Source organism: Budorcas taxicolor, chromosome 9, assembly GCF_023091745.1.
Source record: "Budorcas taxicolor isolate Tak-1 chromosome 9, Takin1.1, whole genome shotgun sequence".
NCBI classification, from domain to species: domain Eukaryota; kingdom Metazoa; phylum Chordata; class Mammalia; order Artiodactyla; family Bovidae; genus Budorcas; species Budorcas taxicolor.
Window position 1 is genome coordinate 32,736,044 of NC_068918.1, and position 288,358 is coordinate 33,024,401.

Sequence of the window (288,358 nt, forward strand, 5' to 3'; positions counted from 1 at the left end):
TATAGAGCAGGGAAAATGTCAGGAAACCTGCTTGTACTCAAACAATACTGAAAGCCTGGTTCTCTTTTAGAGGTGGGATTGTTGGAGATTTTAATTTTTCCTTTTATAATGATCATTAATAAATACTTAATTTTATTGAGTGCTTACTATATGCCAGCCTTTGTTATAAGCTTTTGGCATACAACATTTGCAAGATTTCAAGTGAGTTACAGGTTTTTAGGAAGCTATCTTCCCAAAACAAAACAAATATACAAATATGGATACCCCGCTTGCTGTGAGATTAGATTAAGTTTCTGATTTATTTAGCTAAGGAAACAGGAACATCTCAAAAGCTAGGCTCTCTCATTGAGAAGAAGCACTTAGAGCCAGCTTGGGGGGTGCTTTCCCTGGCCCCTGGTGCTCCTAGGGTGGTGCAGCTGCTGGTGACACTGCCTGTGTCAAACCAGATCCACGAAACTCACTTTTTACTCTATTACTGCCTTTTTGTGTTTGAAGTTTACATTCGCATTCTGGAAGAATTTTTACAAACTATCCATGCACTTCCCTTGAAGGCCCGTTTCACTGTAATATCTAGTTTTGTAGATACAACCATTCTCTGATGTGAGTTTTACATTTTATAGATGAGGAAACAGATTAAGCAACCTAACTCAAGTAGTGAATACTGAGAGTCAGGAAGCGAAGTCTTACTCCTCATCCTCAAGCACTAATCTGTTTTCCTATAGCTTTTTGTTTTTGTTCTTGAGCACACATTACTTGCATATTGGAAAATGACTTAAAATCAATGTGAAAAATTTTTATGACATATAAAGTGTTAAAACAATTCAGTACAAGGAAAGATCAGAATGGGTTGGGTCATAAAGACAGCTTAGTGGAGCAAATAAATTTTAATGTAATAATTAACTTTTCTTCTCAGCATATCTGTTTGTTTACACAAGTACACACTGCTTCTATCCCCAACATGCCCAAACCAAACCTCTCATGACTGGCTGTAACTAATGCTCTGTTGTTCTTTCCTACACACTAAGTTTTGGCCTCATTTTTGTTTCTTTTTTGTGGCTGCCCCCTCCTTTTTTCCTTTTGCTGTCTGTCAGTGCATGTAAGAATATAAAACTGTGACTTTTGTCGAAGCTCCTTCTCACTATACTGTTGGGCATTATAAATAAAACCCCTTCAGCTTGGCAGTTTCCATGTGGTGATACTATCATAATATAAAGACTGAGCTGGCTAAAAGGAGTTGTAAAAATTACATTAATTATGTTTAAAAACTCATTAAAGGAAATAGAACTAAGATCTTAAATATTATCTGATGATCTAACCTTACAGCATAAACTAGAGCTGATATTCAGTCAGTATGCGCTGGTACAGCAGTACTTGTCAACACTAAAGTATTTTCATACTAGTTGGTAAATAGTAAACAAATTCCAGAAAGCAATAAAGCTAATAATATATAGTCAGGATGAGTGTTTGTCTTAGAAAACCACACATGCCCCTTAGATTCATAGTCTGGTCACTAAAACATGGAGCTAGGAGTTTTGCTCAGGTGTTCTGTTATTTATTTCAGATGTTGAAGGTGCAAAAGCCCTTAGGTAGGAAGGAGAGACCAGGCAGGTGAACTGAGGTGAACCTAATCTGTAAACCCACAAAAGAAGTGCCCAGTTGTGCCAAGGGGACAAGCCAGGTCCAGGCTTTTGTGTGACTAGCGAGGCTGCCGTAAGCCAGCGACAGACTCTCAGGGTATACTCTCTCAGGTGGGCCTGAGCAGTCTCTTTGTCTAACAGCTGAATTAGTTCTCTATTGCTTCATAACAAATTTGGTGGCTTTAAAACAATACACTTATTATCTCATGATTTCTTTGGGTCAGTAATCTGGCTGCAGTTTAGCAGGGACCTTTGCTTCAGGGTCTCCCATGAAAATGCAGCTAATATGTCAACCAGGGCTATGGTCTCATTTGGAGGCTCAAATGAGAAAGACTGTTTTCAAGTTCACATGCTATGGGAAGGATTCAGTTCCTTGAGATTGAGAACCTCAGTTCCTTGCTGGTAATTGACTGGCAGCTCTCTCTGTTCCTTGCCATGTGGGGGTCTCCACTTGCTTCTTCAGAGAGAGCACCTGAGAAAAGCCAGAGACAAGGTACCAGCGAATGAATGCCAGCGTGACAGAAGTCAGTCTTTTGTAACCAAATCTTGGGAGAGACATGCCATCACTTCTACCTTAATCTGTTCATTAGAAGCAAAACACAAGTTCAGCCCATACTCAAGGGGAGCATATTAGAGTGAATGCCAGGAGATAGGGCACAGATCCTTGGGAGTCATTTTAAAGTAACCTACCACAACAACTTATCTCCTAAACTAGGTGCTGGGGAGAAGTGACCTCCCTGCCTACTATGAAGAGAGTTATGATTTAGGTTATATGTCCAGGAGTGTAATTAATGCCTAGAAGAGAGTGTAGTCCAGCAAGTGATAGTGTGAGGCCAGGTTCTGCCCCCCTCCTCAGACTGGTTGCAAGGCTCTGCCCCTCTCCTCAGCCTTGCAACCAGTCTCCAGATAAAGGAGCCTCACCCCAGGGCCCACCAAGGTTCAGTTGGAGAGGCCCGCCCACCTCTCTCTGGCAGCTTCTTGGTCTTTTTTCCTCCATCTTCCCCATGACTCTTCTGACCCTGTTATTCCTGTGTGATCCTAGGAAATTCCCTGATTCCCACTCTTTGTCCTAAATATAAAAACAGCATTTGTCCAAAAGGTAGAAAGTGGCAGGCAGCTTTCTTTTCATCTGTTAATGACTATCTAATAAGTTATGAATCAAATCTCAGCTGTCTCTATGATTTGAGGGGAAAGGGAATTAAAAATAAAGCCAAAAACACTAACGTTGTCGTCCAGTCACTCAGTCATTCCGACTCTTAGCGACCCCATGGACTGCAGCATGCTAGGCTTCCCTGTCCTTCACTGTCTCCTAATTTGCTCAGACTCATGAACATTATTGTGTTGATGATACCATTAACCATCTCATTCTCTGTTGCCTCCTTCTCTTCTTGCCCTCAATCTTTCCCACCATCAAGATCTTTCCCAATGAGTCGGCTGTTTGCATCAGGTAGCCAAAGTATTGGAGCTTCAGCATCAGTCTTTCCAATGAATATTCAGGGTTGATTACCTTTAGGATTGATTGTTTTGATCTTGCAGTCCACGGGACCCTCAGGAGTTTTCTCCAGCTCCACAGTTTGAAAGCATCAATTCTTCAGCACTCACCCAAAATGGCAACCCACTCCAGTATTCTTGCCTGGATAATTCCATGGGCAGAGCCTGGTGGGCTGCAGTCCATGGGGTTGCAAAGAGCTGGACACGACTGAGTGACTAACACACCAGCCTTCTTTATGGTCCAGCTTTCACATCTGTACATGACTACTGGGAAAACCATAGATTTGAGTATGCTGCTGCTGCTGCTAAGTTGCTTCAGTCATGTCCGACTCTATGCGACCCCATAGACCGCAGCCCACCAGGCTCCCCCATCCCTGGGATTCTCCAGGCAAGAACACTGGAGTGGATTGCCAGTTCCTTCTCCAATGCATGAGAGTGAAAAGTGAAAGTGAAGTAGCTCAGTCATGTCTGACTCTTAGCGACCCCATGGACTGCAGCCCACCAGGCTCCTGCATCCATGGGATTTTCCAGGCAAGAGTACTGGAGTGGGGTGCCATTGCCTTCTCCAGATTTGAGTATACAGGACCTTTGTCAGCAAAGTGATGGCTCTGCTTTTTAATATGCTGTCTAGGTTTGTCATAACTATTCTTCCAAGGAGCAAGCATCTTTTAATTTCAGGGCTGCAGTTACCATCCACGGTGGTTTTGGAGCCCAAGAAAAAAAAATCTGTCCATTTTTTTCCCCATCTGTTTGCCATGAAGTGATGGAACCGGATGCCATGATCTTAGTTTTTTGAATGTTGAGTTTTATGCTAGCTTTTTCACTCACCACTTTCACCTTTCACCCTCATCAAGAGGCTGTTTAGTTCCTCTTCGTTTTCTGCCATTAGAGTGATATCATCTGCATAGCTGGGGTCATTGATATTTCTCCTGGCAATCTTGATTCCAGCTTGGGATTTATCCACCCTGGCTTTTTAAATGATGTACCCTGTATATAAGTTGAATAAGCAGGGTGACAATATACAGCCTTGATGAACTTCTTTCTCAGTTTTGAATCAGTATGTTTTTGCATGTCTGGTTCTGACTGTTGCTTCTTAACCTGCATACAGGCTTCTCAGAAAACTTTTATGAGCATTCTCAAATTGAATAATAATAATATTGTTATTGAATATTATTTAATTGAATAACAAATAATTATTTAATTTAATAATAAACATTATGGCAAACCTAAATTTTTATTCAAATATCCCAAATCCAAATTGGTATGCTTCACTATCAATTTTGTAGTTTCTGAGAGAGAAAAGATGAAATAATTTCTTTTTTCATTTTATAAGCCCTAGTTCTTATAGATTTTGGCTATTGTAAAACCAAACGAAAATGATTACATAACTGAAAGCAACTTTTAAAAATTGTACTCCACTGAATACAATGTTAAGTTGAGGCTAGGTTTTTTTTTTTTAATTGTAGAGAAATCTTTTAAGCTTAAAAAGATTATTTATAATTTTTCTCATATTTAATTTTTAATATTTTGGCCAAATATTGGTGAAATTTAAAATATTTTCCATGTATATTTTAAATCAAGGATCAGTTCAGTTCAGTCGCTCAGTCGCATCCGACTCTTTGCGACCCCATGAATCGCAGCACGCCAGGCCTTCCTGTCTATCACCAACTCCCGGAGTTCACTCAGACTCACGTCCATTGAGTCGGTGATGCCATCCAGCCATCTCACCCTCTGTCATCCCCTTCTCTTCCTGCCCCCAATCCCTCCCAGCATCAGGGTCTTTTCCAATGAGTCAACTCTTTGCATGAGGTGGCCAAAATATTGGAGTTTCAGCTTCAGCATCATTCCTTCCAAAGAAATCCCAGGACCGATCTTTAGAATGGACTGGTTGGATCTCCTTGCAGTCCAAGGGACTCTCAAGAGTCTTCTCCTACACCACAGTTCAAAAGCATCAATTCTTCAGCGCTCAGCCTTCTTCACAGTCCAACTCTCACATCCATACATGACCACTGGAAAAACCATAGCCTTGACTAGATGGACCTTTGTTGGCAAAGTAATGTCTCTGCTTTTGAATATGCTATCTAGGTTGGTCATAACGTTCCTTCCAAGGAGTAAGTGTCTTTTAATTTCATGGCTGCAATCACCATCTGCAGTGATTTTGGAGCCCCCAAAATAAAGTCTGACACTGTTTCCACTGTTTCCCCATCTATTTCCCATGAAGTGATGGGACCAGATGCCATGATCTTAGTTTTCTGAATGTTGAACTTTACGCCAACTTTTTTACTCTCCTCTTTCACTTTTCATCAAGAGGCTCTTTAGTTCCTCTTCACTTTCTGCCATAAGGGTGGTGTCATCTGCATATCCGAGGTTATTGATATTTCTCCCAGCAATCTTGATTCCAGCTTGTGCTTCTTCCAGCCCAGTGTTTCTCATGATGTACTCTGTATATAAGTCAAATAAGCGGGGTGACAATATATACCCTTGATGTACTCCTTTCCCTATTTGGAACCAGTCTGTTGTTCCATGTCCAGTTCTAACTGTTGCTTCCTGATCTGCATATAGGTTTCTTAAGAGGCAGGTCAGGTGGTCTGGTATTCCCATCTCTTTCAGAATTTTCCACAGTTTATTGTGATCCACACAGTCAAAGGCTTTGGCATAGTCAATAAAGCAGAAATAGATGTTTTTCTGGAACTCTCTTGCTTTTTCCATGATCCAGCTGATGTTGGCAATTTGATCTCTGGTTATATGTAAAATCTCCAAATGCTAACAATAGTTACCTCTAGGCTGTGGTTCATACTCTTTTACATTTTTCCAAAATGTTTATGATGGATACTTCTGTTTCCTCTCATAAGACCAATGAACACATGCCATTGAAAGGAAAATAAGCTCAATGCGCCACTCATAGCAGGATGACCTTTATGGTATGTAGAACTTGAGCATACTCTCTGAAGTGTTTCTTCAGATATTGTGTATACTAAGTTTTACAGCTCTAATTCTTTAATTTTCTATAGAAATACCTTTCTTTTAACGACCTTGGCTGTTGATAAAGCAGATTTTCTTAATTAATTTTGCATTTATAGGGTTTTTTGACTTCACACTGAAAATTTACTCTGAATTTTCAGCTTGTTGTAGCTTTTATGAACACTAGATGGCACTGTCACTCAACTGAAATCCAGCTTATCGATCATATTTTGGTGCTGTGAGCCTTAGAAGAGTTGGAGGTGCAACTGAAGAATGCTTGTTTCCCTTTTGTTTTTAGAGGGAGGGAGTTTGGGGATAAGGCGGAAATTTTCAGGTTTTTTCAAGTAATTTTAAGTAGCTGAGCCTAAATGGTTCAGTTTTTTTTTTTTTAATCTATCCAGAAATCACCACGTTGATAATAGTAGTATCAGTCCTTCATTCCACAAATATGTATTGAGCACCTGCTGTTTTTAGCACTATTCTAAGCACTATGTACATCAATGCAAAAGAGATTAAAAAATCTCTACCCTCATATAGTGTACATTCAGTGCTTGGACTTCTTCATGTGCCATTCCAAGTACTGTACTTAGAATGTACCTCACCCATTTAATAAGGGGAAGCTTAGGCTCAAAGAGGTTATCTAACTTGCCCCTGTTCACCTGGTTAGTAGTATACATGGCAAAGCTAAAATTCGCATTCAAGCATTTGTCTCTGAAGTTTATTCATCACAACACTATTCTGACTCCAAAACCAAAGAATATTTTATGATTGATTCTGTTGAATGTAAGTAATATAAATTTACCTGTTTGTTTATACTTGTCCTCTGCCCATGGAATTCTCTCGGCAGGAATACAGGTGTGGGTAGTCGTTCCATTCTCCAGGGGATCTTCCCAACTCAGGGATCAAATCCAGGTTTCCTGAATTGCAGGCGGTTTCTTTACCATCTGAGCCACCAGGGAAGCCCATATTGGTCCCTAAGTAAGTAAGTAAGTGTTAGTCGCTCAGTCGTGCCCGACTGTTTGTGACCCAATGGACTGCAATTCACCAGGCTTCTCTGTCCATGAGATTTTCCAGGTAATGATACTAGAGTGGGTTGCCATTTTCTTCTCCGGATCTTCCCAACCCAGGGATCGAACCCAGGTCTCCTGCACTGCAAGCAGATTCTTTACCGACTGAGCTACAAGGGAAGCCCCCCCTGTATTTGTCCCTGCTGCTGCTAAGTTGTTTCAGTCGTGTCCGACTCTGTGCGACCCCATAAACGGCAGCCCTGTATCTATCCAATTCAAATACTATTGCCATTTTTATTGAAAAAACATGGGCTAAATAAAATGCCTATTTTTTAATGATTCTGTGGCCAAATATCAAAGTATTAATTCTTTCAAGATAATAGCAATCAAGTCACAAACACAGCTGGCCTTGTTGAAGCATATATTTAAGCATCTTTATAGCTCTATTTACTTTAAACTGTATTGCCATATAATAATTTGGGTATGTTGTATTAATGACAGCTTAATCAGATTGTGATTCAGTTATTGTATAATGAAACATGGGGCATCAGGTGACGAAAGTTACAACTTCACTATTTGGTTTTACATTTTAGTAGTACTGTGTTTATAAAGAAAATAGAGTAAGGCCAACAGTACGCTATGAAAGTTTCATGATTTGGGGGAGGAGTGGGAAAATTTACCTTCCTCTAATAAAAAGAAAGTTTTATGTAACTTAGGATAATTTATAATTATACTTGTATTTCTGAAGGACCAGAGTTGTATTTAACAACATACTTATTGTAAGCCACTAAGTGTAGAGGGAAAGTTAGCCACCACAGAATAAAAATATTGATGACTAATTCATATACAGATAATTGATAGTAAACCTTGTCTTCAGGGAATTGGAAATAATTAGTTCTTAACAGCTACCGAGGTGCCTTTTGCTTTTTTGCTGCAAAACTGTATTAGATTACAAAACTGTTATTTTTTATTTGATTGGGCTTCATGGGTGGCTCAACAGTAAGGAATCTGCCTGAAGTGTGGGAGAATTGTGTTCAATCCCTGGGTAAGGAAGATCCCCTGGAGAAGGAATTGGCACCCCACTCCAGAATTCTTACCTGGGAAATCCCACAGACAGAGGAGCCTGGTGGGCTACAGTACATGGGTTGCTAAAGAGTTGGACACAACCGAATGACTAACGATAACATGTTTTTGATTGCTAATAATTAGAGTTCACTATCTTTTAATTAAATGAAATAATTAGTAAAAGAGAATCACTGTTGTTCACCAGGGAATAGGTAGAAGTTTTTGGACAAGAGATTGATTTTGGCAGATGCTACAGTTTACGGATTCTTAAATTGGGAATTTTGGCTTTTCTAGGGGCCTCTGTGCCCTATAGATTGAATGCAAAGCTGCGTACACTGATGAGCTGTATTTCTTGGGAGAGAGCTCAAGTTTTATCAGATGTTCAAAGAGGTTATAACCCTAAAAGATTTAAGAACTACTTCAAAAACTAAGTGACCCACTGCATATTAAACTTGCTTTTCTTAAACTTTAGAGATAAGTTCAAGTGATTGACGTGGGAGTTTTAAACCAACAAAGGGAAAATTTTGCTGATTCAATGTTAGCTTATCCCTCTTGGTCTGCTGATCCTCTTGTGGTATATCTGGTGATATTGGTACTTGAGTTACTTATGTTTGTCATAAACTGGGGCAGGCCCACACCTGGCAGTTTAGACATTAAAAGTTCAAGTCTTGCTTCAAGACTGTTAAGACCCAGCGAGCCCAGCTGAGCACAGCAGTGCTGCCAGCCACTGAAATTTGGGGGTTGTGGTTTTCCTCAGCAAAAGTTCATTAATACCGAAGTTGGAAATAGTCATACTGGCAGGGTCCATATCCTGGTTCTTCTAGCTGTTTAATTGTGGACAAGTTACTCAACATCTCAAGGTTTCAGTTTTATTACCAGCAAAATAAGACATTAGCACCTCCTATCAGTGAGATAATAGCACCTTTATCTCTAAGGTACTCAGCATAGTGCCTACTTTAGTACTTAGTATGGCAAAAACATTAAATCTATCCTTGTATATCACTCAGTTGTCTAAAATAGTGAGTCTTCTTACCTGCTAGCTCCTTATGTTGATTTATTTTTCTTTTTAGCCCCAAACACTACCTGACATTGCTTACTTGTCGATTCTATCTGCCCTACTAGGTTGTAAGCTCCTTGAAGATGGAGACTTTTTCTTGTTCATTTCTGGGTTCCTTAGGATAGTGCCAGCAAATACAAACAGATGTCCAATATTTGATGAATGAATAACAGCTACTATTACTAACTGGCAATGTCTGGTCTACTCTCCCATCTGCCTGTATCAACTGCAGCTTCAAAATGAGGTAGGTAGACCAGGAAGACAGAGAAGGCAATGGCACCCCACTCCAGTACTCTTGCCTGGAAAATCCCATGGACGGAGGAGCCTGGTAGGCTGCAGCCCATGGGGTCGCTAAGAGTCAGACACGACTGAGCGACTTCACTTTCACTTTTCACTTTCATGCATTGGAGAAGGAAATGGCAACCCACTCCAGTGTTCTCTCCTGGAGAATCCCAGGGACGAGGGAGCCTGGTGGGCTGCCATCTATGGGGTCGCACAGAGTCGGACACGACTGAAGTGACTTAGCAGCAGCAGCAGACCAGGAGGAATGTCTCTTTCCCTAACTGGGATAGCTGAAATTATAACTTCAAAAGAAATGGTAATCTCTTTAGGTACTCTACTGCAGCCTATAGACCAGTAGCATCTGTGTCATCTAGGAAGTTAGAAATGCAGAATCTCAGGCCTCACCCTAGTCCTTCTGAATCAGATTTGAATCCCCAAGTGACTGTAATGGACATTATAGTCTAAGAAGCACCATGTTGACCATTTTAAGGATTTTGGATTTTATCTGAAAAATAATAGAGAACCTACTACATTTTAGGTTGGAGTGGAGATTACATTTTCAGATTTGTTATTTAAAATGATCACTCTTGTGTCAAAAACAGTGGTTGTCTTTGGAAACGGAAAGCTTTTGACTGGGGACAGAGTTGGGACTGATGCTTTTTTCAGTATAGTGTTTCCCAGATTCACTCTGATAAACGGCCAGCATGTAGCCTGCCTACCCTGTCCTCCTATCCCAACCCCACTCTTTTGACTTATACCACGAAGGCTAGACACCTGCCCTCATATCAGGACTCTATGCACACCACACATATAGCTACCACTTGCCCACTTCCTGGGCCTAGAGGTGTCCTGATGGGCCCTGTGTTCAGCCAAAAGGAGGACAAGCCATAAAGCCTTGGAAGAGGGCTTAGCCCATTTGGGCAGAGAGTCCCAGGATTCAAGTACTTGGAGCATGGTCTGGACGAATATGTCCTTGACTCTGTGTGTGAGTGTAAGTGTAGTCACTCTGTGGTGTCCGATTCTTTGCGACCCTGTGGACTGGAGCCCACCAGGCTCCTCTTTCCATGGGATTCTCCAGGCAAGAATACTGGAGTGGGTTGCTATTTCCTTCTCCAGGGGATCTTCCCAACCCAGGATCAAACCCGGGTCTCCCACATCACAGGCAGATGCTTTACCCTCTGAGCCACCAGGGGAGTATTCTTTACCTACTGGAGGGGTGCACCTGAAGGAGGCCTGTAATTAGCCCTCTAAACTGCAGGGGCACCACTGTTTAGGTCTAAAAGATGTAATGCCTTTTTGTACCTTCTATTTTCAATGTATTTTTTAATGTGAATATATTACCTACATTAAAAAGTAAGATAGAATATTAAATCATAATAAAATCACATGGGCTTCTGTGTGGGAATGGATAAGAGAGGTACAGCAATGGAAGCACAAAAACCAGTTAAAAAGCTATTGCGGTGTTTCAGTAATAACTGATGTAATGTTTTGGACTAGTGGGCTTCTCTGATAGCTCAGTTGGTAAAGAATCCACCTGCAATGCAGGAGACCCCAGTTTGATTCCTGGGTTGGGAGGATATGCTGGAGAAGGGATAGGCTACCCACTCCAGTATTCTTGGGCTTCCCTTGTGGCTCAGCTGGTAAAGAATCCGCCTGCAATGCGGGAGACCTGGGTTCAATCCAGGGATTGGGAGGATCCCCTGGAGAAGGGAAAGGCTACCCACTCCAGTATTCTGGCCTAGAGAATTCCATGGACTATACCCATGAGTTCGCAGAGTCAGACATGACTGAATGACTTTCACTTGAATTCACAGAATAGTAATGAAGATGCAGTTTCAACTACTTTTTCATTTGAGTATTTCACTGCTATGTTGCTTAGATTGCATAAACTCAGTATTATTTTTTCTTCAACAGTATGTGGGACTTAAACATTTGACCCTTGATTATTTGTGTTTTTACTCTGCCCTCAGGTTTTATTATGGTTCATTAGAATTCTAGACTAAAATCATTTTCACAGAACTGTGGAGATGTTCCATCATTTTCTAGCACCTAGTGTTTATAGTGGAGAAGGCAATGGCACCCCACTCCAGTACTCTTGCCTGGAAAATCCCATGGATGGAGGAGCCTGGTAGGCTGCAGTCCATGGGGTCGCTACGAGTCAGACACGACTGAGTGACTTCACGTTCACTTTTCGTTTTCACGCATTGGAGAAGGAAATGGCAACCCACTCCAGTGTTCTTGCCTGGAGAATCCCAGGGATGGGGGAGCCTGGTGGGCTGCCGTCTCTGGGGTTGCACAGAGTTGGACACGACTGAAGCAACTTAGCAGCAGCAGCAGCAGCAGTGTTTATAATAAGAAATCTTACATCAGTCTGAGTCTTATTCTTTTTTAATGAAACCTGTTTTTGTTTGTTTTATTTTACCTTTCTCTGGGAATGTTTTCTTTTTCTCCAACTTAAAAAAAAAAACTCTTGAACAGATCAATGAATAATATAGTAAATACCAAGTATCCTTAATTCATAAATTAACATTTTGCCACAGTGCCTTTCTCTAAGTTTTTTTCTCTCCTTTTGCTGAACTTATTGAAAGTTACAAGCACTTCTCCTCTTAAATACTTTATCCTATATTTTCTAAGGACAAGGATGTTCAGAGAACTTAAGATTTTTTTTTCATCCTTAGATTTTTGAAATATTGTTAGTATATGTTAGAGTGTGTGTGTGTGTCTCTGCTGCTGCTGCTAAGTTGCTTCAGTCATGTCCGACTCTGTGCGACCCCGTAGATGGCCGCCCACGAGGCTCCCCTGTCCCTGGGATTCTCCAGGCAAAAACACTGGAGTGGGTTGCCATTTCCTTCTCCAATGCATGAAAGTGAAAAGTGAAAATGAAGTCGCTCAATCGTGTCTGACTCTTCGCGACCCCATGGACTGCAGCCTACCAGGTTCCTCCATCCATGGGATTTTCCAGATAAGAGTACTGGAGTGGGGTGCCATTGCCTTCTCTGGTCTCTCTCTCTACCTATCTTTTATTACTAATCATTGCAAGGGCTTCCCTTGTGGCTCAGCTGGTAAAGAATCTGCCTGCATTGTGGGAGACCTGGAGTCAATCCCTGGGTTGGGAAGATCCCCTGGAGAAGGGAAAGGCTACCCACTCAAGTATTCTGGCCTGGAGAATTCCATGGACTGTAACAGTCCATGGAGTCGCAAAGAGTCAGACATGACTGAGTGATGTTCACTTTCACTTTCTCCTACTTGGTTTTATATATACCCTCAAGCAAATCTCTCACATGTTCGAGTGTGTGTGTGTGTCTCTCTCTACATATCTTTTATTATTAATCTATTGCACTCCATGTCTTTCAATATAAAGATTTGAATCTCAAACTATTCTTTTTCTTCATTATCTCTGTTATATCTGTCCTTTTGGACCTACTGCTAGGTAGCTATTAGAACTCCATCTTAATGTCATCCAAATTATAAATTTGCTCTTCAGCCTGGTTCTGTTCTTCAGTGCTTCTGCTGATGTGTTTATTTAGTGGTGGTGGTTTAGTCCCTAAGTCGTGTCCGACTCTTGCAACCCCATGGACTATAGCCTGCCAAACTCTTCTGTCAATGGGATTCTCCAGGCAAGAATACTGGAGTGGGTTGCCATTTCCTTCTCCAGGGGATCTTCAGAATCCAGGAATCAAACCCAGGTCTCCTTCATTGCAGGCAGGTTCTTTACCAACTGAGCTACAAGGGAAGCCCTGTTTATATGGTAGTAATGTTTTTAATTTTCAAGAACTCTTTTTTATTCTCTGATTGTTCCTTTCTCAGAACAGCCAATTCTTGTATTATGAATATTTCATTCTCTGTAATCTCTCTAAGGATACCAATATAATTTTTAATTAGTTTCTTTTCCTCCTTGCTGAATCAGCCAGGATTCTGGCAGGAAATGATGGCACACTCAGATGGGGTGTCTGAAGAGAATTTAATGAAGGTGTGGACAGAGTTAAGGGAAACCAACAAGATGATAATAGTTCTTTTGAACTATCTATGAACCTAAAGGGACAAGGTCTGGGAGAAGTTACTGGAACTCCATGAAATTTACAGCTATAGGAGAAGTCTGCCCGCTTAACAGGAATTGTGGCCTTCAGTAGAGGAATATATTCATTGCTAGCCCTCAGCCTGGCAGAGAGTGAGTGGAAGAATAAATACCCTGACCTTCTTCCTCCTGACTTTTAATTTGTTAGTGCCTCTCACTGGAAGAATGAAATTGTAAGCCAAATGGCAAGGGAACCCCAATGATACAGTCCATAGGTCAGAGAGATGATTTGGAGAGGCAAATAGAGAATATATGACATGCCTATATTGTATCAGTTTCACGGTGTTTAGGAAGACATCTTGATGGGTGGATTGGGCTGTGAAGAGAGTAGCACTTTGGGCCGATGTGGTGTGGTAGAAGATCAGTCAGTCAGTTCACTCAGTCATGTCCGACTCTTTGCGACCCCATGGACTGCAGCATGCCAGGCTTCCCTGTCCATCACCAACTCCCAGAGCTTACTCAAACTCATGTCCATCTAGTCGGTGATGCCATCCAACCATCTCATCCCCTGTCGTCCCCTTCTCCTCCTGCCTTTAATCTTTCCCAGCATCAGTCCTTTCCAGTGAGTCAACTCTTCATATCAGGTGGCCAAAGTATCGGAGCTTCAGCTTCAGTCCTTCCAATGAATATTCAGGACTGATTTCCTTTAGGATTGACTGGTTTGATCTCCTTGAAGTCCAAAGGACTCTTCAGGAGTCTTCTCCAGCACCACAGTTCGAAAGTATCAGTTCTTTATAGTCCAAGTCGCACATCCATACATGACTACTGGAAAAACCATAGCTTTGACTAAATGGACCTGTGTTGGTAAAGTAATGTCTCTGCTTTTTAATATGCTATCTAGGTTGGTCATAGCTTTTCTTCCAAGGAGTAAGCATCTTTTAATGGTAGAAGATAGAAGGTAGCAGCAAGAATAAATTGTTTGGGTGTATAGTCAAGGTGAGAGCAGTTGGGAGCATTATTATTATTATTATTTTTTAAAGATTTGAGGATTCAGAAACAAGGGAAGAGAGAGGGAGGATAAGACTGGAATATAGCTATTGGAATGAGACTGCCAGGGAGATGGATCCCTTTGAAGTGTTTACATTCATTCTTATTTGCATTGGAGAACAATCATATTTAGCATTTAGTTTTAGGAGAGCTTCTCGATCCTTACAAGACTTTTACACTCAGTGACTATCTGTTAGTGATGCTTTGGAGATTGATGGTGGGGTGGGCACTGTGCAGGGTGAGTGCCATGAGAGCTCGAGGAAGTGTGTTACTGTGTGGAGGAGCCCACAGTAAAGGTGACACAATCCCTTTGTGCCCAGATAAATTGGATCTCTGTGGATGAGAAGTGGAAGTTACATAGTTTGAGATTCAAGTTTTTGTTGAATAATAAGGGCTGCAAGACAGTGGGACATCCAGAATGCAGGCTCTCGTGGCCATATGATCTTTCAGTCATCAGAAAAGCAGCTAGATTAAATGGTATTAGGATGAAGATTTAAAAGAATATATGTTAAGTAAATCTATCTAAGGGAACAATTGCTTTTCTTAGTATTGCACCAGAATAACTGTGTCCAAGGAGGTGAGATGATAATAGCTTTTGTCCTCCCTCTCCACCCCCTCACCGCCAGATCTGTTGGTTTTGCATTCCGGTATCTCTTTACTACTTCATATGTGATTTATGTTTGCTGTATTGCAAGTCTTCATTGATGCTTGACCCAAAGAAGTCACTTTTTCTCTGCATGGACTCTCAAACTTTTAACACTGTTTCACTGTTGTAGTGTGTTTCCTGTGAAAGCAGTCACTGTTTCTTCTTTTATCCTTTAAGATAGTTGATTTATATCTCTATTGGATATTCAAGGAGTTTAAGAACTTTCACCATTTTAGATGTCTTCTTGGACCCCTTGCAACCTCTACTCCCCTTTTGGTAGTTTTTAATACTTGTTCCTTAGACTTATGTTAACTTTAGAGTTACATTGTTGTTGTTCAGTCACTAAGTTGTTTCTCTGACTCTTTGCGACCCCATGAATTGCAGCACACTAGGCTTCCGTGTCATTCAGTATTTTCCCTGAGTTTGCTCAAACTTGTGTCTATTTAGTCAATGACTCCATCCAACCATCTCATCCTCTTTCGTTCCCGTCTCCTCTTGCCTTCAATCTTTCCCAGCATCGGTCTTTTCCAGTGAGTCAACTCTTCATATCAGGTGGCCAAAGCAGTGGAGCTTCAGCTTCAGCATCAGTCCTTCCAATGAATATTTAGGGTTGATTCCCTCTAGGATTGACTGGTTTGATCTCCTTGCAGTCCAAGTGACTCTCAAGGGTCTTCCCCATCACCACAGTTTGAAAGCATCAATTCTTCAGTGCTCAGCCTTCTTCACAGTCCAACTCTCACATCCATACATGACCACAGGAAAAACCATAGCCTTGACTAGACAGACCTTTGTTGGCAAAGTAATGTCTCTGCTTTTTAATATGCTATTTAGGTTTGTCATAGCTATTCTTCCAAGGAGCAAGCATCTTTTAATTTCATGGCTGCAGTCACCATGTTGATTGGAGCCCAAGAAAATGAAATGTGCCACAGTTTCCACTTTTTATCCATCTACTTGCCATGAAGTGATAGGACCAGATGTCATGATCTTAGTTTTTTGAATGTTGAGTTTTAAGCCAGCTTTTTCACTCTCCTCTTTCACCTTCATGAAGACACTCCTTAGTTCTTCTTCAGAGTTATATGATATTCTTAATTTTATATTGTTATGTTTTGGTCTGCTTTTTATTGATTCTGGTGGTTTGGTGGTTCTATGATAGATTTTCTAAGAGGGAACATTTATTATTCCATCATCTTCCTAGAAATCCCACTGGCTTTTTAAAAAAATTTTATTTTAATTGGAAGATAATTACTTTACAATATTCTGATGGTTTTTGCCATATATCAAAATGAACTGGCCATAGTCATACATGTGTCCCCTCCCTCCTGAACCTCCCTCCTCACCCCATCCCTCCAGATTTTCACAGAGCACCAGCTTTGAGTTCCCTGCATCATACATCAAATTTTCATTGGCTTTTTTTTCCCCTAAAATTAAATAACTATTTGATAATTTTCTTGGGTTTCTAGTCTGCTGCTGGGTTATTTAAGCACTTTGCATCTTTTTTTTTTTTTTTCTCCATTAGTGGTTCTTTCAGAGTCCCCTCCAAGATAAATTCATTTTCTTTACATCATATCACACATTCCTGAAAACAGAAGACTATCTAATTGACCTCTTTGGCTTCATTTTTTATTAAACTTAAAGGCCATCAGATAATCTCAGTGCTGTGATACATGTCCAGATCTTAGTTACCAAATTGGTTTAATTTTCCTAAGGGAAATAGAATAGACCCACATATGAATAATACCTATTTTCTTTTTCATCCTATCCCAGAGGGTTTCACATGACTTTCTTATCCTCACTACAGCGAAGAAAGAGAAGTAGTAACCTCTACCCCTCCCAAAAACAAGAACAAAATGACAACAACAAAAAAAAACTATATTAACTAATCTGTGCTTCCTAAACAGGCTTATGCTTGCTTTTCCCTTTATTAGGAAGCTACGGCAAAGGATCTAGGGAGAAAGAGATATGAACAGAAATTGTAGGTTTGTGTCTTTTTATTAATTTACATATATACTAACCTAAAAATCAAGATGATATCTAACAAAGTATTACCTGTGAATATGAATATTAGAATTAATTTGCATGCAAAAGAAGAATTTCTAGAGTATTATCTCAGTTTCATAATTTTACCTTCCACTCTGAATATATTTGTAATTCTTTTATCTGTTTGGAAAATATCTCATTCAGAATTTGAGGGGCAATCTCATTCTTCACTACCCTAGACTCTTTACCTTATATTAGAGTAAAAAGAGTTCTTACAAGAAACCTTCAGTGTTTTGGTTTTAGACTATAATTATAGGTAGTATTTTGTATTATGATAGAAAAAAGGTATTACTATGTTTTAAAGAAAATAAATTATATTTTTGTTTTGTTATTAATATTTTTATTTCTTTAATAAATGGACAGTATTTTGTGATACTGAGAAAATTACTATCACTCTGTCCACACATGTCTGAAAGACAAATGTGTGATTCAAAGCCTTTCTACACCTGAATACACATGTACTTTATTTTTTGGCTTGTAAGCCTTGTCCTTGTTAAGCCCAGTAATCTTGTTTTTACTTTTTTTCAATCCTCTAGTCATCTCATATTACCTTTGAAGCTACTTTAGAAAGAACAACTCTGCTTCACAATTTCCTCCCCTTGTCTCCATAATCATAGAGAAGGGATGTGTGAGAGGGTCAATTAAATGATTTTAAAAACTTTATAACACCATACACAAAAATAAACTCAAAATGGATTAAGGATCTAAACGTAAGACCAGAAACTATAAAACTCCTAGAGGAGAACATAGGCAAAACACTCTCCGACATACATCACAGCACGATCCTCTATGACCCACCTCCCAGAATACTGGAAATAAAAGCAAAAATAAACAAATGGGATCTAATTAAAATTAAAAGCTTCTGCACAACAAAGGAAACTATAAGCAAGGTGAAAAGACCGCCTTCAGAATGGGAGAAAATAATAGCAAATGAAGCAACTGACAAACAACTAATCTCAAAAATATACAAGCAACTCCTGCAGCTCAATTCCAGAAAAATAAACAACCCAATCAAAAAATGGGCCAAAGAACTAAACAGACAGTTCTCCAAAGAAGACATACGGATGGCTAACAAACACATGAAAAGATGCTCAACATCACTCACTATCAGAGAAATGCAAATCAAAACCACAATGAGGTACCATTTCACGCCAGTCAGAATGGCTGCGATCCAAAAGTCTACAAGCAATAAATGCTGGAGAGGGTGTGGAGAAAAGGGAACCCTCTTACACTGTTGGTGGAAATGCAAACTAGTACAGCCACTATGGAGAACAGTGGGAAGATTCCTTAAAAAACTGGAACTAGAACTGCCTTATGACCCAGCAATCCTACTGCTGGGCATACACACCGAGGAAACTAGAATTGAAAGAGACACATGTACCCCAATGTGCATTGCAGCACTGTTTATAATAACCAGGACATGGTAGCAACCTAGATGTCCATCAGCAGATGAATGGATAAGAAAGCTGTGGTACATATACACAATGGAATATTACTCAGCCATTAAAAAGAATACATTTGAATCAATTCTAATGAGGTGGATGAAACTGGAGCCTACTATACAGAGTGAAGTAAGCCAGAAAGAAAAACACCAATACAGTATACTGACACATATATATGGAATTTAGACAGATGGTAATTATAACCCTGTATGCAAGACAGCAAAAGAGAGACAGATATATAAAACAGTCTTTTAGACTCTGTGGGAGAGGGAGAGGGTAGGATGATTTGGGAGAATGGCATTGAAACATGTATACTATCATGTGAGAAACGAATCGCCAGTCTAGGTTTGATGCAGGATACAGGATGCTTGGGGCTGGTGCACTGGGATGACCCAGAGAGATGATATGGGGAGGGAGGTGGGAGGGGGGTTCAGGATTGGGAACTCATGTACACCCGTGGCGGATTCATGTCTATGTATGGCAAAACCAATACAGTATTGTAAAGTAAAATAAAGTAAAAAAAATTTTTTTAATTAAAAAAAGTATAAAAATAAAATAAAAACTTAAGTGAGTTTGTATTTTAGTTATTTACAGCACAGTAGATTACTGTTTTTAAATTGAATAATAAAAAGAAACAAGTCTATGAAGATTGAATGAGTAAGTGGAAATAGGAAAAGAAGTTACTAAATACCAACATTCTTATAAAGCTGAGAGACGCAGTATAATAATAACAGTATCAGGGGAAAACAATATTTTTATAAACCTGTAAGAACACTGATAATATTGGATTGGCCAGAAAGTTCTTCAGATTTTCCCATAAGATGGTACAAAAACCCTGAATGAAGTTTTTGGGCAACCCAATAATGATTCTCAAATATGCCTATATAGTTAAAGAATATAAAAGTTTATGAAAATTAAGGTAATTTATGTGAAAATTAGAGATAATAGAGAAAGAACATTTTAAAGGGTTAATTATTAACTGGGGGGACTAAACACAAGCTGAAATCAAGATTGCCAGTAGAAATATCAATAACCTCAGATATGCAGATGACACCACCCTTATGGCAGAAAGTGAAGAGGAACTAAAAAGCCTGTTGATGAAAGTGAAAGAGGAGAGTGAAAAAGTTGGCTTCAAGCTCAACATTCAGAAAATGAAGATCATGGCATCCGGTCCCATCACTTCATGGGAAATAGATGGGGAAACAGTGGAAACAGTGTCAGACTTTATTTTCTGGGGCTCCAAAATCACTGCAGATGGTGATTGCAGCCATGAAATTAAAAGACGCTTACTCCTTGGAAGGAAACTTATGACCAACCTAGCTAGTATATTCAAAAGCAGAGACGTTACTTTGCCAACTAAGGTCCATCTAGTCAAGGCTATGGTTTTTCCAGTGGTCATGTATGGATGTGAGAGTTGGACTGTGAAGAAGGCTGAGCGCTGAAGAATTGATGCTTTTGAACTGTGGTGTTGGAGAAGACTCTTGAGAGTCCCTTGGACTACAAGGAAATCCAACCAGTCCATTCTGAAGGAGATCAGCCCTGGGATTGCTTTGGAAGGAATGATGCTAAAGCTGAAACTCCAATACTTTGGCCACCTCATGCGAAGAGTTGACTCATTGGAAAAGACTCTGATGCTGGGAGGGATTGAGGGCAGGAGGAGAAGGGGACGACAGAGGATGAGATGGCTGGATGGCGTCACTGACTCGATGGACGTGAGTCTGAGTGAACTCCGGGAGTTGGTGATGGACAGGGAGGCCTGGCGTGCTGTGATTCATGGGGTCGCAAAAGAGTCAGACATGACTGAGCGACTGAACTGAACTGAAAAGGGAGAGATATTGAAATAAGTATAAAATATTAAGTTTGGCAGCTCAGGAAGTTGGTTCAATAAGAGAAATTGTTGGGATACATATTAGGGTAAACTACCCAAGTTAATTCATATGTCTTATTCAAATAACACAGTTTCATATGTGAAAGGTAACCTATATGTCACAGTTAATGAAAAAACTAAGAGCATACAGTTCTGTTATTGGTAACTATTTTTATACTGTCACAGCATACTTGGTAATCTGAAGGTTTAAAGATGATAGATGGGTGTATAAAGTATAAAAGAGAGGCCAGTTTGTTGTTTTGCCTCTGTTACAGAAGTAGAGAACAATGTGTTACTAGTTTATGAACACACAGATTTTGCCAACATTATATTATCAGTGATGCATATTTGTTTCATTCGATATACTCTCTATGGTTTTCTTTTTTCCTTTGCTTTCTTTTCCTTTCCTTCTCCTTTTCTTTCTCTCTCTCCCTCTGCCTCCCTCCCTCCTTTCCTCCTTTCCTCTCTCTCTCTCTCTCTCTCTCTCTAATATTTGATATTCTCTAAGCTTGTTAAAAAACTAGCTGGTTATGATCCATGTTTTGATTTGGTGATTGATGATGGCTTGTGGCTTTCAGATCTTGCCTTTTGTTCTCAAGTACTACATACTGTCCTTAAATCACTTTCCATTTTGTTATCGATTAGTACGTCATGGGGCAGAGTATTATCTGTATAGCTGAATCCATGATGCTTTGGGGTCAAGTATACTACCTCCAAGTATAGCCTTATATAGGGCCTTTGAGTCGTGATACTATCCAAGCATCTCATCCTCTGTCACCCCCTTTCCTCCTGCCCTCAGTCTTTCCCAGCATCAGGGTCTTTTTCAGTGAGTCGGCTCTTCACATCAATCAGGTGGCCAAAGTAGTGAGCTTCAGTATCAGTCCTTCTAATGAATATTCAGGGTTGATATCCTTTAGGATTGACTGGTTTGATCTCCTTGCAGTCCAAGGAGTCTCATGAGTCTTCTTCAGCACCACAATTCAAAAGCATCAGTTCTTTGGTGCTCAAACTTTTTTATGGTCCAGCTCTCATATCCATACGTGACTACTGAAAAAACCGTAACTTTGACTATAGGGACCTTTGTCGGCAAAGTGATATCTGCTTTTTAATATGCTGTCTAGGTTTGTCATAGCTTTCCTTCCAAGAAGCAAGCATCTTTTAACTTCATGGCTGCAATCACCATCTGTGGTGATTTTGAAACCCAAGAAAATAAAGACTGTCATTGTTTCCATTGTTTCCCCGTCTATTTACCATGAATTGATGAGACTGGATGCCATGATCTTAGTTTTTTGAATGTTGAGTTTTAAGGTAGCTTTTTCACTCTCTACTTTCACCCTCATCAGGAGGCTCTTTGCTTTCTGCCATTAGGATGGTATCATCTGCACATTTGAGGTTGTTGATATTTCTGCTAGTGATCTTCATTCCAGCTTGTGATTATCCAGCCTGACATATCAAATGATGTACTCTGCATATAAGTTAAATAAGCAGGGTGACAATATACAGCCTTAAAGTACTCCTTTCTCAATTTTGAACCAGTCCGTTGTTTCATGTCTGGTTCTAACTGTTGCTTCTTGACCTGGATACAGGTTTCCTGAGAGACAGGTAATGTTGTCTGGTATTCCCATCTCTTTAAGAATTTTCCACAGTTTGTTGTGATCCACACAGTCAGAGGCTTTAGCCAGTGAAGCATAAGTAGATGTTTTTCTGGAATTCTCCTGCTTTCTGTGTCCAATGAATGTTGGCAGTTTGATCTCTGGTTCCTCTCCCTTTTCTAGATCCATCACTCATTAGGCACATAGTAAAAGTTAAATAAATATTTGTTAGATTAATTAATTAATTTGGAAGAGAAAGACAAAGTCAAGTTTACTACGTAGCCCAAAATATTTAGGGAAAATCAATTCTGATATATCCATTTAATTTTTAAAATAATTAATACATTTATGTTTATAATTGAAAGTGTCCAAAATTTTAGAATTTTTATGTTATAAATAAAAAGTTCTAAGACTTTAAATTTATTGGAAAAAACAATTTTTTGTTCAAGACTGTTTCTTATATAACATGCCTTTCAATTATTTGGGTTTAATCTGTGCCTTTAGATGTGGCTCACAAGTCTCTGTGTAACTAGTTGGCTCATTGTCCTTTTTTCCTAAGGGAACTTAAAAAAAAAAATTATTGTTGCTTTGATTTCATATTCATATTTTAAAATCAGTTACACATCTGAGTTGTGAATAATATGTATAAAATATTTCAGAATTGATTGTATTTCAAAGAAAATGTTAACTTTCTATTATTGTTATAGCAGTTTTAATCACATTAAATCAAGGCTCATGCACATTTAGTGAATCAACCATTTAAATTTATTTGATTTGAAGTAGTCTATCCTCATGGAAAAACTGGGAGGGGAAGTTAGTATATACTTTCCCTTTTGAGACATTGAAAGTGTCTGGCATAAATTTAATGCAGAGGGAAGGAAAAGCATGTGATTATTTTTTATTATCTTGGTCACATGTCTTGGAGGAAAAATTGTTACCTTCCAGTAACAAATTTTCTGAGGTTTACTAAATTTCTCCATGACACAGTTAGTACTGATCTCATTTAGTCATAATTTAAATAAGATAGTTTAAAGTATTCTATGTAGTTAAAGTAGGATGGAGCATCCAACAGATACTGTACTAATTATAGTCATTAATGGCCTACTTTTTCTGACCTAAAAAGGTAAGGAGGGAATTATCTTCGTTTCAGGGATTTTCCCTCTGAAAGATACCAGTTCACTGTTATTGTTCTTTATTTTCACATGACGCTTATCTAAAATCCTTCTAAAACTCCACAGTACTGAACTAATCCATGGCATCTTCTCCCATAGAAAAAGACAGCAGGTCAGACCTCTCTCACTTCAATTAGAAATTGTGAGGTTTGGGGAGTTTCCTGGCTGTCCAGTTGTTAGGACTTCACACTTTCACTGCCAAGGGTCAGGGTTCGATCCCTAGTTGGGGAACTAAGAAATTGTGAAGTTTTATAAACAGGCTCTTTATTAAAAGAATGTAGATGTAGACTGGATCTACGAATCAGCACTCCACACATAAAGTGTTAGTATGAACATGCTATTACAACTTTCCTTATAATACTTCCCTAAAAAGTCTCCTTTTAACTGTTGTAGAATCTATTCCAGGAATAAAAAAAACTCAAAAAATTACACTTTGTTAATGTTTTATTTTTACTCCTTATTATAAATGTGCTTGTGTGTTGTTGTTGTTCTCTTTTATTAATGTGCAATGCTTAACCAAAACCTACGTGGGTGCTTTTAGGCTCAGAACTAAAGGGGTGATTTGTACAAAACCAAAGGAGGTCAAAGAGTATCATGGTAAAGCAAAGGGGAAGTCCCCAAGCTTACTCATATTGTCTTGCCTCTGTTGGAGTTCACTTTCATTGTTATGGTCTAGATCTGTCTTCCTGTGAATGGAAGAAAAATCAAATTGAAGAAAAATCTCAAAACATTATCTTAAGTAACTTTTTAGAATAATATGTTATTAGTTATTGGCAGGACTGGTGGGGGCAGCATAGGTGGGAATGAAAATTAGAACTGAGTTTAACCCTAAATTTTACAGATCAAAAGCAGTAGTATGCATAAATAGATAGCTTCTCTAAGTATAATACAGGAGTGCTGTGTGGGTCTGTGTGGAATGGGAATTATTAATAGTATTTCAATTTTTGCCAGCCTGTTCTACTTTTTCATGTGTTGTAGAAGTGACCATGTTTTAGGATGAAGGAATCAATCCATTTCATATTAGTGCTGAACATATGCAATTGAATGAACATTCTAGGCAAACCTACTGATCATTGGAATAGCAACTATCACATGTCTGTGAAACACTTGTGCCTGCTTTACTTCACTAATCTACTATTAGAATCTAGGAAGGTACTTAAGCTAGCTTCAACCATCCTAGAATGGTTTTTACATCTTAGAGTGAAAAATGAAATTTTCTTAAAATTAAATTTTAAATTTAATTAAAATGAAATTTTTAAAATGAAATTTTAAGAAAATTGGGAAACTAAATTAGGTGTTTCCTCAAATGTAGTATGCTAGTATCTTGGATCATATTTTCTCTCACAGTAGAAGATTTCTTTTCTGGCTAAATTTCCTTTCTTGGGTTCTTCCCCTGCTTTACCTTTTTTAAAGGCAAGAGACCTGTGAAAGCTAAACCTTGTAGAGCTCAGAGTTGTTGAACGTACTTTCTCCCATCCAAGTACTAACCAGGCCTGACCCTGCTTAGCTTCCAAGATCAGACGAGATCGGGCACGTTCAGGGTGGTTGGCCGTAGACGAACTTACTTTCTGTCCTTATATTTGCCAAGAACTACTGACAACTTAAAAGCTATCATATGAGTGAATACCAGTTGTCTGGTTTTTGATTTTTGGACAAGCGTGAATCAGGATTTCCTGTAATTTTTCTTCCTCTTCTGGGGCTGTGTTGCCTCTATCTCTGAGCAGTTTTACACTTGGAAAGAAAAAGCAAGGTCACTGGATCTAAATTACTTTTACTTCTGTGCCAGATGAAACTTTCCTTCTGTTATGTGTTACAGTTTGGGTATCTTTTGGCATCTAGAGAGAGACTTACATTTGGAAAGGGGAGTGTGGGGGTGTTTAGGAGAGGAGTTTGTTTGTTTTAGCTTAATCCTCACTTTTTCTGTACTTCATTCAGGATAGACAGCCAGTCCCTGCTCTTTGGCTGACACATATGATAAAGCAGAGCATCCTGAGAGAAACCAGTGTTCCTATGGATTATAGCATCCAGCAGTATAGAATCCATTCCTGAATTCTCTGTTTTGAGGTGTAGCTGAATGGATTTTTAAAAAGGATCCATCAAAGGAAAGATTTATTTGAATATTAGGCATACTACTTAAAGAACTGTAATTACTGCCTAAGTGAAGGGGGTAATTCTAACTGTTGCCTTCAGATACCAGGAGTATCTGCTGTTCAGTGTGGATATTTTTTCTGGATCAGGGATTGAACAGCTGGGTTCCAAAAGATAAGAGAAGTATGAACTTAGGAGCAGAGGCATAACTTTGAATAAAAGGAACCTCTCTGAAAATTATAATTAGGTTTGGGGCAGTGTTGAGTGTGTTGCTTAGGAATGTGTTTGGCTGTAGATAACAGAAAACTTTACCATGTGGCTTAAACAGATGGAGGTCTTCCTCTGTAAGAAATCTTAATTGAAGTAGTTCAGAGCTGATGATCATGCTTAACTATATTAATGATGACTCTATACCATCCACAGAATGAGGGTCTCATCCTCAAGGTCACCAAATAGCTATTATATTTTCAGGCATCACTGTGTTTTTTAATCTATTGTCCACATTACAAATTACCCCAAAGCATATCTTAAAACAACAAACATTTATTATCTCATACAGTTTCTGAGCGTTGAGAATTGAGAGTGGTTTCTCTGGGAGGTTCTGGCTCAGGGTCTCTCATGAGGTTGCAGTCCAGATAACAGCTGGGACTATCATCCAGTTAAGGTTTGGCTGAGCTGGGGATCTGCTTCCAAGCAAACTCACATGACTTTTGGCTGGCGACTTCAACTCCTTACCACGTAGACCTCTCCATAGGGCTGCTCATGACTTGGCAGTGGTCTGTGCTTAGTCGCTCAGTCATGTCTGACTCTTTGCGATCCTATGGACTGTAGCCCGCCAGGCTCCTCTGTCCACGGGGATTCTCCAGGCAAGAGTACTGGGGTGGGGTGCCATGCCCTCCTCCAGGGGATCTTCCCAACCCAGGAACTGAACCCAGGTCTCCCTCATTGCAGGCAGATTCCTTACTGTCTGAGCCACCAGGGGTAGTGGAGTGGAAGCCTATCCCTTTTCCAGGGGCTATTCCCAACCCAGGAATTGAACTGGGGTCTCCTGCATTGCAGGTGGATTCTTTACCAACTGAACTACCAAAGAAGCTCTGGTAGTGGGCTGCTGCTGCTGTTGCTGCTGCTAAGTCACCTCAGTTGTGTCTGACTCTGTGCGACTCCATAGACGGCAGCCCACCAGGCTCCCCCATCCCTGGGATTCTCCAGGCAAGAACACTGGAGTGGGTTGCCATTTTCTTCTCCAATGCATGAAAGTGAAAAGTGAAAGTGAAGTCGCTTAGTCGTGTCTGCTATCCCAAGGCAAATGATCCAAAAGGGAAGGGGAGCAGTCTTTTTATAACCTCAACTTGGAAGTGAGATATCATCACTTCTGCCTTATTCTCTTGGTCACATGCCCTGATACAGTATGGGAGGGAACTACACAAAGGTGTGAATAAATAGAAACAGGAATTACCTAAGCTGCCTGTTACACATCACAAATATGTTCCTGTCAATAAAAAGTAAAGGAAAGAAGCAATGCTAACAGACATCTGTTTGTGTCTCACTGGCCAGAAATGTGTAACAGGTCCTCTAAAGGGAGGCTGAGAAATCAAGTGTTTAGCTCTTGGAGCCTCTGTTGTAGAGACAGCGAGGGGAGAAGTGGGTGAGAATTGGAATTTGGGCTGGCCTGATGTCCATTGTCTGCCACTACCAGGAGATTTGAAGACTATAATTATTTTTATTTGTCTGTATTGCCCATTCTAAGATTTAACAGTTTTCCAGGAGGAGATTTAATTAATGAAAGTGTGAATAAGTGGCACCCTGAAAAACTTTTTAATTGAGGTATATTTGACATGCTATGCTACTGCTGCTGCTAAGTCGCTTCAGTCATATCCAACTCTGTGCAACCCCATAGACGGCAGCCCACCAGGCTCCCCTGTCCCTGGGATTCTCCAGGCAAGAACACTGGAGTGGGCTGCCATTGTCTTCTCCGTGACATGCTATAGTAGTTTCAAATATACAGTGTTACGATTCAGAATTTGCATATATTACAAAATTATCACCACAGTATATTTAGTTAACATTCATCACCATACAAAGTTATAGAATTAAAAATTTTTCTTTTTAATGTAGTGATTCCTTTAATTTTACAGAAATAAAGCTCTTAGTGGTGGCTTGCTACCAGAAAATATCAGACATTTACTTAATTATGAATCATAATGAAGTTTATTATGAAGAAATTTTAGGTTATTTTCTCCTCTATTGTTTTTTATTTGTTTGAACAAAATGTTCTGACATTAAAAGTTCTGAAATTTGAAATTATTCCTGCTGTCTGTATTTTCAGACCTAAAGAGACAAATGCTTCCCTGCAACAAACATTCATTGAGGGCTTATTGTATAGCATATATAATTAGATTAGTAACATAAAATTTTTGGAAAATTTGAAGCAATCTCTGCCAGGCACTGTTTCACTTGGTGATCTTTTCCTTTTTATTGATTACTGAATTGAGGGGAGCCATTTTGTTGATTGGAATAACCATGTTTGTATTTCATATATTCTTTCAGTGATTAATACCAATTAAACACCTGAAAAATGCCCTACAACTTGAAAACGTGAGAGTAGAATCTGAACTTAACCTGGGGACCCAAGAAGGACTGGAGAGGAAGGTGGAGGAAGCTGGATGCCAAGTAAATTAAAGGGAGGTTAGGAACAGAGTTATCCTATGCTGTTTTACCCAGAGACCTATTTTCTCTCTTCAGAAAATAGGCTGTAAAAGACACTGTAAAAATCTAATGGATGAATCAAATCTTCATTGTAAAATTTATGGTAAAAGAATTTATTTCAATGAGAGTCATTTCAGGAAATTGAAAAAGTTGGGTAAAATGTAACTATCAGTTCAGTTGCTCGGTTGTATCCGACTCTTTGCCATGGACTGTAGCACTCCAGGCTTCCCTGTCCATCACCATCTCCCGGACCTTGCTCAGACTTGTGTCCATCGAGTTGGTGATGCCTTCCAACCATCTCATCCAAATGTAACTATACTATATAGATAATTCTTCATAGTCTTCAGTTGCTTTAGAAAGTATACTCTAGATGAAATTGATTATCATCATAATTAATAAAAGTTCAGTAGAGTCAAAACATTCTGAACTTATGGGATCCAAAGAACTATGTAAATGAATATAGCAACTAATCTACATGTTAATGGAGATTACAAAAGATTTATTATCCAAGGGTCAAATTCATTGAAAGTAACATAGTTTCTATATGATATACAATCTTGTTATATTAAGATTGTTGGCATATAGGGAGGGTATTTTAAAACTTATCTGGGAAATACCTTTTACTATTAACTTTCCCTTTACCCTACTTCCCACAACCTGATGAATAGCCCAGGTTTTTCCAGCCTATTCTTTTTTTTTTTTTTTTTTTAGTGTTTTGAATGCTGAGTTTTATTTTATTTTATTTTTTTAATAATCATATATTTTATTTATTTATTTTTTTAATTTTAAAATCTTTAATTCTTACATGCATTCCCAAACATGAACCCCCCTCCCACCTCCCTCCCCATAACATCTCTCTGGGTCATCCCCGTGCACCAGCCCCAAGCATGCTGTATCCTGCGTCAGACATAGACTGGCGATTTGATTCTTACATGATAGTATACATGTTAGAATGCCATTCTCCCAAATCATCCCACCCTCTCCCTCTCCCTCTGAGTCCAAAAGTCCGTTATACACATCTGTGTCTTTTTTGCTGTCTTGCATACAGGGTCGTCATTGCCATCTTTCTAAATTCCATATATATGTGTTAGTATACTGTATTGGTGTTTTTCTTTCTGGCTTACTTCACTCTGTATAATCAGCTCCAGTTTCATCCATCTCATCAGAACTGATTCAAATGAATTCTTTTTAATGGCTGAGTAATACTCCATTGTGTATATGTACCACAGCTTTCTTATCCATTCATCTGCTGATGGACATCTAGGTTGTTTCCATGTCCTGGCTATTATAAACAGTGCTGCGATGAACATTGGGGTACATGTGTCTCTTTCAATTCTGGTTTCCTCGGTGTGTATGCCCAGCAGTGGGATTGCTGGGTCATAAGGTAGTTCTATTTGCAGTTTTTTAAGGAATCTCCACACTGTTTTCCATAGTGGTTGTACTAGTTTGCATTCCCACCAACAGTGTAGGAGGGTTCCCTTTTCTCCACACCCTCTCCAGCATTTATTGCTTGCAGATTTTTGGATCGCAGCCATTCTGACTGGTGTGAAGTGGTACCTCATTGTGGTTTTGATTTGCATTTCTCTAATAATGAGTGATGTTGAGCATCTTTTCATGTGTTAGCCATCCGTGTGTCTTCTTTGGAGAAATGTCTATTTAGTTCTTTGGCCCATTTTTTGATTGGGTCGTTTATTGCTCGGAAAACTGGTTAACCACTTGTAAAAGAATGAAACTAGATCACTTTCTAACACCGCACACAAAAATAAACTCAAAATGGATTAAAGATCTAAGTGTAAGACCAGAAACTATAAAACTCCTAGAGGAGAACATAGGCAAAACACTCTCAGACATAAATCACAGCAGGATCCTCTATGATCCACCTCCCAGAATTCTGGAAATAAAAGCAAAAATAAACAAATGGGATCCAATTAAAATTAAAAGCTTCTGCACAACAAAGGAAAATATAAGCAAGGTGAAAAGACAGCCTTCTGAATGGGAGAAAATAATAGCAAATGAAGCAACTGACAAACAACTAATCTCAAAAATATACAAGCAACTTATGCAGCTCATTTCCAGCCTATTCTTAATGGTATGTTTCCATTTTCACAATTTGGATACCATCATTTCTTGACTCTATTAAGTCTGAAATCTGTGTTAACTTTTCCCTGCTTCTAGCTCAGACTTAGGGCCTCCATATGCCTCGGTATTAAATATCAGCTGACTGATCCTCATCCATTACAACCTAGACCGGAGCCATTTTCTAGTAGTATCTCTTTATAAAATCCTTTTCTCTAGTTGTACATCAGATGCAGAAGGAAAAAAACCAAACCTCTTTTAAATTTTTCCATATTTTAGTTTATTTTTAAAGGTATTTAAAAGACTACTTTTGTTCCTAAAGTATTCAGACTTATTGACACAGATATGATAGGTACCAGAAAATATTTTTACAACTGAGCATATCTTTGTCCTTCTACTCCTTCTTTCATTAGTCCAGCCTTTGTGAATTTTCCACCCTTAAGTTTTTAAGTTTCAAATAAAAGAAATAAAAATGTCTTGTGCGTTTTTAGGATTAAAGCCAGTATTCTTAATGTGGCCCATGAGGGCTTTCACTGCTTGGGTCCTGCCTGTTCTTCCATCAGGGGCTCATTAGTTGTGGCACATGGGCCCAGATGCTCCACAGCATGTGGAATCTTCCCAGACCAGGGATCAAACCTGTGTCCCCTGCACTGGCAAGTGGGTTCCTATCCACTGCACCAGCAGGAAAGTCCCTGCCTATATAAAGTAAATCATTTGACTTCTCCCTGAGACTCAATTTCTTTATCTGTAAAATGGGGGGAAATAATTGACTCATAAGGTATTATGATTATTAAATGAGAAAATGAGAATAAGCCATGTAATGTACTCAATTTAGGGCCTAACATTGAATAAAGTACTCAGTAAATGTAGATAAAAGTATTCCCAACTCACCTTCAACTCCCAGTTCCTGATACATACACACATATTACCAAACAGTCTAGGCCAACTCTTTTGCTATTATGTAGAGACAAGTTATATACGTCTTATTCCTAACACTTAAAGTTCACCAGCACTGTGTTTTTAAATTCATTTGTTGATTGGTTACTTTATAAGCTCAATGGGAGCAGTACCTCTAGTTTTGCTTACTATATCCTTATATTACTGTTGTTCAGTCACAGAGTCGTGTCACACTCTTTGCGACCCCACAGACTGTAGCACACCAGACTTCCCAGTCCTTCACTTTCCCAGAGTGTGCTCAAACCCATATCCATTGAGTCAGTGATGCCATCCAACCATCTCATCTTCTATGGTTCCCTTCTTCTCCTGCCTTCTGTCTTTTCTCAGCATCAGGGTCTTTTCCAATGATTCAGCTCTTCACATCAAGTGGCCAAAGTATTGGAGCTTCCACATTAGTCCTTCCAGTTAATTTCATGGTTAATTTCCTTTAGGATTGACTGGCTTGATCTTCTTGCCATCCAAGGGACTCTCAAGAGTCTTCTCCAACACCACAGTTCAAAAGCATCAATTCTTTGGTGACCAGCCTTTTTTTATGGTCCAACTATCACATCCATACATGACTACAGGAAAAACTGTAGCTTTGACTAGATAGACCTTTGTTGGCAAAATAATGTCTCTGCTTTTTAATACACTGTCTGGGTTTGTCATAGCCTTTCTTCCAAGGAGCAAGCATCTTTTCATTTCATGGCTGCAGTCACCATCTGCAATGATTTTGGAGCCCAAGAAAATGAAGTCTGTCCCTGTTTCCATTTTTTCCCCATCTATTTGCCATGAAGCGATGGGACCAGATGCCATGAGCCTAGTTTTTTGAATGTTGATTGTTAAGACAGCTCTTTCACTCTCGTCTTTTACTTTGATCAAGTTTCTCTTCACTTTCTGTCATTAATATGGTATCATATGCATATCTGAGGTTGTTGATATTTCTCCCAGCAATCTTGATTCCAGCTTGTGCTTCATCCAGCCTGGCATTTTGCATGAAGTACTCTGCATATAAGTTAAATAAGCAGGATGACAATATACAGCCTTGACGTACTCCTTTCCCAATTTGGAACCAGTTTGTTTTTTCACATCCAGTTCTACCTGTTGCTTCTTGACCTGCATACAGGTTTCTCAGGAGGCAGGTAAGGTGATCTGGTATTCCCATCTCTGAGAATTTTCCACAGTTTGTTTTGAACCACACAGTCAAAGGCTATAGTGTAGTCAATAAAGCAGAAGTAGATGTTTTTCTGGAATTCTCTTGCTTTTTCTGTGATCCAACAGATGTTGGCAATTTGATCTCTGGTTCCTCTGCCTTTTCTGAATCCAGCTTGTTCATGTAGAATTTCTTGGTTCACATCCTGTTGAAGCCTAGCTTGAAGGATTTTGAGCATTACTTTGCTAGCATGTGAAATGAGTGAAAATGTTCTTTGGCTTTGCCCTTCTTTGGGATTGGAATGAAGAAAACTGACCTTTTCCAGTCCTGTGGCCACTGCTGAGTTTTCCAAATTTGCTGGCATACTGAGTGCAGACTTTAACAGCATCATCTTTTAGGATTTGAAATAGCTCAGCTGGAATTCCATCACTTCCACTAGCTTTGTTTGTAGTGGTGCTTTCTAAGGCCCACTTGACTGCACACTCCAGGTCGTCTGGCTCTAGGTGAGTGATATCACCATTGTGGTTATCTGGGTCATTAAGCCCTTTTTTGTACAGTTTCCTTGTATTCTTGCCACCTCGTTTAGGTTCATACTGTTTCTGTCCTTTGTTATGCCCATCTTTGAATGAAATGTTCCCTTGGTATCTCTAGTTTTCTTGAAGAGATCTCTAGTCTTTCCCATTCTATTGTTTTCCTCTGTTTCTTTGCATCGTTACTTAAAAAGGCTTTCTTATCTCTCCTTGCTGTTCCTTGGAACTCTGCATTCAGATGGGTATATCTTTCCTTTTCTACTTTGCCTTTCACTTCTCTTTTCTCAGCTATTTGTAAGGCCTCCTCAGACAACCATTTGGCCTTTTTGCATTTCTTTTTCTTGGGGATGGTTGTGATTACCACCTCCTATACAATGTTACAAACCTCCGTGCATAGTTCTTCAGGCACTCTGTCTATCAGATCTAATCTGTTGAGTCTGTTTGTCACTTGCACTGTATAATCATAAGGGATTTGATTTAGGTCATACCAACCTAGATAGCATATGCAAAAGCAGAGACATTACTTTGCCGACAAAGGTCCGTCTAGTCAAGTCTATGGTTTTTCCAGTAGTCATATGGATGTGAGAGTTGGACTGTGAAGAAAGCTGAGCGCCAAAGAATTGATGCTTTTGAACTGTGGTGTTGGAGAAGACTCTTGAGAGTCCCTTGGACTGCAAGGAGATCAGTCCTGGGTGTTATTTGGAAGGAATGATGCTAAAGCTGAAGCTCCAGTATTTTGGCCACCTCGTGCAAAGAGTTGACTCATTGGAAAAGACTCCGATGCTGGGAGGGATTGGGGGCAGGAGAAGAAGGGGACGACCGAGGATGAGATGGCTGGATGGCATCACTGACTCAATGGACGTAAATCTGAGTGAACTCCAGGAGTCGGTGATGGACAGGGAGGCCTGGCGTGCTGCGATTCATGGGGTTGCAAAGAGTCAGACACGACTGAGCGACTGAACTGAACTGAATGGTCTAGTGGTTTTCCCTACATTCTTCAATTTAAGTCTGAATTTTGCAGTAAGGACCTCATGATCTGAGCCAGTCAGCTCCCAGTCTTGTTTTTGCTGACTGTATAGAGCTTCTCCATCCTTAGCTACAAAGAATATAATCAATCTGATTAAGCCAGTAATAAATATTTGTTGAGTGGATGAACAAATGAAAGAATGAGAGATATATCTTGTGTCCTCTCAAAACAGCATACTAGATGGTAGTGTTTCCTGTAGGATAATCTTGCTTTTAAGCCCATAAATCACAAAGTCAACACCAATGACTAGAGAATAATCTAGTACCAGTACCTTACATAAAACTTACTTGTCACTAAAAAAATGTTTTCAGTTCTTTTTGAATATAATATTTTAAGAATATTAAAGAAGACCCTTGTTTTCATCATTAAAAAAGGCTTACAAAAATGTAAATGTACAATGAAGGCTAGATCAGTTCAGTTCAGTCATTCAGTCGTGTCCGACTTTCTGCAACTCCATGGACTGCATCATGCCAGGCCTCCCTGTCCATCACCAACTCCCAGAGTTTACTCGGATTCATGTCCATTGAGTTGGTGATGCCATCCAACCATCTCATCCTCTGCTGTCCCCTTCTCCTCCTGCCTTCAGTCTTTCCCAGCATCAGGGTCTTTTCAAATGAGTCAGTTCTTCACATCAGGTAGCCCAAGTATTAGAGTTTCAGCTTTAGCATCATTCCTTCCAAAGCAATCCCAGGGCTGATCTCCTTCAGAATGGACTGGTTGGATCTCCTTGCAGTCCGAGGGACTCTCAAAAGTCTTCTCCAACACCACAGTTCAAAAGCATCCACTCTTCGGTGTTCAGCGTTCTTTATAGTCCAACTTTCTCATCCATACATGACTACTGGAAAAATCATAGCTTTGACTAATCAGACCTTTGTTGGTTAAGTAATGTCTCTGCTTTTTAACATACTATCTAGGTTGGTCATAACTTTTCTTCCAGGGAGCAAGCGTCTTTTAATTTCATGGCTGCAGTCACCATCTGCAGTGATTTTGGAGCCAAAAATAAAGTTTGTCACTGTTACCACTGTTTCCTCATCTATTTGCCATGAAGTGATGGGACCAGATGCCATGATCTTAGTTTTCTGAATGTTGAGTTTTAAGCCAACTTTTTTCACTCTCCTCTTTCACTTTCATCAATCAAGAGGCTCTTTAGTTCTCCTTTGCTTTCTGCCATAAGGGTGGTGTCATCTGCATATCTAGGTTATTGATATTTCTCTCATCAATCTTGATTCCAGCTTGTGCTTCATCCAGCCCAATGTTTCTCATGATGTACTCTGCATATAAGTTAAATAAGCAGGGTAACAATATTACAGCCTTGACGTACTCCTTTCCCTATTGGGAACCAGTCTGTTGTTCCATGTCCAGTTCTAACTGTTGCTTCCTGACCTGCATGCAGATTTCTCAAGAGGAAGGCTAGATAGATTAGTTTAAATGATGTTTGCTCTCAACTCTAAAAATATGCATAGGAAGAAGGGCTGAGAGTAAATATATCAGTATGTTAGCAGCAGCTTTGTTTGAGTGGTAAAATTGTGATCATATATGTTTTAATAACATATGTTTATACATACAGCTAACTTTCTGTAGTTTCTTACAGCAAAAGTATTAGTTTTACATTAACAAGAGTTATCTTTAAATCTTTCTTAAATATTTCTGAAATGTGTAGAGGATTACTTTTCATTTAATTGTTTATCCAACAAGTATTTTTTGAGTTAGGTGCAAAGTACCAAGCACTGTTCAAGTGGATGAGCTTATAATAGAATAAGTAAAAATCTTTGTCTTTGTGGAATTTCCATTCTGATACATTGCAGCTATCTGTGTGGCTTTGGTTTGAAACTTATTTTTCACATCTTTCCTAAAAACTTGTGATATCACATTAGTGATTTATCATTTTCATCCTGTATTCAGCTACAGAAAAAAAAAAAAAAAAACCATAACTGCAATTCCTAAACTTTTTGCAATTCTTTAACCCTTCTAATGTTTTTCATACTTTGGAATGCTATCTTTGACTTAATAATAGTCCTGTGTAAAGTTGATAAGAAGGACCCAATTTAAACATTCCTTAAAAGGTTACCTTTTCTCTCTCAAAGAATCCATTCAGTTATTAGCATACACTGTTGCAGTTTACCTGACTTCTTTAATGTTAAAAATAGTCAGCTGATTTGTTATATCATCACTAAAGTAGCACTGAAGTAGTCCCATTATAGTCTGACTCAGTTCAAATGTTCAGTAAATAAAAAACTATTAAATCTAATTTTCTTTGAAACTTCTTGAAACCCTGTTACTACGTAAAACCAACTTTAAATAAAGCTACTGATCCAAAAGAATTTTAAACTGTTAAACTAATCTCTGAAATGAATTCCTCTGTTTTTTAACAGGAACTAGTTTGTAAATCAGCTATTTAGGACTCACCTTATATTTCTGTGTATAAGAGGTATTAATACTTGGTGATTAGTTCTAAGGATCAGCTCACACAAAGTGTTAGCCCATTGTTACTTGAAGAGTTATGATAATTGAACAATTTTTACCATAACAAACTACCACTTCCATTATTCCTGTGGAAATGGATGTTTTGAGGAGCACATCTCCCCTACCTAGGCAATAGAAGCTGTGCTTTTGCTTCTTCCGTTTCCTTTCTAGACTGGGATATAGAGACATGAAAGAGGGTTTGGAAAAGAAGGGAGTCCAGTGGTGAGTGATTATTTGTTGACACTAGTATTTTGTTAATTCCACATGCTTATTAAAAGAAGATAGCTCTCTTGGAAAGTTGCTTTTCCTGTGGTCAAACTGGAAGACAGAGCATTTACCCTTAGGCCTAGAAACCTTGGTTAAGGGTTGTGTATGTCTGCTGTTGGTGATTTGGGAGATGGGAGGGAACTACTACTGTTGCAGGAAGGGAGACCCCTTCTAGGGCCCGAGAGCAGGCAGGCTTTTGTCCAATACTTGGAAATGAATTGTCTGAGGAGACACGTGCTGACAAAGCAAGAGACTGGATTGGAAAGCGGTGCCTAGGCAGAGAGCAGGAGGGTAAGGGAACCCAGGAGGACTGCTCTGCCATGTGGCTTGCAGTCTTGAGTTTTATGGTGATGGGGTTAGTTTCCAGGTTGCCTCTGGCCAGTCATTCTGGCTCAGGGTCCTTCCTTGTGGTGCATGCATTGCCTAGCCAAGATGGATGACAGCAAGAAGGATTCTGGGAAGTGGTAGAACACATGGCACCTCCTTTTGACCTTTCTCAAACTCCTCTGGTTGGTGGTGGCTCATTAGTTCCTTGTTCCTTATCTCCTGTCTTAAAATAGCTCATGCAAATAGTTACTATTCATGCCTGGCCAGGGTAGGCAGTTTCAGTCAGTGTTTCACCTAACTCTACTGCTTGCCCACTTGTTTAGACCGGGTATTTGAAAATTGGAAACTGCTTTGGTATTTGTCTGCCTCCCTTAGGAAGTGAATCTCATCAATCTTTTAGATCATTGCAACTAACTTGATTCCTCTTGCAATTTAAACTCTGCTTTTTAGTATTTAAAAGCATGCCATACTGTCTCTATTCTTTAGCAAGATGGTAAATCTATGACTCCTTATAATTGAAATGATTTTTTTTTTAATCCATTTATCTTTTCTAGGCTGGGGATGTATTCGCTGCTACCTAAGGTACTGTTGCAGACAGACACCACCTCAGCTAATAGCACAGTTGATCAGTCTTTGGGGAGACCAGTTATCACTCTTATTTGGACACATTTAGATTTGAAGTTTCTCCTTTCCGCTGGCTGTCTCTAACATGTGACTAGAAAAAGACTGTGACATGCCACAAAACCTATTGAAAATTGAAAAAGTAGTTAAGTCAGATGCCTGATAACCAATTTGACTTTGTCACTGAACTGGCCAATATTTTTACTTCACATATAGAGAGGCTTAATGGAAATGCACACATGGAGAACAGACTTGTGGACACAGTATGGGAAGGAGAGGGTGGGCCAAATTGAGAGAGTAGCGTGGAAACGTGTACATTGCCATATGTAAAACAGATAGCCAGTGGGAATTTTCTGTGTGACACAGAGAGCTCAACCCAGTGTTCTCTGACAGCCTAGAGGGGTGGCAGGGGGTGGGAGATGGAAGGGAGGTTTAAGGAGGAGGGGCCATATGTACACCTGTGGCAGGTTCATATTGATGTGTGGCAGAAACCAGCACAGTATTGTAAAGCAGTTATCCTCCAATAAAAAAATTTTTTAATCAGTTTTTCCTATACTTACCTTTCTTGCTATTGTTGTATTTTACAACACTGTTTTATTTATGAATCATCATTTCAAAATTTCATTTAAAGCTGTTGCCTAGGTTTCAAACCAAAGTCAGACATGTAGTTTTATTTATATATGTACTCTTCTCTGGATATTTATGTTTTTTTAATAATTTTATTCTGGAGTATAGTTGATTAACAGTATTGTTAGTTACAAGTGTACAGCAGAGTGATTCAGTTATATGTATATATGTATCTATTTTTTTCAAATCCTTTTCCATTTAGGTTATTATAGAATATTGTTCCTGGTGCTATACAGTAGGTCCTTGTTGTCTATTTTAAATATGGTAGTGTGTACAAGTTAATCTCAACTTCTCAATCTACCCTTCACCCCTCATCCTTCCCCCTAGTAACCATAAGTTTATTCTCTAAGTCTATGAGTCTGTTTCTGTTTTATAAATAAGTCCATTGGTATTGTTTTCTTTTTTAGATTTCACATATAAGGAATATCATATGATATTTGTCTTTCTTCACTTAGTGTGATAATCTCCAGGTCCATCCAGGTTGCTTCAAATGGTGTTATTTCATTCATTTTAATGGCTGAGTAATATTCCATTGTATATATATATACCAAATTTCTTTATTCATTCGTCAGTGGACATTTAGGTTGCTTCTATGTCTTGTCTATTGTAACCAGTGGTGAAATCAACATTGGAGTGCATGAATCCGTTTGAAATATGTTTTTCTCTGGATATATGCCCAGGAGTGGGATTGCTGGATCATGTGGGAGCTCTATTTTATATTTTAGTTTCTTAAGAAACTTCCATACTGTTCTTCAAAGTGACTACCTACTTACATTCCCCCCAACACTGTAGAAGGGTTTCCTTTTCACTACACCCTGATGATGGCCATTCTGACTGGTGTGAGGTGATACCTCATTGTAGTTTTGATTTGCATTTCTCAAATAGTTAGCAGTATTGAGCATCTTTTCATGTTCCTCTTGACCATCTGTATGTCTTCTTTGGAGAAATGTCTATTTAGATTTTCTTCCCTTTATTTTAGTTTTTGCTGCTGAGTCACATGAACTATTTGTAAATTTTGGCAATTAATCGTTTGTCAATTGCATCATTTGCAAATATTTTCTCCCATTCTGTGGGTTGTCTTTTCATTTTGTTTATGACTTCCTTTGTTGTACAAAAACCCTTAAGATTAATTTAGTCCTATTTATTTATTTTAGTCTTTATTTCCATTACCCTAGGAGATGGATTGAAAAGGATATTGCTGCAATTTTATGTCAAAGAGTGTTCTGCCTATGTTTTCTTAGTTTTATAGTGTCCAGTCTTATATTTAGGTCTTTAATCTATTTTGAGTGGGTTTTTTTTGTATGATGTTAAAAAATGTTCCAATTTCATTATTTTACAGGTAACTGTCCAGTTCTCTCAGCACCATTATTGAAGAGAGTGTTCCCTCCATTGTATGGTCTTGCCTCCTTTGTCATAGATTAATTGACATAGGTGTGTGGGTTTATTTCTGGGCGTTCTATCCTGTTCCATTATCTATGTGTCTGTTTTTGAGCCAATACCATACTGTATTGATGATTGTAGCTTTGTAGCATAGTCTGAAGTTGGGGAGCCTGATTCCTCTAGCTCCGTTTTTCTTTCTCACGATTACTTGGCCATTCAGGATTTTTGTGTCTCCGTATAAATTTTAAGATTGTTTGTTCTAGTTCTGTGAAAAATGCCACTGATAATTTGATAGGCATTGCATCTAATCTGTAGATTGCCTTGGGTAGTATTGTTGTTTTGACAATATTGATTCTTCCATTCCAAGAATATGGCATATCTTTCCATCTGTTTGTATCATCTTTGATTTCTTTCATTAGCATCTTATAGTTTTCAGAGTACCACTCTTAGGTTTCCCTAGGTAGGTTTATTTCTAGGTATTTTATTCTTTTTGATGTGATGGTACATGGGGTTGTCTCTTTAATTTCTATTTCTGATCTTTTGTTTTTAGTATATAGAAATGTAACATTTCTAGATATTAATTTTGTATCCTGCAGCTTTATCAGATTCATTTATGAGCTCTAGTAGTTTTCTGGTACATCTTTAGGATTTTCTATGTATAGTATTGTATCATTTGCAAACAATGACAGTTTTATATCTTCTTTTCCAACTTAGATTCTGTTTCTTTTTCTTCTGTTTGCCATGGTTAGGACTTCCAAAGGTGTACTGAATAAAAGTGGTGAAAGTGGACATCCTTGTCTTGTTCCTGACTTTAAGAAAATGCTTTCAGCTTTTGATCATTGAGTTTGATATTAGCTATAGGTTTGTGATATATACTCACTACAGTATTCTGGCCTGGAGAATTCCATGGACTAGTCCATGGGATCACGAAGCGTTGGACATGACTAAGTGACTTTCACTTTCACATTCACTTTGTCATGTATGCACTTTATTATGTTGAAGTATGTTCCCTCTATACCCACTTTCTAGAGAGTTTTTATCATAAATGTGTGTTGAATTTTGTTGAAAGCTTTTTTTTTGCATCTAATGAAATAATAATATGATTTGTATTCTTAATATGGTTGATGTGCTGTGTCACACTGATTGATTGATAGATACTGAAAAATCCTTGCATTCCCAGAATAAAATCCCACTTGATCATGGTATATGATCCTTTTAATGTATTGTTGGATTCAGATTGCTAGTATTTTGTTGAGGATTTTTATGTCTGTGTTCATCAGTGAAATTGGCCTGTAATTTTCTTTTATTGTGGTATCTTTATCTGATTTTGGCATCAGGGTGTTGGTGGCCTCATAGAATGAATTTTGGAGTGTTACTTCCTCTGCAATTGTTTGGAATGATTTCCAAAGGATAGGTTGGTTGACTCTTCTTTAAATGTTTTATAGAATTTGCTATGAAGCCATCTGGTCCTGGACTTTTGTTGGGAGTTTTAAAATCACAGTGTCAATTACATTACTTCTGATTGTTCTGTTCATATTTTCTATTTCTTCATAGTTCTCAGAAGATTATATATTTCTAACGATTTGTCCATTTCTTCCAGGTTGTCCATTTTACTGGCATATAGTTGCTTGTAGTAGTCTCTTATTATCCTCTGCATTTCTGTGGTGTCTGTTGTAACTTCTTTTTTAATTTCTAATTTTATTGATTTGAGCCTACGGTCTTTTTCTCTTGATGAGTCTGTCTAAAGGTTTATGAATTTTTTAAATCTTTTAAAATAACCAGCTTTTAGTTTCATTGATCTTTTCTGTTGGTTTTGTTTGTTTCTATTTCATTTATTTCTGCTCTGATCTTTATTATTTCTTTCCTCCTACAAACTTTGGATTTTGTTTATTCTTTTTTCTAACACTGCTTTAGGTGTGAGGTTAGGTTGTTTATTTGCGCTTTTTATTGTTTCCTAAGGTAAGATTTTATTAGTATAAACTTCCCAATTAGAACTGCTTTTGCTGTGTCCCAGTGTTTTGGATCATTGTGCTTGTGTTTCATTTGTCTCTAGGTGTTTTTGATTTCCTCTTTGATTTCTTCAGTGATCCATTGGTTGTTTACTAGCATATTGTTTAGCCTCCACATGTTTGTGTTTTTTTTACAGTGTTTTTCTTGTAGTTGATTTCTAATCTCATGGTGTTAATGGTCAGAAAAGATGCTTGATATGATTTCTGTTTTCTTTAATGACTGGGGCTTGCTTTGTGGCCCAGTATGTGATCTGTTTTAAAAAATGGACATGTGCGCTTGAAAAGCATGTGCATTTGCTGCTCTATAAATATAAGTTAAGTCTATCTTGTATAATGTGTCATTTAAAGCCTGTGTTAACTGATGTTCTTTCTGGATGATCTGTCCTTCGATGTAAGTGGGGTGTTAAAGTCCTGCACTATTATTATGCTACTGTCAATTTCTCCTTTTATGGCTCTTAGTATTTGCCTTCTATATTGAGGTATTATATGTTGGGTGCGTATATATTTACAACTTACAATTCTCATCTCTTCTTGGATTGATCCCTTGATCACTGTGTAGTGTCCTTCTTTGTCTCTTGAAACAGTCTTTATTTTAAAGTCTATTTTGTCTGATGTAAGTATTGCTACCCCAGCTTTCTTTTAATTTCCATTTGCATGGAATATCTTTTTCCATCCCCTCACTTTCAGTGTGTATGTGTCCCTAGATCTGAAGTGGATCCCTTGTAGATAGCATATATATAAGTATTGTTTTTGTATCTATTCAGCCGGTCTCTGTCTTTTGGTTGGAGCATCTAATCCATTTACATTTAAGGTAATTATTGATATGTGTCTTCCTATTGCCATTCTGTTAATTATTTTGGATTTGCTCCTGTAGGTCCTTTTTCTTCCTCTTTTGTTCTCTTCTCTTGGGATTTGAAAACTAACTTTAGTGTTGTGTGTGATTTCCTGTGTGTGTGTCTGTCTGTCTGTCTGTCTGTCTGGTTCCTGCCCAATGATGCCTGCCCACTGGTAAGTTGACTTGGATCTTGTCAGCTGGGATCTTGTTGGATCTTGTCAACTGCTAGGCAGGACAGTGCTCAGGAAGACTTTAAGCAGCCTGTCTGCTGTTGCATATAGCTGTGTTTCTGCCCAGTTGGTGGTTTGGCCTGAGGCATCCTAGCACAGGAGGCTGCAGGCTGTTGAGTGAGGCTAGGTCCTAGGGAGAAAAATGGCACCTTCAGGAAGGCTTATGCCAATGAATATTCTCCAGAACTGCCGCTGCCAGTCTCTTTGTCTCTGCAGTCAGCCACAGCTGCCCCCTGCCTCTGTAGGAAACCCTCCAACACTGGCAGATAGGTCTGGCCCAGTCTCTTATGTTGTTCGGTTACTAAGTCATGTACAACTCCTTGTGACCCCATGGACTGCAGCATGACAGGCTTCCCTGTCCTTCACCATCTCCTGGAGTTTGCTCAAATTCATGTCCATGGAGTCAGTGATACCATCCAACCATCTATCTCATCCTCTGTGGCCCCCTTCTCCTCCTGCCCTCAGTCTTTCCCAGCATCAGGGTCTTTTCTTATGAGGTCACTGCTTTTTCCCCTGGGTCCTAGTGTGCATGAGACCTTGTGTGCACCCAGTAGAGTTTCTGTTCCCCGCCCCCATCCTGTGGAATTCTTGTGATCAAACCTTGGTTTCACTCGTAGGAGAACTTCTATGGTATAATTATTTTCTAGTTTATATGTTGCTCACCCAGTGCATATTGGATTTGATTTTATCATGATGGCACAGCTCCTACAGTTACATTGTGGTTTCTTCTTTGTCTTTGGCTATAAGGCATCTTTTTTGGTAGGTTCCAACATTTTTTTGTCAATGGTTATTCAGCAGTTAGTTGTCATTTTGGTGTTTTCGTAAGGCATGAGCTCATATCCTTCTACTCTGCCATCCTGAGACTTTCTCCCCTTTATGCTTGATTAGATATTAATTACTATGATGGAGTTTTCTTCTTGAAAAAATAAATTAAAAGTTCTTATGTAAGTTAACTTCCTTTCAGTTCTATATTATTAAAATATGTGTTAATATATATAATTGACTTCAAACACTATATATTAAATATTAGTGTATAGCATGTTAATATAAATAATAAATATCCACTCTCCTCTGTTTCCTGCTCTGATGTGCCAAGATGTTTTCCACGTTTTACAGAAGTTTTGGCTATCATTCACTTATTCATTCAACCATTCATACATTCTACAGATGTTCGTTGAAAAGCAACTCCGAGAAGTATGCTAAGCAAAAGGAAGAGAAATATTGTGTCCTAGCTCCTGTCCTCAAGAGACTAGCTATTTAGTGGAGGAGATAAAATAGTAAACAGTTAAAATGTTTTAAAGTACTCACCCCCTCACTTTTTATAGTTCTCAGCTTCACAAATTGGAGTAATATTGTAGCCTAGGATATGTGGCTATATGTCTGTGGAGTAAATATATGACAAGTTATAACTTGAATCTATTGCCTTGCCCTTATTACATGTAAATTTTGAATTTTGTGACCAGTGATGTTGGTTTTATTTTGTGTTTATAGACTTTGCCATTAATAATTAATGCACCTCTTACAGAATACTTCTATTTGTATGTCAACAAATGCAAATTTTTCTCTTGTTTAGCCTACAACCCTTTTGGTACACTTAGCAGTTGATTTCCATTGATGGTTCTCTTTCTTAGTGTTTTAAGTTGGAACCTAGTTTGCCTCATGAACATTTAAATTATTATTTTAAGTTTCTCCCAGATGAAGTATTCTCATCTAACATATGCTTGGAATTGTGCCACTTCCAGTCATATGCCAGCTATACCATCCTCTCCAGTATGATATTTCTGTTGCACCTTGTAGTGAAATCTGCATATCTTCTTTCCCACCTAGAATAAATGCACTGTATCTCCCTGGAATTTAAAGTGGGATGGCATTTACAGGGGGAACTAGTCTGAACAAGAGATAGGTAATTTAATTGTTAAGTAATTTTAAACATTATTTTAGGTTAAAAATAAGAATGGCTATATTAGGGACTAAGACACAAAGTTTGACATAAGTAATTATCCTGCTTTGGGCCAACTATTCCTGGGTTGGTCACTGCTTTATCCCCTATGGAAAGAGTTCTTGCCCCTAAAAGATTAGAAATGCCTCTGTGGAAAATTTTGAGAGGCTCTTCCTATCTGATCTTATAAACTTTTTGGTGTTAAAAGGAAAGGCTAGAGAAGGTAGCTGCCTTTTCAAAGCCTTATTTCTTTGATAGTTGCTACATTTTAACAGCTGTCCTATAGACGTAGTTCCACTGCTTTGTTGACTAAATCCAGTGGAGCAGTACTGATGGTGCAGATCTCAAGCTGAATAGGCAAGGTAAGCAGAGGAATGTCTGTGGTAAACTCCTACACTACCTATGAGCAGGGCCAGTTAGGGGCAGCTAAAGGTTTATTTAAAACAAAAGATGTGGGGAGGCTGTTTATAATGGACATTCTTCTTATCATGGTCTCAGTGAATTCTGAGAACAGAAGTATTCCATCAGATTTTTTAAAACCTTGTAACTATAACATTTTTTACTTATGTTCCACATTGGATGAATTATTGACTGTTGAGGCACTGGTTTTTCTTTTAGAGCAAAGGATGGGATACACTTTCTTCAATCCATACAGATTCAAAATCAAATTCTCATTTTCATTTAGGGTTTTTCTACATCATGCCTCACATGCATTTATTTATTTAAGAGACATTATTATTTACTCTGTGTACTGGAAAACAAATAAGGCAAAGGCTTCACTCTCAGGGAACTCACAGACAGGTGGTAGAAATGGACAGGTAAAAAGCAGTTGCAATACATAGTGGCAAGTGGTCTGAAGGAAGGTAAACTCATCCAGGAAGATGACTAAAAGGGGCAAGATCTCTGGTGGTACTGTGGTATGAACATGTGCTCGACTCCAGAAGTATATGGGTAGTAGAGGAGGCTTTGGATGATTGAAAATGAGGGGACTCAGATAAAGAATGGTCATAGAAAGGCTCTATGGAAGAGTACAGCCTCACCTAAAGCCTGACTGAGGAGTACCTGGTTGAAAAGGTGGGAGATAGGGTGCTCTCATCAGAGAGACAAGCATGTGCAAAAGCACAGAGTCGTGAGAGTTAGCATGATTCAGAAGGGAACTGTATTCCATGGGAGGAATCTGGATCTCATTCTAAAAGTTAAGGGGGAACCTGTGAAGGACTGTAACATCATCAGATGTGCAATTTAGAAAGACTTTTCCAGGATGGAGAATAGGCTAGAAGGTGGCACAAACAATGAGACAGAAGGCTGTTGCCATAACAAAAGAGAGACTGGAAGCAGAAGAAGGCAGCCATGGAGTAGTGAGAAGAGGAAAACCCTGAAATAGCTGACAGATATTCATTGGGAAATATGGGCAGGCCAGTCTGCAAACAGTAGCTGAAATTGGGAGGAATTTTGCTTATTCCCAAAGTAGATGAGTGCAATAGATTCACTGTAAGAAGAACTGAAGAGACTGGAACAGCTTTTATGAACTCTTAAAACCAACCTTTCCATGACTTCTTTCTAAGACAGGGTCCCCTATTGAAAAACAGTTGCTAGGAGTGGGATAACAATTAAGCAGAATAGGGACAACAGAGATGAAAGGAAAAGAAAGTCTATGAGAGAGGAGAATGGAGCCTCAATTGCAGAATGCAAGTTGTCACACTACTCAGAAACAACAGAAAATTCCATGTAGTTGGAAAATCTGTTCTGACTCTATCTCATTCAAGCTTATTTCACATAAAAATGAGCAACATATAAAGTTATAAATGAGAATAAGGAGTTGAATATTATCTACAATGAAGCATACTTGAAAGATTAGTCAAATACTGTAACCTACTATTTAAAACAAAAGATGTTAGGAAAACAATAAATGAAAGAACAACAAAAAATCAGAAATAGAAAAACTCAGAAATGAGGTAAATATAACTCTGCAAAAAGAAGAAGAAAGAAAAATCATTTGAAGTAATGCATTAAACTGGAAAGAACATAAATCCAAATAAATTATACCATAAGAGAAATAGGTTAAAAATGAGGACACTTTAAAAATATAAAAGATATGAAAAAAATTTTTAAGGATTTTTGAAAAGTGACAGATATTAAGAGTAGACAGGAGAGCCAACATACAGATAATAGCCACTAGAAAAAAAATCAGAGAAAGGGAAAAAAGTGAGTACTAAAAAGTACAATTCAAGAATATAGTCTTGAAATTAAAAAGAATCTACATATTGAAAGAATATATTGCATGCCTAACAATATTAACCCAGAATGACCATTACCAAGACATAGTCATACTGACTTATAAGGGAAAAGTTACATTATCATCAGACTTTTCAATAGCAATATCAAAAGAAAATAGAGCAGCATATTTAATATAGTCTAGGAAAGAAAATGTGAGCCAAGGATTTTATAACTTTCAAGCATAAACAACAAACATTTTCAGTATTTCTGAGCTGGAATTTCCCTGGTGGTCTAGTGGTTAAGAATCCACTTTGCAATGCAGGGGACATGGATTTGATCCCTGGTTGGGGAACTAACATCCCTCATGCTGTAGGACAACTAAGCCTGCGTACCGCAACTACTGAGCCCACAGGCTCTGGAGTCCACATGATGCAAGGAAAGATCTTGCATGATGCAGTGAAGATCCTGCATGCTGCAGCTAAGACCTGTCACAGCCAAATAAATAAATATGTAAGGGGAAAAAAGCTCAGAGAATCTATTTCCTGTGGTCACTTCCTATAGAATCTACTTAAGAATGAGCTTCAGATTATTAAAATGACCAGAGAGACATCAGCGAGATGTGCCTATTGCTACTAGGGTGTCATTCATTGCTTTTAGGCCCTCTTGGCAGACAGAGCAAGGAAATATATATGTGTGTAACATACCTGTGTATGTGTGTGTTAGTCATTCAGTCCTGTCCAACTCTTTGTGACCTCATAGACTATAGCCCACCAGGCTCCTCTGTCCTTGGAATTCTCCAGGCAAGGATACGGGAGTGGGTAGCCATTCCCTTCTTCAGGGAATCTTCTGACCCAGGGATAGAACCCAGGTCTCCTGCACTGCAGACAGATTCTTTACTGTCTGAGCCACCAGGAAAGCCCTATGTATATACATCTATAAATACTTCCGTATATGACCCTCTGTATCTGTATTAAGCTAAACATGAGTTTGTAGTGATATTTCTAACTCTAATCAGTTACCACATGGACCATTCTAGATTTCTCTCCTTATCTGTAATGTCCCTCCTCCAACAGTGGGACATCTGGCTCATACCAGTCACAATTCATTTACTTATTCAATTGTAGTATATATGTATAGCAGTATAGAATTATTGACCCAGATTATGTGGAAAACTTTAGCAATGACAGTACAGTGCTTACATACAATTCCTTTTGCTTTAGTCTTATAGACTCTACTTGTTTTCAAAGTTACTTAGGTCAGCACATTTTTTCCTGTTATTTAAAAAATAATTTCTCAATGCTGTATTGGTAGATTTTGTTATGAAATTTTTAAATAGTTCAGGAATTATGACATGGTTTAAGGGAGAAGAAATCCCAGTATTCTTAGTTAAACAATCAATTCTGAAATTAACAGTGCTACATTATTAAAGTATTTTATGTTATTCACATATTAATTATGGGTCCTATTGTTTTCCCATGACATGAGGAATTTTGTGATTGAACCTTTATTTCTTATTTTCTGAAAACGTCTACTACATCTTCATTGGCCTCAAAATCCCTCTTTTGGATCATTAGTTACTTGTTAGTGGCACAGGTACTTTTACGGGTAAATGCTGGGGTGTCCTTGGAGGGAAGAAATTGTAAAATGTTTGAGATTTTTATGTTTCAAATTAAAATGAACATTCTGCAAACTAAGGATATGTTATTTAAAAAAAATTTATACTAGTTTGCCATTTAGGTGGTTTAACATTTCATTTATTTATTTGTTTTAAATTAATTTTTTATTAAACATTTAAAAAAGTGTTTATTTATTTATGTGCCTGCATTGGGTCTCAGCTACAGCACCTGGGTGTCTCTCTACTTGTGGTGCGTGGGCTCCAGAGCTCACAGGCTCAGTAGTTGTGGTAATGGCTTTAGTTGCCCTGTGACTTATGGGAGCTTAGCTCTCTGATCAGGGATTGAACCCTTATCCCCTGCACTGGAAGGCAGACTCTCAACCACTGGACCACCAGGAAAGTCCCCACTTTTTTTAAAGTTTATTTTTAAGAAGCTAAAATAAAATCAAGGAAGTGATACCAAGGACTTCTGTTTTAATTTAATCATCGTAGCAAAACACCTAATGTAATTTGCTGGAGTTGCCTTAAGAGTCCTTGGACAAATGTTTACATGAAGAATAAAGTAGCACTACTAAAGTGATAAATTTGTAATAATTCCTCACATTTAACAACTAAGTTGACAGGGAAATCAGAAGTCTGAACATTAAATTCAACCCTTTCATCCTTTCTGAAAACCCATCACAAAAATCCTTCAGTTTAATACCTTTGTGTCTAATTAAAGAAGTTCATTTAAGTACAGTGAAAAAAAGGATATCAAATAAGAGACCGGCCAAATTATTTCTTTTGTGGAAGGGAGAGTTACTTTTGTTGCTGAAATAATTTTCATTAGTGCTGTAACTAAAGACTGGCAATTCAAATAATAATCTCTAATCCCATAACTGGGGTTTTCATGCTAAAGATAACACCTGGTATCAATTGGTCATGTGTTTCCAGTAGTTGTTTTCCCAATCATGGTTCCTAAGTGAGCTCAGTCATATGTGGTACATATGCATTTGTGAAATCCCAGTCACAGCCATGGTGCAGTGTGTGGCCACAAAATAATCCCTCTCAGTGTGTTTTCTCCTCTCACCCATCCCTGTTTCCTTTGGATTTATTTATTTATTTATTCGTGGCTGTGCTGAGTCTTCGTTGATGTGTGTGGGCTTTCTCTAGTTGCAGTGAATGGGGGGCTACTCTCCAGCTGCAGAGTTTGGGCTTCTTGTGGTGCCTTGTCTTGTTGTGGAGCACTGGGTCTAGGGCGCACAAGCTTCAGTAGTTGCCTAAAGCACAGGCTCAGTAGTTGTGGCACACAGGCTTAATTGCTTCACAGCATATGGAATTTTCCCAGACCAGGGATGGTAACCAAGTTCCCTGCATTGGCAGGCAAACTCTTGAATATTGGACCACCAGGGAAGTCCCTGTTTCCTTTTTAGACTTGAAGCCATAATAATCCACTTGACTAGTATATCTTCTACACGAACAATAGTTTAATTAGGAAAAAAGAGGACTATCAACAAGCTTCTTGAAGAACTGAATCTGTAGCCAAAAGAACTCTTAATAGAAACTTAGTTTGTAAATTCATGAAAATACTTGTTCCCATTTCTGTCAACTTCATTTTGCTCTCTGGGTCAACCAGTTTAGAATCTGTACATGTAAACTGTCTTTATCTAGTTTGGTAACAGGATTTTTACTACTAATGATAGGACTATGACCCCTCCACTTCAGACACATTAGCAGTGGTTAGCTCTCAGCAAGAAGCCAGCACTTGCTGGCAGTACTCAATAGAGAAGCCACAAGACAACACTGTGACTTGATATAAAGTTCGATTTTTTAAACTGGACCTCATCTTGAACTGAAAACAGTAAAATATAAAGATGATGATGTGTGTGTCCTTAGTTGCTCAGTCTTGTCTGACTCTTTGTGACCCCATGGACTGTAGCCCACTAGACTCTTCTGTCCGTGGGGATTCTCCAAGCAAGAATACTGGAGTAGGTTGCCATGCCCTCCTCCAGGGGATCTTCCCAACCCAGGGATCGAACCCAGGTCTCCCACATTGCAGGCAGATTCTTTACCATCTGAGCCACCAGGGAAGCCCCAGTATAAAGATGATACTTTCACACTAATAGTTACTGTGTGCAAAAATTCTCAGTAATCTATCATGTTTGAGAATATTGGATATTATGGTTAATAAGCTCTTGCGACTTACAAGCTTTATGCAGCATATGTGTATCTATATTCTAAACAGATTTGTGAAGTAGGCAAAATTTACCTTTGACTGTGGATCTACCACAGAGTAGATCCTCTGACTACTACTCCTAAGGAGTAGATCCACCCTCCATGAGATCTTTCCTTGGTCACAAAGAATCTGTTCTTTTCTCTGTTGCCCTAATAGGCCATCAAAACCTGGTCTTAAGGAAAGAACTGACTCTTAAAATAGAATTACATCACTCATACATTAAACTTATGTAAATGTAACTATTCTTACTCATCAAAAGAGTTTTCAATGTGAGGCAGAATGTATTTTAATATAAATATCATAGGCAATTCTGCTTAACATTATACTCAGTGAGCATATGCTCCTGAGTGAGTGTTAAATAAAAAGTGGAAATCTGCTATGTTCTTTCTTGGTCTGAGTTCCTGCTCACTTCTTATAGAATGAGCACCTGATCATTCTGAGGGTGTTTCAAGTGTTAAAGACATATCTTTTACACGAGGCTTTTTTTATACAAGGCTCCTAAACACAAACCAATGACTCCAGCAGGTGTTGAACCAAATAAACAGTCATCAGCTCTAATGCTGAGGGACACACTGCCTGTTTTGGACTTAGTAAGAAGTGGTTTAATCTGTCTTCAGTCCGGTACCTTCTAAAGAGATTTTCAATGATAATTTTATCTACATGATTTTCATCTTACATGTCTGTGTAAGGTTTGCGTCCATTATATGGTTTGAGTTTTTTCTTTTGTATAAGTTTTATATTTGCATTTTAATAGAAATTAATAGAACTGATCTGCTTATAGAATTATTAAATCTCAACTAAATATGTAAAAGAAAGATAACTAGATATCATTTTACTGTTTTCATCTTGAGGGAAAATTTGGGTGACACATTTTTATGTGGTTGGGGTTTTTGTTTTGTTTTGTTTTTGGTAATAGCACTTCTAAAATTACACCAAGTAAGCACTCATTTACTCTATAAAATCCAAAGACCAACCCTGATTTTTCACACAGGTACACAATTTTTCCCAAAACTATAATATGATAAATACCTCAACATTAAAACTATGTATTTCACCTCTGGTTCTCAATTTTTTCCTTTATAGAATGAAAGCACTTGTACTTAGACACTCTCCAAATTCCAATTCTAGCTTCAGTTTATAATTATTTTACCTCTGAAACCTATGATTATTACATCAGATGTGGGCTAGATGCTGAATGCAATTGTGTTGTTTAATCAGAGGAGATTTTTAACATCTTGTAGTACTACAAAATCATCCCCATGAATTAAGGTTGCCATAACTTTTGCTGTGCAAAGATACCAATTAGTAGAGATTTATAGATTTTAAAGCCTAATGAGGTTTACTGTGTGAAATAAAACGTACTTTTTTCTACTCCCTAAATCCAATTTGAAAGAATAAGGGAAAAAAAAAAAAACTAGATTTTTAAAACTTTTCTGGCCAACATTTGAGCTGAGATTGTCATTGAAAGAGTACATTTTTATAGAAAATAGCAGTGCACATCACAGAGTCTTGAATAGCATGGTTCATAAACAAGGAAACTTCTGTTTCTGAACTTATGGTCCTTTGGGGAAGAAAAGACTGTCTTTACTACTTAGAATGTTTTCATGCTTTTGTATGCTGTATCAGGAATATATTAATAACAATTGTTATTTTTTGGCTGCATGTTATGGACAAGGGCCCTGTAGAAAAAGGCAAGGGACCCTGATCAGTAAGAGTTTCCTGACTCAGGTGCTAAACAAAAGCCAAAGAAAATTTTAAAGCATCCTATAAGCCTTTTGCTAGTACTTGTGGAACAGTGTTCCTGTTTTTCTCTGTTTCAGATTTATAATTGTTTCATTAAGTGAAGTCGCTCAGTCATGTCCAACTCTTTGCAACCCCATGGACTGTAGCCTATCAGGCTCCTCTGTCCATGGGATTCTCCAGGCAAGAATACTGGAGTGGGTTGCCATTTCCTTCTCCAGGGGAACTTCCCGACCCAGGGATCGAACCTGGGTCTTCCACATCACAGGCAGATGCTTAGCCCTCTGAGCCATATTTTACCATAATTATAAAATTTTATTAGGTTAGAGAGTAAACATATGATGCTTTACTAATAGAGAAATATTGAGAATAATATTGCTCAAGTGGAAACAAAAAAGCTAAAATTGTGGTAGCACTTCCTCCAGGTATTTAGCTCAAGCTTAAGCAGAGTTGTCTGAAAAGTTAACAGGAAAAGAAACTACTTGCGAAGTGTTAAAACCACAATCTAAGAAAAAAATTCATAAAGTCGTATTATAGAGTATTAAGAACTAAATGTCACAAACGTGTTTAGTAGTATTTAATAAATATACTTTTCCTCACCTAAGATAACAACAGCAACAAAAAGCACCAAAATCCCAACACTGGTGGCTGAGTTATTTGGTGTTTTGTTTTTGTCTTTTCATTTTTCTGGAACCATGTGTCCAACAGTAGTACTATCTTTATATTACAGGCAAAGAATGATTTTCAGGTTTTCTGTATCTGACAGTGGGGTGACAGTCCTAAGGTAAAATTCTTATTAATTATTTGAAACTTTGAACTTATTTTTCCAGTCTGGCAAATCCTAAAGACAACCCATAAAAGCTAATTTTAACTGCTTTATTGCCAGACAAAAGAGTTGGTAACAAAAATGATGTTTACATTCTATTTTAGCAGTGTTTGAATGAGCAAATCAAACCTAAATTTTCACTGAGGATTTCAACAGTACTTCCTCCCCATTCTACTGAATCACTTCTTCCCTCAGGAGACCCTGGCAGAAGGAAGTTCCAGTGAGAAGTGAGAAGGGGTAGAAGTTCTAAATAGGTTGCTGGGATTGGAAAGCAATAATGGAGAGCCTTTTGAGAATTTCTGAAGGTCTTTGCTTTAGCAATGCACACAGCAGATACAATAAGGAGAGCAGTTGCTATGCTCTAAAGGTTCCAGAAGTTTAACAGTAAGCTTGTCCCTGTTAATCATTAACACATGAAAGAGGCTGTGAGGGTGTATGAAGCCCCGTGAAACTCAGTGAATGGGTGTTCCTTTCCCTTCTCCCTTTGCTGCACAGTTGCATCTTTGCCTTTGTCCCTGAGAACTCTCCTCCATCCCTCCCGATTTCCTGCTCCCTCTCCACATATCTGCTTTCTCTCTATCTTTTACATTTACTTATCTTTTTCACTTTGATCCTTTGTAAAATTTGAGGACCATAGAGGTATAATACATAAATAATAAAACAAAGTTCAATCTGCATTTTAAGATATTGCTTGACAGCTCTCTGAAGTCAGGGTCTGTTTTATTCATCAACTAACAGAGTACAGTAGATACTCAAAATTTGTTGAATGGGTAGTGAACAAATAAATGCTTTTTCTGAGGACAGTTCTTTAATGGAGTTGAAATTCTCGGATGAAGAGGAAACTAGACTCTAGAGTGGATGGAGGTAGACAAAAGGTAGATAAGGAATATAGTAACTGAGAACGGCGAAAAGAAGGTGGGCTTCCACACTAAACGACAGGTTAGGGATGTAACAACTGATGGTGGTGGAGCAACTGAGTGAACTCACTCTCTCTCCCTCCCTTCAGTTCAGTTCAGTTCAGTCGCTCAATCGTGTGCGACTCTTTGCGACCCCATGAATCACAGCATGCCAGGCCTCCTTGTCCGTCACCATCTCCCAGAGTTCATTCAGACTCACGTCCATCAAGTCCGTGATGCCATCCAGCCATCTCATCCTCGGTCGTCCCCTTCTCCTCCTACCCCCAATCCCTCCCAGCATCAGAGTCTTTTCCAATGAGTCAACTCTTCGCATGAGGTGGCCAAAGTACTGGAGCTTCAGCTTTAGCATCATTCCCTCCAAAGAAATCCGAGGGTTGATCTCCTTCAGAATGGACTGGTTGGATCTCCTTGCAGTCCAAGGGACTCTCAAGAGTCTTCTCCAACACCACAGTTCAAAAGCATCAATTCTTTGGCGCTCAGCCTTCTTCACAGTCCAAGTCTCACATCCATACATGACCACAGGAAAAACCATAGCCTTGACTAGACGGACCTTAGTCGGCAAAGTAATGTCTCTGCTTTTGAATATACTATCTAGGTTGGTCATAACTTTTCTTCCAAGGAGTAAGCATCTTTTAATTTCATGGCTGCAATCACCATCTGCAGTGATTTTGGAGCCCAGAAAAATAAAGTCTGACACTATTTCCACGGTTTCCCCATCTATTTCCCATGAAGTGATGGGACCAGATGCCATGATCTTCATTTTCTGAATGTTGAGCTTTAGGCCAACTTTTTCACTCTCCTCTTTTACCTTCATCAAGAGGCTTTTTAGTTCCTCTTCACTTTCTGCCATAAGGGTGGTGTCATCTGCATATCTGAGGTTATTGATATTTCTCCCAGCAGTCTTGATTCCAGCTTGTGTTTCTTCCAGTCCAGCGTTTCTCATGATGTATTCTGCATATAAGTTAAATAAGCAGGGTGACAATATACAGCCTTGACGTACTCCTTTTCCTATTTAAATGAATCAAAGGTAATGTCTACAGGGGTCCAGGAGTTTACAGAAGGAATAAGAAGAAAAGGGATATAAAAAGAACAGGCATGTATAAGATGAGAACAAATTTGTTAAGGAAACAAGTGAGTTTAAATCTTGGCTTTCATTTTGTCCGTATTTTTTAGGACTAGATTACATTACATTGTCAGTTTAGAAAATTCAATGTAAGAATTCTAATACAAGACAGTTTCTTACTTTCTCATATAAATGAAGGTAGTCCAGGACTGATTTAGAAGCTTCATATAATCATCAGGTGCCCTTTTCATCAGCCTCAAGACATGGCTTCCATCTCTAAGACAGATGTCCAGAATGGCTGCCCCAGCTCTAAAATCACATCCACATTCCAGATAGAGGGAGAATTTACCAAGAGGATAAGCATATGCTTCCTCACTTTAGTGACATTTATTGTGCACACTCCATTTTCCTTCATAATCACATTGGCCAAAACTTTGCAACTTGGTCACACCAAGGGAAATTGGATAATTTATCTTTATTCTGAGTGGCAGTATACCCAACTAAAGACATGGGTTTTTATTAACCATAGAAGAAGCAGAGAATCCACAGTAGGAACAACTAGCCATCTCTACCACATTGACTAGTGGATTTTCTTGGAAGAATATCAGTAATAAAACATGGACAAAGAATTGTTAAAAGAAGCATTGTATTGTTTTTAAAATATAGGTTCTCTCTTTTTTAAAATTTATTATTTATTTTAATTGGAGGCTAATTACTTTATAATATTATAGTGGTTTTTGCCATACATTCACATGAATCAGCCATGGGTATACACATGTCCCCCATCCTGAACCCCCCACTCACCTACCTCCCCATCCCATCCCTCAGGGTCATCCCAGTGCACCAGCCCTGAGTGCCCTGTCTCATGCATCAAGCCTGGATTGGCGATCTATTTCACATATGATAATATACATGTTTCAGTGCTATTCTCTCAAACCATCCCACCCTCGCCTTCTCCCACAGAGTCCAAAAGTCTGTTCTTTACATCTCTCTTTTGCTGTCTTGTATACAGGGTCATTGTTACCATCTTTCTAAATTCCATATATATGTGTTAATATACTATATTAGTGTTTTTCTGACTATTATACTCTGTAAAATAGGCTCCAGTTTCATCCACCTCCTTAGAACTGATTCAAATGCATTCTTTTTAAAGCTGAGTAATATTCCATTGTGTATATGTACCACAGCTTTCTTATCCATTCGTCTACTGATGGACATATGGTTGCTTCCAAGTCCTAGCTATTGTAAACAGTGCTGCGATGAACACTGGGGTACATGTGTCTTTTCAGTTCTGGTTTCCTCAGTGTATATGCCCGGCAGTGGGATTGCTGGGTCGCATGGGAGTTCTGTTTCCAGTATTTTAAGGAATCTCCACACTGTTCTCCATAGTGGCTGTACTAGTTTGCATTCCTACCAACAGTGTAGGAGGGTTCCCTTTTCTCCACATCCTCTTCAGCATTTATTATTTGTAGACTTTTTAAAAGCAGCTATTCTGACCGATGTGAGATGGTACCTCATTGTGGTTTTGATTTGCATTTCTCTGATGATGAGTGATGTTGAGCATCTTTTCATGTGTTTGTTAGCCATCTGTATGTCGTCTTTGAAGAAATGTCTGTTTAGCTCTTTGGCCCATTTTTTGATTGGGTCTTTTATTTTTCTGGAATTGAGCTGCAGGAGTTGCTTGTATATTTTTGAGATTAATTCTTTGTCAGTTGCTTCATTCGCTATTATTTTCCCCCAGATTCTCTTTTAATGTGTAAAATTGTTGAGGATAGGTTGTGCTTGACGTTATATTATTTGCAGATATTTAGTGAACATTGCAATTAGAAGAAACATAGCATTACAGATACTAAATTTTAAAAATGTATCAATACCTAGTAATTTTAATCTTAAATACACATTGTTCTAGCCTAGAACACCAAAAGGAGGAGTAAATTTGAGTATTTCACAAATGCCATGCTAAAGAGTGATTTAATTAATGATTTACATTGAAAAACAAATTTTGGCCACATTGTGCAGCATACAGGATCTTAGTTCCTGAACCAGAGACTGACCCCATCCCCCCTGCAGTGGAAGCGTGGAATTTTAACCACTGAACCACCAGGAGAGTCCCTTAATTTATATTCTCAATAAGACAGGGCTGCTGGTAGTTCTTACTATGTAGTTCTCAAAAGCTAATATTTACTGATGGCTTACTATTCCAGTCACTGTTATGTGACTTCATGTAATCCTCTGGCCTTCTAAAGTCCCTGAAGTATCATTCCCATTATACATGAGGACATCAAGGCTAAAAGAGGTTTAATTTTTCCTTGGAACAGGGTTGTTGGACTCTAATGCCAGTGCTTTTAGTCATTATACTTTACTGTTTGTCCTTTATAAATGTTTAATAGTATAATCTGATTGTCATCTTGTATCTACATAGAAAAAGATCTAATTTTAAGTATTCTTTTCACTTAATCATACTGCTTTAAGTTCTAAAGATAATTGCAGAGGGACATTATGGAATAAAAACAGCTGGAGGCATTTGTTCATAAGTGAACTATCACAAAAGAAGTATCCTATCTATAAGCATCTCATCAAAACTGTCTTAGAGAATGCCACCTTTGTCTTATATGGTATTTGCTTAGTTATAAAGTGGAAAGAAGCAAAGGTTTCTTTGGAGATATATTTTCTTTCCATAATCCATTTTCTTTCCATAATCCAGTTTTGAGGAGGCATCATCTTAGGGATGACCCCCTAGGTAAAAATCTGAATTTTCACCTGCTAAAAAATTCAGTTCACATTAACAGTAAGGATTCAGGCATTATTTTGACCCATTTTCCTTACTCATAAGTTGAAGGCATTCATAAGCAATTTTTAAGATTCTGCCTCCTTGACTTTCAGAATGTTTCCTACATGCATTTCTACTCTCATCATTCTGGCTTATATGTCAGTTACCCCTTTACTATACCATTACACTGTCTTCAAATCTACCTGCCCTTAGCTTCTCCTCACAACTCAGACTATCTTAGAGGCTTCTAATCTTCTAACATTGAAGACCAGTCATCTCTTCTCCCTGCTTGACACACTTTTTTATGGTCTCTTGACTTCTTCCCCTCATCTGAATCTATAGCACTACTTATACTTTTAACTAAATTCCACCATATGTAGTTCTTTATTGGATTATAAAGCTCCTTAGGGCTGGAATTATGTTTCTTTCATCTTAGTATGCTCTGAAATACCTTGTGTGGGTTCTTGCAAAGCACTGTGCTCCCTGTAGAGAGCTGTTAAATGAAAATTGTTAAATTCTTTGCTCCCTTTAAGGCCAAAATGTGGTTTAAAAAAAAAATTACAGCCTGTTTCCCTCTAGCAGTGGTTATAAAAAGTATCTTCTTCCTACCTTTGTCCTGACCCTGATTCAACCCTCCCCTTCCTTAAGGGGTTTAGGTAGATAGAAGAAAAGAAGGCTTGGAATGTCTTTTATTGAGATCGAGGTCATCTTCCAAATTACATTCTTCCTTATTTAAGCATGCCTATACATGTATCTATCTTTTTACTTGTTCATATAACTTTAAGGATATGTGTGTGTGTTAGTTGCTTAGTTGTGTCCAACTCTTTGCGACCCCATGGACTTAGTAGCTCACTAACACTTGCATTTTGTTTCACACTTCTTTAGAGTTATAATCATTATATAATGTGTGATTTTATGGTTCCTTCCAAGCCTTTGGATCTTGAAAATTTCAGGCAGTTATTGTTCCTTTGTGACATGAAAGAGTGAAGTGAAAGTCGCTCAGTCATGTCCAACTCTGTGACCCCATGGACTACAGAATCCATGGAATCCTGGAGAATTACTGAAGTGGGTAGCCTTTCCCTTCTTCAGGGGATCATCCCAACCCAGGGACCAAACTCAGGTCTCCCGCATTGCAGGTGGATTCCTTATCAGCTGAGCCACAAGGAAAGCCCAAGAACACTGGAGTGGGTAACCTATCCCTTCTCTGGCAGATCTTCCCAACTCAGGATTCGAACTGAGTCTCCTGCACTGCAGGTGGATTCTTTACCAACTGAGCTATCAGGGAAGCCCGGATATGTCCTTTGTGACAGATTTCTGTCTAATCCAGGTCCTGGTCATTTTTACTTTTTCTCTTTTTCACCTGTTTCTACCCTGTTCTCAAACTTATGGATGAAATCACTTTAGGTAGTCAAGAAAATAGGTTGAGACATGAAAAAGTTCAGTTTCCTAATTTACCAATACACTGATGAAATCTCCTACTGTCTTCTTCCCACAGCATACACTGCATGCATAAGAACCAATTACTTAGCATCCACACCTTTATATGAATGCTCGACGTAAAGCACTGCTCAGGCCATTGTGGGCATTCGTAGTCCTAAGTAGTTTTTCTGATATCCCTGTTTCCCCAGAACCCATTATTCTTATTTTTTATTTTTATGCCTCTCCTCAGATGATTCTCAAATCAAACGGTTCTATCAGTAACTTCTTGTCAGGTACTAAAGCTCAGATTCTGAGGGTTCCAGAGCTAGGGATCTTGTTTATGCTTTTGCAGGACCAAAGAGTGAGGAAACCCATGGAAGCAGATACATGCCTCTAATCCCAAGTGTCAGGGAAAGCTATGGCCAAGTTAAAAGGCCGTTTAATTAATTTTTACCTACCACAATACTAGAGGGAAAGAAGGGACCCACCATACTGATGTTGGTTATCTTACTAAGAGCTTATATTTTCTGTCAGTCTTTGACTATATCTAAGAACTTTACTGAGGGGATTGAAGAAGCTCAGGAAAAATAGACTTTAATTGAATGCAGATTTATATAGGAAAATAATGAACTCTTCCTTCCTTACTAAAAAATCTGCTTATTATTGGGGAGAAGGAGTGTTTCAGTGCGAGAGGAGGTGGTATAAAGATGGCAACATTTAAAATTCAGCATTCGTGGCATTTTAGGCAATAATTCACCCTCAGGAAAAGTATTTAATAAAGCAGAATCAAAACTGCTGCTCATAAGAATTTTTCTGAAAAATAAAATTGCCCTGAATCAAGTGCACTTAGTCTGGAGACCACCTTTTTGGTACAATTACTGTATTTTAGACCATGGTTTCATTGTTCCTAATCGTGTCTTTAGTCATGAACGGCTAGGAAAAAAAAATCTTTCTAGGACACCGAGCTTTGCCATCTTTAGGAAGTGTAACTCTCTGAAATCCCTCATAGAACTCAAGACCATTTTTGCCGTGTTAGTCCTCCATTTACTGCTTACATTATTGCACATGTTTAAGAATAAATAATTTTCTTAAGCAGAGAGGATAAAAAGTACCTTGAGTTCATCATGCTCATATGCTAAATGTGTTTGAGTAATCATGAAACTGTAAGAATTTTAGATTATCAAGTGAATTTAGACTCTAAATGTATAGACAATGTACATTTTCAAGGTAATCTTCACACCCAGTTCAAAGGTGCCTTCTCTCATGCCGCCAATAGGTACCACTGTGCCATTCCAGTGCCATTTTTTCATTTCTTCATCTGCAGAGTTTTTTGAAGTATTTTTGGTGGTATTATTTTCTGATACAAATAACCATGGTTTAGGGACTTTTAAAAAGTATCTCTTTGTTCAACATACTGCTTACATGCATGCCCCAGTGTTTGTTCTGTCCTAGATCCTAGGATTAAGGGAATCATTTTTAATTATTAGATTCTTTGTCCCTATGGTATGTGCTGCCCAGTTTTCCATGTGTTATCAACTAATACTGCTTTTTAGGAAGTGCTTTTTTATGACCCAAGGATTTTAAAAGCAAAACTGTTACTTAACCCAATCTTACTCCAATTTCTGCCTATTTTAGTCTCTGGAAGAAAGATCACTTTACTTTTTGCCATGTTGAGTTAATGTAGCAGAAAATCATCAAAACAAGACATAGACTGAAAGAAAGTATTTACAACACATATATCAGATAAAGCACTTGTATACAGAATAAAGAACACTTTCAACTCAGTAACAAGAAGACTCCCAGCCAAATATTTAAAAATGAATACAAAATTTGAACTGACACTTCATGAATGAAGATATATAAATGACCAATAAGCATATGAAATGATATTCAATATAATTATCCAAGATATGCCAATTAAAACCACAATACATTTTAATTTGCCTTATACATAAGGGCTTCTCAATTTCAGCACTTGACATTTTGGGCCAAGTAATTCTTTGTTGTGAGGGGTTTCCCTGTGTGTTGTAGGATGGTTTGGCAGAATCTTTAGCCTCTACCAAGTACATGTCAGTGGCAGCCCATCTACCTACCAGTTGTGGAAACCAAAAATGTATCCAGACATTGTCAAATGTCCTCTAGCCGGGCAAAATCACCCCCAGTTAAGAACCATTGCACTACATGCATTTGATTGAAATGAAAAATATTGACTACGCTAAGGGTTGGTGAAGACGTGAAGCCTCTGGAACTCTTTGGTACACTGCTGGCAGTCATCTAAAAATGATACAACCACTGTGGAAAACAGTTTGGCAGTTCCTTGCATCCCCAGTGGCTCAGAGGGTGAAGAATTGCCTGCAATGCAGGAGACCTGGGTTTGATCCCTGGGTCAGGAAGATCCCCTGGAGAAGGGAATAGCAGCCCACTTCAGTATTCTTGCCTGGAGAATCCCGTGGACAGAGGAGCCTGGCAGGCTACGGTCCATGGAGTTGCAAAGAGTTGGACACAGTTGAGCAACTAACACATTCACGTGCTTATTATATGAGCTGGCCACTCCACTCTAAGTGAAGAAAATGAATGCATACATTTATACAAGGCTACTTCAGATCTTTAAGGAGTGTACTATCCTACTTAGGTGAAAAGCTTTTCATTTCACAGGTTTTTTCTTTGTTGACATATAATTTCCATTCTAAGATCATTTGGCTTACTAGGATCATTTTGCTTCTTTCTGAACCAAAGCTCCTTCAGTGAGGATCTACTGGTGTACATTCTTACTTTTTTTCTTTTAAAATGCGTTTCTTCCATTCACTTTCTTGAAAGATAGTTTCATATGTGAATACAATTCAAGAATGGCCATTTTCTCTCGGTGTTTCAAAGACACTATTTCCCAATCTTCTGACTTCCATTGTTAAAATTAGGTTAGTTTAGTTTTTCCTTTGTAGGTAATCTGACTTTTCTCTTGAATAACCTTTAAGATCTTTCCTTTTTCTTGGAATTTTTCAGTTTTACTCTGTCAAAAGATATATATTTCCTTTCAGTTATTCTGCATGGGATTCATTGTGCTTCCTGGAAAAATGAGGATTGGTGTCTTTAATCAGTTCTGGAAAATTCTCAACCATCATCTCTTAGAATATTGCTTTTATCCTTTAAGAACTCGTTAGATTTATATTAGACCTTCTATTCCATCTTCCATGTTATTTTTATTTCTTCTTATTTTCCATCTCTCTGTATTATGTGCTACATTCTGGAATATTCAGATTTTCTAGTTTATTAATATTTTTCTCCTCATCTATGCTAAATATGCTGTTTATCCATTGAATTTTGTTTTGGTTATAAAATCTATATTTAATCCATTTTAAAATCCATCTTTTTTTTATGGTTTATTGTTCCTCACCCATACTTTCCATTTCCTTTAAAGATTTTTTTAAAATATAAACTTATTTATTTGGAGGTTAATTACTTTACAATATTGTATTGGTTTTGCCATACCTCAACATGAATCCGCCACAGGTATACACGTGTTCCCCATCCTGAACCCCCCTCCATCCATTTCCTTTAAAGATTTAAGAAATGTATTAAACTGGTAATCTGTATCTATAATTCTAATACCTGAAGTCTTGAAAGTTTGAGTCAGGTGATCATTGTTTCTTCAGACCTCAATAATGTTGTTTTTTTCCACAGCATGTTTTATTATCATAAGCTCATATTCATTGGAATTTTATCTCCTTCAGACATAATCTGCATTTCTGACTGGAGCCTGGGGGACATAACCAATCCCCTTTAACTGAATCCTTGCCTTTTTTGATCATTTGTTTCCAGTCCAGGTAGGTAAAGGGATTTTAGGCCCCAGCTCCTTATGTGTGAGCCACTTTGTGTTTGTAAATTTTCAGGGGAGATTTCATCCCTTCAGCCAAGAACAAAGTTGAAACAGGAAAATTTTCTATTTCCTTTTGTAGATGAGGTGCTTTTCCTAGTTAATGCCTTCAATGATAGTTTAGCCCTTTGAGGCTGGCATTATGATGGGGTCTCTTGCCCACCCTCCAGTTTCCCAAGTCCTAGGCTTTACCATCTCTCCCCTATGTTGCTGCTCTAAGTTACTGGGGACTTATAGCTCCAAGCCTGTGAATAATCCCTACCTCCTTGGATTCCTCCTACTGGTCATTTTTTACTTCTGAAGATTTCTGTTACTTTGCCAGTTCAGCTATACCTTTTAAATTATATTTCTTACAGAAATATTTGTAGGTATTTTGTACACCATGAGAAAGAATCATTATTTTGGAAGTTAGTTATTACCCTAATCTGTCAGAGAGTGGTGCTATTAGAGTTCTTTAAAGCTTGGGTCAGAGTGCACTTTTAGTAAACGGCTTGCTTACTGTGCTGTCCATGTTCTTATTTCTGCTTTTTAGAATTTTTCTGACTGTTTCCTTCTGATCAAATGATTGACTATCATTCTTTCTCTGTCAGTTCAGACAGTAGTCCCTACTTCCTTCTAAATTACTGTGGACTTAGAAACTAAATAAATAAGCTAGTTATAATTTTGTACAAAATAAAAGTAAATTATCTCTAAGGTAAACCAAAGGCTTTCCTCTGAGTACAGTACATACTCTTTGGTATTAATATATATATTCTGTGGCGTCTGTTTAACTTTTTTTTCATGCTTATTCTAGATTCTCAAGCTTGTCAAAAAAAAAAGTCAATTCAGGTACAAAGAGATATTACTATATTAATAGTCTATAATAATCACCTATTTGGCCAGAATTACTGATTTTCAAATGTAGAAGAAAATATTTTAAGGGGTTAAAATCCCTTAAAATATGCATGTGTAAATACATACATAAAATATGTATGTGTATGTGTAAATAATCACTAGATATAATCCTACTAAATAAATCACTCTGAATTCTATATTTCATTTTTTTTCAGTAGGCAATACAATATTTAGCCACTAAGAAAAGTTACCATATTTTCTTATGTTTGAAGTCTTTTATACTGACTGATAATGATTGTGTGCCAGTTTGTCTTCATTTATGTTTTCATTTTTCCCTTTTATATAAAATGCAATAATGTTTTCTAGATGTTATAGAGCATTTTTATTCTGGCAGTAGCATCAGTGGAGAATAAGTCTAGATTTCCTGGAAAGAGATGATGTTCTAATGAATTGGGTGGTCACAGAGAGTGGGCTGAACAGTCAGTTATACAAAAGAGATTGCAGAGAAAATAGAACAGGGAAGATAGGAAGAGATGAAGAGGAAAGTTCATGGTCCATCGACCTCTTTCCTAATTGACATGCAATCACTGGAATATTAACAGTGAAAAGAATACTAAATCTGTGAGACATCATCACGGTATAATAGAAAGAACATGCCCTTGGAGGCAGACAGACTTCAGTTCTAATCTTCACTCAAGCCCCTTGTTTGCTCTGTAGACTTAGGTATTTAACCTCTTTGTCTTGCAGTTTTTCATTTCTGAGGGGCATCCCTGGTGGCTCAGTTCAGTTCAGTCGCTCAGTCGTGTCCAACTCTTTGTGACCCCATGGACTGCAGCATGTCAGGCCTCCCTGTCCATCACCAACTCCCAGAGTTTAATCAAACACATGTCCATTGAGTCAATGATGTCATCCAACCATCTCATCCTCTGTCATCCCCCTTTCCTCCCGCCTTCAATCTTTCCCAGCATCAGGGTCTTTTCAAATGTCAACTCTTCACATCAGGTGGCCAAAGTATTGGAGTTTCAGCTTTAACATCAGTCCTTCCAATGAACACCCAGGACTGATTTCCTTTAGGATGGACTGGTTGGCTCTCCTTGCAGTCCAAGGCACTCTTAAGAGTCTTCTCCAATACCACAGTTCAAAAGCATCAATTCTTTGGTGCTCAGCTTTCTTTATTGTCCAACTCTCATACCCATACACGACTACTGGAAAAAACCATAGCCTTGACTAGACGGACTTTTGTTGGCAAAGTAATGTCTCTGCTTTTTAATATGCTGTCTAGGTTGATCATAACTTTCCTTCCAAGGAGTAAGCAATCTTTTAATTTCATGGCTGCAATCACCATCTGCAGTGATTTTGGAGCCCAAAAAAAAAAGTCTGTCACTGTTTCCATTGTTTCCCCATCTATTTCCCATGAAGTGATGGGACTGGATGCCATGATTTAGTTTTCTGAATGTTGAGCTTTAAGCCAACTGTTTCACTGTCCTCTTTCACTTTCATCTAGAGGCTGTTTAGTTCTTCTTCGCTTTCTGCCATAAAGGTAGTGTTATCTGCGTATCTGAGGTTATTGATATTTCTCCCAGCAATCTTGATTCCAGCTTGTGCTTCATCCAGCCTGACATTTCACATGATGTAATCTGCATATAAGTTAAATAAGCAGGGTGACAATATACAACCTTGATGTACTCCTTTCCCAATTTTGAACCAGTCCACTGTTCTTTATCTGGTTCTAACTGTTGCTTCTTGACCTGCCTACAGGTTTCTCAGGAGGCAGGTCAGGTGGCCTGGTATTCCCATCTCTTGAATTTTCCACACAGTCAAAGGCTTTAGTGTAGTCAATGCAGCAGAAGTAGATGTTTTTCTGGAATTCTCTTGCTTTTTCGATGAATCAACGGATGTTGGCGATTTGATCTCTGGTTCCTCTGGCCCTTTCTAAATCTAGCTTGGACATCTGCAAGTTCTTGGTTCACGTACTGTTTAGGCCTGGCTTGGAGAATTTTGAGCATTACTTTGCTGGCATGGGAGATGAGTGCAATTATGCAGTAGTGAACATTCTTTGATGTTGCCCTTCTTTGGGATTGGAATGAAAACTGACCTTTTCCAGTCCTGTAGCCACTGCTGAGTTTTCTAAATTTGCTGGCATATTGAGTGTAGCACTTTCAACAGCATCATCTTTTAGGATTTGAAATAGCTCAACTGGAATTCCATCACATCCACTAGCTTTGTTTGTAGTGATACTTCCTAAGGCCCGCTTGACTTCACACTCAGAGATGCCTGGCTCTAAAGTGATCACACCATCATGGTTATCTGGGTCATTTTCTGTATAGTTCTTCTGTGTATTCTTGCCACCTCTTCTTAATGTCTTCTGCTTCTGTTAGGTCCATACCATTTTTGTCCTTTGTTGAGCCCATCTTTGCATGAAATGTTCCCTTGGTATCTAATTTTCTTGAAGAGATCTCTAGTCTTTCCCATTCTATTGTTTCCTCTATTCTTTAGCAAAACCTAGAGTTAGTCTCCAAATATATTTTAATTTCCCTCTAACTTCCTAGGGATGTATAGAATACAATGAAATATTGAGAAGAAGTATACATATATACATTTTTGACAGCACCCTACACTATTGGTAGGAAATCTCCCTGTTTAGTACATGGTAAGTTCAGGAGACAACTGACATGGCAAGTCAAGCTGATGTATTTAAAGTAATTATCTTTTTAGGGAGCTAAAACTTGCAAATGATTTAAGCAGTACTTGAAGAAAAAAAAATGAACAAAGTCGTTCTTGAAGATTTTTAGGGAAAACATTAGAAACTGCTTTAGAATACTTTGTAAATTTGGCAAGCCAAAAACAGAATGAAGAAATTGTTCACTATTGTTTCATTGTATTTTTATGTTTCTACTTCAAGTAACTCTGTTAATTTAAGCAAATACTTAGGTTTGAGTTAAACATTACAATGGTGAAATCTGTAACTCTGAAAAATTTCTTCTAAATTCTCAAACTTTCTTCTCTCAAGGATATGTATTGAGTAATAGAAATGAAAAAATTTTACATAGAATGACACTGTACAATTTGTTGTTTGCTTGCTTGTTTCAAAGATTATATTTGTATGTGGTTGTTTTTAATCATATTTTACATTTTTGGATCTGGACTGCAGCATTTTCTTGTTTGGTAGGTACCCCCTCTCAAATCCCCTCATGAATTTTAGAAACAGTATTAGGGAATTTAAAAAGAGAAGAATCTTATACATATTCTTACCCTTATCCTCTATTCACAAATAAGAAAGAAAATTTCCCACAAAAGTCTATATACTATTACAAATACAAAAATATTTTCAAGGTAACTTTAATGTATACAGTGTCTGGCACAATAAAAATGAAAACAAAATTATCACGACATTATTAAAATCAGATATATTTTGTTAAAGGTTGATGAAAGGATTTTATCTTTATGTTACTTTTAACCCAGGACAGTCTAATCTGTTATATAACTTGTCTCTGCTCTGACACTGTATAATTTAAAAACAAAAAAACACACATTGAAGGTTGGACTTCTTTGGTATCTGGAGTGGTTGAGGCCTTACCTCTTTGTCTGCTTTCTGATTGGCTGAAAACTGTTGCTAAGCTTGTTTCTTTGTTCTTTGGGAAAGTCAAAAGTTGAGTGTGACCTATTTGAACTGTATCCTGCTGCTTTTGACTCTGCTTTTGCCTTCCTCCTGATCCATATGCTTTTTTCTGATATTTTTTGAAGTTTAGATTTTTTTTTTAACCCATCAATTTGTAAATTTAGTGTTCTATATTTTAAGGTTTTAAGATTTTAGTTGTACCTTTATAATGCACAAATTACTATGGTTTAATTTTTTAAAATCCGGTTGAATAGTTGAAAGTTGAATTTTCTGTCAGAAAGCATGTTCTCATTATAAAGAGTAAATACACTATTTAAAGACCTGCCTGTCACAAACACAAAAGATTAGCCTGGAGATCAATAATATCCTTATTGTTAATAAAAACAATTCCAAAGTTCATCATTGAAAAATTTAGTAGGTCAACTTTTTGTGTTTTAGTTTAAAAGCTACTATTGGTCATATTGGCATGAATGTTACTGAAGGATAAGACTGACTTTATTCGTGTTTCTGGATAAGGGCTAGAAGGATTGATAGTCCTTTCAGTTATAGACCAAATCCAGGACAGCTTAAATAAAAGTTGTACTGGAAGACAAGTTTGGTTTTTCATTTAGTAAACCATAATCAAATCATTGTGGTTATAAGAGCCTTTCCTCTAAGGCTCTATTTGGCATTGATGGGAATGAGACTTTGAACTAGATTTCCCCTAGCACTCCTTTAGAACCAGCATAAATCCTGGGAACATTCTCTGAACCTTAAAGCCAGACCCAAGCCTTGGATGAACAACATTGGGAGCTACAGACTAGATGGATTTTCTAAACCTACTGAGAGTTCTAGTGAACAGAACAAGAGATGTGGCATGTATATAAAAGTAATATTCACGTCTGATTTTTTTTTGTCAGCATAGTCTTTAGTGAAACAATATTATCAGGATTCTGATTTATATACAATATCTAAAACTGGTATTTTACTAATAAATGGTCTCTTTAAAGTTCATGTAAGTTACATTACTAAGCCAATTAGTGAGAACAATGAGGCTATCTTTATGTTTTAAGCAAATTTGAAATAAAGGGGTTATGGATTATAGTTACAGTATTTCTGTATTTTCTTATATTCATAATATCAGAGAAATCTATATTCACACAGCAAAGTACCTACATGCTGTGGCAGCCCACTCACTACTATAATTTTTCTCACTGAGCAGAGGCAGACAGGCATGAATTTTTTTTTAAAGGCAAGAACACACAAACTATACCCTTCCTTGTCACTGACAAATTTATGAGAATGTTCAAAGGTATACTCACAGAGAAGAAGGAAAAGTTTTATTTACTCCAGTATCTAAATTATTATTTTGATGGTTTCCAGTGCATTTAATGTTTATATATGTTTGTAGGTTACCTTGAAAAAAAAAAAGCTCAAATCTAATGTTTTATAATATCTTTAAAGTACTTGCAAGAAATACAATTCTGAAATCACTAGTAATGTACAAAGAAGCCTGGTATAGAAGGAGGCCAGGATCTGGTTAGCTTAAAGCATATAATTCTTGATAAAATCAGGAATTATATTCACAGAGTAGAACTTTAAAGCTGAAGTAAAGTTTGAGAGCTCATGAAGTTCAGGAGCCCTTCATTTTAAATTTGAGGAGACTAAAACTAGAAGGGTTGTTAAGAAATTGCCATACCTTCTGGGTTTTTGTTTTTCTTATTTGTTTGGTACCCCGCCCCCCCAGAGTTGGACTGTAAAGTAAATGATTCCCTATTTAATGCTCCCTGACAGAATCCCAAGCTATCTGCCAATCTGTGTGACTTACACAAGAGGTTTAAGTCTAAATAAAACAGATGTCCAATCTCAAATTAAGATATTTCTGCTTGCCCATAGATTTAAGAAACTAAATGCATATAGTTGGCATTCAGTAAATATAGATAATAAATGACTGAATACTCAGTATTTACATAGTATTAAGATTTCTGTTAATTGGTAAAATAACAGCACTGACATCCATACATAAATCTATGCCCAAATATATTTTTTTAATTAAAGATATAATGAGTTTAAAAAGAATACTACCTTCTCCAACTTGTAATGTCTGAATAAAATCCTATTTTTGTATTTCTCAATTATTTGCCAAAAATTAGGAAAATCAGATTTTTCTGTCACTACAAATGAAATCTTGAATTCTGTTCAAACTTAAACTCATGTAAAAAAATAATTTTTAAAGTTGCATTATTCTTTTTTTGAGTATTTTTAGCTAAACAGAAAGATAGTAATAACAAATGAAAATAAATTTATGTGTGAACTGTGATGTCCTGAATGTACTCATATCCTTTGAACAAAGGGAAATGTGGCCCACAGAGGTGCAATGAGGGTTTTGGAGGGCAGAAGAACAGAGGAGAAAGTACAGTGAAATGCCATTATTTCTGAAACACTTAACAGCATGCAAGTAGTTTGTAGATGTGGCCTTGTACTTTGTGACCAAGTTAAAGATCTACAACTTAATACCCTCTTGAAAAACAGGATATCTCAGAAGGAGGCCAAAAAAGAAGGTGATTTAAAGGATTAAAGGACCTTCAACTAAAGATTGTCACAAAGGAACGGAGTAGAGGGTTCTTTGAGCTGTGTTAGAAAAACATATATTATTGAACTCTATTCACTGCTTGGTAGTACTAATCATGGTGAAGGGGCATGGATAGAGAAGTCAGGATAGCTGTTACAAACAAAAAATAACTTGATTGAAAGATTTAGAACATTGTCATTAGGATTTTGTTTCTTTGAATGAAAATTATCTCTAGTATGAATAAAACATTCAAAATTCAGACATGATTGATGACTTACTAATATGCATTTAGCCTAAACTCTTTAACTATGGGTAAATTCAGTTCTATAAAGTCTGTGGGCTCAGGATAAGTTGAAGACACTACGTTTGATTTTCTTCTGTTTTGGAAAGACAATTTTTTAATACTATGCCAGACCAATATATTCCTTAAAATTATAGGTTACATATTTAAACCGGTTATTGCCTAGTGCCCACAAAGAGAAGCATTTTGAGAATTTAAAAAATATTTTCACATATGTTTTTAGGTAGAGATTAAATCTGGCCCCTCAAAAACTACTTTAAATATAACATATGCATAGTCTGAGAAATATTTCTACTTGAACATGTCATACATTAAGTATCTTCCATTACTTTTTTTTTTTAAGTTGGTATCTTAAGTTCGTAAGTTGAACTCCTAAGAACATATGGGGAAAAGTCCTAACTCTCAATTTCCCACTACACTCACCTTTTTCCTGAACCTTGTCCTATTCCAAGTTAAACCTGTTCCTTCTTATTTACCTCAAAACAATGCTGAAAAGTAATTAGCCTCTAAAAGTTGTAATGAATGAATTCTTCCATCTAACCTTGGTATCTCAACTGGCACTTTCTTTCCAATATTTCACTTTAGATAAGCCTGTGGATGTTTAAAGCCAGACATGGGCTTTAAAATGTTCATAAATTTGTCAAACAATGGTATGAATACAGGCGGTGTCTGACTTGTAAGTACCTGCCTGACTTACCATTGCCCAAACCTTTATAGCCTCTATCTTGTCAGTATAGGAGAACAGGAACAGAAAAATCAAAGGAGTTTGGGAATACCTGGGGTTCCTGATGAGAAAAGACAATGAAAAATAGAATTTGCTTGTTAGAGCTGGAAAGGACAAGCTGATTCCCAAGCAGAGCCTGCCTGCCTGCCTAAATAGTGACCTCAAAGCCTCCAAGAGTGTTTGTCTGGATGGCCCAAATCTTTTATAATATGAATGTTGAAATTCATTATTAAGCTTTCAGTTGAATTAAACTTCTTTTTTAATGGAATCATCTCTGTGGAGTTCATTCATTACATTCTTATTGAAGGTCTACTATGTGCTGGGCACTAAGACATTGGAAATACAGCAATGAACAAGACAAATATTGATTTTACATTCTATTGAGACAGACTAAATAGCATGAAATGTCAGTCCCTCATACAATAATATATATGAGTTAGTTTAAGAAACCTATTCTCTTTCTAATAGCTACCAGTTATTCTAAGAAAAACAGTAGTAATGTGAGGAGCAGGTAGGAGGTTGGGTAGACTCAGGTGAGTCATGTAGTAGGAGAGTTTGGGGTAGCATGAAGTCAGCAAAGGTCTGGGAAGACACTGAGGAATGATAGGGATAGAGAAATTAAAAGAAAGCAGCTCTCAAAGACCAAGACCACTGATTCCATGATTGCTTTTTACTTTTCTTTTTTTTTTTTTTTTTGAACCAGATGTCACCCTGAGATAACTAGATCTCACAAAAGGGATACATTTTTCTTTCTTCCTACCTTCTTATCTTGCTATCAGAATCAAGAACTTAGGCTAACACACAATTATTCTAATTTTTAAAATACTCATTAAAAGCAGCAGCCTAGCTTCTGCTGCTTTGGATTCAGACAGACCTAGGTTCTAAACTCAGTCTACTTTTACAACTTTGGATGAATTACCAATATTTTATGTTTCTGTTTTACAGATTTTTAAAATAGAAATAATTGTATCTGCCTTACATGTGTAAGGCAGGAGGAGATTGGGGGCAGGAGGAGAAGGGGACGACAGAGGATGAGATGGCATCACTGCCTCGATGGATGTGAGTCTGAGTGAACTCTGGGAGTTGGTGATGGACAGGGAGGACTGGAGTGCTGCGATTCACAGGGTTGCAAAGAGTCGGACACGACTGAGCGACTGAACTGAACTACATGTGTAAAATCCTTAGTGTCTGATATTTTGGTCTTATCGTTAGTCTGGAAAGCCTGACCATGACTTAGCATGCTTATTCTTTTAGGAAAGGGATTTTCTACTTTAAAACTACTGACACTATTTGGAATATCTTGTTTACAAATATGAGTGCTGGTCTGTTTCTAAAACCCTATATAAAAATTTAAAACTGTTCATTTCTAAAAGAAGAAACCCTGAAGGAGAAAAGAGAGCAAAAATTTGTCAACATTCTTGCTTCTTTATAAGTAACATAATTCTAAAAATTAAATTGAAGAAATGAAAAAAGTAGAAGACAAATAAGAGAAAGGATCTCAGTGTACCCAGAACATGATGTTGAAAGGAAAAAAGTGCTTAGCAGGCAAGCTATATATAAGAAACAGGAAGATATCAACTAGAGGAGGAAAATCTAGACAAAATTAGTAAGCAGAAGTAATATTATAAACCAGAATTCATTCCAAATAAAAAATGTTTTAAATGACAATAGGGGATTTTTTCAAGAAGCTTAAACTACATAAATCTAACAAATCCCACTCCCATTCTTAAAAGAGTTGTTTGGTTTAATGGCTGAAATCATTGTTATGTGTGTCTAATCAATTATTAAATATTTCTATTCTGAAGAATAGATCTATATATCTACAGTACTTTAATCACTTTCAATTTCTTTAGTTAATAAAAAAAATTCAAGGTTTAATATGTGGCCAGTGAAAGTGTAATTACACCTTTTGCCCTAACTAGTATTCCATTAAAATATATCTATCCTTTTTCATGAATTGACTATATTTTTCAAAGTCTAATGGGTTTAGGGAAGCCACTTGGTCAAGAGAGCATATAATTTGAGATTTATGTCCTGAATTTCAAAAACAAGAGTATAAGGCATCATTTCCTTTCTCAAGTGCGTGGTGGTTGCATGCTTAATCGTGTCCGACTCTTTGTGACCCTGTGGACTATAGCCTGCCAGATTCCTCTATCCTTGGGATTTCCCAGGCAAGAATACTTGAGTGGGTTGCCATTTCCTACTCCTGGGGATCTTCTCGACCCAGGGATTGAACCCATAACTTCTGTGTCTCTTGGATTGGCAGGTGGATTCTTTACCACTGTATCACCTGCATAGCCCCAAGAGAGACAAATCCACCTTCATCCCTGCACTTTGCTTCCTTTCCATTGTTCTTCAGAACACCAGCTTGCCTTTGCCACAGTTGTCTCAACAATCTTCGTAACACATCTTTCTACCTCTAGTTTTGCTTGAACCTTAGCTGAAAATGCAAATTTGATGTCATTACACTCTTTAAAACTTTTAGTAACTCCACAGTACTCTTAAGAATGAAATTTATTGTCCTTAATGAATCTTAAACAAGGTCCCTCCTTACTGTTTGACCTAAACTCCATCCATTACTCTCCAAACTCTCTGCCCCAGACACCAGTGAGTGAGTGAGTGAAAGCCGCTCAGTTATGTCCAGTTTTTACGACCCCCATGGACTATACAGTCCATGGAATTCTCCAGGCCAGAATACTGGAGTGGGTAGCTATTCCCTTCTCCAGGGGATCTTCCCAACCCAGGGATTGAACCCAGGTCTCCCTCATTGCAAGTGGATTCTTTACCAGCTGAGACACCAGGGAAGCCCTCCAGACACCAGTTGTTGTTGTTGTGTTAGTTGCTCAGTCGTGTCTGATTCTTTGCGACCCCATGGATTGTAGCCCACCAGGCTCCTCTGTTCATGGGATTCTCCAGGCAAGAATACTAGAGTGGGTTGCCATTCCCTTCTCCACCAGACACCAGTGAACTTCCTTTATTCAGCTTCCCTCTCCCCTGCCTCTGGGCCTTTGCACAGTGCTAGTTTCTTTGCTTAGAACTCTGTCTTTACTCTCCCAAACACTCCACCAATTTTCTTTCCAAGGCTTCCCTATTAATCCTCTAAGCCCCAGCTCAGATATCACTTACTTCAAGAAGTCAGTCTTGAACCACCACTCCAAGTCTGGACTCTAATGCTTCATGGTTCTCTGCTCAGATCAAGTCATTTGACACCACTCTTGTTTTTTACATGGATGTACCATGGGCTTCCCTAGTGGCTCAGACGGTAAGGCGTCTGTCTGCAATGCAGGAGACCAGGGTTCAATCCCTGGGTTGGGAAGATCCCCTGGAGAAGGAAATGGCAGCCCACTCCAGTATTCTTGCCTGGAAAATCCCATGGATCTCGGAGCCTGGTAGGCTACGGTCCATGAGGTCACAAAGAGTCGGGCACGACTGAGCGACTTCACTTTCACCATCTTGTTCTGGGGCAGTTAGCCTTGAGATCATTACTGCTAATGTCAAGTGAAAAAACCTCACTTTGATACAGTTGAGTTGGGTAGGTTAACCCCCAAAATTTATGTATGTGTGTGCTCAGTCCCTCCGGTCATGTCCAACTCTTTTTGACCCCGTGGACCATAGCCTGCCAGGCTCCTCTGTCCATAGGATTTTCCTGGCAAGAATACTGGAGTGGGTTGCCATACCCTCCTCCAGGGGATCTTCCAGATCCAGGGATCAAACCTGCTTCTCCTGGTCTCCTGCATTACCAGGTGGATTCTTTACCACTGAGCCACAAGGGAAGCCCATTTATGCATGTATGCATATATGTACGTTTTTGGCCGTGTTTCATAGCTTGCAGGAGGTTAGTTCCCCAACCAGAGATTTAACACACATTCTCAGCAGTGAAAGCATGTAGTCCTAACCACGTAACCACCAGGGAGTGCCCAGAACATTTTTAGAAGGAGAAATTTCAGAATTACTACTACTTCTTGGACTAGATGTCAGGATTCTTCACTGAAGAAATAAAATATTGAAATGAAATGTTTAAATAGCAGACTTTGTAAATAGCTGCTAGCCTATAATGATAGCCTGTGGTAAATATCAAAAGCATAGTCCTTTCCAATTACTAATTGGTGTTCAGGAGGTTTATTACATGCTTAGCACTGGAAGTTCATTAAGAGAAGTACCTTCAGGATATCTGGCCAACTCAAGTAGTGAAATCTTTGGAAAATACAAACTTTTTATTAAATGATTTGTAAAAAATCTCAGAAATGAGATCTGCATAATATTTGCAGGTCAATACAGTTGTTGGAACTCTTGGTTAATAGATTTATTTGGAGGCAACCTTTTTATGTTATAGAAGAGGGTGACTAATTCAGTTACTGCTCTATCAAAAAGCAAAAGTTAGTACTATCTAATGATTTGAAGGGCCTCAATAGGACTGAATTAGAATATATTAAAACTATTTTTCTTTTTATGTAAGGCAACATCAAAATAAATTGAAATTTTCTTAAAAAAAAAAATCCTAATGGGAGCTTCCTATTAAATTTCAACACATGTATCTTCAAATTTTATGAAGCATGAAGTATCAGATATGAACATATATGTATACATATATACATATGAATATATACACATGTACACACACAGTTTGCAGTTCTAATTTGCATTTAAATGTTTTAAACCATTTTTGCATTAGCTAGATACATGCTTTTCCCTTACCTCTCATTAAAAAAAAAGTAAGGCAAACATTCTCCATTTTGCAAATAATATAATTTTAATATCAGACAAGGTTAGGCCCTACTAGACAACTAACCCTCACTGCTGTTTTCTTTCCAGAAAATAAAATCACAGCTCAACTCTTCTAGAACCAGAGTCATCATTTTTCACATACTTCCCTCATTAAGTAAGCTTTATCGCTCACAACCCCTACATCAAGTCATTTATGTTTCCAAGTTACTCATGTACAATCAGTTTATCTTGGAGGGTATGTCATATTGCTGCAAATCGGATGATTTTCTGTGTTTATTTTTGCCTGTTTGTTTGTGGCTGAGTGGGCATTATACTCTTTCGTTGTTATTGTTTTGTGGCTCATCTCAGAGAAAGAGCCCTTGGAAATCTCTGTAGCCTTTTATTCTATGTTAATATTAACCTCCAATTGCTTTTCTTGACCAGATATTTGGGTGCTTCAGCAATTTATAAAAAAGTATATGAGAACATATAATCTTATTTATCTGGAGAAGATAAATAAAAAGTAACCATTTTAACCTTCTACTTTTAAAATGTGACAGTTTAAGAGCTAAAAAAATAACTCAGTTTTCTCTGAGACATTGTAACCTCTAAGACTGAAACTTAATATTCATCTATGAGCCCTGGTTCTGTGTCTGTCCGGTATTCATTGGCTTAAACTCTACTTGTTTCTGATAGAATGTTCCAACTTTTTTTTTTTTTAACCTGAGCATGTAAGGTTGAAAATACAGGGCAAACATGCAAAAAGAGATCTAATTTAGGAGTTAATTTATTTTTTTAAAGAAGTTAATGGAGCCCTGTAAGCCAACAGTTTTGACAGAAGACTTGAGAGATTTGTGTTCCAGATCCAACAATGTCAGTTGTGTTCCTTTATGATCTGTTTTTTCAAGTTCCTCTTCGGGTTTCAGAGAGAGATTCTCTTTCTTTAGACCCAGGGTACTTATGAGGAAACATTAGAAATTTAAATGCTTTCGAATATACTTGGGAAGAAGAAAATTTAGAGATCTGCTGCCAAGTCTTATTATCTGTGTAGGAGAGTTGATACTTAACAGTTTCTACATAGTTTACCAAAAATAAGTTTTAACTGAATGTAGGTCATGGTCTCCTGCTTGTTTCTGCATTTTATGGCCCAATCAGCTTTGTTTGGGCATTTTTGGAAAGAAAGAAGGGAAATTTCAAGACTTCATAAAATGTGAAGCAAATTTGATTTCCTCCTAGTGGTGTCGGAGTCAGCCTACAGGTTGGTTGCCCTTTGGCAGGTAATTGGACCTGAACGGGTGGATGGAGGGCAGGCTCTAGGTTGCTGATGCTGGGACAGGGGTACACATTTGCCTTTCTGAAGCCCGACGGTTCAAGCTGCACCTTCCAGCCACAGTGTAGGCTCACATCCCGGCAGACCAAGCCCACTAGGGACCAGAGGATTGAGCTCCTTGGGGTAAGTACGGTTGGTCCCTAGAGGTTGTTTTTCGCCAGGCGGCATTGACTGCCCCTGCCAGCGCCCGCTCCTCCGCACCGAGGAGGCGGGGCGCCGCGGCGCTGAGGGCTCCCATTGGCTATCGCGGCCGCCGACTCAGCTGAGTGACGGCAAGGGCGGGGCCGCGTGGCTTGTTTGTTTGCGCCGCCCCGTCCCGCCCCGCGCCGCCTCGGCCGTCAGCGCTGACTGAGGCTGCAGCTCAGATCTAGGCTGGCTGCCAGCCCAGCGCTCTTCTCCACGCTGTTGCGGTTCCTCTGCGCGTCCGCCACTGTCCCTGCGCCGACATGCGCCTGGCTACAGCCGCGAACGAGGCGTATACGGCGTCTCTGGCCGTCTCGGAGCTGCTGGGCTGCAAGCAGTGTGGTGGGAGCCGCGGCCAGGACGAGGTACCCGGGCGAGGGACCGGGCGAGAGGGCGGGTACCCAGCCAACTGTCTGGGCTTTACAGAGTCGCGTCGCTTCTCTGCCCTCGCACCAACAGCTTCGGAGAACGCTCCCCAGGGAGGGCGCCTCTGGAGCTACCGCCCGGCCCGCGCCCTCCCCGGCGGGGCGTGGCAGGCTGGCCCGCGCCCCTCAGGTGAAGGGGCGGCCAGTGGTGGGTTGGGGGGACGTTTGCCATTGCGAGTCGTCCCCGGGCAGAAAGTGCCACGGCTGGAAGAGAAAGCTGTCTGGATCATTTAAATGGAAGTCTCCAAAACGTAAATAACGTTGTCTTCTGTACAAGTCTCCACAAGTCAGAAACCAAACAAACTCTAGCCCCGAGGTAGAACAGCCTGTGGATTTTTACTCCCCTCAACGTCTTGTCAAAACAGATTATTTGGTGACCCTCACTCTTTGCCTTTTACTTTAAAAAAAAAAAATGCATCTCAGTCAGTTTTGCCTAGAATAACTATGTTCTGCCAGCTCTATGACGTTATGCACAGCGTTTACTCTTGTTTATTAGCATTTCTTTTGTGTCTGAATTGGCCTTCAGAAAGAGCTATTTAATTGTGACATTTTGTATTTTTCCTAAGTGGTTACAAAGAGGGCACCAATCGAATATCCTGTGGCATCCAGGGTCCCTGCATTGAGAGACCGGAGCCTTAGCCACTGAACCACCAGGGAAGTCCCATAGGACCCCAATTGAAAGTTACTAGTACAACTTTAACTCAAATTTTAGCCTTTAATTCAAGTGGTAGCAAGGGGGGAAGAGAAATAGTAATTAAAATTGATGAAATCAGATTGTTTTAAGTATTGACTTAGTTCAAGAAATGTAAATACGAGGTAATTTCTCTGCACTATTGCCCACTAAAATGACTTAGTTTTATATGTTTTTTGTAAATAGAGTCAACACTATGAGTATACCACATATATTCATATAAACTTAAATGACACTTTCTCCTGAAGGTTGTAGAACACCGAACACTTCTGTATTTTAACATTCATGTTTACATAGCATGCTTCTTGTTTCCAGATAATACAGCAACCTAAAAAGTCTCATGACTGTTGCTTTGAAACTTTACTATAGCAGGAAAACTGTTCAAAAGTGTTGAAATAGCATTTACAATTTCTGTTTGCAGGCCATAACGGATCTTTTGTCATTTTGAGAAGTGAGCCTCATGATTGTGTTTGAATCTGTTCTTTCTAGTGGTATTTGTGTGTAGAATCTCTTGGTTCTTGCCCAGGTCTAGAATCTCTAAATATAGCCTTGTAAACTAGAAGATAAAGAGATACATTTTATCTTACACATTGATTACAGAGCCTATGGGATTGTCTTCAGGAGACCAGGCAGCTTTGTGTAGTTGTATTTCATTTTTAAAACATCCCACATGTGGGAGGATAAATTAGGAGGTAGTGCTTTATAAGAAAACTATTCACTTTTCAAAAGAATTAATAACAGAACTCTTTCAAATAGCAAACTTCCACAGTGCCTTTAAGTTAAAACACCTTCCAGAAAAGGAACTCCTGACTAAAGTGTAGGGCACACATAAGAGCCTAAGTCAGCCTTATAAATCCAGTAATTCGAAGTCAGTTGAGTTTTTCTAGGATGTAGTTCATAGAATACCAGACACTGGAAAAAGAGATACCTGAACTTTAAATATTTCTAAATTCCCTATAAGAGTTAGTGACAAATTTAGAAGAAGCACTCGTGCATTTTGTTTTAGTACATAGGAAGATTTCTTTATAAGGCTTTTGGATTTCTTCATTTCTATTTAAAAATTTCAAATGTCAAAAGGCTAGCACTCAGCTATAGGCAAGGATTCTCATAAACAAGGGAGAGTAGGATGGGAACTCTTATTTTTTTACACTATATTTTGCCTTGTTGAAATGTGTTTCAAAAAGAACTGCTTTTGTAATGTTTTACAAATCAAAGTTAGCATCATTGTTGCTATTATCAGTATTAAGACATCTAGATAGTTTTAAAATGCACCAAGTGCAGTGAGAAAAAATAAAATGATTCGAGAGATCTGATTGTTTTTACTTTTCAAATGGATAGATGTGTAAGCCAGTAAATGCTCTCATTTTGCGTTTGTGGCAAATTGTCTATTCCTTTGCTTAAAGATACTTATATAGATTCATAAATGTATCTCTGACAAATTTGAAAAATCTAATAATACAGTACGTAAACAGATTTACACAGTGAATATATTACATTCATCAGTCATTCTGTGGTATTGTCAACATTTGCTGAGAATTTTCATGTTGTGAAAATTAGTATGTTAGTATCATACACTGGAGAGGAAACAGATACCAAGTCAGAGATTTGCAGAAATGCTGTGATGGCAGAAGCTGTTGTTATCTCTTTCAAAGATGCTGATTAGGAGGACTGTTAGTTCCTATGTTAGATTTCCCAGCCACACCTTCACCAAGAACCAGTGAGGTTTTGTGCTGTGATTAGCATATATATCTGCTTCACAACAAGGTCATTAGCTATTGGCAACTTCTACCTCCTTGAATCTAAATTGGCCAAAATTTGTTCTAAATCTGTAATTCAGTTTCTTAGATACATATGAAGGCATTGAAGTAACCTTTAGGAAGTTATGAAAGGCACTTAGTTTGGCTTTCCATAAGCCGACTATTGAAGACCCAGAGTGCTTTAAAAAAAAAAAAAATCAACAGCTGCTAGAAAACAGGGTAGCAACTATTTTGTCATGTGACTAGGAAAAGAAGTGTTTCAAAAGTGAGTTTTCCAGTAAATAGAAACTTTTAACCCTTTAGAAGTTGAGAATACTATTGTATAACAATAGTGGTATCTAAAAGGACCTTTAAGTATCAAAAACTCTTAAAGAAACTCTTGAGAGTAATTAAAGACACCAACTCTAGAAACAGACTTCATGGATGTTTTCAACATAACTGTCACCTGTTTACTTTTTCCAGAAGTTAGAGAACAGTTTGTGTGCAACAGGAAGCTAGATGGAATCAATTATCTGCTTTCTGATAGAATCTGAATTAGGATAAATTGAGATACAGCTCAGAGCTCATAAAATTCTGTTTTACCTAGAACTAGCCTTAAATGGCAACCTGCTCCAGTGTTCTTGCCTGGAGAATCCCAGGAACGGGGGAGCCTGATGGGCTGCCATCTATGGGGTCGCACAGAGTCGGACACAACTGAAGCAGCTTAGCAGCAGCTGCAGCAGCAGCAGCCTTAAGTAAAATAATGAAATTAGAGTATTGAATATCAGAGACTCCTTTCCATTCCTTTCCTTCAGTTTTTCTTTTCTGTCCCCTGCTTTACTGTTAGACTGGTACCTCATCAAGAAATGAATGTGATCTTAACACTGAGAGGTTGTTAGCATAAAAAGTGAAAGTCGCTCAGTCAAGTCCAGCTCAGTCATGTCCGACTCTTTGTGACTCTGTGGACTGTTGTCCATGGAATTCTCCAGGCCAGAATACTAGAGTGAGTAGCCTTTCCCTTCTCCAGGGGATCTTCCCCACCCAGGGATCAAACCGAGGTCTCCCGCGTTGCGGGTGGATGCTTTACCAGCTGAACCACAAGGGAAGCCCGGTTATTGGCATAGTAGGTCTATAATCCATTCCTAAGAATGTTTGCTTTTTCTTAACATCCTGTTTTAAAACAATTTTTCACTCTAAATAAAAAAGAAATTTCTAAAGGAACTGGGAAGGAAAGGTTTGATCTGTGAAGACAAAGAAGAGGGGAAACAGTGATACCAATATAGCTACTAAATTTGGCTATAGGGATAGACTTTCAAAGACTTGAGAATTATGTAGGACCACTGGTAAAGACCCTTGGCATACCTATAGGAAAAGATTCCATTTCTGAAACATTGATAGGCACTTGCTTAGAATTATAAAGCTGCTGCTGCTGCTAAGTTGCTTCAGTAGTGTCGAACTCTGTGTGACCCCATAGACGGCAGCCCACCAGGCTCCTCCATCCGTGGGATTTTCCAGGCAAGAGTACTGGAGTGGGGTGATTATAAAGCTAGTGTTGTAATATTAATAGTTTGACATATAAACTATCTATTTGGTATAGAAATAAAACCAAAGTAATATACTTCAACTTCTTTGTTTTGAAGCCTGTGTACTAACACTCTGGTCTTATTTTTAAAAATACACACATACACACAATCCACATGATGCTAATGTATGTGGTAAGATAAAGTCCTAGAAATGGAATTTCTAATTTTTCTCCTTTCCTCACAAATAGTAATATATACACTTTGCCTTTTTCCCCCCTGCATAATATATTCTATATCTTTTAAAGTCAACTTGTATACAGCTGCTTCATTCTTTGTAAGGACCTCATGGTGTTCTAGTCTATGGTCATACTAAACTTTATTGAAACAGCCCTCTATTGATGAGCACTTAGGTGGTTTTATATCTTATACAATTGTAAACAGTGTGACAGTGATTATACTTTTAAATATGACATTTCAAAAATGTGAGCATAGGTTAATGTCTAGGATGGAATTGTCAATTAGGGTATGTGTAACTTTTAAATTTTGATCATTATTTCAGATTGCCCTCTTGGAAGTTGCAATAATTTGTACTTCTTATATATTTCTTGATCTTTTTTCCTTACATTTCAAAACACTCCCATCAGAGATGTATAAGTATTGAATAGCTATTTCTCCACCCCCTCTCCAACATAGTCTATCATCAAACTTTCTGATCTTAAGCAGTCTTTTAGGTGAAAAATTGTATCTCAGTGTGGTTAAACAGCAGTTGTTTTGTGAAGATTGACCATTTTTTCAGACGTTTATATTTCCTTTTCTTTGAACTGTTCATGTCCTTTGTTCATTTTTCCTGTCAGGTTCTTGGGGGGTTTTCTTAGTGATTTGTCATTATGTATTTTTTAAAAGCCCTTGTCTGTGTGAGTTGCAAACATATTTCCAAGTTTTCTGTTTGTTTAATTTTATATGTTTATTTTTCTCATATGAAAGTATATTTATGTCATCAAACTTATCTGTCTTACATTTTGTGACTTCTGGGTTTTGTTGCATTTTTAGATCTAACTCCACAAGTATTTTCTTCTAATATTGTAATTTTTTTTTTACTTACATATGATTTATTGTGAAGTAAAGTAGGAGTCAAGGTTCCAATTTCACTTTTTTCTGAGTGGGTCTCCAGTTGTATCAAAATCATTTTTTGAATAATCCATTTCTCTTCCTTTGAAATGACATCTTTTTGTATACTAAACTTGCAGGAATAGTGTCAAATGTATAAAATGAATAATAAACCCCTGAAAAGTGGGGTGTGTTGCTAAAATGCATTTTGTTTAAGTAAGATAGTAAAGAAAAAGGGTAGATATTAATTTTAGCCTTGAAATCTTGCCCAGAATATTTTCTTTGAAATGTATGTAATTAGATCAGAAATTCAGCAGTTAGAAAGGCCAACAGTCATCATTTTATATAAATAGCTGCATTTGTGCCAAGATTCTGTATTGAACAGAAGGAATGTGGGGTTTTTTCCTTGCATTTATTGTAGTATATTAAATTGAGACACATACATATCTGGACCAGTAAATTTAGTGCCTCCTCAGTGAAGGATACAGTTATTAGACATTACTATCTTCAGTATAAGTCTATAATTATCAGGGTAAAAAAATCACTGACCTCTAATACAAAATTATTTGAAACCTATATAAAATTTTAGATTTAGTTTGCAAATAGAGCCTACTTCAAATCTGAATCTCGAGTTCTACTGATTAAGATTCTCTTCGATTTTTTTCCTGCCTGCCTAAATCAGTTCTGCTCAAAAGGTTTCCATTCAGTTGGACCAAATTTCTTGAATTGCTGCCATATGTTCTTTTCTGTCTGCATCACTGTGCCCCGCCGCCCCCTACCCCACACACACACCTTTTTTTCTCCTTTAAAAGAAAAGCATCTGGTTTGTATCATGAAGGACTTTTGGAAGCAGTAAAGAGAGGGTGGAAATAGTATTTGTATGTAATTATAAAGCAAGGGTTAATATTTAGTTGTTAAAGAAGGTGGGGGTTTGTTTGCCTAGAGACTAGATAGATAGGACATGAACTCAAAAAAAAAAAAGGCTAAATTACATTTTGGTTTTGTTTCTATAAGCATATTACATTGAGGGGAAAGCTGTTTTTGTTAACCATACTACATTGTCACAGAAAATACAGAATTCTAGGTTCCCTATGTCAAAGAGTAGAAAACCATTTTTTTCTTAATTTGTTGAGCTCAAAAATATAAATGAAGTCAGTGAGATCGTATAAATTAAAAATTTAAGGAAAACTCACAAAATTAGTTTCTCTAAAATTGTTTTACTCAACCACAGAGAAACCATGTCCTGCAGTACTTTCTCTTTTGTGGGTTTAAATAATTTTTATTTTTCATAATATTTCTGTTCTTGTGAAATTATTATAGATGCAATAATAATTATACTTCTTTCAGTTTAAGACATCTAGGTAGAGGTTATGACTTTTTCATTTCCTGATAAGATGCACAGGGATTGATATTTTGGTTGGTTGGGTTTTAGATGTATAAACACATTGGTCTTATTTTGTATCACTGACAATCCACAGGGTTGGCTGCTGTGTGCTGAACTTTCTGTCCTAGACTTTCTGCCAAGTGTTTTATGCAAAACTCTGGTTTTAGTGAAACAGGTTTTATTGTTTCTGGTCAGAGTCTTATTATAAACTGTTGTCAGTTACGTGATGCAAAAAGAGGAGCTGATATATATATATGGTCATGAAAACAAACCACCAAAACAAGCCAGGCTCAGGCTCTGTTCAACTGGTTGTTTTTCTCTCCCATTCCTGTGGCCTCAGTTCATGTTGTTTACTGCTTGAGGCCTGAGATGGTGTAATTTTCTTTTCTAGGAACTTGGAATTAGAATTCCTCGACCACTAGGACACGGACCAAGCAGATTCATCCCAGAAAAGGAGGTATGTTGTTTGTGAAAGTACATAGTGAACTGTATGCTTTTAAGGAAAAGCTGTCATGACCCACATCTTGGCATCTGAACAATTGTTGGTCAACAATATGCTTTACACAGAGTTGATCATTGTTAATCATCATGCTTTGGCAGTGAATCTGTGGGATTAGAAAGCTATTATAGTCACTTTGATTTCTAGTATTTCATGGCACTTTTCTAACACCCATAATTAGTCAAGCACAGGCAAGACTTGTTTTTGACCAATGATATGCCACCTGCTTATATTTAGATGTTAAATATTTAAGTGTGCCCGTACGCTGAGTTACTTGGTCTTGGCCAACTCCACAGGCTGGTATCAATGCTAGTTTAGATCTTTAATTCTAAATATGTAAATGCTTCTATGCTTTGTTTTCACAAGGATTGTTTACTGTTAGTTAATTTTGGTTCTCTGTAAATCGTGAGAGAGTAGGTGTTGTTAAAAGGAAAGGCATTAGTGTCTGCAAGCTCTGCAAATTTGATCATCTAAATCTGCTTCTTTATCTGGATTCTGGCCAGTTCTACAAGCAGCCTATCTAGTGGCCTTTGTTGTTTCTCCCCTGCTACATGATAGGTGACTTTTATTCTTCTATCTTGCAACCAGTTAAGTTTGTAGAATTATAACCTCCCTTTCTTAAGCCAAATTTAATCTGCTTCTAAATGACACACAGAATGCAGTGCATGCATGCTTTATTTCTCCCCCTTCCGTGTTTTATTTTTTAATATAAATTTATTTAATTGGAGGTTAATTACAATATTGTATTGGTTTTGTCATACGTCAACATGAATCCGCCACAGGTATACACATGTTCCCCATCCTGAACCCCCCTCCCTCTTCCCTCCCCGTACCATCCCTCTGGGTCGTCCCAGTGCACCAGCCCCAAGCATACAGTATAACACCGATTTACTTTCTGTAACCATGGTTTTCCTCTCTTTTACACAGATTCTCCAAGTGGGGAGTGAAGACGCACAGATGCATACTTTATTTACAGATTCTTTTGCTGCTTTGGGTCGTTTGGATAATATTACCTTAGTGATGGTTTTTCACCCACAGTATTTAGAAAGTTTCTTAAAAACTCAACACTATCTACTGCAAATGGATGGGCCATTACCCCTTCATTATCGGCACTACATTGGAATAATGGTTTGTAAACATTCAGTGAAAAATTCTTTCTCCCTGCTTTATTAATCTTTTTAAGATATGGTTAATGCTTCAAACACAGGAATAAATACTTATATTCCAGCTTCCAACTGGATTCCTGTTAAATAGTACCTAGAAGGCAATGGCACCCCACTCCAGCACTCTTGCCTGGAAAATCCCATGGACGGAGGAGCCTGGTAGGCTGCAGTCCATGGAGTCGCTAAGTCGGACATGACTGAGCAACTTCACTTTCACTTTTATGCATTGGAGAAGGAAATGGCAACCCATTCCAGTGTTCTTGCCTGGAAAATCCCTTGGTCGGAGGAGCCTGGTGGGCTGCCGTCTATGGGGCTGCACAGAGTCAGACACGACTGAAGCAACTTAGCAGCAGTAGCAGCAGCAGTATATATTTACACTTTGTTGAGTCCATGGAATTCTCCAGGCCAGAATACTGGAGTGGGCCTTTCCCTTCTCCAGGGGATCTTCCCAACCCAGGGACTGAACCCAGGTCTCCCACATTGTGGGCGGATTCTTTACCAGCTGAGCCACCAGGAAAGCCCAAGAATACTGGAGTGGGTAGCCTTTTCCTTCTTCATCAGATCTTCCCAACCCAAGAATCAAACTGGGATCTCCTGCATTGCAGGTGGATTCTTTGCCAGCTGAGCTACCAGGGAAGCCCTTATTGAGAACCATTTTCTACTAAATAAGAAAATAAAGTAGAAAACAAGATTATTTCACTACTATATAAATAGTTCAGATTGACATAAGTGGTTTTTGCTCATGTTCAATTTATAAATAATTTCATTATTTTATGGTTGGCATCTTAATTGAAGTTTCTTCTTTATCAGGTTCTGACAGTAGGTATAAAATTTTTCTAAAATTCAAATACTTTTATCAAATATTTTTTGTTCATGGGATATTTTTGAGGTGTTTTCTGTAGCATACATGAATTTGTGAATGTCAAAAACTTCATTTCTGTAGTATATGGAAAATTTGAGAACATACTAATCAAAAAATTAACTGTTTTGCCCATTGTAAAGAAAAAAGACATGTAGTTGTTCAAGATTTTAATATGTATAGTTAGAATCATCTTTTGTTTTCTCTTAGGCTGCAGCAAGACATCAGTGCTCCTATTTAGTGAATCTCCATGTAAATGATTTCCTTCATGTTGGTGGAGACCCCAAGTGGCTTAATGGTTTAGAGAATGCTCCTCAAAAACTACAGAATTTAGGAGAACTTAACAAAGTGTTAGCCCATAGACCTTGGCTTATTACCAAAGAACATATTGAGGTAAGCAGAGAATATATCTAGGGTGTCTTTTTTATTTTAATTAATAGGCTATTTTTTAAAGCAGTTTCAGGTTTACAGAAAAATGGCACAGGGAGTTCCCATATTCTACCCACTTCAACCCTCCACCCCCCTACACACACATTGTTTTCTTTATTACTAATTTCTAGTATTAGCTTAGTACATTTGCTTCAATTGATGAATTAATAATGTCTGTAATTTACTTTGGGGTTTACTGTGCTGTACAGTTCTATGGGTTTTGACAAATGCATAATGTCATGTTATCCACCATTATGGTGTCATACAGAATAGTTCCACTTCCCTAAAAATCTCCTATGCTCCCCCTATTCATCTCTCTCCTTTCCCCCTGCAACTACTACTCCTTTTATTGTCTTTATAGTTTTGCCTTTTCCAGAATGTTATATAGTTGGAGTCATAACTATATAACCTTTATACACTAGCTTCTTTTATTTGTCAGTATGTATTTAAGGTTCCTCCGTGACTTGATGGCTCATTTCTTTTTATTGCTGAAAAATACCCCAATGTGTGGATGTAGCACAGTTTGTCCATTCACCTACTGAAGGACATCTTGGTTACTCCCAGTTTTTGGCAATTATGAATAAAACTTCTACAAACATTCACATGCAGGTTTTTTGATGGACATTAGTTTTCAGCTCAGTTGGGTAAATAACTGGGATTGCTGGATTGTATGGTAAGCTTGTGTTCAGTTTTGTAAGAAACTGTGAAACTGTCTGATGAGGTGGCTGTACCAGTTTGTGTTCCCACCAGCAATGGATGAGCATTGCTGTTGCTTCACATACTTGTCAGCATTTGCTGTTGTCAGTGTTCAGATTTTCACCATTCTGATGTAAAGTGGAATCTTGTATATCTTTGCAAAATACCATCTTAAACTAGTTTCTTCTGGTTCTTCTTATTGAAAATGTTAAATGCTCGCTTATTCATATCTGACTCTTTGTGACCCTATGGACTAGAGCCCGCCAGGTCCTTTTTCCATGGAATTCTCCAGGCAAGAAAACTATAGAGTGGGTAGCCATTCCCTTCTCCCGGGGATCTTCCTGACTCAGGGATCGAACCCAGGTCTCCTCTATTCCAGGCAGATTCTTTACTGTCTGATAATAAAGATAATAGAATAAAAGCAGATTGACTTTCTCTAAAAGAATCTGCCACGCAGTAGAAATTTTTAAAAATTTCTTTTTTTTAAAAATAATGTATTGGCCATTCCACAAGGCTTGTGGGATCCTAGTTCCCCAACCAAGGATCAAACCTGCGCCCCCTGCAGTGGAAGTGCAGAGTTCTAACCACTGAACTGCCAGGGAATTCCCTAGAGTAGTTTAGATACTTTTATATAATTGAAGCATCTTATTTTCAAGGAGATATAAGATTTGAATATGATTAATGCAATGTCTGTTGTATGTCTAGTAACATAAAATTATACAATACTATGAAATAGATAATGAAGCAGAATGGAAACAGATCTGTAAGACTTTTAAGAATTATAGACTTTACCTTGAGCATAATTTTTAAAATAAATATAATTTGATGATTTAGACATATTCAGAGTCAAGTTGTTCAAATCACTATCTTAAAAATTCCTTGAGGAAGCCTGATATCAAAGAAAAACAGGCATATTTTCCATAGTAGCTTCTACTTTAAACTCAAATTTATTGCATTTGGTTTGAGACTTCACACTAACAACATAGTTAATGCATTCATAATCCATTGTCTGAAACACAGCAACTGCCTTAAACAAAATGTATTCTACCGCATTTTTAAATTGATTTTAGATAATCAAAATAATGAATTAGTTATTATCAGATTATGTTAAGCTCAATTTTTTAATATATATTCATAAAAATTAGCAAATTCTGAGTTCTACATGCCTCAAATTGTCACTTTATCCTAAGTTTTATATAGTAACTAATCCTGTTTTCAATAGATTAAGTACCAAGATGAACTATATTCTTTCACCAACACCATACCCCAGTATAAAAGTATATTCTCATTTTTTTCCCCAAGGGGCTTTTAAAAGCTGAAGAGCATAGCTGGTCCCTTGCAGAACTGGTACATGCAGTAGTTCTCCTCACACACTATCATTCTCTTGCCTCGTTCACATTTGGCTGTGGGATCAGCCCAGAGATTCACTGTGACGGCGGCCACACATTCAGACCGCCTTCTGTTAGTAACTACTGCGTCTGTGACATCACAAACGGCAATCACAGTGTGGATGAGATGCAGGTCAACTCAGCAGGCAATGTTTCGGTAAGTATCTGTTTGTTACAGGATTGTCATAAGACTGATCACAGTAATTGCTGTTGTATTATTTTTTTACTTGGCTTTTAGGAAAATTTACCCTGTTAAGTCCTTTTAAAAAGGTATTAGCCCCCCACCCACCCACCCCCCCGATCTATTCATTCAGCAAGTATTTGACTGCCTCCAAATGCTGAGCATTATAGTGTCTGATGCTAAGGGACATATATAAATTAATATGACATATATATAATTATAAGACCCTCCAGGAGACTACATTCGAATAACTTCAGGATTGGAAGCCACCAGGATGCGCCAGAGCCAGCTAGTATTGAATGGCTACTGAATGTGAGATACGGGAAGACTGAGGAAAGAGGAACTTGATGATACAAACTGCCTGCTGCTGATCACATCCCATTCTTCCCTTTTGCACGAAAGAAACAGGCTGTCATCTCAATTGTTTCTCTTTTAGAAGAGTTAATCAGCTTTGATCTGGAATTTCTCCTTTTAAAATACTTCATGTTTTAACTTCTCACAGATATATATAGAAGTGAATGTAAATTTATTAAAATGCTTTTACCTCTATTCCTTCTCTTCTCTGGCATTTATATTTTCTCAGCTTTGTTATTCCTTGGAAAACAGATCACAATGAGTTGAATTTTCTATGAGCAAGTTTTAACTCCTATATATGTGTCAAAATTCCCTCTGCATTCTTTAGCTGTAGTGAAAGAGCAAGGGTTTATATTTCCGGATAGAAACAACATTACAGCCTCTCAATACTTTGTACAGATTTTCTCAGTTTTATTATTACTTTAAGACAGATTTGGACAGGTTGAATTTATATGTTTGACTTTTTAACAAACACTTGACTATTAACATATTATTTGACTGTTGGCAAGTTATCTACCCTACCTGACCCCCCATTCTTTCATTTCTAAATAAAGGTCAAACACAAGGTTATTGCAAAGTTTAAGTGAAATGTCTCTAGAGAGGCAAAAGGCCTAGTACAGTGCTTAGCGTTTATCAGGTACTAAGAGGTAGCATTTACATATGGTGAGATTAGCACAGGAAGGAAACTCATTTTCCCAAGGTTGATTGCCGTGCTGTGGTGTGCTGATAAGGCCCAAGACCATCAGTTTCACCCTCTTTTGAGCTATCTGGATTCATGTAAGAGGCCCACATATGGCCACTAATTATTTATCAAAGTTTAAAGGTTATAAGATGGACTAAGAGTGAGTACATCAGTTGCTAGGATGCTGAGAATTGGATTCTTTCCCCACCTTTGATTGAGTATGAGGCTAAAGAAGTACTGTTCCTAGTTATCCCTCAATTAAGTGAAATAATATAATTTTTAAAAAAACTTCTCTAGTAGATAAGCTCCCTATCCTGGTGTTAAGCATTTTTAGTAATGAATTTTTTAAGGTATGTATGTTGTTTTTTAGACATAATATTATCGCACACTTAATAGACTACTGTATAGTATAAATATAACTTTATATGCATTGGAAAACCAAAAAAATTCTTGACTTGCTTTGTTAGGATGCTCACTTTATTCTAATGGTTTAGAACTGAACCCACAATATATCTGAGGTATGCCTGTCTATTGACAATATGCCCAGTGTACAATGTTGATGTAAAACCACTTTATATTTTGTATACCTTATTTGTTTCATTGGGCAAGTAGAAGTGTAACTCAGTTCTGTTTTAAACTGACAGGTAGTGTTAAATTTTAATTTTTAAAACTAAATGACAGTAATAATATTACTATCTTTTGAAATAAAAATTTAAATATTAGAATATGTTCTTAAATTTTTTTCTATTTTAAATTTTAAAATTTGTATCTGTATATATGATAGGTCAAAATAATTGGTTTTGATTCATTCATGTGCATTAAAGTTATAAGATCTATTTTTCTTGTATTAAGATGCAAATTCTTATGAGATAGACTTAATAAAATTCATTCCATATTTGACATATGTAACAACCTTAACTGCACTTTTGTTTCAGGTAAGTGATTCCTTCTTTGAGGTTGAAGCCCTCATGGAAAAGATGAAGCAGTTACAGGAATGTCGAGAAGAAGAGGAGGCAAGTCAGGAAGAGATGGCTTCACGTTTTGAAATAGAAAAAAGAGAGAGCATGTTTGTCTTCTCTTCAGGTAAAAGCAAGGATTACATAGTCAACGTCTATTATTTCAAAAAAAATCCTAATTTTTAAAGACAGTTTAAATAAGTTTTTCTTATTGGAATACAGTTGATTTGCAATGTTGTGTTAGTTTCAAGGGTACAGCAAAATGAATCTGTTACACATATATCCACTTTTAGATTCCTTTCCCATACAGGTCAATACAGAGTTTTGAGTAGAATTCCCTGTGCTATGCAGTAGGTCCTTATTAGTTATCTGTTTTATATATAGTAGTGTATATATGTCAATCCCAATCTCCCAATTTATTCCTCCCCCTACCCCCACCTCCCTACCCCGGCTACATCCCAAACCCTTGGAACCACAAGTTTTCTACAACTCCACATATAAGCTGTATTGTATTATTTGTCTTTCTCTTTCTAACTTCACGTAATATGGTAATCTCCAGGTCCATTCATGTTGTGGCCAATGGCATTGTTTCATTCTTTTTTACGGCTGAATGATAGTCCATTGATATATACGCCACATCTCTATCTACTGTTGTCAGTGGACATTTAGGCTGCTTCCATGTCTTGGCTATTATACATAGTGCTGCTGTAAACACAGGGGTGCATGGATCTTTTTGAATTATGGTTTTCTCTGGACATACACCTAGGAGTGGGGTTGCTGATCAGATGGTAACTCTATTTTTAATTTTTTAAGGAATCTTGGTACGTTATCTATAGCGACTGCATGAATTTACATTCCCAACAACAGTTTTGTAAAATTTATTGTTTGTAGATCTTTTGATGATGGCCATTCTAACTGAGGTGAGGTGATAACCTCTCTGTTTTGATTTGCATTTCTGTAATAATTAGTGATACTGAATATCTTTTCATGTGCCTATTGGCCATCTATATGTCTTCTGTGGGGAAATGTCTGTTTAGCTCTTCTGCCCATTTTTTTTTCTTTAAAATGAGGAAGTTGCATTCATAAAGGCCTAATAGTACTTCCAGCTTTAAAATTCTATAATTTGTGAAAAGGAGCTACTTATTAGATAACTAACAGCTTAAACCCTTTGTTAGGCCTTTATCAAATGTAACCTATAGGATTTAATAAGTAAACTAGGTAATTTAAAGGAAAAAAGTTATAGTGTCAATATACTCTGACAATAATACAGTGGAACAAAGAGTACATTGGTTTTAATAACCAATTTTCTTAATAGCAAAGAAAAAATCAAATTTGTATAAATGGAGGTTTGATGTTAGCCTGAGGAGAAGTCTTTGATTCTATTTACTTGAAACTAAATAATCTCATCAACTCCTAAACAAGAAAATAATCTAAAAAGGCTTAGTGAGCCTCTTTCCTGTATTCATTTCAGAATTGTTTCTAGGACCTTTGAACTGTTAGTGTTAGTTGCTCATTTGTGTCCGACTCTTTGAGATCCCCACAGACTATATAGCCCACCAGGCTCCTCTGTTCATGGAATTTCCTAGGCAAGAATACTGGAGTGGGTAGCCATTCCCTTCTCCAAGGGATCTTCATGACCCAGGGATCGAACCCAGGTCTCCTGCATTGCAGGCAGATTCTTTACCGTCTGAGGCATCAGGGAAGCTGTTAAAGAGATCATTTTACATATTGTATGACATTAATATTCAACTAAAAATACTCCAAATGCTAAAGTTTAGAACACAGCTGATTTGTTAGTACCATAAAGATTATTTCAAAAGGGTATTCCTATTCGGAGTACATACTTTTAAGTAGAACTTCACATCTATAAACTAGAGAGGGGACACAGAGGAAGAGAGGATCTGTGAAAGAGTGGAATGAAAAGCACAGTAAATGCAACCATGAGTGTATGTTTTTTAACCTTTATATTCTATTTATTATTAAGCAATTTCTTTATAGTTTTAAGACTTTATTTTAGTTGATATTGATGACTAAGTATCAGAAAAAGGGTTATCCTATTTTTACTTGTTATAGGTAAAATGAATTTTAACTAGCATCCTGTTTTTGAAAAGCTTTCAGTAGCTTTTTTAAAAAATTATTTCAGATGATGATGAAGTTACACCAGCAAGAGATGTATCACGTCACTTTGAGGATACTAGTTATGGCTATAAGGATTTCTCTAGACATGGAATGCACGTCCCAACATTTCGAGTCCAGGTAAAATCACAACTTGTATGTACATGACTGGTTAAAAATATCTCAATCTGACTTAAAATTAGAAAGAACCATCTGGATTTGAGAACAGAAAGCATTGCAGAGAGAAATAACTTTTCTATGTACATGCAGTTCCATAGATATATTTATTATATTGTTAAAGTTCATAAATCAGTTGCTCAGAATTCAAAACACATTCACCCATAAAACAAAATTACAATAGTCGTTAGGATCCCAGATGGTATACTAAAACTCAAAGTTCATAATATAACTAAACAGTAAATAGTTGTGTTAGAACCTAGCTAGCATTTATAGCATTGTTTTATAAAGCACCAGTGTTAAAGTGAGGCCATTTCTGTGACAAGAGAAATGTCCTCAACATTTCAGGCATTATCTGTGTGTGGGTAGAAGGAAAGAGGATGAGAAAATCAGAGTGAAACATGTGCTTAAATTAGAACTTTTAGGGACAGCAAATTTGTTTTCTTTTAATTTGGGTGAGTTCTTATAAATCTCATATAAAATAAGTCATAGTGATTACAATAACCTAATTCCCTGGTAAAATATGAACTGAATGTCATTTGAAGCAATGAGAATTTTTGAGTTTCAAATTTAAATCTTGAAGAGGATTTTTATATAAAGATATCTTATTCCAAAATTAAATAATGCCTATCTCTTAGAATAAAGTTTTAGTGAGGTAGGGAGTCAAATTATTGTTGGTAGACCCAGTTTGTTTAGCTCCATAATCATTAACTTTGAAATACACAGTAAAAATTCCCAGTGCAATTCTGTGTATATTGAGTCCATGGAAACTTAGGGACTTTGTCATCCTCCAAGATACCAGGCTCCTTCTCTCTTTTTGCACTGGCAGGAAGCTATGTGCTTTGCAAATATATTGCAGCAGCAGCAATTGATGTATCTTCTAGTTCCAGAATAAAGTTGAGGATCATCAATTAGGAAACATTTATCTATTCTATGCTGTAGTTTTCTAAGACTGCTTCCAATCCATTACTAGACACATAGTGCATTTAAAATGTATTTCTTAAACAGTCTGTTATGAGTTGATACTTCTAACTTTCCCAATTATTGTGAAGGGCTGCTGCTGCTGCTAAGTCGGTTCAGTCATGTCCAACTCTGTGCGACCCCACAGACGGCAGCCCACCAGGCTCCGCCGTACCTGGGATTCTCCAGGCAAGAACGCTGGAATGGGTTGCCATTTCCTTCTCCAATGCATAAAAGTGAAAGTGAAGTCGCTCAGTTGTGTCCGACTCGTAGCGACCCCATGGACTGCAGCCTACCAGGCTCCTCCGCCCACGGGATTTTCCAGGCAAGAGTACTGGAGTGGGTTGCCATTGCCTTCTCCAATTGTGAAGGACTAGTATTAAGTAATAACTTTTAGCAGAATTATGAAAATATTTGGGAACTATGAGATTTTTTTTTTCTTGGCTCAAGGAACTAACATTATTTAAGGAGGCAAATTAGGCACAGGAAGAAATATAGAATATGTTACTTGGTAGTGAAGTTGTGTCATGAAATATAATAAATTACAATTGGAGAGATCATGTGGACTAGAAAATTTTTTTGGAGGCAGATTAGGATTTGACAGATCTGAATAGTTTAAAAGCATGAGCATTGTAAGCAGAGAAGACTGTAGGCAATAATTGAGCCTAGGTTGAAGGACAGAGTGAGGGAAGGTATCATAAACTGGCTGGGCTGCTGAAAGCTTCAAGCAAAGGATTTTTCTGATTAGTTGGAAGTCACTTTAAAATTAATCAGACTTCGAGGTTTTGACCACAGTGATGGCATGATATCAAAGAGGTGTTTTAGGAAAACAAATATGGGAGCAACGTAGAAGTAGAGGCTTATTAAGTTTTGTTTGAGATAGAAAAAAGGAAACGGAGATTTAACATAGGAAAACTAATTAGAAGACTTAACAGAGCTAAGAGGATTAGGAGGAAAAAGAATGAGTGATGGATGTGTTGAATTAAAAATTTACAAAATTTGAAGACACTTGAATGCCTGCAGCAATATAAAAGGAGAGTGGCCTCCCAAGACGAGTCATCTCTGAGGCTGACAGGGGAAACAGTGAGAGAAAGCAGAATACAAGTGGCGTGTGTATAAGGCAGAGATTCCACTGGTTTTTAAACTTGGTGAGTTGCAAAATTTAACTTTTGCCATGTTGCAGTATAGACATTGAAAACATCAAACTGGAATGCAAATGAAACAGAAAGCTAGGGATGTTCTAGAAAGGGAGTGGATTTCAACTGCCAGTAGTCTTACTGCACCACAGAGCAATAGACACAGAACTGTGTTTGACCACATTTTAATTATTCACTTTTCTTCTGTTCTCTGTATTTAGGACTATTGCTGGGAAGACCATGGTTATTCTTTGGTAAATCGTCTTTATCCAGATGTAGGACAGTTGATTGATGAAAAATTTCACATTGCTTACAATCTTACTTATAACACAATGGCAATGCACAAAGATGTTGATACCTCAATGCTCAGACGGGCTATTTGGAACTATATTCACTGCGTGTTTGGAATCAGGTTAGTCTGTTTTCTTACGTTTATGAAGAGATATTTTCTTTTAGGGAAATCATTCAGGTGCTTGAAACACGTATGCAGATACACATGTTAATACACTCAGAACCATCCCCTCCCTAAGAGCTTATTTTTATGCTTTTTATGCTTCAGAAACTTGATTTTTTGCAGCTTAGTGTGTTTCCTCTCATCTAGCTAGGCAGGAGGAGGGAGAGTTAGGAACAAGAGTTAAACAACAAGCAAGGTTGCCCAGGAGCATGGAGGAAGAGGCAAAGTTTGTCTCTAAACATTCATGTGTTTGTATCATTTTTATCTCCTGAAACACTTGTACTTCCGCCTTCCTTCGTGGAACTTAGCACTCTTAGAGTGCTCGTCTAAAGAGTACCTACTCCCATAATACTTCATAAAATGCAAAACTTTATCAGTATTATGCTATTTATATACACACACTATACACCACCTTATAACATACACAAACACCCACACTATGGTCCTTCCTAATTATTTTAGCTGTAAAGTCAGACTTCTCTCCTGGTTATTCAATTTTTCAGCAGCCAGGCTATTGACTTTAGACTCCCGAATGGTTATATTATGGACCAACTTTACAAGAGTTTTCTCCCTTTTCCACTAAAAACCAAATAGGAGACTGAAGATCCTTGGATGTTGTAGAAAGTATTCTCCAGTGGGGCAGAGCAGACACTGGTGCCTACGACCATCCTGGCCTAAAGCAGAATGGCCTAAGTGTAGACACTTTGAGGCCATCTTAGAGACCAGTTCTTTCCTCATCTGACCCCAAGAACTCCTGCTAACATGAGAAAATATTTATTTATACAAGTAGATTATAATTTATATATCATGGGATATATCAATATTATTGTCTAATTTGTTAATTTCTTGATATCAATACTCAAACTGTTTCCCAAATTTGTTCCTCAGTGTGGTTGCTTATTCACGATGGTAAATATATACTGTCACTTTGGCACTAGCAAATTTTTTGTTCATCTCCCTAACTTCTCTATTTCTTACTCCTTTATACTCATTCATCCACCCCCAATTAAACATTGTAAAGCTCTTATTTTAGGGGACAGCTGCCCATATAAAGAGGAGAAAAGAATATAACATTTACTATTGATGTCTGTACTTCTATAAGAAAACAGACTATACATCAAAAATATAGTAATTCTCACATTGTCTTTTAACAGATACGATGACTATGACTATGGTGAAATTAACCAGCTATTGGATCGTAGCTTTAAAGTTTATATCAAAACTGTTGTTTGCACTCCTGAAAAGGTTACCAAAAGAATGTATGATAGCTTCTGGAGGCAGTTCAAGCACTCTGAGAAGGTATGTACCTGTTGTGTTTACTCTGTAACTTAGCAGTGGTTCTTATTCTCCTTCACCTAATCTAATGGGTCTCCAGCCCTTTCCATCACCTCTACTAACCCAGAGAAGAACATTCCAGAATAGCTGTCTTAGATATGCCTTGGAAGGGAACCTCATTATGGTTTAAAGCAGGGGTCCCCAACTTGCAGGCCAGGGATTGGTACCTGCTGCCAGATCAGCATGGCATTAGATTAAATGTAACGGGCTTGAATCATCCAGAAATCGGTTCCTAATGCCAAAAAGGTTGGAGACCACTGGTTTAACATAAAAGAAGAATGACAGGGAGAACAGATCTGCTAGCTAGCCTGTCTTCAAAGCTCAGGCTTAGGAGAAAGAAGAGAATCCTTGAACTGTCTTTACAGAATTACTGAATGATGATTTAGCAAGGAAAATTTATTCTAACAAACCTTCAAAGAGAGATGTGATCAAAGATAAGCTCAAAACATATTTCCAAGAAAGATCAGGCTTTTGGTTTTATAAATTGATACTCTGTTCAACAAACCCAAGACTTGTGTTAAGCTATTCAGTGGTACACATAAAACATTACTTATATTTGGTGTTTATTAAATGCACTGAAACTGACTGTAAATGCTTATAACCATATCTTAAATAATTTTGTGTTTTATATTCAGGTTCATGTTAATCTGCTTCTTATAGAAGCTAGGATGCAAGCAGAACTCCTTTATGCTCTGAGAGCCATTACTCGCTATATGACCTGACGCCTTTCCTCCATTAAAGATGATGGAACGATCAGCAGATATAGTCTACAGGGGGAAGGTACTCAGCCCCAGGACCAATGGTAGATAAAAGAATTCAAAATCCATTGTGCCATGATTCCTTTAGTTTCTGCTATTTTACTGTGGAAACGCCACTGCTGGCACAAGCAGTGAGTGCTCGGCAGCTTCAAGTTTAGAGCTGTGAAGAAGGGCTGCTGTTCACAGTATTTTGCTTTTTGACAGTACAAGATGCTGTATAACTTTTAATACAGCAAATAGTATCTCTCCAAATCCTGTTGCTTTTATGTTAAAAAAATAAGATAACAAAAATTGGAGCATGCAAAGAATGGGACTTTGATAATGATGTAAGCTTTTATACATAAAGAATTTTAGATATTGGTGCTGCTATTCCTGCTGGTGGAATGAACAGAGTGGCTGTTCCGGTTAAGCTATTAGTAATAAGGTGAACACTGCTACTATCTGAGCCTACATGCGTAAAATTTGTGTGGTTTCAAATTAAACTTACATATATGTGTTAATTTTTTTGCATCTAAAATTACTCACAGCTCAGCAAAGACCATTATGATGGTAACAGCTCATTTTTTTCATATAGTTTTTTTTTTAATTCAGTTATTGGATGATATTAAATTACAGTGGCATTCTTAAAGACTTCTTCAAAAAGCAATCTTACATGAAAAATGTATAAATTATCTTTTGATGTGCTGTTTCCCAAGGTTCTGTGACACTGGAGGGCAGCTGTCCTGTGTGGTGTTTTTGTTTCCACCACCAAAGTTATGGGAAATATTATGTAGCTGCTGCTCAGTCCCAGGTGCATTCTGCCCACCTCATGGTCCCCCCTTCAAATATTGTGCAGCTCCTTAAATAATAAAGCTGGAAAATATTTTTAGTCAGGTTATCAAATTTGATTTACAAAAAATGCTAACTTTGAAATGCAAACAGGCTTGAGAAATGTATTAAGTACATTGTATTCTGGAAGCGTGAATTGCTTTTGAAGTCTGTCAGTATTATTAGTATTTTTCAATAAAGAATAATTTTTCTCCAATTTTATTTGCTGTCTCAAAAAGTCATGACTTAACAATCAGTCACTATTCTCAGTTTCTATTGATTTTCATTAGCTTTCACACTTAGATAATTCTGTAGTCAGGTGAGACTATTATTTAAATGGCAAACTTTTGCAGTCATTTTGAGAGCTACAAAGAAAAGTTTTATCTTGGAAATAACTGATACAGTCCCATGCCTTGTCCATTTTGAACTGAGATGTTTTAGAGATCAATTATTAAAAGAAGAATTATTAGAAACAGGTTAAATTAGGGAGTCACTACAGAACAAAAAATGACACTGTCAAACAGTTCTAAATTTAATCAAAGCTTTTTTGATAACTGAGCTCAATAAATGTTTTGATGAGTAACAAGATATAGTACCTATAAAATTATAGTGTGGGGTGGGAGCTGGGAGGCATAATGTTGAATGGAGGTGATATAGCTACCTTCATGGCTACATACCCTAGTGAGAAGATAATACTGTCATCTTAGAGAAAAACTGCTTTCAATATATTTTATAAAGAAACATATCAGCCCATTTCTAGTTAGCTTACAATAATCTACAAATGGTCTTACCTGTTGAATTTGCATCATGCCTCTGCCCTTTTTTGTTTGCTGCTGGGTTATTTCATCATAGCAATACAGGTGAATCCAACAAATAAGTTTGCATTGGATAAATTTTTACTCATTCTGCTTCTACTCTTTGTTCTTGGCACTTCCTCTTAGAAATACAACATTTCTAATAGAAGTTCTAATCAGTAGTAGGATGATCAGGAAAAACTGAATTTATTATCTTATTCCACTTAGAAATCATGAGATGAAAATTTTAATGAGTAACAAAGTATGCTTGTACCTAAAGTAATAAAGGCATGCCTGTGACACAAAGTTGATGTTTCAGCACCTCCAATTTAACAGGTGTTTCCTGTTAATGTTTTCTCAAAACAAAACATACAGGGTTTTTAATATTGCTATTTATCTTTGAAACTAATAGTTTCCAAAATAATTGAGGGCAGTAAAATAGAATATGGGGTATCAAAACTTTTCCCCACAAGAGGAATTATTTTTCTTAAATAACCATGAATAGATTTCTCGTTGAGGTTTCCAAGATTCAATTTTTTAGATCACTTTTTTAGTAAAAATTAGGGAACTTTTTATTAGGCAATACTCAATTCAGTATCTCTTTAAAAATGAGATTAAATTCTAAACACATTTACCACAGTTACTTAATTCCATATAAATACTAGTGATATTTTGAACTTAGAGGAATAAAATCTTAGCTTTTAAATGAATTTTAACAGTTTATTTCAAATTATTTTGATAACAGACCATTGGTAGAAATTTTGTTACATATTTGTGACTGGTGAATATCAAGGGAAAGCAAAGGCAGGTAGAAGGGGAGTGACATTACCTATGATGTACCAGGTCCTTATTCCCAATGGAGATACTGAGCCAACAACAATCTAAGGACCAAATACCTTTGTGAAAACTCTAGAAACCTCTTGGGAAGCTACAGCTCAGGCAAACACAAACCAGGAGGAGACTGCACCAAAAGGTGTGGGAAATTTGGGGCATTTTGCTTGTCCTAACCTGGTGTACAGCATGACAGCAATTGAGAGAAAACTCCTAATTCCCAGCTTCTCCCTCGGGACCAAAAGAAAAAAGGTGAACTTTTGTGTTTGAGGGACTGGATTCTCTCATCTGACTTGGAGCACTAGTAGGAGAGGTAGAATGGTTTGGATGCTGATTGTAGATCACTGAACACAGAAGTGAGCATGGAGGTGCATTAGAACAGCAGGGAATCTACAGTTATGTAGGCAGGTGCAGGGGATCCAAAAGAATACAGATAGGAATAAAACAGAAATTAGAACAGGAAGCTCCTGAGAAGAAACAGGGGCAAGCCTCTAAGGGAAATTAAGACAGCTAAAAGCAGATATTATATCCTGGAGTAAAAACGTATACACTTGTCCAAAGAAGATACATCCCTGGTAATGGTAGCTATTTTTCAAATGCCCAAATTACAACAAACTTTGCAAGGAGTGTGTATGTGTGTATGTGTGTGCACGCACACACGCAGGAGAATGTGGCAAAATCCAAAAAACTAATCCCCAGAAACCAACCCTAACACAATGTAGGACTCTGAATTACCCCACGAAGAATTTTAGGGACTTCCCTGGCAGTCTAGTAGTTAAGAAGTCACCTTCCAATGCAGACGGTGCATGCTCAATCCCTGGTCGGGAAGCTAAGATTCCACCTACCTCGGGGCCAAGACCCTCTCCCAAAACATAAAACAGAAGCAGTATTGTAACAAATTCAATAAAACCTTTAAAAAAAAGACTTTAAACAACTGTCTTAAAGATGCTCAGTGTACTAAAGAGAGAGAACAAGACTGACATATCAGGAAAATGATGCCTGAACAAAATGAGAATATCACCAAAGAGACAGAATAAAAAAGAATCAGATTCTGGAGCTGAATCCTTATTCAGATTCAATGACTGAATAAGGAAAAAATTGACTACAACAGGCAATTTGATCAGATAGAAGAAAGACTTTGGAGAGTTATTGATATTATCAATAATAACCTCAGAGGTTATTTGATATTATCAAGTCAGATAAAAATGAAAAGTGAAGAGAGCCTAAGGGACTTGTGGGGACATAAAGTAGGGACTGTGCAGAGCTGTAAAGGAGTGGAGTTTTGTATGCAAATCAACTTATCAAAATAAACTTATAACTTTAACATTTTTAAACTTCATCCCCATGGTAACCACAAAGAAAATCTCTTCAGAATTTACACAAAAAGAAATGAGAAGGAAATCAAATCATGTAACTCCAAAAAAAGGTCAGTGAAACACAAAGGAGGAAGAGGGGGACTGAGGTACAAAAAAGCGACAAATCTTGCAGAAAACAAAATAGCAATATGTCCTTCCCTATTAGTAATTATATCAAATGCAATAAATGGCTTGAATCCCCCAATCAGAAGACTCAGAATGGCTGAATAGATAAAATAGAAAAGAGGATCCAACTATATGCTGTCCGTAAGAAACAACTTCAGATCTCAGAACACATATAGGCTGAGTGTGAAAGGATAGAAAAAGACATTGCATGCAAATGGTAACCAAAAGAGAGCAGAGGTGGCTATATGAATATCAGAGAAAAGGGTCAATTCACCAGGAAGATAAAACAGTTATAGGCATCAAATACTAACACTCCTAAACATAGGAAGCAAATGTTGATAGAATTGGGGAGAAACAGATTTGTTATTGTTTAGTAGCTAGGTCATGTCTGACTCTTTGCAACCCCATGAATTATATAGCCTGCCAGGCTCCTCTGTCCATGGGATTTCCCAGGCAAGAATACTGGAGTGGGTTGGCATGTCCTTTTCCAGGGGATCTTCCTAACCCAAGAATCAAACCCACATATCATGCATTGGCAGGCAGATTCTTTACCACTGAGCCACCAGGGAAGCCCAGGAAATAGCAACTCAATAATAGTAAGAGATTCAATATCCACTTCCAGGGACTTCCCTGGTGGTCCAGTGGTTAAGAACACTCCTTGCAATGCAGAAAACACAGGTTTGATCCTTGGTTGGGGCACTAAGATCACACATGCCACAGAGCAACTAAGACTGCATGCTGCAGCTACTGAACGCATGCACCCAGGAGCCCATGCACCACAACTAGAGCCCACATTGACCTCATGACCTTTGCCATGGGCGGAGTTCCTCACGCTGGCCCCCGGCACCACATGACACAACAAAGATCCTGCATGCACCCAATGCACCCAAATAAGTATCTTTTAAAATACTTCCAAAAATGAATAGAACCAACATAAATAAGGAAAAAGAGGACTTGAACACTACAGACTAGTTGAATCTATCAGACATATGCAGAAAATTCCAACAATAGGATATACAGTCTTCTCAAGGGCACATGGAACATTCTCCAGAATTGCCACATATTAAGCCATAAAACAAGCCTTAACAAATTTTAAAAGACTGAAGTCATACAAAGTATCATTTCTGATCATAATGGAATGAACCTAACAATCAATTGCAGAAAGAAAAGCTGGAGAGTCCACAAGTATGTAGAAATGAAACAGCATACTCTTAAAAGGCCACTGCAAAGAAGAAATTACAAATGGACTTAGAATATATCTTGAGGTAAAAACACAACACACCAATATTTATAGATGCTGTGCTAAGAGGTTTATAGCTATAAACTCTTAGATTATAAAACCAAAGACAATCTCAAACCAACATTGTAACTTCATTTGTCAAGGAACTAGACAGAACAGTCCAAACCCAGAGCTAGCAGAAGGTAAAGAAAGATCAAAGCAGAGATAAATAAAAAGCACAATAGAAAAAATACAACAAAATTAAGAGTTGTTTGAAAAGATCAACAAAATTGACAAACCTTTAACTGCATTAAGAAAAAAAAAATCAGAAATGAAAAATGAGACATTCCCAATCAATATTAAAAAAAAAAAAAAGAATAGAGAATACTATACACTGTACATCAACAAATTGGATAACTTAGAAACACACAGCCTACCAAGAAGGAATCATTAAGAAATAGAAAATCTGAAAAGAACTATAACTAGTAAGGAGACTGTAATCAGTAATTAAAAACTCAACAAAGCCCAGGACCAAATGGTTTCACTGAATTATACCAAACATTTAAAGAAAAGTCAACACCAAACTCATCCAAAAAATTGAAGACAAGGGAATGTTTCTAAACTCATTCTATGAGGTCAGCATTATCCTGATAACAAAGCCAAAGCGACTGCAAGAAAACTACAGACCAATATCAATGATGAATATTGTTGCAAAAATCCTTAATTCTAGTAAAGAAAACTCAACAGCACATTTAAAAAATGAAGTGGGGGACTTCCCTGGTGGTTCAGTGGTTAAAGAACCTGCCTTCCAATGCAGGGGATGTGGGTTCAATCCCTGGTTGGAGAACTAAGATCCCACATGCTGCAGGGCAACTAAGCCTGCATGCTGCAACTAAGACCCAGTGAAGCCAAAAGTAAATAAATCAATAAAATACTTAAAAAAAAAAATGAAGAGGGATATATTCCTGAAATGCAAGTATATATATTCCATTTATAAAAACTGATCAGTGTAATATACCACAATAACAGAATGAAAGGTGAGAAAACAAACACATGATCATATCAGTTGATGTAGAAAAATTATTTGGCATAATTCAGTAGCCTTTTCATGATTAAAAAAAAATACTCAACAAACCAGTAGAAGGAAACCATCTCAGTGTAATAAAGGCCATATGTGAAAAGCACATAGCTAATATCATACTCTGTGAAAGATAAACTGTTTCCTCTAAGATCAGGAACAAGAGAAAAATATCAGCTCTCGCCACTCATAGTATACCAGAAGTCCTACCTAAGCAATTAGGCAAGATAATGAAAAAAACATCCAAATTAGAAAGGAAATGTAAAATTATATATCTGTATGCAAATAACATGGTCTCATATTAGAAAACCCCAAAGATTCCACACCAAAAAACAAAAGCAAAAAAATCCTGTTGGAACTATAAAAGTCAATACAGAAAGATCAGTTGCATTTTTATATACTAACAGCAATCAAGTAAGAAAACTAAGGCAACAGTAGCATCAAAAAGAATAAAATACTTGAAATAAATTTAACCAAAGGAGTTGAAAGACTTGAGAATGAAAACTACAAAACATAACTATAAGAAAATAAAGAAGACACAAACAAATGAAAGACATCCTGTGTTCACAGACTGGAATTCTTCATTCATATTGTTAAGATGTCAATACTACCTAAAGCAATCTACAAATTCAATGCCTTTTTCTCCTGCAGAAATATAAAAATCCATCCAAAAATTCACGTGGGGTCTCAAAAGACTCAAAATATGCCAAAACAATCCTGAATAAGAAGAGAGTCCTAAGTCTCACAATGTCCTAATTTCAAAACATTTTCCAAAGCTACATTATCAAAACAGTATGGTACTTGCATAGACATACACCTAGAAATAAGCCTTCATGATCTTCAATAAGGATGCCAGGACTATTCGATGAGAAAAGAACTGTCTGGGAAAACTAGATATTCACATGCAGAAGAATGAAGTTAGACCTTTATTTTAGAAACATATACAAAAATTAACTAAAATGGATTAAAGACCTAAGTGTAAGAACTAAAACTATAAAGCTCCTAGAAGAAAAGATAGGCAGTATAGCTTCAGGATGCTGGATTTGGCAGTGATTTATTGGACATAATACCAAAAGGCAAAAGAAAAAAATAGACAAATAGAACTACATCAAATTTACTTCTGTGCATCAAATGGCATGAAAGTGAAAGTCACTCAGTCGTGTGCGACTCTTTGCGACCCCACAGACTATACAGTCCATGGGATTCTCCAGGCCAGAATACTGGAGTGGCTAGCCTTTCCCTTCTCCAGGGGATCTTCCCAAACCGGGGACTAAACCAGGTCTCCTGCATTGCAGGTGGATTCTTTACCAGCTGAGTCACAAGGGAAGCCCAAGAATGCTGGAGTGGGTAGCCTATCCCTTCTCCAGGGGATCTTCCCGACCCAGGAATCAAACCGGGTCCCCTGCACTGCAGGCAGATTCTTTACCAACTGAGCTATCAGGGAAGCCCAAAGGGCATGATCAACAGTTAAAAAAAAAAAAAAAGTAACCTACAAAATGGGAGAAAATATTTGTTAATCATGCACCTGATAAAGTCTTAATATCCAAAATATATAAATAACTCCTTTAAATCAATGACTACCACAAAAAAAAAAAGCTTGATTAAAAAATAGGTATCTTAGAGTTTTTAGAATATAGGTCTTTTGGCTCCTTAGATAGGTTTATTCCTAGGTACATTATTCTTTTTGATGTGATAGTATATGGAACTGTTTCCTTAACTTCTTTGTCTGTTGACTTTCTACCTTTACTATATGTTTGCCTCTACTTGTGAACTTCTTTGTTTCATAATTTTCTTGATTTTAGATGTGGTCTTAAATATTGTTTGGCCGCACTGGATCTTAGTTGCAGCATGCAGGATCTTCAGTTGCAGCATGCAGGATCTTCAGTTGCAGCATGTGAACTCTCAGTTGCAGCATGTGGGATCTAGCTCCCTGACCAAGGACTGAACCCAGGTTCCCAGCCATTGGGAGTGCAGAGTCTTAGCCACTGGATCACCAGGGAGGTTCCTTGATGTAACCTCTTCTATTTAAAGAAGTTCCTTTAGAATTTGTCATAAAGCTGGTTTGGTCATGCTGAATTCTTTAAGCTTTTGCTTGTCTGTAAAGCTTTTGATTTCTCTGTAGCCTTTTATGGAAAAACCCAAATGAGCTTTTTGGCTAACCCAATACCATACCTGTACTCCATAAACAGTAAGATGCTAATGAAAGAAGTTGAAGATGACACAGATGGAAAGATATACCATATTCTTGGGTTGGAAGAATCAATATTATAGAATGACCATAGTAACCAAGACAATCTATAGATTCAATGCAGTCCCTTTCAAATTACCAACAGCATTTTTCACAGAACTAGAACAAAAATTTTTTAATTTCTGTGGAAACACAAAAGACTCCAATAACCAAAGCAATCCTGAGAAAGAAAAATGGAGCTGGAGAAATCACTCTCTGACTTTAAACTATATTACAAAGCTACATTAATCAAAGCACTATGGTACTGGCACAAAAACAGACACACAGACCAATGGAACAGAATAGAAAGCCCAGAAATAAATGCTAACATCTATAGTCAATTAACATACAACAAAGGAGGCAAGAATATACAATAGAGAAGAGACAGTCTCTTCAACAAGTGGTGCTGTGAAAACTGGACCTAAGCTACATGTAAAAAAGCTACATGTAAAAAAAAACTGAAAACATTTTTTAACACTATAGACAAAAATAAAATGGATTAAAGATGTAATGTCAGACCTAAATGTAAGACTGGATACTATAAAACTCCTAGAGGAAAATTGCAGCAATATTTTTTAATCCCTCTCCTACAGTAATGGAAATAAACAAATGGGAAACAGTTAAATTTAAAAACTTTTGCAGAGCAAAGGAAATTATAAACAAAACAAAAAGTTAACCCATGGAATGGGAAAAAATATTTGCAAATGATGTGACAACAAGAGATTAATTTCCAAAATATACAAACAACTCATACAGCTTAATGGCTCAGGAAACTCAAATAGCGCTCTGTATCAACCTAAAGGGGTGGGATGGGAGGGAGACGGGAGGGAGTTTCAAAAGGGAAGGGATATATGTAAACCTATGGCTGACTCATGTTGAGGTTTGACAGAAGACAGCAATATTCTGTAAAGCAATTATCTTGTAATAAAAAATAAATAAACAGCTCAATCTATTTAGAAGCCTTAAATGGACACTTCTCCAAAGAAGATATACAGATGGCCAACAGGCATATGAAAAGATGCTTAACATCACTAATTATTAGAGCAGTTGAAATCAAAACTAAAGTGAGGTATCACCTCACGAAATCAGAATGGCCATCATCAAAAAGTGATCAAACGGTATGTGGAGAAAAGGGAGCCCTCCCACACTGTTGGTGGCAATGTTAATTGGTACAGCCACTATGGAGAACAATAGGAATGTTCCTTAAAAAACAAAAAATAGAATTATCATATGGTCCAGCAATCCCATTCCTGGTTACATGTTCAGAGAAAGCTATAATTTGAAAAGATACATGCACCCCAATGTTTATAGCAGCACTAATTAAAATAGCAAAGACATGGAATCAACCTAAGTGTTCACTGACAGATGAATGGATAAAAAAGATGTGGTAATATATACACAATGGGATATTACCAAGTCATAAAAAAAATGAAATAATACCATTTGCAGCAACATGGATGGATCTAGAGATTATCATACTAAAGTGAAGTAAGTCAGACAAAGATAATGATATCACTTATTATATGTGGAAAGAATCTAAAATAAAAGCATACAAATGAAATTATTTACAAACAGAGTCAGAGATATGGAAAGCAAACTTATGGTTGCCAAAAGGGAAAATGGGGTGGAAGAGGGATAAATTAGGAGTTCGGGATTAACATATACACACTACTATATATAAAATATTGGGTTGGCCAAAAGGTTCATTTGGATTTTTCCACAGCATCTTACGGAGAAATCCGAATGAACCTTTTGGTCACCCCAATAGATAATCAACAAAGACCTACTGTATAGTATAGGGAACTATACTCAATATCTTATAAAACCTATAACAGAAATGCATCTAAAAAATGTATGTCTGTGTATCTGAATCACTTTGCTAAACAACCTGAAACTAACACATTATAAAACCAACTACATTAAAATAAATATTTTTAATTTTAAAATACAAAAATATAAAAATTTGAAATGGCAAATGATTTCAATAGGCATTTCTCCAAAGATGATATATAGATGGCCAGTAAAAATGTGAAGATACTCAATATCATTACTTATTAGAGAAATGCAAATCAAAACCACCGTGAGATACCGTTTCACAACCACTAGAATGGCTACTACCAAAACAACAACAACAGAAAGTAACAAGTGCTGCAGAAGATGTAAAGGGAACCCTTGTGCACTGCTGGTGATGTGAAATGATACAGCCTCTGCAGAAATCAATACAGACATTCCTCAAAAAATTAGCAGTAGAACTACTATATCATCCAGTAATTCCATTTCTGGGTATACAGCAAAAGGAACCGAAAGCAAGATCTTGAAGAGGTATTTATACACCCATGTTCATAGTCACATTATTCACAATAGCCATGAGATAGAAGCAACCCGAACATCCTGATGAGTTAATGGATGAAAAAATATGATATAAACATACAAGAAAATATTATTGAGCCTTAAAAGGAAGGAAATCCCATCACACACCACAACATGGATGAACTTTGAAGACATTATGCTAAGCAAAATAAACCAGTCACAAAACGACAAATGCTGTATGAGGGATCTAAACTAATCAAATCAAATTCATGGAAAGAACGTAGGATGGTGGTTGCTAGGGGCTGGAAAGAGGAGGAAAGAAGGAGTTGTTTAATGGGTACAGAGTTTCAGTTTTGCAAGATGAAAAAGTTCTGCAGAAAAAGTTCTGCAAAGGAAGAACCTTGCAGACAAATATGAGTAAGCTTAACACCACTGAAACATTTAAAAATGGTTAAGATGGTAAATTTTCTCAGTGTAATTTTTAAGGTAGGCAGATAGTTCCAATAATAAGGTAGACAAATAGGCAGAGAAGCCAGAGATCAAATTGCCAAAATCCGCTGGATCATCAAAAAAGCAAGAGAGTTCCAGAAAAACATCTACTTCTGCTTTTTTGACTACACCAAAGCCTTTGTGTGGATCCCAACAAACTTTAAAAATTCTTCAAGAGATGGGAATACCAAACCACCTGACCTGCCTCCTGAGAAATCTGTAGCCAGGTCAAGAAGCAACAGTTAGAACTGGACATGGAACAACAGACTGGTTCCAAATTGGGAAAGGAGTACATCAAGGCTATATATTGTTACCCTGCTTATTTAACTTATATGCAGAGTACATCATGAGAAACGCTGGACTGGAAGAAACACAAGCTGGAATCAAGATTGAATCAAGATCTCAATCAAGACACTGAGAAATATCAATAACCTCAGATAGGCAGATGACACCACCCTTATGGCAGAAAGCAAAGAAGAACTAAAGAGAGTGAAAAAGTGGGCTTAAAACTCAACATTCAAAACACTAAGATCATGGCATCTGGTCCCATCACTTCATGGCAAATAGATTGGGAAACAATGAAAACAGTGAGAGACTTTATTTTCTTGGGCTCCAAATTCACTGCAGATGGTGACTGCAGCCATGAAATTAAAAGACGCTTGCTCCTTGGAAGAAAAGTTATGACCAACCTAGACAGCATATTAAAAAGCAGAGACATTACTCTGCCAACAAACGTCCGTCTAGTCAAAGCTATGGTTTTTGGTGTTAGAGAAGACTCTTGAGAGTCCCTTGGACAGCAAGGAGATCAAACCAGTCAATCCCAAAGGAAATCAGTCCTGAATATTCATTGGAAGGACTGATGCTGAAACTGAAGCTCCAATACTTTGGCCACCTGATGCAAAGAACTGATTCATTGGAAAAAAAAACCCTGATTCTGGGAAAGACTGAAGGCAGGAGGAGAAGGGGATGACAGATGAGACGGTTGGATGGTGTCACCGACTCGATGAACATGAGTTTGAGCAAGCTCTGGGAGGTGATGATGGACAGGGAAGCCTGGCGTGCTACAGTCCATGGGGTTTCAAAGAGTCAGACACAAGTGAGCAACTGAAATGAACTGAGATAGTTCTACATGGTCCAGCTTGCACATGAGTCTGAGGGAGAGGAGTTTAACATGGAGAACAAATATAATGGTATTCTACTATGAGTTATTACATTAATTATAAATACTGAGGGTGCTCTTTTAGGGGGAAGAGAGTTTTTTCACTGAAAGTAGAATATATAGCCTGCTATGGGTAAAAATACTTAGATCTTCAAATGTTTTTGAGAGATTAGCCTATCAGACTTAAAAAATGTTTCCAGGGACTTCCCAGGTGGTCCAGTGGTTAGGACTCCACACTCCCAAGGCAGGGGACATGGGTTTGTTTGATCCCTGATAGGGGAGCTGGATCCCACATGGAACAACTAAGACCCAGTGCAGCCAAATAAATTAAAAAAAAAAAAAGATTTCAACTGTTGGAGTGAATCTCCTAGCATATACTCATGGATGACAGACTATAGTGAGTGTCTCTAGATGATTTTGCTGAGCCCCAACCTGGGATGAGCCAGCCCCAAACTAGAGGAGCCCTTGGAAAGTCTATTTGTTTCTGGAAATTTAGGGTTTTTCTAATAGACTTATAAGAGTCTATCTAGTCTCTTAAAAGCCTGCCTTTATCTCATTAGTCTTGGTATCTTGTTAGGGTAAGAAATGAGTTTTTATGTTATTAATGGTTCATCTCTAACCCTACAAAGCAGAGTATCAAATCTACTTTTATTCTGAATCTTTCTTTGGCTACTATAGGATAGCAATGGTTATCTCAATTTCTTTGGTGTTGATCATTTATTCAAAGACCAATCTTATCCTACGAAGGGTGGAAAATCATAATTTATTGAGTACCTACTACACATCAGTCAGCATACTGGACAATTTGCCCATTTTTGTTTGTTCCTAAACTACATGATTACATTGTACACTTAAGCTAAAAATATTAAGTTAGCTGCCCAAAAACTAGGCAGGGGAGAACTAGGATTCAAACTGAGATCTGCCATTTACTTCCACTATATTAGATCACCGCTATAGTCACAGAGAGTTATAAGTAGAATTGTCTGATCTACTCAGTTTATTTCAAATAAAAATAAAAAGGGAAAATACTCTTTTTCATCTATTTTACTTATTTAATAAAGAGTAGATGGCCCAAAGCAGTCTTCTTTAAATTTTTCTGCTTCCCCTTCCTCTCAATATGACAACCAGAGAAAATAGTGGTACCTAACCAGAAGATTATTATTAAAAGCTGTAAGAATTAGTGCAGACGCTTACGTAGTAATGTATTCCTAACAGTGTTGACCACCACTCTTTCTGTACATAAAATGTCTTCATTGCACAGTTCATTGAACTGACAAGCAGTTAAATTCTAGAATTGTGACATCAGGATTTTAAGACTAGAACTAAATTATTCAATAGAGAATAGAATAAAAAGTCATTTACTTAGAAATACCATGAATATATTTTCATCTTAAATTTCTCATAATAGGAAGCACAACATGTATATTCATTTTTCCACAATACCTGACAAGAAATGCTTATTTCTTTTAATACACTAAGACTACTCACTAAAATAAGTACCTGAAAAACTTTGAATATTTGTTAATATTGAAGAAAAAAGTTCATGCTTGTTACCACTTCTTAAGAATGATGGAGACCTGACTTCCTGTTTCTGTTGTTAATCTGCATCATGTTAGAAAGAAGTAATAGGCAGAGGTTCCAGGAAGGTGTGATGATTCTTAATTCGGTTTAGAAGCTGCTGTGCCACCGGTCTGAATTCTGTTTCCCAGTGGAGTTTGTGATAGTTTTTTAGGTCTTGGTCAAAACTCCCATTCAATGCTAGTTCTTCATCTGCATCAGAAAAATTAAAATTACAGCAATTATTTAGAAATGTGATCCTACTGAATGAAGTTTAATTTTTGATGGCATGAGTTAAACTCATCCTGAGTCATCTCTAATTGCAACAAGGCTATTTTACGGGAGTAGTTCTTTATAGAAAAAATTTTAAGTAAGTGTATGATAGTTTCTGAATTAAAATATATATATAATCTTGAGGACTTCCCTAGCAGTCCAAGTGGTTAAGACTCTATGCCTCCACTGCAGGGGACCTGGGGTTGGATCCCTGGTCAGGGAACTAAGATCATGCATAGTGTGTGGCGTGGCAAAAAAAATAATAATAAAAGATAGCGATCTTCCTAAAAAAAAAAAACCCTAGACTGAATTGAGTTCTTACTTCAATTTATCCCTAATGTTACATCTAACTTTATATCCAAAAGACAGATCACAATTTCTCAGAATAAACAAAGTATGAATAGATTATTTCCTTATCTGCACATTAAAAATGTTAATTATTTCTTCAGTGGTTGACAAACAAAAAAGAAGTTAGGAAATCTTTTGGGAAAGTAGCACAGTTGAATCTGACTGAAAATCAACTTTGCTCATTTCAGAGCAGCCTGGACAAACTTCTTTGAAAAGATAACACCTCCTTCCCCCTATCACCTTATGCTCTCCCCAATAAAAGTGAAAAGTGGAAGACTTTGAGAATCCTAAGGAATATTAGAATCCCAAGTGAATCCATGTATAATGCAGAAAAGCACTTGTTAAAAAAATGCAAAATTACAACCTTGATTTGTTTCTTAATCCAACAGCACTTTCAATTCTGTGAATATCGTGAAAGTATATCCAACCCAAGTCGGAAGACAAATGGCTACTGAGGTTTCTGCACCGACCTGCCACCGCATTTCTCTCTGTTTACACTGGAACCCATGAGAAGGACTTCAGGAAAATGCCCTGGCCTGCCAGTCAGAAGGTTGGCTCTGCCACTTCCTAGGTCTGAGGCTGAGGCAGACTTCTTAAGTGGTAACCACTAAGTCCTAAAGTGACCACAAATATTGCTGCTTGCATAATTTGCAAACTTCTTTCATAAGGCCCACTAAAATCCTACCATCTAATACTTCCTTGGTGCTTACATCAAATTTCCTACCCTGAATATTTTGGGTACACTCAAAGCACACTGTGTGTACTTTGGCACTACTGGTGTTGGTGTCACCACCCAGAATAAGATAGGTCTGGAATCCCAGTTTGTACCTTCCCGTCCTCTCCCCCAGCCAACTGGACAGCTATGCAACTCTGAGATAAGTTCTGGGCAGACACAAACAATTCAGCGAAGCTCTCCATGGAGACCCCTGTAAGCAAACCTGACTCTCCCCACCCATTCGATAATCAAGGGCTTGAAAGGAGGAGAATCCAGATGGTGTTTGATGCCTTGAAAGGCCTTCCTGTTGGGCTATTTCCAAACGAAAGCGGTCTGTGAGACTCTGAGCACTCTTGAATTCCTAGATCTACTTCCTGCTCACTATTCTGCAGATGTTCTGAGTACTAAACTCTCGTTAAAAACGAATTCTCTTTTTTTATGCTCTTTTTCTAAAGCAGCTTAGGACTGATGGCTGCCCAGGCAACCTGCAGTCTTTCTCTCTGTCCAGGACTTTGGCTGGGTTTGATGATTTTAGCCAAGTCACTGTTTCGGTGTCTGGGGTTTCTTAATCTATCACTGAGACTATATTACTCTTCTTGAGGCTCAACGTATAATTAGTTAATCTACACTTGTACCCTATTAATTGTAAATTGGGTTAGGCAAGATAACAAAAGTGGCCAAATAACTATAGATTAGAGAAAAGCAGTCTCAAGTTGCAAAGTAAATACAGCAACTCAACGCATAAAATGTGTCATATGACACTAGGTGTTAAATTTGGAACTCATATTGCAATGAACAGCAGAGGGTAACCCAAGAAAACCTTAGTTCTATGATTTTCAAACTTTTTTTTTTTTTTTTACTGTGACCTAGGAAGTCCATCGGAGAAGGCAATGGCAACCCACTCCAGTACTCTTGCCTTGAAAATCCCATGGACAGAGGAGCCTGGTAGGCTGCAGTTCAGGGGGTCGCGGAGAGTTGGACATGACTGAGCGACTTCACTTTCACTTTTATGCATTGGAGAAGGAAATGGCAGCCCACTCCAGTGTTCTTGTCTGGAGAATCCCAGGAACGGCAGAGCCTGGTGGGCTGCCGTCTATGAGGTCGCACAGAGTCGGACACGAATGAAGCAATTTAGTAGCAGCAGTAGCAGCAGGAAGTCCATACTACATGATGACTATATATATATATATTTATAAACAAATAAATAGAATACTTATCTTTTCTACATGTAATATATTCTGATATTCTCTTTGTTTGCTGCTTCATTTTTCAAACTGGTCACAGTGTGAAAAGTACTGGTTTAGATAAGCAGTTATTGTTCAACTTTCTTTGTACACAGCACACTTCCAAACACTAGAATTTTAGGTAAGGTTTTCGAAAGGATTAAAAGGCAAAAAGGCAGAACACTGAAAGATGAGCCCCCCAGGTCAGTAGATGTCCAATATGCTACTGGGGAAGGGCAGAGAAATAGCTCCAGAAAAAATGAAGAGGCTGAGCCAAAGCGGAAACAGTGCCCAGTTGTGGTTGTGTCTGGTGGTGAAACTATAGTCCAATGGTGTAAAGAACAATATTGCATAGGAACTTGGAATGTTAGGTCCATGAATCAAGGTAAATTGGACGTGGTCAAGCAGGAGATGGCAAGAGTCAATATTGACACTTTAGGAATCAGTGAACTAAAATGGATGGGAATGGGTGAATTTGATTCAGATGACCATTATATATCTACTATTGTGGGCAAGCAAAGGAGTAGCCCTCACAGTCAACAGAAGAGTCTGAACTGCAGTACTTGGGAGCAATCGCAAAAAAGACAGAATGATCTCCATTTGTTTCCAAGGCAAATCATTCAACCTCAGTGTAATCCAAGTCTATCTCCCAATCACTAATGCTGAAGAAGTTGAAGTTGAACCATTCTATGAAGACCTATAAGATCTCTTAGAACAAACACCAAAAAAGATGTCCTTTTCATCATAGGGGACTGGAATGCAAAAAGTAGAAAGTCAAAAGATATCTGGAGTAACAGGCAAGTTTGGCCTTGGAGTACAAAATGAAGCAAGGCAAAGGTTAACAAGAGTTCTGCCAACAGAACACACTGGTCATAACAAACACCCTCACCCAACAACACAAGAGATGACTCTACACATGGACATCACCAGACAGTCAATATTGAAATCAGATTGATTATATTCTTTACAGCCAAAGATGGAGCAGCTCTATACAGTCAGCAAAAACAAGCCCAGGAGCTGACTGTGGCTCAGATCATGAACTCTTATTTGCAAAATTTAGGTTCAAATTGAAGAAAGTAGAGAAAGCTATTCGGGTATGACCTAAATAAACTCCCTTATGATTACATAATGGAAGTGATGAATAGTTCAAGGGACTAAATCTGGTAGACAGAGTGCTTGAAGAACTAAGGGTGGAGGTTCATATCATTGTACAGGAAATGATGACTAAAACCATCCCCAAGAAAAATAAATGCAAGAAGGCAAAGTGGTTGTCTGAGGAAGCCTTACAAATAGCTGAGAAAAGAAATGAAAGGCAAAGGACAAAGGGAAAGATAAACCCAACTGAATGCAGAGTTCCAGAGAATAGCAAGGAGATAAGAAAGCTTTCTTAAGTGAACAGTGCACAGAAATAGAAGAAAACAATAGAATGGGAAAGACCAAAGATCTCCTCAAGAAAATGAGAGATACTAAGAGAATATTTCATGCAAAGATGGACACTATAATGAAAGAAATGGCAAGGACTTAACAGAGAGTTCCAGAAAAACATCTATTTCTGCTTTATTGACTATGCCAAAGCCTTTGACGGTGTGGATCACAATAAACTGTGGAAAATTCTGAAAGAGATGGGAACACCAGACCACCTGACTTGCCTGTTGAGAAACCTATATGCAGGTCAGGAAGCAACAGTTAGAACTGGACACGGAACAACAGACTGGTTCGTCAAGGGTGTATATTGTCACCCTGCTTATTTAACTTATATGCAGAGTACATCATGAGAAACACTGGGCTGGAAGAAGCACAAGCTGGAATCAAGATTGCCGGGAGAAATATCAATAATCTCAGATATGCAGATGACACCACCCTTATGGCAGACAGTGAAGAGGAACTAAAAAGCCTCTTGATGACACCACCCTTATGGCAGACAGTGAAGAGGAACTAAAAAGCCTCTTGATGAAAGTGAAAGAGGAGAGTGAAAGAGTTGGCTTAAAGCTCAAGATCATGGCCTCTAGTCCCATCACTTCATGGGAAATAGATGGGGAAACAGTGGATACAGTGTCAGACTTTATTTTTTTGGGCTCCAAAATCACTGCAGATGGTGACTGCAGCCATGAAATTAAAAGATGCTTACTCCTTGGAAGAAAAGTTATGACCAACCGAGATAGCATATTCAAAAGCAGAGACATTACTTTGCCAACAAAGGTCCATCTAGTCAAGGCTATGGTTTTTCCAGTGGTCATGTATGGATGTGAGAGTTGGAGTGTGAAGAAGGCTGAGCGCCGAAGAATTGGTGCTTTTGAACTGTGGTGTTGGAGAAGACTCTTGAGAGTCCCTTGGACTGCAAGGAGATCCAACCAGTCCATCCTAAAGGAGATCAGCCTTGGGTGTTCATTGGAAGGATTGATGCTGAAGCTGAAACTCCAATACTTTGGCCACCTCATGCAAAGAGCTGACTCATTGGAAAAGACCCTGATGCTGGGAGGGATTAGGGGGTATGTGGAGAAGGGGATGACAGAGGATGAGATGGCTGGATGGCATCACCGACTCGATGGACATGAGTTTGGGTAAACTTTGGGAGTTGGTGATGGACAGGGAGGCGTGGCGTGCTGCGATTCATGGGGTCGCAAAGAGTCAGACACGACTGAGCGACTGATCTGAACAGAAGTAGAAGAGATTAAGAAGAGATGGCAAGAATACACAGATGATCTGTGCAAAAAAAGTCTTAATGACCCAGATAACCACAATCATGTGGTCACTCACCTAGAGCCAGACATCCTGAATGTGAAGTCAAGTGGGCCTTAAGAAGTATTGCTGCTGCTGCTGCTGCTGCTGCTGCTAAATCGCTTCAGTTGTGTCCGACTCTGTGCAACCCCATAGATGGCAGCCCACCAGGCTCCCCAGTCCCTGGGATTCTCCAGGCAAGAGTACTGGAGTGGGGTGCCACTGCTTTCTCCTTAAGAAGCATTCAGTTCAGTTCAGTCGCTCAGTCATGTCTGACTCTTTGCGACCCCATGAATCGCAGCACGCCAGGCCTCCCTGTCCATCACCAACTCCTGGAGTTCACTCAAACTCATGTCCATCAAGTCGGTGATGCCATCCAGCCATCTCATCCTCTGTCGTCCCCTTCTCCTCCTGCCCCCAATCCCTCCCAGCATCAGATAAAACTAGGGAGGTGATGGGATCACAGCTGAGCTATTTCTAATCCTAAAAGATGATGCTGTGAAAGTGCTGCACTCTATGCCAGTAAATTTGGAAAATTCAGCAGTGGCCACAGGACTGGAAAAGGTCAGTGTTCATTTCAATCCCAAAAAAGGCAATGCCAAACAACGGTCAAACTAGCATACAGTTGTACTCATTTCACATACTAACAAGGTAATACTCAAAATCCTTCAAGCTAGGCTTCAACAGTACGTGAACCAAGATCTTCCAGATATACAAGCTGGATTTAGAAAAGGCAGAGGAACCAGAGATCTAATTGCCAACATCTGCTGGATCATAGAAAAAGCAAGGGAATTTAAAAAAAAAGTCTACCACTGCTTCATTGACTATGCTAAAGCCTTTGACTGTGTGGATCACAACAAACTGTGGAGCATTCTGAAAGAGATGGGACTACCAAACCACCTAACCTGGCTCCTGAGAAACCTGTATGCATGTCAAGAAGCAACAGTTAGAACCAGATATGGAACAGTGGACTGGTTCAAAATTGGGAAAGGAGTACATCAAGGTTGTATATTGTCACCCTGCTTATTTAACTTATATGCAGAGTATATTATGTGAAATTCCAGGTTGGATGAAGCTCAAGCTGGAATCAAGTTTGCCGGGAGAAATATCAACTTCAGATATGCAGATGATAGCACACTAATGGCAGAAAGCAAAGAAGACCTAAGGCACATCTTGGTGAAGGTGAAAGAGGAGAGTGAAAAAGCTGGCTTGAAATCAACATCAGAAAACAAAGATCATGGCAGCTGGTCCTATCTGTTCATGGCAAATAGATGGGGGGAAACGTGGAAACAGTGACAGATTTCATTTTCTTGGGCTCCAAAATCACTGCAGCCATGAAATTAAAAGATGCTTGCTCCTTCAAAGAAAAACTATGACAAATCTAGAGAGCATCTTAAAAAGCAGAGACATCACTTTGCCATCAAAAGTCAGTATAGTCAAAGCTATGGTTTTTCCAGTAGCAATGTACAGTGTGAGAGTTGGACCATAAAGAAGGCTGAGTGCCGAAGAATTGATGCTTTTCAACTGTGGTGTTGGAGAATACTCTTGAGAGTCCCTTCAACAGCAACAAGGAGATCAAACCAATCAACCCTAAAGGAAATCAACCCTGAATATTCATTGGAAGGAGAGATGCTAAAGCTGAAGCTCCAATACCCTGGCTACCTAATGTGAACAGCTGACTCATTGGAAAAGACCCTGATGCTGGAAAAAACTGAGGGCAGGAGGAGAAGGAGGTGACAGAGGAGGAGATGGTTGGATGGCATCACTGACTCAATGGACACGAGTTTGTGCAAACTCCAGGAGATAGTGAAGGACAGGGAACCTGGTGTGCTGCAGCCCATGGAGTCACAAAGAGTCGGATACAACTGAGGGACTAAACAACAACAACAAAAGGACTCAAAACAACTCTGTCAGTGACCATTATAACATGGTCTCTACTACAGTTTAAGGATCCTGTGCACCACTGCACTCTTTCCTAGCCTGCTGTTCAGCACCAGGTAGCTACCAGGGGTTTGACTACTGTTGTAATGCTTATGAGGCACAGTTCTCACATGTTCTAGAAGCACCTGATGACTCTTTGGCATGAGCATGATGATGTGACCCTCTACTTTGAACACTGGGGTCCCCTCTATCCCCTATCACATAACCTAGGTTCTAAGTTCCACATATCTTGTTATTTAGTTGCTAACTCTTGCTCAACTCTTCGCAACCCAATGGACTGTAGCCCACCAGGTTCCTCTGTCCATGGGATTTCCCAGGCAAGAATACTGGAGTGGGTTGCCATTTTCTTCTCCTGGGGACTTCCTGACCCAAGGATCGAACCTGTGTCTCCAGCATTGGCAGGCAGATTCTTTACCATTGAGCCACCTAGGGAAGCCCTCCACATACCTCAGATGAATATAAAATAACCTAGAGTCATTTACGTTCACAATAGCAAACTGTACACACTAATCACCAGTGTATACTGGTGATCACCAGTTGCCAGCAACCCTGAGAGAAGCTCATGGTAGTGTGCCAGGGCAAACCACATAAGAACTTCAAGATAAACAGATTGCTCATGAGTTTATGTGAAGTGGCTGTAGCACATCAGGAAGTTTTAGACAACATTCTTTTTAAGCCACTTTCCTAAAAGACTGTCAACATCCCAACCGCACTGAGTCCCATTACTTTCTTTTCCCAGCTTCCCATCAAGAAAAAGTTGGGTAACTTACATTGGTATATCAATTGCCCTCCCGTGATTTCTAAAAACAGTGCTCACACTACATTGTGGGACTTTTGTGATATAATAGCTCTTCCTGTTTTCAAAATGGCCTGTTGTTTTTTTAACCTATCGCTGTAAAAAAATTGAAATTTAAGTATACTCTCGCTTATATATCCATTTCAATTGCTGCCACCCAGCTGGCCGGACACAACTACAGCCCATGTCAGAAGTAAGGCTCTGAGGTCCACACTGTGGAGAGGAGAGCCAGAGAGTAGCACTCGTGATCACGTGAGACATGCATGCCACACTCTGCTGATGACCTGGCTCCCTGGTAGACTGTGTTTATTTTTCTTACCCGTGCCTCCATCCCCTTCCAGGGGTGGGTGGGATGGGGTAGGGTAAGGGCATACTATGTAATGGAATAGCAGAAAAACACAGGGGCTCAATGTTTACTTTCTGATGAAAAGCCCTGGCTTTGCTACAGTATAATCTTAGGCAAGTCACTTAACCCTCCTAGACGTACCTACCTTCACTGTCACCTAGCTGATGACCTTAGATCTTAGAAGGATAGAATGAACCTCCTTTTAAAAGTATACAGCACTATTAAAGATACCACCATTGTCAGTTAATCCACAAGCATCTATCAAGAACCTGCTTTGCCCAAGGCAATATCTTTTCCTTAAGGTGGCTCCGTTGGAGTGGGGAAACAAAAGGTACAAAATAGTAATGCAGAACAAGTTACACAGCTCAAGATCAGTTGCTGTGTAAGCAGTGCAGCTTCCCTGTGACTGTGGGCTTGGAAACCTCATGAGAAGGGCCTGCCAGGACCGGCAGCCTTGCGCCGGGCAGGTAAGAGACCTGGCCAGAGCAAAGGTGCAAGGTTAGGGAAGCATGAGGGGAAGCCCAGTCCTGCTCCAGGGAGGGTTGACGGGGGGAAGAGGCAGGAACAGGCCCATTATAGTCAAGGGCACGCCAGGTGTGCTGCCCGCGTGTGAAGCCAGCCATGCCCACATCCCTTCTTAGGTGGTGCCACACGGCCCCACCAGTTTGCTATATATGGTTGACTGTCCCAGCCTGAGGTGCCAAAAGAAACCACAGACAGCCTGCAGTGGAGGCAGCTGCCGCCTGAGGCACGAAAGCCTAGAGCCCAGGAGAATGACTCATGGAACCAGTCACATCTTCTCCCCAAATGGGAGACAGAAAGTCGTGCCAACAGCAGAGGAGACAAAGGCCCACTCACGACAGCAGCAAGAAGCGGCCTTGAGACAGCTGGAGCCATGGCCACGCAGGAGCCTGGAGACGACGAGGGGGAGAAAGGCCTTTTTCCTTAAGAGTGGAGACAGCACTGCTGGGTCTCAGCAGGGTGGGGTAGATGATGCCTGCTACTGATGGGCCGCCTTCCACATCCTGAGTGCTGGTCCAGCAGGCTCTGCGCAATGCGCGTGTTTCCCAGCTTCCTCCTTTCCGGGGCATCCTTCCCTTCAGCTCCTTCACTAACCAGGGTGGAGTTCTCAGTGCTGCCTGAATAGCAGACTCACCTGTGGAACTTGTTAATGACGCAGATAATTGGCCTCCCCCAGAGCTCCTGAATCAGAATTCCTAGGGATGGGGCCAGGACAAGTGTGGGGTTTTTGATTGATTTTTCTTTTTAATTCCATATGTTCTGACTCCAATGTTCTGCCACAGTTGAGAACTGAATTAAAGCAAGTTGAGCGCACTTCTGCTCCCAGCAACCCAAGAAAACTTCAAGTCCACAGAGCAGAATGTGAACCTCAATGATTTAAAATTGTGCTCATTTTGAGAAGGGAACCCTCCTACACTGTTGGTGGGAATGTAAATTAGCACTGCCACTATGGAGAACAGTATGGAGGTTCCTTAAAAAATGAAACACTGAACTACCATATGACCCCACCATCCTACTTCTAGATATCTATCTGGAGAAAAACATGATTCGAAAGGATACATGAACCCAAATACTCACTGTAGCCAAAACATGCAAGCAACCTAAATGTCCAACAGAGGAATGGATAAAGAAGGTGTGGGACTTCATATACAATGGAATATTACTCAGCTATTCAAAAGAATGCCATTTGCAGCAACATAGATGGACCTAGCGAGTGTCATACTGAGTGAAGTAAGTCAGACAGAGGAGAAATACAATATGACATCCCTTATATGTGGCATCTAAAAGGAAATGATACAAATTAACTTATAAAACAAAGATACTCACAGACTTAGAAAACGAACTTCTGGTTGCCAGGGGAAGGGACGGTTAGGGACCGTGGGAAGGTCATGTACACACTGCTATATTTAAAATGGATAACCTACAAGAACCTATTGTATAGCTGTCTTTCAAATAGCTCTGGTCCGGAGTTCCTGTTTAATAACATATTGTTTCAACAAGAGAATTTACCAAGCATTTTCACAACCATGTTTTGAGAACTAGCTGTGTGTCAGGTTCTATGTGAATTTCTTTGTGTAGGTCTATTCATTTATCACCCTAACAACTCTGCAAGTGAAAGTGAAGTCGCTCAGTTGTGTCCGACTCTTTGCAACCACATGGACTGTAGCCTACCAGGCTCCTTCATCCATGGGATTTTCCAGGCAAGAATACTGGAATGGATTGCCATTTCTTTCTCCAGGGGACCTTCCCAACCCTGGGATCGAACCCCGGTCTCCCACATTGAAGGCAGATGCTTTACCGTCTGAGCCACCAGGGAAGCCCAACAACTCTGCAAAGTGGATGTCAATCATCCCCATCTTAGACATGAGAAGATATACATTCAGAGGTTAATATGCCCTGAGTTAAAACTTTGCATGTGATAAAGTGAGACCTTAACTCAGAACTGCCTGACTACAGCCTCTAGTCTTCCTGGAATGCTCTCAGGATGCTTGTTTGATTCTCACAACTCCCTGCAACACAGAACAGATATAACGTCCCCATTTTACAGATGAAAAGACAGTTTCTGAGAGATTCTTATGTCGAATCACACCATCCCAGAGAGTGAGAATTTGAACTCACAGCCTCTGGGTCACACTGAGCCTTTCTGCATGGCTTTGCTGAGCCAACACGGTGCTTGGGAGATGATAGGCACATCTTCATTTTGAAAATGAAGATTTTCCACTCACTTCTGACCTAAATCACTGCTGTTAGACCTACCCCAGGATGAGGAGAACTATCCTAAAAATAGAAACTTTTGCAATGGAAGAGAGTCTCATCTTTCCTTTGGTTTGTATCAGTGATTTCCTACCTTTCAGTGTATGTCAGACCACATAGTAATGTCAAATGGTTTCACAGACTCTCCCCACATAACACAATCATATATGCATAGGTTCATTAAAAGCATGACTTATTTCAGAGTAGCTTTTAACCATATTTTCTCAATTACAACAATGTTTATATACTTTTTAAACAACAGCAATACATTTATGCCTAGATCGTCTATTTATAAGCTTATAGAAAATTCAAAAGAAGGGGGAAAGCCACAAAAGAAATCATGACAGCACCCAATGTGTTAAAAGTCCTCATGTCCCCACTGTATATAAGATTCAGCCTCTTCCAGGTATCTTCAAATTATAATCGTCTTTAACGTCTCCTGTTCCTTATCGAAAAAAAAGCTACCCAAAGGCCTACCAATCTTTATCCACACAGGTCACAGGAAACAATTTTTCTCATTTTGATAAGATTCACAGATTCACAGTCAGGAGTCTTACCTAAGAATGATGACAGCAAGGCTAAGAGTGTGTTGGCAGCCTCATCTCCAAAACAGGATGAAGCATTGGTGATGTTTTCACTGAAGTTCCATAGCGTTTTGCAAACCAAGCAGGCCAGCTGCCAATCAGTAGGCCCAAAATCTCTTAAACAATCCACTAACCTGAGTGAAAAGTCAAATTGAGAAGTTATTAGGTCAGCATCTTTTTTATATTTTTAACATGATGATTAACTTTGATACTGAATATACATTTTATATGTAATTCAGTGTTATTAAAATAATTTCACATCTACCAATTTAAGTAATTAACGAATTTAAGTGATAATCTACTTCTGAATTATTTTAAGTGTCCAGTGGAATCTAAATCCCCTCCTTAGCCTAGCTAGGCACTTCCAGATGGAGAAATATCTCTGCCCGGGAGAAATGAGGAGGGGGGCCTAAGCTCTCCTGTGAATCCTGATTGAGTCAGGACTCCGTGCCTTGAACTTACTTTTTAATGCCACCTCCTTCTTTTAGGATGACTCTCTTGTCTCTGTCCACGGTGAGGTTTAGGAGAACACCACAGGCAGAAAAGCAAATATCCTGATGCTTAGCATCCAGCAGAGCAATCATGAACTTGTGGACTGGAAGGGCAGAGAACAAATGCAGACCAGTGAAGCGCAGGGGCCCCAGCTATATATCACTGGGAAATGGGGAGCAGCTTGTGAAACTGGAAACCCTGCTAGGGGATTTAGCCCACTCTTCGTAGGGCTTCCCCACTGCCCAGTGGGGAAAGTGCCTTCACCAACACCCAACACCGTCACTTCAGAACCTGCTCCCCACCCCCAGGGTCCCTGTTCCCGGGTACTGCTGTATCCACCGCAGCATCAGCTCTCCCTTCCAGGCAGTGGTCGAGTCCCCGCCCGTGGAGAAGAGGGAACCACCTCCTTCCAATCACACAGGTGCTATTCATTTCATCTCTAGCTTCTGGTTGTTCTCAAGGGCTCTTTTGAACCTCCAGCAGAAATTTTCTTAAAATACACAGCCCTGGAAGGGGGGCAGGGGGAGTAGGCTTCAGTGATCTTCCTGGGAAGTCCTCCAAGGCCATAGATTGTAAGAGAAGACTTGCTCAGACTGCTGGAAACCAGTGTGCAGGGAGGCCAGACTTCCAGTGTAGGGGACGTCTTGTATCAGAACAGGCTCCCCCCGCCCTCACTGCCTTCCCTTACTCCTAGAAATGGAACTATTTGTCCTGTTTGCTCATCGCCCCCAGCAGGGGTTGGGGGAGAATGAATGGGCGTGCGCTCCTGTTCCACTGCTCACCTGAGAGGCAGCCACACCACGCTGACCTTGGCCTACTGTTGGGTCAGCAGTGAGCTTGGCAAAGGCTGAATCACATATGTTTTTAAGAGTTTAAAGAATATACACCAAAATTTAACAATTATCTCTGGGGAAGTGTTTTCTTTTTAATCTGTATTATATAATTTTTCTATCACCAACACGAATAATTAGGTATTTTTAGTTACTGTTTTTACATGAAATATTTGAGGAAAATAGTATGTTTAGTATACACTGTTATGTACCTGCTACACAGTTGAAGAAATAAAACATTACAGATCCAATTTTATATTTGGGGCATCCATTCAAATTTAATTTTGTCTTAAATGTGGAGTTTCTAATTCCAAATGCATTTATGCCTTATTCCATTAGCACATGAGTACATTACATAAACAATACCCAGGACCATTTCGCATGTTTTAATACAATATTAATGGTATTATTTCACATGTGTCCTCCTATTACTACTAGCTTTTTTGCTCCTATAGTATGTGTTTGAGGTTGATGCATGTTGATACATGAACTTCTAGCTCATTTATTTTAACTGCTGTAAAAGTTTGGTTGCATGAATATACCGTAATATATTTATCCTCTTACCTGTTGACAGACATTTAGGTTGTTCCCATTTTTCACTGTTATAAGCAGTACTATAATAGACATTCCAGTGCATGAAGGAGCAGGTCTTTTGAGTCCATTCCCATGGACAGAAATGATGTGTATAGATTACTTGTTTCACTTAAACACAAATACATACAACACACCATCTCAAAACTCAAAAGACCACTCATCAGGGAGAGGGAAACCCTGAAAACACAGCCCAGATCTATCTTGGCATCCTGACCCAAGGGCCTCACAGATAGACGGAACAGAATGTAAAGCACCGCTTGTCCCAAAGCAGAAACAAGTGTTAGGTTCTTGTGACCCAAGCTGCGAAACCACTCAGTTGTTTACTGCCAAGACGTGACTGCTTTTGAATGTGTGTCACTGACTCACCATTTTTCTGCACTATGAAATCGCAGATGTCATGGTCCTGGGAGAGATTTCCAAAAACACGCACAGCCTCCAGGATTCCATCCATGTTGTTACTCACGAGGAGCTTTAAGAGCACTGGGTTTGGTGACCAGAGAAATAAAATCAGTGAATTAAAGTTTTAAGTTAAAGGCTATTAGAAACCAATATCATGCTAAATACTGTAACTTAAAAATTAAAAGTGATAATAAAATTACAATGATAGGGGACATAAGCAAGAACTAAGAAACTAATGTGTCCCCATATTCAACTTTCTTAGAATTAAATCAGGCTCTTAGATACTTGTACCAGAAGTCAGAAACTATAAACGCCTCTAGTTCTGTGTTTAGTTAACAAAGTCAAAACCTTAAATGAACATGCATCTCCCCAAACCCAACTCTGAACCTTACATTCAGCAATATATAGCTTTCTGTCTTGAATTATGGAATTCTTCACTTTGTAGTAAGATAAGTTGTTGATAGTTGCTGTAGTGTTGATCACCAGCTCCTCACAATCATCAATTGACTTGGATTCTGAAATAAAGTGAGCATAATAACCTCAGATATGCAGATGACACCACCCTTATGGCAGAAAGTGAAGAGGAACTAAAAAGCCTCTTGATGAAAGTGAAAGAGGAGAGTGAAAAAGTTGGCTTAAAGCTCAACATTCCTAACATCATGGCATCTGGTCCCATCACTTCATGGGAAATAGATGGGGGCTCCAAAGTCACTGCAGATGGTGACTGCAGCCATGAAAAGACGCTTACTCCTTGGAAGGAAAGTTATGACTGACCTAGATAGCACATTAAAAAGCAGATATATTACTTTGCCAACAAAGGTCTGTCTAGTCAAGGCTATGGTTTTTCCAGTGGTCATGTATGGATGTGAGAGTTGGACTATAAAGAAAGCTGACCGCCAAAGAATTGATGCCTTTGTACTGTGGTGCTGGAGAAAACTCTTGAGAGTCCCTTGGACTGCAAGGAGATCCAACCAGTCCATCCTAATGGAAATCAGTCCTGGAAGGACTGATGCTGGAAGGTGGAAGGACTGATGCTGAGGCTAAAACTCCAATACTTTGGTCACCTCATGCGAAGAGTTGACTCATTGGAAAAGACTCTGATGCTGGGAGGGATTGGGGGCAGGAGGAGAAGGGGACAACAGAGGATGAGATGGCTGGATGGCGTCACTGACTAGATGGACATGGGTTTGGGTGAACTCTGGGAGTTGGTGATGGACAGGCAGGCCTGGTGTGCTGCGATTCATGGGGTTGCAAAGAATCGGACACGACTGAGCAACTGAACTGAACTGAACTGAAGGGTATCAAAGACTTGCTGCAGGGCAGAAGCCACGACCTCCTAACTACAGCCCAGCTGGTGCAGGGACCCACCACTGTCCCAGGCAAGGTCTACATGAATGCCATGTTGTTGCTTTATTTCCCATGACTCTTCCTACAGGGAAATGCACCCACGGCCGGGGACCACTCCAGGCCAGCATTTGGAACACTCTAAGCTCAGTCCCTCTACCCAGGGGTCTGGGAAAGTCAGGCTGATCTAGTCCCTGTATGCAAAGGTGATCAGAGCTGGTATGCCCTGACCCAGAACTATTCCGGGGCTTGCACCTTGGGAGTCTATTCCCTGGACCCTGGACCTCCCAACAGAATGGCCCTTGGGTCATAATCCGTCTGTAATTCCTGTCAGTGTGGCCTTCCAAACACGCAGGCTCTGACCACCTCTCACCTCCTCTACCACCACCTAGTCCGTTTTTCACCTCCTCACTGGCTTCTCTTCTTCGCCTTGGCCTCCTTGAGCCTGCCCTCAATGTGCGGATCCTTTAAAAGTCAGTCAGACAACACCACTCATCTCCCCACAGGCCCGACCTGGCTGCCCAGTCCTTACCTCCTGGGCCTTATTTGCTGCTCCAGCCTCAGGTCCCTGATGCCAACCACACCAGTCTTTCCCTCTTTTTGAGCATTTCAGCCTGAGCCTACCCAAGAACTTTGCACTGCTAGTCCCCCTGTCTGGAATATTCCTTCCTCCAGTTATCCTGGCTCACTCCTCATGTCCTTCTGGCTGCTGCTTAGCTATCACCTTATTGGACATAGTCTCCTCAGCCACTCTGTATAAAATAGCATTGTTACCCACATCCCCTCCCCTTCCTCCCTATAACACATGGAACGACCTGACTTATGTGTTTAATGTCTGTCTTCCAGCTCTAAGCTGTAAGCTCCATGAGACTAAGGACTCATTCTTTCCATCATCACATTCTCAGCATTTAGAACAGTGTCTGCACAGAGTGATGCTCAACAGATAATGAGTAAGAACCTGGTGTATACCACAGGGAACTCTACTACACTCTGTAATGACCTGTCTAGGAAAAGAATCTAAAGAAGAATGGATATGGTGAACAGCAGTGAAGAGGCCGGGGTGTCCTCTGCTCCTGGGCCTTCTCCAACATTGGCTCCAGCCTTCCCAAGACTCCCATCCCGGCGACTCCAGCAGGGCCTCTGCCTCGGCCCTCGGGCACCATGTAGACCAACATCCAACAGCCAGTGAAGGTTTACACACTCAACAAGGACCAACAGCGGCGCCAGGCATGTTATCTAGCAACGTGGAGAGGCTGAAGGGCATGTCCCAGCTAGTCAGGGTCTGACAAAATGTGGTCTACTGGAGAAGGGAATGGCAAACCACTTCAGTATTCCTGCCTTAAGAACCCCATGAACAGTATGAAAGGGCAAAAGAACATTGAAAGATGAGCCCCCCCCAGGTTGATAGGTGTCCAATATGCTACTGGGGAAGAGCAGAGAAACAGCTCCACAAAAAGTTTAAGAGGCAGAGCCAAAGCAGAAACAAAGCCCAGCTGTGGATGTGTGTAGTGGTGGAAGTAAAGTCCGACGCTGTGAAGAACAATACTGCATAGGAACCTGGAACGTTAGGTCCATGAATCAAGGCAAGTTGGGAGTGGTCAAACGGGAGGTGGTAAGAGTAAACATTGATATTTTAGGAATCAGTAAACTAAAATGGATGGGATTGGGCGAATTTAATTCAGATGACCGTTATATCTACTACTGTGGGCAAGAATCCCTTAGAAGCAATGGAGTAGCCCTCACAGTCAACAAAACAGTCTGAAATGCAGTAGCTAGGTGCAATCTCAAAAATGAAAGAATGATCTCGGTTCATTTCCAAGGCCAACCATTCAACATGACAGTAATGTCCCAACCACTAATGACGAAGAAGCTGAAGTTGAATGATTACATGGAGACTTAAAAGACCTCCTAGAACCAACAGCAAAAAAAGACATCCTTTTCATTATATGGGACTAGAATGCAAAAGTAGCGAGTCAAGAGATACTTGGAGTAAAAAGCAAGTTTGGCCATGGAGTACAAAATGAAGCAGGGCAAAGGCTAACAGAGTCTTGCCAAGAGAACTCATTGGTCATAGCAAATACTCTGTTCCAACAACACAAAAGATGACTCTACACATGGACATCACCAGATGGTCAATATTAAAATCAGATTGATTGTATTCTTTGCAGCCAAAGATGGGGAAGCTCTATACAGTCTGCAAAAACAAGACCTGGAGCTGACTGTGGATCAGATCATGAGCTCCTTATTTCAAAATTTAGGCTCAAATTGAAGAAAGTAGGGAAAACCACTGGGCCATTCAGGTATGACCTAAATTAAATCCCTTATGATTATATAGCTGAGGTGATGAATAAATTCAAGGGACTAGATCTGGTAAACAGAGTGCCTGAAGAACTCTGGAAGGAGGTTCATACCATTGTACAGGAAGGAGATGGTGACTAAACCCATCCCCAAGAAAAAGAAATGCAAGAAAGCAAAGTGGTTGTCTGAGGAGGCCTTACAAATAGCTGAGAAAACAAGAGAAGTGAAAGGCAAAAGAGAAAGGAAAAGATATACCCAATTGAATGCAGAGTTCCAGAGAATAGCACAGAGAGATAAGAAAGATTTCTTAAGTGAACAATGCATAGAAATAGGGGAAAACAACAGAATGGAAAAGACTAGAGATCTCTTCAAGAAAATCAGATACCAAGGGAACATTTTATGCAAAGATGGGCATAATAAAGGACAGAAACAGCAAGGATTTAACAGAAACAGAAGAGATTAAGAAGAGGTGGCACGAATACACAGAAGGACTGTACAAAAAAGATCTTAATGACCCAGATAACCACAATGGTGTGATCACTCACATCCTGGAATGTGAGGTCAAGTGGGCCTTAGAAAGTATTACTATGAACATAAGCTAGTGGAGGTGATGGGCTTCCAGCTGAGCTATTTCAAATCCTAAAAAATGATGCTGTTAAAGTGCTGCACTCAATATGCCAGCGAATTTTGAAAACTCAGCAGGGGCTACAGGACTGGGAAAGGTCAGTTTTCATTCCAATCCCAAAGAAGGGCAATGCCAAAGAATGTTCAAAGTATTGCACAATTGTACTCATTTCACACACGAGCAAGGTAATACTCAAAATCATTCAAGCCAGGCTTCAACAGTATGTGAACTGAGAACTTCCAGATGTTCAAGCTGAATTTAGAACAGACAGAGGAACCAGAGATCAAATTGCCAACATCTGCTGGATCATAGAAAAAGCTAGGGAATTCCAAAAAACATCTACTTTTGCTTCACTGACTATGCTAAAGCCTTTGACTGTGTGGATAACAACAAACTTTAAAAATTCTTAAAGAGATGAGAATACCAGACCACCTGACCTGCCTGGTGGTATGGTCTGATATATCTGTATCCAGGTCAAGAAGCAACAGTTAGAACTGGACATGGAACAACAGTCTGGTTCCAAATCGGGAAAGGAGTACGTCAAGGCTGTATATTGTCACCCTGCTTCTTTAACTTATATGCAGAGTATATTGTGCAAAATGCCGGGCTGGATGAAGCAAAGGCTGGAATCAACCCTGAACATTCACTGGAAGAAACTGTGTTGAAGCTGAAGCTCCAATACCTTGGCCACCTGACACAAAGAGCTGACTCACTGGAAAAGCCCCTGATGCTAGGAAAGGTTGAGGGCAAGTGGAGAAGAGGACGACAGAGAAGGAGATGGTTGGATGGCATCACCGACTCAACAGACAAGAGTTTGAGCAGACTGCAGGAGACAGCGAAGGACAGGGAAGCCTGGTGTACTGCAGTTTGTGGGGTCGCAAAGAGTGGGACACGACTTAGTGACTGAACAACATCATGTGTATAACTAATTCACTTTGCTGTACAGCAGAAAGTAACATGACAAAGTCAATTAACTATACTCCAATAAAATTTTTTAAAAAGTAAGAACTTGAACCTCCCTGGAAATATCAACTTACAAAACGGAAAGCTGTAGCATTTCAGTGTCTTGGGGGTGGATCAGGATAAAGTATATATGAAAAGTTTTTGGAGCTAGTAATAATAATAATAAACTCCATTGTTGTAAAAAATAATAAGTGGTTAATGAATGCAAGAATGAGTGAATGAATGAATGAACGAATTCTTTAGCTTAGCAAATAAGACCCTTAGTAATTTTATCCCTGCCTTCCACTCCATCTCCAGACTCATCTCCTGGTGACTTAGGCCACAGTACAGTGAAGGGCGGATGTTGGGACCGGTCGGGAGACTCCTGTGGTGTCCAGACAGCAAAAAGCTGAGGTGGGGGTGATGACCTAGGATGACCTCTGGGTTCCTGGATTACAAAATTGGATGGACAGCAATCCCATTCTCTGAATTAATGGGGAGAAGGTCCAGTTGGGGGTAAGGTCATGGGTTAGATCTCTTGGGGTACTTCTGAAGTAGCCACAATTGATGAGATTAGGTAAGGCAGTTAGGTGGACATAAAGGTCTGGAAGTCAGAGAAGTCAGGAGTCGGGTTATACTAAACTGGCTACAGCAGTCTCTGCCTCGCTTCGGGCGCAGTGCATGGCCCCCCAGTGCCTGGAGAACATTCGCCCCCCTCGCTGCCTGGCCATCGGCCATCACCTGCCTGGGAAAGAGTCACCGCGGTGCCTGTGCGTGTCTTGGGCCCTGACTTGCCCACTGGGTTTTAGTGGTTAAGTAGTGCCTTTTACCTCTTAAAAAAAAATAAACTGAATACAGTTGATAAACAGTAGTACATCAAATGTAGAACACAATGATTCAACGTTTTTATAGATTACACTCCTAAAGTTATTATAAAATAACTGGCTGTAATTCCTGCCCTGTATGGTATATCCTGTTGCTTATCTATTTTAGACATCATAGCTTGTGCCTCTTAATCCCATACTCCTATCTTGCCAGCCCCCCACCCCCAGACACTTCCCTCTGCCCTGGTAACCACTAGTTAGTTCTCTATTTCTGTGAGTCTGTTTCTGTTTTGTTGTCTTCATGTGTTTATTTTTTTAGATTCCACAAATAAGTGACATCATTACAGTATCTGTTTTTCTCCGTCTAACTTACTTCACCTAGCATAATATCCTCCAGGTCCACCCATGATGCTGTGAATGGCAAAATTTCGTTCTTTTTTATAATTAAATAGTACCTTTTATCTCCTGTATGAAGCCAAAGCTCCTCAGGGATAAGAGGGAGGTTGTGAGCTGGGCAGGAGGACTGTGCTAGCTCTTACACTTTCTGATTTAATTATCTCTCCTTATGGCCTTCTTTTCATTAAAGAGAATGATCTTTTCATAGTCTACTCTATTCAAAGGGAAATTCAGTCATTTGTTACCCTACAGAGAACACACACTGGCCCTTCAGCCAGGGGTCCCTCTGCCCCACCCCACAGCAGCCAGCATGGGTCCTGTACCTGGTAGAAACTCAAAGAATATTTGGAGAAAGCAAGAATAAATGAGATCCTAATTGCCTGTTTTCTTAGTTCAAATACACGAAAGTATTAGGCACTCAGTCGTGCCCAACTCTTTGGGACCCTGTAGACTGCAGACCTCCTGGCTCCTCTGTCCATGGGATTTTCCAGGCAAGGATACTAGAGAGGTTTGTCATTCTCTTCTCCAGGGGATCTTCCCGACCCAAGTGCATCTGTCTCCAGAGTATCCTCACTTGCTTGGCCGTGACTCTGGAGCTGGAATCCTGATCGTCTACCTGCTGGCTGTGTGACTGTGTGCAAGTCATTTAACCTCCTTGGGGCTCAGTTTCCTTGTCTGCAAAGTAGGGTAATAATCGCAGCTACATTACTAAGTTTAAATGTGTTAATACATGTAAAGGGCTTATAAAACTGTATGGCACATTGCAGGTGCTAAATAACCATCTGTGAGATGCATGGACGGGCTATCCAGAAAGATGGCTCCCGGGGAATGGCTTGGGTGAGTGTCTAACACTTAGCAAAGAGGAAGTCTCAGCCCCAGTTCCCTCTATCCTGGGACTGACGATGCTAGATGTTGGGCGGTGTCCAGGGATCTATTTTTTTCCTTGCCTTGGTGGGAGAATTAGTTAGCTCGCCCAGAAAAAGAAGGCTAGCTCTTATGTATCACCACCTAAGAGGTGAGGTGCCCCTGTAGGACCTCACGTTTGGGAGCAGGAAGAACATTTGGCATCTGGGACAAGACAGGAGGCATTCACAGCTACCAGGCATCTACCATGAAGGGCTCCAAGCACTTTACATCCATTTAACCCCACAAAAGTTAATTTTTAATAGTGCTTCTATTCAAATGCACTTACAAGCATCTGTGCTGAGATTAGTTAGTCGTGTCTGACTCTTTGCAATCCCATGGACTCTAGCCTGCCAGGCTCCTTGACCAGGTCCCTTCTCCAGGGATCTGGTTGCTATCCTTCACTGAAGTAGAGATACCAGGTGGGAACCAGCAGAGATCAGCAGAGGGGACTTTGTAGAGCTCAGAGCATTCATCCCTGCAGCTGAGCTGCCAAGAGGAGGGTGGAGGTGTGTGATCCTCTATCAAGATAACTTTACCCCTCACCCCCATAAAGCTCTTTGAGGGAGGTGAAATCGTTCCAGAGACAGAAAAGACAAGGGATCCCTCTGCTTGCCCTAACAACTGCCCGCCACCATGGGCCAGGTAGAAGGCTTTTTTCACATATGCTTAACCTCAGATGGCACTGAGCTCTAACACAGAGACTGAAGCATTCTCGAATGAGAGCGCTCACCACCTGCGTTGGGGCCGGCCAGGGAGAGGGAGTTTGAAAAAGAAAATACAGATTCCCAGGTTCCACACCTCACTTGATCAGTCACAGCCTCTAAGGGTGGGGTTTAGAATCTGTGTCTTTCATGAGCTCCCTGCATGATTCTTACGCACAGTTTTTGAAGTGCCAGATTTGAGTTTCATTGGTCACTTTAGAGCAAAAGAAAGAAAGTAGGTTATGTGTAAGTACCAGTAACCTCAAGAGAGTATACTGGAGAGACCTCACGCGGGAATCCCCCAGTGACAAAGGCAGAGTAGCTACCCTCCCAGAGGACTTGATGATGGAGGTACAGAGGGGACAGGCCCAGCCTCCTGAGGACTCTAGCCAAGCCCCCTTGGTTATTTAACCCTAGAGCTAAGAGCTCTGGCCCAATCTGCTCTCTGCCTCTTTCCTCTGCCTCCAAAGCATTACTTTCCTAGAATTCAAACTGAAATTATCCACTGTATTATATTTTTAGTTAATAGGTAGAAATGTAATTTCTAAGCTCATAAAATATATGTAAGACCAGGAATGTTCTCACTTCACATATGAATAACTGCAATAAAATGAAACATGAAGAGCTTTCTTTCTTGACTATCCACAATGATGTGCTCCCAGTCCAGGTATCTGAAGGCAGGTCCTCAGGCTCTCCCCAGGTAGCTACAGTCAGGTGAAGCGATTTGGCCTGCCAACAGATGAGAACTCATCCGGTGAGTTTCAGGCTCCTGCCAGCTCCTCACTAGCCAGAGAGGCTAAAGGTGGTTCTCTGAGCACTGGGTCTCAATAGTTAAGGGGCAGAAGAATCACCTGGGGCAGGGGGGGGAGTTGAAATGCATATTTCAACCCATCCTGTAGGCAAAGCAAGGTAAGACCCAGAAACTAGAAAAGGAATCCTAATGAGCCCCATAGCTGATTCTGAGGCAGTTGGATCCCTGACTTCTGGGTGAAGAACTGATCCTCCAGATGCAGAAAGAAGACAGGGAGATACTAGAGTTCAAGTGCTGCAAGGTTTGAAGTTGTTCAGTTCAGTTCAGTTCAGTCGCTCAGTCGTGTCTGACTCTTTGCGACCCCATGAATCGCAGCACGCCAGGCCTCTCTGTCTATCACCACCTCCCGGAGTTCACTCAGACTCACGTCCATCGAAGTCAGTGATGCCATCTAGCCATCTCATCCTCTGTCATCCCCTTCTCCTCCTGCCCCCAATCCGTCCCAGCATCAGAGTCTTTTCCAATGAGTCAACTCTTCGTATGACGTGGCCAAAGTACGGAGTTTCAGGTTTAGCCGAAGTTGTTAGAGAAACTCAATTTTGGGAGCAGCTCAATGCAGATTTGCACAGACAGTATAATGTGCAGTCAGCAGCTTGGAAGAGAGTTCTAGACTAATGTGTAGATTTTGAGTTATCACATGGAAGCGATATGTCACAAGGACAGACCTCAGTCAGAATTTAAGAATCTTGGGAATTCTCTGGTGGTTCAGTAGTTAAGAATCTACCTTGCGATGCAAGGGGCATGGGTTTGATTCTTGGTCGGGGAACTCAAAAGCCCATATGCTGCAGAGCAACTAAGCCCATGTGCCCCAACTATTGACCCCACGCGCCACAACTAGAGAGTCCATGCACTGCAACGAAAGATCCCACATGGTGCAATGAAGATTCCATGTGCTGCAACTAAGACCCACAGCCAAACAAATATTTAAAAATATAAGAATTTAAGAATCCTTAAGATCAGCAACATGTGAGTAACCCTGCCACTTACTTTGTGACTTTTAAAAGTCACTGCATCTCACTGAGCCTGTTTCCTACTCTGTGAAAGGCCTAAAATAACAACCCACTCTCACGTGGCTGCTCACGTGAGGGAACAGATGTTAACATGCTTCTTAAACTGGGTAGCTCCAACAGCAATCATTTTATAATGCATAGAAATATAGAATTACTGTGTTGTAATCTGGAACTAACATAGTGTTGTAGTTCAATTATATTTCAAAAAACAAATATAGAAAACAAAAAACAAAAAAACTATGCAGCTCCATAACAAGGGAAGGCAAGGTCAATTACAACCCCACACACCAAAAGCCACGCTCTGCGGCTCAGTCCTCTCAGCCTTCACGCTCTGTGTGTACTCTGTTATGGGCACTTTTCATAAGCTTGTGTATATATGCTTGATATTCCTCCATGATGTACCCTGTTCCTTGAAAGTAGATACCAACCTACACTTTCTTAAACCTTGTGATGGATGGAGTGTTGGTGTCCCCTTCAAATTCATATGTTGAAGCTCTAACCCCCAAAGTGACTGTATTTGGTGATAGGGCTGGTGAGGTATAAACGTTAAGTGAGGTTGTAAGGGTGGGGCCCTCATCCGATACGACTAGTGCTCTGATAAGACGAGGAGGAGACACCAGAGCTCTCTGCCCATCATGTGAGGACACAGTGAGAAGGGGGCCATCTACAAGCCAGAAAAAGGATTCTCACCAGGTATCAACCCTCTGGCACCTTGACTGGGACGTCCAGCCTACGGACTGTGAGAAATAGATTTCTATTGTTTAAGCTACCCAATCTGTGGTATTTTCTTATGGCAATCTGAGTAGACTAAGAAACTTCTTTTTATATGAGCACAGCACTGACTATGTGGTGAGGTTATACAAAGGGCTAAAGTTCAAAGGTTACCCCCAAACATTATTTTCATCAGACATTAAAGCTTCTTTCACAACAAACTCTTTCAGAGTCTGGTAAGTAGTGGCAAAGTAGATATCTCTGGATGGCAGTTAATTTCCTTGCACACTGGTAGGCAGAGGTGCCCATGGGAAATGACAAGGGCCTAAAAAGTGGAAAGCAGGGGTGCTACAGACTGAACTGTGTCCCTCCCAAGTTCATATGTTGAAGCCCCCACCTTTAATGCAGCTTTTAGGAGATAATTAGGGTTAGATGAGATCGTAAGGGTGGAGTGCTTTTCTGATAGAATTGGTGGCTTTAGAAGAGGAAGACAAAGGAAAAATGCAGCTATCTATGAGCCAGGAAGAAAGGCCTCAAGGGAACCACGCCAGCACCCTGATCTCAGACTTCCAGTCCCCTGAAGTAAGAAGATAAGTTTCTGTTGTTTGAGTCACAGCCTGTGTTATTTTGTTACAGCATCCTAAGCAGACTAAGGCAGGTTTGGATGCTTAGCAGTAGGGTGCTGCTGTGACAAATACCTAAAAATATGGGCAGCTTTGGAACTGAGTAATGGGTAGAGGCTAGAGGAGTTCTGAGGGGCATGCTAGAAATACGGATGCTAAAGGTTGTGAAATAAAATTCATATTTTATGGCAAGATACGAAAAATTTAAACATAACTCTTTTCTGGCCTCTCTCTCCTCCCTGTGCTCTGCGTATCTGCCAAACCTCTCCCTCAGTAGCAATATCTGCTCAACCATAAAGAGCAACATTCTCCTAGCATCAGGACAAGTCCCTCCTTAAAAGATAATAGCCCTTCTTGACTGTGTAAGGGGTCACATGACACACCAGGATGATGCTTAGATCTGGATAACGTAAACTGTCAATAGCACATCATTTGATGTAGAGCCCTCTGTCTCAAAAAATCTTATACAACTGTGCCTTGATTTCTAACCAGTGGAAAAGTTCTCAAGAGCTTTCTGAGATGTTCTTCCTGGGTTACAATCCTCAAATTTGGCTTGAATAAAATTTTCCAATTCTTTCATAGATTCACTGATTACTTTTTCATTGACAAGGTGATTCTGGCAAAGGGTGAAAGACAAGAGAAAGCTTCCATCTTCTTAAAGAACACAGAAATAGTCATGAGTACAATGCTGTTAGAGAAATGGACATTAAAAGCCACTCTGGCAAAGTCTCAGATGGAAAGGAGGAGCTGCAAGAAAGGAGATCCTTGTTATAAAGTGGCAAAGAACTTGGCTGAATTGTATTCTAGTGTTTTGTGGAAGGTCTAACTTGCAAGCAATGATATTGGATGTTTAGCTAACATTTCCAAGCAGAGTGTTTAAGGAGAGGCTTGGCGCTTCCTGACTGCTCATTAGCATGTAAGAAGAGAGGGATGGGCTTCCCTGATAGCTCAGTTGGTAAAGAATCTACCTGCAATGCAGGAGACCCTGGTTCGATCCCTGGATTGGGAAGATCCCCTGGAGAAGGGATAGGCTATCCACTCCAGTATTCCTGGGTTTCCCTTGTGACTCAGTTGGGAAAGAATCTGCCTGCAATGCCAGAGACCTGAGTTCAATCCCTGGGTTGGGAAGATACCCTGGAGAAGGGAAAGGCTACCCACTCCAGTATTCTGGCCTGGAGAATTCCATGGACTGTATAGTCCATGGGGTTGCAGACTCAGACACAACTGAGTGACTTAAGGGATGAATTGAAGAAGAAACTTTTAAGCAACAGGAGCTAGAACTTGAAGACTTGGAAACTTCTCAGCCTGCCCATATTGCAAGAAATAAGAAAGCGTGTACTGGAGGGAACACCACATGTGTGGTTGTCTTATTATCACTCAGTACAGAGTTTGAGAGATTATGTGAGCAGAAGCACTGCCAGTCTGAACTGAAGGGGGCAGAGACAGGACCAAGTGAAGGAAGCTGTCAGACTCCTTGGACTTGACAGGGCAGAGTGTAGAGCTATTTAGTTGGGAATATGCACTATTTTGCAAGTAGAGGAGAGAATGACCCCAGCAGTGATTCAGAGATCACCAGAGCCACTGCCTCAGTTTCACCAGGTCACACTGGTCTTCATCCCAAAGCCTTAAGGGCAAGACTGCCCTGCAGAGCCCTGGTGGCCTAACTGACAGAGCTGTGGAGGCAGGGCCACTGCCCCAGTGGGTCTGGAGGGAATAGCATGTAACCAAAGAGGATTACTCTCAAGCCTTAAGATCTTATAGAATTCACTTCGCTAGGTTTGGGCCCTGGTGGGGACACATCACACTTCCCTTTTTCCCTATTTCTTGCTTTTGGAATAAGACCATCTATCTTGTGCTGGTCCTGCCATGCAGCTTTGCCTATAACTTGTCTGATTTCTCTGGTTCAAGCAGGAGAGGAATTGTTCCTTAGGAGGTCTCATATCTCACAACTCATGATAGCTGATTTAGATGATATTTAAACAAGATCTGGGACCTTAGACTTCAGAGTCGATGATGAAATTAATTAACAAATTTTGGGGCTGTTGAGATGGAATGAAAGTATTCTGCACATGGGCAAATCAGGAATCTGGGGAAGTGGGGGATCAGAGGTAGGATATTATCAACTGCATTGTGTCCCCTCCCCCAAATTTATATGTTGAAGCCTTAAACCCTAATGTGATTATTTCTGGAGACAGGACTTTTAGGAGGTCAAGTTAAATGAGATCATAAGGGTGGAGTCTGTATCAGATAGGATTGATGGTTTTACAAGAGAAAGATCATTCTCTCATGTGTACCCACACACACTGAGGAAAAGCCACAGGGGAATGAAGCTACCTGCCAGTCAAGAAGAGGGCTCTCACCAGAACAGAATCAGCTGGCACTCTGATCTTACAATCCTAGCTTCCAGAGCTGTGAGAAATATGCTTGTGTTGTTTAAGCCACCCAGCCTGCAATGTTTTGTTATGGCAGCTCCAACTGTCTAATACAGGGGAAAAGATGGGACCTGGAGTCTATAATTGCGGATAATGTAAAAAGCTAAAAAAAAAAAAAGACAAACTTTAATTATGTGGACTAATCCAGGAAAAATCTGGAATTTTAAACTCTGTGGTTAGTGGGCCAATTTTGATAATTTGATTGGCAAGCTTTTTTTTTTTTTCAATAAAAGTTGTGATATAATTTACATACCATAAAATTCACTCTTTTAAAGTGTACAGTTCAGTGGGTTTTAGTAATAATTCTGGTAGCTCAGATGGTAAAAGAATCTGCCTGCAATGCAGGAGGCCTGGGTTTGATCCTTGGGTAGGGAAGATCCCCTGGAGAAGGAAATGGCAACCCACTGCAGTATTCTTACCTGGGAAAAGCCATGGACAGAGGAGCCTAACTGGCTATAGTCCGTGCGGACACAAGAGTTGGACATAAGAGTCGACTTATGATTTCAGGAGGATGTATTACTATTTTTTTTCCTTTTTTAAAAAGCTGGATTACTTTTGAGGCAGTTCTGAACAAGAAGACAAATGAATTTCCTGTCACAACTGAGAAGGCTCATTAAAGCAAGCAGGTTGTACTGCTAAAACCCTCACAGAACCCCAGTCCATCTGAGGCCACGTTTCTTACCCAGTGTGGCGAGGAGAAGGCCCACGATGTGCGAGTGGGCGGCGATGGCTGGGCCCACGCCTGGGTGGATGGCCAGGTTGGCGAGCACACGGGTCAGTTTGATGAGCACGTCCTCTGCCTGGGCCGGCCTCGGTGCCTTGGGACGCTCGTCTCCTTCCCCACAGCGCTTCCCAGAATGCAGATCCAGTTTGTAGAATGTGTGGAATAAAGACAGCAGAGTTGGGATGCTCCCTTTCTCCTTGGAAAACTGCTCACGAGCCTGGTTATTTTTCGCTGTCAGGTTGCCAAGAATAAAAACAATGCGAACAACTAAATCCTGCAATAAATTAAAGACAAAGAGTTATGAGAGCAAAGGGGCTGGGACAAGCTGTTGGGAAGAGGACAGTATTTAATCAATTCATGAATTAATTAATGGTAAGATGGAACACGTCTGGTTTCTGCTCACTTGTACAGTATTTGATTCCCAGGACTGGTGCAAAATGACAGAGGAGATTAAAAGCATTTGGCAGCAATGAAGAATGGAAACTGATTGATGCTGTTAGCAAGGTCTATTAACTTCAGATCCTTCATCTGAAATTCAGGCTGGCTTTTTTTTTTCCTTCAGAAAACAATTAGTTGAGTGAGATGACATTACTAACAATGTGCTATATAAATCTAAGTCTTGACACAAACAGGTTTCTTGAGCACCCAAATCTTTTCCTAAAAGTTCACCTCCCTCTCAAAATGGGGTGTCTGTCCCATAGGGCAGTCAGTTTGTGTTACATCAGACTTTCTCAGCCGGGGCACTGCTAATTCTTTGTTATGGGGGACTGTTTATGTTTAGTGGCACCCCTAACCTCTCTTACTAGATACCAGAAGCACTTCCTCACATACCACAACCAAAAACGTTTCAGTGTCCCGTGGGGGCAAAATTGCCCACAGATGAAAACCACCATTACAGAGTATTTACCACTTTAAAGCAGTATTTGTTTTTCTTGAGCAGAGTAGTGGTTACATGGCTGATGCTTTTATAACTGTTTGCTAAATGGTACATATGTGTTTTGAGCACTTTTCTGTATATAAGCCGTTGTTGTTTAGTCGCTAAGTTGCATAGGACTCTTTGCAACCCAATGAACCGAACTGTGCAAGGCTCCTCTGTTCATGGGATTTCACAGGCAAGAAGACTGGAGTGGGCTCTCATTTCCTTCTCCAGTATATAAGCTATATTTAATAACAAATAAATGTTTCTTTAAAATCTCAGCTGAGGACAGTTTATGACTGAACAAGAAACAGAAACAACTGTGCTCTTAATTGGATGACAGTGGGCAGACAGACCAGTTCTGTTGTTAAAGGAACACTTATTGAGGGGCTACAACTAGCCAGGGTGCTGATACTCATTGCGCGGGTGCTGTTTACAGACCAGAAACAGGCTTGGAGAAGCTGCCCTTGTCACAGCCAGTGAGGGGTGGAGTTAGGATTTGAACCCCAGATTACCCAGACCTGGAGTCTTTGGTACACAAGTGCCTCCCAAGTGGCTTGTTATTCACCTCCTTTGCCTTGCCTGCTTTTTGAGCAGTAAAGGAATTATCTCCTTTCAAATGCAAATACAAATATAAGGAGGAATTCCACAAACCCTACCTTATCAGATCTGTAGTTAGCAGCACCCTTAAGGAATTGGGACAGAGGGCAAAGGGCTGGGCCAGTTTTTCTCCAGGTGGGACCTGGGGGATGGGAGCAGCCCCAGCACTGCGTGTGGCCTGGAGAGTGGAGGATCCAGGACAAAGGGCAAGACGCTGGGGCTTGCCTGCGTCTGCTCTGCCAATACCAGCTTGTTCCTGCTTGTTCTTGAAAACGTTTTCTCTGGCCCTGGTGGAGAAGCGGCCAGGCTGCTGCTTGTGCAGCTGTGAGCCATTTGCCAACACTAAGAAAGGACAGAGTCTAACACGATGTGCGCTGGCCCAGGAGAGTGTTCACACCCTGAAAAACCTCAGCTGGGCAGTGTGCAACCCATCACACAGGTAGACCAGGCAGGGGACTCACTCCTGCCCCCACCACAACTGGAATGCTAGTCCTTGGGTACATTTTGAATGCTGGGCTCTAGGGGAATACACACATATACAAACAGGGATGAGGCAAGGAGCTCTGAAGAGTTCACCATCTACTTGAGAAGACAAGGCTAACAATAAGTGGAGAAACTGCAAAGACTGAAAGGGCTAAGGAAGAAACTAGACACCCAAGGGGATTATGGTTCCCAGCTAGAGAGCCAGGCAGCCTGGGTCCCACTTCACTTGGCCTTACAGATTAACTCATCTGTAAAATGGGGGAAATACTGTGACGCAAAACTAAATGAGACCAAACAGATAAAGCACACACTGTAGTGAGCAATGATTCAGGCACTGTTCGGAATCCTTCACTATCAGCAAGATACTAGTAGTGTTAACCTATGTGGGAAAGACCCAGGGGTCTTAGAGGAGTCTAGATAAGAGGACACTCAGTGAACAGGGGGTGGCAGCGGGAGAGGTTAGCAAAGTTATGACCATGGTTTTGAGTTCAACCTTGATAAATTAATAAAAGCAGATATGTGGTGTGGAGGATAGGTGAGTTGACACTGGGAAAAGGCGCATGTCTTGAGAAAGAACACCTGGGGCAGTCCCTTTCCGGGTCTGGGGTCACCTTGTTTGTGTCTGATCACCAGACAGTTCCCTAAAGAAGCTGAAGCAGGTAGGTCTTAAATCTAAACCAAGCTCACAAACTTGTGTTATAAAACTCCAGTTCCCCTTCACGTGAAACCAGTGGTTACTTCATGTAATCCCCTGTGGGGCAGGCCTCTCCCTGGGCTCTGGAAAAGAGTACTCTCTCCCTCCCTTGTCACACCCAACAGCAAAGCAGACCATTTTCCAACCAAGACAGAGGCTGTTTCTGAGAACTAGGCTCCTTGAAGGAAAATTCCACTGTGTTTTCTAAACTGAGGAGCAAGAGCTTTTCCCATAAACTCTGATACACAATTTCTGATTAAAGACTCTGCACTAGCCCTACCTCTGAAAATTGTAATAATTACTATTATTACTAATAGTAGTAGCAGCAACTAATACTCTGTGTTTATGATGCACCAATCACTGTTCCAAGCACCTAGGTACATAAATTAACTAATTCTCTGAAGTGACAATTTGCAGTTCCTTAATTGGAACAAAATGTTCCCACAATCCGGATAACCACCTCCCTCATGCCCTAGGCAGTAGTTATGGCCAACATTTCTAGACTTCCCGGTGTTCCCTGGACTTGCTCTTATTTCCACAAAAGCATATTAAGCAAGACAGGAAAGACATGATCAGTGTTTTTAAATGACTTCTTAAAGCACACAATAAACAGCTGCATTCTGTTGGCTAAATCATCAAGAGAATTAATTTACCTCCTAAGATTTGTCTTCTGAAGGATGCTAGACTATTTGGTCCACCCCTCTCCCTCTGGCTCACTCTGCCACTTCACCTCTACCTCCAATGTTTGTTTTTCTGGTTGGTCTAGCTCAGAAGACTCCTCTGGCCCTGTACCACCTCCAACTGTCACTGCTGATTTGCTGACCAGATCTCTGGCTGCAGGTAAAAGCAGGTTTCCCTCTAGGTCCTCACTCTTCAAAATTCAAACTTCTACCCACCATCACATTTGGTCCCACCTGGGAAGACTGGGTGCTGCTTTTCCTGCTTGAAAACCTTCCTCAGGCCCCTGCCACTTTTAAAATTCTTTGATTCAAATATCTCCGTGGGTCCTAATATGGCACAGGTTATTAAGCCTGACACGGGGATAAGAAACTCTAGGCTTTAGGGCAGGAAGAGTTAACGCTGCCGCAGCGCCTCTCTCCCTGCCTTCAGATGGAAAAAGGAGGGGGTGGTTCCTGGCAGCAGTGGTGCCAACTGAAGGATGGCATGCAGAATCAACAAATGGGCTGGCAGATTGCACTGTGTGCACCACCAAACTTCCAGCAACTGCTATGCTTGCTACTTCTGTCCTCTTTCTCAGGGCTGTCTAAAGCATCATCTTCTTTTTCTCCCCTCAATCCTTCTCAAATATGTTCTCCATGACTCTCGAGAGAGAATGGAATAGGCCAGAAGAGGAGCAGGCTCACAGGCAGCTGGCAGAGGTGGTGTTTCATTACTCCCCTGCCAGTGCTTGTCTGGACTCATCAGGAATCCTGAACGAGGGGGCTGAGGAAGAGGGCCCCTTTGCCCCTCCGTGGGTGGTCTGTGCTCTTGAGGTACTCGGCCCCTGAACGGTGTTACCGTGAGGTTTTTTATTGTTCCATAGGTCTATTAAATATCACTTAATTAAAATCCTATAAAGATTTGAAAAATTACACAAAGGCCGAGATCATCAATTTGCAGAGAAATAACTCGCAAAAAACAATTTCATCATTGTGCCATTCTCCGTTGAGGTACAGAGCCTCTCCTTTATTCTAAGACAATATCTGAGAACCACCTATAAATCAGCACTGTTACAGCCTTTTTGTTAAACTGAACACAAAGTTGTTCAGACCACAACTGTGTAGTTTTGAAACAGCAAAATGAAGATGAATCAGGAGAATCTTTTTTTTTTTTTAAAAGGCAATCTAGTATAACCAGTTCACATCGACTTTCTAATTTTGCTTAAAAAGGAATCAGCCCAGCAACAACTCTGACCAACCAGAACTCAGACTGGTTCACGTACTGGACGAAGCCTGACCTCAACTGTGCATCCCAGGTATAGCCGGTAGAAAGCTGAATGTTCTCTTTGGTTTAGCATAAGCTGTGCCCTCATGAGCAAACATGTTACTCAATCTGAATGGGCTCCACACGCCTGTAAATCAAATTACTCTAACTGGAACAAAACAAGGAGCAGGACACTGCTGAACAGAGTGGTCTCTGTCGAGTTCCAGCAACAGCCTCTGTGTGGACTCTTACTTTCCATGTGAGAAACACTGGCCTAAAGTCAATGAAGGAGATTTCTCCCTACTCAGAGATGTAGAAACTGAGGCTTGAAGAGGCTCCCTGGCCCCAGAGTGCCACACTGGTAAAGAGAAGAAGCAGGACTCAGACAATCACTTCTGTACTCACAGATGGATTCCCAAACCACTTCAACCCTCCTCCTCATTCCCATGACCCTCGTCTTCCCCAGGCTCAGCCCCAGCGGCAACCTCTATTCTTCCCTCTCATTCAGTCTCCGAGTTCCCTCCACTCTGTCATCTCAGAATCTCCCGACTCCCACTTCCCACACCCACTCTGGCTAACCCAGTCTGTAGACTCTTGTCAGAGATCCTTGATGGGCTCCTCCCTCTGTGACCAAGGTTAACACCACTTCTAGAGCACAGCTCTTACATCACCCCCTTGTTCAAAATCATCCACTGCCTATAAAACGCCAAAGCCAGCATCTAATTACCATCCAGCCCCACGTGACCACTTCTGCCATTACCTCACTTTACTCCCCACCCACCGTCCACTCCTCCCTGACTCCACACCCTTCCTACCCACAGAACCTTAAAATAGCCCATGTGCACAATGTTGGCCATGGGGAAGGGACCATATCAAGATGTCACAGAAAGAATCAACTATATTCAGCAGGCTCCATCACTTACTTCAGAGAATACTTCTCCTAAGTCAAGGAAAACATTTTAGAAAGATTTTCAAAAATGGGTTGAAATTGAAGGGGTTGTAAATGTGCTCAAAATTGGAACCCTCCTTTAACCAGAAAATTAAACTCATCAAGATGCCCTCTTTAAATTTTGGTTAGAAACTTCTCACGCAATCTGGATCTGAGAGCTCAATCAGGATTTGCAATTTGCAACATTTACCCAACTTTCCACCTTCAGACAAAACTCCAGTGTTAATCGAGCTTACAGGTGGCTTGAAGAACAGATAAATTTTACCACTGGGAAGACAGACTGCAGTGCTGCAGAAATGCTAATTAACCCCAGGCTACTGAAAGTGGGTCAACAGTTTGCCCAAGTGCTGAGCCATACAAATCAGAAGAATTGGGAGATGCTGGAGGCTCAAAACCAGAATCGAAGTAGAAAATCATTTAAAAATCAGAAGAGATTATACTTGATGCTTACATCCACTATCCATCCCACCAACATCCCTTTACTGAGCGCCTAGTGTATGCTTCTGAACGCAGCTATCACTCAAAAGCACCAGGGCGATGCTAGAATTTCACTGGGCTCTGTTCTTTTTTTTAAGTCAACAGACATAAATCAGGCATTTGGGTTCTGTGCTGAGTCGGAGGAGGTGGGCGGGAAGAGCCAGCTCCACAAGGGCAAAGCAGCAGGAGCTGGAAAGAATGAACAAGCTAAGGGCTTTTTGTGCCGCCCGCCCGGTCAGGGGTGCAGACCAAGGCCAAGGCCGAAAAAAGGAGCGAGCTCAGCCAAACGCTCACAGCACCCACTGGGAATGTGGCTGCCGAGAGGCTGGGAAGACAGCCACAGGGCGCTCCTGCCAGGCTGGAGGCGGAGGGCGAGTGGGGAGCCAAGTCACCATATAAAGGCGCCGGGGAAGGGGTGGAGGCGCCTCCCTCGCCAATCCTCTGCAGCCCCAAAGAGGATGGAGGTGGGAGGGGAAGAAAGGTCGCGCTATCCTCTGGCCTGCCGCTCTGCTGTGGTTGCACTGGAGAAGAACAGCTCCAAAGGGGGCCAATATTTTTTGCTTTCAGCCCTACGCTCTCCAGACATTCCGAGTCCGTTTTCAACACCAGGATGCCTGAGCACTCTGAATCAGACAGCGTTCACATGCCTGAAGACAGCCACTTGCCCTGGACAAGAGAGGCTCAGCTTAACAAGCAGTACAAGCACGGACATGCTAGGGGATTCCCAGACAGTGTTCTCTGAGGCTGACGATTGCCCTGCATCGGGAAGTTCTGTTTCCAAGAGAAACACAAGGAACTGAATGTATCTAAAAGTGGGGAGGGTTAGACAGATAGCTGTTTAATGGACAGGAGTGATGGGAATGTAGATAAAGGTTATTAATTTTTTTTTTTTGGACTATGACCTTTGTAAAACATTGCCAGACTTACAAGTCTTATTTGAGGGATTTTACCTGATCTCCTGCCCAGTAGATATTTATAGAGGAAATGGGGGAAAATCCTTTTGTGTTCTCCCAAAAAAAACAAACCCAAACATATTTTGGTGAGCTGCTAAATGTGGCGACGCTGATGTCAGAGGCACCCCTGAGGCGGGTCTGCTTTGCAAGGCTGCCACAGACCCCGCTCACGCCTTCCACACTGGGCCCATCTGCTTGCACATTTGGTTGTACCAAATGCAGTTTACACCATAAAGCATACAATATGTGCATAGTTCTTAAATGAGATTTGTCATTCAACTGAATTTCGGTCAGCATTTTAAACAGATACATTTCTTTGTGCTCTAGTCTAACTTACAAACCGCACCCCGGCTGACTGCAGTGCTATGTTTTGGTCTCAGTTTTTGTGTGTGTGGGAACTGGGAGTTGCCAGTTAGACCATGGATCCTGGACCAATCAACCTCATAGACAGACATGAGCCAAAGAAGTTCCCCTTGTTCTCCCTGAGGAAGTCCTTTGTGAGAGCTGGGAGGAGTGGATTCCTTTTCTCTGAGACTGCTGATGAAACCCTTGGCTTGTACCACAGCCATCATATTCTGACAAGCTCGCGTCGCTGGAGGGCTATGGGTGGACAGAGTTGTTGTGAACCCAACCAAGCGTTATTTAAAATGAACAAACTGTCCTCAGCTTTGTTGCAAACTTAACAAAGGTTAGATATGGAGATATACTGAAATTTCTCAAAGCAGAAATAAAATTCTGTGGTTGCTTCATTAGCAAACGAATCAAGAACAACTTGCGGCTTGTCTAGCTAACTGAGGATAAGGAATCCTCCCTTTTGCTGCCAGTTCAAGGGTCCCCAGGGCTCACTTTTCCTGAGTAGCCCAGTGTGACCAGTGTTGGAAGCCCATTCGTGCAATGGCTTGGTCTCAGTGTCATCTGTTTTGACCCAAGCCTGGCAGAGAAAGTCCCTGGAAGGGTCGAACGGCCCATCTCATTTTCTCTGGCTACGAAAGTGCTCCTTGACTGCCTCAGCAAAAGGCACAAGGCAGGCGGTTATCACCACTTACTGGGGAAACCTACACCAACACCTGGTCTGTCTTGCTGATTTGGTTCCTACTTTGTAAGGGAAACTCACTTTCAGCCACATGCCTGAAGAAGATTGACCCTGCGTGGCTGCTTTGATTAATCACTTTAAAATCTCTTGAGGATTTGTAGAAAACCCTTTGCTGTCAATATTGGGGAAAACAATTTGTTTTAAGGGGCCATCTTAATAATTTACACCACAGGTTCCCACACCTGGTCTTCACCTGAGGTATCTATTAAAAACAGGTTCTCGGGCCCTGTCCCAGACCTGAATCAGGCTCTCCCAGGGTGAGGCCTGAGAACCTGTATTTTTAAAACTCCCCAAGTTTAGGAGACAATGATTCAAATCAAGAAAGAATTTGATATCTCACCACTTTAATACCTACAGTTTTTATATCATGTTAAAAAACTAAGAATCCATGTTTCTTTTAAATAATTCTCACAACACAGACGGGTAGAAAATAAAGGTGAAAATGCTCTCCCCACCACCTTTCATTATCAACTGACCTAATAACTGAGACAGATTAAGGACACTCCAAAAAGACCAATTTTCATATGCTAAAGTCAGACTTTTCCTTGAAAAGAGATGAATATGAATAAGGTGTGAAAAAAAAAAAAACAGGAAAAGATTTTTTACTTTTGACATTTTCTCACTTTTTCTTTTTTTCCCTTTAATGGAATACACTACCAGATGGGGGAGGAAAGATTCCACTTTTCCCAGCAGCCATCAGCTTTGGTGCTACCTGGTTCCAAGCAGGATCTCCCCCTGGTGGACGGGGGAAGCAGCTGGCCAGAGTTTCCTGCTAAGCTCCTCACCTGGGTGGTCAAAAAACACTCAAAGAGGTGTGTGCAGGTGACAGTTCATTTATCACTAGAGAGGGGTTTTCTTTCTTTTTTTTTTTTTTTGAGATTTTTGTTTCTATATTCTCCAAAAATACAGTGAGTCATAACATGATTAAATTTAAAAATAAGTCCCAGAGAAATGAAATCTCTGCCAATTATCAATGCAGCCTTCAAACTTTTAAGACAAAGGCAATGCTAACCTCTCAGGACAAAGATAAGGGCTACAGACTGATTACGGAGTCCCTGGGTGACAGCTCTGAACACTAAGAGACTATAACGGGTCCAAAGTGTGCATGTGTCTATAATCCAAGTTAGCCCTGGAGAAACATTTCCTAGAACTGAAACAAAAATAGTTCTAGGAAGTAATAATTCCAGTTTAAAAGTTGCTGGAGGACTGGGGTACATTTCAAAGATCAGTTCAAAAGTCTCAATGTCCAAGTAAACCTCAGGTGGAGCAAAATCTGAGCCACCGAAGATTAATACACTCACATCAGGATGTGGTGTGCGGTTTCTGTTTCTGGAAATCACTTCTATCTCTCGGGAAAGAGGGAAAACAAACCTTATCCAACTAGTCACCTGGGCCAAAGGGAACAGGAACCTAAGATGCTGTGCTGGTCTGAAGTAATTTAAGATCCAGCATTTCTGTTTTGCTGCTGTGTATGGCAGCCCATCAACAAGAAAAATGTGGGGAAAATTATTATTTCCTCCTCCAAAGTAGGAAGAGGAAAGTAAATATTTAAGGAAGAAGTACTAGAGGACTAGACAAAATATATATTGTATAATACTTTACAGATTCCAAAGGATTTCACATATGCAAAATTCATTCTTTCAGCACTTATCGAGTCTGCTACGGCAAGAATCATCTCAGGTTTATAAAGACAAAGCCTGTGTCCTTAGGGAATCCCAATAGTGCATAAGGCAGCTACACAAATGATAACCATTTAGAGAATCACAAAAGAAATATTTACAAAGATCTCTAAAAGCCTTTGGTTAACGATTTTAGGAAGTGGTTGGGACACATAACTATTTCCTTGTAGCCTGAACAATTTCCCTGCTCTTCTAAAGCATTCTGGTTTTGAGGAAAACGTAAAATATATTTATTTTTCCTTACTAGAAAATATCAAAGATGATTCAAAATGTAGTATTTCCTTCTTTTGCATAAGTAAAAGACAATATAAAGTCAAAGTATAATTTATAAAAAGTTAACTTGGCTCTCACAGAAATATAAAGTGAACACATTAAAAGAATTACTTATCTCATTAATGAGGGAAGCCAATACAATGGTAAAGTGGGCTCCAAAAACAAGAACTGGGTGTTTACAAGCATTAAAAAGAATGTTACAGTAAGACTACTAGGTTAGAATCATACCTGGCTAATGGCCTCAAGGTAACAAACCATAACTTTGAGGTTATCTTGTCTACCAGAGGAAAACATGTACAAATTAATGTGTAACTTTATAGTGTCTGGGTTCTAATCAAATAGTAAACAGCAAGTTTAAACAAAGATATATTCTCCTTGGGAATTAAGCCCTGTTGGTTAAACAGTGCCCCAATACGACTTTGTCAGCATATACGGGCTCCTACCCCGCACTCTAGCTCTAAGTTTCGGATGATTTTTCTTAATAATAGTGAAATAGTTAAGGTCAGAAACATACTGCTTGGGTCCTCAGCTCTGACTGTACTAACTGGGTGTACTAGCTACATTAAAGGGTTTAAAATCATGCATGTAGTATGCAACATTTGGGGACTGGCTTTTTTTCACTCAGTATAGTTGGAGATTTATCCAGGATATAGTATATATAAATAGTTCAGTCCTTTTTTAATGCTGAATAGTATTCCATGGCATAGATATTCCACAGTTTGCTTAGCCATTTATCCAGAAAAGGACATTTGATTCTTTCTAGTTTTTGCCTATTACAAATAGAGCTGCTACAAACCTTTTTAAAAAATAAAAATTAAATGATGCACTGATGAGGAAAAATTTGGCTAGTCTTAGAAGGCTTCATAGAGAAAGGAACACAAGAGCCACACCTTGAATATGAATTGGCTTTTGAAGATGAGAACAGCTGAGAGAAATTTCATCAAAAGTCCCTCAGGTTCTTCTCACTCAGAACCTATTCAAAGTCAATGTTTAGACTCTTGAGCTGTTACTTTTAAGAAGGTTGGTTATGAGGTTCCCCTACTAATTACAAATAATTGCAAAAGACTGGTACTGATTACCAAAGCAATAATAACAATGGAGAGGGAGAGAGAAATCTACACAAAGATGACACAGACGTTTAAAGAAGTTTATCAGTAGACTCACGCTCCCAATGTAGAACAAATAACCTCTAGAGTAATAATTACTGCTTGTAATACTGACCTTTGTCATCGATAAGAGGAAATTATTTTTAATATCTTCTAAGAGAGCAAGGAAATATGTAATATATTTGAATATGATTTTTACCACAATGACTAAAATAATTTTGGTGAGGGCTTCCCTGGTGGCTCAGTGGTAAAGAATCTGCCTGCCAATGCAGGGGACACAGGTTCCTTCCCTGATCTGGGAAGATCCCACATGCCATGGGTGTGCCACAACAACTGAGCCTGTGCTAGAGCCTGGAAGCTGCGACTGCTGAGGCCACATGCTGCAGCTACTGAGCCTGTGCTAGAGCCGGGAAGCTGTGCCTGCTGAGGCCCCATGCTGCAATTACTGAGCCTGTGCTAGAGCCTGGAAGCTGTGACTGCTGAGGCCACATGCTGCAACTATTGAAGCCTGTGCGTCCTAGAGCCCGCACTCTGCAACAAGAGAAGCCACCGCAATGGGAAGCCCGTGTGTTGCGTCTAGAGAGTGCCCCTGTTCGGCAAAAGAAGCATCAAATGTGAGCAGCAATGAAGACCCTGCCCAGTCTAAAGTAAATAAATAAAAATATTTTTGAAAGTTTAAAAAGGTAATAACTTTGGTGATTAAAGGGGATAAATTGCACATTTCCTTGGTAGTTCTAAAAACAACATGTTCCTATACTTCCTTTGCAAGATGCTCTTTATTCATCTTTGGACCAAAATAATTTTAATAGGAATACAAAATTATAACGTAAATCAATAGAGAAAAATATGGCCTTTAAATACAAATTTTGCTTTATAGATAATCCCAGATGTTCAAGCTGGTTTTAGAAAAGGCAAAGGAACCAGAGATCAAATTGCCAACATCCGCTGGATCATTGAAAAAGGAAGAGAGTTCCAGAAAAACATCTATTTCTGCTTTATTGACTATGCCAAAGCCTTTGACTGTGTGGATCACAACAAACTGTGGAAAACTCTGAAAGAGATGGGAACACCAGACCACCTGACCTGCCTCTTGAGAAACGTATATGCAGGTCAGGAAGCAACAGTTAGAACTGGACATGGAACAACAGACTGGTTCCAAATAGGAAAAGGAGTACGTCAAGGTTGTACACTGTCACCCTGCTTATTTAACTTATATGCAGAGTACATCATGAGAAATGCTGGGTTGGAAGAAGCACAAGCTGGAATCAAGATTGCCAGGAGAAATATCAATAATCTCAGATATGCAGATGACACCACCCTTATGGCAGAAAGTGAAGAGCAACTAAAAAGCCTCTTGATGAAAGTGAAAGTGGAGAGTGAAAAAGTTGGCTTAAAGCTCAACATTCAGAAAACAAAGATCATGGCATCTGGTCCCATCACTTCCTGGGAAATAGATGGGGAAACAGTAGAAACAGTGTTAGACCTTATTTTTTGGGGCTCCAAAACCACTGCAGATGGTGACTGCAGCCATGAAATTAAAAGACGCTTACTCCTTGGAAGAAAAGTTATGACCAAACTAGATAGCATGTTGAAAAGCAGAGACATTACTTTGCCAACAAAGGTCCATCTAGTCAAGGCTATGGTTTTTCCAGTGGTCATGTATGGATGTGAGAGTTGGACTGTGAAGAAGGCTGAGCACCAAAGAATTGATGCTTTTGAACTGTGGTGTTGGAGAAGACTCTTGAGAGTCCCTTGGACTGCAAGGAGATCCAACCAGTCCATTCTGAAGGAGATCAGCCCTGGGATTTCTTTGGAGGGAATGATGCTGAAGCTGAAACTCCAGTACTTTGGCCACCTCATGCAAAGAGTTGACTCACTGGAAAAGACTCTGATGCTGGCAGGGTTGGGGGCAGGAGGAGAAGGGGACAACAGAGGATGAGATGGCTGGATGGCATCACAGACTCGATGGACATGAGTCTGAGTGAACTCCAGGAGTTGGTGATGGACAGGGAGGCCTGGCGTGCTGCGATTCATGGGGTCACAAAGAGTGGGTGGGACACACTGAGCGACTAAACTGAACTGAACTGAATGAGTCCAAAGTGAAAAGTAATTCAATAGGAAGTGTGGTAAAATTTTATGCCAATTAAGCTTTAAAGACATTTAGTCCCTTGAACCAGAAAAAGCATACCCTAACTATACTCACATCTCAAGTATCTCATATTATTAACAGTCAGAGGCCAGAACTTTCTACTTTCTATTAAACACAATCATCATCAAAACTACAAATAGAGAAACAAACAGTTATGTACCAGTAATACCATAACAAATAGGTCTATTTGTCAGTACTGAACTGATGGGTTTTCTTCTTTTTCAAAAAAAAGTACAGGTTATGACATAACTCGAAATCAAACTGTTAAACAGAAATGTTTTCTTTAAATCCACATTTGAAAACATCTTCTCCAGTTACTGTCTAATCTAAGTCATCCATGATCAAAACACCAAAGTAAAAAAGAAACTATGACGGTAAATTAAAATTAAAACACATAAAGTAATCCCATAAAACAAAATTACAAAATAAAATCCATAATTAAATCCCTTTATAAGTATAATATTGAAAAGTTTCTTTTAATGTTACAGCAAACTATCTTTTCTACCCTTTTAATGTTTTCCTTAAAAGTGAAAACCAGAACTAGGAGTATCTAAGCTCCTAGGGGGTTAATTCACTTGTCTAAAGATTAGAGTTCTGATAGTATATCTTACCAAAATCTAAATCAGTAAATGCCTAATGGATACTTAAATTAACAGCACTGTGAAAACTGTAAGGTAATCAAATTCATTCTTCAGCTGACACCGCAAATACTTATGCCATGAAATCTTTCAAAGTATGTAATTTAGAGAAAATACAAAATACACAGGGGAAAGCATTTGTAGTCCAAATACTCAGAATCAGGAGCCCAAATGCATATCTGTAAATTGTTTTTTTTTTTTTTAAGTGAAATAGAGACATGAACACTTTCAGCAAAGTTTATCTTCTTTAAAACGTACAGGTGGTGCTAGTGGTAAAGAATCTACCTGCCAATGCAGGAGACTCAGGTTCAATCCCTGGGGCAGGAAGATCCCCTGGAATAGGAAATGGCAAACTGCTCCAGTACTCTAGCCTGGAAAATTTCATGGCCAGAGAAGCCTGGTAGGCTACAGTCCTGCCACAAAGATTCAGATTGAGCAACTGAGCACACAATACATAATGGTGTAATATGAACACAGAAATTTCTCTTTATCAATATAACCAAATTGAGACTGCTGCTGCTGCTAAGTTGCTTTAGTTATGTCCGACTCTGTGCGACCCCACAGATGGCAGCCCACCAGGCTCCCCCGTCCCTGGGATTCTCCAGGCAAGAATACTGGAGTGGGTTGCCATTTCCTTCCCCAGTGCATGAAAGTGAAAAGTGAAAGTGAAGTTGCTCAGTCGTGTCTGACTCTCTGCGACCCCATGGGCTGCAGCCTTCCAGGCTCCTCCATCCATGGGATTTTCCAGGCAAGAGTACTGGAGTGGGGTGCCATTGCCTTCTCTGAAAATGAGGCTAGCAACCTTTTAATAAATAGCTGATAATAGTGTAAAATATGACAAATTTAGTCATTCTCAGCAGAAGTACTTCGCTAGGTAAAAATAAGTTAGCGCTATTTGTGGCAAACAAGAATTATACTTTGAGGTGGTTTTGATATGGTTAATATAAATAAACACAGAGCTTTATATTAAAACCATTTTAGAATATATATAATTTGATTTTAAACTGGTGATACCTACTATGTACTTTTGAAAATATACCATACTGGAAATTAATACCTATTTTCATGTATAAACCATCCCCACTAAAGAGTTGATGTCACTTTAATCATTTATAAAGGCAAATAAAACTAGCCTGCATTTAATGACTATTCAAAACTGATAATATCATAAAAATTAATGTTTGGATTAAGCATTATAATTTTATTAAGGGAAAGTCACTTGTGAGTTCTTCCTTTTTTTTAAAAACAGCTATTACATTTTTGTCCAACCCATTAAAACCAAATTATGTCCTTTAAATACTTAACCTCGAAATGTCATCTTCTAAATAAAACGAGTCAAAAAAATTAGAAAATTTCAGGGCTAGAATAATCTTCAGAGTATACCCAGTGTAGGGGATCCCGAACTTTAGTTTGCATTAGAAGTCCCTGCAGTTCTTGTTAAAGTGCAGGTGGCTGGGCACATCTGTACCCACCTGGCTCCGTAGGCCTGGGTTGGGCCTGGAAATAACCAGTGTAACCTCACCCTACCCAAAGGTGCCTCCTGTAGAAGGCGTCCACAGAGTACCAGGAGGAACAGCACCCACCCTTCACCCAACATCGTGAATCCTTGTACTGCATGCACATCCTTCTGAGGCCATCTCTGCCTCAAATTACTTCTTCCCCACCTCCTCCATGGAACTCTCTGCCTCCTAGGGGCAGCTTGTTACATATCTAATGGAAGCTTCTAAAAGAAAATTATACATTCAAAACACAAAGCCATTCAGCGTGGCCTTATTACACAAATACACCAATGCAAAGACACACTGAAGAGTTAAATGTATAAAGAACTGACCTGCTTCTTCTGGTATTTGTTTATCAGATTCAAAAACAAGGCATAACATCTGGAATAGCTGGCCAAGGCTACACAGCAGTCATGGTAAGAAGTAAGTTTGCTGTAGAAATGTCAAATGGAAAAAATAAAAGTCAGCTTTGTTTTTCAATAAAACTCAAATATACCTGCTAAGTCACTGCTAAGTCGCTTCAGTTGTGTCCGACTCCATGTGACCCCATAGACGGCAGCCCACCAGGCTCCCCCGTCCCTGGGATTCTCCAGGCAAGAACACTGGAGTGGGTTGCCATTTCCTTCCCCAATGCATGAAAGCGAAAAGTGAAAGTGAAGTCGCTCAGTCGTGTCTGACTCTCTGCGACCCCATGGACTGCAGCCTACCAGGCTCCTCCGTCCATGGGATTTTCCAGGCAAGAGTACTGGAGTGGGGTGCCATCGCCTTCTCCAAATATACCTAGGGTTGCTTTAAATGCAGACCTTCAAAGCATTGTCCTGTGCATGAGAAGCAGTCTGGAAATACTATATATCCTGGCCCAGAGATGCCTCAGGGAGCTGGTAACCTGCTCTAGATTCCAGGAGCACAGGGTGGGAGCAAGGAAAATTTCAATTTCTTTGAAAAAGAGAAAGCTGAAACCTCTAATGCAGGTGGTGGTGGTTTAGTCACTAAGTCGAGTCTGACTCTTGTGACATCATGGACTGTATCCCGCCAGACTCCTCTGTCCATGGAATTCTCCAGGCAAGAATACTGGAGTGGGTTGCCATGCCCTCCTCCAGGGATTTTCCTGACCCAAGAATTGAATCCAGGTCTCCTGCATTGCAGGCAGCTTCTTTACCAACCAAGCTTGTGGTTCAGAAAACACAAGATAAGAAATTTACACAATATCTGGTAAATTTCAATCTGGTAGAGTCAATCTCCTGGAACTTCAGCACAAGCAAATGTTAAATTGCTCAAATATGCTAGGATATTAATATACTATATTAATACCAGGCAAAATAGACCTTAAGGCAAAAAACCTTGAAAATAGCTTCAAATTTTCCAAAGTAAGCAAACAAACTAACATAACCCACAAGGTGGAACTCACAAACCTATATCAAATTAATAGATGTCCATAAACCTCTCATTAAGTGACAGATTAATAGAAAAAACATCAGTAATATTTTAAAAACTTGATCATGTGCCAGGCCATTAACAAGTCTCAGTAAATTACCAATGTTTTAGATCACATTTTAAAGACATAATTTTGGAAATTTAAAAACACATAACTTATGGGTCAACAAAATAAGAAAATAAAAAACCACATATCTGCATAATAACAAAAAATTTATTAAACAGATCAAAATTTAGATGCAACTGCAGCAGTAGAGGAAAATTCATAACCTTAAGAAAGCTGACAGGAAAGGGATTTCTAACAATATAGAAAGAAATATGTGCTGTGTTTAGTCACTCAGTTGTGTCTGACTCTTTGTGACCCCATGCACTGTAGGCCGCCCTGCTCTTCTGTCCATGGGGATTCTCCAGGCCAGAATACTGGAGTGGGTTGCCATGCCCTCCTCCAAGGGATCTTCCCAACCCAGGCATCAAATCCAGGTCTCCCCCACTGTAGGCAGATTCTTTACCATCTGAGCCACCAGGGAAGCCCAGAAGAAAATACAATATATCCAAAAAGAATAGAAGAATTACTAAGGCTAAGAACAAGGAATACAATAGGAAAGAAACTTACAATAGAGTGGTTTGATAAATCTATTGGTTCTTTGCAAAAACTAATAAATTGGCCAACCTTTGGCAAGACTGATCAAGAGAAAAAGAGAAATATCATAAATCTTCAAAATAAGGAATGAAAATCAACATCAAAATGAAGAGGCAGTGTGACACAGCAGCTAACCATGTAAATTCTAGAGCCAAACTATCTAGTTGAAATCACAGCTGTGCAGCTCTGGGAAAACTAGCGAACTTCTCTATGCCTAGCCTCCTCATAGGTAAAGTGAAGATAATAATAATAAGTACCTGCCTCTTCAAGCCGTTATAAGGAATAAATGAATTAGTATTTAGAAAGTGCTTAGAACACTGCCTGGCACATAGTAGGCACTGCATAAATATTTCTTGAATAAATAATATAAATAAAAGGGGTATAATTAGAGAGGCAATAGAGATTAAAAGAATAACAGATGAGACTGGGCACATTCAGGGTGGTATGGCCATAGACGAGCCACACGTAAAAAAATGAAATTAGATCATCCCTTAACTCCATACACAGAAATAATGGATTAAAGATCTAAATGTCAGACTGAACACTATACAACTTAGAGGAAAACATAGGCAGAACACTCTCTGACATAAATCACAGCAACATCTTTTTTAATCCAGCTCCCAGAATAATGGAAATGAAAGCAAAAATAAACAAATGGGACCTACTTAAATTCAAAAGCTTTTGCACAGCAAAGGAAACAATAAACAAAACAAAAAGACAGCCCACAGATTGGGAGAAAATATTTGCAAATGATGTGACTGATAAGGGATTAGTCTCCAAAATTTACAGCTTCTGACACTTAATATCATCAAAACAAACAGCCCACTCAAAAAATGGGCAGAAGATCTGAACAGACATTTCTCTAAAGGGGACATACAGATGGCAAACAGGCCCATGAAACGTTCAAAAGTGCTAGTTACCAGAGAAATGCAAATAAAAACTACAGCGAGACATCACCTCACACTGGTCAGATTGGTTATCATAAAAAATCCACAAACAACAAACGTTGGAGAGGGTGTGGAGAGAAGGGAACCCTTCTGCACTGTTGGTAGGAATGTAAATTGGAGCATCGACTATGGAGAGCAATATAGAGGTTCCTTAAGAAACTAAAAATAGAGCTACTATATGATCCTGCAGCCCCACTCCTGGGTGTATGTCCAGAGAAAAATGTGGCCCGAAAAGATAGATGCAGCATGTTGTTTACAAGACATGCAGACAACCTAAATGTCCATTGACAGAGGAATGGATAAAGAAGGTGTGGTGGACACACACACACACACACACACACACACACACCACACACACACACACACCACACACACACACACACACACACCACACACACACACACAAATATTACTCAGCCATTAAAAAGAATGAAGTAAGGCCATTGGCAGCAACATGGAAGGCCCCCTGGTGGCTCAGCGGTAAAGAATCTGCCTACAATGCAGGAGACCTGGGTTCAGTCCATGGGCTGGGAAGATCCCCTGGAGAAGGGCATGGCAACACGCTCCAGTGTTCTTGCCTAGAGAATCCCATGGACAGAGGCGCCTGACACGCTGCAGTCCACAGGGTCGCAGAGTCAGACACGACTGGAGTGACCAAGCAGCAGCAGCATGTGTGGACTCTAAAAAGAAACAATACAAACGAACTTACGAAACAGAAAGAGACACAGACTTGGAAAACTCACGGGTGCTGTGGCGGGGATAGAGGGATAGCTAAGGACTTTGGGCAAATCAGGTATACATTGCTATAGTTAAACCAACAAAAACCTGTTGTATAGCACATGGAACTCTGCTCAATGTTAAGTAGCAGCCTGGATGAGAGAGGGGTTTGAGGGAGAATGGATACATGTATATGAATGCGAGACTCTTCCCTGTTCACCTGAAACTATCACAACACTGTTAATCAGCTATATCCCAGTACGAAATGTTTTTGGTGTTAAAAAACAAAAATAAAAGGATAACAGAATATTTGGAATGCCCTTATATAGTTTGAAACTTAAATGAATAGAACCTTATAAAAATATAACTTTTAGAAACTGAACCAAGTGTAAATAGGATATGACTAGACCATTAAAGAAAGTGAATCAGTTGTCAATGATATTCACCCACGCATGCACACACATGCGTATACACACAACAGGATAAAACAGCTTTTCAAGCAAGTTCTACAGACTTTTCAAGAAGCAGATAACTTTAATTTTCAGAAATTCTTCTAAAAGAGAGAAAATGTTGGAATATATTCCAGTTAATTTTATGAGGCTGGTATAAACTGGACATTAAAACCAGACAAGGACAGTATAAGAAAGGAAATGTATAGGTCAATTTAACTCGTAACTATAAACGAAAAATCCTAAACAAAATATAAGCTGAGGAAACCTAGCAATATATAATGGTTTAACATGAGAAAACCTGTTAATGTAATCTACTACATTAAAGAATTAAACAAAGAAAATCTATATAATCAAAATACATTCAAGAATCCAAGGAAATTTAAAATCCGTTAAAGGGAAAAAATTGTTCCTTAACTGTTAAGGGGTATCTACAAAAACCTACAACAAACAATTTCAACTGGCAAAACTACAAAAACATTTCCCTTAAAGTCAGGAGAAAGTCAGCCAGCCTAATACTCTCACAACTTTATACTGGACATCCTAAGCAACACACCCAAGGAACAGGTGAGGACAGGGGCAGAGCTGTAATAATGGGGAGAAAAAAATATATATATATATACACACACACATTTATATCCCTGGTAGCTCAGCTGCTAAAGAATCTGCCTGGAATGCAGGAGACCTGGGTTTGACTCCTGGGTCATGAAGATCCTCTGGAGAAGGGTTGGGCTTCCCTTGTGGCTCAGCTGGTAAAGAATCTGCTTGCAATGTGGGAGACCTGGGTTGGATCTTGGGCTGGGAAGATCCCCTGGAGAAGGGAAAGGCTACCCCCTTCAGTATTCTGGCCTGGAGAATTCCATGGACTATATAGTCCATGGGGTTGCAAAGAGTCGGACACAACTGAGTGACTTTCACTTTCAAGCAATGCACCCAAGAAATAGGTAAGGACAGGGACAGAGTTGTAATAATGGGGGGAGGGGGGAACAAACTATACTTGTTTGCAAATAATTTGCATAGAAAATCCAAGAGAATCTATAGACTCTTAGACCTAATGTTAATCAAGGTGTTCTGGATAACAAGATTAATAAGCAAACATCAATACTGTACATATACACTAGCAACACTCATTAGAATTGTTTTCTTAAAAGATGCATTTATAATTGCAGCGAGAGTCGTGAAGGAATACATCTAACAAAAGATGTATTCTTTTCTCTGAAAAGACAAAATTTTTAAAGAGAAAATTATAAAATTTTATGAAAAGAATAAACATCACAACTGTTTATGGATGGAAGACTTGATATCACAAAGATGTCAATTCTCCCCACCTCTGTCCCAGTTACCCTAAATACTGAGTATAGTTTCATGAAAAAAAATTCAAAGTTCCTTTCATGGACTTTTTAGCTGATTCTCCAGTTCATGAGGAAGAGAAAATAAAAATTTGGATTTTAAAGGAGAAAAGTGGAAGATTCATTTTATTAATATCTTATAGCAAGACTTAAACCCATAATGGTGAAAAAACAACAGTTACTAGTCTGAGGATGGGTCAGACAGAATGTTCAGAAACAGACCTGCAAGTATACGGAAGCTTGCATTCTCTTGAGTAGGCATTCAAAAGCAGAGAGAAAAGGATGGCGTATTCAGTAACATGTGGTGGGAAAATTGTCTGTCCACAGGGAAAAAAAAACTAAATTGGATCTTTACATGCTGCCATACACAGAAATAAACTCTTCATGATTTTATGTGCTTTAAAATGGGACTAATTAAGTACCCACAATTAAGGACCCAGATAGGAAAGCACAGGGCTAAAAGATCAAAGCTGGACTCACACCCTCATGTTGGAGTCAATTACCAATTCAGTCTTCAGGAAATTTTGTATTCTGTTAAACAGCTACAATATTACCGTTCAAGAAAGGCCCAGGTCTCTTGAGAAGGATCATTATGTCAAAACACTGGTGAAGAGCAGTGAAGAGAGAAACGTAAATACATAATTCAAAGACAGTTCTGAAATTTGTCACATCTTGTTTTGAGGCAGCCTAGATTCAGGTCATCACTGCTTCTGCAGCAAAGTAAGCATAAACATCACTACTGAACGTGTGAGCCAAAGTTCAGCCAAACAACCGAAATAAAACAACCTGCGATTATAAACTAAGTCAGATCAGACTTTGTAAGCAACGGCTCATCTTTCCTGTTAGAATTCTTAAGCACTGTTTCCAATGCACCAGCAGGTTTGCCGGGTTTTGTGATACAGCTCTTTATCTCCAATAAGTTGAGAGTTTTGTTTCTTTCTTTTATAAAAACACTAGGACAACTCACAACTTTAAAGTAACTTAATAAGTTTAGAATCACATTAGAAATACATACGAAATGAAGTCAATAAAGTAAGTTTTAAATCACTTATTTTAAACGTGGGCCACTAGGTTTACCTTTTCTTCTAGGCGACGTAAAAAGCAAAAACCAGATTCTTTGCCAGTCACACACACAAATACTAAAGATAACTCCCGAATCTAAACATCAGCGTTACTGTAAGGCTGTTTTGTGTTCCTCCTCTACCTTACCTGAATATTCTGGCAATGTTGGTACAGACATCCTTGTCACCTATGTGCTGTTCCATTACTGTGCAGAGCTGGGGAAGAGCACTGATGCTTAGCAACTTACTTCTTGCTAGTGGCGAATCAACCAAGTTTCTCAGTGTAGCAGTCATCTAGGGAAAAAACCGTGTTAGTGGCTTTTTTTAAAGAAAACACTAATACGGCAATACTAATCAGTGCAGGAGAACCCACACCATAAGCATTGTTACATCAGTAGCTAAACCAAGGCCCCTTTATGCATCACCCATCAAAGAACCTGTACCTACGCACAAGGACCAAGAAATGAATACAAAGAAAGCCTACTTTGGTTCAAAAGTAATGAATGAAATATTCCTGTTAAGAAGCAATTAATATACCAAAACCTGTAGAAGTCATAACGTAATTAATTGACCCTGTGACATGCCACTTGAGTTCCACAGATCAGAAACTTCTTGTTCCATATTCTTATAAATACCATCAAATAATAATGCTGCAGCCAAAGGATATTCAAGAATGTTAGTCTCTTCCTCTTCCTAGAGGCAAGAACTGACGTCCTGCAAATTTGTCTTGTTTTGTAAAAAACAAAACATTCAGAAAATCTATGTACTTTAACCCTTGTCTGAAAGTGGAGAAGAGAACAATTTTAAAAATCTATAAAATGAAAGCTGCTGTTATCTAATAATTTTACATATACACAAGGTGTTCTTTCCTCCTGAGATGGTACAGGCAGGCCATGGGTTAAGGGAGTCAGCTTGGGAGTTGGATGGCCTGGTCAAATTCCAGCCCTACCCTTCATCGTTTAGGCTTAGTTAGTTAACCTCCCAGAGCACATTTTCCTCGTCAATAAAATGGGGATGGTGACAGTTGCCCTGGCATTGTTAGGATTCAATGAGATGAGATGTGTGGCTGGCATTGCCAGTGCCGATTAATTAACAGGAGTTCAAAAATCACAGGTTCCATCCCCGCCTTTGTTATGGGTCTTCACATCCAAAATGCAGAAGGAGGGAGATCACTAGCCTTAGACTCAAATGATGGATAGTCAAGTTCCAAATCTCCCAAATCTTCCTAAATACGTGACTGAGGCAGTCATTCTTTAACTGCCCCGTTCCTTGTCTGTGAAAAGGGGATTACAAACTCTGCTCACCAGCCAAGGTTGCGTGTAACAGGTGGAAAAAAAGGTAACACAGTTTTTGTACACTGTAGAGGATTATGTAAATAAAAAGCATCATTACAGCCATAACAAATAAACTTTAACACTTATTAAGATGACATGTATGTTTGATTAGTTTTCCTTTATAACAAATTGCAACAACAAAAAATTTTTTAAAAATATAACCAATCATGTTCTCTCTAAAGCAGAAAACATAAACATAATACTTCAAACAAATGTGTGCAAGTCGTTTGTAGTTGATTCAATGACACAGTGATTCAGTCAATTCTTCCCTGAAAGGTTCAGTATCCAAAACACTGCAGGGGAAACAAACTATTCTAGCATTCCACTTGACCTACCAATGTAGTCTCTTAAGCTAAGGAAGGTTAACAAGCCATTCGAGGCATTCCAAGCCATCACTGCCATAAAATGGAAAATTCCCATCATCTGTCCCCGACTCTAACCTGTCCACCCTCTTCAGAGACAGCCCAGGCACTGGAGCACTGCTGGTTTACGTCAACCCAAAGGATGACTCGCAAGCTTCTCCACTCCTTCATTAAAGAGCACAGACGCTCGCGTGAATCCTGGCCAGAACCAGACAGGCAGAGACTGCGGCAAGATCGTGCAGCTCTGATCCCACCCACTGTGCACACAAACACCCCCTTCCCTGGACCCCGGGGCGTCACAGATCCGGTACCTCAATCTCTTGTTATCTTCTCATTCTCCACAGCAGGAGGGACCAGAGCTTTCTTAGGAGCTTTTATTTTCTCGTTTCAAATTCAGCTTTTGGTTTTTTTTTTCCCTCTCCCTTTCAACCTTTTTCCTCAGTTCATTAGGAAATGTCAAGACAGTTCAAGGTTCTTCTGCCCCAAACACATACCTTTTACAAATGGCCCAAATCAAGATGTGACATCACCTGATTTTAAATCAGTATCTACTGCCTGGATCACACTGTGTGGAGTGCAAGGAGTTGAGCACGATATGATACCTGGAATGGTTCCATAGTTCTTGGTTGTGATGCTACTAGAATCACATACATGAAACATACACCATGCACTTGAAAAATACATGGCAGTGACGCCTCAGTTCATGACACTACCATCAACACAGCTGCTTAAGTCGCAAAACTCAGAGATATTCCAGAACCCTGCCTTTCTGCTTTCTGTTTCCCTAAGCCCTACTGGCTTTTTGCCCATTGCTCCTACCATACGATTCTGTTTCCTGACTTCCGTCTACAAGGCCTGGTATGGCCTGACTCTGGCCAACCCCTCAAACTTCATCTCATACCACATACCCTGACAAACTGCTTTATTTTAGGTTACCTAATATTGTGTTTTATTGTTTCTCTATTTCTTTATATTAGAAGCTTCAGTGAAGGTACACATTTTGTCTTTTTACCATTGTGCCCTCAGGTCCAACTCTAGTGCCTGGTACACAGTCAGTCAGTTCAGTTGCTCAGTCGTGTCCAACTCTTTGCGACCCCATGGACTGCATCATGTCAAGCTTCCCTGTCCATCACCAACTCCTGGAGCTTGCTCAAACTCATGTTTACTGAGTCGGTGATGCCATCCAACCAGCTCATCCTCTGTCATCCCATTCTCCTCCTGCCTTCAATCTTTCCCAGCATAAGGGTCTTTTCCAATGAATTAGTTCTTTGCATCAGATGGCCAAAGTATTGGAGCTTCAGCTTCAGCATCAGTCCTTCCAGTGAATATTCAGGACTGATTTCCTTTAGGATTGACTAATTTGATCTCTTTGCAGTTCAAGTGACTCTCAAGAGTACACAGTGGGTCCTCAATAAATATTTGTTGATGGAATGGATTATTGGATTAGTATCTACAAAGGTACCACTGGTCTACATAGAAAAGGTGGGATCCAGAAAACCTGGATGAATCAGCAGTATCTCTGAGGGAGATGGATTTTAAGATGATTAATGAGCATCAAAGAATTGATGCTTTCAAATTGTGGTGCTAGAGAAGACTCTTGAGAGTCCCTTGGACTGCAAGATCATCAAACCAACCAATTCTAAAGGAAATCAACCCTGAATATTCATTGGAAGGACTACTGTTGAAGCTGAAGTTCCAATACTTTGGCCACCTGATGCAAAGAGACGACTCATTAGAAAACGCCCTGATGCTGGGAAAGATTGAGGGCAGGAGGAAATGGGGGAGACAGAGGATGAGATGGTTGACTGGCATCATTGATTCAATGGACACGAATATGAGCAAACTTCAGGAGATAGTGAATAACAGGGAAGCCTAGCATGCTGCAGTCCATGGGGTCCAACACTCCAAAGAGTTGGACATGACTTAGTGACTCAACAACAAAAAGGAGCAAAGAAATAAAAAAAAAATAACTGATGAAAGAAAAACAGACTTCCTGGAGGGGCCCTAGCGTATTCCCTTTTCATTTCATCCATGACAGCAGCTCCTTCCTGGGCTCTTAACTCCTCTCTCCCCTTCCGTTTCAACACCTGACTGGTCACCTGTTCCACCTCTTCTTCCCACCTCCAGGGTTGCTGGTTCTGTTTAAGCCTACTTCATCTCTTTCCCAGTCTGCACCCCCTGACTGGGCTCCTTCCACTCTCTGCCCTGGTCAGCTCACCTTCCCACAGCCTCTCTCTGCTGTCAGGGGAGGCATCCTGAAACTCAGCCTTCCCTGTTCAGATTTCCTCTGATTTCCAATGGCCTAGGCTGGGTGAAATCCATATCCAAAAGGCTCTTTGCTCTGGAAAGCACGGGTCACCCCACCAGGCTCATCTCCTTCATCTCCCTTCCTCCCTTTCCCTGCACATGGGTCATCTTTCAGACTCTGCACCACACACAACCTCCTGACCCTTCCACAGCTCCAAGCCTCTGAATGAGCCACTGCCTCTGCAGAATATCCTCCTCCAACACTCTCCTCCGCTCCTTCTCCAATTTGTTCATCTCTTGCTCGGGATTCTGAACCCAGCTCAGGCTCACTTCTCCTCTGTTGAAGGCTTTTCAGTGGCTGATTGTTCCCCTTCCTAGGTAAACAAACCTTCCTGTTCACACCTGTTTCACACCTAGACCCCTTACAACTGGTATCAGACACTTTCTCTCCCACTGTGAGCTCCTCTAGGGTCCAAACAGTTTCTTATTCCTCTTTCTATCTGGAGGACAATAAATATGCTAATAAATGCTGGCTGGATGATACACAGGAGGAGAAAGGAAGAGGGGATGAGGAGGAGAAAGAAGAAAAGGGGGAAGGAAATGAAGGGACAAGGGAGACAGGAGATGGAAAAGGAGGCTTTTCCCCTTTAAGAAGCCTCTGGCAAGAAAGTGCTGGGATTAGCAGAGGCCTGGTGGTAAACCAGAACTTAAACCCCCCCAGGGAGGAGGATCAGGAGGAGGTCACCCAGCAGATGCAGCAATGAAAGCCCCCCATTTTGAGGAGCTGGCTGTGAACCAAGGGTCTCACTGTGGGTGGGGCTGGGACTGAATACAGCACACAGACAAGTGGCTTCTTCTGGGAAAAACATAACGAGGGCGGTGGGAGGAGAGTCTAGCTAAATACTGTGGTAACACGAAAGGCAAATTCCAAGTCAGCCCACTTAACTCTCAACCTCGCTCCAACTTTTAACAGAGATATATTTGCGGAAATTGTTAACGGGATGTGTGTTCTGCAGCTGAGTCTGTTTTCCAACCCCCTCCCCAGGAAAGCCCACACACTGGGCCTGCCCCACAGAGCAGGAGTTCAAAGTCCAAGCTCCCTGCTTGGAGAAATACATCCATTTCTTTAAGTTTCTATTCTAGTTTATATTGTTCTAATTCCACTTAGTGATGTATTTTTCTATTTTATTGTATATAATCTTTTAAACCATCTCAAATACTTCATGACCAAAACAAACAAACAAACAAAAAACCCAAAGTTAAAGTCAGCTGCATACATAGATGCTTGTTTAGAATCTAAAGGGCTTACTGGAACAATTCCCAACGTCTTAACGGTCATCTCATCAAGAAATAGTAAACTGAAAAACAAGAGTTTCAATTATTCTTTTTCCCATCTCTTAATGTGCAGCCCCTTGGGACAGATGTGCTGAGTCAGAAGGCAGCCGGTGGGAAGAAGAAAAAGGAGAAGAATACGGAACTGGCAATCCACAAAAAGGATGGATAAAAATGTAAGTGTCCTTACTAATCAGCAGTTTTTATTTGATGTCTGGGACAAAAGGGAATCTGAATGTTTGGTATATATCAGGGAAGAACCATTCTAGCCTGATTTTGGTTGCAAATCTACTGCTGAAGTGACTGAGCCACACTCCACAACTTTGTGGTGCTCACTTTTCCGAGGCAGCTTTTCCTCTCTGTGTGTGTGTTGTGTTAGTCGCTCAGTTGTGTCCAACTCTTGGCGGCCCCCTGGACTGTAGCCCACCAGGCTCCTCTGTCCATGGGCTTCTCCAGGCAAGAATACTGGATCGAGTTGCCACTTCCTTCTCCAGGCAATCTTCCCAACCCAGGGATTGTGGCTCCTGCATTGGCAGGCAGATTCTTTACCACTGAGCCACCTGGGAAGCCTTGGGTTTCCCCAGATTCCTTGATCATTTTAAGACTGGGCCCCACCCTCAATCAGCATCTCCAGGTAAAACACCTGATGAGTTTGGCAAAGCTATCCCATCTCACATTGAATTAGTTGGGTCTCAAAGTTCTCACTGTCAGTTAACAATGGGAGACCCATTTTAAAAGGAAAAATTGTAACAGGTAGTGATCAGATAATTTATAAGGGCTCAAACAGCATTTAGTAAAAGCATTTAGCATTTGCTTTTAGTAAAGCAAAATTAGAATTCAAAAGATTTAGCACTTAAAAAAATCAATTTAGGTACTTTATTATCAATTTCAAATTATGTTTCCAATTATTAATTATTTGAAAAACCTTAGCAAACACATTGAAATCTCTGCCTTAAAGCGTGAGTCCCTCCTGATTTAGATCACTGAACTTAAGAATGATAACGCAGGGTCAGTAGCTGCGGCCCCACCCCCAGCATTCTCTACTGCACCGGGGTGGGCGCACGTGGGGAGGGCTGGTTGGTCCCCCTGAGCCTGCACAGAACACTCATTTCACCAGTGGATGACTTCCCTCTTCCCTTTGCACTCTCCCGCCATCAGAGTCCTCAGTCCCCAGGAAACTCACCGGATTCTGCCCCAGGAGGCATTCAGCCATCAGAGCTGGCCCAGATTAGAGGGGCTTGTAGCTCACAGCCCACCACAGAATTCCCATTTAGGTGCATCAGAAACTGAACAGGCTCTTTGGCTAGCCCAGGAAATTCACCGTCAGTCATGGCATTGTTCCTTGGAGAAATATTTTCCCGATTGCAAAGAAAACGTTGGACCATAATGCAATTGAAAATTGTACCACTAACTGTCTGAAAGTTATTAAGCTTCTTTTACCAAAACTGACATCAAGATTCATTTTATTTTTATATATTGAATGCTGTTGCGAAAAAAAAAAATTGAGCAGCTTACTTTGTTTTTAATAAAGCTATCTTGTGAGCTTGATCTCGTTTGCTCCCTAAATTTGTGGACAGCAAAGGTATTCTGAGCCTCACTTTTCAGATGAGGAAACTGAAGCTCAGGAAGGCCACCAGCTCCAGGTAGGTGGGCTTCCAGGACCCCACCGACTCCTCATCTGTTGTCTCCCCTGCTCCATTTGCCGTCTCCTAAAAGCATTCATTTTATTGCCCAATCATCTGGAATATCCATAACCAAAATCCCTAGAGCTTTATCTCAACTTGACTGCCAACTGCAAAATGGTTCGCTTCCCGCTGATGACGTGAAAGAATAAACACAGCCGCCAGAGACCACAAACAGTGTCGAATGATTGAAGACCAAAGCCACACCATTTTTCCAACCTCAGCAAAACCATCTCCCTCTATTAATGAGAGCATTTTCATTTTCTGGATTTGTGCCCAACTGAGACCACATATATGCCAAAACCAGAGCCTCTGTGGTAACCCAAGGAGTTTCATATTGTCTCATATATTAATATGAATAGTACAGTTCTGGCTGAGATAAAAGAAACCAATTACAAAATGCCACTATACATATGAAACTGCTAGTCCCAGACATTCCTAAGCCTTTCACTGGAGTTAAGATACATGTATGTGAAAGTAATACTAGTTCACGTCCTCAGTACCACTTAGTGCCTGGCTGTGGAGCCTGGATGGCACATTCCTACCAGAGGGGTCCCACTTCAGCAGGCAATGATTCTGCCCTCCTCAAATCTTAGCGCCCTCCTATTTTGAGACTCTACTTAATGTCTGCCTATGTTTATTACTGTTTCTCCATTCACCACCACTATGTCAGTTACCTTGATAAAACGAGTAGGCAGCTGATTCTTCCAGTTGTGGCTATTATATATAACAGTTCAGCAGAAATTTGAACGTCTCTAAACTGTATACGCTTACTCCTTAGAAGAAAAGTTATGACCAACCTAGACAGCATATTCAAAAGCAGAGACATTACTTTTCTGACTAAGGTCCATCTAGTCAAGGCTATGGTTTTTCCAGTAGTCATGTATGGATGTGAGAGTTGGACTGTGAAGAAGGCTGAGCACCAAAGAATTGATGCTTTGGAACTGTGGTGTTGGAGAAGACTCTTGAGAGTCCCTTGGACTGCAAGGAGATCCAACCAGTCCATCCTAAAGGAGATCAGCTCTGGGATTTCTCTGGAGGGAATGATGCTAAAGCTGAAACTCCAGTACTTTGGCCACCTCATGTGAAGAGCTGACTCATTGGGAAAGACTCTGATGCTGGGAGGGATTCGGGGCAGGAGGAGAAGGGCATGACAGAGGATGAGATGGCTGGATGGCATCACTGACTCGATGGACGTGAGTCTGAGTGAACTCCGGGAATTGGTGATGGACAGGGAGGCCTGGCGTGCTGCGATTCATGGGGTCGCAAAGAGTCGGACACAACTAAGCGACTGAACTGAACTGAAGCTACATAGCATTTCAGAGCAGTAAAACAAGGAAAATGAGTGTGAAAAGAACGCTTTAAGAACTACAGAGTAATAACACTGATTTTCAGAATTAGCTGTTAAAGTTAGTGACATTTCTTTATTGCCACAGCTAACAATGTCTACAATGAAGAGCTGAGACTGAGCAAATATGACAGCAATTGAAAAGCAAAGGTTCTCCCCAGAAGCAGGTGGTGTAGGAATACTTATTTCCCACCCTTGATGTTCCTTCCTTGTGAGGAGACATCCCTTAGCATAATCTCCTGGTCACCGCACTTCCTGCTTGGCGAGCACAGGTGTTCTGCCCTGCTCCACCAAGGCAGGGGTGGCCTGTGACCAGGTGGGCAAATCTGATTCAGGGGCTCAGGGTTAGAAAGCATTCCCTCCTCAGCTATAGACTACAGCCTTCAACTTTCCTCCCCATCTGTCTTAGTCTCTCTTCATTTCCAAATTCAAAGGCCGTTAGATGTTTGGGATCCCTGACTCTCCCCAGATCTTTAGACGTGCCACCCGTGGAGAATCAAAGGGGAACACAAGTTGTTTAAATGTAGTCCCTTCCCAGGAAAGGGAAGACTAGGCTCTGACTACCCGCTCTCTCAGGCCAGATGGCTGAGTGAGTGATCAGTTACACTACTGGGTATTCCTTTATAGGAAGGAAACCTCATAAGCAGATCATCAAACAATTAGCAAGGGACTTCCCTAGTGGTCCCTAGTGGTTAAGAATTTGCCTGCCAATGCAGGAGACACAGGTTCAATCCCCAGTCCAGGAAGATTTCACATACCAAGGAGCACCTAAGCCTGAGCGCCTAGAGCCTTTGCTCCACAACAAGAGAAGCCACCAAAATAAGAAACCCACAAACCACAACTGTAGAGGACTCCCCGTTCACTGCAACTAGAGAAAGCCTGCACATAGTAACGAAGACCTCGTGCTCCTGCTCAGTCCCTCAGTCATGCCTGACTCTTTCGCGACCCCATGGACTGTAGCCCACCAGGCTCCTCTGTCCATGGAAGTTCACAGGCAAGAAATACTGGACTGGGTTGCCATTTCCTACTCCAGGGGATCTTCCTGACCCAGGGGATCGAACCTGCATCTCCTGCATTGGTAGGCAGATTTTTTTACCACTGAGCCACCTGAGAAGCCCAATGAAGACCGACAGCAGCCAAAAATATAAATAAATAATTTAAAAATTGGCAAGCCTAATAACCAAACCAAAGACTGTGACAAAAAAAGTTTCACCCAATCACAAAAACAATATGCAAATAAGTAAAATAGCTAATTGCATTATACCCATATCAGTTTCCTACTTTTAATAATGCCCTACAGTGATGCCCTTCATGGATCATTGCCTTGTCATGGTGAAGAGGCTTACATAACTTAGTGAAGCTATGAGCCATGCCATGCAGGGCCACCCGAGATGGACCAGTCACAGTGGAGAGTTCTGACAAAACGTGATCCACTGGAGGAGGGAACGGCAAACCACTTGAGTATACTAGCTGTGAGAATCCCATGAACTGTATAAAAAGGCAAAACGATATGATACCAAAAGATGAGCCCCTCCTCCTCAAGGTCAGAAGGTGTCCAATATGCTACTGTGGAAGGGAGGAGGGCAACTGCTAATAGCTCCAGAAAAATGAAGCGGCTGGGTCAAAGTGGAAATGACACTCACTTGTGGATGTGTCTGAAAGTAAAATCTGATGCTGCAAAGAACCATATTGCATAGGAACCTGGAAAGTTAGGTCCATGAATCATGGTAAACTGGACATGGTCAAGTAGGAGATGGCAAGAGTAAACATGAACACCTGAGGAGTCAGTGAACTAAAATGGATAGGAACGGGTGAATTTAATTCAGATGACCATTATGTCTACTATCATGAGCAAGAATCCCTTAGAAGAAATAGAGTAGCCCTCATAATCAACAAGAGTCCAAAATGCAGTACTTGGATGCAACCTCAAAAACGACAGAATGATCCCTGTTCCTTTCCAAGGGAAACCATTCAATATCACAGTAATCCAAGCCTATGCCCCAAACACTGCTGCTGAAGAAGCTGAAGTTAATCAGTTCTATGAAGACCTGGAAGACCTCCTAGAACAAACACCAAAAAAGATGTCCTATTTATCACAGGGGATTGGAATGCTAAAGTAGGAAGTCAAGAGATACATGGAGTAACAGGCAAGTTTGACCTTGTAGAACAAAATGAAGCAGGGCAAAGGCTAATAGAATTCTGCCAAGAGAACGCACTGGTCATAGCAAACACCCTCTTCCAACAACACAAGAGATGACTCTACATGTGGACATCACCAGATGGTCAACACCGAAATCAGATTGATTATATTCTTTGCAGCCAAAGATGGAGAAGCTCTATACAGTCAGCAAAAACAAGACCGGGAGCTAATTGTGGCTCACATCATTAGCTCCTCATAGCAAAATTCAGGCTTAAACTAAAGAAAGCTGGGGAAACCACTAGGCCAGTCAGGTATGACTTAAATCAAATCCCCTATGAATATACAGTGGAGGTGACAAGTAGATTCGAGGGATTAGATCTAGTAAACAGAGTGGCTGGGGAATTATGGACAAGGTCCATAATGCTGCACAGTAGGCACCAAACAATACCATCCCAAAGAAAAAGAAATGCAAGAAGTCAAGGGGGCTTTACAAACAGAGAATCGAAAAGCAAGGGGGAGAGGGAAAGGTACACCCAACTGAATGCAGAATTCCAGAGAATAGCAAGGAGAGACAAGAAGGCCTTCTGCAATGAACAATGCAAAGAAATAAAGGAAAACAGCAAAAAGGGTAAGACTAGACATCTCTTCCAAGAAAACTGGAAATATCAAAGAAACATTTAGTCCAAGATGGGCACAATAAAGGATAGAAACGGCAAAGACCTAATAGAAGCAGAAAAGATCAAGAAGAGATGGAAAGAATACACAAAAGAACTGTACAAAAAAGACCTTAGTGACCCAGATAACTACGACGAAGTGAGAAGTCACCTGGGCCTTAGGAAGCACTGTTGCCAATAAAGCTAGTGGAGGTATGGAATTCCAGTTGAGCTATTTCAAATCCTAAAAGATGGTGCTATTAAAGTGCTATACTCAATATGTCTGCAAATTTGGAAAACCCAGCAGTGGCCACAGGACTGGAAAAGGTTAGTTTTCATTCAAATTCCCAGGAAGGGCAATACTAAAGAATGTTCAAACCACTGGACAATTGCACTCATATCCACTGCTAGTACGGTTATGCTCAAAATCCTGCATGTTAGGCTTCAGCATTACATGAACAAAGAATTTCCAGTTGTCCAAGCTGGGTTTAGAAAAGGTAGAGGAACCAGAGATCAAATTGCCAACATTCGCTGGATCACAGAGAAAGCTCTAATTTCTGATAATAAAAGTATCATTTTCTGAGCCACCCAGGATCAATCTCTGTTTAATTCACTTTCCTTTTCCCCATACTTCAGAGCCAAAGCGGAAGAAAAGGACTGAAAAAGGGTGGGAGGACTGACCTTTCTGAGAAACTTCCACTTAGGAAAAGGAAGGATGGGAAACTGAAGGTGTACAGAGCAAGAAGGGGGCAATATTAGAACTTAGGGGTCAGAGAAACCAGGTGTAAGAGGAGGGAAAGAAATTATGTTACCTGGGGTGGAGCAGGGGCATGCGGGACAGTTCCAATCTCAAAAACGTGAAATTCGAAGCAGGGAAAGAACATATTTCTCTAAGGATTAAACTCAAAATTAAAGAATAAAAGGCTATAAAGAAGAAAAGATTGGAAATACAAAGGAATCCATAAAAATAGGAACATTAGTTTAAGTCAATCTGGGTTTAATAGTTACACTGTTATTTAGTCACTAAGTCATGTCTGACTCTTCTGCTGACCCCATGCTCACCAGGTTCCTCTGTCCATGAGATTCTCCACGCAAGAATACTAGAGTGGGTTACCATTTCCTTCTCCAGGGGATCATTCCAACCCAGGGATTGAACCCTAGTCTCCTACATTGACAGGCGGGTTCTTTATCACTGAGCCACTTGGGAAGCCCAATAGTTATTTATGTTATATACTTACAAAGTACTTAGCTATAAATGTGAGTACCTTGAGATTTTCTTCAATTACTGTGTCCTCAAGACACAAGAGGACAAATGAGTCACTGGGGGATTGGGGCCTGTCTGTGATTATGACACATACAAGAGACCCTTCCCTGGTGCCCAGAAAGGGGGCACGATGGAAACCACAACAAACTTTCTGATGGAGGGGACTCAGAAATTATCCTCAGTTCTTTCCTAATTGTTGGCCCTTACAAGTCCGGCCAGACATTAATGACTGGTGACTCAGACGTTAAAGAATCTGCCTGCAATGCGGGACACCCAGATTCGATCCCTGGGTCATAAAGATCCCCTGGAGAAGGAAGTGGCAACCCACTCCAGTAGTCTGGTCTGGAGAATCCAATGGACAGAGGAGCCTGGCGGGCTACAGTCCATGGGGCCACAAAGAGTCTGACATGACTGAGCGACGAACACACACCAGTCAGAAATGAACCCTAACATCTCCTGATAACCCTCTGAGATTAACATCAAACCCCTATTTCATCTGTGCCACCTCCTTAGGTGATGTAATTTGCTGCTGGAATCTAGGTGGGGCTAACCTTTCAGCCGGTCTGTATTTCTCTTTTTCCAAGTTTTAAGCTCTCTCAAAAGTCTAGCGTTCTGGAATTTAGTGATCACGCACAGATTAACTTTCTTTATGCTTATGATTTTTCAGACAAACTCTTGTCTCTTGTTTTGCCAGTCTGGGAGTGTTAATACTTTCACTTGGTGGAAAGTGGTGCTGGCCCCTTTGAATATCAACAATCATTCTCTCAACCTTCTCAAAATGCTACTAACATCAGGCATCTGACAGTTTGAACTGAACACATGGGTTCAGTTCAGAGTTTTGTAGAAGAATAGGGCATCAGAATACTACTATCTGGACATGGGGATCACCAAAAAGCAGGCCCCTACTGGTATTTTCTTCACCACCCAGAGTATACCTGACACACAGCAGCCACTGCACAAACACTTGTGAGGTCAATGTCTCAATGTCAGGTGTGCAGTGATAAACATATATGTGTATACATATATGTAAGAAATAACACAAAGAAAACTTAAAAAGAAATCTCAACACTTCAGTAATTTCCTCTAAGCATCATTAGCCCCTATGCTGTGGAGGAGCTTTTTTTATCCCTTTCACATCCACTTCTGGATCTCGCTCCTTTAGCTCCTTTATAAGCAGTCTAAAATCTAATAACTACAGCAGCGTTTCTTATTTGGGGCTTCTGTGTGTGAGATCTGAATCCGCCCATCTGACCGTACCCCTGATACACTCCCCTCCCATCACATTTCAGTTTTTTGGTCTTTATCCATTTACTGTTTCGTTTCTTTCTGCTGCTCTGATCTCATCTCCTTCCCATGCACAGACCTCCTGCTCTGTGTTATTTCAGGTCCACACTCAGCATCCTGATATTCAAGGCTCGTGACCACAGCCTTGGAATTTCACCTCCCAGGCCTCCCTCACGCCACTCTCTCCTCTGGACAGACCACCTCTTCAGGAGCCCCAAACACACCTTGTCCCTTTCCCTTGGTACCGGTTTCCTACATCCTACACGGCCCTCAGAGTCCAGCTTCAGTGCTTTCTACTCATTCAGTGGCCTGCAACAGGGCTGCGCAAGGGCAAGGCCCCCAGCACTGTGCTGGGTGGAACACATGAAGCTTTACAGCAAATCACACAGAAAATCATAAAGGAGAGGACATCCTGCCTTTACCTTTTTGCCTTGCGTGTTCTCTCTGGTTTATAGATATTACTCCATTAGTACAGACACAGGCTATTTATTTACTTTTTCAGTTGAACAAAGTTGCTTTCAAAAAATATCTCATGAGCTACAGCTACCAGTTCCAAAAGCTGGTGTAATCAAACAATGCTACCTGTGGCCAGATCTGTTTGGTTGAATACGCACAGGAGTGAGCTAATAAAAGGCCAGGCAGTGTGACACACTCACTAGAGATTTTCATCTGTTCTTACAGTGAAGTCAAGCTGCTTACATTTTCTCATCCAGATGATACAAAACAGCTTTTCTTTGTCTTAATTAAACACAAGGGAATGCCCAGTCCAGAAAATTCTGCAAATGAAATGGCCTAAAACGATATCTCCCTTCCCCAACATTTGTAAACACACACACGCGTAACGGCAGTGCGCAGGGACACGCATGCTCCACGGGAGGAGCACGTTCTCAGGTGGTGGCAATAATGGGCCCCACTTCCTCCTGCTGGACAGGGATGTGAGTGCTGGCTAGGCTCCAGGGAGAGGCCTCGGGCTGTGTAGTCCCCACACCCCCACGCCAGATGCCAGGCAGCTGGAGAGGAAGACTGTGGAGACAGTGCCTGGTGAGGGCTGGGTGGCAGTGTGGACAGAGTCACTTCTCCCTAGAGGGCTGCATTCCCACCTGGAGGGATGCACAGATGGCTGGAAAAGAAAGGGGCATCTGTCCTAGTGAGTCAGTTTGCACTTGAGGAGGCCGAAGCAAGCGAAGAGGGAGAGGAGAGGAACGTGGGGAGACGTGCACCGCCCTGACTGGCCTGCCAGGGGTCCTACCTCTGGAGCTGAAGTATTCTGGGTCACAGGTACGTCTGTGTGCTTAGTCACTTCAGTTGTGTTCAACTCTGCAATCCTATGGACCACTGTCCCCCAGGCTCCTCTGTCCATGGGATTCTCCAGGCAAGAATACTGGAGTGGGTTGCCATTTCCTCCTCCAGGGGATCCTCCCCACCCAGGGATCGAACCACATCTCTTATGTCTCCTGCCTTGGCAGGCAGGTTTTTTTGTTTGTTTGTTTGGTTTTTTACCACTAGCACCACCTGGGAAGCCAATTCTCCTTTATACCAACTGATTTTATTTGTATATTTTTATTATACATTACAGAAGGGAATGGCAAGCCACTTCAGTATTCTTGCCTTGAGAACCCTGTGAACAGTATGAAAAGGCAAAATGACAGGATACCAAAAGTGGAACTCCCCAGGTCATTAGGTGCCCAATATGCTACTGGAGATCAGTGGAGGAATAACTCCAGAAAGAATGAAGGGATGAAGCCAAAGCAAAAACAATACCCAGTTGTGGATGTGACTGGTGACAGAAGCAAGATCCGATGCTGTAAAGAGCAATATTGCATAGGAACCTGGAATTTCAGGTCCATGAATCAAGGCAAATTGGAAGTGGTCAAACAAGAGATGGCAAGGGTGAACGTCGACATTCTAGGAATCAGCGAACTAAAATGGACTGGAATGGGTGAATTTAACTCAGATGACCATTATATCTACTACTGTGGGCAGGAATCCCTCAGAAGAAATGGAGTAGCCATTATGGTCAACAAAAGAGTCCGAAATGCAGTACTTGGATGCAATCTCAAAAATGACAGAATGATTTCTGTTCGTCTCCAAGGCAAACCATTCAATATCACAGTTATCCAAGTCTATGCCCCAACCAGTAACGCTGAAGAAGCTGAAGTTGAACAGTTCTATGAAGACCTACAAGACCTTTTAGAACTAACACCCAGAAAAGATGTCCTTTTCATTATAGGGGACTGGAATGCAAAAGTAGGAAGTCAAGAAACACCTGGAGTAACAGGCAAATTTGGCCTTGGAATGCGGAATGAAGCAGGGCAAAGACTAATAGGGTTTTGCCAAGAAAATGCACTGGTCATAGCAAACATCCTCTTCCAACAACGCAAGAGAAGACTCTACACAGGGACATCACCAGATGGTCAACACCGAAATCAGACTGATTATATTCTTTGCAGCCAAAGATGGAGAAGCTCTATACACTCAACAAAAACAAGACCAGGAGCTGACTGTGGCTCAGATCATGAACTCCCTATTACTAAATTCAGACTCAAATTGAAGAAAGCAGGGAAAACCGCTAGACCATTCAGGTATGACCTAAATCAAATCCCTTATGATTATACAGTGGAAGTGGGAAATAGATTAAAGGGCCTAGATCTGATAGATAGAGTGCCTGATGAACTATGGAATGAGGTTCATGACACTGTACAGGAGACAGGGATCAGGACCATCCCCATGGAAAAGAAATGCAAAAAAGCAAAACGGCTGTCTGGGGAGGCCTTACAAATAGCTATGAAAAGAAGAGAGGCAAAAAGCAAAGGAGAAAAAGAAAGATATAAGCATCTGAATGCAGAGTTCCAAAGAATACCAAGAAGAGATAAGAAAGCCTTCTTCAATGATCAATGCAAAGAAATAGAGGAAAAAACAGAATGGGAACGACTAGAGATCTCTTCAAGAAAATTAGAGATCCCAAGGGAACATTTCATGCAAAGATGGGCTCGATAAAGGACAGAAATGGTATGGACCTAACAGAAGCAGAAGATATTAAGAAGAGGTGGCAAGAATACATGGAAGAACTGTACAAAAAAGATCTTCATGATCCAGATAATCATAATGATGTGATCACTAATCTAGAGCCAGACATCTTGGAATGTGAAGTCAAGTGGGCTTTAGAAAGAAGCACTACAAACAAAGATGGTGGAGGTGATGGAATTCCAGTTGAGCTGTTTCAAATCCTGAAAGATGATGCTGTGAAAGTGCTGCACTCAATATACCAGCAAATTGGGAAAACTCAGCAGTGGCCACAGGACTGAAAAAGGTCAGTTTTCATTCCAGTTCCAAAGAAAGGCAATGCCAAAGAATGCTCAAACTACCGCACAATTGCACTCATCTCACATGCTAGTAAAGTAATGCTCAAAATTCTCCAAGCCAGGCTTTAGCAATACATGAACCATGAACTCCCTGATGGTCAAGCTGGTTTTAGAAAAGGCAAAGGAACCAGAGATCAAATTGCCAACATCCGCTGGATCATGGAAAAAGCAAGAGAGTTCCAGAAAAACATCTATTTCTGCTTTATTGACTATGTCAAAGCCTTTGACTGTGTGGATCACAAGAAACTGTGGAAAATTCTGAAAGAGATGGGAATACCAGACCACCTAACCTGCCTCTTGAGAAACGTATATGCAGGTCAGGAAGCAACAGTTAGAACTGGACATGGAACAACAGACTGGTTCCAAATAGGAAAAGGAGTATGTCAGGCTGTATATTGTCACCCTGCTTATTTAACTTATATGCAGACTACATCATGAGAAACGCTGGACTGGAAGAAACACAAGCTGGAATCAAGATTGCCGGGAGAAATATCAATAACCTCAGATATGCAGATGACACCACCCTTATGGCAGAAAGTGAAGAGGAGCTAAAAAGCCTCTGGATGAAAGTGAAAGAGGAGAGTGAAAAAGTTGGCTTAAAGCTCAACATTTAGAAAACAAAGATCATGGCATCCGCCCCATCACTTCATGGGAAGTAGATGGAGAAACAGTGGAAATAGTGTCAGACTTTATTTTTCTGGGCTCCAAAATCACTGCAGATGGTGATTGCAGCCATGAAATTAAAAGACGCTTACTCCTTGGAAGGAAAGTTATGACCAACCTAGATAGTATATTCAAAAGCAGAGACATTTGCCGACTAAGGCCCGTCTAGTCAAGGCTATGGTTTTTCCTGTGGTCATGTACGGATGTGAGAGTTGGACTGTGAAGAAGGCTGAGCACCGAAGAATTGATGGTTTTGAACTGTGGTGTTGGAGAAGCCTCTTGAGAGTCCCTTGGACTGCAAGGAGATCCAACCAGTCCATTCTGAAGGAGATCAGCCCTGGGATTTCTTTGGAGGGAATGATGCTAAAGCTGAAGCTCCAGTACTTCGGCCACCTCATGAGAAGAGTTGACTCATTGGAAAAGACTCTGATGCTGGGAGGGATTCGGGGCAGGAGGAGAAGGGGATGACCAAGGATGAGATGGCTGGATGGCATCACAGACTCGATGGACGTGAGTCTGAGTGAACTCTGGGAGATGGTGATGGACAGGGAGGCCTGGCGTGCTGCGATTCATGGGGTTGCAAAGAATCGGACTCGACTGAGCGACTGAACTGAACTGACAGTAATCCAAGTCTATGGTCCCGACCACTGAGGCTGAAGTTGACTGGTTCTATGAAGACCTACAACACTTTCTAGAATACCAAAAACAAGATGTCCTTTTCATCATAGGGGATTGGAATGCAAAAGTAGAAAGTCAAGAGATACCTGGAGTAATTGGCAAATTTGGCCTTGGAGTACAAAATGAAGCAGGGCAAAGGCTAACAGAGTTTTGACAAGAAAACACACTGTTCATAGCAAATAGCCTCTTCCACCAACACAAGAGATGACTCTACACATGAACATCACCAGATGGTCAATACTGAAATCAGAATGATTATATTTCTTGCAGCCAAAGATGGAGAAGCTCTATACAGTCAGTAAAATCAAGATCTGAAGCTGACTACGGCTCAGATCATGAACTCCTTATTGCAAAATTCAGGCTTAAATTGAAGAAAGCAGGGGAAACCATTAGACCATTCAGGTATGACCTAAATCAAATCCCTTATTCAATGGAGGTGAATAGATTCAAGGGATTAGATCTGGTAGACAGAGTGCCTGAAGAACTATGAATGGAGGTTCATAACATTGTACAGAAGCCAGTGACAAAGACCATCCCCAAGAGAAAGAAGTGCAAGAAGGCAAAGTGGTTGTCTGAGGAGGCCTTACAAATAGCTTCAGAAAGAAGAGAAGTGAAAGACAAGGAAGAAAGAAAAAGATATACCCAACTGAATGTAGAATTCTAAAGAACAGCAAGGAGAGAAAAGAAGGCCTTCTTAAATGAACAATGCAAAGAAATAGAGGAAAACAACAGAATGGGAAAGACTAGAGATCTCTTCAAGAAAATTGGAGATATCAAGGGAACATTTCATGCAAAGATTGGCATGATAAAGGACAGAAATGGTAAGGACCTAACAGAAGCAGAAGAGATTAAGAAGAGGTGGCAAGAATATAGAGAAGAACTATACAAGAAAGGTATTGATGACTTGGATAACCACAATGGTGTGGTCACTCACCTAAAGCCAGACATCCTGAAGTGTGAAGTCAAGTGGGCCTTAAGAAGCATTACTATGAATAAAACTAGTGGAGGTGATAGAATTCTAGTTCAGTGATTTCAAATCCTAAAAAATGATGTTCTTCAAGTGCTGCACTCAATATGCCAACAAATTCTGAAAACTCAGCAGTGGCCACAGGACTGGAAAAGGTCAGTTTTCATTCCAATCCCAAAGAAGGGCAAGGCCAAAGAATGTTCAAACTATTGTACGATTGCACACTTTCCACATGCTAGCAAGGTCGTGCTCAAAATGCTTCAAGTTAGGCTTCAGCAGTATATGAACCAAGAACTTCTAGATGTACCAGCTGGGTTTAGAAAAGGCAGAGGAACCAGAAATCAAATTGCCAACATTAACTGGATCATGGAGAAAGCAACGGAGTTTCAGAAAAATAACTACTTTTGTTTCATTGACTATACTAAAGTCACTAACTGTGTGGATCACAACAAACTGTAGCAAGTTCTTAAAGAAACAGGACTACCAAGCCACCTTACCTGTCTCCTGAGAAGCCTGTATACAGGTCAAGAAGCAATGTTTAGAACTAGACACAGAACAACAGACTGGTTCAAAGTTGGGAAAGGGGTACAACATGGCTGTATATTGTCATCCTGCTTATTTAACTTCTATGCAGAATACATCCTGTAGAATGCTGGGCTAGATGACTCACACGCTGGAATCAAGGTTTCTGGGAGAAATATCAATAACCTCAGATATACAGATGATACCACTCTAATGGCAGAAAATGAAGAGGAACTAAAGAGCAGTGAGCAAACTCTGGGACACAGATAGCATCATCAGACTCCATGGACATGAACGTGAGAAGACTCTGGGAGATACAGGAAGCCTGCGTGCTGCAGTCCATGGGGTCACAAAGAGTCAGATACAATTTAGTGACTGAGCAACAATGATTATATATAAATACATTTCTACACTTATTCCTAAATTTATAAATTATATATAAATGTATGTACATATATACAGCTGCTCTCGTATATTTCACATTTGCAGAGTCAGTCAACCATAGATGGTACACTGTATCCACGCATACAAGGACCAAGTATGCAACCTGACCACCTGTAGACTTTGGTATCTGGAGCAGGTCCTGGATTCAGTCCTCTGCAGCTACTGAAGGACAACTATATACTTATGAAAGAGCTCCCTAAAACAAAACAAGAATTCTAGAAGCTTTTATGGAAAAATTAAAAGCAGAGTACCTCAAGAGAAGAATGCTTGAGAATTTGAGGTATATTTTCACCACAGGATATTATGCTGCCAATAAAAAGAAAATAAGTCTACAGAGTTTTTACTATGTATTGTTAAATGAAAAAAGAGACATGAATAGCATATTCCATTTTTGAAAACCTATGGGTGTATTAAAAGGCGCTGAGCAGCTGTGTCGTGTGGACTGGGAGGAGAAACGAGAAGGAAAGAGGGTGATGCAAATTAAGCAAAAGCAACTGTTAGAATGAAGTTCATGATCAAAAGCAAAATCTATACATATGTAAGTATATATAATACATATGCATGTAAAATGCATGGAAGAGTGGTTATGAAAAGTTGGAGGTACATTAGTTTGGGGTGAAAATAACTCAGGTGATTTTTACACTCTTACTTTTTGCATTTTAACAAGAAACATAGTTATATAACCAAAATAACTATTTTCATTGAGGGAAAGTTTGAATAATGCAATAACACTGTCAGTATGAAAATGTTTCTTATTTAAGTCTTCCTAGCCAAAAGATGGCACATCCAGTAGAATATTTAATCATTCATAACATAAGGAGGTTTTCACAGTCTTTCAAAATGGAGACAGACCACAAAGTCCAAAATTAATAACATCTTAAAGGCAGGAGCTAAAACTAACTTTTAACATGCCTTCCTGAAGGCTTCAAGCACTCAGTCCTTGATCAATCCCTATTAATTGACAAGGACATTTCAAGCCTCATAAATTATTACATCAAAGATACTATTAACTGACATTCAAATGTTATTAAAGAGTATAGTCTCATCTAAAGAATGGAGATCTGAAGCAGCTCCAATGAAAGTAATTCGACTATGAGATTTAATCTGCTACAGAAGTAATAAAACTGTAACACATACACATTTTTTTCTTCCTGCCCTAGTCATTCTAAATGGATCTGGCTTTGCTACCATCATTCCTGTAGTCTCTGGCCTATGTTTCATCTACGTATCCCCTCAACAGCTGTCCACTCAGTGTCATTAACTTCTGATCTTTACCGCAGATAAAAGATGCATGACAGGAGCTACCAGTGAGCAATCGCCAGCCTAGACCTGGCTTCAAAACTCTCAAGAGTTAGGGGCTCCCCTGGCGGCTCAGCAGTAAAGAATCCACCCGCTAATGTAGGAGACATTGGTTCAATTCCTGATTCGGGAGGATCCCACACGCCACAGAGCAACTAGGCCTGTGTGTGCGCTGCAACTACAGAGCCTGTGCTCTAGAGCCCTGGAACCACAACTACTGAGCCCTCCTGCCCTAGAGCTCGTGTTCTGCAACGAGAGACCTCTGCAATGAAGAGTAGCCCCCCCCACGCCACAACGAGAGAAAAGCCCGCGCAGCAACCAAGACCGAGCAGTCAAAAATAACAACAAATAAATAAAATTATAAAAAAGAAACTCTAAAAGTTCAAACTCTGCCTGTGAAAGTTCTGATTATAACATGCAGTTGAAGAGGTGCTAAGTATTCATCCTTCAGGCCTGCTCTCTCTGCAGGGTAGCAGCAATAGTTGTGCACATGCCGGAGACAACTGCATGTAAAAAGCCACAGAATAGCCTTTCCAGAGGAAACAGGCACACACAGGGCGGAGGTGGGGCTGGGACTGCCGCCCTGATCCCCGAGGCCAAGCACTCCCACCTGGCTGCGGATAACAGGCCACCTGTTACACCCACCTGGCATGTAAGTGATATTAGATAACATGAAAACTAATTTTACAAGTCTAAACCTTTCAAGTAAAATACTTACTTGGACTAACAAGTGGCCTGAATTAGGCAAACATGTCCCAGATTTCTTGGTGTTCTCGTTTACTTGCTTTATCAGATTCATCAATATCTCAACAGCACCTTTGCCAATCATTTCATGAAGAAATTCTGGATTTCCAGAAATGAATTTGATGGTCCCCATGCAGTACAGGAAAGCTTCGGTGTTAGCTTGCAGGTCTTCACTTCTCAGGACCTCCAATAATGATTCTGTCAAAAAGATGAATTATTACAAATGTATGAGTAGAACCACTGGAAAGAGAGAGATTAAAGCACTTGTATGTGAACATCAAATACGATTTGTAAAATGTTAGCCAGGATCCACGTTCAAATGTTTGTTAAGAGTTACTCATAAGGCATAAAGAGGAAAGCTTATGAGACAAATCTCTGTAGTATTAATGACAGCAAAAGATGGGATTATTAATACGTAAATAAGAAAGTGTTCTTTTAACTGAATGCCATTTCTAGCCTCTTATTAATATTGGCTAACCTTTATTTTTGGTTACAGTTTATTACAGAATAACTAATAATTAAAGTAATCTAAGAGTTAAATTTCAACAAACCTTTAAGAATATACTGGCTGCTGTATGAATAGGAAGTTAATCAAGATAGGAACTTTAAAAAATATCTCAACCATAGAAAAGGATGCTTCAAATAAAACATCCACCCTTCCCTAAGACAACTTAAGAACATCCATCCAAATAACATACAAGTAGTAGCTTTTAGGATAATCCAGGCAGCTCTGATAAGGTTAATTATGCCTATCTCACATTAATTTTTCTTAATCAGTGTGATTATCTGTCAGAATCTTTATTTTTAATCTGTTATTCTCAACAAGCTGATTCAGCATTATACATTTCTTTTCAGTACTGGCTTTGTTCCTGTCTGCTGGGATTTTAAAAAAAGATCATTTATCCTTAACAAAGGACTTAAGAGTATTTTCCATGTTGTTGCCTTAGATCAACAGTACTAATTCATAAATGATTTCTGTTTAGGTAACTATTTAAGCATCTTAATTATTTAAGGATATATAAAGAGTTATATATTGTTAGCTAGGTAATTAGGATGTATTACAATACCTACCCACACATTTGAAACATTTGACACACTTTGATATCAATTTTCTACAACAGTTATATATGTCTTCCAAGTTAATTATCCCTACCATATCAAAACATTTTTTAGTAGATCCAAGACCAGGAAATAAATTTTTAAATAGGAAACACTTTGTAAAGTTACATATTGTTACTACAGGCATTTAAAAAAATAGCAGGGTATCCTCCTAGGCTCCAAAGGATATATTAAGTGAAACATGGAAAACACAGAGAAGGACAGAGAAAAAACAGGCATTACCTCACTTCTGCATATGATAAGAATGTAAAATATTCCAGCTACCATTAATTATAACTTTGCTCTCCAAACTTTTCATTCATATTCAAGTGTAACATTTGCTCAATGGTAGTACTGAATAATACTCACCCAGAATGCTGTCATTTCGAATCAGAGAATCATTCTTCTCACTTCTGCTAATTTTAAATATAAGTTTGCAAACATTAAGAAGATTCTTTCCACTCACTTTAAGCTGCAGAGAAAGAAGTCACATTACCATTGCAGAAGGAGATAAAGACACGCTGTAATTTTTCAACATGAACATCTAATTTAGAAAGTGCAGCAAGAGTGTGTCTAAAACATAAAAAGGTCTAAAGAAATCAACTTTCAAAAGTTTTGGCCACATATTTGCCAACTATGGTATCTAATTAACTCACTTACAGTAAATACAATACAAATGATATTTAGAGTAAGCACATTTTAATGATAAGCATTTATCTCTTATTTCATAAAGCCTTGTGCTTATATGTGAAATTATTACTTTTTAAAGAATATTTGAGGAAAAAGAAAGGGCTGATGTTGATAAATTTAATTAAATGGAGTAACTACTTTTCAAAATAGAGGAAGATGAATACTAAAATTTCACATTAAACTAACCTAGAAAAGAACACATCGTGGAGGTGAAGGAGAGAAAAAAAAGGGGGAAAGTAAAATTCTATGTATCATTTGTATAAAATAAAATGAAAAAGTAATACTTTTGATTAGATAATACATATGTATTTATTATTTAAGCCTATTTCTGAAATGCTTTGAGATAATCACAAGTAACATTCAAAGGTTAAAATTACCTTCTAAATCACAGAAAAATATTCAAGTAAATTAAGCAATAAGGAAGTACACTCTCAAAAAAATAGTCTAGGAGGACTGAGTCAAATGGTCAAAATGAGCTGCATACTTACGTAAAGTAGTAAAAATTAAAATTAAAAATCCTAAATGTCCACTATTTGGGAACAGTTTAATAAACTGGAACATCAATACAATTCATGTTAAACAGTCACAAAAGTATAATTGAACACTATGCATAAAAAGACATCTATAATCTACTGTAAGATGGAAATACTGTGTGCCTTCGTTGCAAGAATGTAAAATATGTTTGTAGGAATGAGGTCATCCAAACAAACATATCTGTATGAAAAAGATGACATGTGGTTCATTATTTTATCACTAAAAAGTATCCTTAAAATTATCTTCAACATTGTTTACTAATGAGTCTTCACTTAGTTAAAAAGACAAAGATAATGGAATTTGTAATTCTGTGTTGGATTCACAAATATTAATGAGCTCTTGTTGTCTACCAGGCTCTGTGGTGTTCCCTGCTGTTCAGTCACTAAGTCGTGTCCAACTCTTTGCGACCCCATGGACTGTAGCCCACCAGGCTCCTCTTTCATGGGATTCTCCAAGCAACAATACTGGAGTGGGGTGCCATTTCCTTCTCCAGCTGTTCCCTGTAGGAAATACCACGGTAAGTGTGGTTGGCCCTGAGCTGGAGAGGAAGGGAGAGGCAGGTACTGTCCATGAAGCGTTATCCATTATCTGCCTGCCCCCCTGCTCTGGCCCTTTTCATGACATCTCATAGCTAACCCTGCAGTTTAGGTTTACTTGTTTCATTTTACAACCACAGAGTCTGCTCCTCAGACGGGTCATGTCATCTCATCTCAGTATCAGCTGAGTATGTATTAGAAATGCATGATCTCAGGTCCCAGAAGCCCTACTGAACCAGAATGTGCCTTTTACACCTTTGCCAGGGGATTGAGTGCACGTTCAAGTCTGAGAAGCTCTGTTGTGGAAGCCTCATTAACTGTCACATGGGCAGAATGGAAATTTCCTCTGTTCGCAGGATGAAAAGAGGAAATGGAAACTTTAAAAAAACATTTTTTTTTAATGAGTCGTATTTTTAAATTGTTTAAAAACCCAGAAAAAAAAAAGTGACTAGAGAGAAAAAAAATCTGTATCAAGGGAAATATATTGCCCTTTATATCTGGAAATATACTTTAATCTGCTGGCAATCTTCCACTACCTTATGAGCCTTTGAGGTCAAAACCATGGTTGATTACTGTGTGTGTGGAAGGTACCCTGTGCTATGTATTCAATCAAATTTGTTGAATAAATGAATGAATACAACTAACCTCACTCCCAAGTCTTACATTTTTAGTAAAAAGTGGCAGAGGACAAATAAACAAAAACACCTAGTATCAGAGTTTTCATTAAAAAAAAAAAAATCCCAACAAACCAACATTTCCAGGCCTGCTGTAAGGTTGCTGCTGCTGCAAGGTTAGTTTACATTCAAAGCATTTTACCATACCTTCTCTTTTGGTAACTGTAAAATTATGACTTTGAGACACAAAACGACAGTAAAACATTGTATGTGAGGAATGTAGACTACTCTGTGTAAAACAGCACTTCCTCCCAAAGCGGGCCATTCCCTTTACTCTGCTTTATTTTCTTCTCACAGTGCCCATCAGCCCTGTTGGCACTTCAAGTGTTTACTCTCTGTCTCTGCTGCCACATGGTTGGCCTGGAGGGCAGGGGTTATTTTATTCATTTTATTCCCAGTGTCAAGAATCCCTGGTGCCAAGTGGGTTTCTGCAGTGGGGCAGTTTACTTTTATGTTAAACATAGTAGTTTACTTGATTTAAAGCAAATTTGGAAAATTAAAGGGAAGTTTAAAAATCACTCATAACACTGCCACTATATATAATCACTGCTGACTTTTCTGTTTTCCCCCTTGTATAGGGCGCTAGATTGTCTTCCTTTTCTGAACATAGTTGCATTCACACATTGCATGTATGTCTGTAATCTTTAAAAAAAAAAGTCATAAAATAGACAGATACATTTTTGTAAGCTTTTCTGATACGAAAGTTAAAATGAAAGTGGCTGTCTGGCTGTCTGGCTGTCTGTCCCACTTAACCAAAAATGCAAGAAACTTGAACTAACAGTATACTCATTGGATTTTTTAAAACTACAAATAACTTTAAATGTTTGAATTATAATAGTCAACTGGTAGATAAAGTCAATATTAGCAGAAAGAAGAGGCTATTACAAAATTTTAGTACTATTTATCTTCAGCTTTTTTGTCAATTTTTTTCTTTCAACAGCTTTTTCTGTCTTTTAATTTACATAGAACCCCATCACCAAGGTCTAAGGGAAGCAATGCCTTGCCCGCAGTATTATAGAAGACTCTGGTGGCAGATGGGAAGTTGGACTTGTTGGCCTTGAAGGTTGTTCCTGACCTTGAGGTTCCACAGTCAAGCAGCAGGGACAGCCTACCCACCTCTGCACTCTGGACCGTAGCCTGGAGGAGTCTTGCCCCTGATTCAGCAAGGCAGTCAGTGTCACAGAGAGGGCTTTATCTAAACATGTTTCATTCAGAATCTGTTCACTGCCTGGCAGATCACTTATCCTTTTGCCCTAAAGTAGTTAAATTGTGCCATGTATATAATTAATTTGAATGGCACCTTTAATAACCAAGATGATATTTTCTCTGCAGAGTATTAACAAATTCATGGCATTTTCCTTTCTCTATTTATTTTTGGCTTGCTACAGAGCACAATGTCTCAGATCCTTATGAGACCAAGGCAGTCCCTGGGCAGCTGGTTGCTTGGGTCCTGCCCAGGTCAGCTATACCAAGAGAGCCTTCCAGTCTCACACTGGGGCTCTCCCGGGCCAGGAGGGGCCCCACGGGCCAGGAGGGGCCCCAAATCAAGGGCCAGAGAAGAAACTGGGCAGGCATGCAGTCACCTTTTCATCTCTACTTATTACTTCTGACTGTACATCCTCCCTGTGCCTTTTCTTTCTCACTAAAGCTGATTGATCAATTATCACCAATGAGAGGGGATTAACCTACTACTAAAATCACTATTTCAAAGAAATGTTGCTTTCTGCATCACATATAATATCACCGTTTTTACAAAGATGGTGAACAGTTTAGGGTGGTAGCTAAATAAGAATGCACCCCCTCCAAAACTGCAGAGAATATGTAAGGACTTTATGAAAGACTTCGAAATAAGGAACAGTGGGCACCCTCACTAAGCCATCACTAGGTACCAATGCTCACCTTCACTGTGTACTCTAAGATTTTAAATTATATGAATTATGGGTTTTAACATAATAGCTTTTATTTTTCTGAAACCAGGTAAATAAAGCTTCATTCATTTGTTTTAGCGGCTCTCTTAGAACCTTCTATAATAATTGTGTTTTATCTTTTGGTTCCAACTGTTTATGGCTGTGACCACAAAGGGCTGCACTCAAACAATGATATCATTTTGCTTGAGACAGTTTTATTTGGTGTCTGGCCTTTTCTCTAACACCTCACAGAAGCTTTCTATGACCACCTTTCCGTGACCACAGAGCAGCTGGTTCTCTGTTTCATGCGGCCTCATAAAGCACCTGGCCACTATGTCCACAGCCCAAGTTATCTGAAGTTATTTATTAAACCATGTGACAGAAGCACCAAGCACCCAACAGAAACCATAGGGCAGAAACCACAGTCTGCACTCTCTGATACTGATCTTCAGTCAAGTTACTTGAGTTTCTGTTTTGAATGTGTTTGCCTATTTTTAAGAGAAAAAAAAAAAATTTGCCACAATCCACATGTGAGCATTTATTTGTTTGAACATTTTCTCTCTACTCAGCCGTATTTCCTTGGTACTTTCTGATCATATTCTGGGATGTTAGTTCACCACCTCAATTCTATTTTCAAGATTCTAAATGAACACATTGCATTTCTAATCTTCTTTGTAATGTTTTACAAACAAAGCATTTAACAGAACTTGTACGTGCTATAGTCTACGAGACCAGAGAAAAGAAAAACTTACTGCTAGAATAATTTTTGCAAGTTTAAGGCTCAGCAAGTCGGAGCCAACATCAACTAGTTTATATAGGGTCTTCAGGAGAACACTTCTTCTCTTAAATTTATTTCCAAGCATGTTTCCTTCCTCTAAAGCATGATGAAGTTGTGTGCAAGCAGTACAGACCATTTCAATGTTTTCTTCTGTTGGGGCAAAGAGAGTAAAGCAGAACTTACTCACTGAGGTCAAGTTTTCGAGTATGTCAAACACAGACAGGGTATGCAAAAACCCATAATTACCTCCCTGAACATCTTCCAATTCCTGAACTATGTTGTTTGCTTCCTCTTTTCATTTCCATCTATCTGATTTTTTTTTCTATTTTGTTGCTCCATTTCCTACCATGTTGACTTCTTTACTAATCAGTTAGCTTATCTAGAACACACAGTCTTTCGGGGAGTGTACTGAGGAGGGGAACTCCCGATTTCACTGGCTCTCCTTTATTCCTGCTGCCCGCTACCCACCAGGGCTCTGCTCAGGGCCCTGGAAGCTTCTGCTTTGCATCTCCACCTTCACCCCTCTGTCACATAGTTCCAAGGGCCCAGAATGTTTTCCTTACCTTCATCCCTACTGATTTTGGTCCTTCAAGGCCCTGTTTATGTTCTGGCTCCTCCAGAAAAGGTATACAATGCCACATTCAACAAATACTATTTTTCACACATATATGTATGCTGTTCATTTTGCATGCTAGTAAGGTTATGCTCAAAATCCTTCAAGCTAGGCTTCAGCAGTATGTGAACCGAGAACTTCCAGATGTACAAGATGGGTTTAGAAAAGACAGAAGAACCAGAGATCAAATTGCCAACATTTGTTGGATCACAGAGAAAGCAAGGGAATTCTACTTCTGCTTCATTGACTACACTAAAGCCTTTGACTGCGTGGAAAATTATTAAAGAGATGGGAATATCAGACCACCTTACCTGTCTCCTGAGAAACCTGTAGGTGGGTCAAGAAGCAACAGTTAGAACTGGACATGGAAAAACTGACAGGTTCAAAATTGGGAAAGGAGTACATCAAGGCTGTATTTATCACCCTGCTTATTTAACTTACATGCAGAGTAATCATGTGAAATGCCAGAATGGATGAATCACAAGCTGGAATCAAGATTGCTGGGAGAAATATCAACCTCAGATATGCAAATGATACCACTCTAATGGCAGAAAGCAAAGAGGACCTAAAGAGCATCTTGGTGAAGGTGAAACAGGAGAGTGAAAAAGCTGGCTGAAAACTCAACATTCAAAAAATTAAGATCATGGCACCTGGTCCCATCACTTCATGTAAAATAGATGGGGGAAAAGTGGAAACAGTGACAAATTTTATTTTCTTGGGCTCCCAAATCACTGCAGATGGTGATCATAGCCATGAAGTTAAAAGATGCTTGCTCCTTGGAAGAAAAGCTATGACAAACTTAGACAGCATATTAAAAAGCAGAGATATCATCTTGTTGACAAAGGTCCACACAGTCAAAGTTTGGTTTTTCCAGTAGTCATGTATGGATGTGAGAGTTGGACCCTAAAGAAGGCTGAACACCAAAGAATTGATGCTTTTGAATTGTGGTACTGGAGAAGACTCTTGAGAGTCCCTTAGACTACAAGATCACATCAGTCAATCCTAAAGGAAATCAACCCTGCATATTCATTGGAAGGACTGATGCTGAAGCTGAAATTCCAATACTTTGGCCACCTGATTCAAAGAGCTGACTCACTGGAAAAGATCCTGATGCTGGGAAAGATTGAAGGCAAAAGGATAAGAGGGCAGCAGAGGATGAGATGGTTAGATACAATCACCAATTCAATGGATATGAATCTGAGCAAACTCTGGGAGATAGTGAAGGATAGGGAAGCCTGATGTGCTGTATCGTTCATGGGGTCACAAAGAGTCAGATATGACTTAGCAACTGAACAACAATAACAAACGCATGCTGTGTTACATGCCCAGTGCCCAGAGATACGCTGAGTAGGAACCGTGCCTTAGGCATCTCTGCACCGACGGTGCACAGTACAGGGAGAATACTGTATTGACAGCCTGTAACACAGTTTAATGCAGATTCACTTTCTATTAATAATATGCCTATTGATGAAAACAATGATCAATATCTTCCTACGAGAATAACCCTCATTATCTGAGAAAAGAAGGCGCAAGTGGAACAAAATTTCAAAATGTCACCATGTCCACCATTATTTGGAGGTGAGTATTAGCAACTTTAGTTAAATGAAAGTTGCTCGGTCATGCCCAACTCTTTGTGACCCCATGGACTATACAGTAAGGCCATGGAATTTTCCAGGCCAGAGTACTGGAGTGGGTAGTCTTTCTCTTCTGCAGGGGATCTTCCCAACCCAGGAATCCAACCCAGGTCTCCCACATTGCAGGCAGATTCTTTACGAGCTGAACCACAAGGGAAGCCCAAGAATACTGGAGTGGATAGCCTATCCCTTCTCCAGGGGATCTTCCCGACCCAGGAATCGTACCAGGGTCCCCGGGATTGCAGGCGGATTCTTTACCAACGGAGCTATCAGGGAAGCCCCAAGTATTAGCAAAGAAGATAATATAAAAAAATAGTAGACTTTAGTTAGGAAGCAGGGGAGCGCTTCATTTTATAATTAGAATTCTGAGGAAAACAATTTTTGAAAGTGGTAGCCATACCAAAAGTCATACATGGAAGAAAAGCAGCACACACATGAGGGGAAATGCAAGGATCCAAGGTATAAGACGTCCAGCTGCAAAATATTATCTCTGATAGATTTCGTCACAAAATTTAAAAGTAGGAAACCAACCTTAAATAAATACCATAATGTGCTCTTGAAAGCCCGCATAGAGGAAGTGTGCGCCTGCAGAAGGAAATGACTCAGGCCATTTTTAGCTCTTTTCAACAATAACATCTAAGAAAAAATTTTAAACCTCAATAGCTAAGTAACCTTCCATGCCTTTCAGTTAAGCACTTAAATAAAATGAATTGATGGGAAATGACTGAGACTAACTTTAAATAAAAGGAAAAAAACTGAGTTCTATTGTAAGAAAAATACTTTTGTGTTGTTGTTTCATTCTTCTGTTACTGGCAGTTTCTTCACAAACCCCAATTCCAGGCTGCAGGCTACTCTGTGGCAGTGGGTAGACGTCAAGGTATTTTTCTAATACTTCCCTCCACACACTCTTCAGCCTGCTGGGTTCTACTCAGGAGTAGCTGTTTCAGCTTAAAAGAAATTAAAAAGGAAGGCACCAGGGTCAAATTCTAAACTACTAATCAAAATACCTCTTTCTACTGGTTGGTTTATTATATCTGCCAAGTAGGCTCAAAAAGACAGCTTGAACCTAAAAGCAATCAAGATCCTCAAGGGACTAAAGCTAGTGGGTGAAAGTTTGATGAGTAATAGAAAGCAAGGTAGACTCTGCAGTAACTTTTACCCATAAGAGAACTATTAATTACAAAGGGAAAAATAGTAACTTTACATTGAAAAATCATGCAGACACCACCTTCCCCAAGTGATCAAAGTCCACATCACCAGTAATGGACCAACTCAGCATCCCGTGCCTCCTGATAATGATATACCCAGGAAGGACACAGCACCACTCAGGCTACACGCCTGCCCAAGTGCCTAACCGCCATCAAATGGTGAGAGAGTACCAGACAAACTCAGTGTGTGGAGGCGGTCTATGCAATAACTGGCCTGTGCCCAAGTGCATCAAGATCATGAAAGGGACGTGTACTGTACTCAGGATTTTCCTTTCCTATGAACAAAATTATTAGGAGAGCTGGCAAAATCTAAATTGAGTTTGCATAGTGTTGTATGGTGATTTCCAGATACGTAATAGAATGCTCTTACTTCTAAAACTACTTGCCAGGGTACTTAGGAATACAGGGTGTCATAATGGCAACTTGTTCTCAAATGGTTCGAAAAATGGGAAAAATGTGTGTGTGTTGAGTAGGGGGTGTATAGAGAAAAAGAGAGCAAGAGGGAGAGAGGGAGGAAGGGGGAGAAAGAATTATAAGGCAAATATGGTAAAATGTTAGTATTTTTGGAATCTGGGGGAAGAGTATACAGGATTTCTTTGCACTATTCTTGCAACTTTTCTGTAAGTCTGAAATGTCACCAAAAAAAGGAAAAAAAGGAGAGAGAAACAAAAAGGAATCTCAAAGGGTCAAGTAATCTGTGTTGGTTTGAATTCGCAGATGTAGAACCCGTGGAGGGCCGGCTGCTGCTGCTAAATTGTTTCAGTCGTGTCCAACTCTGTGCGACCCCATAGACGGCCTCCTACCAGGCTCCTCCGTCCCTGGGATTCTCCAGGCAAGAACACTGGAGTGGGTTGCCATTTCCTTCTCCAGCGCATGAAAGTGAAAAGTGAAAGTGAAGTCACTCAGTCATGTCCAACTCTTAGTGACCTCATGGACTGCAGCCCACCAGGCTCCTCCATCCATGGGATTTTCCAGGCAGGAGCACTGGAGTGGGGTACTGGAGTGGCACACAGTGAAGTGCCATTGCCTTCTCTGACAATACCATTTTATACACAGGACTTGCGTATCCCCGGATTTTGGTGTTCTCAGGGGTCCTAGAACCAATACCCTGTGGCAAAACTGCCACCGTTTGCTGTTTTTCAATTTGTCTGTGGAAGAGATACCATTCTTCAGGGTTTAATCATCCCCTGAGAAGGGAGATTCATCTACATTTCGAATGCCAAACTCCTCAATTTTCTTTGTGGTGACAGAGCCCTCTTAAAATCCTTCCAGCTGAAGACTTTCTCCAAGACAGGCCTCTGTGCTGCTCATCACCTGCCCTGCTGTGCTTTCTTCTTTACCACCAAGCACCCCCAGAGAGCCGAGGATGGGTGAGGCCATTCGAACCTTCAAGGAGGTAGGTCTTTTGCACAGCTTTCCTGGTGGGCTGGTGGCCAGGACTCATTTACCCTGCTTCTCCTAGGGTTTCTTCCTGTGGCTACCATGCTGGTTTGCTCATCCAAGGGACACTGGTTCCACAGTTGCTAGTGAGGGCCTCATGTGTGCTGTGGGCCAGGACTGCAGCTCCAGAGGAGCCCGTTTCAACTTCAGAAGTGGAATCCCTGAAGAGCGGCAAAGGGGTAGAAAGCAGGAGCAGGGGCGTTTCCCTGCCAAGCTTTCCACAGGTCACCTTGGCAGAGGCCCATGGGTTGCAGGCCTTCACTGCTGGGGCGTTCCAGAGTTCAAGGACGGGGCACATCCAAGCCCACTTCTCTCTCTGAGTGGCATCCCCAACAACCATGTCCAACCTTTGGAAAACTGGATATACAGCTTTCCCTCAGGAGCCACAGGGTATTGGTTCTAGGATCCCTGAGTATACCAAAATCCACGGATGCACAAGCCCTGTGTATAAAATGGTACTGTATAGTTGGCCGTCCACATCCGCAGGTTCTACATCTGCGAATTCAAACCAACACAGAATAAAATTCCATTTATGGCTGGCTGAATCCGTGGATGTGCAGCATGAAGCTACGGAGGGCCAACTGTATACACTTGGATCTAGAAGACCATGGGCATACCTGCCAAGGATGTCGATCTGTGAGACTTGGCCAACGTTTCAGAGGACTGAAATTTATTTTAATTTTGCACTGTTATTCATGAACTACCACTCCAGAGAGTTCAAACTGGCATTTCCTTGGGCAGAAGTAGTGGTAATTTATATTCTAAAGGGACTTTTAGAAGTAGGTTCTCTTTTGCGGTATTTAAAGTATAATTTTAAAATTAGGTTTACATGTAATATTGAATACATACATTACTGGGTAAATAGATGATTTCACTTGTTTCTGAACAAGTTCACAGAAATGACAAAGTATACTGAAAATATCAGGGCAATGGGGAACATATAAATAACTGGAGATATTTTCGATCTAAAGCAACTTTTTTTTTTTTTTTTACCTTTTTCTAAGTCATGCAAAATGGGTACAATCCTTGTGTTCCAAAATACTTCATCTACTTCTATTTCTGTATTCTTTTCTTGCAAGTCAGCTTTTGAGCCTGCAACAGAAAAACAGAACAAGAGAAAGAGCCGTGAAAAAGGGGTTACAACTAGAACACTGCCGATGACAGTTCGTTACCCGTCCCTAAAATTAATGAACTCTGGAATTACATTACACTTTGCCCCCCACCAACCCAACTAATTCTAATGAGAATTACACGTCTTCTAATCAAATCAAATTAAACTCAGTAAAGACCATGTAAAGAAATCATAACTTTAAACTCCGAGGCACTCTGGAGTTCTGGCTTGTTTCTGCTTGTTTGTTTTTTCTTTTTAAACATCCCTCTATAACATAAAATAAATAGAAAACTATAGATATGTAAAGAACAAGGATTTTGAAAATATTTTAATGGAAAATTTTCTGAGAGGGAGGCCTACAGGGACTTTCTCTTCTACAGAAAATAGAATGTTCACAGTATTGTGGGGCCAGGGCTTCTCACACCAGTGGTTTTGTGTGGGGCAACAGGAAGCCTGAGCTCTGGGTGCTGACAGACCTCAGTTCAAATCCCAGCTCCGTTACTGACGCACTGGGTGATGGGGGTCTGGTTTCTTATCCTTTCTGAGCCTCATCAGCAAAACAGAGATTAAAATATTTGCCTTCAGGGTTATGAGAATTCAAAGACACAATGTAAGCAAAGCTCTGAGCCCAGTGCCTAGCATCTAGAAGCACTCAGTCAGCATGGTTTCACTTCCCTGGTTAAAAAAAACCAATAAAGAGGTCATCCCTGTCTGAAGTGTATCAGGCTGTGTGTTATCACCAGATCACTGAGAGAGAGGCAGCCTGAGGAGGCAGCTGTGGACGAATTAGAACTCCCACAGATGGTGTACTTTAGATCCAACAGGTCTGCATTTTTGTCACAACACTCTCAGGAGGTCCCCACATTGTCACTATTTTCCAGATGAAGAGAGAGGGGCTCAAGGTTATTAAGTAACCTGGCCAAGGTCACAGAGCTCCACTACATTGCACTTGACCTCTTTGGGGGCTATTCTGCCCTGAAGCAAATTGGCAAACTAAAAGATAACTTCAGGGAGAAATGTGAATCGTATTAGAAACTGCAAATCATGATTACATTTCACACAGGCAAGATCTCAAGGTCTAAAACAAAGACTGTCTAGCCGGGGGTGGGGGGTGGCGGCTGCCGGGCCAGACACTCAGAAACAGAGCTAGAGACAAAATCCACAGCCTTCCTCCTCTGACGGCCTCGCCCTGAGGCCCTCAGGCTTTCCAGGTGGCTCTAGTGGTAAAGAACCTGTCTGCCAATGTAGGAGACATGAGAGATGCGGGTTCGATCCCTGGGTTGGGAAGATTCCTTGGAGAAGGGCATGGCCGCCCACTCCAGTATTCTTGCCTGGAGAATCCCATGGACAGAGGAGCCTGGAGGGCTGTAGCCCATGGACCTCAAAGAGCCAGACATGACTGAAGCGACTCAGCACAGGCACACATGGTGCTCACACTGCTTCACACATCACTGCCAGCACGGTCTTCTGAGGCAGCACCCTGCAGCAAAGCATGTGACTATAACACACTAAAGAAACAAAAACGAGAACTGGACTCCCACCAGCGCAGGTCAGGCACTGTCACTAAATGAGTTTGTACAGTATCTCAGCTCTCAGAGCTCCCGAGGTTTAGGAACTGCAGGCAAGGGACTGCAGACCACCACCTCCATCTTCTGGCTCATTACTCTTACAAATCTTCCCTGACACTGATAAATCACGGATATGGATCCTAAAAGTAAACACGACTATTCAAGCTGTATAAACAACATAGTTGCTCATATTCCCAGGTGTCGGACACACTCAAAGTCCAAAGTATGAGAAATAAAATCAACATACATCAAGGCAAGGGGAAAGCCCAGAGATAAGAAGCCAGACAAATAATATAATAGACAATCGTCCATGACAAACTTAAACTTATTAGAAATACAGACTTCAATGAGTCCAAATTTCACTGATTTCAGTTGAAATCAGTGTTGTTGTTTTTTTTTTAACCTTCTATGCGGTATGCTCTCTTAAGCAGAACCACTCTGTGAGAAACCACAATTATCAAATCGTTTGTCAGGACAAACAAAATTGATAACATGTTCACCCCAGGAAGAGCCGAATTACAGGGGTGAGCCAGAAATCACAGAGCAGTTTGTTTAACCTTTGGAAAGGAAAGGCCCTCACAGGCCCTTCCGAGTGCTTCTGAGACTTGTTTCTTCTCAGAACAGAAGTTAGCCAGACACTGTGGCGTAAGAGTTTGCTTTCAACCCTCTCCCAGGAACCCCCGTGTGAGCTGGGGTGTCCAGCCATGGCCTTTCCCCTCACGCACCTCCTCCAACTCTGCTCTCCAAAGAAATCTCATTTTATATGTTAACCCAGCTCCTACCCGAGAAACGGAAGCCTGGAGTCATGTGATCACTTTTTAAGATCGCCAGATGATAAATAAATAGAGTTTGTCTCCGTCTTGGGCAACAACCTAACATTCTAGAGAGCACTTTCATCTAGGTTCACACTTTGCTAAATATAAAAATTGTGATTCAACAGGAAATTGGGTAAGTCAAGCAGAAATTTCAGCATGTTTTTTTGAAGATTTTGCTGTCTCAGTGGTTACAGTTCTTCACCACAGCTTTTGAGTTCGGGACACAAAAACTTGACACAATGTTTATTGGCTGCTGTTTTTAGCTTGCACATGTAAGATGCTTAGCAACAATGCTGACCAGGAAATCAGTCTAAGATTTTCCTGACTACTACAGAAATTCCTGCTGGTCACAAAAGTCATTTTATTGATAAGAAATTTGTTTGGAAGATAAGAAAATATTTTTTGAATTATTAGCTTGGTTTCATAAAAGTTCACGTGCACCAAAATATTATACGAAGAAGGTAATGAACACCTGTGTGTCCACAAATAGTCTGGTCAAATATTAACTGTGTTTTCATTTTCTTCATTTCAAAGAAATAAACATTATAGATATTGTTAATGCCCTCTGTGTGCCTCCCCCAACCATCCCCCTCCCCAAGGGTTACCACCACGCTAAACTGAATGGTTATTTTGATCACATTTACCACATAGATCTGTATCCATAACAACATATGCCTTTGTTTTTGCAGCTTAATTTTTTCATGTGATGTTATGTTTATATTCATTTCATTCAATATTATAAATGTACTCCAGTTCATTTTTCTAACTGCTATATCCCATTGCACGAATATATTCTGTAGCATTTCTAGCCTGTGATTTATATTGTTACATATTTTCTCAGTTTTAAAGCCTCAAAGGGCTGGTTTGATGCAGCTAATATAGTGTTATTTAAGTAAGCCATGATTTTGACTCCTTTTCAATCAACTTAAGAACTGTGTGGTCACGTTTTGCAACCTTCCAAATGTTTCTACAAACTAATATCTGTGCAGTCATCAGTGCAGAATTATAAAATCATTTCTGTGTAGACTATAACCTGTAGATGCTTGAGGCGCTAGAGTCGAGTAAGGGTAAAGTGCTAAGACTGTTGTGAAAATAATAAAAATGTATAAAAATAAATGCTGATGTGTGACCAAGCTGGCTGAAGTTCCTGGAAATTTCGGGGTGAGGCAACATCAGACATCTTTCAAGCAAAAGATTACCCTACAGATGGAGATGCTGAGGACAAGATGCTGGGGACCTCTAAGAACACAGGAGCCTCACCTGCTCTGATGTCCAGCCTGCTCTGGTCTGGGCTGCGGGAGCTTGAGGAGGCCCTCGGACGCCTCTTCCCCTGGTCTCTGTGAGGAAGATGAATACACACAGCACTCAGCACAAAAGCCAAAGCAGTTCTTTCTGTGTTAAGAGTAGGCTAAATACGATTTCTGAAGAAACCACAGAGAATTGCTTATGAAATGGAGTTTGGTGCTCTTACTACCTCATTTTAATCAACCTCTGATTTTCAGCTGAGACTTACCTTTTAAAGACAAGTCAGATTTGCCTTACAATACGAAATACAGTTACTAGGAACAACAACAAAATAAATCCAAAGTTTGCTTTGCAAACCAAAAAAAGACTGATGAAGGATCTATACCACAAGAGGTCACTGTTACAATAAGAAAGAACTCAGCTGTGCTTGAATCAAAAAAGCCTAGCACTCAGGAGCCCTCTTTCTCTCACACTCTGGTGCACTCGTGCTGCTGGCAGGAAAACTGTCCCCAGCTAGATCAGATGTGCCCAGGAATCACACAGGGGCGTCAGATCTGGAACCCAGGTTTCATAATGTCCAATTCGCTGCTCTTTCCACCAAATTGCTATGTCTCCAATCTCTATTTGAAAATTAATTAATAGTCCATGAAAAAAAGTTTAAAGAAATATTTGAAATGTTAAAAAATAGAAAATAAACTCAGGCAGTCCCCAGATAACAAGTATTTTGCGCTTCAGATGAAAATTTGGTGGCTGGCCAACAGCAGAATTTTATACTTAGGCTTTGTTTGGAAGGTTATATATAATGTAGAAGTGGTCTGTGAAGGACATAACTTCTCTTTAGCTAGAGCTGATGCTTAAAGTACTTACTTTTAAATATCTGTGCAAAATTCCAAGGTAAAAAAACACAAAACATGAGAGATTAATAGTGCAAGTTTTACGACAAAATTTCATTTTTATCATCAGATATAATATTTGCCACAAAAATCATAAATGCACACACATGTGGCCATGGTCAGCCATAAGCATCCGTATGTCTGTCTGTCCACTGCTCCTGCTGCTGCTGGGGTAAGATTCCCAGTGAATGTTCAGTGCTGTGTCTTGGCCCCTGGCCTTGACTGCTGCCCAAGGATTAGTTTCTCCAAATATCATTTTTTCCGTAAACATTTCCTTTTTTAAAAAACACTGGATTTAACATTTCCTCTTATCGTGCAATAGAGAAAAGATCAAGTTACTCTTCCCAGAGTCTGATTATTTAATACTCCAAAACAATTGCTTTATGTTTATACATAGCAACAAAACAACAGATCTGGTAGCAAGAAGTCCTGGTCAGTCAAAGAAAGAAATGGGGATGGAATCCTTTTCGTCAGCACTCAAGAGTAGAGATCCAAATGGAGATCTCAATGAAGACAGAAATAAAGGAACTAAATCCTATGAAAAGGCAAAATACCAAAACTTTGGCAGGGTGTAAGGCCAAATACGTTCCCAGACTCAGCACTCCTAGAAATAATAAGAAAATCTGAGGACCATAGAGGCAAGCCTTTCTTTTCATCATTGTCCTAACAGCTGCTGAAGTCAAGCAGGATAGTTTGCACCTAACGGCCTCCCAAGTCCCTGATCCCTCCTCCCTGAGGACATGGCCATGACAAGGCTGCCCCCCTAATTACCACATTTGTGTGTCCCCACTTGGGGGGATGCTTAAGAAGGGTCTTGCTTATCAACCATCAAACCTTGACAGTGTTGGATCCTACTGGTTCTCAAGAAGAGCTCAGGGTTGAAAGTGAAATTGTTGGTCATTCCATCCTGTCCGACTCTTTGCAACCCTATGGACTATAGCCCACCAGGCTCCTCTATCCATGGGATTCTCCAGGCAAGAATATTGGCATGAGTAGCCATTCCCTCCTCCAGGAGATCTTACCAACCCAGGGATCGAACCTGGGTCTCCTACACGGCAGGCAGAGCACAGGGTTGGCCTTGGCATCCATTAATCCTCTGTGTGATCTTCACGGTACAGTGCTTGAGGGGGTGCAGGCTCTGGATCCAAAGTATCTGGGATCAAAGGGGTCCAAACCTTGTCTGCCACGTGGCCTGTGCAAGTCACTGAACCTCTTGGCCTTGGTTTCCTTTTCTTAAAATGAGGGCTATGTTTCTACTTAGCACACTGACTGCTGTGTTTGAAGAATTTAATAAATCGTCAGTATTCTTTTGCTCCTTTTGTTCTGAGTCAACAAACACTTGTCTGAGCAATCCAGTGGTGGGTGTTACTGTGATAAACAACATGTAAGGTGTTGCCCAGAAGATGTTCAAAACCTGCTTCAAGGAACCAAAGAAGCTTTTATTTAAATGGAAAACTCTAATGGAGTCTCTAATCAAATACTAGAATGAGAAATTCAGCAGGTTATAAGGACAAGAAAAGTGCTGAGGATGGAGTGATTACTGAGAGGGAGAAGTGGACCACAGGGTGGGACTTAAAGGAACAAAAGTCAAACCAACACATGACCACACTGCTCTCAGGAGGGGAACAGCATGAGCGAAGGTGAGGAGGAGTGGGAGAAGCCTGGTGGGTAGGGCGTGTGTGGGGAGTGACTGCACAGGGCCAGTAATTTAGGAATAAGTTTCTGCTGGGAGGTATTGGGGACAGCCACTTGAAACTTTGGGTTGAATAAACAGACCCAATTTGATGGTCAGTAAGGATCTGCCCAGAGAAGGCAGTGACACCCCACTCCAGCACTCTTGCCTGGAAAATCCCATGGACAGAGGAGCCTGGTAGGCTGAAGTCCATGGGGTCGCTAAGAGTCGGGCACGACTGAGTGACTTCACTTTCGCTTTTCATTTTCATGCATTGGAGAAGGAAATGGCAACCCACTCCAGTATTCTTGCCTGGAGAATCCCAGGGACAGAGGAGCCTAGTAGGCTGCCATCTATAGGGTCACACAGAGTTGGACACGGCTGAAACGACTTAGCAGCAGCAGCAGCAGGGATCTGCCCTAGGTTCTTAAACAAGGAAATGATGAGATCTGAAGTTATGTGATAACAGTGGTATTTAGGAGACTTGGAGGGAGGTAACAAGGACTAATTCTTTGAGGGTGACGGTGGGACTGGAGAAGAAGGAACAAATTCAAGAGACTCTAAGTGAAAAGTCAGTAGGATTTGGTGGTTGATTCCAGGCTGGAGAAAGACAAGAAGGCAGATGCGGAGCAACAAGGACAGCAGGGCCACTATAACAGAAAAGGGGAGGTCAAAGAGCAGCACAGCTTGAGGAGTAAAGCAAGTTTGTGTTTTGCCAGGTTGAGTTTCTGATGATAAATGGATCGCTGGCAAAGGAGATGTGAAAATCAGGAAAGCAGCTCCGTTAAAGGTCAAAGCAATACACCAGGATGAGAAGCATCAGAACAGTGGCTCCAAGACCAGAATCTCAGGACATGGCCTTGTCTCAGACAGTCAGGGGTAAAGAACAGAAAGGGGAGAAGGAGTCCAAAGGAGAGAGATAACATATGCTCTCATGCGGTCCAGCATGTTGACAAAGTGAGCATGATTAACAAGTCCAAGAAGATGAGGCTGGAGGAAGGACTTTCCAGTCTGGTGAGGGTGAATCTAACAGGGTTTCTGGGGCACAGTACAGCGTGTCTCTCACAGGGCGCATGAAGCAGGGACGGAGGCATCCAGAAAAGAAAATTCCCTCTCTGCTAAAGAAGAGAAGACTAGATGGCCTTGTACTCAAAGGAGAACCGTCTCGCTGTAACTTCTACCCACTGGTCCTGGTTCTTCTAATGAAACAAATCTTCATCCTTCTTCCTCTCGACAAGCCTTCAGATATTCAGAAAATGTCATGATCAGCACTTCAGTTCATCTCCTATGGCTTAAATCCTATGGTTCTGCGACTTCTCTGGGTAAGTTTTTAACCGAAGCTTTGGCTTCCCTATCTGATATATGTGAAAGTGAAAAGTCAAAGCATTATTCTCTCAGTCATGTCCAACTCTTTGTGACCCTGTGGACTGTAGCCCACCAGGATCCTCTGTCCATGGAATTCTCCAGGCAAGAGTACTGGAGTGGGTTGTCATTTCCTTCCCCAGGGGGGGTCTTCCTGACTCAGGGATTGAACCCAGGTCTCCTGCATTGCAGGCAGATTCTTTACCGTCTGAGCCACAAGGCAATATACGAGGGGGTGGTAAATGATAGTGCCCCTCAAAGTAAGATCGTTGTGAGGAATAAATGATGTGATGTGGAATCACTTAGCCCAGCTCTGGCACACAACAAGTACTCAGTTTTTACTGTTATCATGGCTGTATCAGTGATGCCATTAACAGACTCCAGTCCTTTCATCTGCTCCTCATATGATACGGTTTCAAATCACTTTACCAGCCTGTTCAGTTACTCCAAGAGTCAGTTTGTCTGGATTCCTTTCAAAGTCTGCAACCCAGTGTTGAGCTAAAGGCATGGCCTGAGGAGCAAAGAGAAGAGGTTCTAACTGATGCAGCCTAAAATTGCATGAACAGTTCTGGTGGTGACATCACGTCTTGTCTTGTCTTCCATATGCAGCTAAAGGCAGACTCCCCCATCTACACTGGACTCCTTCTCATTAAATTTCACAGTTATACTTGGCAAAGAGTTCCTGCCTATTAGATGTTTCTAGATCTTGATTCAGTCATCCAGTATAATTGTTCTGCTTCTCAGCTTTCTGTTTCATGCTGTTAAAGACCATAATTAGATTTTTTTGGAATATCTTCTGATGTACCAAGAATAAAACAATTCCAGAGAATATTCCTTAAAGCTCTTTTGTGAAATCCTTCTTAAAGCCAGAATAAGGCCATTTCACTGGGATATCTTCATCTACAAATAACAGAAACCTATTTCTGACTTAAATGGTACATGGAATTAATTGGCTTGTGCGAGTGCCAGGGGGAGGTTTCAGGTTTCAGGTGTGGTGTGATCCGGGCTTCGGCTCTTCCTGCAGTTCTCCCAGCTCTGCCCTTCCTCTGCTTTCACCTGTAATCAGGTTGCAGTCCTGAGGAAAGCAGAGTGGAAAGGCATTCCCAGGACCCTCCTCTGCAGCCCACGTGTCAGAGCAAAAACAAGGGTCTCTCTTCCCAGTCATTAACAAGTCCCAGCTTTCATGCTGAACTGCCAGAACCAAGCTCTGTAGACAAGCTAATGCCACATCCTGCCTGGGTTACGACTGCCCATCCACACATCAGTCATGTTGGCAACATCTACTTCTGGACCATTTATATTCCAAAGAAAAGTATATTTCTTTAAAGGTCTTCTAAAATTCACATTTTGCTATAATTCAGACAATTCTTCCCATTACTACGACTAAGGTTCTTTAGGCAAGGGTCAACAAACTTTTTCTTAAAGAGCCAGACAGTATGTATTTTATAATTTGTGGGTCAGGTGGCAAAAGAGAGACTATTATATAGATACTCCTGTGACCATTTAAAATGTAATGATTTTTGAATGTAGGGAAAAATTTTTTCTGCTCAAGGGCTGTAAAAAATATAAACAAAATAGGTGGTTGGCCAGATCTGGCTCTAGGGCTATAGCTTGTTGACTCCTTCTTTGGAGTAATAACTAAAAAAGATATTAAGAAGTAGATAAGTGGGAGGATTTGGAATTAGGGGGGAAATAAGCTTTTTCCATTTGGGAAATAATTACATGTGAAAATGGAGAAGAAAATTTTAACAGATACACATGATAAAAAGAAAATTTAGCAAATTTTGAGCTAACATTTTCCTGGCCCCAAGAAGCCGATTTTCATTTTTAGAACTAGACTCAAGCTGTATAGATTCAAGTCAGGCAGTAAACATCTTAGGCTCCGCAGTCACGGAGTCTCTGTCACAACTACTCAGTTCTGGGGCTGTAGTGTGAAAGCTGCCAGAGACAGTAGATAAATGAATGGGCATGGCTGTGTTCCAATAAAACTTTATTGACAAAAACAAGTAGGCTGGATTTGGCCCATGGGCCTTAGTTTGCTAGCCCCTGCTCTGCAGTCGCTTTGATTTTTTGACTGCAGTTCAAGAATGCCACCACCAAAAGGTGTTGGTCCCTGTATCATGTCTTCATAGCCTGAAACCCCAGACACATAGTTCCCAGACACTAGCACTCTATCTTAATAACTAACACTAAAATTGAATTCTACATAAATGGTTATACAGAAACAGTGAAATTAAAGAATATGATTTTAGAGGAAAGGTCATAAGATCAAAATTTTGAGAAAATCCTCCAAGGTTACCATAGCTTTGAGTTGGTGGTCCAAGATTTAAAATATACATTCTCAGAGACTATGCATATAGATACTGGTGCACCTTTTTCAGTAATCACTAACTGGTTATGATTGTCCAGTTGCTCAGATGCTTCCAACTCTTTGTGACCCCATGGACTATATATAGCCTGCCAGGCTCCTCTGTCCATGGGATTCTCCAGGCAAGAATACTGGAGTGGGTTGTCATCTCCTTCTCCAGGGGATCTTCCCAACCCAGAGGCAAGCCTGCGTCTTCTGCATTGCAGGTGGATTCTTTACCAGAGCCTTCAGGGAAACCCAAGTGGTTATTACTCAAGTCCTGTATGTAGAAAGTTGATTAGACACTGCTTTGTAACTAATCACAGTAGCTTAACTTAGGCTTAAATTCCCTTACTTAAAAGTCCACAGTTCCATGCTCCCATCACCTTTTATAGCTCCAGTTTCAAGGGGTCTCACATGAAGAGCCCTGTAGCTTCTCACTATGGCAGCAACGAGTACATCAGCACAGTGGAGAGTTGCTGGCATTTACCCTGTTCCACAGTGTTTCTGAGGAAATGATTCCACATGGTTTTGACGATCTGCTCTCCATTTCCATGTCCCAGTGGGCTGCTCCAGCTCACACATTATCATCTTCCCAGTGGAACGGCTACAACTGCTCTTCCCTCTCCAATTGCCCTTCATGCAGCTGCCAGCATCACTCCCCTGGAAACCTCTCAGCGCTCCATGTACTAGTCTGCAGCATCAGGACCCATGTGTCCACTACAACAGGCCATCTGCCTTTCTCTGAACTCACCACCAAGTCAAATCCCCCCGTGGCTTATGCTGCTCCTGCAGCAAAGAACACAGAGCCTTCCCACCCCTCTTTTGAAAACCATCCTCAAGGGGCATCCCAAACCCCACAGATGCCAGGAGACCTTCCCTGATCTCCAAGTCAGAGATAGGTTCTCGCACCGCTAAACTCCCAAGGCACTTTTTTTTTCCAGTTCTTTCATTCCTCTAGCATTAATCATTGAACAGTGCTTCTGAAACTTTCATGTGTATTAGAATCACTTGAATACCTTATAAAATGCAGATTCTAATTCAGCAGGTCTGAGATCCTGCACTTCTAACAAGCTCCCAGGTGATGCAGATGCTGCTGGTCCAAGAACTGCACTTGAGCATCAGAGCCTGACATTACAGATAGGTCCTCATGGATGGGGATTATCTGTGTATCTCCCAACCCCACTAGTCCAGGGCTTTGCTTATCATGAAATCCTCGTCAAATAGATGCTGTCAAAGAAGGTGGGAGTCCACAAAATCATTCTGATCACGTCTGTCTTTTCCAAAGGAAACAAGTTTCTCAGTCACATTTACTTAATTTCTTAAAAGAATAATGACTTCATTATGTTTGGAAAAAATGATATATTTATTATTTTTAAGGCTGGGCAATATAAGAAGTACAAAGATTTGGAAAATCATCTAGGACTCCACCACCCAGAAATAAATAGTTAATACATGGCAAACATCATTCCAGACATATTTTGCATATATTCAGATGAAAAGACAAAAGAATGAAAGAACAGAAGGGTGACTTGGGAGAAAGGGCAGGTAAAAGATACATATAGATGGGATTTGACACACAAATGGTATCTGTCAATGTAATTAAAAGTATAAAGTATGGATTTCACTTCAATATGACAGAGAAACAGAAACTGAGGTGAAACTGAAGGAACTGTAGAGCTTCAGATGAATGGGTCTTCACAAGAGATATTAGTTTCTAAAAGCTCTCTCTAAAGTTAAGAAAAGAAAGAATAAAAAGCATTAGGATGCTGAAATCACTCCTTTAACTACATATTTCAATTTCAGACTGCAGCTACTGACACAGCTATTCACTCACACTTTCTCTCAGGTACCAGTTTTGGTTATTTATGCTAATATTACAATTGTCAATGTTTCTGTTCCGTACCATCACTTTCAGAGTTGTTTAGTTTTAATTCAATATGAAAACAAAGTCAATACTCACCATGGATAATTTTATGATAGCTTCCTCGTTTCTCAGTTCTGAATTTTGACTCATCATTTTGTTGTCAAAGAGTTCTCAAGAGAGTGCATGACTACCCTAGTCCCCTAATCCATTCACAATGAAAATGTCTCTCTGTTGCCTTTTAACTGAAGGACAACGTGGCTGGAACTCAGGACTCCATAGGCCTTACTCCACTGTCTTCCAGCACTGAGAGAAACTCTGATAAAGCCAGAGGCAGCCAGCCTTTTTCTCCTTCGACGGGACTTTTATGTTCAGCCTGATCGCCATAGGCCGCCTTCTTGCATTTACCCACTCAATCAGCAATTACTAATGGAGTATGTACTACGTACTGGGCACTGTACTAGTGCTGAACACTGTTAGAAATGTCTTAGTGTGGATTATTCCATGTCAAATTTTGTTGGGACATGACGCGTCCTTTTGAGCTTCGGATTTGAATCTCTATTTCAGAATGTCATCTTCTATTATGTCAATATTTTTCTTGTTCCCATCTCTTCCATTCTCAGTGGGTTGTTGTGAATATCAAATGAGTTAATATATGTAAATCACTTGGAAGAGTGCCTGGTACTTAGTCAAAGTAAGGTGGGGGAAGGGAAGAGAACTCTCCCCTTCAGGAATACAAGTGCCATGCCTCTCATTTCTATCTCAGTCTCTCTAAGCATTTTCCTATTTTCTCATTCACGCCTCTATGTTTGATTTCCTCTAGCTTAACCACCATATCTGACTGCATTTTCAGCTGTTTTTACTTCTGATGTGGCTTTTCTCTCCATGTTTATACATTTTTCTTTCATTTCTTTTTTAAGAACTGTGAGTGTACTCTCTCTCTCTTCACGAGATCAAGGACTTAAAATCTCTAATTTGCATTCTTACAAGCCAACGGAGAGCTCTTTTCCCTTTTGTAAAACTCTGCTTATTCCTGGAGGGCAGTTCCTTTTGCGATTCATTTCCTTCATCTGTCTTTTGTTATGTTCATTACAAAGTTATGCTTGGGTTCCATGTTCACTTTTGTCCTAGCCTTATTTATCTTGAAACAGAGCCATGGATTTGTTGAAGAATGAAAACAGTCCATGCAGGGTGAGAACTGGGATGCTCTGTAGCTTCAACTTTTCCCTGAATGTCTATCTGAAAAGTCTGTCCATTTTCCTCAACCTGCAGTGTGTGTTCCCTTAGCTTGTACAGAATGTAGCAGGTTTCATGACTCACAGAAAAGCCCCTTTACCGGCTGGGTTCCTTAGGTTCTAATCTATCAAACTCCCTCCCACATAAACACACACACACACAACTGGCTGGATCACAGGAAATGAGGAGAGCGTGTCACTCTCAGCTCCGTTTCCCCTGTGCTGCTTCACACTGCAGCTCTCTGCACTTTGGCCACGCCGCACGGCTTGTGGGATCCTAGTTCTCTGACCAGGGACTGAAGCAGGACTCTGAGCAGTGAAAGCATGCAGCCCTAACCACTGGACCACCGGGGGGCTCCCCACACTCTGGCTCCTGAGTGAGGCCTTGACTGTGGCTTCCCCATTTCTCCTGTGGCTTGCTCACATCCTTACATCTCTTTTCTCTAGCTAAAGACTACTGGATACATCTTTCTTAACAGAGAGATTCACTTTTAGTGAAATTTGTTTCTTGCTTTGTCTCTATTTCACAGAGTCTAGGTTAACAAGACTTCTGGTTGCCATATTCCAAGCAACAAAAAACTAAAGCACCATAAGATATTCCTGTCAAAGTAAATAAAGGAAGGAAAGAAAAGAAAGAAGAAGGAAGGAAAGAAAGAAGAAAGGAAACAAGGGCCAGAGAGAAAAAAGAACATATTGTGGATGTGGTGGCCTCACGCACAGCTGGATTTAGGGGCTTATATGTCATCCTTAAACTTAGTCACTGTCTCCATTTCTTGGCTCTGCTTGTTTACATGTCACTTCCCGTCTGTCACCCTCCACAGGCAATGAGATAGCCACTGTTGGCTCCAAGACTATGTCATTCTTTACAGCCTGTGAACCTTGAGGAAGAACACTTTCCCCAAAGGCTTTGGCAGAAGTCCCAGGGAAGGATTCAACTGGCCTGGTGTAGATCACGTGCCCACCTCCAAACCAACTACTCTCATTCCACAGCTTTTGGTGGTGAGTGCTGGGAGGAGACAGGGGTGAAAGGAGCACAGCTTATAGATTAGAAAACTGAGCCCTTGGAAGTGTTCAGAGGCTTGTCCAAGAACACAGAGCTGAGGACTTCCCTGATGGTGCAGTGGCTAAGACTCTGACCTCCCAATGCAGGGGGGCCGGGTTCAATCCCTGGTCAGGGAACTAGATCCCATGTGCTTCAACTAAGAGTTCCCATGCCGCAGCTAAAGAACTGGCGTGCTGCAATGACAACTTGGCACAGCCAAGTAAATAAATTTTTAAAAATATTTTTTTTAAAAAAAGATCATACAGCTGAATCAAGTGGCTGAGAGAGAACTGATTCTGAACCCACAGATTTTGACCCCCAAAGGGTTCTTAACCCCAAGTAACTGCTCTTGGACTTTCCTCCTAAAAATCACATTTCCAAACCACAAGAAGTTGAACAATATTTACACAGAAATTCTTAGAAGGTTTTTAAAAGCTGATGTATAAAAGGGTTCATCAGATAGAACCACTGGATAGATGGAGATACACACACACACACTCTTATATATTTTGAAGAAAGCTATTTTCAAAACATATAGCAATATAAAGCAAGAAAAGATGGAGTGTTGCTGATTGCAGGCCTGCCAAACTTGGAATCCTTGCAGGGACACACAGGCTGTTGCTGATTGGCACATGGTTTGAAGATGACAGTTCAGTGAGGGCTGGAGAGTGCTTTTCTCGCCTGGAAAGTTAAACAGTGCCCACTTCCCCACCCCCAACCTTGTTTGCAAAGACGCCTTGTCTAGCAAGTTCTTTTTCCATCACGACCAACGTAAAGTTAAACTCCAGTCCATCCCAGGTCTGAGTTTGTTCTAAACTAAGGGTTTCCCTAAAATCAACACGGTTTCACTGAATTAAGCTACTCCTTTCTCTCGCTAGGCCATGAAGCACCGGCATGAAGGTGGCGGCTCCCACGCCAGATCAGCAGCAAAGACCCTGTGCGGAGCCTGACCTCCCTTCCTCCGCCCTCTCCTTCTCAGCCCTCAACCCCCTGTCAGCTCCAGTTATGCAATCCCTTTTCTCCCTTCTCCAGCCAGCTCAGCTCACTGACAAGAGTCTTCATTTCCCACTTTCTGGTCTAAACATGAAAACATGTTAATTGAGGGTAGGGCTTTAGCATCAAGACTGGGAATACTCCACTGCACAGCAAAGATCATTTCTTGGAATTATTTGCTTAAATGTTTACCAGAAACAACCATCAAGTGTTCCAGATTGATTCACGAATGCAATTAATGAAGGAACTGCTAAGAGTTTCCATTTTCTGGTTTGTTTTAATTCTACTGTATAAAAAAAAATTTTTTTGGCACCACCTCAACAAAAATCCCATCCAATGATTAAAGGGGGTAAAGATTCATAAAGCCAAAATGTTACTGGAAATTAAACCTGCCAGGGTGTATGACAAATCCAGGGCAGACACAATTCACTGAACAATGCAAAAGACATCCTAACAAAGCAAAAAGAGAGCAACCAGTGCTGCTGCCCAGCACCTCCTAATTCTGGACCATCAGGAAGAAGTGCCACCAGTCCCTAACTGATTTCTCCTCTGCTGTGTGTGAGATAAAAATATGTAACCGAAAATGCCTTTGCTGTCCCAGACTGAGGAATAAATACTGAACCCTTGCTAGATTATTCCACAACATTTGAAGGCTTGCAAAAGAAGAAAAGAAAAACAGCTCTTGTCTGGTTTTCCCTAGTCAACTTTAATTACTGTAAGGATGGGTGCAGCAAGATAAATGTTTCCGTTTCAGTTCAGTGCTGAAAGAAACACAAGTTCTCCTGCTGCCTTTTATGTTTAAGCTCTGAGGTTCGCAGCCTATTCTTATTCACCAACTGGAAAAGACTTGTTGCATGCAATGGCCAGTTTGATGTTTCGTGCTCAACTCCCAAAGTCCCAATTTGAAGTCCTTCTCTTCCACTTAAGGAGACATTTCATTTTTCCTTTAATTTAAAAAAATGTTCTGAATGCAAAGCGACATTACAAGGACTACTAGGTTGCCTAATATAAAGTCTGTGTGTGCAACGCTCTTCGGGCTATGTCAGCAGACAAGGTCAGTTCAGCTAAACTAACTAACTGCCAAGCAGCCAGTAGGGGTGAAGGCAGTTCTAAGCACACGGCATGTGTGCAAGCCAAAGTCAGACCCGAATCTAAAGTAAGGGCAACAAGCACTTGGTCTTAAAATGGCCCATGGAATTTAATCTTGTTAAGCAAATCCTAACTGGGCAGTTATTCACAATGACCCAATGGAAAATCATAGAAAAATATCTCTGAGTGACCCTGTCCAGTTCAAGACCTCCTGCCTATCTTAGCACCACTGCTGGCTGGGACCCCACTGCTGGCTGGGACTGGAAATCACAGCCTGCTCTCTTTCCCACCCTGGTTCCCCAGTTATTCAAGGCTTCCTTAGGAAAACACCAGTATAAGAATTCACAAAGTGAACATTCCTCTACAAATCCTTAATATGGTAGGAAAATTGCTAGAAAACCATATCTAGGAACATGGTGTGAACTTAGGGGTTCTTACACAGGTAGTGGGTGGTGAAAGGGTCAACACAGACTGCGGTGGGAAAAAAAAGCCTTCTCCAGGAATGTGGTAGGAAAACAGAGTAACTCCCAATCGTTCATTTTATGAGGTTAGTAGCGAGGTATTACAGATAAGAGGAATCCACAGGACTCTCCTGTTTTAACTTTAGTTTGCAAAATAAATATTTTAATCCAAGTTTCTACTGGAAAATAAGATAAATCAAGTTTGGTGGAGTCCACAAGCATGAACTAACCTAAAGGGAGGTAGTGAGACATTCCAGGCCAGGCAAGAATCCCACATAACACAAACAGTATGATCAGTCATCACTCAAGGGCTGGCTGGAACAGCCCAAATAAAGCAGAGACTTTAGTCTGACAGCCCTATCAAAGCGGCATTTTGGCAGGTATGAATAAATGTTTTCCTGAGGAGTAAACAGGGAGATGTAGAATCAACCCCATTCAGCCCTGAGAAGAAATCTCTCCTACTCATGCATCATAAATTTAAAATTTGTTTATATAAAAGGGAAAAATGCAAATCAATCATCTACATAACAGAGAGAACAAACTGGTAAATGACACAGTTGCTCTGACCTGGAAATTAAGTGAAAAGAATACTGACCCTCCACTTCTGAGATGAAATGGCAAGGACGTCGCCCCTTTAAACATTTCTTGCTCCGTGATTTTACTGAAGTCTCCATCATATGTTAGCTGAAGTGGGTGACTCTTTAAGTTGCCAGTGGCCTTCGATTCTGTTAAGTAAATCCCATTTATTTTCACCACAGAGTTCCTTGTCATAACTGTTTCTTCGGATACCACTCTCTTTGCTGTAATAACCAAGGAAATGTTTTGTCAAAGCATTTATTTTAGGATTCGCTGTCTTTCAATATTTTTTTAATCCAAGAATTTATACAATTAAAAAATTATATATTACTTATAATTGAGTCTGGAATTGTACGGACAAAACCTCGCTGAAAAGCTTTACTTAATAACAGTATATCAATATTGGCTCATCTAGTGTAACAAAAGCAATCCACTAAGGCAAGATGTTAAATAATAGGGGAAATGAGATGGAGGGTGTGGGAATTCTCTGTACTTCCTATTCACTTTGGCTATAAAATGAAACCTAAAACTGCTCTAAAAAAGAAAATCTATTCATAAAAAAAATCTCCCTGAATGCATACAAGACCTCATCACTAATTCAGGCATGACATCATCAATTCAGCAGGTAAAAATTAATAGATCTTAGCTCTATTAGCTTAGAGTTCTGTTGTTGTTCAGTTGTTCCATGTCCGACTCTTTGTGGCCCCATGGATTGCAGTATGCCAGGCTTTCCCTGTCTTTCACTGTAGGCAAATACTCAAATTTAGGTTTATGAACTACCTAGTCCACATAAATACCTCTGTGTCCCATAGCAATGCTTCTTCCTGGATTTGATCATGCTGGAACATTTTCATTCAGAAATATCAAGTGTTTTCTTGATGTCAGGCACTGTCCTAAGCACTTGGGGTGCGTTAGTGACGGAGCAAAGATCCCTGCCCTCACAGAGCTTACAACCTTACAGTATACCTGTTTATACAACAGACAATAAGTAACAGACCATAATAAGCGAAGTATATAAGAGGGTAGGTGCTATGGGAAAAAGCAAAAGCAGAAACGTGGAGAAGGGGAAGAGGGGATTGGGATTGGGAATGGGAGCAGGGAGCAAATTTTAACAGGTGGGCATGGTAGGCAAACCCTAACTGGAGGGGAGGCATTGAGTTGTCAGATGACGAGGGGCTGTGTGTCCAGCGGAGGGACCTGGAGGTGCAGACACCCAAAGGCGGGAGTGTGTCTGGGGCCCTCAGGGGACAGCATAAGTGGCGTGTGTGCCAAGGTGGGGAGGAGAAAGCTGGTCAGAGGAGCAGGAGCTGGCTCGTAGGGGCCCAGCAGACCATTTCCCAGCAGGGATAGAGGAGGGCACCTGAACACTTGGAAGGCTTTCTCAAGAGAAATAAAAGTTGCCCAAAAAAAGACATCCAGTCTCTGAACTGAAACATCTACTGTGTTTACAGTGGCAAGATCCTTAGATTTAAAATATAACACTGTTTCTTCCTCAGCAAATTGACATTAGGAATAGCTGACCCCTGATGCTGCTACTCAACTCTAGTTCCTGATAACATATGTTTGTCAAAGGGGCAAGGAGGATGAGCTATTTCTCATACAGAAGTAGTTTTGCAAGCTTTTCCAAAATGACTCAAGGTTTCCTTTTCTGTGCTTGAACCATCAAACCAATAAAAAGCAACAATAACAAAACCACCTCGTCTGCTCCTCTGACTAAGCTCTGTGCTTTCAAAACACTGAATTTTACAGCAGAGAGGAACTTTAAAGATTGGCTAGTCTAGCCTTCATTTTTCAGATGAGAAAACTGAGAACCCAAAAAGGTGATCAGTCCAAGGTCACAGAGCAGGTTTGAGGAGAGCTAGGATGTATGGCAGGGAGAGGGCAGGCTTGGCATTCTATCAGACTTGGGGTCAGGTACAGGCTGTGGGATGCGGGCATTATTATTCATGGAACCCAAGAATCTGGATTGCTAGTCCAGGGTTCTCTCCATAGCACCACACATCCTTAAACATCTTGAGGACTGAATTACAAAGCACATACTTCATTTCAGATTACAAAGCATTTTTAGCCTGTCCCCATATTTTAGTATTCATTTCTTTCACTTGTTCGCTCCATAAATATTTATGAAGCACACGCTGCCATGTGCCAGATGCTCAGTGGCTGGTGGTCTAGGGGTGAAGTGAGAGGTCCCAGCCGCTATGCAGCTTCTGTTCTAGAGGGGGAAACGCAACCCTACTTGAAGACGGAGGAGCGGTAGCCTCTGTTTTCACAGTCGAGGAGGGGGAGGTCAGTTGGCACGACAGCAAAGAGCAGCTGGGGCTCACTCTTAACTCTACCATTCGACCAAGCCTGAGTGAGGAAGCTCGGGTCCCTCTGGCAAATCCATGCAGCATGCTGTACTCAGTTAGTAGCAGATCATAGGTACATTTCAAAAAGATTCAACAGTCAGTAGCCTTACCATGAAAATAGGAACTGCCCTGTTCCAGGATATTTCTTTGGCACTTACTGCAGACTACCCCTGTTTCAGGCTCCTGGGCTTCAAACAGAGAAACCCCCTTTTCCACTCAGTCTAGTAGGGGAAAACAGAGAGGCAGATCTGTCCAGAGAGGGATGCGGAGAGTGTGGTCTGTGCCAGGTAAGGAGGAGTGCACGGGGAGTCCTGAGGGGTTGGAGTCGCTCAGGGAAAGATTACAGAGAAGGTGGAGCCTGAAAAGCATTCCAAAGGGTTAGCAGAAGCCCCGCCCCTCCACCCCCCACCCCCCCCCAAACAAAAAAAAAGTTCTGAGACAAAGGAGCAAAGGTCTAGGATGAGAGCTGGCTTCAAGTTGGTTCAAGCTGGACCGTCAAGCTGGGCCCCAGGCTTACAAGGGCCTCACACTTGGCTTAATGCTTTGCTGTTGCCATTGTGAAATTCTAAAGAATTTTTGAACAAAGAGCTCCACATTTTCTCATTTTTCTCTGGGTCCAACAAATTATATAGCACAGCCTGCATGAAGCTCAAAATAGCAGGATGGGTAAAGGGAACCACAAGGGTTCCATACTGCTGGTGCACGGACCAGGGGCGGGGAGCGGGTGGGCAGGCAAAAGAGAGCACTGAGAAGGGCCTGGAATGTGAGCCTGGGGCGGAGCTGTGCCCACTGGAGGGTGAAGACTTCACCCGTGAACCACGCGTCAGTCAACTGCAGCCCCACCAAACCTGGCCTACCACCTGCAACTATGTAGCATGCAAGCTAAGAATGGCTTTTATGTTTGGATGATTGATCAAAAAAAAAAAAAAAAATCAAAAGAACAGTATTTTGTAACTCGTGAAAATTATATGAAACTTCAAATTTCACTGGTCAATCTACAGTTGCTTTCCCACTGCATTGGCAGAGTTGAGAAGGTTGACCAGAAGATTCTGAGGCCTGCAAGGTTTAAAATATTCACTTGTTGGCCCTTCACAGAAAAGTTTGCCAACTTCTGTGCTAGGCCACTGGTTCCCAAAGACACAGTCCACAGCCAGGCAGGTCTGGGAAATGCTGGGCTAAAGTAAAACTAAACAGACGACTTCACCAGATGGCCTTCCCCATCCTGTAATTGCTCACATGCACTGCAATGGAGCACGGGACCTTTACTCCAAGGAAAAGTTGCATTTTTGCCAAAAGTGTTCCCTGGAACTCAGTTTGGCAACCACTCCTTTAGACACAGCAAGGGCTCTCTGAAGGGTTTTCAGCAAGAAGACGAAGCAATCCGATTTTTATTTGCTTCCTGACCTCTTGTTCCTTATGGCACACTGAGAGAAAGTCATCATTTTTCCCCAGTCCACCAGGATAGAAGGACAAGGCTGCTGCTCACAGCCATGTCTGGGTGGGCGCTCAGTGTGATCAGGCTCTGACACCTCCAAGGGCCAAGGGCCCCAATGCTGACCCACCTGCAACCCCCTAGCAAGCTGAAGGTGGAGCAAGACAGGAGGGCTAGAGCACCAGGGATAGAGTGAGAGGTGATAAACGTGGCATGGCGTCAGTGGGATGGAGAACACAGGCTCCGGGGATATTCAGGAAGCCCATGCAGGACGCCTGTCTGGGATGGCTAAGATACAAGGGCTGTGAGAAGGTGGAACCTGCTCGGAGGTCTCCATCTAGCTGGAATAACCGGAGCGACACGGTCACCTTCAGCCAAAACCTCTATCTGAACAGAAGAGATTACACTGCTGGCCCCATGAACATGACTATACACATCTCTTCTCTCTTTTTCCTCAATCAGGAATTCCAAACCCGCCACCACACCCCCAACTCTGCTGGGGGAGTTGTCAGCTACTAACGACTTCATACCAGGGGAAGGGACACACCCTCTGGCCCTGTCTGCACAGCAGCCTTTACAGCCTGTTTCCCAACAAAAGATACCTTTCCTTAAACAATAGGGATTCTGAGACAAGCCCGGGGAGCTCCTGTACAAAGGACAGGGAGTCCAAGCCTGGAGCGTTAGAACACTTTTTAAAATTGGGTGATGTGCGCTTTCAAAAAGACAATGACTTTCTACTGCCATTGTTTCCCAGGCGCTGATGCAGACCTCAGGGTTGGTGGGAATGGTGAAGGGGGCAACTGCCCACAGGGTGGATGGAAGAACCCAGAGAGAGACACGCTTCAGCCAGTAGGGAAATATCCACCTCTCCTGGTACCTTCACACTACATGGGAACAGCTCAGCAAGCAGCCCGGTTTTCAAGTGGGAGCCACCAAGAGTTAAATGTGTGTGGCGTTTGGGCTCAGAAGCAAAAACATCGCATAAACAACAGTTCTGCCCTCCTGTTTATGGGAAGTGGACCCGTTCCTATCTGAGTCTGACCTCACTCCGCACCGTGTGGCTGCCGGAGCCCATCCCCTCTTGACTTGGCTCCCATAAGTACCAACCCTTTCTGATGTAATTGGTCTGATGGGGGCCTTGGTGGAGTAACATCTGAAAAGTTCCTCGGTGACTCTAAAAGTGCAGCGACTATTGAGAAACAGAAGCCCGATGATGTCTCTCCCTTGCTTAAATCCTGTCTTGGCCTCTCACTGCAGCAAGGATAAAGCCCTGGCCACGTCCTCCCACTGGCCTGGCCCCGCATGGCTCAGGGACCTCAGTTCCCTCCCCCTTTTGGCCGCACAGGCCTCGGGGTCCACCAGCCAAACTTGTGCCCCCCTCCAGCCTCACTGCCCCTTCAGCCTGGGCAATGTGCTCACAGATTTCTACCTGGCTGTCTTCTTATCGTTATTCACATTTCAACTCAGACACCACCTCTTCAGGGACACCTTCCAGAGTTGACACAATTCCTTCTGCCAGTCACTCCCCGTCCCACGATCCAGCTTATCTTCTTCTTAGCACTCATCAGAGCCTAATTATCTTATCTCTGGGTTTTCCTGTTTACTGTCTATCTCCCCTTTGAGGGCAAGACTCTGTTGGCCTAAACTGTTACCTGGCAGCTAGTAGGTGCTCAATAAATAGCCAGTTGCCTATTAGAAAAGAAACAAATGGGGACAACGAGGTAACGCAGAATGCCTAATTACATACTTCTTACAGCATCGAGCAGTGGCCTGCACACCCTGTGCTCCTGCCTTTTCCTTTCTCCCTGATTCTATCTCTTCAGCTGCGTCAGGGACCATAGGGACCAGACAGGAATGTGAGTGCAGTGCGCTGGGGAGACCCAGGAACTGCAGATCACACACCAGGCTGATGGGGGTGAGGGCTACTTGCATAAACAGTCATGCATCTAGAGAGCTCAGTGAGATCTTCTACATTTATGCTGGCGACTAGTTTGAGAAAAAGCTTATATGTCAAGCAAGTAGGATGCTTAGGGAGTGGCTTCTACTGTAACTTCTGGGATCATCTGCAGAGTGTCTCCTCTCTGTGAGTGTAAACCTGCCCACTCTTCATCAACCCTTGTCGATGGAAGGACGGCTGGTTCTGTCAGCCCCAGCTAAAGTGGATTTTCAACTATCAGGGAATGTATAATATGGCGTAATTTTAGTAGTGAGAAATGTATAATATGGTGTAAGCATGATGTATAGTAAATTTATAATATGATACTGAACACACATATGAGGATGAAGTGAACTCCTTAAAGAGATACTAACGTTCACTGTCTGCAATGTGCTCTGATATTTTCCATTCTATTTTATCCTACTTTATATTGTTTTAAATGCTCGTGTGATCCACTAAATTGACTGTCATCCCACTAATGGAGCATTTGCTACAGTCTGAAAAACTCTTAGTATGCTCTGGACAAGGGGTGATTCCAACTACCGGGACATTCCTTAGAATCTGAGGTTTTTAGCTTCTCTGTTTACAGGTTTAAGACACCTGTCAACACTTCTGGGGCTGTAGGAAAAGTCCCATTCAAGTTGTGCTTCTAATTTTCACAGGGGATCAGAAAGGTATTTTCATGAGTGTACATTATATAAATCTTGACTATGCCTAATGAAATGAACAACTTTTGGGAATTCTAATTTAGAAATTACTTCCAATGTAGGTGAACTCATTCACTAAAAAAAACACGTATCCTAAGATTCTTTTTCTACCAAGTAACATTTAAAAAAAAACCCTAATATTTTGGTATTCTTCATAAACACCCAGAAAAATATACGAATAATGTTTCTTAACCAGCTTTTGCATGATACTAAGTCTTAGTTAACGTAAAAAATCATATAAACATAGTTCCTGTGTGTAAATTCAAGAAACACACTTGCCCCCAGGTTTTAAAGTATATTACATTTTAAAGGTTTTAAAGACCTTACACTGAGTGGGAAGAAGGGTCCTGGCTGGCAGAAGAGCTCCCTGGGAGGCCGCCCTGAATAAACGCGCCCGGGCACTGCTTATTCTTCTAATCTTCGCGGGGTCCACTGGGGGTTTAGGAAAGGAAAGGCAGAAATCTTCCACTGTGTCAGGAGATGCTGGAGCTTTCGGTTTCTGGAAAGAGATTTTTTTAAATGACTGGCATGAGTTTCTGTCTTGAATGAGACTCACCACCCAGAGCTGACCCTGACACTTCCAGAGCAGTGCACGGTTTCCGGCAGGGCTTCTTCCCAGCCCCTGATGCTAGATCTCAGTGCATCAGGTATATGACACTTTTTCATTGCTTTTGTCAGTTATATTGTATTAAATACTCTACTGTCCTGCTTGGTATATTAAAAAAAAAAGGTTTACCCATGCCAGCAAACAAATCTGATTAAGAGACTATAAAATACGTTATAGTACATTTAACCTACTTTGTAAATCTTTGTGTTCGATCTGATTCAGTTCAGAAAACATGTACTGGGCAACCAAGAACTATGTGGAATATAAATATGACCTTTATATATTTTGGACTACACAAAAGTAGTTTTTAATAATATAAAAGTTTTTAAAATAATTTAGGCTAATAAATCACAAAAAAGCAAGCAGTAGTCTTGGACTTACGATATGTGTTATTTTCTACATCTTAAAAATTCTAAACATCTATATAGTAAAAGCTAATGGTTTTTCCAGTAGTCATGTACGGATGTGAAAGTTGGACCATAAAGAAGATTGAAAACCGAAGAATTGATGCTTTTGAATTGTGGTTCTGGAGAAGAGAAGTCCCTTGGACAGCAAGGAGACCAAACCAGTTAATCCTAAAGGAAATCAACCCTGAATATTCACTGGAAGGACTGATGCTGAAGCTCCAATACCTTGGTCACCTGATGCAAAGACCCAACTCACTGGAAAAGACTCTGATGCTGGGAAAGCCTGAGGGCAGGAGGAGAAGGGGGCGAGAGAGGATGAGATGGTTGGATGGCATCACCGACTCAATGGACATGAGTTTGAGCAAACTCAAAGAGATGGTGAAGGACAGGGAAGCCTGGCATTCTGCAGTCTATGGGGTCGCAAAGAGTCGGACACGACTGAGTGACTGAACAGCAATAACCATTAGAAAAGGGACATTAGGGGCAAAATTCCAGTTCCCTAAAGACCTGCACCAATCACTACGCCACCCAGAGCACCTTCGGCTCTAACCTCCAGATGGCAGTGACCTCTGACCCAACCGGGGGCCACAACCTCACAGAGGCCTAGACTCCCACTTTTAGTGTTGCCTGGTGGTCCCTCCTTCCTCCCACTCTATCTGGATTATCTGTCTATGAAAGAGCAATCTTACGGCAGCAAATGCTTCCAGCTCTCTAGTCAAAACTAATCAAGTTAAAGTTCCTGAAATCACTTACATAATAAATAAAGTGACTCTCAATCCAACAGACTAATCAACAAATTCTTTTTAAAAATCCAGCGTGAAGTTCAAGTCAGATAATTTGAAAAACGGGTGAGCTCATTTATGACACATCATTTCAAACACTGGTTTTCTCATATACATTAATAGGATAGACATCTTCATCAGAGTTCTCTTAAGAAGTTCCTTATTTCAATAATGAAGACATTTTTCAAAAAATTTTTTACATCCTTCTGTTCATTTGCAACCGTAATCGGTTCATAAACCAGACCCCCCCCCTTAAAAAAATCAGTTTTATGACTATAGAGATGCATTCTTCTAAATATAGGTAGAAAAAACAAATAATCAGCATAATAGGCAGGATGAGTCACTGACTGGGAGCAAACCCACTTACTAGTTATGTGAACTTGGGTAGGCTATATACTTCTATGAGCTTGCCAATCTATCAAGTGGAGTCAGTAGCCCCCTTTTTGCAGGGATGCTCAAGTATAGACAAGTCCTGTTATGGAGGCTTGAGAAATGCTGGCTCCCTCCCTATGTAAGCTGCTCATCCTTTATGTGTGTACCATATTTAGTTCCAAGTTACTTTTAAGTCTCAAAAACTAAGGCCATAGACCTTGATGCAACCTTGCTAGAAAACAGATCCTGAATCCAGAGGGGTCTATTTTGAAGGAGACAACACTCACCTGTCTGTATAAATTATGTTATATTTAACAGTCCCTTCACTTTTTAGCCTCCTTAATTTGCTGCAAATAATTCATAAGAATGTGACTTAAATCATGAAACTAACAGTAACAACAAATCTAAGAGTATGATATAGGAAAATAAGTGCTTTACATGTAATTATGAAAGATGAAATACATAAGGATAATCTCAATACTGAATGTCGATTCAAGGTTTTCGTATCTCAAAATGTCTGTGCTCTGCAGGTGCCTTGAGTCTGAAACAAAGATTGAGAAGTCTGTAAAATAGTAATGCAGATAAAGTAAGTGGCTGATTTTACAGATTCTTTAACTACTGGAAATGTTTGGGGGTACTAAATAAAAGATCTTATAAAACAGAAAATATGGTTTTGCAACATGAATTTCTACCCAAAAAGAATAATCTAATTATATCTGGATGGCAAGATAAATCCCTTTAACTGCTCCTTGATAAAAGGTATCATTTTAGTGAAAAATTAGCCATTGTCTGTATAATAAAACTTAGTTCCATTTTACTACTGACCTTTACTAAATTATTCATCCCATTTAAACATATATCTCTCTGGACTACTTAAAATATAAACTGATATGTGTGAAGCATTTTTAATTCTCCAAGGGAAAATGAAACAAGCCACCAGTTTCTATCACACCAGGTTCTACAAAATGTCCTTTCACCTTGTGGAGCAAAATGGCTGTTTTGAAGCACAACAGTAAAATTTTTTCTTGTAAAATTCACTTTATTTTAGAGTACAGAGAATGCTGCAAGTGGGTTTAAATCTTCACTTAAAAACTCCACTTCCCTCAAGTTCTGTGCCAAGATACTAGCCAGTGATGGGGGTACAACCAAAATACTGGGAAAGTCAGATTTTAAGATCTGTCCTCAATGAGAAAATTGCTAGAGTCCCTGAAGACCGAAAGACTACTGTCATACAACAACACAATCAAAGAGGACAAAACTGTCTAGGACACTTAAGGCACCTGGCTGGCCTTGACTCTCACCCAAGCATGGGGGCAAGGGAGCTTTACGTTCTGACCTAGCTCCTCCAGATTACCAGCTGGGAAGGTGAAGTCCCAGTCTACATGAAGACTAGAAAAGGGGGTCCAAGATCTCCAACCTCAGGAAGTCATCATGATTTCATTTGCACAGCCACGGCACCCGCATGCGCATACCCCACCCACCCCCAACCCCTCTTGGAAGTCCCAAAGCGAGTACATATTAAAAATTCCCCCAAGGACATAGCCTTTGGACGTGGCAATTGTAGGTGCACCTCTATTACTATGATTTTCCCCACAGGTCCTCTGGGCTCCTCTGTCACTCTCAGCATGCGACTCACTGCAGTAATGTCACCATTTGTTTCAGAAACAGTGAAAGAAAAAACACTGTGTGACATTCTCATTCTGCACTTTCTTACCCTGGATCTCCCCCAGCCCATAGGGACATATGGGCTCCTAAGTCACTTTCTCTTTAAAATATGTATTCAGTTTTGTTCTATTTGTTAAATACTATAAAAGATATGAATGCTCCCCTGGTGGCTCAGACGGTAAAGAATTTGCCTGCAATGTGGGAGACCTGGGTTCCATCCCTGGGTTTGGAAGATCCCCTGGAGGAGGGCACGCTACCCACTCCAGTATTCTTGCCTGGAGAATCGCCATGGTCAGAGGGGCCTGGTGGGCTGCAGTCCATGGGGTCGCAAAGAGTCAGATATGACTGAGTGACTAAACACAGCACAAGATACAAAAACCAGCTGAAACTAATCTATGCTGTGAGAAGTCAGGACAGTGGTTACCCTGGGAAGGTGGTTTCTGAGATGCTGGAAACTACATGTTATTTCCTTTTCAGTGCTGGTTACCTAGTATGTTGAGTTTGCATAAATTTATGGAGCTGCACTCTTATGATGTGTATCTTTTCTACAAGTCAATAAAAAGTTTAATAAAAATGTGTATGCTCAGTTGCTAAGTCATGTCTGACTCTTTGCAACCCCATGACTGTAGCTCACCAGATTCCTCTGTCCATGGGATTTCCCAGGCAAGAATACTGGTGTGGCTTGGCATTTCCTTCTCCAGGGGATCTTCCTGATCCAGGGATCTAACCCTCTTCTCCTGTATTGGCAGGCGGGTTCTTTACCACTGAGTCTCCAGGGGAGCCCAACTTGAAGCTTAAATAACTAGGTTTTCTACGTTTGATAAACGTAAGGAGAATTCTGTTGTGACAATAGTGATGAAATAACTACCACCACACAACAGCCCCGCGTCTCAGAACTGCTGTGAGAAAGGGGGCAGATGCTAAGAGAAAGTTCTTTGCAGCTCACCTACATAGTGGGTGTATAGAAATGCTCATGGCATACTGCAAACTGCAGTGCTTTCCCTTGACTTGACTTCCTGGTGGCTCAGACGGTAAAAGTGTCTGCCTACAATTTGGGAGACCTGGGTTCTTTGATCCCTGGATCGGGCAGACCCCGTGGAGAAGGAAATGGCAACCCACTCCAGTTCTCTTGCCTGGAAAATCTCATGGACGGAGGAGCTTGGTAGGTTACAGTCCATGGGGTCACAAAGAATCGGACACGACTGAATGACTTCACTTTCTTTCCCTTGACTTATAGGATTACAGGTGCTGCTGGGAACCCTGGTGAGTGAGCCAAGCCCAGTGTGCCCTGAGTGTAGACAGTCCACTCCTGCTGAAGGCTGTGGTGGGGGCTACCTGGGGGTGGGCCGTGAGCACAGGACAGATAGGAGGGGAGAAACAGAGAGAAGGATCAATGTATAAGTGTGAAGAGCTGAGAGGATTTGTTAAATGCAGGAACTGGAATGGGCTGCTCTTCCCAGGTCCCTCTTCCCTGCCTGACTGCTGGTTGAGGAATTATTAAAAGGCAAAACAGCCCAAGAACATGTCCCAGATCAAAAAAGGGCTGAAATTCAATTGCTGAGGTCTGCATCCTTAAGGGACTTAAGCAAGCACCACCCCACCCCCACCCTCCAGGGGTCACTACTGCCTTCCCTTTCCCTGGGCTCCCACTGCTCCAGATCTCCTTCCTGCTTGTTAATTTAGTGGCTGGAGCACCAAAGAATTCTTTAAAAGTTGATGTGGAAAGGAGGGAAGAAAGTGGAAGGGGAGGTAATTATGAGGTCACTTTCAGAGTTTTTTTGACTAGGAGCTCCAAACTTTATTGTTTGAAAGGAAATATGCCCAAGACCCTTACATAATTCAGTATAACCAAAAAAAAACAAAAAACAAATTCAAACTAACAGACTACTCTTTGCCTGCTTTGATTTTGCACATAGCACCCAACCATCCTACAGTAAAGGAATTTAATTACAGTGACCTTAAACAGGGGCAATGCCAACATTTTCTCTGCTTAACAGGGACCAAGTGAACTCTAGAAACTGAGATTTGTAGGAAAGAGTACACCCAAATTGAGCGAATCCCCCAAAATTACAGCAATATTAAAAACAAACCGTAGGAGTCAAACGGCAGAACTGCAGAATGGAGAGCCACTTAGCAACAGGGCAGACTGACCACTCAAGGGGCCCTCTTGCTGTAGCTGGTTCCAAAACAAGAGGTTTCCCAGGTTGTAGGTGCAACAAGACATGTGTCAACAATGGTTGACAAAGTACTTATTGCACTTTGGTTCATGTTTGCTAATTTGGTATCTGATTTTTGGTCATCTGAAATATAAGAACAAGTACAGTCTTCCTCACAGAGGCATTTTGATGAGTATTTGGGAATAAAAGATGCATTTTGAAACAACTGGGGTCATTTGGATATGGACTGTACATTAAATAACACTACTGAGTAATGCTGACTTTCAGAGCTTTGATGATACCACTGCAGTTGTGTGGGAAGCTGTCCCTATGCATATGAGATGCACACTTAAATTTTTGTGAAGTCTTATAAGGACTGCAACTTCCTTTAAAATAGTTCACCAAAAACATACATACACACAAACATATTCACAAGCATGCACACACATAAACAGTAATAAAAATTGAGAAGCTGCTTGACTGACACACTTTCTATGAAAGTCTAAGGAACTGGTATCACCAGGTACTGAAATATCTGCCTGAAAAAAATGTGTCTGAAATAAGGAGAATTGGTTGAAAGTCTGGGTAACTCCTTCCTTCCCAGCGGCAGGCATCAGGCTACTGAACCCAGGAATAGATGGGAAGTCTGTTCTCAGAGAGGGTAAAACAGTGTCTCTGGCTAACCAGGCACTGTTGAGGGTCAGGGTACTTAATGTAAACATAGATATTAACTGGATGTTTATGCAGTGAATGCTAAGTATTTGTACCTTCTTCCTCTTGGCTCCTGGGAGTTGGTCTATGGTCAGGCCACTCAAGATGACTGTTCTCTATGTCCCCTGCCAGAATAGCATCTCTTTTACCTGCACTCTACTCACAGGACAGACCTTCCTACCTACTTGCTCCCTCCAAGCTGGTGACCTTTCTAATCTTTAGATCAGAATATCTCTACCTGATAGTTAATCAAACTGGCAGTGAGGGGCAGCCCCTCTGCTGGTTTCCCTGGTAACTAACGAGCCTGGGCTTTCCAGATGGCACTGGTGGTAAAGAACCTGCCTGCCAGTGCAGGAGATATAAGAGATGCAGGTTTCATCCCTTGATTGGGAGGATTCCCTGGAGGAGGGCATGGCAACCCACTTCAGTATTTTTGCCTGGAGAATCCCATGGACAGAGGAGCCTGGCGGGCTACAGTCCCTGGGGTCACAAACAGTCGGAGACGACTGAAGCAACTTAGCATGCATGCAATGAGCCACGGAAACTGCCCCCTATATCTGATGTCTTTGTTGTTGACTCTGGGCTCTTTCTTTGGTATTAAAGCTGGGCAAGTACAGCCCAATAGTTAGCACTCAGGCTTTATCCTCCAAGAAAAACTTTATAGAGAATTGACTAGCTCACAAGGAAAGCCCTAAACAGATATGCTGTTGAGGGTTTTATAAATAACACAGCCCAGTCAAACCCCGCTGAATGTAGCTTTGGGTAGGTATCAGCTAGGGATTGACTAACCCGTCCCACATGCTTCTACTCTCAAATAAGAACAGCCAAACAAGCAGCATGAGCTATCAGAAGAGAATCTGATAAGAAAAAAGAGAGACCAAGACAAACATAAAACTGCAACAGAGACACAGAGGACAGACCATGTAAAGAAACAGGGAGAAGACGGCCGCCTGTAAGCCAAGGAGAAACGCTGCAAGAAAGCACCAGCGTTGCCACCTTGATCTTGGACTTCTAATCTCCAAAACTGTGGGAAAATAAATTTCAGTTGTTGAAGACACATATATACACACCACAAAAGCAACAGAAGTTTTAAAAGAACAATTAAAAAACCAAAACTACCATTAATATACTAAGAAAAGATGCTACTCTCGAGAGTTCTCTGCACTGCAAGGACTGCAGTCAATCCTAAAGGAATCAACCCTGAATATTCATTGGAAGGATGCCGGGAGCCAGCACGGGAGATCCCACCCATGACAAGGTCATGCGGAAGAGGCCTGATGGGCAAGGCGAGTCAGGCTTCAGGGGTTCCCCCTGGGTTTTCCTGAACATCTACCCCCACAAACCAGAGTCTGCCTGCTTTATTGTACTGTGCTTTCCACTCTCCTGACATTCTCTGGAAAAAGTTAACTCAGGGCTTCAGTTAACAGTCTCCTGCATATAAAAAGAAGGTCTCGGTTTAAACCCGTTTAATGGCTTTCTAACTTACCTAACCGGTCTGCCTGAACTTTTTACAACTTGTGAATTGTTTACAGCCCCCCAACCACAAGAGGCACAAAGCTTAAAGCATCTTAAAGATACAGAGCCTTTTCTAAAGAGCTAAAAATTATATCAGTGATGGGTTTCACTGTTAAGTCAATGACTGCTGCCAGGCCTCCATATTCTTTATCTTTTAGGCACCTGGGAGGATATTAATCAATGTAAACGGGATGCAGAAATAGGAATATAGTAGTTTTTGATGTTAGCAACACTAGACTTTTGAGTTAATTAACTTTCTCTTTGTTATAAATCACTGTACTTCTTTCATTGTTATAAATTGCTGTGTCCTTGCTATGTAAGAATGTAACTTTATTTAGTGCTTTCTGAGAGTGGCACCAGACTTTGGGAAGAACAACACTTATAAGACAAATAAGTCTTCTGGTTGACAAACCTTTATCAGAAAAGGGCCGTAAAATGTTAATTGGCCTTCTAGCCAGAAGATAATGTAAATCACCTAAGACTTGTGTATACAACTAAGTATGCAGAGAAAAAGCCTGGTCTCGATAAGAGCCAGGGCTGCTGACGCTGCATAATTTTGTATTATCCATTGATCTCTATGTAAAATCAAAAGTATATAACGCCTTTCCGGACAATAGAGGGTGGGCCAGTCACTAGACTGGTTTCCCCCGTGTCTTTTCTTTATTTTCTGGCTGAATTCCCATCTGGGGCGTGGAGGCTCACCATGTCTACTTACTTGCCCTGGCTTTTAAGATCCACGCGAGAGGGAGCCCAAGGCAGGGCACCCTCCACTACTCAAGAGGACGCCGGTGGCCTAACGTCGATGGTGCAAGTTCCTTGTCTTGGAACTTTATTGGTTTTCCACGTAAACCAAGTTATTCAGCCTCTTTTCTCCACTAAATTTCCTACTATACTATTTCTTCCTAATCTCTCTTATATTTTTAATTAAATAATTCTTTCTAAGACACCACGCCGTCTCCCCTTTGAATTACCCTGGATCCACTGGGGCTGGACCCAGGCAGAAGGACTGATGCTGAAGCTCCAATACTTTGCCCACCTGATGCAAAGAGCTGACTCACTGGAAAAGACCCTGATACTGGGAAAGACTGAAGGCAGGAGGAGAAGGGGATGAGGATAAGATGGTTGGATGGCATCACCAATTCAATGGACATGAGTTTGAGCAAACTCCCAGAAACGGTGAAGGACAGGGAAGCCTGCCGTGCTGCAGTCCACGGGGTAGCAAACAATCAGGCATGACTGAGCGACTGAACAACAATAAGATGCTTCAACCATGAAATAAGAACAGAATACCACTACTAAGAAAAAGATAATTTAGAGGGGGAAAAGCTTTTGGAAATTAAAAATACCATCCTAGAAATGAAAAGGACCCAACAAAAGGATTAGAAGATAAAGTCTCATTCAAAAAATGATGGGAAAAAGAAAAGAGAAAAATAGGAAAACTGAAGTGCAAGTCCAGGGGATCCTATACCTGAATAATAACTTCCAGAAAGGGCAAACAGAACAGAAAAGAGGGGAAAACACATCAAAATAACTCAAGAACATTTCCCAGAGCTGAAGGCCACTAGATTTTACATTGGAAGTACTCAGTAACAGGACATTTCAGAACACTGGGAACAAAAAGAAAAATCCTACAAACTTACAAAGAGAAAAAGCAGCAACCAAGGCCTCAAATAATTTATCTCCCATATGTCCTCTCTCAAGAAGCTGTTGGAGGGAGTACTCCGATAAAATAAATCAGGACAGAAGAGGACTTGGGATACAGGAAATAGGAAAGCCAGTACTGGAAACAGGAGTGAGCTGTGTGCAAGATGCCTGGACAAGTGTTCCAGGAAGGGATTGTAGAAAGTTCTCCAAGGAGATGAATCAAAAAATATCTCATGTGCCTGAACATATGAAGGGAATTTAGGCCTGAAGAATTTAGAACTGAAACAGTAATAATGTAACACTATTAAAGCAAGGCAACTATTAACACCAGGGAAAACAAAAAGCGGTACAGATAAGGAGAAGCAATCATCACCAATCATTAGTTCAAAGCTTAGCTATAAACAGAATTTATACAATCACAGTCAGAAAAAAGGGTTCTAACCAATATTTGCTGTATCTATATAGTGAGCGGCAGCGGAGACAGAAATGGTGAATGTGCTGTGAGGAGGCACTGGAGGCAGACAAGAGTTAAATCTTCCTCTTTCCTACTGGGAAGTCATTAGATAACTCCTCAAGCTTACAAGTCAGAGAGCAGCAAGACACTGCGTTATTTAAAAATCTAGATGTAAATACCAAAAAAAAAAAAAAAAGCGCCAATAGAGTTTAAAATGAAAGCCACTGGGGAATGGAGAATGAAAAATAACGGGGCAGGAGACTGCTGGAGGGTGTTTTATTTTTTGACTCTATGTACATGAGTCTATAATTTGTGTACATAACTACTGAAAATATAATACACATGCATAACTTTAAAAATATTGTGAAACATTCTCTTTGCCACCTATCCTCTTTGTTATCAAACTATAAGTGCATGCATGCTCAGCTGCTTCAGTCGTGTCTGACTCTTTGCGACCCTAAGGACGGCAGCCTGCTGGCTCCTCTGTCCATGGGATTCTCCAGGGAAGAATACTGGAGTGGGTTGCCATGCCCTCCTCCAGGAATCTTCCCGAACCAGCAATCAAACCTGCATCTCCTGAATTGCAAGCAGATTCTTTATCCACTGAGCCACCTGAGAAGCCCTATCAAACTATCGGTGGATAATATAAGCGTTTCATTAGGTACTAACGATTATATTTGGAAAGACATAAAAGAATTTTATTTCATATTAAATTATTAATACATTTAGGTCTATGTGATCATTCTCTTAGAATATACATGCTGATTCCGAGTACTGTGGCCAATTCTATTTCACGACACCCATGGTAATATAAAGTACTCACAAACTCCAGTGGACTGAGACGTGTGCCAGAGATGGGCCTGGAATCAGAGAACTCAAAACTGGATGCATGGACGCTAGCACAGGAGATGGAACAGAAACATAAGTTTGTGAATAATCATTTCTTTTATGTCTAGTATATACTAGTTAACTCTAACCCCACAACAAGTAAAAGCATTCAACGCATAAGCCTTGAGGAAGACAGAATTTTTAAAAAATCATAGTACTTTAAACATTTTATTAACAACTCTTCTCTTGCTTTTAGGAGGATTAAAAATAGTGAATAATTCAAAAATGGAATGTATATAGTGATTTTTTTTAAAGCTTTGTTCACATGACTTTATAAAGTTGGTATAACAACCATTATTAACCATTTCCAACCACAGCCAACTTCTTGGACCCAAGGTCTGGAATTATCTTTAGAAATCTTGGACAGATATAAGTGATATAATTAGCAGAAGTCAAACTTAGGAAAGCAACTATCCAAACCTAGAATTAAGGGAAAATGTCGTCTGGTAACATATACACATTTGAGTGTATAGACAAGGGAGGAGCTAAATACCTGAAGGAGGATGGAGGTCTGCTTTCTGGTGTTCTTGAAGATGCAGGCCCAAATAGTTTTCTTTGGTCTTCCCGTGGTGTAAATGGTCTTTGGGTCCTAACAGTTCGTAAGGCATTTCGTGCTTCAGTTATGATTTCTGCACTGGTCTTCTGCTTGGACAGTGAAGGTCGGTAAAATGGATCCAGCTTTACTAACTTTTTATCATTTGGAGACAGCATCTTTCCTTTTAAAGTACAATGTTCTTCAGGAAGACACCACACCCTGGATATACAGGGCACAAAATACCAACTATTTTCATCCAGTCATTTAGAAAGGATACACGCTTACACAATTCCTGTACATTAAACTTGAAAAAAAAACACAACTTTTAATTAAAAATCAACCAGGCAGTTACACTTTGAAGATCAGGATGGGAGAAAAGCTTTCCATAAAACAAAAAAACATAGGCTGATGTGCACAGTGATGCCTTAGGGAATACAGGCAATTGAGGGAATGACAAGCAGGGAGGAGACACAGCATGAAAGTTAAACCTGGAGAGAAAGAATATAAGTTGTGAAAGAAGACACCCTAGGAAGGGAAAACCATCTCAAGGTCTCCAATCGTTTTAGAGATGGGAGATCCACAGGCAAGGTGGGAAGGGGGTTCTGTTAACTGAAGTGTGTGGTTCTGCTTAACTGATGTTTCCCTTTCTTTCCCACTGCCCTCCACACAAAATGCTAGTATACGATTAAAGGTAGTCAGATGGGGTCTCTTTCCAAACTATACTAGCTTTTAAAACTGTAGAAAGGTTCAGCCTTATATTTGCCTATGATATATCTGAATGAGTTGATTCAAACTGCCTTCAATTTAATGTCCTACATGAATAAATAACAAAATATCAAATGATCTTTTCCCAAGACACCGCCCTCACTTAAAGAGGTACAGTCACGCACAAGGGCCATGAGGATACACATCCCTCTTTTTAAATTTTTTAAAAACTGGGCTATACCATGAGCAGGATCTGGCATCTGAGAGGGCAGGCAGGAGACAGAGATGACACTGGGTATGCAAACCTTGGGAGGGCAAGGTGACCTTTTAAAAGAAAATAGAAGGAGATGTGAACTACAAAGGGAAAGTAGCAGCTGAGTTCTGTCCTGCATCACCGTCTTGAGTTTATGATGTGCACAGAAACTCGAGGGGATGAACACCACCAGCAGAAGGAAATTTGAAACCGGAGACCTTTTCAAACAAAATATTTCTTATTGGTTAGGGGAAAGGTTGTAAGTCATCATTTATAAGTTTATACCTAATTACAAACATCTGTCTTTACCTCTGCTGTTAACAGTCACCAGAAACAGAGCCTTCTTGCTAAATGCAACACTGCACTATCAGGATGTTTGCCATAGGAGAAAGACTTGTCATCTCCATATTCTTTTTTTCCTGCAAATCAAATACTCAAGACCTTTACCATGATTTTGAATGACTTTTGTGATAATATGAGCATCCAAACAAGCAGTGGTTAAATGCTTAGATGCTGGAGTAAAGTTCAAATCAGTTCAGTTCAGTCTCAGTCGTGTCTGACTCTTTCAGACCCCATGAATCGCAGCACCGCCAGGCCTCCCTGTCCATCACCAATACTCTTAACAATTTGCAGCTGTGTAACCTTGGGCAAGGTTTCTAACATCTCTAAGCCTCAGTTTCCTCATCTATAAAAAGCATGCTGTAAACAGTAATTGCCTCACAGGACTGTTTTGAAAATTAAATGATGTAATTAACACCAAGTGGGTTAGCATGGTGACTGGCCCTTAAAAAATGTTAACTACTGTCCCAATGCTATGTGATAAAAGGATACAACAATTAATTTTCTCATGAATGAAAAGTCGCATTTCAAAAAAGAAACTGCAAAAGAAAGGAAATGCCATTTGTTCAGTGGTTTTTTTTTAATACATAAGTTTTAAAACTTAAACCACGGTATTCTGCTTTGTGTAATAAGAATCTTAAGTATTTAATTGACTATAAGCTGTGTCAAACAATCAGAATTTTATAAATCTACAAAAAAGATATATGTAAAGTGTGGTACTTGCTTTTCTACCACGTAAAATCATTCTAAATCAGGATGAGACAGAAGGTCTGCTGTGATACTAGTAGGAGTGGGTGATAAAAGACGTTATATGTAATACGATATATTTTAACGTATATTGTTACACATACGCTTATTTATTTAAGACCGTATCTGTTGCCTACAGGAGCCCAGGTACAATTTATGGTACTTTGGCTAGGTCACTGTCTGCCTTGATAGACAAGTCCCTTTGTCTATCACTCTATCATTCAACAAATACTATTGAGTTTCAACTAAGCACCACGCGCTTGGCTAAACCTCAGCGTGTAGAAATAAAGACATCCGCGACCCGACCCCAAGAGCAAGCACAGTTCACTCTCATCACCTCTCTCCCCGATCCAGGGACAGAAAGGCGACGACAGAAGAAGGGGTCCCCGGTGAACCTGCAGGGGAAGCCTCACCTCCCGCGCGGCCAGCGGCTCCCCGACTCCTGGCAATACCCCCTCCTCCACCGGTCCAGGCCAGAGCAGAGCGCCGCAGCATCTTCACCCTGCCCGCCCGTCTGCCTGCCAGCCCGCTCCTCCCGGCCGGCCGGCCGGCCTGCGTCTCCATGGTAACGGTACACAAACTACTTCCTCGGGCGGCCCGGCCGCCTCCCTGCAGAGCCAGGTAGCTGCTGGACAGGCGGAGTGGACAGAGACTGAGCTGGGAGTGGGCGCAAGGAAGGGGGCTTCTGGCCAGATCCAAGTACCTTGTGGTTAGCGCTGGAGACAAGTTTAACAACTGCGGAGATTCAGCTCATCCTCCAGCTTTTCCGCAGGCAGCAGCCTCAGCCGCGAAGCAGAGCAGGCGGGGCTCAGCAGGGTGGGGCTGGGTGAGGACGGACTGACAGGTCCCCTGGCGCCGCTCGGCCACTGGGCCTGCGCAGACCGCCCGGCGCGTGCGCAGAAACGCTGAGGCGTGGCCACAGCGGGCCGAGGAGTGGGAGGAGCGTGGGCGAGGGCCGGAGGCACCGAGAGAGCGTGTCAGGTGCGGCCAGAAAGGGCAAGGGGGACCCGGTGAAGAGCCGGGGTAGGAAGCCATCTGCTTTTAAATTAGCAATTTACGGAACCACGGTCGTTGAGCCCGTGGGAGATCTCAGCGCCTCTGTTAAATAACAGTACACAGAAAGGGTAGCTTAGTGTTTAGGAGTAAGATTCAGGATTTACTGGTTCAAGTTGAGGTTCAATGTAATCTTGAACTAGATGCTTAACGCGCCCAGTCTCTCCTCATCTGTAAAACGGAGGGAATAATAGTACCTAGCTAGGTCTTGTGATGGTTGTGAAGACTGAGAAAATAGATTTCAAGTGCTGTGCGTGTAGCAGTCAACGAATGTTAAACTGCTGCTGTTATTAAGACCTTGCACGGGTGAAGCACTTCAGTTTACAAAGTGTTTCACTGTGTATTATCTTTTTGAGCGTCCCTGACACTCTGATGAAGCCACCCCGGCATCCCTATTCACAGGACAGAAAATATAGGCCCGAGGTCTAGTGAGTGACAGCGGTAGATTTAAGTCTAGGCCTCCGGTCGGCAGTTTTTGTTCTTACTGTTAACTGGTGAAAAGAACCCCATTTATGTTTCTGGCTTAAATTTTGTTTTCTGCTGTTAGACCATTCAGCAACACTTTACAGTGTTAAATACAAGTGAGACCATAATCACTCTCCATTCAGGATTGCACCACGTTTTTTAAATATGGGGATTTTTCAGCTAAAGTGTTGTTGTCAACACTGGGAAGATGCCACATCCTTTGGTGCTAAGTATCTTGTAAAGAATAATTAAACTGAAAATATTTGGGGGCACGTACTATGTGTAAGGCATAGTGTTAGGTGGGGGAAATGATATTAACCTGAACTAAAGGAAGTTAAGTGGTCTTCAAAGTACCCAACAGGATTTCACATACAATAAAACAATAAATACTTATTAGTTGATTGGATAATTTTAGGGCCTAACACAAAGTATTTGCCTTCTTCGGAGTTGAACTCTTTCCCAACTACTTAGCATGAATTACTGGTTGCTTTCAGTTCCTTCCCATCCCCTAGAAATCCAGGGTTTGCTCCAGCCCCTTTAGATGGGTCTCAAGATGTCCCCATACATCTCTTGTCCCTGAGACTCAGAAGGCAGGCTCATGTCACCCCCTCCTTGCTGTCCCAGGTTGGAGCTAAATTTTCCCTGGACCATCTAACTGCAGTCACTGGGAAGACCTCTCACTGAGTTTGAGATGAGGGAGGTGGCACCCCTACCCTCCTCTTCAAAGAAATTGTCTCATACATTCTCCCCTCTTCCACTCTCTGACTCCTTACTTTTAGCCTCAGCCTGGACCCTTAGGGCCAGGGAGTCTGATGTTTCTTTATAACTTGACCTATGGAGCTTTACCTCACTTTCAGTTTGAACTAATGATTATACAATTACCATCGCAGTTGAAACTTCAGTTTAAAACCATGTTGTACATCCAATTACTAACTATGGTCTTTGCACCTACGATCTTGGGCTAAATTAGACCTTGCAAGCACACTGCTGGAATGTGAAGCTGGCTGGCTCAGTCAGAAAATGTCTGCCGGGCAAGTCAGAATGATTGAAAAGAATGACAAGGGCAGGATTATAGGCAGCAATTATTTAAAAGCAAGGAAGCTGCCCAGCTTACCTCACTGAGGGACATGACATGGGAAAATATTGCAGATATCGTAGCAATGGCCTGGTATACTGACCTGATTCTTCCTCCATGGTTACCTGATGGCTATTTAACAGATTGGACATAGTTAAGATTGTAAGTGGAATTACTTTAGAAACAAAATTGTTGACAGTTCTTATACCTTATCTCTGACATTTATAAAGCACTTTATAGTTCCTAAACTGCTTTCATTTTGAGCATGTCCTTTTTATTACTTTATTTAGAGTTTATAATAGGCCTGAGAGGTAGTTGGTTTGGAGATTATCATTCCAATCTCAGAGTAGACACAACTCAGGTTCAAAGAGGGTAAATAACCCACAGTCACACCACTAGTAAGATCTGAGATCTGGTGTTTTTGATGCCATCCACCACTATACATGAATAAATGTTATTTTTCAGGCAGAGGCTTCTTGTTTACAGCAGTGAGAAGTACCTCCTAGGCTGTTGACACTGTTAAGATATGCTTCTTATTTTCTCCCCTCTCTTATCTCAATGTATTTCCTGTATGGGGCAACCAGGAACAAGAATCTTTATGTTCACCTGAAAATGTTGGATTTCTGAGTTTGGAGTTAAGGTGAGAATTATATAGGTGGCAGAACAGGTAATAAAAATTTTACATACCCTAATGATACAAAAGTATAACAGAATGATAGCTATTTTTAACCACAGATGACCAGTGGGTTTTATAATTTATACTATAGTTTATATTACATATACTTAATATTTAATATCTATAGCTTATCTTTAAGAGTATATCATTAGACATACTGTTGAAAATATACAAGTTAAATACTTCTTTCATGCTCACGATTTCAGTGATTTTTATGACAATAACAAAGATGACTCAGAGAGAAAAAAAATTGCTTCTGGCATGGAATAAAAAGCACCCGTTTAGAATTCAAATATTCAGTCTGAGATACTTTCTGCTTTTGTCAATATGGAATCTCAGTGCTTTAATTATTTTTATCACATAATTCCTGTGAGGCGTTCATCAAATTGATAGCCCATGAAGACTTTACATATAAATTTAAAGGCACAACTACATCAGAATGCAACTTGGTAAAAATCTACAATGCAATGGAAATTAAGTAATTTCATGGAACTAGATAGACACAAGACAGAGGAAAGGTCCTAAAATGTATTCACTGGAAAAAAATTACATAAAAAGCCAAATGGAGCTCAGCTTTTACCTGGGCACCTTCAGTCTTACTTGCCTTTGATTACCACACCACCACAACCACCTACGCCATGTTCTGCAGCAGCAGTCAAGTCAGGCATTGCTGGGGATGGTAACAAAGAGGGCCCACTTAATTACTAAGTGATCACAAAGAGTCTCTGACTACCTAGTATTTCACTGGGCAGAAGGGGGTTCTAGTTTTCGGGGACTGAGTTGGGAGTCTTAACTGCAGATTGCTTCATCTTAAACAACTGCTGAAGTACCTCTATAGGAGAGACCATCAGAAACCTCCTATTCTTTGTCAGACTCACCTGTGAGGCATTACTGAATGAGATGTCTATATCTTTTGGAAGCTTTCAGCTGTGAATAACAGGATAACCACCTCCCCCCTCCACCCCCCCACCCCGCCATGAAAAGTAGTATAAATAAATACCAAGGACATTTAGCATTTTATTTCTCTATAAATCTCAAAGCGGGTTGTTTCAGGGTTGGCCCTGCAGCTGAGGGGTGGCATTAAGGCATATGGAGCACTGACCTGTGCATCCTCACACAAGCCTCCCGGAGCAGGGAAGAGAGAGGAAAGGCCAAGCCCTTTTCACATGCTCTTTACACTGAGAAGGGAAAATTTCCCAGAAGCACCTCCGCTGTATTCTTCTTGTATTTCATGGGCCAGAACTGTGTCATACCCACACGGCAGTCTCTGGAAGAGATGAAGAGGATTACTATGACCGTGATTGATTTAGATCAATCAAATTTCATCCCCTGGGGGTTGAGGATGGAGCCCCTCTTCTCTGATGCCACAACCTGAACCAACTGGAGTCTGTTCAGCAAGAGAAGGATCAACTGCCATTGGGTAGATGCTGACAGCATCTGCCACAATGTCTGGGTGAACTAATGAAGAATGTCTTCAGATAGGCAAGAAATTCTGAGAACTGCTCATCCAGACTGGAACGAGAGAACCAAAAGAGTCACGCCCAGGCAGGGTGCTGTTTGGTGCCAAGTCCTGAAGTGAAACTGTGGTCCCTGGTCTGACTGCTGCCCAATCGTGGCTGCCACATTAGAACCACCCAGAGAGCTGCAAAAAGCACCTCTGCTCTGCATTCAACCCACTGTTGGCCCTATTGCCAGGGGAGGAGAGCACAGGGGAAAGGGTTAAGTGTTTTTTGCAGCTGTCGAGAAAACTGTAACATACAGCAGCCCGCAGGGAGGACCCCAGCCCTGGTGCAGGTCAGAGCTCCTCTGTCCGAGGGCCTCAGCCAAGATTAACAGGAGGCAGAGATGTCACTAGAATCCTTGGCTTCAGAGCAGGAGGAAAAGAGAGGATGCTAATGATGCATGACCCAGGGATGAGACTCACGGACCTGGGATGCTGTCCTTGATGTCCCCCACTCCTGTTACCATGCCTTCTCCACCTGGTCACTCTGACCCCACTGCATTCTCCTCCTGCTCCAAGTCCACCCCACAGGCAGCAACCCAAGTGACTCTCACAGATTGCAGTCCTTGCAGTCCTCTGACCACAAGCTCTCAATGTCTGCCCATGCATACTTGCAGGCATATTCAGTCATGTCCGACTCTTTGAGACCCCATCTATTATAGCCCACTGTTCCTCTGTCCATGAAATTTTCCAGCCAAGGATACTGGAATGGATTGCCATTTCTTCCTCCAGGGGATTTTCTGGCATCTCCTGCATTGGCAGGCGAATTCTTTACCACTGAGCTACCTGGGAAGCTCAGCCTGCCCATTGACCGCCAAAGTACATCCCAGATCCTCTGGGTTCTGTACTGCAGCCTCTGCTTCTACCTTATTATAGTAACTAGGATTTATTTGGGGGTTATAATAGGCTGTGTGCTAAGTGCTTTCATGACTTTAAATGAGCAAATCTTTCAACCCCAAAGTTCTAAAATTATCCTCATTTTACATGCAAAGAAACTGCAGTTTAGTTTCTTTACTTGCCCAGGTCACACAGGTGGTCAAAATGGTGGATCTAGTTGGGACATTTCTGTGGCTTTCTGTACAATATGCCATGGCCCAGGAAGAGGAGCAGAAATAGTGTGTATGGGGACAACCAGAACTGGGGGTGGCCTAGAGGTTGGAGTCTGAAGGGACGGGCTATGGGCCCCCAGGCCACGGGAGGGTAGAGGGAGAGGAGGCTGTGCTGGTCTGGGAGGGGTGGGGAGGGTGGGGGACAGAGGTCACATGAGGCCACCAAGCAGATGCGGCGGTTTGAGGGAGGGCATGAGCAGTGTGCTAGGGTAGTGCAGGAGCCCCAGATGGGAGTCAGGAGGCCTTGCCTCAGATACCACCCGACACTCCTGAGCCATGGCCTGTGAGCACCTCACTGAATAGCTGTGCTTTTCTCATCTGTGGGATGTGCAGGGTGAACTAAATGACTCTTGAGATACAGCCAAGCCCTAGCAGTCCATGGCAGGAGGCTGTGGTCAGAGAGGCGGCTGAGGGTTAGATTTTAGAGGCGGCTCAGTGGTAAAGAATTCACCTGCCAATGCAGGAGATGTGGGTTTGATCCCTGGGTCCAGAAGATCCCCTGGAGCAGGGAATGTCAACTTGCTCCAGTATTCTTGCCTGGGAAACCCCATGGACAGAGGAGCCTGGTGGCCTATAGTCCATGGGGTTGCAAAAGTGGTGGGCACAACTTAGCGACTAAACAACAGTTGTGAGAGCCAGACAGTGAGGTCCAAGGTGTGGCCTGGCTGGTCACCTCCACGGGGAAAGCGAGAGGCCTGAGGAGGCTGGAGGAAGTGCTGATGAGGTGGGGCTAAAGGGAAAGAAGAGCTAGACCTGTGAGATACTTTGTGTCTCAATACTCTTGAGCTGCTAACGCCAGTGTCCAGGTGTCTCCCCACAGAGCCTGGCAGCCCCAGAGAAGGCTGCGGCCCCGGGACTTGAGGATCTAGGAGAGAGAATTGTTTCAGCTCTCTTGGGTGATGATGGCAGTTAGCTGCCCTGAGGAGGAGCCCCCAGCCAGGCTGGAGACCCATGGCTTAGAGGAGCATACCCAGGAGGCTTACTTTGTCCCTTCTCGGGGCTCTCAAATTCAATTTATTTGATTTTCAAAACAATGTACTTCTGTACTATGGAGTTACCAGCCCAAGGATATATTATCTTGGCAATATGACAAGAAGGAAAATTTAAATAGAGGGCAAAAAGTTTACTTTAGCTTAATTTTGAATTCATGTAATCAAGGAAATGTAGAGTCCAGCTTTAGATTTCAACATTCAGACAGAAGGATTTCTAGCAGGTCCCAAATTTAGCTGATCACAGCTGGGCTGTTAATAGTAATATCTTTAAGAGCTAAAGATGCTAAGGACCTATGTTCACTGCAATGAGAAGAGTCATACAATTCTTTATGCTATTCAGCTAAAAGTTATTACATAAACTGGGTCCAAAATATTATCTACCAAGAATGCAAAGGTATTCATAATAGCCATGGGACTTCCCTGGCGGTTCAGTGGCTAAGTCTCTGTGCTCCCAATGCAGGGGGCTGGGCTCCATTCCTGGTCAGCACACTAGATCCCACGTGCAGCAACTTAAAGACCTAGCATGCCTCAACTAAGACCCTGCTGCTGCTGCTGCTAAGTCGCTTCAGTCGTGTCCGACTCTGTGTGACCCCATAGATGGCAACCCACCAGGCTCCCCCATCCCTGGGATTCTCAAGGCAAGAACACTGGAGTGGGTCAACTAAGACCCAGTGCAGCCAAATAAATGATAAGATAAATAAACATTTAAAAACACAACAGAAGCGATAGCCACAAAAGAGTGGAAACCTCATGATAATCACTGTGCACCTGAAAGCACTTTGCATCTGGGCTCCGAACACTTCACATTTCATAGAGGTAAACACACAACCCCCTGCCCCCACCAGAAATTGTGGATAAAAAATTTCCATCTGAAGCTTGAAAACGTTGACCTTGCCTGATCAAGACACTTGAAATTTCAGCACTGAAAGTCTCAGCAAAATTATTCTTTCTGTGTGTTTTCTGTGTTCACACTCAGAGATTGTTAAAACAAATGGTCTATCAATCGGGTTACTTATTTTTTTATTTCATTGTGACAGTTCTTGTTAGGGTATGGATAGAAACAGAAGCTTTTCAGTTTTTGAACCATTTTGATTTTGAGAGCTCAAACTCAACTAAGGGAAGGAATTTTCGGCATAGATGGCAGTGTTCAAAGCATTTTTTATCAGGAGTGGAGACCCCCTGGTTCCTCAAGGCCTCTGCTACTGTCTGCCCGTTGGCTGCAGCTGCACCGACCCCCCACTGGCCCTACCTTCCTCTGCCCTCTAATTACGCTGCAGGAGCCAAACCCCCAGCCAACCGTTGCTCATCATACGATGCGCCACCTCCTGTTTCAGCCTCGCACCCAGTGCTAAAGATCTGCCCGGCTTTGAGCTAAGTGGCTTAAGTTCTTAGGAAGCCATGTGATTGCATCTTGTACCAGCTGGTCTCCTAAAACAGCTCCAGGCAGAGACCGCTGTAGTTCTCCAGATAGGACCCACTCTAAGGTCATGATTTGCCATGAGGAAAGCTCATCCAACATGGAACAGCATCATTTTATGTCCTCTGAGCCCTCAGTACAAGCCTCCCATGCCCCAAGAGTCCTTAGTCTCAAGAATCTCACCAAAAAAGAAAGATTAATGCTTCTGTAGGGAGTTCTTAAAGATGCTTCAAGCCATCTCTTTTTTGGTAATTATTTTTCTCACTGTACCTTACCCTTCTCATTCTCTTGGGTCCCAGAGAGGAGAAGCCCAAGGAGAAGAGAATGGAATTGCATAAGCTAAGCAGGATAGTAAGCACCTGAAAACAGAGGGCTTTTCCTTCTTGCTCACCTTTGGGTATCCTTGATACAAGAATGGCAGTCTGTATTGATTTGATCTATCAATATAGATCTATAACTGATCTATACTGAGCATGTAAGTGTTCCATAAGTACTTGCTGAATAAATGAACAAGTGAATGTGGGCTTGAGAAGATGATATTCAGGGTCAGGGTCATGATGGCAGACCCATATATTCCAGGGTATCAGTCCACTGACAGTCACCCCCAGCCCCTCTAGCCCCAGTCACCACCAGTCTCTTGCCAGGTACTTCTGGGGGTGCCTACGGCTGTGATGTTTTACCTGTGCTTGGAAACAAGTCCATCACACCCTCGATTCACACCATCTCAAGGGCTCCTCGCTGCCCCAGCTGTGGAGCACTTCCTTTGGGAGAGCGTGGTCTGCCCTCCTGCCTACTCTTTCCACCCGGGGTGGGAGTGCTAGGGTGGGCTCTCCTGATTCGGTGTGTACCCCATCTCCAGGCCCTGGAGCAGCATAGGTTCCTCCCAGAGTCTTACTCAGCCATTCACAAGCGGGGCATCCTCACTCTCACATGCTTCTCACTCCTGGGGCTCGGAACCAGTCCAAGGGCCTGGCTAAGGGTCAGACCTCCCCCTCCATCCCTCTCTTTTTCTTATCTTTCTATTCCTTTTGGTCCCAACAAAATCCTTTCCCATCAGCGTCAGTGTAAGCCAAAGAGCTCCTGCAAATCAGCTCCTGCAGGCAGGCACCTGCAGGGGTCACCAGCCTCCCAGACGTAGTCAGCCAAGTCCCAGTGGGAACTACCCAGGAAAGAGCCCTGGGCTTAGGGCCTGGAGTCTGAGGTCAAACCTCACATCCTTCCCCCGACTGCTTTGTAACTTGGGAGAAAGAATCTATGGGAGACTCCTGGGCCTCCCTTTCTGGGTCTGTGAAGGCAAGTGGGTTCTAGCAGTCTGTGGTACCAGGTGATATCTGAAGGAGAAGACAGTGAAGACAAGAGGCCAGGAAGGAGATGGAGGTGTGAGAAATCAATGGTTATCCAGGACAGGCAGGTAAGGGAGTGTTCCTCTGGGAGGAGATAGTCCACCATGGAAGATGACAGGGGCAGCTTTTGTATCAAGTGCAGAGACAGAACACACCTCTTGGGCAGGGATACCTCTTTGGTTCTGTGGTTCCAGGAGCTTCATCAGGATGAAGAGCAGATGACATCCTTTTGTGCAGTCACACAGGAGATGACCAGAGTGAACGGTGACATTTTATGAATCAGTGAACTAAAATGGACTGGAATGGGTGAATTTAACTCAGATGACCACTATATCTACTACTGTGGGCAAGAATCCCTTAGCAGAAATGGAGTAGCCATCATAGTCAACAAAAGAGTCTGAAATTCAGTACTTGGATGCAATCTCAAAACTGAAAGAATGATCTCTGTTCATTTCCAAGGCAAACCATTCAATATCACAGTAATCCAAGTCTATGCCCTAACCAGTAATGCTGAAGAAGCTGAAGCTGAATGGTTCTATGATGACCTACAAGACCTTCTAGAACTAACACCCCCCAAAAAATGTCCTTTTCATTACAGGGGACTGGAATGCAAAAGTAGGAAGTCAAGAGATACCTGGAGTAACAGGCAAGTTTGGCCTTAGAGTACAAAATGAAGGTCAAAGGCTGACAGAGTTTTGTTGTCAAGAGAACACACTGGTCATAGCAAACACCTGCTTCCAACAACAGAAGAGAAGACTCTACGCATGGGACATCACCAGATGGTCAATACCAAAATCAGATTGATTATATTCTTTGCAACCAAAGATGGAGAAGCTCTATACAGTCAGCAAAAACAAGACTGGCAGCTGACTGTGGCTCAGATCATGAACTCCTGATTGCCAAATTCAGACTTAAATTGAAGAAAGTACAGAAAACCACTAGACCATTCAAGTATGACCTAAATCAAATCCCTTACGATCATACAGTGGAAGTGAGAAATAGATTCAAGGGATTAGATCTGATAGACAGATTGCCTATGGACAGAGTTTTGTGACATTGTACAGGAGGCAGGGATCAAGACCATCCCCAAGAAAAAGATAGGGAAAAAAGCAAAATGGTTGTCTGAGGAGGCCTTACAAATAGCTGAGAAAAGAAGAGAAGCAGAAGGCAAAGGAAAAAAGGAAAGATATACCCATTTGAATGCAGAGTTCCAAAGAACAGCAAGGAGAGACAAGAAAGCCTTCCTCAGGGATCATTGCAAAGAAATAGAGGAAAGCAATAGAATGGGAAAGACTAGAGATCTCTTCAAGAAAATTAGAGTTACCAAGGGAATATTTCATGCATTGGTGGGCACAATAAAGGACAGAAATGGTATGGACCTAACAGAAGCAGAAGATATTAAGAAGAGGTGGTAAGAATACACAGAAGAACTATACAAAAAAGATCTTCATGACCCAGAAAACTATGATGATGTGATCACTCACCTAGAGCCAGACATCCTGGAATGTGAAGTCAAGTGGGCCTTATGAAGCATCACTACAAACAAAGCTAGTGGAGGTGATGGAATTCCAGTTGAGCTATTTCAGATCCTAAAAGATGATGCGTGAAAGTGCTGCACTCAATATGCCAGCAAATATGGAAAACTCAGCAATGGCCCCAGGACTGGAAAAGGTCAGTTTTCATTTCAATCCCAAAGAAAGGCAATGCAAAAGAATGTTCAAACAACCACACAATTACATTCATCTCAAATGCTAGCAAAGTAATACTCAAAATTCTCCAAGCCAGGCTTCAACAGTATGTGAACCGTGAACTTCCAGATGTTCAACCTGGAATTAGAAAAGGCAGAGGAACCAGAGATCAAATTGCCAACATTCACTGGATCAGCAAAACAGCAAGAGAGTTCCAGAAAAACATCTACTTCTGCTTTATTGACTATGCCAAAGCCTTTGACTGTGTGGATCACAACAAACTGCGGAAAATTCTTCAAGAGATGGGAATACCAGATCACCTGACCTGCCTCTTGAGAAATCTGTATGTAGGTAGGAAGCAACAGTTAGAACTGGACATGGAACAACAAATTGGTTCCAAGTAGGAAAAGGAGCACACCAAGGGTGTATATTGTCACCCTGTTTATTTAACTTATATGCAGAGTACATCATGCGAAATGCTGGGCTAGATGAAGTACAAGCTGAAATCAAGGTTGGCGGGAGAAATATCAATAACTTCAGGTATGCAGATGACACCACCCTTATGGCAGAAAGTGAAGAAGAACTAAAGAGCCTCTTGATGAAAGTGAAAGAGGAGAGTGAAAAAGTTGGCTTAAAACTTAACATTCTGAAAACTAAGATCATGGCCTCTGGTCCCATCACTTCATGGCGAATAGATGAGGAAACAAGGGAAACAGTGCCAGACTATTTTTCCGGGTTCCAAAATTACTGCAGATGGTGACTGAAGCCATGAAATTAAATGATGCTTGCTACTTGGAAGAAATGCTATGACCAACCTAGACAGCATATTCAAAAGCAGAGGCATTACTTTGCCAGCAAAGGTCCATCTAGTCAAAGCTATGGTTTTTCCAGTAATCATGTATGGATGTGAGAGTTGGACTATAAAGAAAACTGAGCGCTGAAGAATTGATGCTTTTGAACTGTGGTGTTGGAAAAAACTCTTGAGAGTCCATTGGACTGCAAGGAGATCCAACCAGTCCATCCTAAAGGAAATCAGAACTGAATATTCATTGGAAGGACTGATGTTGAAACTGAAACTCTAATACTTTGACCACCTGATGTGAAGAACTGACTCATTGGAAAAGACCCTGATGCTGGGGAAGATTGAAGGCAGAAGGAGAAGATGACAACAGAGGATGAGATGGTTGGATGGCATCATCACTTGATGGACATGAATTTGAGCAAGCTCTAGGAGTTGGTGATGGACAGGGAAGTCTGGCATACTGCAGTCCATGGGGTCGCAATTAGTTGGACATCATTGAGCTACTGAACTGAACAGAGTGGCCGCCCATACTCCTAGTCAAGACTAGTTTTCTTTTGCTTAAGCTTTTGGTGTCATATCCAAGAATCCATTGCCAAATCCAAGGGCATGAAGATTTTTCTCCTCTTTTCTTCTAAGAGTTTTATGATTTTAACTCTTACATTGTAAAGTCTTTGGTCCACCTGAGTCAATTCTTGTATGGTGTAGGTAATGGCCAAACTTCATTCTTTTGGTTATGACTCTCCAAGTTATTCCAGCTGTTGAAGAGGAGTGAGAGACTTTTGTGAGGCAATAATACATTGTGTCACGTAAATGTCCTTTGATCCAGAGCCTAGGGAAACTGAACAGAGATCAGGAAAATGGGCTGTAAGATTCTGAGGGTACAAGCTTACCAGAGTGCACAGTGGTTGCCATAATGCATTAAAGAAACAAATCCCTTTCCTTCTCAGCGAGAAGGGCTTCAGCTGACACCCAAGGTGGACATGAAGGTGCGGGCAGCAAGAAGGGCTGGTGGCTTTGGGGCGAAAGGTTTAAGTTGAGGCCGCAGTTGCAGCCTAAGGCCACCAGGGGGCACCAAGTGGGAGCACCTTAAATGGCTACCATGATGCAGTTTATCCAGAGGGTCATCTCCTGAGGAAGCAAACTTAGACCACATGGGTTTTAGCATTTCCGTTGATGGACACTTGGAGCCTAAAACTATTTTTGTTACTTTTTGTTTATCCTCCCCCAAGATGGCATGGACTGGAAAAGCAAGAGTTACAATTAATCTCCCTTTCCAAAGTGCAGTTCAAAAAAGAACATTCTGTTTTTGAGGACCCCAGCTCTCTGTGAGAAATTCTATACTAGCATTCAAAATTAAGCCATGTTTGCCAAAATGTAAATTTCTTTTAATGGCTAATTTTTTTTTTTAAGTGACTGCTTATGTTTGCAGCAGAGAAAATAAGAGAAAAAGAGGTATAATTTATCTAAAAAATAGCAGTTCTATTTTGGGGAAGGGATGTTACAGAGAACCAACGTAATTCTGTAATATTAACCTATTTAAAATTTTTCAAATGTCAAAAATGCAGTTTACATTTATTGCCACAAATTCAGTGAACATTTTTCATTATGCCCGAAGCAGAAAATTTGAAATTAAATGTTCAGCAATGTTCAAACAAATGAAGAAATCCCCTCCCCCAGGCCATCCTTTGACATAACTAGGACAATCCAATATAATAACTCTCTAAAAGGATTAATTCTGCCTAAAACCAGCTCCTGAAAAAAACCACATGGCACTTTCTGAAACATTCTTGATAATGTGAACACCATTATTACATTTACAACCCAGGAGCCTGGTGCTGACTCTGTCTTGGAACATTCTATGATAACGGTGAACAAGGGAGTCTTCACAATCAGAGTCACAGGGAAACCTAAATAATAATTAAAATATACAAAATAAAAGCAATAAGGTTGCATTTTACTTCTATTAAATTAATAAGATATTTTAAACATACTCGCTGCTGGCAATGTTGGAGCAAAAATGGCCCACATGTGTGCTGCTGATGGCAATGCAAATCAGCAGGGCCAGGCAAAGCCATTCAAAGTGTTTATCTGATTCAATGATTGGCATTATTCATCGGAAGAACAATGTTTTACACCTGCTTAATGCAAAATTATTATAAGAACGTTTGTAAGCTTGGAAGCCTCCTAAATATCTACTGAAGGTGGTTGATGATTAGGTAAAATGTGAGGTACCCACTTAATGGGGGGATTCCCTCATTGCTCAGTTGGTAAAGAATCTGCCTGCAGTGCAGGAGACCTGGGTTCAATTTCTAGGTTGGGAAGATCCTCTGGAGAAGGAAATGGCAACCCACTCCACTATTCTTGCCTGGAGAATCCCATGGACAGAGGAGCCTAACGGGCTACGGTCCATGGGATCGCAAGAGTCGGACATGACTTTGCAACTAAAGCCCCCCCCCCCCCCCCCCCCCACCTAATGAAAAGCACAGGTATATGCAAATAAGACAGTGTTAAGAGGCACAAGTAGTTCTGTTGAGGCAGGGAGAGGGGCAGAATTGTAAATGCAGTTTTTTTCTTCTGCTGTTGAAAGTTTCCTTAATGTTACCATAAATTTATTTGTTGGCTTAATAAAAATGTTAAATAAATTGCAAGCAAAGTTCCTTACCTTTTGGTTATTTGTAAGAGGAGATACAGTCATGCGTATGACTGTGTCATGCATCTCTTTTTTCTTAACCTTTTTATTTATGCTTGACTTGACTTGGCTAGACTGGTCTGTGACTTCTTCCACACAGTATTAAGTTACACCTACCCATTAGGCCCGGGGAAGGGCGACGGGAATTCTCAGAGTATGAAGCCATTTGAAACTGCTTAAAGAGAAAGGCAGTAAGAGCAGCTTTCCAGAGGAAAAGTAGTAATCCTGAAGTCATCCCAAGGAGGACAACTGAGAAAGGAAATCCTGAAGTCATCCCAAGGAGGACAACTGAGAAAGGAAGCCAGATCTGACACCCACAGCTCCTGGGGTGTTGTTCATGTGGTATTTTCTGTAAGGGGGGTGTAGCCCCACAAAATCCAGCCCCCTGGTAATTTGCAGTGCTGACTACCTACTTTTTTAAAAAAGCATTTATTTTTTTGACTGCTCTGAGTCTTAGTTGCAGCATACTGGATCTATTTCCCTGACCAGGGATCAAACCAGAATCTCCTGCATTTGAAGTGCAGAGTCTTAACCACTGGACCGTCAAAGAAGTCCCCCAATTACCTACTGATGCCCTACTGTAGTAGACATGGTTTTGTCTACCCAACAGCCATTCTTTATTTCTTCCTTGCAGAGTTCCTGGTAATGAACAACAGCACCATCTCCAGCTAGTTTAAGCTAGAAAGGAGTTTATTTATGGACTCTGGGAGCTCACAGGACCCCCAGGAGGGCTGGAAAACCAGGCTTGAAGACTATATAACCTGGAAGAATACCCAAATTATACTACCAAACTGCTCCAGTGAAGATCTGTGGCCACTGCTCACTGTAACATGGATGTGATGCACGAGATGTTACCACTCAGCTGTTTCTAAAAACTGCATTGTCTACCCAAAAGGTTCCCCCATCTTCACTGGAAAAAAGAAACTGCTGGTCCCTAGTTCCTGCCTTTGCTCAGTTCTAAATTCAAGTCTTGAGCAGGTGTATCTGGTTGGTGGAGTCCAGGTAACATGCCTGCACCCAAGCCTTCCTGCCAATCAGGAAGGAAAGTTCTGTTTCCATCTGGGACTCATAATGTGTGGAATTTCTCAAATATAAGGAGCCACCAATGTGACAGGTGTCTGCAAAATTTCACCCAACTTTTTTCAGTTGTCGATTTTACTCTTTGTGGCCACAATGTTTAGGGAAGGCTGGCCTCATATCTCGATTAAGCCAGTTGTGGCAATGCCATTTTCCTTCATGGTAACTGGCCCCAAAAGGCACGTGACCCAATTCTGACCAATGAGGCACAAAAAAGACATCTGCTGAGGGCCTTCCGAGAAAGGTTTCTTAGCTCTTAAAGAGAGACACAGGGACACAATGAGCCCTTTTTCTGTCTCTGGATGGTGGTATGTGGGGATCTGAACACTGGAACTGCTGCCACCTTACCAGGACTGACACACTTAAAATGACAAAGCAGAAAGGTGGAATTCATCTGTGTCCTTGATAATATTGCTTAGCCTCTGACTCAACCAAGCCATCCTGTCTCAGGATGACTTGCTGTGTGAAATAATCTTTCCTGTATTGTGTGAGCCAGGTGAGGCTCTCCATGCAGCCCAAAGTATCCTGAGAGACTCACTCTGTCCACTGCTGCAAGGATGACTCAGGATGATCAGGATCATAAGACATGGCCATCTTCTTGGGCTGGAGGACCCTGAGGATATATCAGCATAGATGAAGTGGACAGGGAACGTGTGATTCTGAGCAGCTTCCCCTTCTCAAAAGTGGACCCATCTGTCCCCTCACTGCAACAAAACCCTCTTGCCTCTTGTGAATTTCATTTCCTCCAGTATGTTCAGTAATTGGAGACACCCTGTCCTGCCACTGAGAAGGCTGAAGGAGTTCCTGAAGGTTCTTCCTGGTAGAAACTTCCTGTCACCACCCCCACTTCCATCCTCCACCCCCCCAACAGCCAGCGGCAGGCTCATGGCCTCACCTCAGGCAATCAGACTCTTTCTCTCTAGACATGACCTCTCCAACCAAATGACTCAATGATGGAAAACAGTAGGCATTCATTCATTCCGGAAAACTCTCCCTCCAGCCCTACTATCTGGCCAGGACTGCTGAGTCCTTCCCGCTGCCTGGTTGCCCTAGACTGCCCTGGAGGAATATCTGTTCTGTTTCAGAAACCACAGAGTTCCCAAGAAACAGAGATTTCAAAACTACCCGAGCTGCCCAGCCAGAGACATTCCAGTGTGAAAGCTTATACTCTTGAAGAACTTCCAAATTAAAACTTTATGAAAAGGCAGTGCTATGATGCCATCTTTTCCTCTAAGGACTGCTTCGGTGAATTTATACTGAGAGGTTCTTTACATATGAAAGCCATCTTATTTCTTCTTCTTCTGGCCCTCCACCCCCAAATTGGGAGTTTAAATTATGAAATAAAAAGATTGATATAAACAAGCTGCTAAAATTAAACTCATCACGAAGTTTACACATGAAGAAATGGTTCATGAAGCATTTCTGTTTATAAATTTCAGGGAATATTGGTATCCTGGATCTTTGCTTGTTGGGAACCTGAGGACAATTATTTGAAATATTTTAAAAAGTGTTTCACTCCCGGAACTGTAATGAGTACCATGTGACATCCAAGGGCAAGAGAAATAAATATTGAGTATGTGGAGGAAAAAGAAAACCATTTTATCTCTTCATCTGGAACATTTTTGCTTACATAAAAATTTTTAATTGTGGTAAAAACACATAGTATCCTAACCATTTTTAAGTATATAATTTAGCAGAATTTAAAAAAAATTAGCCAATTTAATGCTGAAGTTTATCAAACATATTCTTATACAACTTGCTAACATGAGCAGTTGTTAATTTTCTGATAAAATTAGCCTTCTTTAGTCTGCTCTCTGAGGAAATGTTAGTAATAAAGTTTAATACTGAGACCGCACTACAGTGATGACCTCTCTATTTTTGAACACTGAAACAAATGAAAATGATCCAAGAAATAAAGAGAAACACATTCATGAGCAAAGCCAGTTAACTTCTCGTTTTAACCTCCAGCTAATTAAAAATACTACATAATGTTCAGTGGGTCTTGCTGCAGTCAAAAGGAATTGTATACTATTATATTTTTAAACTTCTATTTTGTAAAATTTCCAACGTATACAATGAGCCCCCATGTACCCAACCTCCAGCTTAAGCAGCTGTTAATATTCTGCCATCTTTCTTTCATCTGTTTCTCTACTCCCCACACACATACTTAATTACAATTATTATCATTCATTCTTTTAGGTAATTTCTACTAAAATATACAATTTTTCATTGTGCAATTGTGGCAAATGAATACTCACACATAATCAATGTCCCTGTCACAAGATAGAACATTTTCATCTCCCCAGAAATTCCCCCTGTGTCTCCTCTTACTCCCATTCAGAGACAAGCCGCTGTTTTCATTTTTTAACTTGTGATTATTTTTGCCTGCTCTAGAACTTCACATAAATAAAACGATACTCCTTTGGATCTGCCTTCTATTATTCAGCATACTTCTTGTGAGACTCATCCATTTTGCTGAGTAATTCCTTTGTGTTTATTGTTGTGTAGTATCCCATTGTGAGAACACTGGCTCTTACGGTGGAAGAACCATTGTTAGATGGTATCTTACTATCTGGGTGGTGGACAGTGAGTTGCCTCCATCTTCTGCTTGCTTGCTTCACTTCAGTTGTGTCCAATCCTTTGCCCCGGTAGATAGTAGCCCCCCAGGCTCCTCTGGCCACGGGATTCTCCAGGCAAGAATACTGGAGTGGGTTGTCACTTCCTCCTCCAGGGGATCTTCCCAACCCAGGGATCAAACCCATATCTTTTGCACCTTCTACATTGGCAAGTGGGTTCTTTACCACTAGCACAACCTGGGAAGCCACCTTTTGGCTATTGTAAAAAAAAAAAAAGCTGCTATGAACAGTCTCGAACAACTGTTTTGTGTGTGTGTGTGTGTGTGTGTGTGTGTGTGTGTGTTTTCATTTCTTTTAGATAACATACCTAGAAATCGCTAAGTCCAAGTATAGCTTGATATTAATAGTATGATACTGTCAAGCCATTTTCCAAAATGGTTGTACCATTTTAAAGTCCCACGTATATCCAACTACATACAACAACATATGAGAATTCCAGTTACTCTATATTCTCATTAACATTTAGCTTTATAAATCTTTCAAATTTTAGCCATTCTGATGGATGTATGACGGCATCCTATACCAAACTCTGCATCTGACTCTTTAATCCAGCAAGACTGTGGATTTTTGCTGGCTCTAAGCTGTCCAGAGGTTGGGAAGTTATCAAAAGCAAAAAGCTGCTGCCAATAGCAAATCTCACTCAGGTAGATTCTTGTCTAGTTTCTCTCAGTTTTTGGTTATTCTTTGGTGTTTTCTAATAGTCATTTTTATTAAAAATTTTCCCAAATTTGGAAACGTTTGCCCAACCAAAATACTCTGTTACTATTAGCTATTATTTTAAAATATATTAAAAATATTGGAAATTATTTCTTGAGAAACTAAAAATTAACCCAAATGCTCATAACGAACCTAGCTATACCTAGTGAAAAGTAAAGCACGATGTGGACCTCAATACCAAAAATTGCACAGAATGAATACACACACACACACACACACACACACACACACGTATACATATACATGGGCTTCCCAGGTGGTGCTAGTTGTAAAAAACCCACCTGCCATTGCAGGAGATGTAAGAGATACAGATTCCATCCCTGGGTTGGGAAGATCCCCTAGAGGAGGGTGTAGCAACCCACTCCAGTATTCTTGCCTGAAAAATCCCATAGACAGAGGAGCCTGGCAGGCTCAGTCTATAGGGTTGCAAAGAGTGGAACATGACTGAAGTGACTTAGCACGCACACATACACATACACCCCTCCCCCTCCACGCACAGGTATCTTCATCCACAAGGTGTTGTCCCTTGACGATTGCTGCTGATAGTCCTGCCCTCACTGATGACTGATGTAGGACAAAGCAGTCCAGGGCAGGTGGGCCATGCCCATCTACCTCTTGAGTGTTAGCAGTGAGTCCTCCACAGGTAGGCCCTTGGCACAGTTGGCCAACCACCAGGCTTATAGCCTTAGTTATGGGACAGTAACAATCAGAGAGATATGCATGGAAGTAGGACAGTAGAGTGATAATGAGCAGACACTGTATACTGTCCAGAAACAAAGCAACTTCAGGCAGGGTGGGAAGAAGATTGCTTTTGAGGACATACAATTTCAAGCATGAAACCAGTTATTTTTCAGATTTACATTTGACGAAGGGATGAGGGAGGGAGGGTGACTAATAGGAAAAGAGGGAAGAAAAAGTGCTCCTATTACGTTCATGTCCAAATTCCCTGAAGTAACTTCTGTTGTTATTCCCCTTTATCAATTAAGACAAGCGCAGTACTCTTGCCTGGAAAATCCCTTGGATGGAGGAGCCTGGTGGGCTGCAGTCCATGGGGTCGCTAAGAGTCAAACACAACTGAGCGACTTCTCTTTCACTTTTCTCTTTCATGCACTGGAGAAGGAAATGGCAACCCACTCCAGTGTTCTTGCCTGGAGAATCCCAAGGACGGGGCAGCCTGGTGGGCTGCCATCTATGGGGTCGCACAGAGTCGGACACGACTGAAGCGACTTAGCAGCAGCAGCAGCAGCAGCAGTGAGGTAACTGCTTAAGTGACTCCAACATGTTTCACGTATCATTAGGGCAACAGTAGTCAGTTTTTAGAAGTTGGAGCTCAAGTTGCTAAATCTTTTGCTTTTGATGGATGATGAAATGGTCACTAAACTCATGCAAGACATATAAAGAAGGTGTCATTGTTTCAAAAGCTCTAGCTCTGCTTTGCATGCACAATCTGTTAATCAATCAACCCTCTCGTCAGTTAATTAGAGTTTTAAGTGGGTTAAAAAGTCATTCTTAAAAAAATACAACCTATTCCTGGGTGGTGTATATACCCGTCATGCACATCAATGTATTAATTATTTTACTTGTGTGACTTTCCTCCTAATGGCTATCTGAGCGAGAAGTGTGTCATCTTTCTTTTTTCCCTTTGCAAAAGAAAGAGAGGCAGTTGTGAAGCCAGGATACTTGGCAGGGAACTCTGGGGAAAGCAGGCAGCAGAGAATATCATGGCTCCTGGAGGGCAGAAAGAGGAAAGCTGTTAATTGTCAAGATGTTAAAGACTCTTTTGCCTCTTTGAACTTTTCTAGGGTCTTTTTGGAGACAACCCTCATAAGTCTGATCACCACTGAAAACCCTGCGTGCAATGCCAGCACAGAGAATGAGTTCGTCTCCTGATTTATCTTTCTCATCCTCACTGGGTGGACTCTTGAAACGAATGGGCATTGTGCTTACAGACAGTTGATCCACAGGCTAAACTGAGGGCTCCTCCCTATCCTATGGTTTCAGACCCATGTGGCACACCATGGTGGACACCAGAAGGACTAACCCCAGTGAAGAAAGCCATAGAGAGGTGGGGTGCGGTATCTGGTATGCAGACACTAAGGAAGCAGGCCTTGATTTTAAACACACTGTGAAACCTGTCAATTGTGTTCTCTTCTTTGCCTGCATCCCCAGGAAACTCAGTCCAAACTCAAAAGTTCAAGAATTCCTGACGTGTATTTCTGCATACTAACTTTATCCTTATCTCTCTTATTATTCCACTTTTATTTTCCTTTTGCCCTCTCTGTTTGTTCTTAGTTTGATATATTGTGCATTTGTATAAAGTTGACTCAATTCCTTTGGGGTGTAAGGTGGGGGAAATAAATAAGGCCTCTTTAGATTGTCTTTTAATAGCAAGAGTGTACAACATTACTTGGCAAGACGAGTTAGAGCTGTTTGGTGTCCTTTGTCAAATGAGTTATTGAGCAAGGCATGAGTCTTGCTTTTACGTAGGAAAACAGGTTTTCCTGTGCCCATCTCAAAGCCAAGTCTTTTTCTTCTTTTTGATTCCTTCCTATTGAGACCCAGTTGCTTACTAGCCTTTCTTAAAAAAAAAAAAACTTACTTAATATCTCTCTCCAAGCTTATAAAGGGTCAACTAGGTTTTCTCTAACTTAAAGGAAGTTGAAATTGGAGAAAAATTTTAAAATTTGCAGAAGCATTGTCTTTCAGTTTAAAAACAATGAAAGCTTTGTTCTAAAAGTGATTCAGTTTAAAAGTGGGCTTATCTGGTAGGCTGTGGAATTCCCACTGTCTCTGGCTCAAACAATTAGCACAGATAACTCCCATGACTGGTTTTTAGGTACAACTATCTTCATAACGTCCTTAATAAAATATTTCTGGCCCACCACTAACAAACACATATCTATCATCTTAAATATGTTCAAGATACTATTCGCAGCACCCAGGGGATTGCCTCTGGTGAAGGAAATAGCAACCCACTCCAGTGTTCTTGCCTAGGAAATCCCATGCACAGAGGAGCCAAGTGGGACAGTCCATGGGGTCACAAAGGGTCCAACATGACTTGGTGATGAACCAAGGGATTGCAGAGATAAATAACCCCAGTTCTTGCCCTCTGAGACCCTGTGACATGGGGGCTTAGAGATAGTATGTGTGGGGAAATAGAAAGATAAATAAATCCATATATTGCTAGACAAAATGAGAGCAGTGCCATGATGAAGAACATGCATTGTGAATGCAGGAGAGGGTCTGGTTTGGCAAGCAAGATGGGCGCTGACTTCATGGAAGATGGAAGGGGGTTGTGTGGAACAGTGAGCAAGAAACAGTGAGGCCCACTGAGGCCCACCATATGGATCCTGGAACTCAGGCTCAAGGCTTTTGTCCTCAATTTTGCAGTAAGGGGGATGGGATGTGGGTACTAAAGAATTTAAAACTGGAGAATATGAGAGCAAGGACATTTTAATCTCATTTTATTTAGATACCACATACCTCCAGATTAGATTCTGTGGTGGCTTAGGACAAAAACATAAAACTATTTTTAAAAAAGAAGTGGAATGAAAAGCACAAGTCCCAACTCACACTCCAGCAAACTGGTAACAAGCCAGCCTGTTCTTGACCTACCATGGCCTTGTTTGGATTCAACAAATTACCTTCGTAACTTGAATCATGGAGAGAAGTAACCAGAAGTCAGACAACACATATGCGAGGGCAGTTCCCCGTAGCTCAACATCCTGACATTTTAACTTGTCTGCTCTCTGAAATCAGCTGCCTGGGTTCACCTCCAAGAAGAGTGCAGACGCTGTAATAGTATTGTTACACAGCAAGCTTCCTTTGACTTTACCAAATTTTCCCCCTAACTTGCAACTTTCCTGACACGACCGAATTCCCCATCAGGAATGGCCCTCTAATTAAATTGCTTCCTTCACTGCTCCAGCCCCAAAGCTAGGGAAACAATATGTTTCTAATTTCTCTTTGGGATTCTTATTCTCAAGTCAACCCTTCTGCTCTAGTCATATTATTGATGTGGCATTTTATGTCCCCAAAATACCTCGTGGCCTTTCTAGAAAATAATACCTCTATTAACAAAAAGGATGGTTCCAATGGCATTTCCTTGGCAGACATTTTATTAGTAAAGGGAAAAATGAAACTGGGGGAGCAGGGGAGGTAAGGTATACGAAATAAGGCCAGGAAGGTTAGTAGCAAGAAATCATTAAATATGACTGAAAATGCTGTCACTTATATGAGAATGTATGTGTCTAGGAGTCTCGGGTCGGAGAAGGACATGGCAACCCACTCCAGTGTTCTTGCCTGGAGAATCCCAGGGACAGAGAAGCCTGGTGGGCTGCCGTCTATGGGGTCGCACAGAGTCGGACACGACTGAAGCAACTTAGCAGTAGCAGCAGGCAAGACAGGCAAGCGGGTTAAAGCAGGCAAGATATGGACAGATGGAGAAGATGGGGAGGAGGTGGGGCTGTCTTTAGGGAGGGAGTGAATATGAGAGGCTGGCAAAGAGGCCCAGGTTCCCCCTCTCATTGACTCTCTTGGGCCCAGGCCCCATCCTGCTGGACCTCCCAGGCTGGAGGAAGCAGAAGACTCTCAGGCTCTGGCTCACTATCCAGGGTTCCCTAAAGGCCAACCTATCACCACCAGGCCTGGGACAATTCCAGGAGCACCTACTGACCCAGGACCATTGCCCTGAGAATGAATGGACATCTCCTCCCCTATCTACAGAGACCTGAAATCCTGTTAAAGAGAGAGACAGCCTTTCATTCCAGGTAATGACAGAAGTCTTGAAATGAAAGATTGGCAGGGTAACACTTTCTATGAAAAGACTGATTACCTTAACCTTCACTATAGCCAAAAGCAGTTACAGGGAACTGGACATTGATTGGAGGTGAGCTATGGAGAAGGAGAGAGAAAGAGAGAGAGAGAAAAGCTTGTTAAGTGGAGACTCTGTGATGGAAGATGGACCTGGAAGGCATCTTGACTTTGGGGAGTCATCCTGTTACCCTCAGTGGGCCCAAGACAACATATGCTGTGCCCGGGGTTGGCCTAGGGGAGAAGTGCAGGGTCACACAAACTTTCTCTTCTTGAATATATAAATTCACCCACTTGTTGCAGGTATCAATGTTTCCAGTAGGTCCTTCATCCTCTTCAGTCATCTGATGGCTGACTGCACAGGGACCCCACCAACTCATCTCTTCACTTTGGTTTTGCTATAGAAGAAGCAAGTGCGCTTGGCCTGCAGGTTGGTTTCAAATTTCTTCATCATTTTCCTGACAGAGGCACCATAACCAGTTCCCTGTTTGCAGATGACATGAAATTTCTGGGTGCATTCAGCCCTGCCTCCACAAGCTGCCCCCTAGCCCAGAGAGGAAACAACCCCCTTTATTGTAATGTCAGCCAATAAATGTATAGATTGACTTCATCTCCAGGAGGTTTGATAACTGAGGTGACATAATCTCTGGGTTTCCCTGGTGGCTCAGCCAGTAAAGAATCTGCCTGCAATACAGGAGACCCAAGTTCAATCCCTGGGTTGGGAAAATCCCCTGGAGAAGAAGAATCCCATGGACAGAAGACCCTGTCAGTCCATGCAGTCACAAAGAGTCAGACATGGCTGAGTAACTAACATAAACTCTTTGTTCCTAGGAATTCCGCTTTTTTAGATATTCCCCTTTTTTCTCCTGGCCCCACTGTGCCTCCTGACCAGGAACTGAACCCAGGCCACAACAGTAAAAGCACCGAGTCCACCAGGGAAGTTCCCCAAATTGCTATTTTTAAAAATGACTTGTTGGTCAAATCACAGAGTGGTATTTCAGTCACTGAAACATTGATAAACAGACTCAGAAAAAGCAGAAACTGGGCACAGGCCCGGATCCAGCGCTGCAAGGGGGAGGGGCAGGGTCTGGGTGAGAATTCTCAGGGAGGAACCCTACCACTCCTGCTTCATTAGCGAAGGACACTTCTGTCCTCTACACACTAGGATCCTCCCTCAGAAAAGAGCTGTTTGCTTTACAGAAAATCTCATCGACTGCCAGCACATCCTCTGAGGCGGGTATCCTCCTCCTGGTTAGGCAGCGGTCAAGGCCCTGCCCCAAGCCACACCACCACTAAGAACAAAGCTGAGGCTGAGGCGGGCCTGTGAGACTATGGAATCACGGTGCACACCATGGGGACTGCCCCCGTTTGTGCCAGGGGCTGAAGAAGCAGCATGCTGTCTTGGGGTTGGGGGTGGGGGATGTCTACCCCTGTACCCCACCTCCAAGATGCTAAAGGTACATGCAGAGAAAGGGTCAAGCTTGCTTCTGGAACACCTTTTTGCCCCCCATTCCAAGTCAGGAGAGCTGCCAGGGCCCCAGTGTGGCCCCCAATTTGCTGCTGTGGGAGGCAGCTTGGCCAGGGCCCTGAGGAGAGGGTGGCAGGGATCCAGGGGGGTCTGTGATGACAGAGAGTGGCAAGGGGAGCCCAGATCCACAGGAAGGGGCCACAGGTCTACAAATAGGCTGAGAAAGAACACACCATGACTTCATAGGCAACTGAGACCAGTGAAACACCAAACCAGCCCGACCACAGTTCAGGGGTCATGGAGAGTATACACACATACGGACCAGCACAAGGCCAGGGGCCCGTCTCCCTCCCAGCTGTCACGAGGTCTTAAAAGGACTCTGCTGCCACCCATCCTTCCAAGAGAGGAGCAGAGAACGGGGATGGGGTGGGAGCTTGGAAGACTGAGCGAAATGGAGACAGACATCGCCCTAAAGAGAGTGTAGTAATCATTGCATCAAAGTCTAAACTGATTAGACTCAATCTGGCTTCTCTTCACCACCATCCAGTGGGTAGGGGCCTCACCAGGACCACGACAGATATCAAGTTGCACTCGTGAGCTCCATGAGCCCATCAGAAGTCCTGCTCCTCACTGCAGTCATGCCCTGGCACTGCCTAGGCTACACTTGGCAACCTCGTCTCATTTATTCTCCATAAAGTACGTCATGTGCCTCTCCTAGGGGAGACCTGGTGCCCACCTGGGATTCTGTGTGTGGGCTGTCAGGCCTTCCCTGGCACCAGGGCCCTGCCGGCTTCAGGATCAGGGTGGATGCAGGGCTCTCTCAGGGTCCTAATGCTCCCCTCTTATCAAGTTATATTTTTAACACATCTTGAGCCACTAGGGCCCAGTGCGTCCCTCTCTACTCGGGTTTCCAGAGCATGAGGGTCGAGGGTGTAGAGAGCTCTGGGCTGCTAGGCAGGTAGTTGTAGGAGGCCCAAATCATCAAGAATTCCAGGCCTGGGGTGGTTCATCTATGCCAACCTTGCCACTTGAACAAACCAGGAAACTGAGGCTGACCTCATCGTAAGGCCCAGACTGAGCCCCAGCGTGGGGCTCTCTGTCCTTGGCAGTCCTCCCGTGGGGTCCAGAGAGGGCATGTCAGGAGTCCACACAGGAATGACTAGTGGAGCTGAGCTGCTCACCTTCTGTTTTCCTTCAGGCCAGCCTGGAGCATGAGATGCACTTATAGTTCTAGTTTATTCTTCTCGCCTTCCTAAAGAAAATTTTAAACGAACTCCACAGTGTTAATTAACCTTTCCCACTGTTTGGCGTCACCCTGGTCCCTGTGCTCTGTATTCCCCCAGCAACAAATCACACTGTTTGCCTATTGATTGGCTACAAATCAAACCCTTTACAGCCAATTAAATCATACCAGCACGACTGGTATGATCTTTGCAAAGTCAGCATTTTGGATGAGGAGGGTTGTTTCTTCTCCTCTACCAGTTTCAGAGATGGGTAGAATTCTCCGTGTGGGGAATGGGGATGTTGACTTTGGAGCTGAACAGTGTTTGAGGGTCCAAGCTAAATTTAGTTGGACCCTCCGGGTTGGTTGGTATTCCAGCAACTAAATGTGGGCTTGCCCAGCTATATTCTAAGCTGAGACCCAATTTCCCTCTGTTTGGTTTTGTTGTATTCTATAGGACTTTGGTTTGGTTACCAAAAATATAAAGGGTTTTCTTGTGGGCTTTGAAGTAAGTTCAACCAGAGAGAGTGAGAACAAACCGTTTGGTACTGATGTGGGGTCATGTGATCTGAAGGGACTTGTCTATCTAGTATAAAACATTTTTTGACCCCCCTCCCGAGTTAATTGTCTGAGACTAGGCAAGAGGGAAGAGCGTGGTTGCTTATTTGCACATGCAGAAAGCTTACTATTTTTGTATGTCAACTATACCTCAACAAAACTGAAATTAAAAAAAGAAAGAAAACTTATTATCAAGAAGCTCTTCCAAAATTTTCAAAACCCTGTGCTTAAGTACTAAACCATATACACAATATGCTACCATCTGTAAGAAAATCGAAAATATATATTTGCATATGCAAATACGATTTCTGGAAGCAGTCACAAGGAACTGGCAATGCTAGTTGTGTCTGGAGAGAAAAGCTGGAGGACTATAGACTAGAAGGGTCACATTAGAGTTTTTTCCTGTGTGCACAGGTTACTTACAGTTTTTATGTTTAAAAATGTATTATTTGGCCAATGCATTCTGTATACATACATGTGACATCACTGCTTTGTGATTCCATTATTGCCAGAGCAGTTTGTAACATAGCACCTTCCAATTTGGAAACTCCGGGAAAGAGCAAGCAAAAAGCCACAACTGTTTGAGCAAGTATGTATGTGTGAGTTCATATGGTGCACACACACAGTGACATACATCATATTTTTTTTTCACATAATTCCACAGTGTAGGTTTTAAAAACTGAGTACTGAATGAAAAGGCTGGGAACAAATATGCCCACATTGTTAATAGTAATTAATTCTGCATAATGGAAATACAGATCACAGCTATTTTCTTCTCTATATGTGTGGGCACCTAAAAAATATCAACCCAAAGTTTCTACTTAAACGTAAATTTTGACCCTGTGTTAAAAAGCAGTGTCTTAAGTACAGGAAGATGGTAACGGAACTCCCATGACCACAGTCTCCAAGTGCTAACGTTCAGTCTCTTATAAGAAGCATTGGAATCTCTTCTCATTTCGCTTACTTGACATCATTCACGGATGACTCATACCTGTCCATGTCTTATCCTTAGATCTGTTCATTTCTGTTCAACAAATGCTGATCAAATGAGTGTGATGGGCTGGGTGCTGGGGGATATGAACCACTGCCATTTCTCCCACCTTTAAAAAGAGAAAAGAAAGAAAACACTTTTCTGGACTCATCTTTCTCTCCAGCTCCATGTCTCCTACGCTCCTTTGCAGCAAAATTCTCTCCATCAGTGGTTTACACTCTGATTCCTCTCTTCGAACTCTCTTTTGAACCTCCTTCAGTCAACCCCCCCGCCCCACCCCCCTCCCACCACCACATTCTTGTCTGGTCACCTGTGACTTGACCCGGCTAAATCCAATGGATGCGTCTTAGTCCTCAATGCCCTTAGCCCTGTTGTAGCAGCTCCTCTCCCTGGAAACACTCTGGGACACAGCTCACTCCTGCTTCGCCTCCTCCCTTGCCAACCACTCATTCATGCTCCTTTGCTGGTCAGTCTTTTTCTCCCCTGCTGTAGAGTGTGAGGGGCTCTGGGGCTCAGGCTCCAGCCCCCTTTTCTCCCTGCACTTTCTCCTATGTGATCTCATCCATTCTCACAATCAAAGTGCAACTGATCTGCTGAGAACTCACCCATGTATGTATTCATCCTGGGTCACTTCCCTGAACTCCAGTATCTCACAGCCAACCACCTACTGGATATCTAAGCACTTGGGTATCTAAAGGCATCTCAAGATTAGCATGTCTAAAACTGAGCTCCTAAATTCCTACCCAAAACCACTCTCCTGAAGTCTGCCCCTCTCAGCAGCTCCATCCTGTTGCTTATGCCCCAAACCATGGTGCTATCCTTGCTTCTCTTTCTCTCATAGTTAGTTAGTTAGTTACTTAAGTCACTCAGTCGTGTCTGACTCTTTGTGACCTCATGGACTGCAGCATGCGAGGCTTCCCTGTCCTTCACTATCTCCCAGCGCTTGCTCAAACTCATGTGCATCGAGTCAGTGATGCCATCCAACCATCTCATCCTCTGTCGTGTTCTCTCACATGCCGCATCAAATCCATGAGTATATTATGTTGACTGCACTTGCAAAATACATCCAGGATCCAGCCTCTTCTCATCTCCTCCACTGCCACCACTCTAGCCCAAAAGCCCAACACCTATTACTGCTATAACATCCTTAACGTTCTTCCAGCTTCTCCTTTCTCCTTTATCTGTCCATTATCAATACAAGAACAAGACCGGTTAGTTTAAAACACAAGTCAGATTATGTTCCTTGCTCCTCTAATCAAACTTCAGGAGCTTCCCATGTCACTTAGAATAAAGGTCAGAGTTCCCGCGACAGTCTGCTGATGAGGCCTCACGTGGCCTGCGACCACCTCCTGCCTACCTCTCGTCATCTCCCTGAACTCCTCCGCCCCTGGCCCCCTTACTCATCCTGCCACATGCTACTCCTCTACACACAAGCGTGTTCCCACCTCGAGGCCTCTGCCCCCTCTGTTCCCTCTACCTGCAGCACGCTTCCAGGAGTCCGAGTTCCCAGGTACCTCCTTAAGGTCTTATGCCCAAATATAATGTCCTCAACAAGGCTTAGCTCGATGTGCCCTGTCGAAAATGGCAACCCCCGTGTCCCCTCTCCCCTCCCATGTCTCTCCTCTTTAATACAATAGGACAGCCTCTATTTTACAGGCGTTTCCCCTATTAGTACTGTCTACCTCTCACCATAGAGCATAGACTACTCGAGGGCAGAGGCATCTGAACACTTGTCACTCACTCTGTACCATCCGGTAGTGCCTGGTATGTGGTAGGTGCTCAGTAAATAATTGGGGAATGAGTGCTGTTGGCAAAAATATTTGGACTTGGTCTTGCAGGGACAAGTGGGCATCAGGATGAACCCAAAAGCCCATGTTCCCATTCTACATCTACATATTCGACTAACCACCTCTATTTAGAGGAGTTTTTTTTTTTATCCCCATCTCTGATCTTCAAATACATATTCCCAGTGTCCAATGAATACACCTATGAGAAATTCAGAATGCACATATTCTGAGCTTATACTTCTTTTGTGTTTCTCATCTCAGAAATAATAGGTCATTAGCTACCACCCGTCCAGCTATTCAGATAAGGAACAGTGATAAATTACACTTGTGTAAACGTGTGTTGAGCACTTATCTTGGGGCAGCATCCAGCAGGCCATGCCCTAGTCACACAGGGCAGTGTACCTGGCCCTTTCCTTCAAGGAGCCAACTGTGGGGTAGTTATCACTGTGATGAAAAAATGTACAGGGTGCTATGGTTCATTTTTCCAAAGTAGAAATATCTAGTTTTTATGATTACTAAAATAATATATGCTCATTATAAACAACTTGATTAAATAAGTGAAATAAAAAATAAAAGTCATCTTGAATCTCACACTTGAGAGAGAACTGTTGTTTAACAGTTTGGTGTATATTCCTCCAGACATTTTTCTGTATGTATTTAAAGATAACTAACAGTAACTTCATATCATAAACTGAACATCATGTAATGTGATTTAAAGTTAACTCTTTTTAAACTCATAATCATCCCTCTGCTTGCTTGCATGCTAAGTCACTTCAGTCATGTCCAACTCTGTACAACCCCATAGATGGCAGCCCACCAGGCTCCCCCGTCCCTGGGATTCTCCAGGCAAGAACACTGGAGTGGGTTGCCATTTCCTTCTCCAATGCATGAAAGTGAAAAGTGAAAGGGAAGTCGCTCAGTCCTGTCTGACTCTTCGTGACCCCATGGACTGGAGCCTACCAGGCTCCTCCGTCCATGGGATTTTCCAGGCAAGAGTACTGGAGTGGGGTGCCATTGCCTTCTCCGAATTATCCCCCTGAGGTAGGTACTATTATTATTCCCATTTCATAGATAAGGAAACTGAGATTTAAAGAAGTTAAATAAGATCCCATTGGTTGTCAGATGTCTATAGTCAACCCAGACTGAGTGATGGCTATAGTAACAGCATCTTTGATAGCTCAGTGTCTGACACTAACAAAGGTTTGTTTCTTGCTTATGCTAATGAGCCCTGTCAACCACAGTTGGCTTGGCTCCCTGCTGTCTTCATCCCAGGACCCAGGCTGAAGCCAAAGGAGCACCTCTATGTGGTACTTAGCTGATCACTGGAATACAGAGAGAAGAGAACACAGATGAAGCCAATGACGGCTCTTAAAGCATCTACTCAGAAGACACACGTCTTGATTTTGCTCTCATTTCATTGGCCAAAGCAGGTTACAGGACCAGCCTGGTATCAATGAACAGAAAAGAATAACCTTCCCCCAGGAAGGCTCAGAAAATATTTTTAACGATAACACAATCCACTGAAAGTACTAAGCTTAGATTTTAATCCAGTCTGCTCTAAGAGCTTAAATGTTCAACTACTATGCACATATATACATATATATATTATGTATATATATTTTTTAAACCCTAATTCTAAGTACATTGCTGAGTGACCTCTTTTTATGTAGTCTATATTGGACAGTTTGTGCTATTTCTTCATATAGACTCAGTTTTCTTTTTTGAAGGCTGCAGAGTTTCACATGCAGTATCCCCCATTCTGCATGCTGAAATCCTCCTCGTTCCTCAGGTCCACTCAGAGGCCTCACCCCTGGAATGAATCATTGTTTCTTCACCTTTCTTGTTGCATTTTATTTACACTTTTGCCACATATGTGCCTTGTCTTACAGTTACTTGTATACACATCTGCTTCCTTCACTAGATTTTAAGTACCTTGAAGCAGGAATCGTGTCTATCTAGAGATGAAGATTTTTATCTCTCTGTGCCTGGGCGTGCTTGGAGGAGATGAGATAATGTCTGTGGATTTTGCAGTATCATAGAATTATACTCTCTTTCATCTCCATCATTTCGTTACCTATACTGATTCTCCTCTATCATTTAAATTTACTGATCTCTTCAGAATTCATGCAGAATTTGTTGGCTAAAGAGGTCTTCATATAGTTTGCCTTCTCGTACTTGTTAAATTATAGCAGCAGTAACAACATTAGGGAAACAAAATGGCAAAAAGATATTAATATATCCTTGCTTACGCCTTAAAGGAAGAGTTTTGCAAGAGAAACACAAACCAAATATAATTGCTCAAAATTCATATCATCATCAAGGTTTCCCCTCCTCGCTCTACAGTTACTAGTGAAGGACAGTTCATCTTGAAGAAGAGAGCCGTTGGAACAATGCTGGGGTGGAAGCCTGGAATAACACTCCAGTGCTGGAGCACTTGCTCATTATCTTAGAGAGGGCCTTGCCACAAGTACCCAAACATGCAGAATACTGTTGGGGTTGAAAAGCTCCCTTTCTTGTGCCCAGAATGTTTATTTTTCAAGAGTGGCAAGTTAAAACGGATCCCTAATCTGCATTGCAACTCTGGAGCACCAGACTTGGAAGGAAAGCCCTTCCCTGACACAAAGGGCACGGCCATCTGGAAGAAAAGCCACCCTCTTAAGCAGATCAGCTGCAGGTCCCATAGCACTGGGTGGATTTGCCCGGAAACAGGCATCTCGCCATCATTAACTTACGCCCTTATTAGCAGTAATCAGTGTGTCCTCGCCATCTAATTCTTACTGAGCACCTGTGTAAGTGGCATGGCATGGCCTCTCCCGGAGAGACCCTAAGGGAAAATGCTGCAAGCCTCTTGTCTACCGGAGGTGCTTTGGAAAAGGAGTGAGCAGGGCTTAGAACAACCAAAAGTGAAAAAAAATTTTTAGCTGCGTGATGTGTGCACAGGTAGATTGTCAAGTCCTGGCTGACGAGAGGTGCTCTCATGAGCCTCACCCTCCTTCCTTATGGCCTGTCCCTCTGCCCGAGTCCCCCAGGGGCTTGGCCAGATTTCCGCTCTCACCCTGAAGTCTGAGGAGGCTCCTGCTGCAGGGGGGGGTTGCGGGGGGTTGCAACTGGAGTGTGAAACCAGCTCCCTGCCAGGCCCCAGGGGCCGTTATCACCACTCACCACGCCGCTTCCGTCATGTATCCTGTGCCAGCGCTGTGTCAGGCCCATCTTACATTTTTCAAAATGCCTTTAGCATCATTTCCTGAGCCTGAACATTTTGCTCGTGCTGCAAAACGGCGTCTAAGCTGAGAACCATTTTTGCAAGTTTCACGCGGGGTTATTGGGACCACAGACTTCCAGAGGCGAGAACAAACGCTTTTCTCTTATCAGCGGGTGTGAGTCGGACCAGCTTTCCGGTAAAACCCCTGCAATGTGCAAACCAGAGCCGGTTCGTGCATTTTTATCTAAGTAGAAAGCTGCTCTTCCAGTTGAAAAAAAATCATGTAAGAATTAAGCTCTCCCCATCTCATTTAGTGTCAACTTATTTTCTTAGCCGTTCCTCCTTTCTCGAGGCTGAGAGGAAGCAGCTTGGAGGCGAGGAGTTTGGCTCAGGGCACAGGTAGTGGGTGTGTTCCTCTCTGCTTAGCCTCAGCCTGGCTGTCTGTAAATAATGCAGCCTGACAAGATTCCTCCTCTCCCTTAGCCTTGCTCCTAACCCTTTCAGTTCTGCTTGCTGACATCATCCTGGATGGATTTAAATAGCTAACTGTGCCACATTCTCCTGGATACAGACCGCCCGATTGGCCACCTCCTCAGCTGGCCTCTACCTACTGAAAGGCAGAAGGTAGAGTTCTGGGGCCAATGGCTGCCGGAGCTTAACTGCTGCTGGAGTCCAATGGGTTTTCTGTCACTAAGAGGGGGAGAAAAGTGGAAGCACCAGAGGTCTGTCCTGTGCACGGCAACACTTGCATGCCCAGGCAATGAACTGTGTTCTACTAATCTTACTGCATCCTGGGCATAAAGAGAAAAGAGTGTGTACATCTTTGGTTCCCTCCTGTTGAACTGAAAGCAGATTATAGAATCAGACTCAGTGGCTAACTGATGGAATAATTTCAGTTCAAAGAAAACAGAAAGAAAGAAAAGATGGATAGAAAATCTCAGGAAACTGAAGTCTTTCCCAAAAGGCGTTTTGAGCATAAGTTAGCTACATCCTTGGAGCAGAGAGACATTGCATCAATATCAAGCTGAGTTTAACATCTTTGTGCTTAACAACGAACACTTTAAATTAATTTAGTGTTTTCTTAAGTAATGAGTTAATAGTTAAGCAGTCTGCTGGGCTGCAGTCATCTCCAATAATTCTAGCAAAGAAATATGCTATAAGAGAACACTGATTGAGGAAGGTAAAAGTAAGACTAATGTAACCCACTGGAATTGTATCATTCTAGAATTTTAATTAAGTAATTTTAAAAGCACTGCAGAGCCATCTACACAAATAGTAGGCCGAAAGTTATGAGGTTGTGTTTAATACTGCAAAATCATTGTTTGAAGGAAAACTAAAATACCTTAATCTTAAATGTGCAACATGCAAGAAAGGGAACACAGTGGGAGCAGGGGATGGGGCACAGAGAGAACCCTGACTTCCTATTCGGAAAAGCATCATTAAAATCCCTGAAGAAGGTATGAGGTCTATGATACACTACAATGGAAATTATTCCTACACACATGCTTTTACACAGAAATTAAACCAAAATCAATTCAAAAACTAAGAATAAAATTGAAAGCTCATTCCATTGTATACAGAATAAAATTAATCCCGATAAAGTCATTTACTCATATAGCTGGATACTTGGGGTGGACTCTGTTGGGGGGAAACAATCACTTCTTAGCTAATTCGGGTCTCTCACCGGCCCCCACACTTTGTCAGACTAGGCCTCAGTCTTCCCACTGTTTAGGGGCAAACAAGACTTTACTTTTCTGGGCTCCAAAATCACTGGTGATTGCAGCCATGAAATTAAAAGACGCTTACTCCTTGGAAGGAAAGTTATGACCAACCTAGACAGCATATTAAAAAACAGAGACATTACTTTGCCAACAAAGGTCCGTCTAGTCAAGGCTGTGGTTTTTCCAGTAGTCATGTATGGATGTGAGAGTTGGACTGTGAAGAAAGCTGAGCGCCGAAGAATTGATGTTTTTGAAGTGTGGTGTTGGAGAAGACTCTTGAGAGTCCCTTGGACTGCAAGGAGATCCAACCAGTCCATCCTAAAGGAGATCAGTCCTGGGTGTTCATTCGGAGGACTGATGTTGAAGCTGAAACTCCAATACTTTGGCTCCCTGATGTGAAGAGCTGACTCATTGGAAAAGACCCTGATTCTGGAAAAGATTGAGGGCAGGAGGAGAAGGGGATGACAGAGGATGAGATGGTTGGATGGCATCACCGACTCAATGGACATGGGTTTGGGTGGACTCCGGGAGTTGGTGATGAACAAGGAGGCCTGGCATCCTGCCGTTCATGGGGTCGCAAAGAGTCAGACATGACTGAGCAACTGAACTGAACTGAATTGAACACCAAAGAATCATATTAAGCAACACACTGGTGATGGGTTAGAAACACACTCCACTTTGGACATTGGTGAGGCCACTAGATGCAACACATGTACAACCCTAGTTAAACTTGATACAGGCTTCCAGATCATAAAACAAAAAGAGATAATCTCCTCATTCCAAAGCATTAGTACATAACCTATGATAGTGACCATACACTTCAGTGCTTCCTAAATGGAAGGTGATATTCCTGGCTGAGATGTAATAATGCTGGGCAGAGTTAGTTACATTCAGTTCAGTTCAGTTCAGTTGCTCAGTCATGTCCGACTCTGCAACCCCAAGCATGCCAGGCCTCCCTATCCAACTCCTGGAGTTTACCCAAACTCATGTCCATTTAGTTGGTGATGCCATCTAACCATCTCATCCTCTGTCATCCCCTTCTCCTCCTGCCCTCAATCTTTCCCAGAATCAGAGTCTTTTCCAATGGTCAGCTCTTCGCATCAGGTGGCTAAAACATTAAAGTTTCAGCTTCAACATCAGTCCTCCCAGTGAACACCCAAGACTGATCTCCTTTAGGATGGACTGGTTGGATCTCCTTGCAGTCCAAGGGACTCTCAAGAGTCTTCTCCAACACCACACTTCAAAAACATCAATTCTTCGGCGCTCAGCTTTCTTACAATCCAACTCTCACATCCATACATGACTACTGGAAAAACCATAGCCTTGACTAGACGGGCCTTTGTTGGCAAAGTAACGTCTCTACTTTTTAATATGCTGTCTAGGTTGGTCATAACTTTCCTTCCAAGGAGTAAGCGTCTTTTAATTTCATGGCTGCAATCACCATCTGCAGTGATTTTGGGGCCCCCCCAAAATAAAGTCAGTCACTGTTTCCACTGTTTCCTCATCTATTTGCCATGAAGTGATGGGGCCAGTGGCCATGATCTTAGTTTCCTGAATGTTGAGCTTTAAGCCAACTTTTTCACTCTCCTCTTTCACTTTCATCAAGAGACTCTAGTTCTTCTTCACTTTCTGCCATAAGGGTGGTGTCATCTGCATATCTGAGGTTATTGATATTTCTCCCAGCAATCTTGATTCCAGCTTGTGCTTCTTCCAGCCCAGCGTTTCTCATGATGTACTCTGCATATAAGTCAAATAAGCAGGGTGACAATATATACCCTTGATGGTTCCCTATTTGGAACCAGTCTGTTGTTCCATGTCCAGTTCTAACTGTTGCTTCCTGACCTGCATATACGTTTCTCAGGAGGCAGGTCAGGTGGTCTGGTATTCCCATCTCTTGAAGAATTTTCCACAGTTTATTGTGATCCATACAGTCAAAGGCTTTGGCATAGTCAACAAAACAGAAGTAGATGTTTTTCTGGAACTCTCTTGCTTTTTCCATGATCCAGCGGATATTGTCAATTTGACCTCTGGTTCCTCTGCCTTTTCTAAATCCAGCTTGAACATCTGGAAGTTCACAGTTCACGTATTGCTGAAGCCTGGCGTGGAGAATTTTAAACATCACTTTACTAGCATGTGAGATGAGTGCAATTGTGCGGTAGTTTAAGCATTCTTTGGCATTGCCTTTCTTTGGTATTGGAATGAAAACTGACCTTTTCCAGTCCTGTGGCCACTGCTGAGTTTTCCAAATTTGCTGGCATATTGAGTGCAGCACTTTCACAGCATCATCTTTCAGGATTTGAAACAGCTCCACTGGAATTCCATCACCTCCACTAGCTTTGTTCATAGTGATGCTTTCTAAGGACCACTTGACTTCACATTCCAGGATGTCTGGCTCTAGGTGAGTGATCACACCATTGTGAATATCTTGGTCGTGAAGATCTATTTTGTACAGTTCTTCTGTGTATTCTTGCCACCTCTTCTTAATATCTTCTGCTTCTCTTAGGTCCATACCATTTCTGTCTTTTATTGAGCCCATCTTTGCATGAAATGTTCCCTTGGTATCTCTAATTTTCTTGAAGAGATTTTTCATCTTTCCCATTTTATTATGTTCCTCTATTTCTTTGCACTGATCACTGAGGAAGGCTCTGATCTCTCCTTGCTATTCTTTGGAACTCTGCATTCATCTTTCAGTGTCCTATCTTTTTGCCTTTTCATACTGTTCATGGAGTTCCCAAGGCAAGAATACTGAAGTGGTTTGCCATTCCCTTTTCCAGTGGACCACATTTTGTCAGAACTCTCCACCATGACCCTTCCATCTTGAGTGGCCCTACACGGCATGGCTTAGTTTCATTGAGTTGGACAAGGCTGTGGTCCATGTGATCAGATTGGCTGAAAAGTTACATTATTCTTTACATTTTTTTTTTTTGTAGATTTAGATTATCTCACAGCTTTTAAACTGTACATACTATTTGATCCAATAAGTCTACTTACAAGGATTTATTCTACAGACATACTTATATAGAACCATTGTTTAAAGTAACCGAAGACTGCAAACAACCTAAAAATTCTTTAAGCAGAACTGGTATAGATACTATACTATACCCAGACATGGGGGAAACTAAGCTGCCCATCGAAAGAATGGGATAGTACTGACTGTAGTGACATGGAATCATCTCCTCAATATGTTATTAAGAGATGAAAGCAAGGAGAACAGACTGGACAAAATACTGTCATTGGACTTTTTTTTAAAAGATCATAAGGGCATGTAGGGAATATCTCTGGAAGGCTACACCCCACTCTAACAGCAGTGGCCTCCAGGGAGGAATAGGGAGGGTGGGGACAAGAATGAGAGGAATTTGCCTTTAATATCATAACCAGTTTTTTTTTCTAGTTTACATCAGCGGTTTTGGGATATAACATTTGATGAGTTTTAAAGAATGAATGTTATGCTCCTTGTATTCTTTGGTTTTGTGCATGTATTGCAAGAATTAATTTTAAGGAAAAATATCTGTTTGAGCTAGATTCTTCAAAAGTTCTATAGAATAAAGTATTTACACAAGATACTTTCTTTGGTCTATGAACTAGTGGTAGAAGGCAGCCACTTTTGGAGGATCAGTTATTCTGATCTTAAAGATGAATGCCCCACATGGTAGTGAATCACCTGGGAGAAGTATGAAGGCCCCGCCCATGGAGGAGGGGTAAGCAGGGAGAGAAGAAGGAAGGTGACCCAGAGAAAAGAGAGCCTGGGGGTTGTTCTCATTCTGAAGATCTAAGAGGTCCTCCCCTATGTTATAATCTGAATGACGGAGTCCCCCATGATTCAGTTGGTGAAGCCCCAATCACCCCAATGAGATGGTATTAGGAAGTGGGGGTCTTTGCGGGGTGATTAGGTTTAGATAAGGTTATGAGGGTGGAGCCCTCATGATGGAATTAGTGGCCTTAGAGGAAGAAGAAGAGATATCAGAGATTCCTCCTTCCACTATGCAAGGGTACAGTGAAAAGATGGCCACCTCCAAGCCAAGAAGAGGACTTTCACCAGAACCCAAATATGCTGGCACCCAGATCTCAGACCTTCCAGCCTCCAGATCCATGAGAAATACATTCCTGTTGTTTAAGACACCGGTCTACGGCATTCGATTGTGGCAGCACAAACTGACTAATGCCACCTGGTACAGAGGATGAGACTAGAAACCTCTTTTATAATCATGATATCAAAATTTAAGAAAGTTTAAGTAAAATTTAAGAAGGTCCTTCTGGAATGCTCACTTATGGCCCAATGTTTCCAGACCCCTCTAAAGAAATATAATAATTAGTTCATGTATCAATGCAAGTTTACCATTCTAACTGTACCTTCCATCAGCTTGGGAGGTGGAATTTTACCTCAAGCGATTTGAAATTTATGATGTCAACTTGGTCAGGGTCCTTTGGCTTCTGCTGTGTCAGAAAGGCCCTATGATATATGGGCAACAAAGCTGGGGGACAGGCACAGTCAGGCAAGGGGATGGGAGGGCCACGGCATGGGAACATGGTGTATTAACTCCACCAGAGAGAGGTGGGCTAGAGACCAGCGAGGTGTGAGGAAGACGTTGGAGATGTCCTGCTTGCACTTCATCAGCTTGTTCCCGAACACTATTGGGTCCGTCTCTAGTTGTTTCACGTTTATGCAGCCTGTTTCCTGACTTAGAACACAAGCTTCCCTAAGAATCTCTTCTCTTCCACTTCTTCCTTCTCTTTTTATGCCCAAGCCCTCAGCAAACATGAAGAAATAGGAAGGGAAGGAAGGGCAGAGGAAGCAGAACTATTGCCTAAGTGCCAATGATATTCAGGTAAGTATACAATTGAAATTAAGCAAGAGCTAAAATTTCTGAATTTCAGTCATTTGACAGTATAACTAGAGGTGTTTTCTACAGTAGACTGGCGGGTAGAAGCATGACTCTAGGAATCACTGAGCAAAGAGAGGGCAGCCCTGCACCTTCACGTTTCACCACGTTCACATCGTGAAGCTAAGATGACTTCCTGGTGGCTGCAGCTCTACCACTGCCCTAGCTGTGCAAGCTTGAGCACCTAACTCCTTGGGCTTCATTTTCCTCAATTGTAAAATGGGGCTAAAAGTACCTTCCTCACAGAATTATGGTGAAGACCAAATATAACATATATTTAGTTCAGTTCAGTCGCTCAGTTGTGTCTGACTCTTTGCGACCCCATGGACTGCAGCATGCCAGGCTTCCCCCTGTCCATCACCAAATCCCGGAGCTTGCTCAAACTCATGTCCGTTGAGTTGGAAATGTCATCCAATCATCTCATCCTCTGTTGTCCCCTTCTCTTCCTCACTTCAATCTTTCCCAGCATCAGGGTCTTTTCCAATGAGTCAGATCTTTGCATCAGGTGACCAAAACATTAGAGTTTCAGCTTCAACATCAGTCCTTCCAATGAATATTCAGGATTGATTTCCTTTAGGATGGACTGGTTGGATGTCCTTGCAGTCCAAGGGACTCTTAAGAGTCTTCTCCAACACCACAATTCAAAAGTGTCAATTCTTCGGTGCTCAGCTTTCTTTATAGTCCAACTCTCACATCCATACGTGACTACTGAAAAAAACCATAGCTTTGACTAGTTGGACCTTGCTTGGCAAAGTAATGTCTCTGCTTTTAATATGCTGTCTAGGTTTGTCATAGCTTTTCTTCCAATGAGCAAGCATCTTTTAATTTCATGGCTGCAGTCACCATCTGCAGTGATTTTGGAGCCCCCAAAAAATAAAGTGTGACACGGTTTGCACTGTTTCCCCTTCTATTTCCCATGAAGCAATGGGACCAGATGCCATGATCTTCGTTTTCTGAATGTTGAGCTTTAAGCCAACTTTTTCACTCTCCTCTTTCACTTTCATCAAGAGGCTCTTTAGTTCTTCACTTTCTGCCATAAGAGTGGTGTCATCTGTGTACCTGAAGTTATTGATATTTCTCCTGGCAATCTTGATTCAAGCTTGTGCTTCATCCAGCCTGGCATTTCACATGATATACTCTGTATATAAGTTTAATAAGCAGGGTGACAATATACAGCCTCTATGTACTCCTTTTCCGATTTGGAACCAGTCCTTTGTTCCATGTCCAGTTCTAACTGTTGCTTCCTGACCTACACACAGATTTCTCAAGAGGCAGGTAAGGCAATCTGGTATTCCCATCTCTTTCAGAATTTTCCACAGTTTATTGTGATCCACACAGTCAAAGGCTTTGTATAGTCAATAAAGCAGAAGTAGATGTTTTTCTGGGAACTCTCTTGCTTTTTCAATGATCCAGCAGATGTTGGTAATTTGATCTCTGATTCCTCTGCCTTTTCTAAATCCAGCTTGAACATCTGGAAGTTCACAGTTCATGTACTGTTGAAGCCTGGCTTGGAGAATTTTAAGCGTTACTTTGCTAGTGTGTGAGATAAGTGTGATTGTGCGGTAGTTTGAACATTTTTTGGCATTGCGTTTCTTAGGGATTGGAATGAAAACTGACCTTTTCCAGTCCTGTGGCCACTGCTGAGTTTTCCAAATTTGCTGGCATATTGAGTGCAGCACTTTCGCAGCATCATCTTTTAGGATCTGAAATAGCTCCACTGGAATTCCGTCACCTCCACTAGCTTTGTTTACAGTGATGCTTCGTAAGGCCCACTTGACTTTGCATTCTGGGATGTCTGGGTCTAGGTGAGTGATCACACCATCATGGTTATCTGGGTCGTGAAGATCTTTTTTGTACAGTTCTGTGTATTGTTGCCACCTCTTCTTAATATTCTGCTTCTGTTAGGTCCATACTGTTTCTGTCCTTTATTGTGCCCATCTTTGCATGAAATATTCCCTTGGTATCTCTAATTTTCTTGAAGAGATCTCTAGTCTTTCCCATTCTATTGTTTTCCTCTATTTCCTTGCGATGATCACTGAGGAAGGCTTTCTTATCTCTCCTTGCTATTCTTTGGAACTCTGCATTCAGATGGGTATATCTTTTCTTTTCTCCTCTGCCTTTCACTTCTCTTTTCTCAGCTATTTTTAAGGCCTCCTCAGACAACCATTATGCCTTTTTGCATTTCTTGGAGATGGTCTTGATCACTGCCTCCTGTACAATGTCACAAACCTCTGTCCAAAGTTCTTCAGGCACTCTGTCTATCAGATGGAATCCCTTAAATCTATCTGCCACTTCTACTGTATAATCATAAGGGATTTGATTTAGATCTTACCTGGTCTAGTGGTTTTCCCTATTTTCTTCAATTTCAGTCTGAATTTTGCAATAAGGAGGTCATGAACTGAGCCACAGTCACCTCCCAGTCTTGTTTTTAATGTATACACACAAATATATATATTAATATATGTGTGAGCTCAGCATATGATTAGACACATAAGTGTGTGTGCACGCGCTCAGCCATATCTGACTTTTCATGACCCCATGGAGCCTGCCAGGCTCCTCTGTCCATGAACGTTTCCAGCAGGAATACTGGAGTAGGTTGCCAATTCCCTCTCGAGGGGATCTCCCGGACCCAGGGATCGAAACTGCATACCTTGCATCTCCTGCTTGGCAGGTGGATTCTTTACCACTGTGCTACCTGGGAAGCCCCATCAGGCACACAAGACCATATGATACATGTTAACTATTATAATTATTAACATCACTAAATTATTTAAGGTTTCCCCACCTTTCATAGATATTAACCGTAGGATTACTATTTGGCCAATGGTTCAAGCATTCTCTGGGCCCTGAGTAATAATGACATGTATAGCAGGGGACTACAGATAATAGAGTAATTGATGTTGTTTAATAAAGATGAGATTTATTCTACATTCTGGTGGCTGTACAATCAAGGTCCGTGAAAGATCTGAATATACTACACATATAGGGGTGCTAGTCAGTAAAATGTGCTTACAGGAAAAATTCTATTTCCTGCCATAATTATTGCTAGAAAAAGAATTCATAAGAACAGCCTTGTGAAGGCAGTATTTGCCATCACACCATGAGTGCAAGGCAGCCTCAAGTTTTGGAGACACTGAATGGCCCCACCAAAGGCAGCATAATTTCTGCATCAATATATTATATTCATCCCCTCGACTCATCTATCTAATGTGAATTCAATTTAGAGGATGCTGCCAGACAGAATTAAATATATTAGTTTGAAAAATCACAGAGGAAGTGTGTTTATAGCTGTTCCATTTGATTGAATCAATTTTCTAAGTGTTTATCTTTTAAGAGTCCTAGAAATCTTGCTTAAAGGGTGTGCCTCCAAGACAGACATTGCGTTCCCATCTGCTACAAGAAAGAACCCCAGAACGTTTTATTTGGGGCCTTCAGTAGCTGCCCAAGGGGACTGTTGCAGGAGAGAAGTGCATGAAATACCACTTATCAGACATTTCCACAAGCAATTATTCTATCGTTTACCTGGGTTAATTATTAATCTGTGTATTTTAGGAGATCAAAGTTATAGCAAAGGGGTTATGATGAGAAATGCATAATGAGATCTCAAACACTGAATGGGGATAACTCACATGACAGCACCAGCTGTAATTAAGATTTCTATTCAAGAAATAATGATAATCCTTTATGAAGCACCTGCCATTGGCAGACTATGCATAAGGTACTTCACATGCACCTGATCATTTGTTCCTCAAGTCAGTGCTGAAGGGTTTATTTTATAGATGATGAAATTAAGATTCAGAGAGACTGAGCAAGGTTAAAATTAGTTGTCCAAGTCCCACATCTAGTTAATGACGGAGCTGGCATTGGAACTCAAGTCTGGTTGACCCCAAGCATATGCTCTTTGGCATCCTACTGATCCATCACGTTCAACAGGTAAGAACATGAAATATGTGATCTTTCCCTGCAACATTTTCAGAGATATTCCCTTGGCATAAATCCAAAACGTTAATAAAATATTTACATTCAAAACATTATAGCCACCTTAGGACAATTCTCTATATTTAAAGGATATATTTGGAAAAGGTATAGTATCTTCTTTATGGAAAAATTTCCCCCAGGTGAGTTTTTAAGATTTAATATTCTTTTTGAGGAGAGTTAACTCCTTTATTTTGTAGTAAATAAAAAATCATAACAAAAAAACTGGAATATGGATCTGAGAAGTATTCAAAATAAAATTCAGAATGAGTCTTTATGATGAAAATAATAGAGAATAAAATGAGAAAATATAATATTTAAAGAGGTCGATAAAGAGATTAGAGAGAATGAAATATTCAAATACATAATAGCTGAGAATATTGTAGAATTAAAAAACACAAATCTTCACACTGAAGAAGCACAGCAAATGTTGAATAAATAAAATAAATTATCACTAAGATAAATATCACTAAGATACTAAAAGGCAGAGGAAACAGAGGTCAAGTTGACAACATCTGTTGGAACATAGAAAAAGCAAGAGAGTTCCAGAAAAATTTCTACTTCTGCTTTATTGATTATGCCAAAGCCTTTGACCATGTAGGTCACAACAAACTGTGGAAAACTCTTCAACAGATGGAAATACCAGACTGCCTTATCGGCCTTCTGAGAAATCTGTATGCAAGTTGAGAGGCAACAGTTATGCAAGTCAAGAAGCAACTGGACATAGAACAAAGGACTGGTTCCAAATCGAGAAAGGAGTACATCAAGGCTGTATATTATCACCCTGCTTATTTAACTTTTATCCACAGTACATCATGTAAAATGCCAGGCTGGATAAAGCACAAGCTGGAATCAAGATTGCTGGGAGAAATATCAATAAGCTCAGATAGGCAGGTGACACCACCCTTATGGCAGAAAGCAAAGAACTAAAAAGGAGGGTGAAAAAGTCAGCTTAAAGCTCAACATTCAGAAAACTAAGATCATGGCATCTGGTCCCATCACTTCATGGCAAGTAGATGGGGAAACAATGGAAACAGTTACAGACTTTATTTTTGGGGCTGCAAAATCACTGCAAATGGTGATTGCAGCCATGAAATTAAAAGATGCTTGCTCCTTGGAAAAAAAGCTATGACCAACCTAGACAGCATATTAAAAGCAGAGATATTACTTTGCCAAGCAATGTCCAGCTAGTCAAAGCTATGGTCTTTCCAGTAGTCATGTATGGATGTGAGAGTTGGACTATAAAGAAAGCTGAGTACCAAAGAATTAACATTTTTGAACTGTGGTGTTAGAGAAGACTCTTGAGAGTCCCTTGGACTGCAAGGAGATCCAACCAGTCCTGAATATTCATTGGAAGGACTGATTTTGAAGCTGAAACTCCAAGGCTTTGGTTACCTGATGCGAAGAACTGACTCACAGGAAAAGACTCTGACACTGGGAAAGACAGAAGGCAGGAGGAGAAGGGGATGACAGAGGATGAGATGGTTGGAGGGCATCGCCAACCTGATGGACATGAGTTTGAGCAAGCTCCAGGGGTTGGTGATTGGCAGGGAAGCCTGGCGTGCTAGAGTCCATGAGTCAGACATTACTGAATGACTGAACTGAACTGAAGATACATATGGGGAAATGGTGGACCTTCAAAACATTAGCAAAATTTAAAACAATCAGTAAAAAACAAACAACAGAAAAAAGGTCACATTGTTTGACAAGGAACAATTAGGTTGAGAGCTGACATCTCAGGAGCAAAAATTGAGCCAAAATAAAATAGGAATACACCTTAAGAACTGCTGGCTTGTAATTCTATACCAAGTTAAATTATCATTTAAGAAAATAAAGGGCTTCCCTGGTGGTCCAGCGGTTAGGAATCCACCTGCCAATACAGGGAACACAGCTTCAGCCCCTCTGGAAGGATCTCACATGCTGCAGAGCAGCTAAGCCCATGCACCACAACTACTGAGCCTGCACTGTACAGCCTGTGAGCCACAACTACCGAAGTCCTCAAAGCACACACTCAGCCATAAGAGAAGCTACCACAGTGAGAAGCTGGTACACCACAATGAAGAGCAGCCCCACTCTCTGCAACCAGAGAAAGCCCGTGTGCCACAACGAAGACCCAGCACAGCCAAAAATAAAAACAAACAAATAAATCTTAAAAAAGAAAAGAAAGACATTTTCACAGAGGGAGTAAGAGAATTTTCCATTCACAAATTATGAAAAAACTCCATGAAGATGGGAATAGGAAATACGAACCAATGAGAAAGGATTCAAGAAGCAAACAATTTACAATGAACAGGCTGAATATAACATTAAAAAATAATTCCATTTATACTGGCATCAAAAAGAGAAACTACTTAGGGATAAATTAAAGTATTAAAAAATTAAAAAAATTTGTACTCTGAAAACTATAAGATATTTTTAAAGGAAGGTAAAGAATTCCTAAATAAATGGAAAGACAATTCATGCTCATGGGCTTAATATTATTAAGATAACAACAGTTTTTTTTTTAAATTTATTAGAAGATAATTGCTTTACAATATTATGCTGGTTTCTGCCATACATCAGCATGAATCACCCACAAGTACACATATGGAGATGATAATACTTCTATATTTATCTATAGATTTAATGCAATGCCTATCAAAATCTCAGCTAGCTTTTTGTTTAGAAATTGAGAAGATAGTACTAAAATTCATATGTATGTCCAAGGCATCCAGAAGAGCAATCTGTGAACAAGAAAAATAAAGTTGGAGAACTCACCCTTCTGGATTTCAAAACTTATTACAAAGTTACAGTTATTTAATGTTTGTTATGTTTCTTCAATATTAAGACTTGTGTTTTTTAATTCTAGAATATTCTCAAAACTTATTACAAATTAAGACAGTGTGATACTGGATTAAGAATAGACATAGAGATCAATATAAATGAGTCCAAAAATTGATTGTCAACTAGAATGCAAAACATTCAATGAGGAAAGAATAATCTTGGATAACTGGATAGCCACATGTAAAAGAATGAAGTTGGACCTCTTCACTGTACACACAAAAATTAGCTCAAAACTATCATAGACCTAAATGTAAAAGCTAAAACTATAAAATTCCTAGAAGGAACATAGGGATAAATTTTCATGACCTTGGGTTGTACAAATGGCCAATAAATACATGAAAAGATGTTTAACATCATTAGCCATCAGGAAAATGCAAACCAAAATCACAAGACGCCACTTGAAAACATTAAGTAAAAGAAGCCAGTCACAAAAGACCATATATAATTCTGTTACTAAGAATGTCCCAAATAGGCAAATCTATGGATATAGAAAGCAGGATAGCAGTTGCCTAGGGCTGGGAGGATTGGAGGAAAAGGAGGAGTGACTCCTAATGCATATGAGGTTGCTTTTGAACTTTTGAAAATGTTCTAAAGTCAGTTCTGCTGTTGGTGGTGCAACTCTGTGAATATACTAAAAACCACTGAGCTATAAATTTTAAATGAGTGAATTGTACAGTATGTGATTTGTATCTCAATAAATGATGTTTTAAAAAGAAGCAAATGGAGAGTAAAAAAATTTAATAAACATTTAGTAAACCTAAACAAGCACTGAATGTCTGAAATAATAATAACAAAAACACTAACAGAAGTTTTTAAAAATGGTGCTAAAGGACTAGAAACAATAATATGTGCCAAGAGAGGAAGAATGACTAGAGATGAAGCATCTTAAGGTCAATATTTTGTTTGAAAGGATGGTGAAGTGTATTGATTAACCTACAAGATTGTCAAATAATATGCTTGTCAAATTTAACAATAAAGTAGAAATATTATTTCTTGAAAGAAAAAAATGAACAATTTAATAGAAGTCAGAAAAAGAGAAAAAAGAACAACATGGTGAGTGGAAAACATAACATAAGATTAAAGAATAAATTCATCACAATAGATAATCACAATAGTGTAAATGTGCCAGTTAAAATACTGAATGTCAGATTTAATTTAAGTAAATCCAGTTATTTTATATATATATGCTACTGCTACTGCTGCTAAGTTGCTTCAGTCGTGTCCGACTCTGTGCGACCCCATAACGGCAGCTCACCAGGCTCTGCCGTCCCTGGGATTCTCCAGGCAAGAATACTGGAGTGGGTTGCCATTTCCTTTTCCAATGGATGAAAGTGAAAAGTGAAAGTGAAGTCGCTCAGTTGTGTCCGACTCTTAGCGACCCCATGGAGGCTCCTTTACCCATGGGATTTTCCAGGCAAGAGTACTGGAGTGGGGTGCCATTGCCTTCTCCATATATACACACACACACACACACACACATACACACACACACACACACATATATGTGTGTGGTGGTTTTTTAAAATTGCGTTTCTGCTGTTTGTTCCTGGTAATTAGATGAAATATTCCCTTGTCTTGTTCCTCACTTTAAGCGGAATGCTCTTAGCATTTCACTATAAAGAAAAATATTTGTTTAGGATTATGGTAGATACTCTTTTTCAGGTTAAGGGATTTTCCTTCTATTCCTAGTTCACTAACAGAAATTATATTCAGAATATTGAGAGAAAATACCATCAGTTTAGAATTCTATGCACAGTTAAACCATCATTCAAGAATGAGGATAAAATAAAAAAATACCATTTACAATAGTCTAAAAAACTATGAGATACCTAGAAGTAAGTCTAACAAAAGATGTGAAAAACTTCAATGGAGAAAACTCTAAAATTTTATTGAAATACATAAAAAATAACAAATAAATGGGGAGATATAACATATCCTTAACAGTACTTAACTGCTACTGCTGCTTAACAGTAGCAGTTTTCCTAAATTTACATCACAAACTTAATAAATTCTATTGGCAATCCTGGGGGAATTTTTTATTGACCTGTATAAGCAAATCATAAAATCTAGTCAGAGTAATAGAGGACCAAGAACAGCCGAAACAATTCTGAAATGAGAAAGGATGCACCCTAGCAGATGGTATCAAGATTTATCACAAAGTTATGGTAATTACACAGATGACACCACCCTTATGGCAGTAAGCGAGGAGCTAAAGAGCCTCTTGATGAAAGTGAAAGAGGAGAGTGAAAAAGTTGGCTTAAAACTCAACATTCAGAAAATTAAGATCACGGCATCCAGTGGCCATCTCTTCATGGCAAATAGATGGGGAAGCAATGGAAACAGTGAGAGACTTTATTTTGGGGCTCCAAAATCACTGCAGATGGTGACTGTAGCCATGAAATTAAAAGACACTTGCTCCTTGAAAGAAAAACTATGATAAACCTAGACAGCATATTAAAAAGCAGAGACATTATTTTGCCAACAAAGGTCCATCTAGTCAAAGCCATGGTTTTTCCAGTAGTCATGTACGGATGAGAGAGTTGGACTATAAAGAAAGCTGAGAGCCAAAGAATTGATGCTTTTGAACTGTGGTGTTGGAGAAGACTCTTGAGAGTCTCTTGGACTGCAAGGAGATCCAACCAGTCCATCCTAAAGGAGATCAGTCCTGAATATTCATTGGAAGGACTGAAACTGAAGCTGAAACGTCAATACTTTGGCCACCTGATGCGAAGAGTTGACTCATTGGAAAAGACCCTGATGCTGGGAAAGATTGAAGGTGGGAGGAAAAGGGGACGACAGAGGATGAGATGGTTGGATGGCATCACCAATGCGGTGGACATGAGTTTGTGTAGGCTCTGGGAGTTGGTGATGGACAGGGAAGCCTGGCATGCTGCAGTCCATTGAGTCACAAAGAGTCAAGACACAACTGAGTGACTGAACTGAACTATGGTAATTAAAATGCTAGGATATCATCCTTTGGATAAATAAATAGATCTATGGGACAGGTTTCCCAAAGCCAAAACCACTAACATATACAAAGGAATCTGTAATATGACAGAGGTGACTCTACAGATCAGGGGAAAAAGGATGACTATTTAATAAATGGCCCTGTGACTATTTGCTAATAATATTTTCAAAGGGAAAATGAGATTTATACCTCACAGCCTGCACAAAAGTAAACTTCAGACATGTTAAGGGAAGGCTGTACACATTTAGACTATGGAAACTATATATAACATCCTGCTGCTGCTGCTAAGTCGCATCAGTCGTGTCCGACTCTGTGCGACCCCTTACACGGCAGCCCACCAGGCTCCTCTGTCCATGGGATTCTCCAGGCAAGAACACTAGAGTGGGTTGCCATTTCCTTCTCCAATGCATGAAAGTGAAAAGCGAAAGTGAAGTCGCTCAGTCGTGCCTGACTCTTAGCGACCCCATGGACTGCAGCCTATAACATCCTAGAAGGGCACAAAATGAAAATCATCATGAAAAAGTGATACATTGAACTATATAATTTTAAAACACTTATCCAATACAAATGCCATTAATAACAAAGTAAAAAGGCAAACACAGACCTGGAGAAAATATTAGCAACCTACATTTCCAACCAGAGATAATTATCCAAATTATAGAATAAGTTCTGAAAAATAAGCAAGCAAGAAGAGAAATTACCAAACAGCAAAAAGGCATAGAATATGAAGAACCAATTAATAGAAGAAGGCATTCAATGGTCAACAATTCTGGCAATACCAACAATACCAGTTGTGAGAATGGAGAAATTAAAAACTTTCACCCATGCCAGGGGAAGTATAAATGATCTAACCACTGCAGAACGCAACTGGGCAAAACTTGGTAAAGTTCATCCATGTATAACCTATGATCAACAATTTCACCTTTATGTGTTTATAAGTTCCTGAGAGATATATGGGCCCAAAGAAATACAAAAAAAAAAAAAAAAGAATGCTCTTTTCAGCATTCCAGGTAATAGCTAAAAAGTGGAAACAAGCTATCTGACCTCCAGGAGCGAAACGGGAAAATAAAACGGGAACTATCTGTACAATACAACCTTGCACAGCAGTTAACCCGAGTGAGCTAGATCCGTATCATCTACACCATTAAACCTGAAATACATCATGACAAGCTAAAAAGATCCCAAGTAAATATTTATAGGTAATACCATTTATATAAAATTTTACATAAATGACACACTGGTGCGTAGTATTTACCAATACTACACTAAAGATACCAAAATCTTCCTGGTTATGATTCAGTTCTCTAAGGTGGAGAGAGGGGTATCTCCCAACCCAGGTGTTCTAACACTACAACGTCTAAGAGGTCCTTGAATTTACACATCACTAACGTGGAGAAGGAAATGGCAATCCCCTCCAGTATTCTTGCCTGGAGAATCCAGAGGAGCCTGGCGGGCTACAGTCCATAGGGTCTCAAGAGTCGGATATGACGGAGCAACTAAAGCACCACCACCACCAAAGGTAACAAGAATGACTAGGCCACTGATGAGAGTTTAGCACTGTTACGGGTTTATGCACAGAGAGGTCCTAAAGCATATCTGGAGGGTTCTGATATCAACGGCGAGTTCCTCTTCCCTCAGGAACTGATGATAATAACCCTCTACTAGTGGGGCCAAGAGATTGGTTCTGGCTCTGCTTCGTGTTGTCTTCTGCAGGTCCTGGGTGGTTCTCCTTCACCCAGCCTGGTCTGTGCTGGCATATCTCTCTCCTGCTTCAGAGAGCCTCATTCCCGTGTTTCCTCTGGCACTCACCAGAAACACAGACCTGACACTCTGAGTTTCACCTGCTGATTTCTGTAGGAAGTTCTATAGCCCACCTCTGCCTCTTTGATCCATGCCTATTCAGGGGGTGGGCTTAACTTTCCTCTAGGGGCTGCAATGCAGGACATAGGGCCTTTAAACCTCGTTTGGCTTGAAGTCACAGAACGATATTTCTTTCCGAGTTCCTCCATTAAACACACACACACACACATTCATATATACACAAACATATGCTTACATACACAGACACAGACACATTTATATACACTATGCACACATGTGCCCAAACTCATACACACAAAGAAACACACACACATATACACCACTCCTTTTTCTCCCACAGAAGTCAGGTTGTTTCATTAGTCAAAATCCAATATTATGTAAATATTGTAGGGCAGATCTGATTTTAGAATGGAATGGATAGAATAGAATTTGCAATTCATGAACACATCAAATAGCAAAGGACAACTATGGGATATCATTGGAACAACGATAATACAATAGATTTCCTTCTCATACAAGCCGAAATTGTCAGTTTTCCTTGTTCTCTTTGGGAGCAGAATTGATTCAATTATACTCTTCAGTTACCATTACAACATGTGAGGCCCCTCTCTAGCTTCATTTTACTTTGTTTTATCCTTTGTGCCCAATCCCACTCTCATGCCCCATCCCTCTCATCCCTCACAAGCATCCTCTGTGATGTGTTGGATGTCTGTTCGATTGTTCTTATCCCATAGCTTCTTTACTAAGATGGCACAGCAAGACGATGCTCATCTTTGATTCCTTACACTGATTCATTTTTGTTAAGACGCCATAAAATGGTAGGTTTGTATGGGAGTGGCCGAATGACGCACATGTGCTCGGCTGTTTAATGTGATGGCGGGGCCAGATGTACCTATCATATTGCCGTCTTTATACGCAGAAATTAGCTCTCAAGATCATACTCCTGTAAGGGGAAAACATTTAAATCAGGAAAATAGTCTGTTGGGAACAAGTTGAGTTTTTGTCTGTGAGCAGAGAGTGGGGCGACTAGCAGCTCCATGAAGCCTCCTTTCCCTGTGGAGTCTCTCTGGCTGAGTGAGACCCGCCTGTGGGCTCCCTGGAACCTGGCCCATAGGTGGCAGTCTCCCTTCATCATTGCTGGACCACAAAACTCCGGAGGGCAGGCTGCCATATCGGGCTCTTTTGCATTTTCCTTGGGGTTTCCTAAGATTTAACATTCCCACTGCTCAACTCCTCCTCCTCCCCACACAGGGGGCCAAGGGAGTGGAGCTGAGGACCAGAGAAACTCCGTCTGCACCCGGCCCTCTTGGCAGCTGTTTGAGAGTTGTCCTGGAGCCCTCTTGCAGAACTGCTCTGTAAATGACAAGGAGTGCCTTTCACTCTACATATTATAGAAAGTAAAGTCTTGCAATTTGTCGTTAATTTCTTTAATTGTCATATTTTTAAAAAGCAACCATGTTGATGTAAGTCTTTATCCTCTCTGTTTCGTCTTGCCCTCCAGCTCTCTGCCAACACACCCCCACAGGTTTGGGCTTAATCTTTAAGAGTAGGTTGCTGCCAGACATTCTTCCTCCAGTATGCCCCAGCCTTCACCCAGCCCTTCAGAGAGCCTGTTTGACAGCACAGAGAATAGTCACAAGCAGAGAGATGGAGTGTGCGCTCGCAGGAGCGTGAAATCGTCTTGCCCCATCTCCTGCGCAGAAAATTCTAGATGGAGGATTCAGAAGAAAACTGAGATCAGGAAAAGTTACCACCTTCTCACTTTCCTTTCACCACAGTCAGTCTGCACCCAAGAACGGAGGCAGGTGGAGAAACACCCCAGCCCCAGGCCTGTTGGGGAAGCCGGCCCAATGGGCTTCTAGTCAACCAGCACTGTGTGTCTTGGCCCCCACTGTTTATGGAGCTGAAGGAAGTTTCAACCATTTGCAAGTGTCAAATTGCCTGAGGATTGTGTCCACCTGGGATGCCAAGTAGAGTGGTTCATTAGCATTTGTAAAATCTGCCTCAGCTGAAACTATAGAACCCAATACTGGAGTGGATTTTGTGTATTCCACTTGAATTAGCAAGTATAATACCTTTTTAATCTCATCAACACCTGTGTTCTGAAAGGAAGGGGCTTCCTTGTCTGTGCGGAAAGGAGGATCTCCCTGCTTGTAAGTGTTTCTCCTCCTCAGAC

General features: G+C 40.8%; 2 protein-coding genes across 3 annotated transcripts; one reads left to right on the forward strand and one right to left on the reverse strand.

Annotated features, from left to right (window-relative positions):
* Window positions 1–77,586: 77,586 nt before the first annotated feature.
* Window positions 77,587–99,468, forward strand: LOC128053125 (sestrin-1). Of its 2 annotated transcripts, XM_052645597.1 has the most exons (10): window positions 77,587–77,796; window positions 84,689–84,754; window positions 85,724–85,924; window positions 87,029–87,211; window positions 89,246–89,488; window positions 91,484–91,631; window positions 93,648–93,760; window positions 96,114–96,304; window positions 97,501–97,645; window positions 98,317–99,468. In XM_052645597.1, the coding sequence occupies exons 1-10, from the start codon at window positions 77,695–77,697 to the stop codon at window positions 98,401–98,403; spliced, it is 1,479 nt and encodes a 492-aa protein (XP_052501557.1). In that variant the 5' UTR covers window positions 77,587–77,694; the 3' UTR covers window positions 98,404–99,468. The 2 variants fall into 2 exon arrangements, with proteins under 2 accessions (XP_052501557.1, XP_052501558.1); XM_052645598.1 differs by lacking the exons at window positions 77,587–77,796; window positions 84,689–84,754 and adding an exon at window positions 85,191–85,354.
* A 12,719-nt stretch (window positions 99,469–112,187) lies between these two features.
* ARMC2 (armadillo repeat containing 2) lies at window positions 112,188–235,517 on the reverse strand. The gene is made up of 18 exons (XM_052645702.1): window positions 235,418–235,517; window positions 232,629–232,889; window positions 232,071–232,143; window positions 221,262–221,433; window positions 214,531–214,735; window positions 200,993–201,069; window positions 197,232–197,330; window positions 191,318–191,493; window positions 186,594–186,696; window positions 185,101–185,324; window positions 162,950–163,095; window positions 156,537–156,636; window positions 140,731–141,046; window positions 126,818–126,940; window positions 126,393–126,506; window positions 124,573–124,705; window positions 124,084–124,244; window positions 112,188–112,604 (listed from the first exon to the last, which is right to left on the reverse strand). Exons 2-18 carry the CDS (start codon window positions 232,844–232,846, stop codon window positions 112,447–112,449), a joined length of 2,598 nt encoding a protein of 865 aa, XP_052501662.1. The 5' UTR covers window positions 232,847–232,889; window positions 235,418–235,517; the 3' UTR covers window positions 112,188–112,446.
* Window positions 235,518–288,358: the final 52,841 nt, after the last annotated feature.

Coding starts and splice junctions, on each gene's coding strand:
- ARMC2 (XM_052645702.1), bottom strand. CDS start 232,846: ATGCTGTCTCCAAATGATAAAAAGTTAGTAAAGCTGGATCCATTTTAC. Junction 191,494..197,231: donor TTTGCATGACTTAGAAAAAG/GTAAAAAAAAAA, acceptor TTGCCCCAACAG/AAGAAAACATTGAAATGGTC. Junction 185,325..186,593: donor TCGAAATGACAGCATTCTGG/GTGAGTATTATT, acceptor TCTTTTTGACAG/AATCATTATTGGAGGTCCTG.
- LOC128053125 (XM_052645597.1), top strand. CDS start 77,695: ATGCGCCTGGCTACAGCCGCGAACGAGGCGTATACGGCGTCTCTGGCC. Junction 77,797..84,688: donor GGAGCCGCGGCCAGGACGAG/GTACCCGGGCGA, acceptor TTTCTTTTCTAG/GAACTTGGAATTAGAATTCC. Junction 89,489..91,483: donor ACTCAGCAGGCAATGTTTCG/GTAAGTATCTGT, acceptor CTTTTGTTTCAG/GTAAGTGATTCCTTCTTTGA.